The sequence below is a fragment of the Schistocerca nitens genome, chromosome 12 (genome assembly GCF_023898315.1).
Source record: "Schistocerca nitens isolate TAMUIC-IGC-003100 chromosome 12, iqSchNite1.1, whole genome shotgun sequence".
In the NCBI taxonomy this organism is placed as follows: domain Eukaryota; kingdom Metazoa; phylum Arthropoda; class Insecta; order Orthoptera; family Acrididae; genus Schistocerca; species Schistocerca nitens.
Window position 1 is genome coordinate 17183751 of NC_064625.1, and position 283061 is coordinate 17466811.

Consider the following 283061-nt stretch of genomic DNA (forward strand, 5'->3'; position numbering starts at 1 on the left):
AGCTAGAAACGTAGGTTTGCCTTTTCTTAATCTTTCTTCTAAGATAAGTCGTAAGGTTAGTATTGCCTCACGTGTTCCAACATTTCTACGGAATCCAAACTGATCTTCCCCGAGGTCCGCTTCTACCAGTTTTTCCATTCGTCTGTAAAGAATTCGCGTTAGTATTTTGCAGCCGTGACTTATTAAACTGATAGTTCGGTAATTTTCACATCTGTCAACACCTGCTTTCTTTGGTATTGGAATTATTATATTCTTCTTGAAGTCTGTGGGTATTTCGCCTGTCTCATACATCTTGCTCACCAGATGGTAGAGTTTTGTTATGACTGGCTCTCCCAAGGCCATCAGTAGTTCTAATGGAATGTTGTCTACTCCCGGGGCCTTGTTTCGACTCAGGTCTTTCAGTGCTCTGTCAAACTCTTCACGCAGTATCTTATGTCCCATTTCATCTTCATCTACATCCTCTTCCATTTCCATAATATTGTCCTCAAGTACATCGCCCTTGTATAAAATATAAACTATACACTCAACATTTAATTTAAACTTGTTCATTAAAAACAGTTTACTTCTTAAGCACTACTCATCCCTTTGGCCGGTCTGTTTCTCAAAACTGCAGACAACATTACTCTTTCTCTCTGACTTTATGTGTACAAGATAGCAAAACTGAACATAGTGTATAAAATTACCCAATCATCAGCTGTAGTAAGGCAAGAGTCTTACTTCCTTGATGGTCAGATTCTGTCTGTATTGAACAGAACTAACATTCTTTAATTATTTTTATGAGCACAGACATGTGGCAAAAATGTCACTTCACTGATTCCCCAGATTCAAGTACCGTCTGTCTCAGCATGTAGCCAAATGTGAGCTGCACCATATTCTGTTCTCAGAGATGCCTTGCCAATCCGTGCACAGTAATATAAGATCCTTGAACTGCAAGTAATGGATGAAACTTCCATTATTTCACTGTTCATGTTGCCACTGGCCACAGAGTCCACCACTTCCTGTGTTGCGTGTGTCAGTGCCCCGGGGCACTAAACTGCTCAGTTTGGTGCAGCCTCTCTTGGTGACCTTAGTTATGTGGCAGATACCCGAGCAACCCTTGGGGTCTGTCTGCAACTTTTCTCTCCAAATCAGCTCCCTCTGCTCAACCTCTACAGCACTCAGATATCGAATACTTAGACCAAATAATGTAATTGAGTAGATAAAAAAAATCTACTGAGCAAGTGGTGGCAGCAGGTTGAAAAGGAGGGAAGGAAGAGGTGTGAAGGAAAAGGACTGGAGACGTTTATGAAAAGGGGTAGATTTCAGGAAAGCACCCAGAACTGTAGATCAGGAGAGACTTACCAGACAGGATGAGGGGGAAAGTCTCCCCTGACCTGTGGTTCTGGGTGGTTTTCCTGAAGTCTACCACTTTTCCTAGACCTCTCCAGTCTTTTTCCTTCACCCCTCCAACTTCCCCCTCAACCCTACTGCCTGAAGGAGCTTTGAAAGCTTGCCTAATTATAACGTTATTTTATGTTCGTGTTCTGCCGAAACTTGGTGGGTAGATTTTTTTATCCGTCCAATTACATTATTCTGTCAAGAATTGATTGTTTCCATTGAATACATAGACCAGCTGCTTAGCTTGTGTTTCTGAAAAACTACAGCTTCACTCTGATCTAGCAAGGTCAGTACTTTGACATGACTCATATACATTAAAGATGTAACACAATAAGATAAGAATTGCAGTTAGAAACTGTGTCAACACCTTGTGGTAGCATAACATACAGTGTGCAAATTATGCAGCCCTGATTCGTCTAGTAGTTGAGAAAGAGAGTGGTTAGTGACTTCCAACAAACTTATATATAATTTCAAAACTTTTTGAAACAGTGTCTCGCTGAGTCACCATAGTAAATAATGAAAGGAAACAAATTTATTGCATACTACATTTATGCCATTTGTGCAGTAAGACTTTAACACCAGACTTCATGTTTTAATTTATTATTCAGTGGTGGTTGGTGAGCGCATACTAGTTCTCTGCAGCACACTGTAACTATCACACTAAAATTACGTCAATCCCCTTTGAATGTGACCTAGAAATTGCACTAAAATGACGCAATTCCTCTTTGAATGTGTGCTTGCATGCAGACAGAATGGACAAAAACATGTTTTCCAGTGCTCTCTCCACGATAACTAGGAATCACAGTGTTAAGTACTGAAATGTTTCCAGTCACACTACAATCTTGTCAGAGAAGAGAAGCAGCTGTTTCTGTCCCTGGTGGCACTGACTGCTCCAATCCTTGTAGCACTGCATTATTAGAGGCAAGAATGGAAATACAAGAGCTGCCTGAAGGTTCTCAGCCTTCCCCAGACATTGCAACACTAGTTGTGTAGCTTTTCCGTCCCCTATGTTGCTACACCTGTTGGTAGATGCCTCATAAATTTCAAGTCATTCCAGGCAGAAGTTGACTATAGGCAGTTGTTCGAAACAGTTCTGGTGTGCATGGTGTTGAAAATGGGAAAATACAGAATATCACACAGTGATTAAATTCTTCGTAAAAGGATGTCTAACAGTGACAAAAATTCATTTGCTGCTTGTAAATGTGTATGGCAGCTCTTCACCTTCAATTTTCACCTGAAGAAATGGGCGGCTGATTTTAAACATGGGCGTGAAAGCATCTGAGATGATCCATGTAAAGGATATTAAAAAAGTGCAAGCACACTGGAAATCTTCAACAAAGTGCACGATACGATTTTGGAAGATCGGCTCATAAAGGTGAACAAAATTGCTAATCCTCTAGAGGTATTGGAGGAACATGTTGGTCACATCTTGCACCAGGAATTGAAAATTAGAAAGATTTGTGCAAGATGAGTGTCAAGTGTGCTCACTACTGATCACAAATGCATTCATACAACACTTTCTGAAAAGTGGTTGGTGCATTTTAAGAAGGTGTCAGTCTTTGTGCAGCCACTTGAGCAACAGCATTGGACTGCTCATGCAGAAGATGCCACAATATTATCAAAGGAGAAGGCATACCCGCCTTACAGTCTATAAAGCTCGAGTAACAACATTGGACTGCTCACGCAGAAGGTGCCACGATATTATCAAAGGAGAAGGCATACCCGCCTTACAGTCTATAAAGCAATAGACAATATTGTTATCAATACCGAGAACTATGTAGGTGCACAAGTCATCCTGCACGGTCCATCGATGTTCTGTGGTGGAGTTCCTAACTTTACCCTTAGCGACAATGATGCCAATCAGCAAGGTAGTGGCTGGGTCACTGTTGCTCTAGTACGTGGACCTGAAGTCGATAAAGTGGCAGGACTGGTATCGTTCGACAGCTGTGATGTCATTGCTTATTGGACATTTCAAATCGGAGAGGTCTACAATAGAGATACGGGTAAATTGTATTACCTGTCTTTGATGCTTTTGGTTCTTAGGACCAGGAATAATCGTAAAATAAATGAATCTGAATTTGTGTCACTGGACGTCAAAGATGTTAACAACTGTAAAAAAATTAGTCGTGGGTGACCTCACACAAAGCCGCTACACATCGATCTTGTCAAAAGCCTAGTTGTGATTCTCCTTAGTGTTAGCTCTCTGTGTGAGCGTTGACCTCAGTGATTACGTAACCGCTTATTGCTCTGTGTTTACAAACATGACAAGCACAGATGTGTGCTTTCCCCCCTCCCTTTTGATTTTGGTGCTTCCCCTGCCTCCCTTTTGGTGCTCCCCCCCCCCCCCACACCTTTTTGGTGCTTTTGCCCCTCCCTTCTGGTGCTTTTCTTTCATCTCTCTTCCTTTCCCTTCAACTTTTCTGCCAGGAGGAGGAGGCACGGGCTCTGAAGCTTTGCACATATCTTTAAACTTTGTGTGTTTTCTCCTGCCGCCGCTTTGTGAGAAGATTTTTCATCTATCTAATTACATTGTATTTTCAAAACTTTATTGTTTTCATTGATCAAATATTTTGTAGTAAATAAAAGAGGTGGTAGCAGAAAAACACTCCGTACACCCGAGAACATAGTGGCAGTAAGAGAGGCTATCAAACACAGTTCACACTGCCCTGTGGATTGTCATTCCCTGGCACTTGGTTTCCCAGACCACAGTGCTTGCTGTATCTTAGGGAAAGGTCTTCATTTCTGTGCCTGCAAGATTCAAATTCTTCACGTACTACAGGAGCAGTACTATGCCAGATACTTCTGTAGGGGATCAATGGAAATCAGTATCTCCTTAAAAACTTACTGTCAGGTGACTAAGCAAAATTTCTGTTAATGGTCTAAGACAAACTTGCAAGAAATCCATGAGAAACCAATCCACAGATCAAGAGTTACCATGTGATGTCTGATATTGTCTTATGCAATTATTGGTCCCTAATTCTTTGAAGATGAGATGTGAAATGCTATAACTGTGTTGGGGGGGATACCATGTCCACATAGGAAAACTTCTTAGCTTCTGCAATTGCTCCTCTGGCTGTGAACAAACATGCATTCTTTCAACAAGATGTGGCTACCGGTCACGTAGCACCAACTACGGCAATTGTGAGGAACCAATCGTGTTATCTTCAGACTTTTCAGCCTGCGATTTTTTTTCTGTGGGGCTACTTGAAATGACAAGCATTAGTTCTTTAGCACCACACAATCCAGAAACTGAAATATCAAATTCAGGAAGAAATACAACGAATTCCTGTGGAGACTTTCCAACAGGTAATGGGCGATGCCAGCAGAAGACTTGCTGAGTGCTTGCCAAGGGATGGTGGGCATCTATAAGACGTTATTTTTGGAAAATATAGAATTTTTAGATTTTTTCGGTTTGAAAACTAAGTACTTTTATGTTTACTGTGTGTTCTTTGAGTAAATAAAGTCAATTATTCGCTCTCAATAACAGTTTTAAAATCATTTGACTTGCTGCAACACCCTGTAAAATGCAGTGTGTGAAGTTCTTCAGATAAACTACCTTGATGGGTGGTACAATATACATCTTCATATTTTAAAATAATAGTTATTTGCTTTCAACCATTTGAGCTAGGGTACTTTCCTTGCCGTAAAGGCACAGCAGTCACTGAAGCATTAGTTGTATGGTGTTAATCATATAGATAATTGTTTGCTCATGTGTAATTTATTGTCACTGTAAGATAACCCAGACAATCTGTCATAGTTCCACTTTTTGATACCTTTCTGCATGTCTCATTTCGACCTGATGTCTCGCAGTGCCTGGAGACTTGCCCAGTGGGGATGTTCGGTGCCAACTGTTCCCAGAACTGCATCTGCAACAATGGCATGCAGTGCTCAGCTGTTGACGGTTCCTGCAAGTGCCCGGATGGCTGGAAGGACACCAACTGCTCCCACCGGGTGTGTCGTGAGGGATGGTTTGGGCCAGGCTGCAAGAGTGTCTGCGAATGTGACCCCCACAACACTGATATGTAAGTCAGTCAGCTTGTATTGCGATGAGTATGTGGTGAGCACTGTGGCAGCCAATTTGCTAACAAAGCTGCTTGCAAAACACTTTAGATTGTGCAGACATTCCATGATTAATAAGTATGTCGCAAAAAGATTCTGCCTTGAACTAACACCATTTTTCTTCTTATCTCTCCCCCCCCCCCCCCCCCCCCCACCCCTTCTCTCTCTCTGTCGTCTTTCCCCAGGCTGTATTCTCAAGTGAATCAATGTTCTGTGTGTTATGATAAAAATATAAAAATATGTGCAGTGGTGTGGTTTGCTCACATGAACACATGACGGTTGGTGGTGAGGCGATGTGCAGTGGCAAGGAGCAGTGTACCACATGACTTTAGAGACAATAGTGTCATTTTGCCAAGTGTGCCCATAGCACACACTCCGGGCTGCACACAGAACATTTAGTGTTGATTTTTGTGTTAAATTCAGTGTGCTCATTGTAGGAGACATAAGCAAACTTGAACAATATTACAAAATTCAACCAGTATGAGGCTGATCATACAGTGGAATCATATTCTAGTACTAGTTGGATGGCTATATATGACTACATGCAACCAACCAGCACCATTCTCTTGCAGGCAAGCGATTCCTGCTTAATACGTACAACCACATCTGGGTAGAGGGCACATTGCGCAAATTTTTGCGTGAAGCCATTGCCATACCATACCTAAGTCCGGCGAGGACAAAGTCCTTCCTTCCAGCTACCGTCCCATCTCTCTCACCAGCTGTGTTTGCAAAGTGATGGAACATATGATTCATGCCTGGCTGGTATTGTGGCTCGAGTCCTGCAATTAAATAATGCTGCACAGTGTGGATTTTGAGTGCGGTGTTCTGCAGTTGACCACCTTGTTACGTTTTCCACGCATGTCATGAATGGTTTTCTGCAGAAATCCCAGACTGTGGCCTTGTTTTTTGATTTGGAGAAGGCCTACAACACCTGCTGGAGAGCTGGTATCTTACATACTCTTCACATGTGGGGCTTCTGAAAGAAACAGGAATTTTTAAAAGACTGAGTTTTCGAGCTGCATGTGGATTCTGCCTTGTTGGACACCTTTATCCAGGAAACTGGTGTGCCTAAGGGTTCCGTCCTGAACATCATTCTCTTTGCTATCGCCATTAACCCTATAAGAGCCTGTCTCCCTCTGGGCATCTCCAGCTCCATTTTTGTTGACGATTTTGCCATCTATTGCAATTCCCCATGGACCTGTCTCACTGAGAGGAGTTTTTAGCGATGTCTTGATCATCTTTACTCCTGGAGCATTGACAGTGGCTTTCAGTTTTCCGCTGACATAACCATCTGTATGAATTTCTGGCAGCATAACTGATTTCACCTACCATCTTTACATCTTCGGCCTGTCACTCCTCCGTTCGCTGAAACTATGAAATTTCTGGGGCTCGTGCTCGATAGGAAACTCTTTTACTCCTCCCATGTGTCTGACCTGGCAGCCCGCTATACGTGGTCCCTCAATGTCGTACGTGTCCTTAATGGTACTTCCTGGGGTGCAGATCGAACCACCGTCCTCTATTTGTACCATTCCTTTGTCCATTCGAAACACGACTATGGGTGCTTTGTTTATGCATCTGCACATATGTCCCTCTCACACTGTCTCAATGCTATCCACCATCATGGCATCCGTTCAGCCACCGGTGCCTTTTACACCAGCCCAGTTGAAAGTATGTATGCTGAAGCTGCTGAATTACCACTGTCCTACCACTGTGATTTTCAAAGCAAATTTCCTTTTACGCAAGTTGAACTATGTGTGAGAATGTACGATGAATTTCTTAAACCACAGAGCGTTTGATGACGAGCCATTTAGAAGTATTTCAAGCCCAGAAGATCAGACATTCATGTAGTTATTGTGAGCAAATTGATGTAGTGCTACGGGAAGCTCTCTCTCCTCTGTGGGAGCTAATTTATTTGTGGAAAATTTTGAGGACAAGTCACTGGACTCGGCTAAAAATTTTACTGGCACATTTGTGTGATATATCTTAAAGTGTAACACATGCAAAAAAGATAAACATTATATGTGAAAGCTTAGCTTCTCTTGCAGCTTCTTAACCTTAGAGACCAATGTTATATGTGAAAGCTTTGCTTTTCTTGTAGCAACACTACGTATATTAATTTAAAACATTAACTTTTCCTGTTTGTGTATCTGCGCTACTTAACAGTGTTGTTGTTATTTGCTGACTATATCACATGTCCTTGGGTCTGAATATCCACTGTCGTGGGCTGGCGAGAGCACGTGACATGAGCTATGACTGGCTTACAAAAGTGCATCACTATCTCAATTACAATGGTTCAGAAAGTAACATGCGGTATTTGGTGGAATTCAAATTTATACTTTCGTAATACAAAAATATGCAGCGTACATGTTGCTGCAAATCAAAAATCTTTCCGAAAGGGTTTTTCTTCCCTGAGTTTCGTTTGCTAAAGTGCCGGGAAATTCTAGACCTGTGTATAAAAACATAACCATTCAAAAGGATTGATAAGTTTTACAGTTCCGAGGGAAAATATACTGTCACTTAATAACAGGGAAATGTGTGTTTTCGTCTGGGAGAAACTGTATTCTTAGCTCGGAAATCCGGGGAAAATCCAGGAATTTTTTTCCTTGTCCACATAGAAACCGTCTCAGCACCCTTCAAAGTCTCTGTTCGCTGCACATCACCCATCCCTTAGTACAACAGGTCCAGGAAAACTGTCACTTACCAGGAGGTCATTTTAACTTGGCTGTGTATTGGGCACTGCTTTCTTAGCCATCATCATTTGATAGGTGGCACTACCCACCATTTTGTACACATTGTGCCAAAGTGATAACTGTCAGCAACAGCCCGAGTGAATGCCCATTTATTAACCATTTACGTTCCTGCTTGTGTTTACTGTCTGACTTATTGGCTGTTTTAGCAAATGATGCGTGCGCTGTCAACTGCATTTTACTTTTTACCCATCTAAGCAGTATGGTGAAGGCCATTTAATTTTTGTTTTGGACCTCCATTTCTGTGTGGTGTCGTTTTTAGCCCTTTCTCTGACCCTGTTTTTAGCTGTCTTCTCTTACGTCAATTGGGACCAGTGGCGGATACATACGGAAGGTGCACGGGGCTTGCACTTCCCCCTGTGGGGCTGTCTGCATTGCCACCTGTGCTATCCCCACCAGTCAACGCTCATGCTATTCGTTCATTCCTTTTGTCAGTCGACTTGGCTGAATTGAGTTACTGAGTGGTTGTACTTTACTATGTAGCGTGCGTGTCCGTGTCGTCATATTTTATACGTTTCTGTCTGGCACATAGGTATCAATGCCTTAGGTCTGTTAAACACTCACACTGACATTAATTGTCCTGTTGATGATGTCATTAACCAATTTGCCAGGAAGAATAGGTGCACAGAATTCATAGTTTAAGGAAGAGAACAACAATTGTAACTTTTTTATATTATAAGATGGCATTGTCTTGTATATGTGTATAATCAGTTAAAATAAAACTTTCTTAAACTTTGCATGTGACTAAATTATTTTTTATTACAGTAAAAGTACAGGTAGCTCAAGATATTTTAGCGACCCCTCCTTGAGGTTTTTCTGTATCCGCCACTGATTTGGACTGACGTATAGTCGTTTTTTAACTCCACTCTGCATTCATGTTCTGTAGTTTTGACTTGAGCGCGTATGACTCCATTTGTTTTTGTGCCCTAAAACAAAATGAAACAAAAAAACTTAGCATCTTCCAACAAACTTTACACATAGTTTCAAACATTTTTGATACTTCTTTTTGCTGACACTTCTCACACAGTTAAAAAAGATTATTGCTTACTATGTTTTCACTGTTCATGCAACAAAACTTCAGTATCAAGCGTGACATTTTAGTTGGTTACTTCTCTATTGATAGCTCTATTTGCAGCACATTATGCAGACAGTATCCACATGTACCACTGAATTTACCTGAAAAACCATATTATTGTACAATGCATGCTTCAGGAGATATCTTTTAAATGTTTAGGTAACTGAGAAACTAGCGTTTCTTAAAACAGAGTGCAAATTACCCAGACAGTAGTCATCTAATGTTTGATAAGATAGCACATAGTGGCTTCCAAAAATTCACAGTCCGTTCAAATGATAAATAACCAAAACAGCTGCTGTAAGAAGTTTTATTGATCTCCTATTGGCTCACAACTAGTTTCTTGACTATAAAGTCAAATCCTCACATGCCAAACAACTAACCTAAAGAAAATGCAAGAAACGTTTTGTAGAACTACATAAGTTAAATTATATCACAAATTTTTATTACATAACACCCTATCTTCGTTTCTTCACAACTTCAACACCTCTCCCACCCACTTAATGTGGTACTCCTCAGCCCAGCATGCCACCTTCCTAGAGGTTGACCTTCTCCTCTCTGATGGCTCGATCTGCACCTCTGTCCACAATAAGCCCACGAACCACCAACAGTACCAGCATTTTGACAGCTGTCATCCATTTGACACCAAAAAACCCTTCCCATACAGCCTGGCCACCCAGAGACAGCACATCTGCTGTGAAAAATAAACTACCTTGCTCAGTATGCTACGGGTCTCACCAAGGCCTTCACAGATTGGCACTATTATTCACACCTAGTCTGCAAACAGATCACCTGAGCCATTTCCTCTCATACCCCCAGTCCTCCCACCACCCCTGAGAACCAGGCACAAAGGAGTGTTCCCTTCATCACCCATTACCACCCCAGACTGCAACAATTGAACCATATCCTTTACCAGGGCTTTGATTTCCTAACATTGTACCCTGAAATGAGGGACATCCTACAAGAGATACTGCCTGCCCCTCCTAAAGCGGTGTTCAGTCACCCACCCAACCTCAACAACACCTTAGTCTATCCCTATGTCGCTGCCAATCCCAACCTGTTGCCACGAGGATCATATCCCTGTGGAAGATCTGGTTGCAAAACCTGCCAGGTCAACCCACCCAGCACTTTGTGTTCCAGTCCTGTCACAGATTTATCCTACCACATGAGCAGCTGGGTCTCCTGTGAAAGCAGGCATGTCATTTACCAGCTCTGCAGCAATCACTGCACAGCTTTTTATATTGGTATGACTACCAACCAGGGGGAGCAGCCACCGCCAAACTGTGACCGAGAGCAAAGTAGACCACCCGTGGAACAACATACAGCTGAACACAACACATTTGATTTCAGTAGCTACCTCACTACCTGAACCATCCAGATCCTTCCCTCCACCACCAGATTTTCTGAACTTCCGCTCCCGCAATTAGCCCAAACTCAACCTACGGTAACATACTTTTCCCACACCCTCCATTCAACAGTTTACACCCCCTCTGTCCTATCATCTCCTCCCCATTCTCATCTCCCACCCTGTTGCAGCCCTCTGCCAATGCATCCGCCTGTCTTTCGCCACCTTCCTGCCCCACAACCTCCTGATGCTGCATCTGTTGGCAGCTTAGTTCTTGCACATTCCACCAAACAGCATTTGTCTTTCCCCTACCCATACACTACTATCCCTTCCTCTTCCCTGCCCACTTGCATCCCACGTGATAGACGCATACGGCCTGAGATGCTTGAGTTGGCGGATGTGTGTGCATGAGATATGCTAGCTTTTTTTGTGTGAGTGTGTCTTACTGATGAAGGCTGTGGCCGAAAGCTTTATGTAACTGTCTTTTAATTATGCCTGTCTGCAACCTGATGTCTTCTTTACGAAAAGCAGCAATCTGTCTTTTCCTACATTGTTGATATTCCTACCTGGAATTGAATTTTTAGACATGGAAGCCATTCCTCAATAAAGCATAAATGTCCCTTATCCTCATGTTGATAATAATGTAAAAATGCAGCTGTTAAACACATGACAGTGGACTATACAAGAGATGTAACCTAGAATGAACAGGGATACTAAGAACTATGAAAGTATCTCAGTGATAAATGATGATTACTCAAAGGGAATTGAGAATTTATTTTAAAACCTCCAATGATAAATAATTGTTAAGGGAACTGTGGTGAGAAGCAGCATGTGGAGTTGCATTGCTCACAGCATAGCATGTACTGACAACTCGAGTTATACACGGAAATATCACCTAGTTATGCATGTGTGGAGTGGGGTTAGTCAAGTCATAGTCACAATAATCCTAAAATGAGGTGAAGTGCCAGTTTAATCAGAAGTAAAACTTTAACATCCGACACAACATTTTAATTTATTAGTTTTTTGCTACCAGATCTATTAACAACAGTTTGCTGAAAGTTTCTACATTCAGGAGATATGATGTCATAGATGTTAGGAAGCCAAAAATTTGCTTTTGTTTAAAATGGAACTCAAATTGCCCATACTATATTCATCAAATGTTTCATAATGAGAGGTTGTAGTAGCGACTTTCAATCAACCTTAAGCATTACTTCAAACATTTCCTAAAACATTTTCTGTCTTACATGCTTAATGTCAAGTATTTCACACATTCATTCATTCATAAATTAATCAGGCATTTAAAGCTGTATTATGAGCGATTTTGCTTCTTTAAAGAATTGGTGGTTTAGTAGTTAAAACAGAAAACATGTTATGGAATATATAAAATGTTATTCTCTACATATTTATGACAGCACTTCCCTGTCCACTTGCACATTTTTGTCCATTTCAGTTACTAGTAAATTAAACAATAAAGTTGTTTTAACACATAATTGACCATTTATGGATGGTCATGGCAGAGGAAGTTTTGCACCTCTAATGCATATGCAGAACTTCCAAAAATTCGATTTTGCCAGCAGTTCTGTCTCATAATGCATCAACAATTTCATTTTACACTGAAATGTTTTATTGCTATGTTTTTCGGTTTTGGCAGCTGGTAATTCTTGTGCAGGTGCCATCCATGGACAGGACTATGTGACTGCAAGGCAGGCTGGGATGGCAAGAAGTGTTCGCGGCCATGCCCACTCCTCATGTACGGGAAGGGCTGTAGCCGACAGTGCGACTGCCAAAATGATGCCGTGTGCTCACCTGTCGACGGAACGTGCATCTGCGCCCCAGGTCTGTACAGGTGTTGGCTGGCTGTCAGAGTGCATTTCAGTCAGAATTCTTACAGATTCCATGCTGACATTGATATTCTGGGTATGCTGATTGGTTCAGTTGTCAGAGTAATATGGATTGTTACGCATGTTTGTAAAAAACATAGTGAAATCTCTTGTTGTTGTTGTGGTTGTCAGTCATATGACTGGCTTGATAACAGCTCTTTGTGCTAGTCTGTGTTGTGCAAACTTCGTTATCTGTGCATAACTACATCCACTGAAAACTGGTTACTGTCATTAGCCTTGATAACTTTCTAACATTATAAATCTCCAACTACATCCACCAGCCTGTCCCTCAGCTGTGCCTCTTCATTATCTAATTAATGATTTCTTGATGTATCAGGTTGTGTTCTATCGACTGATTCCATCTTTTAGTCAAGTTATGCCATAAATTTTTCTCATTGCTTTCATTCAGTACCTCTTCATTATCTACCTGACCTACCCATTAATTTTTTGCTTTCTTTTATTTTGAAATCATCTGTTATCATCTTGTCTGCACTCTTTATTTTCTACCCATTTAAGGGATCTTAACATTATGCACTGTGACCTGTAGTATATCAATTTATATTTTCCCAACGACAACATCCTTCTGAACAGACCCCGCCTGGAGATCCAAATAAGAAATTGTTTTTACTTCAGAACATTTTAATCAAGAAGGTACATCATCATAAAATTATATAGTAGAACTATATGTCCTAAGATGAAGGTGAAATAGAAAGTCTTTGACCCTATTTGTGACTCAGCATCTCTTCTTTTTTATCTATGTTGTTCTGATTTTAATAAATCATTAAACTTCAGGAATTCAGAGTTCTACAAGACTGCTGACTTTTAACTAAGCATCTAATTAACTTCAGATAAGAACTCATTACATGTCTAGTCAATCACAGAAATAACACCAGAGTGTCTCTGTAATTTGTTAATTGCTTGTTAGCAAAGTCCAGACAGAAACTCAGCATGCCACAGTCAGAAATCAAAGATAGTGTGTTATGTAGAAATTTTGGTTAATGTTTGCATGACTTTCATATCACCATGCTCATCTCACATCATTTAAAAAATAACATTGTCTTATTGGGATGCCGTTCATAGAAATGTGAACACTGACACTTTAAAGGGGGTAAATATTAAAGTTCTGGTGTTACAGTCTACAGTCCATCTGAGATGGAGTGTAAGCTCCATCAAAGTAATTGCCCTGTTAATAATGCAATTTTCTACTTAATTTAACTTTCTTTCCACTTTTCTCTTTGTTTGATTTTTTTTTTATAACCCCGTGCTTTGGTGTCTCTCTGCCATTGCCACTTCATCATTTGGTATTGGTGGTGGTCTAATTATCAACAATGTTAATGATTCCAGTCTTTTTTTCCCACACTGGTTCTTTCAGTTTATGTGTACTTTATCCATGACTTACTGTCTGATGTATTTTCTGCTGTTAACTGATGAAGTTTTCTGAACCACGACTGTCAGCATTTTGATTTATGCCTCACCAAAATCCTTTCTGTGGTGTCACCGCCAGACACCACACTTGCTAGGTGGTAGCATTTAAATCGGCCGCGGTCCGGTAGTATACGTCAGACCCGCGTGTCGCCACTGTCAGTAATTGCAGACCGAGCGCCACCACACGGCAGGTCTGGAGAGACGTCCTGGCACTCGCCCCAGTTGTACAGCCGACTTTGCCTGAGATGGATTACTGACAAATACGCTCTCATTTGCCGAGACGATAGTTAGCATAGCCTTCAGCTACATTTGCTACGACCTAGCAAGGCGCCGTATTCAATTGATATTGAGATTCTATTAACGTATCAAGAGCGATATTCTACAAATGTGGATTAAAGTTAAGTATTCCCGAAGCTACATACTTTTCTTTATAGCATTCATTACGTATCCTGTTTCAGACCTCACGCCAGCCTGCGTGAGTTTAAGCGCGTGCCTTTCGGCTTCCTCTCATTGTGTCTAGGCTGTCTTGCCTAGACACAACACTTTCCCCTTTCCTTTTCTGAATGGTAAGACGATTTTCATTTTCTCTTAATGTATATGACTATGAGAACTGGGTAAGAATAAGTTTTTTCTATATTTTCTTTTATTGTAGTTTTTGTTTAAAGTCCTTTTCTAAAGAGTGAATGAATGATTGATTCAGTCTTAGAGCAGTAGCTTGTTAGTTTGTTGTTGTTAACATTTAAAAAATTGCAAGTAAACTGCATACAAAGAAAGATGTCAAACTTCAGCAACTATTAAGATATAATGTTTTAGAATGTACTATGTGATTTAATTGGATATGTTCTTCATCCAGCCACTGCAATGAAAAGTAATGCAGTAAATGAAAAAGTCTACAAAAATAAAACTTGGTCACAGTGTGGTAAAGTAAGATGTTCATTTCACATAATATTTACTTTTTAATTCATAATTTGCTTCATGTTTCGCTCAGCGTACAAAGTTTCATCTTTTCTGTATTGAAAGTAAAGTGTGTCAAGTGTTATCATTTAAAGAAACTCTTCCTATTCAGCCCATTTGAAGACTGATGAGGTATGTCAATTCTCTTTGATTATATAAAGTGTCAGCAAGAAATTTCCATTTAAAGGCCGTACAGCCCAGAACCGCTATGCCAATAATGCAAAATCACTGAGCATTGAGGCTACCTTCCCACTGATGCACCATGTTGGATATATGTATTTGACAAAATGTGTCCTGGTGCATGAAGAAATCCATAACTGCCTTCTACACATTGACCCTTGGAGTCATTTTCAAGGGATTGAAGGTACGATGATGACTGCATTGTGAGAGATCAGGACTGTAGGGCAGATGCTCAAGTGTGTCCCATTTGAGTTGACAGTGTCTTGTGTGAAATTAAGACCAACAAGGAACTTGGCACACCATTCCAAATTCTCTGATGGATGTCAACTGGTGTTTGTTCTTTGGCAGCCAAGTAAAGAATAACTGCACATTGGTCCTATTTGGACACACATGGTAATACCATCAACATAGTTCTCTCTCTCTCTCTCTCTCTCTCTCTCTCTCTCTCTCTCTCTCTCTCTCTGTGTGTGTGTGTGTGTGTGTGTGTGTGTGTGTGTGTGTGTGTGTGTGTTGAGACTTTTTGATTGGTGCTTACATGTTTGTACACATATTAGCTATTGCACGAGACTTTATGAAAACAGAGTACTTCTTAGCTGGCTCTGACCTTCTTGAGGATTGAGCATAGTTGAAAAATTGCTGAACAGAAAGGAACAGATATATTGGCTATGTTTTCTGCTTGGCTGAGTCTTCTAATTTTGCATCTTATCTTTTATGCTTCATATTACTGAAAACCATTTCTTGAAATGACATAAAATCCATACAGGAATTAACTAAGCATGCTGTAGACATCCATAGAATATTTTTAGGCATAGAAATGTACTCTTAGTACTCACTGCAGTGACTGCTATTTTTAAATTTTCTTCAGGAAATATGCGAACTGTATCTTCTTAACATCAATTATCAGAACACTGCAGATGTATTAAGACACTAGTAGGCTATTTCTCACATAGCAGTTTTGGCTTTTAAGCTTTCTTCCAATCATCTGTATGATGATACAGATAATTTTGATAAATGATTTAAAACTATTTTCACATTGCTGCCATACTGCAAATGACAACTTCACTGAAAGTGCAAGATTAATGTTCTCTCTCTTAAAAGTGTGCAATATGAAACTTGTGCATCGATATAATTAAGACTTATTGTGTTCGTTGGTAATCTATGTGTATATTCAAAGCTTTGTTGAAAGGAATGGATATTATAACTTACACTGTTTGAAAATCAGTAAGTATGTCAACACAGATAACTGCATAGGAATGAGAGTGATAAATGCTTATTCTGGTGGCAACTGCTGCAGTTTTGTGATCAGATAGTGATGTTGCAGTTGCACAACTGCTTATTGTACAGCTATCAGAGGAGATGAGTATTGGTCTGTTTCACATAGACTAGGTTAAAGGGTTTAAATTCCAAAAAGGCAATGAAACTCCCAGAAATGTGGCTAATGATACACTTTGGTAAAAGCAAATAAGACTTCATACATATACATATGAGGGCATGCTGAAAAATAATGCCTCCAAATTTCTTATGTGAAGAATCTTAACTTTTTTTTTACACAGAACAAATGTTTTTAACATTCTGCATATTTATTCTTTATGTTTATGTATTTATTTCTCAATGAAGTCACCTTGCTGACGAATAAATTTCTCCCGACATGAGACCAGGTTTTTGATACCATCACTGTAGAATGTTTGCTTTTGTTGGCAGAGCCACAACCTCACCTTTGTTTGCACCATTTAATTACTATCAAGCTGAAGTCCTCAAAGGTATTCTTCAGGTTTTGGAAAAGGGTGAAAATTAGATGGAATCAAGTCAGGACTGTATGGGGATGAAATAACTGGCTGTAGCTTCATCATAAATTGCATTGAGAAGTATCTATTTTTTATTTCTTTATGGCGGCTGATTTCAGTCACCTGTGTCCATTTTCAAACCATTCATGCTGTAAGTGTGACAGATAAAGGCAATAGCCCATGTATAGAAACTGCCCCTGCAGTAATCAAAGCAATATATGGCCAACATTAGAGAACTCTAATGTTTATCCTGTGTGGTGTAACTTGCCGTTGTTAAGTCTGCCATATACCACTGCAGGGGCAGTTTCTGTAAATGGGCTATCGCCTGTATCTGCCACACTTACAGCACAGATAGTTTGAAAATAGACAGAGGTGTCTGAAACTAGTAACCATTAAGAAATAATTTAAAAAAAATAGATACTTCTTAATGCAACTCATGATGAAGTTACAACCATTTATTTCAATAACAAGACAAGTTTTGGACCTACGAGGGTTGTCCACAAAGTAAGTTCTATTTGGTTATATAAAACAAACATGTACAGATACAGAAAAAATATTTATTGTACAAAAATCTATAACTGTTAACCTACTTTTCTACATAGCTTCCGAAATGTTGTAGGCACTTGTCATGGCGTGGCACAAGTTTTTGTATGCCTTCTTCATAGAAGGTTGCTGCCTGTGTATTCAACCGTGTGGTAACATGCTCTTCAGCTCATCATCATCATTGAAGTGTTGACCACCAAGGACAGATTTTAGGTGTAAGAAGAGACAAAAGTCGCTAGGAGCAAGGTACGGGCTGCACGGAGGATGACCAAACGGGTCCCAATGAAATTCCCGTAGGAGTTGTGTGGTACATTTGCCATGTGAGGTCAGGCATTATCGTGGGAAAAAAACGTCTTTTGACAGTAATCCTTGGCTCTTGTTCTGTATTGCACGGTGCAGTTTCTTAATGGTCTCACAGTAACCGTGTACATTGATTGTTTGGCCTCGTAGTAAGAAATCGATCAGCAAAATGCCTTTTCTGTCCCAAAAAACGATGCACATGACTTTTCAAGGTGTCAAGATTTGCTTAGGTGTAACCTCTGATGGGGATGAAGTGTGCCTCCATTACATCGGTTGCCATTTTGTTTCAGAGACATCGTACGATACCCAAGTCTCATCCCCCGTGACTATCCAAGAAAGAAAACTACCACCTTCTTCATTGTAGGATGTCAAAAACTGAAGTACACTGCCCATCTGTGGTTTTTTTGTGTTGTACAGTAAGAATTATGGGTACCCAACGTGAGCAAAGTTTACAAAATTTCAGTTCTTCTGTAACAATTTCGTGAATTAGTGATCATGAGATTTGCGGAACTTCGGTAGCGAGGGCACTAAGTGTAAACTTACAGTTGTGCTTAATCTTCCCTTCAATTGTGTGAACCAGCTCATCAGTAACCATTCTTCATCGTGCACTCGATCACGTCCTTCATTGAACATCTAACCATTGAATCACTGATAGCGTTTTATACATAAACCTCACAGATTTCCCAATGAATTTCCTTTTGTTTAACTTTCTTTGCATTTAGAGAACGAATCGCAGATACGATTTCACACACGGTGGCATTTTCAATCACACCTGACATTATAAAGCAGCACTACAAAGCACAAGTAGGCAGCAGCGATCTGAAAATGGTGTACACGTCTTCTCGTCGAGTCAGAGTAACCGCCGCGACCGCTCAGAACTGCGATTGTAGTGCTGCCGCAGATAGAAACGGAATTTACTTTGTGGAGACCCTCATATTTTTCACGTGCAGCATGCTGCAAGTTTATATGTATGGGGGATTATCGATGACAGTGAACTCGAAGTGAAGGATTCTTGTAGACGTTGCAGCGCTCGTGTGCGGTCTGCCGTTGTCGTGCTGGAGGAGAGGGTGCTCCGTGTGTGAATGACTTCAAATTTCAATCTGTACTACAGCACACTGTTCCCGACAGACTGGCATATTTACATTACACAGCACCACGTTACATGCTAATTCAGAGCCCTCTAGTGGTAGAGGACTGCAAATATGTAGATACGAAGACTTAAGATGTACGATGTTAATCACATTAGTTTCATTTAAAAAGGTTTAAGAGTTATCACATAAAATTTCAAAAGTACTACTCTTCAGCACACCCTCATGATTTGTTGTTGTGGTCTTCGGTCCTGAGACTGGCTTGATGCAGCTCTCCATGCTACTCTATCCTGTGCAAGCTTCTTCATCTCCCAGTACCTAGTGCAACCTACATCCTTCTGAATCTGCTTAGTGTATTCATCTCTTGGTCTCCCCCTACGATTTTTACCCTCCATGCTGCCCTCCAATGCTAAATTTGTGATCCCATGATGCCTCAGAACATGTCCTACCAACCGATCCCTTCTTCTAGTCAAGTTGTGCCACAAACTTCGCTTCTCCCCAATCCTATTCAATACCTCCTCATTAGTTATGTGATCTACCCATCTACAGCATTCTTCTGTAGCACCACATTTTGAAAGCTTCCATTCTCTTCTTGTCCAAACTATTTATCATCCATGTTTCACTTCCATACATGGCTACACTCAATACAAATATTTCTAGAAACGACTTCCTGACACTTAAATCTATACTCGATGTTAAAAAATTTCTCTTCTTCAGAAATGCTTTCCTTGCCATTGTCAGTCTTACATTTTATATCCTCTCTACTTCGACCATCATCTGTTATTTTGCTCCCCAAATAGCAAAACTCCTTTACTACTTTAAGTGTCTCGTTTCCTAATCTAATTCCCTCATCATCACCCGACTTAATTAGACTACATTCCATTATCCTTGTTTTGCTTTTGTTGATGTTCATCTTATATCCTCCTTTCAAGACACTATCCATTCCGTTCAACTGCTCTTCCAATTCCTTTGCTGTCTCTGACAGAATTAAAATGTCATCGGCGAACCTCAAAGTTTTTATTTCTTCTCCATGGATTTTAATACCTACTCCGAATTTTTCTTTCGTTTCCTTTACTGCTTGCTCAATATACAGATTGAATAACATCGGGGATAGGCTACAACCCTGTCTCACTCCCTTCCCAACCACTGCTTCCGTTTCATACCCCTCGACTCTTATAACTGCCACCTGGTTTCTGTACAAATTGTAAAGAGCCTTTCGTTCCCTGTATAATACCCCTGCCACCTTCAGAATTTGAAAGAGAGTATTCTAGTCAACATTGTCAAAAGCTTTCTCTAAGTCTACAAATGCGAGGAATGTAGGTTTGCCTTTCCTTAATCTAGCTTCTAAAATAAGTTGTAGGGTCAGTATTGCCTCACGTGTTTCAATATTTCTACGGAATCCAAACTGATCTTCCCCAAGGTTGGCTTCTACTAGTTTTTCCATTCGTCTGTAAATAATTCACGTTAGTATTTTGCAGCTGTAACTTATTAAACTGATAGTTTGGTAGTTTTCACATCTGTCAACACCTGCTTTCTGTGGCATTGGAATAATTATATTCTTCTTGAAGTCTGAGAGTATTTCGCCTGTCTCATACATCTTGCTCACCAGATGGTAGAGTTTTGTCAGGACTGGCTCTCCCAAGGCTGTCAGTAGTTCTAATGGAATGTTGTCTACTCCCGGAGCTTTGTTGCGACTCGGGTCTTTCAGTGCTCTGTCAAACTCTTCACGCAGTATCATATCTCCCATTTTATCTTCATCTACATCCTCTTCCATTTCCATAATATTGTCCTGAAGAACATCGCCCTTGTATAAACCCCCTATATACACCTTCCACCTTTCTGCTTTCCCTTCTTTGCTTAGAACTGGGTTTCCATCTGATTAAAATGATGATTAAAATACAGAAAAAAATACAGAAAATGTGGACAGAAGACTGAAAATTATCTTACTCATGAAAATTAGTAAAAAATGAAACAATGGAAAATCCAGTATGGAATGTACCAATATTATGAGAAGGAAAGTAGCTACGCACTATATAGCGGAGATGCTATATACACTCCTGTAAATGGAAAAAAGAACACATTGACACCGGTGTGCCAGACCCACCATACTTGCTCCGGACACTGCGAGAGGGCTGTACAAGCAATGATCACACGCACGGCACAGCGGACACACCAGAAACTGCTGTGTTGGCCGTCGAATGGCGCTAGCTGCGCAGCATTTGTGCACCGCCGCCGTCAGTGTCAGCCAGTTTGCCGTGGCATACAGAGCTCCATCGCAGTCTTTAACACAGGTAGCATGCCGCGACAGCGTAGACGTGAACCGTATGTGCAGTTGACGGACTTTGAGCGAGGGCGTATAGTGGGCATGCGGGAGGCCGGGTGGACGTACCGCCGAATTGCTCAACACGTGGGGCGTGAGGTCTCCACAGTACATCGATGTTGTCGCCAGTGGTCGGCGGAAGGTGCACGTGCCCGTCGACCTGGGACCGGACCGCAGCGACGCACGGATGCACGCCAAGACCGTAGGATCCTACGCAGTGCCGTAGGGGACCGCACCGCCACTTCCCAGCAAATTAGGGACACTGTTGCTCCTGGGGTATCGGCGAGGACCATTCGCAACCGTCTCCATGAAGCTGGGCTACGGTCCCGCACACCATTAGGCCGTCTTCCGCTCACGCCCCAACATCGTGCAGCCCGCCTCCAGTGGTGTCGCGACAGGCGTGAATGGAGGGACGAATGGAGACGTGTCGTCTTCAGCGATGAGAGTCGCTTCTGCCTTGGTGCCAATGATGGTCGTATGCGTGTTTGGCGCCGTGCAGGTGAGCGCCACAATCAAGACTGCATATGACCGAGGCACACAGGGCCAACACCCGGCATCATGGTGTGGGGAGCGATCTCCTACACTGGCCGTACACCACTGGTGATCGTCGAGGGGACACTGAATAGTGCACGGTACATCCAAACCGTCATCGAACCCATCGTTCTACCATTCCTAGACCGGCAAGGGAACTTGCTGTTCCAACAGGACAATGCACGTCCGCATGTATCCCGTGCCACCCAACGTGCTCTAGAAGGTGTAAGTCAACTACCCTGGCCAGCAAGATCTCCGGATCTGTCCCCCATTGAGCATGTTTGGCACTGGATGAAGCGTCGTCTCACGCGGTCTGCACGTCCAGCACGAACGCTGGTCCAACTGAGGCGCCAGGTGGAAATGGCATGGCAAGCCGTTCCACAGGACTACATCTAGCATCTCTACGATCATCTCCATGGGAGAATAGCAGCCTGCATTGCTGCGAAAGGTGGATATACACTGTACTAGTGCCGACATTGTGCATGCTCTGTTGCCTGTGTCTATGTGCCTGTGGTTCTGTCAGTGTGATCATGTGATCTATCTGACCCCAGGAATGTGTCAATAAAGTTTCCCCTTCCTGGGACAATGAATTCACGGTGTTCTTATTTCAATTTCCAGGAGTGTAGATAGGCACAACAAAAAGTCTTTCACACTTAAAGCTTTCAGCCAATGGCCTCTGTCAACAATATGCACACGTGCGTGCGCACACACACACACTCACGCAAACACAAACACGACTCTCACACGCGACTGCAGACTCGGGCAACTGAAAGCACACTGCGAGCAGTGACACCGGTGCGTGATGGGAGTGGCCACTGGGTAGGGGTAAGGATGGGGCTCGGGTGGGGAGGGGGAGGGATAGTATGGTGGGGATGGCAGACAGTGAAGTGCTGCAGGTTGTCAGTGGCCAGGGGAGAGGTGTGGAGGGGTGGGGGGGGGGGGAAGACGGGGGAGGGGGAAAGTAGCGGTAATGGAGAGAAATAAATTTTAAAAAAATGAATAAAAAAAATTAAAGAGACTGGGTGTGGTGGTGGAATGATGGCTGTGTAGTGATGGAATGGGAGCAGGGAAGGGGCTGGATGGGTGAGGACAGCGACTAACAGAGGTGGAGGCCAGGAGGGTATGGTAACATTGGCTGTATTGCAGGGAAAGTTCCCACCTGCAGAATTCAGAAAAGCTGGTGTTGGTGGGAAGGATCCATATGGCACAGGCCGTGAAGCAGTCATGGAAATGAAGGATATAATGTTTGGCGGCATGTTCAGCAACGGGGAGGTCCACTTGTTTCGCGGCCACAGTTTGTCGGTGTCCATTCGTGTGGACAGACAGCTTGTTGATTATCATGCCTACATAGAATGCAGCATAGTGGTTGCAGCTTAGCTTGTATACCACATGAGTGGTTTCACAGGTAGCCCTGCCTTTGATGGGATAGTTGATGTTGGTGACTGGACTGGAGTAGGTGGTGGTGGGAGGGTGTATGGGACAGGTCTTGCATCTAGGTCTATTACAGGGGTATCAGCCATGAGGTAAGAGGGATTGGGAGCAGGGGTTGTGTAAGGATGGATCAGTATATTGTGTAGGTTTGGTGGACGGCAGAATTCCACTATGGGAGGGGGGGGGGTGGTGGGTGGACAGGACATTTCTCATTTCAGGACATGACGGGAGGTAATCGAAACCCTGGCAGAGAATGAAATTAAGTTTCTCCAGTCCTGGGTAGTTCTGAGTTAAGAGTGAAATGGTGCTCTGTGGCCGGACGGTGGGTCTTTGGGAGGTGGTGGGAGACTGGAAAGATAGGGCACGGCACATTTGTTTTTATACAAGTTGGTAGGATAATTACGATCAGTCTAGGCTTCACTGTTGACAAAGGCCATTGGCCAAAAGCTTTAACCATGAAAGTCTTTTTGTTCTGCCTACCTGTGACTCAGTATCTCTGCTATATAGTGAGTATCAACTTTCCTTCTCACAATATTAGTAAAAAATGACAAATCCTTTGATAAAATCAAAGAATGGAAAGTCCAGGGTGGAATAACAACAATATGGAAAGAATAAATTGGTTGCCACATATCATACAGAGTTGGTGTTGAGTCACAGACAGGCACAATAAAGAAAACTGCTAAAGTATTTGAGGGGATCTCAAAAGCCCTATCTTTCCAATGTTAAAATAGCACTCATAAATTGTGTGTTTTCTCATAAAGTATTTCAGCTAGGAAGTTGAATTTTTTACAGGTTATTTATTGGAGTATTGGCTACAATTTAACATAGGAATTTTCAAAATTTTGAATTCAGTTGTTAGAGATTAATTTTTTCTATTGTAATGAAAATTCACGGTTTTTGGTGCCATTGTTTGTAAATTCAGCATATAAAGGTTTTTGGAAAAATGCTCTGTTAAGTTATGCAGAAAGGAATGTGTAACATTTCCTGAAAATTTGAAGCAAATTGGTTTGGTGGACTCTGAAAAAACCTGTAAATTGTATGAAAAAAATAAAACTATTGAGAAGCAAGCAGCAAAGTTCGGATTACCATTTTAGTGCATTCCAAGTCAATAGGATGGATTACCTTCGTTTTCTGCAAACTACTCCTGCAGCTGCTTCTTTGTTCTCCTCCTGTTCACTCTGGGTTGTATTTCTAGGCTATTAACAGCCATGTCAGCAGCCCAAAGATGTTCCTTGTCTAAAGCAAGCATTATTTGTACCATGTTGAAACCTCTGTTCATTCCCATATTTCAAAATACTTTATATCTTACAGCACTGCCATAACTGAAAGTAGCAACAGCATTGTACACACGGAAGTGAAGTGTGTCTATTCCGACAAACACAGTACTGGGGATCCTTGACCATATAACACTATTTACACTTTCATGTGGGTTTTGAGTTTTTTGACGAACACACTTTTTCAACAGACAGGTGCTGCTAAGTATATGAAAATAGGTTTTATCACATCTGTAACCACATCAGGCAGACTATGTTTATGAGTGTACACTTCACCACTTAGCAGTCCATTGTTGTACTTGTACCAACTGTTTTCTCCTTCGGGACACAAGTAATGATGGGGATTTTCGTCACTTAAAAAAGTGTGAAAAGAAAGAGTCCAAAGAGACTTCTTCATTGCATTGACACTGTTATTTTCATGTCTACCTGTATTTTTTTATGGATTCCTACAATATTTAGATATTACTACTAGATCGAAAACTTACAAACTGGTGGTGGATACTGCACCATGAAGAGGTGTGTGTTGCTGTTTATGCCAGGTATAGTTGAATGCTGCAGTCAAGTTTCCGCCACCACTGTTTTCTATTACTGCTTCTTTCACAGCTTTCTTCGTAAATTCTATACAGACATCCGCTTTAGGCCCTATAAATCTAGTGTAGTTCATAAAATTGGTTGAGGGATTTGGAAGATTCATCATGCCATGGAAAACTGCACCTGCAATAGCATCATTACCAATTGTATGCAAGGCATAAACAAATCAAATGCTGTGTTCATAGATTGTGCTGACATTTTCTTCAATTGGAGTTACTGCAACACTGTTTCAAAAGGTGGTCATTTACGAGTATTTACCACACTTCAGTTCCATTTCACTGGCAAGTCCTACATGATTTTTTATAGAAAGTTCCAGACCAACTTCACTACACTGAGTACATCCCACACAGTTTGCAAAACTTTTATTGAGAACTTACATATCAAATATCTCATTCACATCTGATTTATCTGTAAAACATTCATATCTTTCACTAACTGAACCAAGCCTCCTCTGGAAAAATACTTCCTTTCTCACTTTCATTGCAGTAGGCAGGTGTACCAGCAAGGTTATGTTCACACACTTGGTTATGATCTTTATTGTTTATGGTAATAACACCCATCTTTGGCTTTCCAACATTTCCACTTTTCTTAAAAGCCTTCACTGAATTTCTAGTTACTTTACATTTACCGATGATTGTCCTTCAATAAAACGGAGACTTCAATGAACATGTGATGACTTTAATTCCCCTCTTGTTTTGCCATCTGCCTCCTTAAATTTGGTTTGTTAATTTTAACTAATTATCATTAACATACATGAATATAATCTGCATTTTCATAAAAGAAAAGGGTTTGCCTTCAGTTTCAAAGAATATAACAACAGATCAAATTTTGTGCTTAGTTTTGTGTGTGTAATTGATTTTCTAATTTATTTTTACTATTACTAGTTAGTATCTTTCATTATAGTAATTTTTTTCCAACCTAAATTCTATTGTTGACATGTAAACAAATATAAATTCTGCACTGATTATAAACAATTGAAAGACGAAATGCTAGTAATGTTAAAGTATCTGTTTGGCTATATTCTAAAACATGTTAGCAAAGCCAGCCCTGAATTAATTCCAAAGTAATTAACAGTTTAGTCAAAACTATTGTTTGTGTAACTTTATTTGTTAATTTCATGATTTAAACAAATAATTTGGCCTAAACCTCGTAGAAGAAGAAGCTGTTAAAAAGATGCAATTTTTCAATGTATTCCGTTAATTGAGTGAGTAAAATTTTAAATGTGATTTCTGTAAATTTAACTTCTAGTAATGTGAAGTTTCAGTACCAATTATTGTGATGATATATAAGGGCCCAATTTTTGGTCACAAGACATTCAGTCCATGGCCGAGTTTCAGTTGAGTAACCTGTGCATGTTAGAACAACAACAATGCTTCAATTTAACTGTGAAATAAGTGTTAAACAATTAGGCTGTGTGAAAACCAATGACAGTGACTGCTCCATACATATCTGGTTGTTCTTCAAGAATGTGGACTTTGTGGTAATGTTTTTACTGCTCGTAGATGTTCAACAGTAAACTATTGTAGCAGTATGTGGAGTTTTGCTGGCAAACTATTAATGAGAGGCTTATCACAAGTTGAACAATAGTGCACTGGCCATATAACTGTGTATTATTGTGAGGTTGTTAATATAAATTAAAAGACAGTGAAACGCAACTGTGCATTTGTCGGCTACATCATTTACAGTAGTCAGAGTTCAAATTACAAACCCCATTTTTCAGCCAGTGTAGCAACGCAATACATCGACACAGAGGTCAACAAACAAAGAAATATAAAAAGTAGGTGGAACTGCCACAAACAGAATTCACTATGAATATTTTCAGGATTACAAGAGAGTAAATAAACGTGAAACACATGAAAATCAAGCAAGTGATACATATCAACTGTCACAGGTTAGACACAACATTTATTTTGTTATGCTTATTTTGTCTCACATCACTAAAATGTATGTGGTAAGCATGTAGATTCATGGGTACAACATTTGACAGCAGTTTAACAGCACCACAGTGGATCATGCACATGCAGAACATATTTCAAAAATATTTTAAAAATAGTTGTAGTCTTATGAAGTGGATAAATTATATATCGACTGAAAGGGGAAAGTGTGTAGATTTTTAAAATTCAAAAAGTAAAAACTGAACATTTCATGATTTTGAACAGTTCGGAGCCCCTTCAGCTTTCAGACAAACTCTTTCTTATGAAACAGATAACACACATACCTTTTGAAGGCTTTCCACTATCGGTTTGTCCCAGAACACGATGCATTTGTTACAGGAAATGCAGAACCCAGGACTCTGCTTGGTTTTCATTAATTTAAACAAAAATTCTGAAAATGAAAGCTGAGACTGTGAGTCTGTACATAGATTTGCGATCTTTTAGTAATTATTATAACTTAATCTTGAGTCAGAATTATAGTTTTGGATTTTTTGATAGTAGTTTTAGTAATGTGCTCTATATGATACCAACATGAGTGCTATACATATGAAGGACAGGTGACTGACTTTATTTTCCTGCATGGCACTAGGGCAACTAGAACTTGAGAAAGCAGTAAAAATCAGGTGGAGGGCAGCAGTTTGAACTTCTGCCTGCACTAAAGCGAAGTGGCTTCATGTGATCTCACTTATCAAGAAAGTATTTGTGGTTGTCTTGTGATTCATGCTTGTTTTCAATTTCCTTTCTTGTTTGCTGTTTCTTTCCTGTGATTTGTGGTTTGGTCTTTTTTGTTATTTCGTGTTTCTTTTAATATGAGCTTTCTCCAATTTTAAAACCTGCTGGTCAAATGAATATTGTTTACTTGCTAGGGCATAATGAGTCTAACAAGGCAACATCATGGCCTGGATCTCTTCGATTTTCTTGTAGGATTTGAAGTGCAGTGCCTATACATAAATTTCCTGCAGTGGTATAATAAAAAAAAGAAACCTCAAGTATCAGCTTTGAAGATTTCAGAGTGTTATTAAATACAAAAAAATTTGAGCTTTATAACAAAGTTGCTCAAGGCTTTGTGTGCAGCATTCTTGAGTTTCTTAATTATGAGATTGCTGGTGTGATTCTTGTGAGCCATAACATTTTTCATTTTTATTTGAATTCTATATTTATCATCAAACTGAAGTGTTAACCAACAAATGCTGAATCATATTTTTTAAATAAAATATAATCTTTCTTGTTAATTACTAATTGCATGAAAATATGAGTGCTTACACTAAATCAAAATGTAGCACAAAATATCAACTGTCTTATTGCTAAGAGAAAAAAAAAATGCTTGTACTGGTAATACTGTTCTTAATATTGTGTTTGTATTTACTTGTAATCCCTAGAAATTAAAGATATTTCACATTTTGTACCAAATTTTAACTTACAATGATTAGCAGTTGAGAATAATACATCATTTTTAATAGAAAGTTATGGTCCAGTATTTATTGATTAACAACTCAGATTGACAATAAATACACACTGGTGTGCAGAACTTAATGATGAAAGTAACTTTCGCATAATGTGTCACTGACGAGTAATATATGTTCACGAAACTTATGCCATACGTAGAAAGAACTACTACAGTTTTGTACAGAAGGTAACTGAAAGAAATGTGCAGTTAGATGAAGAGAAATGACACTTTTATTCAAAGACAATAATTACACTGACATCTCTGCAATTCATGATGGTCTCCCACCTGTTGCAAAAGTCAGGTCATGGTTCTTAGTAGAATACCTGATCATCATGGATGGCAGTGCCTGCTCTTTAATGTGCTTCCATGCTGGACACAAGGTTGGTGAGGAATTCTTGTAGTACAGTATTCCATTCCTCTAGCAGCACAGTAGACAACTCATTGATCCGTGTTGACATGCTGCAATAGGCAATCTATTTGCCAAATATCCTCTTGTTCCAAGAACTGCTTCACTTGTGCTGTTCAAAGTGGTCACATTTTGTCATTGATAAAAATGCAATCAGAAAAGATGCAGATGGGAAAGAATAGTGTCACAATAACATTGACTGGTGAGTATACTGTGTTTCAAAATTTGGTTTCAGAACAACCACACAACATTATGCAACAACAGGACCACCAAAAGATCTACATCTACATCTACATTCTACATTTATACTCCGCAAGCCACCCAACGGTGTGTGGCGGAGGACACTTTACGTGCCACTGTCATTACCTCCCTTTCCTGTTCCAGTCGCGTATGGTTCACGGGAACAACGACTGTCTGAAAGCCTCCGTGCGCGCTCTAATCTCTCTAATTTTACATTCGTGATCTCCTTGGGAGGTATAAGTAGGGGGAAGCAATATATTCGATACCTCATCCAGAAACGCACCCTCTCGAAACCTGGCGAGCAAGCTACACCGCGATGCAGAGCGTCTCTCTTGCAGAGTCTGCCACTTGAGTGTATTAAACATCTCCGTAATGCTATCACGGTTACCAAATAACCCTGTGACAAAACATGCCGCTCTTCTTTGGATCTTCTCTATCTCCTCCGTCAACCCGATCTGGTGCGGATCCCACACTGATGAGCAATAATCAAGTATAGGTTGAACGAGTGTTTTGTAAGCCACCTCCTTTGTTGATGGACTACATTTTCTAAGCACTCTCCCAATGAATCTCAACCTGGTACCCGCCTTACCAACAATTAATTTTATATCATTTTAGATCATGTTTGGCAATGTTCCTGTGTGCATTACATGTTCTCGCCTCTCACCATATACAACCAGAATCACTACTGAGACTGAATCTGCTCTCATCTGAGAAGAGCAGGCAATTCGCTCCTCATAGGTCCGGATCCTGTGCTCTTGGCAGTATTGCAGCTGGTGCTGCCACTGTGTGGGTGTCAGCGGAATGTAACGTATTGGTTGTCAGATGGAGAGATCGACCTCTGTGTAGTTGCCTTGCCACTGAGGAGTGTGAGATTGTGCGCCTTTCAGTCCTGTTAAATGTGGTTGCAATTGCTCCCAATGTTCCATGTAAGTCCCTTGTTACCTGTTGTACAATGTAGAGGTCATCTGCTGCTGTAGTTGATCACTGTTAACCATCTCCTCTTCTTCAGGAGGAAGTGCCTGTGGTTCAGAATGCTCCCCATGCACGTGAAACAATGCTGTGAGCAATACCAAATTCCCAACCTACATCCTTTGCACTTCATCCTTCTTCCAGTTTCCCAATGATTCTTCCCCATGTGAAGTCGTCCATATTGGGTGTGCTGCAATGAAGACCACCACCAAATTGCATTGTAACAGTTCGCTGATTGACAAATACTGTCTTTTTCCCCTTCCTCTAACTGCCTTGTATTGTGGGGCCAGACCCATTTGGCAGTATAGTTGTGCTTACCTCATGCCGTGTAATGCCCAACTTCCAGTACTTGACTGGGAGATCTCTAGTTACATGCTCCCAAACTTTTTCATTTCCATCAAGCAGCTTTGTTAGTGACTTTATCTAAGTTTTGCAGAGCAGTGTAAAAGTTAAATAAAATTTTTAAAATTTGTGTCTAGATACATAGTCTGCATGTCACATTATGATGTGTTGCACCCATTTTCCTGTTCCATTTGTGAGTGATCTATGGGAGAAATGACTTTTGGTAAGCCAATTTATGAGCTCAAATCTCTATGATTTTTTCAGGAGTGACAATTGAACCAGCAATGTCATGATGACAAGGCAAGAATGATATGTGCACAACTGTGGATGGCTTTGTAAAGAAGATCAAAATTTTTTGTACTTGATAGTGCTTGGAAATCATTAAAAACTAATTTTGTGAGTGATTTTGAGAAGTGCATTCTACTGCTTCAGGAACTTGATGTGTGGGCAAATTCTGTAAAAATTGGAGAGCTGTACTTCTAAGTCTAATAATGTTACTCCCATAAACAGTGTTCTGTTAGTTCAGTTAAAGACATTGAACATATGCATCCACAGACACAGAAGACACTCTTTCTCCAGTTTAATTTTGTTTTAAAAACCATGTGACACATTAAAAACACACCTCTTGGCTCTTGTGGCTGCAGGCTGTCTTTAATAGCCAATAGAGATTGGCATCATCAATATTATTATTATTATTATTACTACTACTACTACTACTACTACTACTACTACTACTACTACAACTAACACCATTATTCTTATTTATTTTCTGTGTTTTAGGCTTTAGGGGGATCAATTGCAGTGAACGCTGCCCCGTTAGCACTTTTGGTCAGGACTGTGCACATCGCTGCAACTGCAAGAATGGTGCCACATGCTTACCAGAAAGTGGTCGTTGTATCTGCATGCCAGGCAAGTTTGTTGCTAGAAGGTCTTTCTTTATTTTCAGAACAAAGGCTCTCAGTACGAAATTAGATTGATTTTTATCTGTACTCTTGGTTGCTTCTGAAAACGTCACTCCTATAACAGACTTCTAATTTCTGAACCCTTGTGCATGTGAGTACCAGAAGTTAGGAACATGCATGGTAGCTTACATGAGAATGCTCAATTAAAAAATACATATTTATATGACAAAAAATCATGACACCAAAAGCTGATTAATGTAGAATAATCAAATCTCTGGAATACGTTTGTCTAGGTAACACGTTTAACTGATTAACACTGTAAGACTACAGGTTAATTTAAGTGAGAGTTAAGCCATTGCAAATGTGAAATGTTGGTACACCTAATAACTGGTGCAACCACCAGAATGTTGAATGCAAACATCCAAACATGCTTGCGTTGTCATAGAGGTGCCGGATGTCAGTTTGTGGGATGGTGTTCCACGGCATTTGGACTCGGTCGGTCAATAAAGGGACGGTCAGTGCTGTTTATGGATGACACCGGAGTTGTTGTCCAATGATTTCCCATATGTGCTCGATTGGAGACAGATCTGGTGATTGAGCACGCCAAGGCAACACGTTGACACACTGACGAGCATGCTGTCTCACGACAGTGGTATGTGGACATGTGTTACCTTATAGGAAAACATCCTGTGATGTACAGTTTTGTAGTCTGGGTGCACGGGATAACCACGCGAGTGGTCGTGCTGTCGTATGAAATTGCACCCCAGACCATTACTACAAGTGTAGGTCCAGTGTGTCTAGCACGAGGACATGTTGGGTGCAGGCACTCAGGTGACCTCCTCCTAACTGACACACTGTCATCACTGGCACCGAGGCGGTAACAGCTTTAGTCAGAAAACACAATAGACTTCCACCAAGTCCTCTTATGAGCTCTCACGTGACAACACTGAAGTCACAAGTGGCTGTGGTCTGGGGTCAGTGGAAAGTGCACTTCAGGGCATCTTGCCCGGAATTGTCCTTGAAGTAACTGATTTGTAACAGTTCATTGCGTCAGTGTGTTGCCAGCTGCTGGTCAGATTGCTGCCGAAGATGCAGTACGATGTGCCAGATTTGCTGTACACAGTGGTCTCCCCTCTCGGTAGTGCTAGTGGCCGTCCAGAGCCCGGTCTACTTGCGACCGTACATTATTGTGACCACTGCTGCCATCAGACATATACAGTGGCTACATTCCAAGTTTTTCCGCAGTATCACAGAAGGAGCATCCAGTTTCTTATAGCCGTATTGCAGGACCTCAGTGAGGTGTTGATAATGGTGTGTTTGTTGCCTTAAAGACTTTCTTGATCAATGTTAACTCACCACATCTAATGTCAATGGTGATAAAACCTCATGACCGTTAAGGCCCGTCCACACGCAACTATCTGTGTGCACAAATGTCTGTGCACATCAAATATGCGCAGACAGATCGTTGCGTGTGGACAAAAGATTTGCACCAACCTGAGGTGTGTGCAAACCTGGAAGTTGGAGTTGGAGGTTTGATCGAAACCTCTCAAATCTGTGGGTTCAAACCACATCTGCGCAGACAAGTTGGAGCGTGTGGACAGGAGATCGCGGCAAATCTGGCGCGAAACAGCTGTTTGCTCAGTCTAGTGTTTGTATTTGTGCGCACAGGGCATTAAAATGGCTGATACTCGTCAGTGTTCTCAAGAGTTTGTAAGTGAATTCATTGAAATATATAGAAACCACCCATGTCAGTGGAAGATTAAAAGTAAAGAATATAGTGACCAACACAAAAAGACAGCAGCATACAATGCTCTAATTTAAAAATTGTGGGCAGTTGTCGCCTCGACAAACAGAGAAACGGTAATTTTAAAAAAATTCGTTGCGAACTGGCGAAATTATTTGCGGATGGATGTCGAAACTTATAATTATCCCTTAAAGCTTGTAACCCCTCATATTATGAGAAAAAAATACTTGTATGAGAAGGGCAATTTCTCCTCATGAATGGCTGGCGGTAACATTAAGATTTCTAGCAACAGGAAGGAGCTACAAGGATTTGGAATTTTCAACTGCAGTATCGAAACAAGTATTGAGTAAAATAATACCCAACACATGTAAAGCTATTTATGCTGTCCTGAAGGATGAGTTGGCTCTGAGCATTATGGGACTTAACTTCTGAGGTCATCAGTCTCCTAGAACTTAGAACTACTTAGACCTAACTAACCTAATGATGTCACACACATCCACGCCCGAGGCAGGATTCGAACCTGCGACCGTAGCGGTCGCGCGGTTCCAGACTGAAGCGCCTAGAACCACTCGGCCACACTGGCCGGCTGAATGATGAGTTCATGAAGGCAAGTCAAGTAAATTAAGTCTGTCAGCGAACTGTTTACCGAAAAGAGTTATCCAAAGTTCAGAAATCTAGAAGATCTGGTGTAAGAGTAGATCAAGTATACCAGCCAATGTTATAGTCTTTTGATCTGCTTGGCTTTCTTAGTGATCAAGAAACGCCAAGACCAAGCAGGAGTACAAATGAAGATGAAATTGGAGTGTCAATGCGCCAGGAAATGGAACATGAGGTAATGTAAAACAAAATAGGTTCGCCCTGCAACTCTCGCAGTAAATGTACGTGAGAAAACTGCTTTCGCTTTAGCAGCCACTATCTACACCATTTTGACCGATTTATCTGTTTCCTGCGGTTGGTCTGAATGTTTTTTGCAACACAAGTTGCGAACACAGACCACAACAGAATTTCCTCCATTTGTATATTAATTAAATATATTGAATTAAATTTTTGACGTTTATGGGGAGCGTAGTCGCTTGCCACTCATATTTCTTTTCTACACTGACAGATGATGGGCGAGTAGTAGATTGGGGTTTGTGTCGTGTGAACACACCACATTTGCAGCGATCTTTTGCATGTACAGATGTCTGCGCCGATGTCTGCGCAGACAGATCGTTGCGTGTGGACCGGGCTTTACAGCGAGTCTAATTTGCATCCTCGTACTGGTGCTACTGGCACCACCCTTATGTGACTGGCACAAGATCTGAATAGACATTATCTTTCACATGTAGAAATGTGCCCACTAACTTCAGCTTAAGCTGCACAACTGCCCCTTGGTGCTGCGATTTTTTTCTGTTAACTGTCTGTAAGATGATGATGCACTCCTGTTGTCAGGAAGATCCCCAGACCTCACTCCGACAGAATGTGTGGGAACAGCTTGGATGAATCAACCTTGTTCCACTGCCACTATTTGGGATATCGAGTACCAGTTACAACAGTTGTCGGTCAGCTTGTCTCAGGAGAGGATCCAACTACTTTGTGACACCCTGCCCAACTGAATCAGTACCTGCATCCAAGCCAGAGGTGGAGTGCATCATCTACTGATAACTGGATCACACTGACAAGATTCTTCGTGAATTTGACACTCTTTTGTAATTGCTGATATACACTGAAGGGCCAAAGAAACTGGTACACCTGCCTAATATTGTGTAGGGCCCATGTGAGCATGCAGAAGTGCCTCAACACGACACAGCGTGGACTCGACTAATATCTGAAGTAGTGGGGGAGGGAACTGACACCTTGAATCCTGCAGAGCTGTCCATAAATCCGTAAGAGTAGGAGGGAGTGGAGATGTCTTCTGAACAGGACGTTGCAAGGTATCCCAGATATGCTCAACAGTGTTGGTGTCTGGGGAGTTTGGTGCCTAGCGGAAGTGTTTAAACTCGGAAGAGTGTTCCGTGGAGCCACTCTGTAGTTCTGGGTGTGTGGGGTGTCACATTGTCCTGCTGAAATTGCCCAGTCCATTGGATTGCACAACGAATATGAATGGATGCAGGTGATCAGACAGGATGCCTATGTACGCGTCACCTGTCAGAGTCGTATCTAGACATATCAGAGATCCCATATTGTTCCAACTGTACATGCCCCACACCATTGCAGAGCCTCCACTCTGCTGACATGCAGGGTCCATGGATTCATGAGGCATATCATACATGTCCAGCCAATTGATACAATTTGGTACATGACTCGTCTGACCAGGCAACATGTTTCCAGTCATCAACAGTCAAATACCGGTGTTGACGGGCCCAGGTGAGGCATAAAACTTTGTGTCATGCAGTCATCAAGAGTACAAGAGTGGGCCTTTGGCTCCAAAAGCCCATATCAATGGTATTTTGTTGAATGGTTCACATGCTGACATTTGCTGATGGTCCAGCTTTGAAATCTGCAACAGTGTGTAGAAGGGTTGCACTTCTGCCACGTTGAATGATTCTCTTCAGTCATCACTGGTCCTGTTCTCGTGGGATCTTTTTCCAGCCACAGCGTTATCAGAGATTTGATGTTTTACCAGATTACAAAATTGTTAAGGCTTTCATGTCCACTTGTGGACAAACTGCCTATTGGCTTCTGTCTCAGGCTCTTCAGCCAATATTCATCTAATGATTTTACTGACTTTTCGTGAGCATGAGTGGCTGGCATTGTCAAAGCTTCACCTTCCATTGTTCACCACTGATAATGGAAGGTGAAGCTTTGACAATGCCAGCCACTTGTGCTGGTGAAACATCAGTAAAATCATTAGATGAATGTCGGCCGAAGAACCCGAGAAAGAAGCCAATAGGCAGTTTGTCCAAACTCTTTGCCTTTACAAATGTGTGTGTGTGTGTGTGTGTGTGTGTGTGTGTGTGTGTGTGTGTGTGTGTGTGTGTGTGTGTGTGTGTGTGTGTCTCTCTTTACGCTCCCGGGATTGGAATGACTCCTTACCCTCTCCCTTAGAACCCACATCCTTTCGTCTTTCCCTCTTTCCTGATGAAGTAACCGTTGGTTGCGAAAGCTTGAATTTTGTGTGTATGTTTGTGTGTCTATCGACCTGCCAGCGCTTCCGTATGGTAAGTCACATCATCTTTGTTTTTAGATATATAATCATGTTTCTTGTTACACCCCATCGATGGTTGTGCCTGCATACACGTCATCCAGGTGAATGGCTGCTTTAAACGTGTACCATGCCACAGCAGCATGCTAGTGGAAATATAATAGCCATGGGGAAGGAGGGGTGATGTGGGGTGGGGGAGGTGGGGGTTGGGGGAGTCAGGGAAGCAATCACCTGGGCTTTCATGGGACTTGGGTTTATACTTACTTTACTTTTTTGTGTCAAAAAAATTTTTTTAGGTTTTTTGACTCAATATTGGGCCACATCAAGTACCCCTTTCTTGTTAAGCTGTAGGTCATCAAGGATACATCTCATGGGGTACCTGGAACATTGTAGCTGATGAGCCATGACCTGGACTTCACCACAGTCAGTTTTGTTGTCTGCTTCATTTTTAAGGCTCCAGTCAATTAGATTTGTGTTGACTAGCAATACACATTTGCTCTGTGATTCAATATTCTCCAAATATTTAAGTTTGATACATTGGCACTGGTTATCTGTTGTCAGGTGGAGTAGTTCTTATTTAGCTTAGTAACAGGGAATCCATTGTGGGATTTGATCTGCAAGGTCTACATGAAGCATCATGCAGGGGGTGGCACTCATTGAAAGTCTGTTGAAATTTTTCTGTATGATTGTGTGCTATTCTTCAGGATTAAGAATCTGAGAATCCAGCCACTTTTCCAAGTGGTGCGGGTTTCGTGTATTCTGTTGTTAGATTGCTTGTGTGTAGGTTTGTACTGACTTTTTCAGCATGTGTGCAGCTGGACCATATGAGACATGCACATTCTGTTGTGGAAAAGGAAAGTGCTTGGGCAGCTGTTCTTAATGCAGTTCACCTGGCTCCCTATTTAGTATTTGCTAGTTTTCTCAAGATGTTGTGGTTATAATAAGAGGCAAATTGAAAGCTGTGCACCATGTGAACAATTCCAGAATGAGATTTTTACTCTGCTGTGGAGTGTGTGTGCCAACTTGACATTTCCTGCCGCATCAAAACTGTGTGCCAGACTGAGTCTCAAACTTGGGCTGTCTGTCTTTCATGGGCAAGTGCACTATTGATTGTGAGCATTATTGCAAATCAGCTGTATCCCTTCAAATTTGAAGTGTGTCTGACAGCAATGTCAGTTCCTAGCTGGGTAACTGTCTGTGTCACGAGGTCAGATTCATGATACAGTGGTTTGTGGAGTACAATAGTGAACTCGTATTGATGTCACAAGCAAGAATTTGCCCGACGTGAACCCGATCGAACACATCTGGGATGGTCTCGGACACGAGCACCGTGCTGACAGATGACTGGTGTAAAATTTACTGTAAATGTTAGGCCTTAGGCCTGTGAATAGGCAGCTGGTGATACCATATACCTCTAGATACCTACCAAGGACTTGTAGAATCCGTGCCACACAGAACTGCTACAATATTGCATTCCAAAGGTGAACCAACACATTATTAACACTGCTGCAGTTGCTCATTTTGAGCGGTGAATGTTAAAAATGTCAAATGTTTCTATACTATCATTCAGTGTTCTATTTAAACTGCCATATATCATACTGGATTCAATTTTAAGAAATGAAAAAATTACTACTTATCCACAGAAATATGCAGTTTATTATGTAATACCCAGACTCTCAAACTCCTTCACTTTAAACTGTTTATAAGTGATGACTTAAAAAATCTTTTTAAATAATATAAATTTGTTTTATTTCCATATAGTTAACTCTGCATATGATTTAAAAGCCCTCACTAATGTCCATAAAATCTATACAGAATTCTGAATAAAAAGTCGCAAGAAAAATTAAATTCGTAGTATAATTTACGGTCTGCCTGATGTATGGAGTTCTGCGTAACTGTGTAATTGCCTTGGACAGTTTTGTGCCCATATTTAGTAAGTATGGTATAAGACATCTTATCTATTGTGACATTCTTCTATTTTTAAATTGGGCTGGAAAAGTAGCAGCATGCTGAGATATAAATTACCTACCTGAGCAATTTGTTTTGGTGACAGTTAGTTGAAATAACACTGCTGTGAAAAATAGACTAACATGTTTGATTGCAGTAGATTCCACTGGTGACATGCTGTGGTCCAGGCATCCCGTGAACTGTGTGTTGGCTGTAGTACCGCCTGTAGTGTTTCAGATGCAATCATTTCAGTATACCATATATTTTCTGCTCCATCTTCACTTTCAATCAGTATACCAGTAAGAACATTACTTTCACTAAAATACTCTTATCACTAGTATTTTTCAATAACTCACAATTTTCATTGTTGAACACATTTTATAAAAAAACTGCAAAAGTGACTGAAATCAAGAACTACAAACATTAACTTAAAGAAAAATAGCACGGAAACAATATTAAGTGACAGTACTGCACAAAAACAATGGTGTGGTGTCAACAAAAGAACAGTGCAGTAACAGACTTACTTATTGTCAATATATCTCTGCACTGATACCCAGAAATTGGATTAACTATTTGTGTACACACAAATTGAAATGTTGAATATCAATACCAAGTGTCCTAGCTACACCTAGAGATGAAATTTGGTAATGCAATTTCTATAACTTGTGTAGCTTTACTGGTACTACACTGTGAGACTTTTAAATTATTCATATGAACTCTCCTTTAATCCAGGGTGGGATGGCATGCAGTGTGACCACCCCTGCAGCCAGGAGAAATACGGTAAGAACTGCTCTCAGAAGTGCCACTGCCAGAATGGTGCTGCCTGCGACCCACAGAAAGGTGAGTCGTTGATGAGTTTTTAAATGTGGTGAGGTAAGATAATCACTATTTAGTTGACAGATGGGCATATTTATGCAGCATATTTCAATTTGACCCAAAAGGTTTGAGACTCCTTGTAGAAACAGAACTAATGTGTGAAATAAACTCTCTCTCAAGTAATGTCTCTTTAGACCCATTATATTTATCTGTTTCAAAAATATGTGACATGTCCAGAAATTAAGTGCAATCAAGTGTTTAAAAATTGGAAATCCACACTATTTGAGTGTAGTTCTCAAAGCACTGTGTAAGCTGTGGGATAAACAACGAAAATCTAAAGGCTCCAAATTAGGTTTGTGAATGGGAAGGTTGATGATGTCCAGTCACATGAAGCCAAGAGTTGCTTTGTGATGTTGGGTGTGTGGCGAGGTACATTACCGTACAAAAAGCACACTGCTTTTGTTAACATTCCCCTTCTTTTCCTCTGTGTCATCCTCTGTAGTTTTTTAGGGTTTCAGAGTACCCCATAACATTAATTATTGTTCACTGTCACAAAAATGTATTGAGGAGAATCCCTTTATGGCCCACAAATGACAGAGACTACGATTTTTTGGATCAAAGCTACAGTTTTGAGTTTTTTTCACTGGTGGTGAGGATTGATGTAACCACTGCATTGATTGTCTTTTTGTCTCAGGTATGTAGTGGGCCACCCACATTTTGTGGCCAGTCAAAGAATTATTATACCTTCCAGTTTGAAGTCTTCAAGAAATTCCTATGGAGGTGAGATTCTGTTGACTTTGTGCTGATCTACGAGCTGGCTTAGTACCCACTTCACATGCAATTTTTGAAAACCAAGTGTTCTGGTAATGATTTCATGCAGACGAGATTGAGATATTCCTGGAAACATTGAGGATTACCATGAATCATTTCCTAAAACCTGTCCATTTTATGTCATAATTGAGGAATGCCCACTCCCTTATTCATCATGAACATTCTTCTGCCAGCTTCAAACTCGCACCATCACCACTTATACACATTAGTGTAATTCATCACATCACCCCCATAAACAGATTTGATTTCGTATTAGATCTGGAATGCTGCATTTCACTTTGCAATGAGGAACAGATTGTACTCCTCACTTTGCAGCTGTTGGGATTTGAAATAGACATACACACTTCAGCGTTGCACTGCAACAAGACTGTTGAAAAATCATGACTGCGCACAGCTGCATTACTCAGTTTTTTGTAATAAGAACTGAGTAATCAACTTACTCTTTTCATAAAAATTTTTAATGACATTTTTGCAAATTTCTGTTTTGGTTTCCATGATAATGTGCCCAGTTTGGTCCTTTAACCAAGGGGCCATTCTCAGTTTGTTTGCTAAACACTGGTTTCATGTAACCCAACAGGAAATAGTTACATGGTGTCACACCGCAAGATGCTCATGGCCAATTTCACTGACGTTGATTTGTTGTAGAATTGTGGAACATATTTTGTGTTCAGACATAATGACCTTACTAGACTCTGAGAAGCTCATCTGCAGAAACCAGCATGGTTTTAGGAAACAGCAGTCGTGCAAGACACAGCTGGCCCTCTTTGTGCATGATGTACAACAGACTCTAGATACCGGCTCCCAGGTTGATGCCATATTTCTCAACTTTCGAAAGGCATTTGACTCGGTTCTGCACTGTTGCTTGCTTCAAAAAGTGTGTGCTTATGGTCTATCCGATGACATATGTGGCTGGATTGAAAGTTTTCTAACAGACAGAGAGCAGTATGTCATCCTGAATGGGGTGACTTCAATAGAAACAAGTGTAACTTCAGGTGTGCCCCAGGGCAGTGTAATAGGTCCACTGCTTTTTATGATTTACGTAAACGATCTGGTTGATGGTATTGACAGCAGCATTAGACTGTTTGCCGATGATGCTGTAGTCTACATGAAAGTAGTATCACATGAAAGTTGTGTACAAATCAATGAGGATTTGCGGAAAATAAATGTGTGGAGTAACGACTGGCAGTTATCTTTCAATATTAGTAAGTGTAACCCACTGTGTATAACAAGTCAAAAATCCCCATTGATGTACAAGTACAAAATAAATGTCCAGTCTTTGGAAGCGATAACATCCGTCAAGTATCTGGGTGTGGCTATTTGAAATGATCTCAAATGGAATGATCAGATTACACAAGTAACGGGCAAGGCAAAGTGTAGATTGCAGTTTATTTGTAGAATCCTGAAGTGATGCTGTCCTTCAACAAAGGAAATTGCTTACAATATGTTAGTTCGTCCAGTCTTAGAGTATTGTTCGTCTTAATGGGACTCTTACCAGTTGGGTCTGATTCAAGAGATTGAGAAGGTCCAAAGAAGAGTGGCAAGATTCGTGACTGGTACATTTGGCCATTGCAAGAGTGTTACAAATCTCATTGAATGTTTGAAGTAGGACACACTTGCAGATAGACAACGCGCTAAACAGAAGGGGCTGCTCACTAAATTCAGAAATCCGATCTTCGCCGAGGATGTGGGGCATATATTATTACCACAATCTTTCAAATCGCACAATGATCACCATTCAAAGATAAGGGAAATTAGAGCTTGTACTGAGGTGTTCAGTCAGTCATTTTTCCCTCGCGCGATCCACAAGTGGAACAGAGGTGGGGAATATGACTTTGGCACGAATTGTGCCCTCTGCCACACACTGCTTGGTGGCTAGCGGAGTATATATGTAGATGTAGATGGTCAGTTCTGATTTCCATGATACGAGGATGACATGACCCAGTACTCTGCCAACCACTGTGAGGTGCATGGTAGGGGGTATGTCCCACTGCACCAGTTACTGGGGTTTCTTCCCACTCCATTCTCGTATGCAGGAAGAATGATCGTTTGAATGCCTCTGTGTGATGCAGTAACTATTCTAATCCTATCCTCATGGTTGCTATTTGAGTGACACATAGTGGATTGTTGTATATTCCTAGAACCATCATTTAAACCTGGATCTTAAGATTATGTTTATAGACTTTTTGCGGGATAGTTTGCAGCTATGTTCAAGAGTCTTCTAGTTCAGTTCCTTCAGTATCTCTGTGACACTCTCCCACAGATTAAACAAATCAGTGTCCATTTGTGCTGATCTTCTTCCTGTACATTCAATATGCTCTGTTAGTGTTATTTGGTATGGGTTCCACAGACTTGAGGAACATTCTAGAACAGGTAACACGAGTGTTCCATAACCATTCCCCTTTGTAGGTTGATTACACTTCACCAGTGTGTTACCAATAAATAAGTCTACCACCTGTTTTACCCACAACTGAACCTGTGTGATCATCCCATTTCATATCCCTATGAAGTGTTACACCCAGGTATTTGTATAAGTTGGCCAATTCCAGTAGTGACTCAGTGATATTATAGTTATAGGGTATTATGTTTTTTCATTTTGTGAAATGCTCAGTTTTATATTTATGAATATTTGAAGCTAGTTGCCAGTCTTTGTACCACATTGAAGTCTTATCAATATGTGACTGAATATTTATGCAGCTTCTTTCAGACAAGTTCTCCTTACTTTCAAAAGCACGCTTGTAGCAGGGTTAATACAAATAATGCAATTAATGCAAATAATTGAAAAATTTTGTTTCTTGTCCTCTTCCCAGGGCTTTTATGTTTTATTGACATTTTCCACAGTACATTTTCATCATTCAGACCAGAAGTATCTCCACAAACTTTTTCCAAATAGATGCTAAGTTGTTAGTTGTTACAAATTTATTAAAAACTTCTCATTACAACTCCTCATTAAGTCTGCTCTGTACAGCTTCATGCCTTGGCAGTGTCAGAGCCATAACAAAAAAAAAAACTCTTAATTTTAATCTCACACTTACTTTGCTACTTCATCTACTCCTAATTTTGAATACATTCTGCATTTACCACGTGCATCTTGGAAGGTGGCTATATGTTGATGATTATATATATAGTTAAAAACAAAGATGATGTGACTTACCATACGAAAGTGCTGGCAGGTCGATAGACACACAAACATACACACAAAATTCTAGCTTTCGCAACCAATGACGGTTGCCCCCTAAGGTAAGTCTTTCTCCTCCCGGGATTGGAATGACTCCTTACCCTCTCCCTTAAAACCCAAATCCTTTCGTCTTTCCCTCTCCTTCCCTCTTTCCTGATGAGGCAACCGTTGGTTGTGAAAGCTAGAATTTTGTGTGTATGTTTGTGTTTGTTTGTGTGTCTATCGATGTGCCAGCGCTTTCGTTTGGTAAGTCACATCATTTTTGTTTTTAGATATATTTTTTCCCACGTGGAATGTTCCCCTCTATTATATATAACACACACACACACACACACACACACACACACACACACACACACACCAGTTTTGTTGCATTGGATATACACTGCAGCAACTCTCTCAAACAGAAACTTTTTAATTGATCCTTATACACTATCTGATCAGAAACATCCAGTCACCTATTAGTGGGCATTAATATGGGGTATGTCCACCCTTCACTTTTATGACAGTCTGAATTCTGATGTGGACACTGAGTGAGGTGTCTGAACGTCTGTGGGAAAATGGCAGTCTATTCTTCCTTAAAAGCCAAAACCGGAGATCGTCATGGTGTTGGATGCTGGCATCTAGAGTGAAATCAGTGTTCTAACTCTAAAAGTGCTCTAACTGGTTCATGTCGAGAGTCTGGGCTTGCCAGTCTATTTGAGGAATGTCATTCCCACAGACCATTGCCTCACTGATGCTGTGTTAAGACAGGGTGCACTGTCATGCTGATCCGATCATCATCTCCAGACTGCCCCTCTACTGTACACAGTAGACAGTAGTGCTGTAAAATGGATTCATGTCCTCCACCATTTAGCACTTTTGTAAGCACAATAAGGGAGCCTCATTCTAACCACAAAAAATACCCCATATCGAAGCATTATTACCTCATCAACTGTTGGCATTGCACGTGATGGCAAGCAACATTCTCCAGGCATTCGGTACACCCAAACCCTTCTATCAGATTGCCACAGGATAAATTACAATTCATCATTCCAAATCGTTTTATCACCCGCTGTCCCTTAACAACACCTCAAATATCACATATCACTGACAACAGAAAAGATTTATGAGGAGGTGCTCAATTATTGTATCTCATTCTTTTTAACTCTCTACACATGTTGTGCTAGCTGAACCACTGGTACTTCTATGGAACTCATGAGTGATTCCTTCCACTGATTCTGTGTGATGTTTTACAACCTTGCTATGCTATGCTTGACAGCCCTGTCCATCAGTATATGTTGTCAACCTGCTCTTGACTTAGCTGTAGCACTTCTTTCAAATTTCCATTGCACAATCATGCCACCAACAGTCAACTTGGGCAGCTTCAGCTGGGTGAAATGCCCCTGATGGATTTGTTACTCAGGTGACATCCATTGACTGACCCATGTTCACAGTCACTGAGTTCTTCTGAACGGCCCGTTCTTCTGCCAGTATCTTTTTATACCGGTGGGTCTGCCTCTCATGACATCTAGTGGTCTGTTTGACATTACATAGTTGCATGTGGATAGTTTTATCTGATAGTAGATGCTGGGACAGTGGCAAAACCTCCATAAGAGTTCTGCTTTTTTCTGTTTTACACACAGGTTTCACATCTAAGATAGGTATGCTCATACCATACCTACTAAAGATGTACGAAACTTTTATTAGGGACACTACCACTTGCTGCTTCCTCCACACGGATGTGGGATGTGTGGAATATATCGTGCTGTTTTCAGGGCAATACCCATTCTGCTCAACTGATCCTACAAGTCCTTTTCCATCTTTAACATAATTAAAATGTCAACAGCAAACTTAAAAATTTTTATTTTGTATCCCTGAAGTTTATGCTGTATACTAATAATCTTTATTGTGATGGAACTCAGTGAAATTCAGCTGGGCAAAGTTAGCCGATTACTGTGTTTATATATATCAGAACCACCAGGAAATCTGGGAAAAACATGGGAATTTTTTTATCTGGGTAAAATCTGGAACTTTTTTAGAATTTCAGGAACTTTTCATTGTTTTAATTTTCAGTTAAACTTTTTAAATTTGTACTGGTAATAGCTCATACTCTAAGAAATAATTTTACTTTAGCTAGCTACTGCAGAATAATAATGAAGCAATAAAATATAAATGAGAGAACAATACCAAAATAAACCTTTGGTTGCAAAGAAAATGGACCTTTTACTATAACAAACCACAGTACACACAGAAGCATCTGCAAACAACAAAATGTTTCAAAGGCTTTAGGATGAAGACAATCAAATTACTTTCAGTGAGCATGGCATCACAGTTATTTACATTTCTAACAGACCATGGGAAAATATTGTGAATGGTCGTTTACTTTTAAAGTAAATTTCCTTTTACGTAATTTGAATTGTGTTACTTGTGAGAACGTGTGATGAATTTCTTAAATTGTGGAGCTTTTGAGCCTCATTGAGAACTTAAAATTTGAGGACCAGTCACTCGGACAAACTTCAGGCCTTGAAGAGCAGACATTTACACTAGTATTTAAAATTTTACTGGCACATATGTGTTTGCTATATCTTAAAGGGTAAAACACAATGAAAAAGACCAAGCCTCAAGGTTAGTTTTTCATAATTATTTTAGTTCTTTCACGGATTACAAATTATGCAATAACGATGGAAAAGGTATGATTATCCTTAAGAAAAAGTGTGAGGTAAGTTCTTGAGCCATTTCTCGTGTAATTGGCTTTTCTGTGGAAAAGTCAAAGCACTCGACAGAACATTATTCGGCCAGTGTTCAGTGCACAGCAGCGAAATTTATAATAGTGCTTGTCAGGAATATTCAGCTGCTGCAATTTAAGCTGTGCCCTTGGGATCCTGCGTAACCACACCCTATGGAAGAAACAGGCAAACATTTATGATGCTCACTATTATATATGAAAGCTTAGCTTTTCTTGTAGCAATACTATATGTATATTGATTGAAACCATTAACTTTTCCTATTCGTATACTTCACAGTGATGTTGTTATTGGCTGGCTAGGTTACATGTCCTATGCTTTGAAAATTTGCTGTCATTGGGTGGCAAGATCACATGACATGAGCTAGGATTAGCTGACAAAAGTCAATGGCTCAGTCTCAGTTTCAGTGCTGCAGACGCTACTGTGGTATATTTGTTGAAATTTGTAATAAAAAAATATGCAAATTACATGCTGCCATATTCAGAGTTCTTTCCAAAACACATTGTTTTTTGCTGGGTTCCATTTTATGAAGTGCTGAGAACTTCTACCTAATGTATAAAACATGTATCAGTTAAAGGATTGATAAGTTTTTATTTATGAGGAAATGCATATTCTCACTTACCACAAAAAAAAAAAGCTTTCATCTGGTTTTTAACATATTTTCACCCAGAGTATAACGTATTTCTAACCGGGCAATCTGAGGAATTCTTTATTTCTTGTCTGTGTATATGAAATAGTGTTGATTTCAAAATAAAAAAAAAACTGCTTATGTGGGAAAATGACTTTCGGTAAGAAATTCACATCAGCTGTGGACCTCTACTTAAGCTCACAGTTACATTGCCTGTGTCTACAGACCAATTTCAATAGTACCAATCATATCCAAGTTAGTAGAAAATTGTGTGCATAAGCAGATATACAGGTATTTTGAAATCAACAAAATTGTAAATGAACAACAGTTTGGCTTCAGGTCACACCTATCAACTGTAAAGCAGTAGAAGCTTTGGTGAGCAATGTTTATGAAGGGTATGAAAAAAGGGTATCAATGTCTGGAACACTTATTGACCTAAGTAAAGCACTTGACTCTGTGTCACATGACATACTCATCAAAAAGTTAAAATACTATGGCATTGAAGATGATACACTCCGTCTATTCAAATCTTATCCAAGCAATAGGTTACAACTCGTATATGCAAATAAGCAGAGGTCAGAAATACTCCCTATAGAAAGAGGAATACCCCCAAGGCTCTGTTCTTGGACCTTTTCTGTTCATTGTCTATATTAATGACTTCTCGAATTACATACCGTCTAAGAACATACTATATGCTGACGATATGACATTAATAAGTACAGGAGAGAACTTGCAGAGTGTACTGGACAAAAGTAGAGAAATGTTGCAAATGGCTAATTACTGGTGTCAGGCTAACCAGCTGTGCATAAATCAAACAAAAACAGAAGAAATAATGTTTAATCTCAAAGTAACTAAAAATGAAAACAAAACAGTGAAATTACTTGGACTAATCATAGACCAAAAGCTCTCGTGGGAAGGACAGCAATTATCTATGAACTAGCACGAGTACTTTTCTTATTGTATAAATTAAGAAACAGTGTGAGCAAGCAATTGCTACTCCACTCATACTATGCTTTTTTTCATTCCCAACTGCAGTATGGAATATTGCTTTGGGGTAACTCCCCAGGGGCTGAATGTATTTTCAGATGGCAGAAGAAAGCAATCAGTTGCATGGAAGGGTTAGCACCCAGAGAGTCCTGCAGAAATAATTTTAAATCTCTTGGCGTAATGACAGTGCCAAGCATGTACATATATAACTGTTTAATATATGCCAGAGAAAATCTGAAAAAATTGAACATGAGATGTGATGTGCACACACACAGTACAAGAAACAGTCACCTGCTGGACTTGCCTTCCACAAGAGTTGCTGTAGTCCATAATATCAATAAGTACTTAAGCATAAAATTTTTCAATAAGTTACCATGCTCAGCTCGTACAGAACCACTAAATAAATATAAGAATACATTGCAAACCTGGCTAAAAAGCAACAAATTTTATAAAACTGAAGAATTCCTAGAAACTAATCATCAAAATATATGTTTTACCTAAGTTATGAAGAAAATGTTTTGATATTATATTTACTGTGATTCTTTTCTTATGTGTGTATTTAATTATTGTATAAAATATTGTTTTACATAATGCTGAAGAAAAGGTCTTTAGTTCCTTTTCTCCCCTTTCTGTAACTATTTGAATATCGTACTGAAACTAAAACCCTCTGTAAACTTTGACGAAGCCAGTTGTATGAAAAATACTGAAAGGCTAATAAAAATATTCTATTCTATTCTATTCTACATGCAAAAAATTATTGATAGGAAAAGTGTACCTGTGACTGCAGGCATAAGAGTGGCAAATCTGAAATGTCTGGTGTCTAGGTACGTGCACGTGCCGTCCTGGCTACGTGGGGGAGTTGTGCGAGCAACCCTGTGACTCGGGCTGGTTTGGCCTCGGTTGTACACAGCTGTGCCAGTGCCACAGCAACAACAGCATTAGCTGTGACCCAGAGACCGGCCGCTGCATCTGCAAGCCTGACTGGAAGGGTGAGTTCAAATCTTTGCGTGTGTGCCCTGTGGCACAGTTCTATAGTATGACTTGCAGCTTTACCTCCATGTTGATATACACAGGTAATTGGGCTACACGTGGCTCTGTCTAAAAGGATGGTTCGATGAAGTTGTAGGATCGAGTCGGACGTGTCTGCTGCCCACAATTTATCACATACATGTCTGAATATCACACGTTACCTCGGGTAGGACTGCCTTGTTCCACATCTTGACCTAAAAGTGTCCTGAATCACTACCTTGAGTGCTCTCCTCAAAAAATGCCTGTCTTCACTCGACTCCAGTAGTATTCCACCACAACCTACTTCTTGTTGGCTGAAGGACATCCCACAAAATTTAAGTTGTCCTTGTATTCTTTGTATTCTACAGACATTATCTGACTCAGTTTGACCACTTTCTGTGCTAAACTAATAAATTATAACAATATTTAATAAAAAGAATGTTATAAACTTTTGCTCATTATCAGACCATGTACAATAACTATAAATAATTATTTTGTCATAAATAAATAAGCCAGTGCTCTTGTTCATGTTAAATGAGAGTAAATCATTATTAAATATTACTTAATACATGCTTTGGTCTGTTCTTCTAGTGCTCTTTTCAGTGGCACCTAATACATGCACTTGACCACTTTTAAACTACAATGGTTTTTAATGTCAACTGTAATCAATATTTAAGTTTCTGGGAAAAATAGTAAAATATTCATTAAATATTGAGACAAGTATTTCTGTTTCCTTGTGGAGAATACAATTTTCTGACAGGCATTAGCATTATGGAAAAGATATGAAATGAAATAAATCAAGAAATAGAATAGATTAAAGGATGATAGCTGAAGTGCTACGCTATCATCCAAGACATTGTTTGTTGAAAACACACAAAGCATTTAAGAGTTGTCAATTTCAAGATTTGTTGTGATGATATCCAGTCACTAGAAATTTTTAACTACTGTAGTATTGTTTCAATGTATGCACCTCAGTTTTCTAAAATTGCAGATGTATTCAGATTTTATTATGGAACCTTCAAGAGTTGTAAGTAACCATATTTCAGACTGCCTTAAACACTGCCATTACAGGTACGTCTTCTGCATCCCTGTCATGTGAGCAACAGTCATCCAAATTCTCCCTGTTGTGGGGTTACCTGTATCCAGCAATGTGCTGAATGCCTTTGTACCACGTGGAGCAGCCGAGTAGCCTCTTTGTCATACTGACACATACTCAGCCAAGAAGCAACTTCATCTCCCTTCAGTACTGACCCTAGATGGCCAAATAGTTCACTTAAACATGTGTAACATTACAGGTTGCATCTTGTGAGCTCATTTTATGTTTCCATACCTCAATCAATTCCTTATAGGATCAATTTGTTGTTCACCTGTCTGCCTGAGCCAGTCAGAGTGGCCGAGCGGTTCTAGGCGCTTCAGTCTGGATCCGTGCAACTGCTACAGTCGCAGGTTCGAATCCCGCCTCGGGCATGGATGTGTGTGAGGTTCTTAGGTTAGTTAGGTTTAAGTAGTTCTAAGTTCTAGGGGACTGATAACCTCAGATGTTAAGTCCCATAGTGCTCATAGCCATTTGAACCATTTTGTCTGCCTGACTGTTACGACCCTTTTTTCCTCAGTAATGGTTGGAGGTATAAAGTCAAAATTTATGTCAAATACCAATGTCTATGGTCCCTTTGTGGGGTAAAAATTTAAGCTTCTAAATCAATGCAATCAATGATAACTTCCATCTGTAAAGACCCCTGTTTTCAGGAACAGGTAGACGTACTAACTTAAATTTTGTGTCAAATGCTAAACTCTACATCCCTTGGCGGTATAAATAACTGAAGCTCCTATGTGAGTACTATCAAAAGACTGGACAGTTCCATTAGTCACTAAATGGTGATGTCGGTAGTAATGTAAGATTGTTTTTGTAAATCTCTGTGCAAGCTCTTTGAGGCTTTTTGAATTTCTTTTTCCTAGTTTTGATAAAGTCAACTAAATATAGGTTTCTTTTCTTCTTCCTTCTTTTCATCCCAATATTAATTGTATAGCATGAATTTATTTTCATTTTGTGTCACGTATGATGGACATTCAATAAGTAATACAACCCATTTTTTTCCTCAGCCAGCTTCAGTTGAAAAATGTGACATTTGTTGTGAGATATTGTGGAACAACCCTGCTTCAGCTCCTATAGTTTCGTGCAATTTAGATAGGTGGCAGCATTATGCGTAGCATTAAAAGTGGTGTCTGCAATGGATGTGCATTCCAAATAGGGAGTTTTGGCAGGGAATCAAAGCATTGCAGATAGTCATAGGTGCTTGCAGAATGTCCACGGAGACCTGCCTGTGAACAAAAGCACGGTGAGTTGTCGGATGAGGTATCTGTCATCATTGCAACAAGATTGTGCAGACCTGTCCCACCTCCCATGTGCTGGATGGCCGCATGCAGCTGTGACTTCTGCAATGTTGAAACGTGCACACACACCCATCTCAGGTGACGAGCCGATCACACTCGAACACGTCGCTGCTCGACAGGACATATGTGTCGGTAGCGCTGACACACTTGTCCATCAGTTTGGATACTCGAGGCTGTGTGCCTTCTGGGTTCCTCACCACCTAACAGATAACAATAAAGACCAATGAAGGACTGTCTGTGCAGAATCGCTTGCATGTTACAAAATTGATCTTGACAATTTTTGTCAAACATTGTCGCAGGCAAAGAAACATGGGTTCATCACCTCGAGCTGGAAAGAAAAAGTTCAGAGCCACATCCTCAGCTAGTAAACTCATGGCGACGATCTTCTGTGACTCTGAAGGGGTTATTCTGTTCGACGTACTCCGTCACGGTGCAACGATCGACTGTGAAGCGTATTGTGCTACCCTCAAGAAATTGAAGAAATGGGTTCAGTACGTTCGACGCTAAAAAATGGAAATGAACTTCTCCTTCTGCAAGGCCTCACACAAGTCTGTGCACCCAAGATGAGCTCAGAAAACTTCTTTGGGCTGTTCTTCCTCATCCACCTGACAGCCCAGTTTTGCACCTTCCAACTTCCACGTGTTAGGCTCACTGAAGGATGCACTCCATGAGGAGCAAAGCAGTACACGGACGATAGAGATGTTATCGATGCAGTGAGACATCGGCACCAGCATCGACCGGTAGAGTCGTACCGAGTGAGCGTACAGGCCCTGCCAGTAAGGTGGCATAAGGATGCTACATTGAACAGAGATTATGTTCAAAAATACACTGTTGTAGGCAAAACAGTGGGGAATAATTTGGTGTGCTGGAATCCTGAAAAAACCAGTCTGCTTTCAGAAAATAATGAGTTGGATTACTTATTGAGGGCCCCTCATATTTCGTAAGTACCCGTTGTATTGCACTGTGTGTGGTGTAGAAATATTTGTGTAATGGTCACTGTACCAGGTGCTTTTGCTAAATGTGGACAACCTACTGTTAACAATCTCTGAGAAGATAAGGAGCAATTATTTATTTATTTATTTCATGTTCCATAGACCCAGTTAGTGAGTCAATCACAAGGGTATGGAATGTGTCAAATTGTACAGGTTTCAATTTAAACTTACAATAAATACAAGGGAAATTCAATGCCAAATTGTACATTGTTTAAGTAAGACATACTATAAATACAGTAACAGAGACAATGTCAGCCAGATAACATAACAACCATCTAACAGAAAAAGGAGTTTCAAATAAAGGTTATAAATAAGAGCACAAAGTTAAATCAGATATTAGGCCTACAGGACTAAATACAGGTACAGCCAATCTCTTGTTACAAAAAGTGTGATAATGCTCAAATGCTCAATAAAAATTGAATTAGTTCTAGACACAATAAGTTTAGTGATGGCATACATTTTCTTTCAAATATTCATCCACAGTACAAAAAGATTTCTCTGTCAGGTAACCTTTGAGAACTTGTTCAAATTTTGGCAGTTCTGTATGAACACATTTGATATGTAGTGGGAGAGCATTGAACAGCTTAAAGCTGGAGTAGTAAACTCTTTTTTTTTTACCAGAGTGAGATGTTTCATTTCGACATGTAGATCGTATTTGTTTCTGATGTTATAGCCATGGAATTTACTGCTGTCTTGGAAAAAATATACTGTGAGGCAGTTGTTATGATACCTATCTTTCGAAACAAGTGCCTGCAAGAGTGTCTTTGATGGACCCCACACATTATTCTGATTTTTTTTTTTTGCAAGTGGTTGGTTCCCCAGAATATGGTAGCATATGGCATTAATGAGTGGAAGTAGCCAAAGTAGGCAACCTTAATAGTGTCAGCTTCAGCCACTGAAGAAATTACCCATAATGGGACATATGTCCAGAAATGTGCCCCAATGGACACATACCCACCTTTTTAAAAAAATTCCTAGGTCATGGAACACGTCAGTACATGAAATTACAACATAAAAGTAATAATAGACCAAATAAAATGTTTATGAACCCAAAAATACAAGCCATAAGTTTATGTAAACACAATCAACAATATAACACAGGACTCGGAATTTTTCAAGAAACTTCTCGACAGAGTAGTTACCCGTGAGAAAGTTCTTCAATTTCAATTTGGAACTGTGTGGATTACTGATAAGATCTTTCAATTCTTGTGGTAGCTTATTGAAAATGGATGCAGTAGTATACTGCACACCTTTCTGCACAAGAGTCAAGGAAGTGCAAAATTTGAACTGTTCAGTTTCACTAATCATATGCCCATTCTGTGAAATTAAAATGTTGGGTTTTGTTGAACTGTGTGTTAGAAACTGTAAAAAATGAGTCCTACTATGATCTAGCTTTATTTTCTACAAGCCGTGAACTTATGTCACGAACTGCTCTATTTGAAACAGTGCCAGTGTTGCAAATAATATGCTATACTTGCAAGCTAGTGTCATTAGCAAACATAAATATTTTAGAAGCACTTGTATTACTAGAGGGTGTATACTTTATATAAATAAGGAACAGCAGTGGCCCCAGCACTGATTCTTGGGGCACCTCCCATTTGACTGTGCCTCACTTACACCCCACATCACAGCCATCCTCAACACTGCGGACAATGGCCTTTTTCTCTGTTGTTGAAGTAAGAAGTGAACCAACTGTGAGCTACTTCCCGTATTCCACAATGGTCCAATTTCTGGAACAATATTTTGTGATCAACACAATCATACGCCTTAGTTAAATAAAAAATTATGCCCAGCATTTGAATTGTTTTTTTACTTCATCCAGTACCTCACAGAGAAAAGAGAATATAGCATTTTCAGTTGTTAAACCATTTCAAAAACCCGACTGTACATTTGATAGCAAACTATCTAAAATTGATAATTTATCACTACATACACAGCCTTTTCTATAAATTTAGCAAACACTGGTGGCATAGAAACAGGTCCAAAATTGTCTTCGTTATTCCTCAAAATAGATGATGGTGTGCTTTGTCCCCTTAAGGTTCTCAGCACCTATGTTGATGAAGTGTATGGAGAGTCCATGATAACAAAGAGTGTAACCCTTTATTGGATAAAGTAAATTAAACATGCATTGTATCACATATGCCTCTACTCATTAAGTTTTGAACCTTACATAAACATGTAATACACTTCAACATTTCCATCATTTCATCATGTGCACCACTAATGGTCACTTCATGTAAGAAGGTGGTCCAATTTTTCAGTTGTTCTGTGCATCCCCCTCCACTAGCCACTGGCGGCCAATAATATTCGCTCTCTTTCTGAGAGGCTAGCAGAAAGTTACAGCTAGAGAGCAAAAATTTGGCTCCTACATGCTGCACTGTTGCTGCACTTTCCGACAACCAAATTGTTCATTCAACTTTCTGTTTTTTTGTTTCCTTTTGTTTTTCTTGCAGCAGTATAGCTGTGGATGTGTATCTTGTAAATGTTTGAGTGCGATTAAAAAAAAAAGGCAGGTGACAGCAATAAACTCGAAGTGTTTCACAAGCAGGCAAGGCAGATCGTTTACTGCATTTATAATGTTTTCAAACGTGGATTTAAAATTAGGCATCCTATGGTTGACCTTGGAAAACACAAGAACAAACTCCAGAACCATGTGGTGTTGGCAAGAGAACTGTAAAGAGAATTGTAAAGGAAAGTGTCAGAGCAGTAGGAACCATAGAAACAGTTGGAAAGCACTGAAATCGCAAGGAACCTGTAACACAAACAGATAGTTTTAACAAGGATGTTTCAAAGTGCTCCTGAATCATGAATGCCAGACATAACAAAAATGTGTTACAGTTATGCGGGCTTCAATGGTAAGTGCTTCATCAAGGTAAAGAATTTTAAAAGACGTTGGTTCCAGACACGTTATGAAGAGAGTTTTTAGTTCAAAGATGTGACCTAGGTGCAGCATGAACTATATCCCGCATAAAGATTCACGATACTAGAGAAGGAGGTAGTTCAACAGTGTATTATCCTGATGAAACATGGATCAATTAGAATCATTCGAAGATGATCTGCTGGAAAATGAGTGATGGTACTGGCAGTTTTAAAGTTCTCATATAGTTTTGCATTTACCCACATGTCACTGTCATTGTAGTCCCATGGAATTAATTTGGGCAAAGGGTTTTAAGGCCACGTGGGAGAAAAAAACAAAACATTCAAGATAACATACAGTGAATCACTTGTACGTGAGGCAACAGACAACATCCCACCTGTAGCGTGGGCACAGACTGTGTGGCATGCTGAAAAGCTTCAGAAAGAAGAATTTGACAGGGAAGAGAAGATGGATATAGGCCTTGAACCTATCATCATAAGTTTACAATCATATTGGTAGGAAACAGACTCAAATAGAAGTGATGGTGGTATTACAATGTAGACTTCGGAACAAAGTAATAATATTTCTTAGTTTTAAAGACTCGCGGTTTAAAAAATGTGTTTGGCAACATATCAGTTGAATACTACATAATAATGAGATCTTCCTAGCTTTTTTGAGTAGGTCTTTGTATCCTTTTATTTATGCAGACTATAATGCTCAACATATTGCCCAAGGAGAAGTTAAGCTTCTCTCACCATGTTGTAAGCCTCTGTCATTTTGAAGGCACAAACTGGATGAGGCCCCAAAATGACAGTACCTGTTACTTGTTGAGATATCAGTGGTTTACGATGTTATCGGTCAGATTCCCTGAAGTTATTCACAGATGATGGTTAATTATTTACTTGTTCAATGGATTATAAATGCAGTCTCTCACTGTAATATTGAACGTGTTAATGCGCATTAACAATGAAAAATATGACAGCTCACTGACCATTTTTACGATAGTCTTTTACATTAGTCTTTTCTACCACTAATTCCTTTTTACATGCAGTGATTACACTTAATTGTCGTCAAACACACACACCCCTTACACATTTTTAAAAATTATATTGAATAGAAGCAGTTGTCAAGCAAATATAATGATTTTGGTTTGTGCTTGAAGTTAATTTTGTTGTGTGTTAAATTTTTACTTATAACACAGTTCAAATAACAATGTACAGTTATTATTGTAAGCAGTTTCAATGTCATTTTGAGAAAAGTTGTACTTCACTTCTTCACAAAGCTGTGTCAACTGTTCTCACCTCCCGACATCATGCAAAGTAAATCTGTGGAGCAGTGGACGTGAATTAATGACATGAATTAATATTTCTCTCATGATGATTGATTGAAATTGGTTTTAATATTTATTATTCCCCTCATAGATTTGAACATATAATACAATGTACTGTTGGCAAATGAGCCTCACTGTTATGTGCAACAATGGAATTTGGCATGCACAGTTCTCAGCCTCCACGCTTCCTTTACACTCTGCCTCTACGTGTGGAAGTGCCATCCTAGGTGACGTGGGCTTTAGTAAGATGCAAAATATCAAGCGGGTATGCAATCTCTTGTCACACATTCTGTAACATGTCTGGTGTGATTGTGCCAATGGCATCTCTGATGCATTTTTGCAGTGTCTTGATATCAGGAACTGTTATTTTGTACACAATACCTTCATGAAGCTCCAAAGAAAGAAATCTGAGGTTGTATTTTCAGTGGATCTCAGGGGCCATGGTGATTGTGCCATCTCTCCCAATCCACCTGTTGGTGAAAGTTTCATTAGAAAATCACAGACTTCAAGAGTCCAATGTGGGGGACTGCCATCTTGCTGAAAGATGGTAGTGCTTTCCATGTCCTGTAACTGGGAGATGGCATAGTTCACTAATATGTCTAGGGAAATACATCCATTTGCATTGCTTTCGAGGAAGAAAACTGTACCAGTTATTCAATCACACATTAACTCTCACCCACATGATCCTTTTGACTGTCCCAAATGTGTTCTCGTATGACATTGAGAATTTTCTGATCCTCAGATACAGGTATTATGGTTGTTAACTGAGCCACAGACATGAAATGTAGTCTCATCAGAATAACGCACATGCTTCAAGAAATCACTGTCCTCATCCAAATGGTTCAGTGTGTCCATTGCAAATTGTTGACATTTTGAGTGATCATCTGGTTGTAATACCTGAACAGTTTGGTCATTGTAGGCATACAATTTAAGAAATTGGTGAACTACTTCATTCTCTGTACTCTTTCACACTTGAAGCTCCCATGAAACTTGTTTAATAGATTTCTATGGTGACTTCATGAATTTGAACCAAACTGCCTGCGCAGTCTCTTCCAAAACTGATGGTCTGTCATTGATTGTCCATTTCTGAACAACTTTATTGCAAAAAAAATTTCCATCCATGTTCTGATTAACATGATATCTTTCTTTCTAAAATGATACACAAATTTTTACTGCACTGTAACTGGCAATTTGGTTTACACATTGGGCTTTCTCCTGGGGTGAGACCACCTTTACTGAGCAAGGTGTTGCAATCGCTAGTACACTGGACTTACATTCATGACGACAACATTTCAAAGCTACGTCTGCCCATTTTCATTTAGGTTTTCTGTGATTTTCATAAATTGCTTCAGGCAAATGCCAGGATGGTTCCTTTGAAAGGGCATGGCTGACTTCCTTCCCCAACCCAATGGGACTAATAACCTCACTGTTTGGTCCCTGACCCCAAATCAACCAACCAACCAACCAACCAAACCATTTTTACGATATAGGTCACACATTGCTCCTTGTGGCAAAATTGTTGAATCATACACAGCTGTACAGAACCTCCATGGGTTTCCTGGTAGACCTAAAAAAAACATTATCATAAATGTGCACATTTTTTAATTTCTGTTGTTTGTGTGTGTAAGGGGGAGGGGGGGGCAGGTGTTTCCTACAGAACTGTTGAGTAACATTGGCTCAGTGTTATCTTTCCCGTAACAGGTGTGAGCTGTGAGACCCAGTGCGAGGATGGCAGCTATGGGGAGAACTGCTCGGAGACATGTCTCTGCCAGAACAACAGCTCTTGCGACCCGCAGACTGGGGAGTGTGTGTGTGCAGCTGGCTGGGATGGCCCCAACTGCACGCAGCGCTGTGATCCCGGCTTCTACGGCCTGGGATGCAGGCAGAAGTGCCCTGAGCCCATATTAGGTGGGTTCAGTGCCAGCTGTCTGTTGCTCTCCTGTTGTTTTGCTACTTTTGATGGAAACAAAGGTTGCTTACAGAAAGTGATGTGAGTGATTGCGACTTGTTATGTGTGAAGCTCTGACTACTGTTATTCTTAATAAGAACTGTCACAGATGTATTAAGATACATTTTTTATGTCACAACCGGTTTTGTTCAGTGAACATCATCAGTTGACCCACAGCTGAACAAACCAAAAATTAGGCCAAAGACTAGAGTAACTTGTACTTTGTAAATGATATGCAAGCCACATACACCACCAACAGCCATTGTCAAACATTCTCACAAAATTGAGCCTGCATCGTGACTTGGAAAACTTTAGGGGGGTTGCAGACATGTGGATCACCAATTTTGATCAAGTTTTTCAATGACATTCTATATTAAAAAATAAGAAAAAAAGATAGGTGTTTCAGCTTTTTGCAAGACATTCCTTAGGTTTTGAAAAAATTAAGATAAAAGTTGATGATGGAAAAACATATTTTCAATGCTAGCCATCGAAAGATCATCTAAAAACCAACATTTTTATTAATACAATAAGGAGACCAAAGTTAATAATGTTCAGGTTATTAACATTTTTGTATTTTCATGCTGTAGCTTGGATACCCATCATTTTTTACATCCAGATGAGCAACATCCGCTATTGAGCAGCCAAGGCATTAGACTACCAACCTACTGGTCATGGCTTTTTTTTTCATTCAGTATTTTTTTCTGTGTGTCTGATAACATTCTAATAATTGGAATACTTTTCTTTTTATTTATTTGAAATAAGACTTCAGGGTGTGTGATTAATAATGAAATAAGTATTGGGTTGGCACATAAATGTGTAGTGTTTCTCCACAAGTTTAATAAACACAAGAGAGACACAAACAGAGACCTTAATCTTGTATAATGTATTCTGCTTCACTATTTACAACCTTCTGACAAAAATGAGGTAACTTTTTGTTTTCGTGATTGTAGAGATCACAGAGTTTTCAGGTGTACAACTCATCAAGCCAGGTTTGGAGCTTATTTTCATCTCAAAAGGAAGTACTTTCAAGGTGGTTCAATTGAGAGTGGAGAAACTTGAAATCTGTGGGTGCAAGATCACATGAATAAGGTGGGTATGGATTGGCTTCCCAACCCAATTTCTGTTGTACAGCGTTTTCTGTCAATCTAGCATAGTGTTGGTAGGCTTTATTGTGGAATAGCATCACTCCACATGGTCTTCCTAATCAGTGTTCTCTGATTGCAACTACAAGACGTCTCAGTTGTGGACAGTAAATGTCAGCAGTGATGGCTACAAGCAATTCATAGTGCATAACATTATCTTTTGTAAATGTGTACAGGGAGTTGCTGCTTTGTTTGGGCTCGGCCATTCCTTTCTTTTCCTTATGTTGTTGTAAAGACATGTCACCAGTAATGATACAGGAAAGGAAGGTCAGTGTTGTTCACAAGCCAATTGAGATGACGAGCAAGCAGGGATGCCCGTGTGACCACCTGCTGATTTTTGTGATTTTGGCTTGGAGCACATGGTATCCATACACCTAATTTTTGAGGCTTCTTCTTCACTACATGCAGATGTCACATGATGGTCAAATTATCATAGTTTACCACATTTGCCAGTTCCTGCATACACTGACATCAATCACTGTAGCTTAATGCATTTAAATGATCATCAAACCCTGAAGGTCTTCCTGAATGGGAGAGTCATTAATGTTAAAACAACCCTCTTTAAAATGAGAAAACCATTTCTTGCCCTGCTCTGTCCGATTTAATTATACCAATGTAATTCTCTACCTAATGGAAAAAGTAAACATCACATGGTTGACAAAGAGAGGTGCATTTTAGTGGTATCGCTTTCATGGCGCAGGTCAGTTGAGTACCATCATCTATGAAAATCCTATCATAGTGCATCATGTATCTCAATGAAAAAACTGTCAATAAATTATATATACTTATTTGGTCATTAATCACACCTCCTGATGTTTCCCTTAAAAAATAAAGGCAAAGAAAGATATCCCCACTATCGTAATATTACCAGATACACGGGGAAAAAATATTGAATAAAAAAAGCCACAACCAATAATTGAACATGGGCCAGCAGTTTGGTATTCTAATCCCTCAACCACTGACCTCATTCTACTAGATGCGTTAGGTTGGGTTGTTTGGGGAAGGAGACCAGACAGTGAGGTCATCGGTCTCATCGGATTAGGGAAGGACGGGGAAGGAAGTCGGCTGTGCCCTTTCAAACGAACCACCCTGGCATTTGCCTGGAGTGATTTAGGGAAATCACGGAAAACCTAAATCAGGATGGCCGGACGCGGGATTGAACCGTCGTCCTCCCGAATGCGAGTCCAGTCTAGATGCGTTGAATGATGTGTTAGCAACAGCATGAAAACATAAAAACAATAATAACTTTAGCATTACTAATTTTGGACCCCATATTATACACTGTATAACTGTAGAGCACTAAAAGTATGATTTTCCATAATCAACTTTGACACAGTTTTTTTCCCTCCAAAACTAGGGAATATTTAGGAAAAGGGCAAAACCTGTATTTCTTTATTTTCAGTATAGAAAATCCTTGCAAAACTTGATCAAAATTGTTGACCCATTGGCTGAACTCACATTTGGAATATAACAAGCACACCAAGACTCTGCCAAAAGTATATCAGGCAGTGAGTACAGGGAGTTTGGCACAGCACATTGCACTGTCCAAACAGGGCGACTCGACAAAAGAGGTAAATATGTTACTTTTGTTTTTTGCATGGACATCTTCAGCAGCAGCTGTTATGATCAATTGTTTTTGGTTTTTCTGTCTTGTGATTTCCCCAGGTGCATTTCACTTTTATTTATAAAGCAACTTCTGTACTCATTATGGATATATGGTGTGTATCTCCATATTACTACTTATAGATTTTTAAAAAAATTTCTTGCAGCAATAACGTGCAAAGTATAGATTCTACTCACCATATGAGGAGATGCTGAGTTGTAGACAGATGCAATAAAAAGACTGCTATGCATTTTAGCTTTCAGCCAAAATGCAAAAAAGTAGAAAATGCACATATATTCACACAAGCACAACTTGCACATGCATGATCAGCGTCTCTGTCCACTGAGGATTTTCCATTGTTTGATTTATACTTTCTTATAAAATTTGGCTACAGTTTACTTATGATCTTTTTGCCTCTTGTTTACATAATCTTCAAACTGCTGCTTTTCCTTCATTGTGAGTTGAGGTTGAGGTAAAAAGAAACTTGGTAGCATATTTACTCTTCGCAACTTCTTGCTGTTTATGAACTTACATTCCATCAGTATTGTATTTAGTACACTGCTCCACTAATGTTCTATTTATTAGTTAAAAGTGCATAAATCTCTATGAATTTTTGATGAGAAATTAAACTCAGAAATCAGAATTTCACTCCACTAATCGTAACATTAAAACTATAAGAAAACCGTAATTTGGAGTTAATAGAGAAAAAATAGTAATTAATATTTTGAAATGTTAACTTCTATATTTATGGCATCTGTTATAGTGCTTCAGGTGTCAGTACTCCAGTCTCAATTGTGAAATGTCATACTACCATAAACATGGATTTCATAAAACCTAACTTCATAGCCACTGTCAGAAAGTCTCATGAGTTACTGCATTTGAAATGGTTAATTTTGATGTTTTTGGAATACAAAAAGTAACAAGTAAAGAGGAAGGGCGTAAGCACGAATGTCTTTATATAGTAACAGTTAAAGAATATACTGATATATTTTTGATTTTTCTAGAAAAATGACTTGTCGGTACCACTGTTGATATACTCCTGACAATTTTTTGCATCTGTGGGGACTTCACATTTGCAAGAAATAGCCATTGTAAGTGGGTGCCACTTACACATTGTACACTTTCTTGTAAATTAACTAACTAGTGGAAAGTAGCATATAGTAGTGGAAAGGAAAAAAATGCTGTTTTTTTTGCTGTACCTATCATGTGGAGAGAATGAAAAAACCATATCTCTGATTGTTAGTTTTGTCTTATGAATACTTGGGGATGTACAAACAAGAAATCAAAGAAACCCATTGTCTATCTGGACCTGTCTCGTACACCGAAGCCCATGCCACACTCTGAAAGTCTTCCATTTCCTTCAAGGCAAACAGATGAAGAAAATGATAGTTGCAGTGAATTGGATGGCAATGAAGAAATCACATCATCTCATGGAAGAAAAGAGCCTCTGTAGCAGGAGGACTCATGTAGCAGTTCAATACGGGCAGATCTAAATGATTTGGTGTGCGACATTGGACTACTTAAACAAAAGGCAGAATTACTCGGTATGAGGTTACAGGAATACAATCCTCTTCACCAGAGTACCAACTCATTGAGTTTAGACAGATTAGATTAGATTAGATTAGATTAATACTAGTTCCATGGATCATGAATACGATATTTCGTAATGATGTGGAACGAGTCGAATTTTCCAATACATGACATAATTAGGTTGATTTAACAACATACTTAAGTTAATATAACAACTTTATTTTTTTTATTTTTATTTTTTTAATATTTTTTTTCTTTTTTTTCTTGATTTATACCTAAAAATTCCTCTATGGAGTAGAAGGAGTTGTCATTCAGAAATTCTTTTAATTTCTTCTTAAATACTTGTTGGTTATCTGTCAGACTTTTGATACTATTTGGTAAGTGACCAAAGACTTTAGTGCCAGTATAATTCACCCCTTTCTGTGCCAAAGTTAGATTTAATCTTGAATAGTGAAGATCATCCTTTCTCCTAGTATTGTAGTTATGCACACTGCTATTACTTTTGAATTGGGTTTGGTTGTTAATAACAAATTTCATAAGAGAGTATATATACTGAGAAGCTACTGTGAATATCCCTAGATCCTTAAATAAATGTCTGCAGGATGATCTTGGGTGGACTCCAGCTATTATTCTGATTACACGCTTTTGTGCAATAAATACTTTATTCCTCAGTGATGAATTACCCCAAAATATGATGCCATATGAAAGCAATGGGTGAAAATAGGCGTAGTAAGCTAATTTACTAAGATGTTTATCACCAAAATTTGCAATGACCCTTATTGCATAAGTAGCTGAACTCAAACGTTTCAGCAGATCATCAATGTGTTTCTTCCAATTTAATCTCTCATCAATGGACACACCTAAAAATTTGGAATATTCTACCTTAGCTATATGCTTCTGATTAAGGTCTATATTTATTAATGGCGTCATACCATTCACTGTACGGAACTGTATGTACTGTGTCTTATGACAATTCAGTGAGAGTCCGTTTACAAGGAACCACTTAGTAATTTTCTGAAAGACAGTATTGACAATTTCATCAGTTAATTCTTGTTTGTCAGGTGTGATTACTATACTTGTATCATCAGCAAAGAGAACTAACTTTGCCTCTTCATGAATGTAGGATGGCAAGTCATTAATATATAATAAGAACAACAAAGGACCCAAGACTGACCCTTGTGGAACCCCATTCTTGATAGTTCCCCAGTTTGAGGAATGTGCTGATATTTGCATGTTATGAGAACTACTTATTTCAACTTTCTGCACTCTTCCAGTTAGGTACAAATTAAACCATTTGTGCACTGTCCCACTCATGCCACAATACTTGAGCTTGTCTAGCAGAATTTCATGATTTACACAATCAAAAGCCTTTGAGAGATCACAAAAAATCCCAATGGGTGGTGTTCGGTTATTCAGATCATTCAAAATTTGACTGGTGAAAGCATATATGGCATTTTCTGTTGAAAAACCTTTCTGGAAACCAAACTGACATTTTGTTAGTATTTCATTTTTACAGATATGTGAAGCTACTCCTGAATACATTACTTTCTCAAAATTTTTGGATAAAGCTGTTAGAAGGGAGACTGGACGGTAATGGTTGACATCAGATCTATGCCCCTTTTTATAAAAAGGTATAACAATAGCATATTTCAGTCTTTCAGGGAAAATGCCCTGTTCCAGAGAGCTATTACGCAGGTGGCTGAGAATCTTACTTATCTGTTGAGAACAAGCTTTTAGTATTTTGCTGGAAATGCCATCAATTCCATGTGAGTTTTTGCTTTCAAGCAAGTTTATTATTTTCCTAATTTCAGAGGGAGAAGTGGGTGAGATATCAATTGTATCAAATTGCATAGGTATGGCCTCTTCCATTAACAGCCTAGCATCTTCTAATGAACACCTGGATCCTACTATATCCACAACATTTAGAAAATGATTATTAAAAATATTTTCAACTTCTGACTTTTTGTTCGTAAAGTTTTCATTCAATTTGATGGTAATACTGTCTTCCTCTGCTCTTGGTTGACCTGTTTCTCTTTTAATAATATTCCAAATTGTTTTAATTTTATTATCAGAGTTGCTGATTTCAGACATGATACACATACTCCTGGATTTTTTAATAACTTTTCTTAATATAACACAGTAGTTTTTATAATGTTTGATAGTTTCTGGGTCACTACTCTTTCTTGCTATCAGATACATTTCCCTTTTCCGGTTACAAGATATTTTTATGCCCTTAGTAAGCCATGGTTTGTTACAAGGTTTCTTACGAGTATATTTAACTATTTTCTTGGGGAAGCAGTTTTCAAATGCATTTACACAAATGTCTTGAAATAAATTGGCATCAGGTTCATGGTACACCTCATCCCAGTCTAACTGGTGTAGGCTTTCCCTGAAATTTGCAATTGTTAAAGCGTTGACTGAACGTACTACTTTGGAGGACTGTTTAATATTGCTGAATGGAGCTATGTCATATATTGTAACTAGCTGTGCACCATGATCAGAAAGACCATTCTCAACAGGCTGAGCATTTATCTGGTTAAACTTATCTTGATCTATAAAGAAGTTATCTATCAGTGAGCTGCTATCCTTTACCACCCGAGTAGGAAAATCAATAACGGGTGTCAAATTGAAAGAACCGAGTAATACATCAAGGTCATTTTTCCTATTACCCTCTTTCAGAGAATCTACATTGAAGTCCCCACAAATAATAATTTGCTTCCCCCTGTCTGACAGATAGCACAACAAGGAGTCCAAATTTTTCAGAAATAGATTAAACTTTCCTGATGGGGACCTATATACAGTTACAATTATAAATGTGTCTTTATTTAATTTAAGCTCACAGGCACGTGCTTCTGTATGTTTCTCTACACAAAACTTTTTTGTTTCTATACTTTTTGCACAATGATAACTTTTGACATATATGGCAACTCCTCCTTTCTCCATATTTTCTCTCATTACATGTGCAGAGAGCTTACATCCACTTACATTTACCTTATCCATATCAGTAACAATGTGGTGCTCAGACAGGCATAGTATATCTATTTCATTCTCATCTTCTAAACAAACCAGAAGCTCATCTACTTTATTCTTTAAACTCCCAATATTTTGATGAAATATACTTACATTATTTTTAATTATAGCTTTATGAGAACCTTTCCTTATTCTAACATTTGCAGTACTCTCCTGTCTGAGTTTCTCATTGTGCTTAAGCCTAGTTCCTATACCAGTGGTCACACGGTGTTCAGAGAGGCAGATTATGTCAACTGGGTTGGGTGACTTTAATTCATCAATGCAATTACCTAGGACTGAGATACAACTTGGTGGAGATAAAATTTCTGGTGATTGGTGAAAATTTATAATTGACAGCTGTGATTGGTGATCCAATGTGCTAGAACTGTGCTGTTTAATTTCTTTCCTAAACTGAAGATTTGTTTCAATCCTGACCTCTCGTAGAACTTGACATCTTTCTGTCTTACCTATCCTAAAAAAGGTGCTGCTCCAACACCTGTAACCACTGGTATTTTACCATTCATGGCAGTGCCTCCCCCCCCTTAAATTTCCTGCTATTACCCCAGCCAGTTTCACCTTCCCTTTCCTGTTGAGATGTAGGCCATGCCTGGTATAGTCCCACCTACTGAGATAATCAACAGGAACCACACCAATATGAGCCCCCGCACCCGACCCAAGCAGCCGTTCCAACTCCGAATTAACTCTCCCAACAGAAGAGTTCAAATGAGGCCAGTCATGGCGTCTCAGGACAGATACAAACTCAACATTGGTGTGTCTCGATGCCGACGCAATCTTTACCAGGTCACACTCTATACTGTACCCAGGATCTCTGTCAATGCTGTTCCCTGGCCCTCCCACAATAACCATGGTGTCTTCCCTGGTAAATCCTTTACAGAGTGAACCTAAATCCTCTGTCACCTGATCCAGACTAGCACTTGGTTTGAAAAAATTTGTGACCTGGTATTCTGGTCCTAATTCCTCCTGCAGAAGTTGGCCTACACCTCTGGCATGAGAACTGCCTAACAACAAAACTTTCTTCCTTTTCGATGACTTTCCTACATTCTTTTTCAATTTACTATTGACAGTTTGTTGTGTCCTGTCTACACCTACCTCTGCTTGAGGCTCATCAGTTTCTAACTGAAGCAACAGGTCAAACTTATTTTTGACATTCACCACAAAACTGTCAGACTTAGTTCTAGGCCTGTTCCTTCTGCTACCTGTTGCCACTTCCCACCTCTCTTTGCCCTTCTCCGTCCTTAACCTGTCCAGATCTTCCCTAGCCTGATCTAGCTCAGCCTGAAGGGCAGCAATTTTCCCCTCCTGTTCCACTATCTTCCTATCTCTGCTGCAAATCCTACATAACCACTGATGAGCCTGATCCACTTTCCCAACACCCACACCACTGCAGTCCCCCCAGTGAAAAAAACTACTGCATCCATCACACCAAACCCCAGAACTAACAATTCTGCGGCAAGTCAGGCACTTCTCACTCATGGCAAAAATAATACTTTAGCTAGAATAAATCAATTAAATTACCGAAAATCAAAAAAGACGTTACAAGAATTAAGCCTATTCACAAATGTATATAAGCAAGTTTCTGATTTAAAATTCCGCTGTTTTTCTGAGATCTGTATTAAAACAATGAAGGTATACGCTATTTATTATATATTTCACTCGATGGAATGAAAAAAAGGACAATTGAACGAGATACTTTAATTTTGATTCTCCAAAAACGATACGAGAATTAGGCCTATAAACAAATGTATATAAGCAAGTTTCTGATATAAAGTTACGCTGTTTTTCTGAAATCTGTATTAAAACAATGAAGTTATATGCTATTTACGGTAGTTTACTTATTTGTTACCGAGAAACTAGTTAAATTACCGTGAAACAAGAAACAAACACGTTTACAAAATTTAAGCCTAAGTGCGACTTCGCGAAGTTACGATCTTTTCATGTTTTCTGAAAAAAATTGTATTTCAAACTTCACAATTGATGGGGCAATAACATTTTGCAATGATGCTGTAGACTTTATGAAAGCACTAGACTTCAAATACAGTCCACAGGAGTGGAGACCTTTTATAGATTTCTTGAAAATAAGTCTCAAGGGTGCCTTCTACAAAGTGGAAATAAAATGCTCACTGTCCAGATTTCACATGGCAGATTGGCTGAAGGAAGTTACAAAATTTCAGAAAATATTCTCAAATTAATTACATACATGAGCAGAAATGGAAGATTTGTATTGATTTCAATTGTTATTGGGAATACAACAATGCTCTAAACAAAATATGCTTGTTTCCTGTGCAAGTGGAATAGTCGTGATAGAAAATCCCAGTATATACAGTGTCGGAAAAAAAATTAGCACACCCTTTTAGAGGTTTCTAGTTCTCATCCCATCATATCTTAGCCACATATGTAATAGCTCTCTGAAGCAGGTTAATTTCCCAGATAGGCTGAAGTATGCCATTGTTAAACCACTGCATAAAATAGGGGATATGTCTGATTTCAACAACTACCGCCCAATCTCTCTTCTGACTGCCTTATCCAAAATTCTTGAAAAAGTAATGTATTGTAGAGTAGCTTCACACCTTCGTAAAATAAAAATAAAGTTTTAACAAAATGTCAGTTTGGTTTCCAGAAGGATTTTTCAACAGAAAATGCTATATATACTTTCACTAATGAAATATTAAATGCTCTGAGTAACCGGAAGTCACCTATTGGGATTTTTTGTGATCTATCAAAGGCTTTTGATTGCGTAAATCATGGAATACTTCTAGATAAGCTCAAGTACTGTGGTATGAATGGGACAGGGCTCAAATGGTTTAAATCATACCTAACTGGAAGAGTGCAGAAAGTTGAAATAAACAGTTCACATAATATGCAAAAGACTGGTGATTTCTAAAACAGAGGAACAATCAAGAATGGGGTGCCGCAAGGATCAGTCTTGGGTCCTCTGCTGTTCTTAATATATATTAATGACTTGCCATTCTATATTCACGAGGATGCAAAGCTGGTACATTTTGCCGATGATACAAGTATAGCTATCACACCCGACAGACAAGAATTAACTGGTGAAATTGTAAACGATGTTTTTCAGAAAATCATTAAGTGGTTCTCTGCAAATGGGCTCTCATTAAACTTTGACAAAACACACTATATTCAGTTCCACACAGTAAATGGAATCACCCCATTAATAAATATAGTCTTCGATCAGAAATCGGTAGCTAAGGTAGAATATTCAAAATTTCTAGGTGTATGCATTGGTGAGGGGTTGAACTGGGAAAAACACACTGATGATCTGCTGAAACGTTTGAGTTCAGCTACTTATGCTATTAGGGTCATTGCAAATTTTGGCGATATACATCTGAGTAAATCAGCTTACCACGCCTATTTTCATTCTCTGCTTTCGTATGGCATCATATTCTGGGGTAACTCAGCATTGGGTAAAAGAGTGTTCATTGCACAAAAGCGTGTAATCAGAATAATTGCTGGAGCTCATCCAAGATCATCCTGCAGACACTTATTTAAAGAGCTAGAAATCTTCACTGTACCGTCACAATATATATATTCACTTATGAAATTTGTTATTAACAATCCAAACGAATTAAAAAGTAATAGCAGTGTACATGGCTACAACACTAGGAGAAAGGATGATCTTCACTGCTCAAGGTTAAATCTAACTTTGGCCCAGAAGGGGGTAAATTATGCTGCCACAAAAGTCTTTGGTCACTTACCTAATAGCATCAAAAGCCTGACAGATAGCCATATAGCATTTAAAAGGAAATTAAAAGAATTTCTTAATGGCAACTCCTTCTACTCATTAGATGAATTTTTGGATATAGTAAGTGGGTAATTTCCCAACCAACAAAAAATAAATAAATAAATAAATAAATAATAAAAAAATAAAAAAAAATTGAGTGTCATGTAACATTTTGTCTAATGTAATATATTGTATAGACACCTTTTATTAACCTGACACATTCCACATCATTACGAAGTGTCGTATTCATGATCTATGGAACAAGTACTAATCTAATCTAATATCCCACACATGCTCGATTCGAAACAAGTCTGGAGATCATGCTGGCCAGAGAAATTGCTGCCCATTGCGGAATACTGTGGCATGCCGCTCCATCTTCTAAGTGACCTCTGACAGCACCAGTCGAGCTGTGCACCTGTTACGTGAGTGGAAGACGGGCTAGAGATGCGTGTGCCTGTAGTCCCACTGCAAATAACCAGTTTGTGCTGACAGATCTTGGCTCACAAGCCCCCTTATCTGCACTGTGTTAGCTGTAGAATCTGCCACTGTTGCCCTTATAATACAATGATTCCAATGGGTGTCTGTGGTGTGTGGACATCCAGAACCTCGTCTACGGGCGTGAGAATGGTCACGTGTCAATTGACACTAGCACCATTGCACAACTGACACAGCATGTCCAACGTGCATGCCAATTGTCTGAAAGTACCAGCTCGCCAGTTGGAATGCCACATTTTCATTCCTTTCTCACTCACTCACTCACTCAGCTTTAGAAAGCACGTGTGCACCTCCGTGGCCTGGTTGGCTGCTTGCTTCACATGTTTGCACTACACTGAGTCTTCTGGCCATGACCATTTCATATTAAAGGATAGACACTGATGGCATTTTCGTAGCTACGCCACTATGCTATGTGTTAGTGTGCAATGTTAAAACCATTATCAGTAGATATACTAGCTCCCAGGTGGCATACACTGTCATCAGATAAAAAATTGTCTTTCCAGGTTTACTAGTTTTTTTTTTTTCTTCTGGCAATGTATCACAAAAACCGCCTGAACCAAATCTAAAGTAGTAGTGGTGGTGGTGGTGGTGGTGGTGGTGGGGGGGGGGGGGGGGGGGGGAGATATTCAGCATCAAAGTCTGGTAGCTTGTGAAGATATCATTGTATCTCTTCACATCAAACTCGGTTTAATTAAACAATTTGTAAAGGTGGTGGATCAAACTGGCAGAGGGTCTGCATTTCTTGTTGAAAAATTTTGTCGTCTTTCAGCAGTCAAAGTAAAAGATGTGTTTGTGAGCCCTCAGACCATGGAACTTCAGCTAGATCAGAATTCTGAAACATTCCTGAATGATACAGAAGTGCAAGCATGGCAAGGTTTCAAGAAAGTATCTGAAAATTTCCTTGGAAGAAAAAGAGCTGCAAATTACAAAGAAGTAGTGAATCAAATGATCATTGTTTATCAAGCTCTTGGCTGCAACATGTCTTTGAAAGCACATTTCCCGATCTCTCATTCTTACTTCTTCCCAGTGAGCTGCAGTGATGTATCTGGCTAATCTGGAGAAAGATTCCATAAAGACATATTTACCATGGAAAAACAGTATGAAGGGAAGTGGATGTTGGCCAACTATTTCTGTAATATCATTCAAGACAAGAAAGACATTCCACATTAGAGAAAAAATGAGACATAATTTTTTGTTGCAACATTTTTATCATTTTCTCTTTTTATGTATAGCTTCCTTTAAAAAACATGTTAGAAAGTGACTGCTTTCATGAATACAGCATCAGACATTACCTTCCAGAGATTTCCTAATATGGTAAAGTTAGGATACTTAACTGAAAATACTTGATCTTATATATCTTACAATCAGAAAATAACTTCACATTGATATAGTACTATATCAGCTAAAAATGGACATTATGGTTAAACTATTCCTGACAGAGAAAAACTGAAATTGACCTTCGAAACTGTTATAAGATCAAAACTTTGCTCTCCAAAATAAAAAAAATTGTCCTCCCCCCCTTTTTTAAAAAGACAGTGTTACTAGTATTTATGTTTTCTGTGGAGGTTGTGAGCATCACCAACTACTTACTATCAGCACCCTCACTTCCCAATTCCACACTTCCATCTCCCAGTTGCTTTCCCTATATTTCCCTCTAATTTCTATCCCCTTGAACTTGAACCATCACTCTCATCCCCTCCCCCCACATTCTACTCCCACACTGACTGACCCCAACCAACTGCCCCTCTGTCCCACACAGCCTTCCATTCATGCTCAAGTAAGCAGTTTTTATATCATGATTCTTTATATTGTTTTATTGTGTTAGAAACAGAAGGATCATGTATTTCAGCTCACATGCCCACCATAACTTTGATACCAATGGTCCTATTCCAAAATAATAAGCCACATTTTTTTTCAATTTGTTATGAAAGATAATGAATCATTAGTGCATATATAAGTTGACCATTTATTTTGGGCAAATCTTTTCTGCATAGTTAAGTTTACATGCTAAATATACTAACTTACTAATTTGTCTCTTGAGGCTGACTCAATAGCTGTCATCAGTGTGATGGTATTTGCTACTCAAGTGGTTAGTTCTTATATTGAAGAAATGGGAATAAAGTTGATAACCCATATTTTCCCAGCTGAAGGAAGCTAGAATGTAGTTATGTTTCACTTTTAACCCTGCAATAGTTGTGCCACGTTTCATACCATTAGTAGTTGCTGCAGATTGTCAGCCTGCGTTTCGTCACAGGATTATTTGGTAAGCGTGATAGCGTTACGGAGATGTTTAAGGGGACTGATGACCATAGATGTTAAGTCCCATAGTGCTCAGAGCCATTTGGAGATGTTTAGCAAACTCAGGTGGCAGACTCTGCAAGAGAGGCGCTCTGCATCGCAGTGTAGTTTGCTGTCCAGGTTTCGAGAGGGTGCATTTCTGGATGAGGTTTCGAATATATTGCTTCCCCCTACTTATAACTCCTGAGGAGATCACGAATGTAAAATTAGAGAGATTCGAGCATGCACGGAGGCTTTCCGGCAGTCGTTCTTCCTGCAAACCGTACGTGACTGGAACAGGAAAGGGAGGTAATGACAGTGGCACTTAAAGTGCCCTCCACCACACACCGTTTGGTGGCTTGCGGAGTATAAATGTAGATGTAGATTAACACACAGGTTACAAAAAGAGTCTAATCTCTTAATAAGCTAAACACTGACTGCAACCACCAGAGAGTTCACATCACTCAGTGCTGCCAAGGTTAGCGATACGATTCTGGTCTCTGGGCAGTGATGCTGTTCATTGAGTCACCACACAGGTGACACACAAATGCAGTGGGTCACTTGAAAATATTGTTAGTGTGTAACACAGAGCAATGATGGAAGTGGTCACCATGAGGTATGTCAGAAATGTGAGATTCTCTGTCAACAGCTGATTTTAAGTGATCAATGACTAAAACTGTGGCAGTTGACACATGTTATAGCCCTGGATTTAAACCTGTATCCTAAGCTAATAACAACCTTGTGATGTGCAGTGTATCTGAGAAAATGGTGGTTAACAATCTGCAGCAGAACTAAAATCATGATTGCTTTGTTCATACCAATTAAAAATAATCTTTATGAGCAACTTCAAGACAGAAGAAAATCAGTTTCTAGCACTAAAAGTAAACTGTAATTTCTCACTGTTATTGGTTACCTGAAACTATCGTTACAATGGCTACACATTCTGCTGTGTTGCTGACTGAGAACAGTCATAGTTGGCAATTGGTTTCAGATTATAGGCAACAAAGACTGATTCCAAATGAAAAGAGAATGATAGGAAGAAGAATACAAGCGAATAAAAAAGTCAATACCATGATGAAAATGATGCAGCAAAATAAGATAAATAAAATTACACTTAAACCAATTAAATGAATAAAAATAATAATCAAACACTCTTCATTAGATTTACCATTACTCTCTGTTAAATAATTATACTTAAAACTGTGCTCACAATCACAACAATGAACTGCAGCTTCAAAAATTAAGCTTCACACAACATTGTGTAAACCTCATCTGATGTAAACCAATCTCTGTGATTATGAAAACTGCATATGTGTTGCTGAATCATGTCTTGTATGGAAGTATCCAGCAGCATTCTGTTGGTGTTACATATGGAACATGTAACTTCATTAGCAGCATTGTGTGTGTTGCTTCTGGTGTGATTACCATATGTGATGAAATACAAAATAAAAGTGCTAGACCCATGATTAGGGATCCAAAAACGGGAAGAAAGAAAGCTGAACAATGAATTGTAAGTGAATTGACAAATTGTTGTGGAACTTTGGCAACAGTGAACAGTTTCAGCTTGATGCTGAGTACTGTGAGGAAACTAGCTCCAATGCATGACATATCAACTAGCAAGTAATTTTAATCAGACTGCAGATCACATGTGGAGCCCATGGTTTATCCTGATCACCTATTTTGCACCCAAAATAACAACTGTAAGCTTTTTTAATCAATGGGGTTATTTGCTGTTTTTGTGAAGCAATTGTCACTTCTCCACACACATAGCAAAATGTGTCAGCACTGTTAACACAAATGTGGCATTTTTGTTCACTTCAGTAGTAGCCAACTTGAACAACTGTTAGTTAATCTGGAAACAAATGTGCAAAAATTATTACAAGCATTAATAAAGCCACTGAAGCCGAAGAGGAGGGAGACAAAAAGATCACTGAAATTGATATCAAAATGTTTATATTCAAAATATTGCACATAAGTAAGGCCAGGGACAACAATATAATCAATTGTTACTAGTTATTATGACTCTGACAAACCATTATAATATTTGGTTTCAAACTTCATTATATACAGATTTTTATATTATCTCACCATAATAAAACAGTGTAAAATGACAACTAGAGCTAATTTTGAATTGTCTTTGTGATAGTCACGGTCACCACATTAGAATTGATGGGAACTGGCTATTTTCATTCGATTTATATTTTCATTGTTGCACAGTGTTGTTATTACAGATACACCAGCAGATATCCTCCTCAGAATTGGCTTTTATCCACAGAATAGAATGCTCAAAATTTTGTATTGGACAAATGGGAAGGAAATTTGGCACACAATTTAAGGAACATACAATAATATGTGAAAATTGCCTATCAGTCTTTGCTGTACACATGACACCAGCCACAAAATACGTAACATAGATGAATCACTACAAATGTTACGAAAGTTACGGAATGGTAAATTCATGGATGTGATGGAAGAAATTGAAATTTACATACACATAAATCACCCATCAGACAGAATTTTAAATGAACAGAAATATGTGTGGAATGGAAAATCCCTAGACAACTTTATACCAGTTCTGTGATGAAGCATTACAGAACCATAGAATGTATAATTATCACTATATTCATTAATAAATGACTAATGTAAAAGAACAGACAACCACAAAGTAGGTCATGAAAAGCTTTATTCTCATAGTTTTCAGTAATGTTATTGACTTTAATATAAGACATTTAACAACCATTCAAAAATGACATATTCCCACAATAACAGAACAAATACTTACAAGTCATTTTAAAGAAATTACGTATACTCATATTTACACCAGTGTTGAATGATAGTTAAATATAATTGAGAATAAAGCGATATATAGCTCAGTTAACAAATTTTTGTAAAATAACTATAATGTTCCTAGTGTAAATACATTAAAACCTTCAAACTTATGGATAAGAGCTGAGCAACAACTGCTCAAAAGTAACACACTTCTAAAACAGGGAAAAACTATTTCTAAAAACAAAGATGATGTGACTTACCAAACGAAAGCACTGGTAGGTTGATAGACACACAAACACACACACAAAATTCTAGCTTTCGCAGCCAACGGCTGCTTCATCAGGAAAGAGGGAAAGACGAAAGGATGTGTGTTTTAAGGGAGAGGGTAAGGAGTCATTCCAATCCCGGGAGCGGAAAGACTTACCTTAGGGGGAAAAAAGGGGTGGTATACACTCGCATACACAGACACAAGCAGACATTTGTAAAGGCAAAACTATTTCTAATTTATTTTGCGACTACTTCATGCAGTCATAGAAGCAAGAAATGTATATGGCACAATATACTATGAAAGAATCATCCATAAAGTAAGTTATTATCCACTTTGACACTAACTTTCATCATTTGACAATATTCTGCTATGGAAGTTATTGAAGGCATCATACATTGCTCTCTTGACAGCCAAATGTGTTTCATTCAGCATCTCTCTGTCTGTCATTCTTAAGCACGTTCAGCTGATTCTTGCAGAAGCCACACCTAAGTATGGCAAGAATGCGATCTTCTGTTCTCTTTTGTTGTTTTGTCCTCCTTTGCTATCTCTCTCTCTCTCTCTCCCCTCTCCCCCCCCCCTCTCTCTCTCTCTCTCTCTCTCTCTCTCTCTCTCTCTCTCTCTCTCTCTCTCTCTCCCTCCCTCCTCTTCTTTTTCCTTCATCTCTGTGTGCCCCCAGTGCCTTCTGGATTTCTTTAGCCATACCAAAGAAGCTTATTATAGCTTGCACTTCACACTGAAATTCAGGTATATTTCTGAGTCTTACTAAAATGTCATTAGCTAATGTTTTAACTTGTATCTGGTTTAGTATGCAGTTTCTGAGTACTGATTTCACTTCACTTCAGTGTTTCGCCAGTCGTTGCTCGTGATTCTGGATTCCACTCAGCTTTGTGTCCTTTTTTCTGCAGGTATTAGTGCATGTGACCCCATTACTGGGCAGTACTTGTGCAACCCAGGCATTATAGGGCTCACCTGTGAACATATGTGCCCAGTCGGTACATACGGCCTGAACTGCCAGAATAAATGTGCCTGTGAGAACGGCTTAGAATGTCACCATGTTACAGGTCAGTATACAGTGAGAATTTCTAAATTATAATATGTGTGTATATGCTTACAGTTGTAATGTGATGATTTTCGTGATTGCTCAAATAAGTAGAACTGTTGAGTTTTCCATACAAAATTTAAAGAAATTAAGTCAGTGCTATTGCACAATTATTCAACATTCATGCTGTTATTGATCATGTATTTTAGATTTATATAAGACCAAAAAGACATTAACACCCTCCTTTCCCAAGACTTATATGATTTCGAATTGTAAATGGTAACAGTAAGGTGTAGTAGATGAGTACTACTTTTCCCTAACTGTGATTAGTGTTGCCAGTGCAGGATTCTGTGCACAAACTAACTTCTCAATTATGTCTCAAAAATGTTCAGTTGGTGGCCAAATCCTTTGCTCAAACTGCCCAGAATGTTCTTCAAACCAATCAATTCTTTTTTGTGTGCCTGTTGACAAATCAATTCTTCTACTATTTGGTGAGTGGTCCACTTTATTCGTATATTATTTGCATTTGGCAGAATGTTTCTTTTAAGAAGAAGAAGTAGATAGCATGCAGCAGAGGACATGGTTAATTGCAGAAGGATGTCAAGAAATTTCATTCATTATACTTCAAAAGAAACCAGATTGTGAATAAGTAAAAGTGGGAAATTGGTATGGAATGCAAAATCTACATTGTTTAGTGATCCACATGAACCAAAATGACTGTAGCTGAAGAGAAAACTACCATAAAGGTGTGACGATAAAATGACAAAGATAGTGTAACTGTTTCCACTCTCAGTAGAGGCCAGTTCTTGAATTGTTACTGCATCAGAATTTTTCAACACATGCATTTCCTTTTAAAGAAGTAATTATAATAAGCTAATATTTGTAAAAAGGAAAGTCAAGTGAAGTGCAACAAAATTGACTTTGCATAAAACTGTTGCATGTCAGAGAAAGCGTCATCTTTCAGAATGGTCAGCAATGGAAACATGTGCTTCTTGTAGGTGAAATACTGAGTTTAAATTATCTTTTTTTCATTGGGGTAAGTGGCAGGTATATGGATGTTTTGGGAGTATTTCTTCATGAAGACGTTGGAGTTTGTCTCACTCCATACATGAGAGTTTGCTCTGTTTACATTTATTCTATGATTATTTAGGTATCTTGATATTTTACTAATGTCTAGGATTGAAAAATATAGTAATATGTAGTAGAGAAAAATTAGAAATGGGCGTTAGTCTTAAGTGCATGTGGCAAAAGTGTCAAGTGGCTTCTTTGTTGCTAATGTGTCTTCAGATGTCACAATGTAACAAGTTGATAGTTGTGAACAGTGGCTTCTTTGTTGCTAATGTGTCTTCAGATGTCACAATGTAACAAGTTGATAGTTGTGAACAGTGGCTTCTTTGTTGCTAATGTGTCTTCAGATGGCACAATGTAACAAGTTGATAGTTGTGAACAGCAGTATCATAACTATATATGTTAGATTTTGGTACTTAGTTTGATTTTTTTCTTATGTAGGTGTGTGTGTTACTGTGTGTGGTGATGGTGGTTGCCTTGAACAAATGTGGAATTTAAGTTCAGGGAATCACAATCTTTTTTTTTCTTTTAATGGAAATGCCAGTACTGTGAAATGAGGTGTTATTATTTAATCTTTTTATATTCTACATTTCATTTTGTTGTTATTTTAGTGGCTAATGTGATCAGTGAGCTATTACTCATATTGATGAGGTCATTTATTACTTTCTTGTTCATTGGAGGGGCCTAAAGTTTCCCTGTAATGTTAGGAGTTTCTGTTGTTACGGTTCATTTTAGATGGCTCATGCCCATGCTTTGTTAGATGTTCAGCAAATGTAGAATGGCTATTTTCATCCTTAAAATTTCTTTTATGTTCTTTCTATCAAGTTTTGAAATTTCTGCCTGTCATCCTTGGATAACACTAATTTACAATCTTTACTTTGTAACGAGTATATACCAGCTCCTTGGTATTTGTCTGCTTTTTCTGTTGGTGTTTGTAATTGTGACTGGTATGTGTTTCTTGTTCTGCATGCTATGTATAATCCTTGTTTGTTCAGTGTACCTGCTGTTCTGTGTGATGATTTTTTTTTTTTAATGTTAATGTGTACCATTTATTTTTGTCAGTCATGAGTGTTCCTCTTCTGTGTATTCATGTGCATTGTAACATAAGTAGTGATTGTGCAGTTTTATTATGTTGTGTCATCTGCTTATTTTATTTTCCTTTAGGTGTGTTTTGGGTCTTTTTACTATTTGATTGATATATCCATTGTTTTTGGATATGAGCTGCATTGTTTCTAATTATTTTTCATAATTTTCTCAAGTGAGTGGTGTTTCATTCAATCCATAATGATATGTTGGGGTGCTGTTAGTTTCTTGTTTTGTGGGTGATTTGATGTCAGTTATATAACTGCATATGTTGTAATTGTCAAACTAATGATTAATGCGGTCTCCCTTTGTTGTTGTATCCAGGAAATGTATTGTTTTTGCATTTATTTTTCCATGGTGAATTGTCCATTTGTACATTTTTATGGATGCTGTTTATGTCTGTATATAGTTTATATATTTTCTCAATTGGTTCATCTATCATACAGGTAGATCACTTATTGTGTGTCACAAAATTTCTTGAGACAACTGCTCTATATGGTCAGATGGTGACTTCTGGTAAGTAGCAGCTACCTATGTCCACACTGTGATTGTTTGTAATGGAGGCTACACTTGATTCACATGTGAAAAATCAACTTGTGTGCTGCCAGAAGATGGTAGTGTGTTCAGAGCCTTTACTGGAAGCTGAATGCGGTCTTCTGCATAAGCACCAAGTGACTGGTGCTGCTACCAAGTGGTGTTGTGTCCAGGAGCCGAATCAAAATTGGTAGCTAGGTGGATACTCCTCTGTTGGGATCTGACTGTCATAAGAAATTATCAATTTCCTTTATATTTAATGATGACAATTGTGTGGTTTCAGGCTGTACTTAACTGGAATCCTGAGTCGCTCTTTATGAAGTCTGTTCAAAAAATTCTGGAACATTCTTAATTTTGTACCAATGGTGTGTTGGAGCAAAATGCAGTTGGTATTCCTGCACACATCTATGTTTAATGTTTAAATGCCAGAAGTTTCATTGCTGTATGTCTGTTAGTTATTGTTCAGTGCTGCATTCAGTAGAACATTGCGTAGCACAGTTTGTGAATTTTGAGATGGCAGAGTCAGAGGAGGAATGCATCAGCATTAAATTTTGCCTGAAACTCAAGAAAATCTTTATATATACAGACTAAATGATGCAGAAAACCTACTGTGATGTTACGAATGGTTCACACGGTTTAAAAATGGCCTAACAGAAGTTAAAGATGACACTTGTTCAGGATGCCCTTCGATGTCTGATGACACTCGTGTCAGCAACGTCAACAAAATTGTGTGAGGTAACTGAAGACCAACCATCTGAGAGGTTGCAAAAGAATGTAACATTTCAGTTGGATCATGTCATGATATACTGACAAAGCATCTTGAAATGCGTCATGTTGCTACCAGGTTTGTCCCGTGGCTCGTGAGCCACGACCGCAAAAATCTTCACCTTGCAATTTGTGAAGAACTTTTGTATTGTGCAAATGAGAACAAGATGTTCCTTAAGACAATCATAACTGGTGACAAGATGTGGGTCTATAGTTATGATGTTGAAGCCATGGTTCAATCTTTACAGTGGATTGGTACTCTAAGATCAAAAAAAGCTTGTCAGGTCAGGTCAAATGTTAGAGACATGTTGATAGTTTTCTTTGACTTCTACAGATTAGTTCATCACAAATTCATACCGAAGAGACAAACTGTTAATCGATGATACTATTGGGAAGTGTTGCAACACCTGCAAGAAAATGTGAGAAGGAAATGGCCTGCAAAGTGGTGTGACAGTTAACAGCTCTCGCATCACAATAATGCACCTGCACGTTCATCCCTTTTGATGTGTGACTATTGCACAAAAATTGAAATAGGTGTGCTCCCTCATTGTCCATACCCTCCAGGCCTGGCCACTGTGATGCAGCAATCTATACACTGATGGCTCTTGGACTGACTGTGGGGTCGGGTGTGCCTTCATCATTGGCACCCTTGTCTTTTAATATCAGGTTCCGGCACACTCCTCAGTTTTTACAGCCAAGCTCTTCACCTTGTCTCAAGCCACAGAGTACATCTGGTGACACAGCCTTTTCAATTGTGTCCTCTGCTCAGACTCACTCAGTGCTCTTAAAAGTCTATGTGCACTGTACACCGCCCATCCCATAGAGCAGTGGGTCCAGGAAAACTGTCAATTGCTCACTCTTGGTGGAGCCAGTGTGATGTTTCTGTGGGTTCCTGGTCATGTTCGTCTGTCAGGAAATGAGGCTGCTGACACTGCTGCCAAAGCTGCAGTCCTCATACCTCAGCCCATGAGTACCTATATTCCCTCTGATGATCTCTGTGTTGCTGTCTGTGTCCCTTTGATATCGCCAATGGTCCTCCCTTCACAGCAATAAGCTCCACCTTATTAAGCCTATCCCAGTGGCTTGGATGACCTTCTCTTGGCCTTCCCGCTGGGAGGAGGTTATTTTAACTCGGCTGTGTATTGGGCACTGCCCTTTTAGCTATCATAATTTGCTAAGTGGCACTACCCCACCACTTAGTACACATTGGACTCAAGTTTTAACTGTCTGCCACTTCGTAATGGAATGTCCATTTTTTAACCTTTTATGTTCCCTTTTGGGCTTGCCATGTGAGTTATCGGCCACTTTAGCAAATTACGTGCAAGCTGTCAACTGCATCTTACCTTTTATCCACCAAAGCAATAAGGTGAAGGCCATTTAATTTTTAGTTTCTGACCTCTGTTTCCATATTGTGTCTTTTTAGCCATTTTTCCACGTGCCTGTTTTTAGCTGCCTTCCATTATGTCAGTAGTGACTGACATATAGTAATTTTTTAACTCCTCTCTGTCTTCGTGTTCTATAGTATTGACTTGGGCATGTATGACCCCAGTTGTTTTTGCACCCTACAGCAAAACAAAACCAAAACAATGATCCAGCAAGAGGCATTCTGACTGTTTCTGTAAGTGGAAACAGCATTGGGAGTGGTGTATCAATTGTGAAAGAGAGAATAATAAGTAAAAGGTAAGCACAGAAAAATTTTGTGGATGAAGTTTAGGAATTTTTTGATGAAACTTCATACTATATTGTCTTCTATGTAAAGATATAATTTCTTCTTTACCACACAGTTCCAGAAAGACAAAATTGTGGACATAATCTTTGTATTTAGATACACCGTGCATTGTCCTGTGCTAAGGCAATGCTCTGCTGTTGCAGATTTATGCTGCTGGCCCAGACATGTATGACAGTGGTGTTTATGTCTCACACGGTACAGCTAGTCTGGCCTTTACACATCATCCCACACTCACGCCCATTTCCTGGGGTCAAATTGGCTTTAACAGAGTTTTGCAGCAGGGCAAAAGATGGGCATAATATTGTGTCTGTTGAGGGATGACTGATCTTAATTTTCACTACATATCCATAAACTTGAGTTTCTTCAGTTATGATGCATTTCAGTTGTTATACATCGTTGTTGACTTCACCTGGTCTCTCCTGCTTAATTCAGATTTGTTGCTATCTTTGTTTGGAATTCAACCATTATTGAAAGAATTTTGCTGTTACACCATTTCACACCCAAGAAATAAAAAGAAAAAAAATTTAATAAATTAATGGTATGAGGCAGTTGATACGCCAACATCAGAAACTTCTCTCAAAGTAATATGGTGATTATTGATAATCATTTACTTCACTTTTCCACAATTTCATCAGTTGATGATGTGCTGAGGCATCCAGTATGCTTGTCATCTTCATGCCCTTCATCAAAACACTTACACCACTCATAAATACTTACTTTACGCCTAGCACTCTCACCAAAAGCAGTATTCAACATTTCTAAGACTTTGGTGCACATTATTCCATTATTATTGTAAAATTCAAGGGAGGGGAGGGGAGGGGGAGGGAGTATTTGCACACAGCTTTAAATGTCTAAAGGTATTATGTTTTAAATTGGAACACACAATCTGCTTGCAGTTCCAGACCACGTTTTTCTCCTATTCAAAATAGCAAACCAGTGTTCAGTTTCTTACTGTATGAATGTATCAGATTCATTTTTTGTGACTAGTAACATCTATAAAATTATTATTCATGTAATTTTTCACAGTACAAACTACACTAGCATTGATTGAAACAATAAATTGGTAAGTATCCATTAGCACAACAAACTGTACTGAAAAGGGTACATTTTGGATAGATCTTTAATTTGTACTTTCATAATATGCAAGTATAATCACCAAATACGGGACAATGATTTTGCAAACACTTAAATCAACAATTTCACTGCTCAGTTCACAGTGTGGGACATATGACACAACTTTTTCATAACACTGGGTTAAAACAATAGACTAGATTGCAATAGACTGTTGTTTTAATGCAGTTGTATCCCAGATTCCTGTTACTCCTTTGGACCATGTTACCCAAGTTTATGAATTTGTCGCAACACATGAGTGATTGTGAGATTTAGTACAAGCTGCACAAATATTATGAATAATAATTAATCAGAACTTGGTACTCTACAAGATGTTCTCATATATTCATTTCTGGTCCCTGAGTGAAAGGAAATGTAGCTGCAGTTTTTCTCACATCATCATACCAAACACTATTAGCTAAACATATTGAATAAAATAAATATCTTTATATATAAAATCTCATCCATTAATGATGCTGTAGAACCAACTGGCTGTGTGTTAAATGAAATATTATTATAGAGAACTGCTGCAACATTTTACAATACCAGCACTGTGTTCACTTACCTCCAAACAAACACAAAATACATTACTTTTATTTATTTTTGCAGGTGATAATTTCAATTTTATGACATACTGCTCATATGTACAGTGTAACATCCCTGTTCAAAATATTGTTGTGATAATAAATTATAAGTGGAGATAACCTCCAAGGTGGTGTGTCCTAGGCAATGCTCTGTTTATTCAGAGCAGTGAAAAGTCTTCACACATGGCAGCTAAATCGAACATGTCCAGTGCCATAAGAAATGAATTATACAAAATATAACAAACAGTTCCTTTAAGAACTCATTGGCAAAGGAAATATAACCACAATCCAAGTTCTACAACTCAACATTGAATGCCTACACCAAGACAAATGAGAATAGCTGAGCAGAATAGGTAAAGAAAATATGAATGACATTATCACACTCCTGGAAATGCATGTATTGAGTAAGAAACAGTCCTCCAGAGAAAAAGTTCCTGCATACAAAATTGTTGGAAGCATAGCCTCAGAAATTCATGCCAGCATAAAACACCTTCACAACAATATTAAAAAATATAAAGCTATTGACATTGGCAGAGAACACAATGTAGTCTATCTTCCTTGATTTATCAGGGCTAAGAGTAATGTCCATTTACAAACACCTAACACTGGTTGTCCAAATCCACCATTGCCTACTTTAAAGCACCAAGTGACTTACTTTGAACATTTCAACTGCTATCGTACCATCTGAGGTATGCCTTGAACAACAAATACAATGAGATATTAGTGAACTATATGGAAGAAAACAGCCCAAGCCTTGCATACTATGCTAAAGATCTAAAAACATTACAATCAGCAAGGTGGCAACGTGAAACAAACCAAGATGTCTGCCTAGTAACTACTGACATTCAGATGATACTATTGGCTCAAAAAATGGCTCTGAGCACTATGGGACTCAACTGCTGTGGTCATAAGTCCCCTAGAACTTAGAACTACTTAAACCTAACTAACCTAAGGACAGCACACAACACCCAGCCATCACGAGGCAGAGAAAATCCCTGACCCCCGCCGGGAATCGAACCCGGGAACCCGGGCGTGGGAAGCGAGAACGCTACCGCACGACCACGAGATGCGGGCGATGATACTATTATCCAAGTTGAAAGTCCTGCTTGGGTTCCCACATTCCCAACATAGACCAGTTATTACAAATATTGGCACATAAATTCCCTTAATAAGAACAGCTCAGAAACCACACTGGAATTTGAGGAAAGCAGACTGGGAATCTTATTTGAAAGAAATTGACTCAAATGCGCACTTGAAAGCACCTAAAGTAGCCAACTATAAAAGCTAGCAGCAAAGCAACATATTCCATAAGGTTATAGGAAAGTATACAACTCATTTTGCAACAAGCAGGTGGAATACCTACATAGAGAATATCAAAACATGGGTAACCCAGCCCTGGGAGACAGAATCTTAGTCTATTAATGAATCACGCAAGAAAAGACAGACAGAAGCAACAGAAAAGCTAGATTTCACTAATAGCAGTCAGAAAGCATGGTCCCACCTACAAAATGAGGTGGACCAGCAGTCATTCTGAATCAGGAAACTGACATAATACCTTCCCAAGTAGCATTACAAATAAAGAAATGTGCAGAAAGTGTACAGGTTGATCCCATTTTCGAAAAAGAAATAAACATCTAACTCAGGGACAAAAGAGGAAAAAATAGAGGACACTAATCTCTCCGTACCCTTCACAGAGGAGAAACTTGATGCAGAAACCAAATCGTTCAAAAACAGGAAAGCTGCTGGTTTGGATAGTGTACATCCCAAGTTCATTAAACAACTAGGATGGAAAGCACGACAGTGGCTACTATAATTTTACAATGAAATGCTGGACAGCAGAAAAATTCCTCATAAATTTAAAATTGCAAAAACTATTGCTATACTTGAGTCAGGAAAACTTAAAGAAGTGAGCTATCGTCCAGTTGCGTTACTGAACATTTGTTACAAGATGCTAAAACGATTTATTTTTAACTTAATATATCTAATAATAGATGCCACAACCGCCTACCCTAGCAGGATTTTGTACAAATTGAGGCTGCTGTGAGCAAGCTCTCATCCTAGTATCATTTACAGAAGTAGGTTTCCAAAAGAAAAAGAAAACCTCAGTGGCATTATTGGCCTCACAAAAGCATATGAAACCATGTGGATGGCTGGATTAATATATATGCTAAACCACACAGTTTCAATCCCAAAGATCACAACATCAATGGAAACCGTTCTTAAAAAGTGCTCTTTTAAATTAACTTTGGAAAAACTCCAAGTAAATTCTCTACCATAGAATCATGTGCCACAGGGCTCTGTTCTGGCACCACTTTTATTTAACTTTTACACCATCGGTGTAGTCACAACTGATTCTGTAAAGTTTAGCTACGCTGATGACCTAGCTACAGCAAAACAACCAAAGAAGTAGAACAAACACAATCAGATAGAAAAGCTTTACCAATATTACAAAAAGTGGAGGCTTTCCCAAACCCTATTAAAAAAGAAGTCAGCTTATTCCACCTAACCAACAGAATGGCAAACAGAATTAAATGTTATCTTATGCAACAAAACAGTGAGACATAGTTGACTCCTCAAATATTTGTATGTGACTCTTGACAGATCACTATCATTAAGGAAACACCTAGAACAGGACAGAAAGCTACAATCAAGAAATAAGATGGTAAGGAAACTTGCTGATTCTAACTGGGGATTAATGCAGATATTTTAAGAACAACAGCACAAACACTTGTTATTGTGGTGCTGAATACTGTTCTCCTGTTTGAAGTAGTAGCAGCTCCTAGTAGGAGTGAACCACCTAAGAAAATTAAGAAGCTCCTTCAGTCATACTGAAACTGGCCATGCCATGACTAAAGCAACACTAACAAGTGGGGAATTACCAGTGTGACTGTGGAACTTTGGGACAAACACTGAAACACATTTTGTACAACCGCCTATAAAGAAAATGCAAGGGTACCTGGAAATACTTTGCAGAAGCAATGCCAGCAGCAGTTAACTCGGTGTTGGAGTGTTTTAATGGAAATGTCGTGTGGCTAGGGCCTCCCGTCGGGTAGACCGTTCACCTGGTGCAAATCTTCTGATTTGGCGCCACTTCGGCGACTTGCATGTCGATGGGGGTGAAATGATGGTGATAAGGACAACACAACACCCAGTCCCTGAGCCGAGAAAATCTCCGACCCAGCCGGGAATCAAACCCGGGCGCTTAGGATTGACAGTCTGTCACGCTGACCACTCAGCTACCGGGGCGGACGGAGTGTTTTAATATCCAGCTATGATGGAAAATGGATGTACTAAAATATATAAAATAATTGCTCAGCATCAATTTAGAAACACTGAAAAAATTCTTATAAGAGAAACTAGTGCAGAAATGTTACTATTCAGTAGAAGAATTCATAAATGACAATTTGAGCAGGAGAGAGCAAATACTTAGGACTGTTAATCTTAAAAGTTTGTGCCTTTTGAAGAAAAATTATTAACTGCTTAACGAAGTAATTATTCAATAGTGTATATTATATTACTGGTATTATAAGGAAAATTGTAAACCAGTTTTTGTGTTTTGACAAGTCTCCTGTACTTTTAAGTCAATGGCTTAAAATTGTATGTAATGAGACAGTAAACTTCTACTTCTACTATTATAATGTTCAGTTATTCCAAAATATTGATTTCAAGTGCTTCAGGTAAAAGATGAAGCATATTGACAATACTAATTTTCTTTAGAACAGGAGATGTTCATGATACTAAACAGTACTTAGCTTTGTGTGTTGAGTCATTGAGGAATATATTGTTCTAATTTGCTCTCCACAAAAAGTCTTAAACTGTTCCTATTTGGAGTAAGTTGGCATCTGTTTTCAACATGTGAAGAGAAAAATCTTTAAATAAAAACTCTAACAGCCTGTGTAAATTAACTTGCACATTTGTTTCATAAAATTAACTTCCACACATTTCACGTCTTAGCCAAAACTTAGACAATCAACAACTCTGGCAACTAATTGAGGATTGTGCACACACAGCCTCCAGAGAGAGTATTTTGGTTCAATACTGTCAACAAGTATAAGCATTATCAAAGATATAATTTTAATTTATTTAAAGTTACAGATAGTATTAATGAAATTAAATAAGCACACCATGATGCACATCACAAATTGCAATTATGTCCCTGTGGTAAGGTGTAATAGTGTCTCATATTTTGCAAACCAAACTCATCGTGTGAGTATTTTTAGCAGTTAGTATTACAAATTGTTAATTTTGGATATAATTAAACTGACCTGTCTCTTTTTCTTCATTTGTGTCAGTTTCATTAACATTTTACATCCTTTGATATATATTATTCTACTCACATTTGTATTAAAGATTGAGGGTATGATCTGTTTGAGACGGATAATTATGAGAGGCATTCAGTAAGTAATGTAACACATTTTTTTCTGTAAGCAAGTTGGTGTTATTCATGAATCCAATAACACTGTATTATTCCCCACTCTTCTGGCCACAGATCTCCATTCACTGTGTCGGTCTTACGCCACCTTACTGGCAGGGCCTGTATGCCCACGTGGTGTCAGTCCAGTGGTCGATTTCAGAGCCAACGTCTTGCTGCATCAAGAAGCTCTCCATCATCTGAGTACTGCTTCCATTGGAGTGCATCCTCGATTGGGCCAAACAGATGGATGTTGGAAGGTGTGAGATCCAGGCTGTAGGGCCGACGAGGAAGAATAGTCCGATGAAGTTTTCTGTGCTGCTCTTGGGTGTGCAGACTTGTGAGAGACCTTGCATTATAATTGGGAAGGAGAAGTTAATTTGCATTTTTGTGGCAACAGATAGGCTGAAGTTGTTTCTTCAGTTCCCTGAGGGTAGTACAATACACTTCAGAGTTTATTGTTGCTCCCGTGAGGGAGGAAATCAAACAGAATAACCCCGGAAGACTGTCTCCGTGACTTTACCAACTTTGGGTGCAACTCTGAACTTTTTCTTCAGAGGAGAGGTAAGGTGGTGCCATTCCATGGATTTGCTTTGAAGTGATTAACTCTTGCTACATCATCTATGATGATGATCAAACAAAAAATTGTCACAGTCAGCCTCGTAACATGCAACAAATTCTGCACACGTGCTCCATTGCTCTTTACGGTCTTCTATTAGGTGGCAAGGAAATCAGTAGGCACTCCCCAAGCGGTGAATGGGTGTGTCATCACTACAAACAGAGCAGCTTAGCTGTGCAGCAAGATGTTTGACAGTGATCCTGCACATTTCAACATTGCAGCAGATGCAGCCAGCCGACACGTCAGGGATCGGACAGGTTTGTGTGGTGAACTAGTTGGTGCGATGACAGATGCCTCACCCAAAAACTCACCTTGCTTTTGTTAAATGCCAGCTCTCCATAGACATTCTGCAATCACCTACGAGTATCTGTGATGCTCTGATTTTCCGCAAAAAGAAATTCGACGACAGCTCGTCACTTGGAATACCCCTCCATTAGAGATGCTACTTGTAGCACCAGCACTTATCAGAACTTCATGAAGCTGTAGGTACTGAAATAGGAATATTCCATGATGTTCGCCAACAAATGACACTCTTTTTTAACCAAAATTTGCTGAGAAAAAAATGTCTCATTACTTATCGAATGCACCTGCTATACATGCTACAAAAGCTGGGTAAAGGCAATATTAATAATAATAAAGGTACTGTTAATAATAATTTGTGTTCGTATACATTTACCTGCAAAATGCAATTTGAAGTATATTGTTATCTTTACAACATTAACAGAAGTAGTGCATGAATTACATGGTTTTAATGATTCTGCTTGCAGGCCAGTGCCATTGCCCACCCGGCTGGTTGGGGAGCAACTGTTCAGAGAGGTGCCCAGAGGACACGTACGGCACAGACTGCAGTCAGCGCTGCACATGCCAGAACGGCGGGAAGTGCCGCGGCAGTGATGGAGTATGCAACTGTGCTGCCGGTTGGATGGGCAAGCACTGCACACAAGGTGAGGACAGGGGGTAGGAACAACTGGTAGTTGGGCTGACAGATGTACTGTGTTTTTTGTTCACTATATTTTAGCCTTAAATTCTGATAATGTATGAGAGGATACCCAAAAGAAACTGAACTAATTTTTTGATGGGCTGAGATTTTGTAGTACTATGTTTTGCCACTATGAGCACATACACCAAACGTTCCAGAGTCGTAAGTTGAGTGCTGTCACTGAAGGAGGTTCGGGAGTAGTTGGGGCAGAGTTTTTATAATGACAACTGTTTTGTGTGATTTTAGTTTTTGCAATGGCTGATTTTCATGCACAGTGTGTGTCAGTGAAATTCTGCTGGAACCTGAACCCTTGAAATGTTAAAACCAGCATAGTTTGGTGGTGATGTGGGGAAAAATGAGGTGTTTCAGTGTTTTCCCATTTCAAAAATAGTGACCTGCCAATTGAACACACACCTTGTTCTACTTGTCCTTCCATGGCCCAAACACATGAAAATGTTGAAAACACTCATGCAATCATTAACAAAGATGAAGGCAGACTATTGAAGAAATAAATTAAACAAATTTGCATTTGAAAATGTGGATAACTATCACCTATATAATGGGATGACAATAATGGGAATTTGTACCACACTGGGACTTGAACCTGGTTTTTCCACTTACCATTAGGCTATTCGAGCATGACTCATGGCCAATCCCAAACTTCCATGTACCATCAGCCATGCATCTACAACCTGTACTCACACACATATTCCCATGCAGGGGAGACACACACAAAAAAAAAAAAAAAAAAAAAATGAAAGTTGCTTGCCCAGTGTCAGCAGAGAAATACAATATTGCAGTGCCTTTGTTCATTGTATCATATTCCTGAATAACACATGCACTACACTTAAAAAAAAGTGTCCTTTGCAGAGGAATATACACATGAGTGTATGAGAGCAGTAGACACATGATTGACAAGATGTGAAAGTTTGTGTTTGGCTGCGTGTCATGCTCAGACAGCCTCATCGTAAGCCAACCACTCATTATAAGCAGGAAATCTGAGTCCTGGTCTGCCACGGATTTTTGTCATCGTCATTCCATTATACAGCTCATGGTTGTCCATATTTGCAACTGTGAATACATTTAACATATTTCATAATGGCTTTAGTTGCCACTGTGCCTATTCCTTCAGATATTCATGCATGCATGCATACATACATACATACAATCAAGTCAGTGGAAGACTTAAAGTTCACCTGACCCCAAAAAACATATCAAGTGAAATCAGACATTAAGGCAATGCTGATTTGTTTTATCAGTGTGAGAGGAGTCATCAGTAGTGTTTGTAAGACGGTTAACCAGGCTTTCTGCTTGGGTGTTTTGAAAAGGTGGCACAACAGTGTGCAGCTGAAGCAGCCTCATTTGTGACAGTTGGGTGACTGGTTTTTCCATTGTGGAAATGCCCCTGCTCACATAGCACTGTCTGTGCGACAGTTATTGATCAAAATTGGTATCATCCCCATTTGTCGTGCTCCCACCACTGACCTTTCCCTGTATGACTTTTTTTCCCATTTCCTAGTATGAAAAGACACATGAAAGGAAAGTGTTCTTCTGATATTGCTGAGGTGAAGGAAGAAATGATGGAGGCACTGTCAAGGACCATGAAAGATGAATTTAAGCAATTTCTTGAAAAATGGAATAAAGGATTAGACAAGTGTATTAGTGCAAGGGGATTGAACTTGTGCTTAAAACATGAATAAATACGTAATAAATAAAATAAATAAATATGTTTGGAGTTTTTCAGATACCCCCTTGTATATTACACTTTCTTCACTTCCAACTTCTCACTCCAGCTCTTATTTGCACATTTTGTAAGTTCATGTACCTGATATTGAGTCTTCAGTAGCCTTGTAGTGATAACTGGCTTCCATCCATTGAAGGACCAGGTGACCATATATCAAATAATTTACACATTGATAGATAGCGTATAACAAAGTTTTCTAGTGGCAAGCTAACACAATGTTTCATAGTTTTGTCAAGGACATTCACATTTTACAGTCTGGCACTGACTGACTAATAGCACATGACTTTTACATTTCAATATCTGAAGACAGATTGTCTCAAAGTCAATATACATTGTAACTCGCTGTTGATTATGTGGTGTATTGTTTTGGTAGGCTAATAATAACTCACTCATAACACAATGTTTATGTTCTGGCAGTGAAACAGGAACTGACTGTCATGCCTACTCATGTTGTTTTGGTGCAAGAGTTTGCAGAACTTTCGTTCTGCGTATTAGTATTCCAGTTGCTGTGGGTTTATTTATTGGTTGTCAGTTTTTCTTTATTGGTCTCTGTTGGTATCTCAGTTAGCGTGTTGTCATTTTGTGACTTAGAGATAGTGAGTGGCACTGTGGACAACGGAATGTGGAACAGCAAGTGGAACTAGATTTGCATAATATTAAAAAATAAAAGATGTTAGTACCTTTCAAATGTAGATGTAAAAGACAAAAAAACATTAGGACACAAAGACATGGTAGACAAACAAACAAGCCTCTTTGACTATGACCTGTACAGCTGGAAAATAGCAAAAACAGTAGCTACTATTTTATGAATGTAAATTTCTGTGGATTCCCAAACCCTGGAAAAAAGTTATGAGAAAATTAAATTTTCCAAATTGAATAATTTACAAATCAGCAAGTTGTTCTAGTCAAAGTAGGCATTTTTGGAATTTGAAAAATCTGGGCTGCAAAATTATGGTACCAAATTTTAGAAATAATCACTAGTTGACATGTCAGCTTCTGTGGGGGCACCAGTGGCTACAGCTGGCAGCTCTGCTGCGCTGCTGTCAGCCTCGCGACACTCAGCATGTTGAGACTGGAACATTCTGGTAGACAAATACTGCGAATGTGAATAACTTTTGAAATATCCAACTTTTGGAAAAAGTAGGATAACTGTTGAGATCTTTCAAATGAGCTGTGTTACTTTAGAAATGAACAGTTGTTTACTCACTGAAAATACCACCTGACAGTGTTTTGTGTGAATCACGAATCCTGAATATTTCTTTAAATAGAATATTTTGGTAACAACTGAGTGTACTACTACCATTGAAATTCTATAAAATATCGAGCATGTAATAAATTTCGGTGTAAAAAAGTGTGAATAAGAAATTAGCAGTTTTGTGTAACTATTATGTATGTGCACTTGACAAAATGAGATCAAGTGGAGAAAAAATTGTATTAATAAGAGGAGTGGTATAAATAAAAGTAGGAAGTCTCACCTTGCTTTGTTACAATGTGTTCTCCATTATTGTACAGGGTCTTAAAAAAAAGCCAACTAACAAGACCAGAGTGCACTGGGGAATATCAATTTTAACTAAATTTTGAAACTTCCTGGCAGATTAAAACTGTGTGCCGGACTGAGACTCGAACTCGGGACCTTTGCCTTTCGCGGGCAAGTGCACTACCAACTGAACTACCCAAGCATGACTCACGCCCCGTCCTCACAGCTTTACTTCTGCCAGTACCTCATCTCCTACCTTCCAAACTCAACAGAAGCTCTCCTGCGAAGGTAGGAGACGAGATACTGGCAGAAGTAAAGCTGTGAGGACGGGGCGTGAGTCATGCTTGGGTAGTTCAGTTGGTAGTGCACTTGCCCGCGAAAGGCAAAGGTCCCGAGTTCGAGTCTCGGTCTGGCACACAGTTTTAATCTGCCAGGAAGTTTCATATCAGAGCACACTCCACTGCAGAGTGAAAATCTCATTCTGTTAACTAAATTTTCTTAAAAACTTGAGCTGAGAAATGAACTGTTTTGGAGCTCTGTCCAAAAAATGACACAGCAAATTGAAGACGAGTATGCATTAGGCTCATTGCAGATGTGAGTAACAACAACATGTGCTCATTACATCATCAGAAATGTTTCAAAACACACATGGTACATCACAGCAAGAATTGTGCAGCAGTACTTGGCTGGAAGGCAAACTGGTATGGCTATAAGCTGGAGAAATCAGGCAGTGTGGCTGCTACACCATAAACCAGTGGTTAAATTAAAATGACTGATATAACAGAACATATTTTAAATGGTTATTATTGACTGAAGATTAGTACAAACAAATGGAAGGGCTCTCGCTACGACACAAAGCAATTGGCATGTAATGCTATTTCAAGTTTTTACTGACTGCATACGAGCAAAAATGCCCTCAGTGGAACACAAGCATAAAATAGTTTAACAGTGATGCCTCTTTACATCACTTCTTAGCTGATCCAGTTGCGAAGCAAAACCCTCGCAAAACTTTTCACGCTCTTTAAATTGTGTGGTTCTTTTCTTAATCTTACAACAGTACTCTTTGCAAGTTGCATGGCATATTTGAGGCTATTTCTTCACCTCTTCAATAAACAGATCCACATTCAAACTGGATGCATCCATGGTAGCTGTTGCTAGGGTTGCAAACAAGTGTACACTGCCCAGTTCTTCCACAAAAACTGGTGCTGCACTAAAAGTTAATGCTGTTAGTTTGTTAAGGTGATAAGCTGTACTGCAGGAAAAGCAGTACACCAAGATAGTAGACACGTTTCACTATAACGTGCAATGTTATTAATAATGAAATCTAAAGAAAACATGTTTTCATTTGTGCAAATTTACAGAGAGAACGAATGAAATTTTAGTGGAGCATAGCAGCAACTTACTCCAGTGGTTCTAAATCTTCCTGAAATCATAACCCCTGATTAACATACAAGGGTATTACTACAATAACAATAGTCTGCCTGCTTAGCTGGGTGGTAACATGCTCACCTCCCATGCAAGCGGGCCCATGTTCGATTCTTGGCTGGGTTGAAGATTTCCTCCACTCATGGACTGGGTGTTGTGCTGTCCTCACCATCATTCCATCCTCATCACCGGCACCCAAGTCACCCAATGAGGCTCCGACTGAAATAAGACTTGCACTTGGTGGCCCAACTTCCCCGCGTGGGGCCTCCCGGCCAACAATGCCGCACAATAATTTCATTTCACAATAAGAATTTCAGCATACAATGTTACCCATTTCACAGGATTTAAAGTTGACTATTATTGAGTACTACTGGAAATTAACTGATTTGTACTTCATCACCTGAAAGGTTACATATTGAAAGTATGCAATAGTTACTCTTGTGGGAATTGAACCAATGGTAGGTTGTTGAAAAAGTAGAAGCTGTAATCATGCAAAAATATGGTTGCCAGCCTAATCAGGCAAAAGTAATTTCAAGCAGATGAAAAGAAAATCAAGTAAATTAACTGCTGTATTAAATTTTGGCTCTAATTGAAATCTGTTTGGTACATCAGACATGAAATCAACAGCATGTATTAGCGAAATGATTCCCTGCTACCATCCTTATATCCTTGTTCTGTTTTATATCACTCTGCCATGTTATGGCCAGATATTTAAACAGTACAACTATGCCAAGCAGCACAACACCAATGCTGTATTTCAACGTTATGAGATTCACAGTGCAGCAGTTTGTGTGTTGATATGAAGCTGCCTGTAAGTGTGCTGGTCCAGTACTTGAACCTGGGACCCTTACCTTTACCAGGCAAGTGCTTTAGCGACTGAGCTACCCAAGCATGACTCATAGTATGTCCCCACAGCTTTACTTCCAGCAGTATCTTGTCTCTTACCTTCCAACCTTCACAGAAGATTTCCTGTGAAACTTGAGGAACTAGCATTCCAGCAAGAAAGTATATTGTAGAGTGTTGGGGAAAGTAAAGCTGTGAGGGCAAGTCACGAGTTGTGCTTGTGTAACTCAGGTATGGCATTTCCGTCTGAAAGGCAAAGGCTCCGAGTTCGAGTCTCAGTCCTTCACATAGTTTTAATCTTCCAGGAAGTTTAATATCAGTACACACTCTGCTGCAGAATCGAAAATTCGTTCTGGAAACTTAACCCAGGATGTGATTAACCGATGTCTCTGCAGTGTCCTGTCTTCAAGAGTGTCAGTCCCGCAAGCTTCACAGGAGAATTTCCGTGAAGTAGGGAGTGTACGAGAAGAGGCGCTGGTGGAAATAAAGCTATGAGGATGAGTTGTGAGTTGGTACCTCAGTTTGTAGGGCACTTGCCTGCAAAAGGCAAAGGTTCCGAGTTTGAGTCTCGATCCAGCAGACAGTTTTAGCCTGCCAGGTAGTTTCAAGTTTCATTACAAAATTGTTTTTTCTAGTCATCTGAATTAATGTGCATTTTCATTTTACATTTAGAGCAGCTGCTACACATCACACCAGATAGAGCTTCGTTTTGCTTACTACAAACACAGCCATTTGTATTGTAGTGTTAATGGCAGCCTACACATGGGACAACAATTTCTGTCTGTTGCTCATTTGTGACCAGTGGTTTGGGATGACACAGTAGCAGGTGCAGATGTGGAGGGGCTATGCTGTGCTTGATGTTCAGTAAGGCAGCCATCCATCTTGGCAGTCAGTCTTGGCCAAATGGAACCTCAATAATGAGTATGCCTGCCACCATGTTACTCTGCAGTCCAACATTTGGCCACTGTTATGTGCAAATGTCCCATAAATCGAGATAGTGCAGTATTTGACTATCTGGCCAAGTGGAGATCCACAATTAGGTGCCTTTCAAACCATAATCAGGTGCTGATAATGCTGTCTCACACAAGTATGCAGATTCTTCATGTCCTTCAGAGTGATCACTCAATATCCAATGCTGTTCACACCACTGAGTTACACCGCCAGGCGTAGCAACATACTAAAAAGGAACATCATTAACACAGTTCGATTGCCATTCTACTTGTCATAGAGACCTGTAATTCTAATAATTGACGTACCCACAGATGGGTAAGTTTATGAATTTACATCGACATCCAATCATCTCTTCTGCGTGTTTCAGTTCATTCATCACACACACACACTTAGTGCAATTCACTTGTTGAGCCAAACAAATTGTAAAAAAAAAAAAAAAAAAAAATGACTAGCTTAAGGAGCAATGTTTCTCATAACAAGTGGTGATGATTTAGTGTGATGTCACTAGTTGCTTGCATGTGGCAGGGAAATGTTAAACAGTATGAACACCTTTCATTGTTGGCAGCAGCACATGAGCAATGTCTTTAGTACGTACTGCAGTCTGGGTTTAGTACTCTTTCTACTGCCATTATAATGCATATAGCTTGTGATCACACACTTTTTCTAAACTTGTGTTCACACAGTGTTTTTTGTGTGAAAATTTTAATAACTTTCATAGAAATGTCGCCAAAGATGATCATAAGAGAGAGAAAATTACCTTCAAAATCAAAAGGAAATTCATTGAAAAATGAGAAGGTGGTGTGAGCACTGCATGTACAATCAGTCTACATCAACTATTTGCACCATCCTCAAGAACAAGGAGAAGATTAAAGAGACGGATGCTTCAGCGGGAGTGACAAGGGTATCTGCACACCAATACCACAACTGGACATCCACTGCATTGTGACATGTGGCCCTTTCAGATAAATCAAGTTTTATGCCCCATCAGACAGATGGCTGTTGGCATGTACAGCACGAAACATGTGAAAGCCAACACTTTGCAACGTCTGTCAGGAGGGTTATGATCAGGGAAATGTTTCTGTGGCCTACGGGATTCCCTCAGTCATCTTGTCATTCTGGAACATTCAATGGATCAACACAAGAAAGAATTCATCCCCAGGGGAAGTGTCCACCCCTACACGTAATTTGTTTTTCCTCGGCACAGTGGCATCTACCGACAGGACAGTGCAGTGTGTCACACAGCTTGCAGTATATGTGTGCAGTTCGAAGAGCACCAGGATGAGTTTACTGCTCTCCCTTGGCCACCAAACTCTCTGGATCTAAACCCAAATGAGAATCTGTGAGACCACCTCCATTGATCTGTTTGTGCCACAGATCCTCAGCCAAGCTGGCCTCAGCACTGGAGTCGGCATTGCTCCACGTAGCTGTCGGTACTTTCCAGAACGTCGTTGACACTCTTCCTGCCAGTCTTGCAGCTGTCTGTCCTATGAAAGGCTGTTAGTCAGGCCTTTGACAAGTGCTCATAGTAATGTGACTGGGGAGTGTATTTATAATGTGACTTCTCTTTTTTAAAAAGATATGACAATATTTTTTGAGTGCACTTTATACATTTTGGATGGCAAATGCGCGTTCAGTATGAGAAGTTACATAACAGATCTGTGAGCCTCTCCGCCTCCCCCCTCTCCCGTGCCCCATCCCCCTCCCACCTCCCTCTTCCTCAGGCTGCACAGTGTGTAATGTGCAATTGTTTTCTTCTTGTTCTTTTCAGTCTGCCCTGAAGGCTATTATGGTGATCATTGCATGGAACTGTGTGAATGCAAGAATGAGAACTTCACTTGTAACCCAGTCGACGGTTGTGTGTGCCGGCATGCGTTCACAGGTAAGCGTCCATCTGTTAACTTCTGATAAGTTCCTTCCTAACAATAGTCCATCTCATTTTGTGTATATATAGTTCCTGGATTTCATATATGTTTCTATCTTTTCTTTGTTCCCATTTGTCTTTTGAGTACTGCTCCTTATTTTTAATTTTTTCTCTGTTCATATCTGTCAAAACTTGGTACTTTTTTCTCAGAAGGTTTTCCATTATTTCTTATTTACAGATTTTATTTGGTTTCTGTGATTCATGTTGTTGAATATTGTTTTTTACCAAATTTGTGGAATAATCACTATGCCTGACATGTCCTCGCATCCAAAAAGGATCAACATCCAAGTTTGTGTCCAGTATAATGCATAGGCTTTGGTAAATTTTTCTTATTACTACCCATTTTCTATCTAGCTTTCGTCTATATTTCATTGATCATGTTTTACATGAAAATCCATTCAGTGCCCAAAGTTTGTACATCTATTGTTACATTTATTATCTGAGGCACAAAACACTCCTTTTGTTGTATTGATTCTTCCTCCTCCTGTTGATATTTCTTGTAAACTTCTAATAAGACATTCCAGCTTTCTTACTATCTCTGTTTTCCTTATTCATATTAGAACGTATTTAGCTGTATTTTTAAAAAATATGTAAACTAAAATTTTGTTGCTATGCTTTATAATTGTTCTTTTTAGATTTTCTGGCAGTATTGTTGTTAATCACCTGCAGTATCTGATCTATTTCTGTGATTTCAAGCTCTGAAGTCTAAATCCATCCTTATAATTTTTTTCTGACATGAATGTATCTTCCAAGTTTCACAAATTTATTATGCCAAGATCACATGGTTATCACAAACATTCATGTTAGCAGTTTTAGGATATTATTGCCATCTTCTGATGTGATGGTTAATCCACAAACAGTTTTGCCAAGATGAATCAATCCAAGATATATGCATACTGAGCACTCTGAAAATGGTTGAAAATATGTCCATGAAATGTTCGTCGTCACATGGTAAAAAAGAGGCTGAAATTAAAATATTGGCGCGGGTCCATTCTCACACATATGTGCGCTTTTTATACAGGACTTATGGAAGTGAGGGGCACAGGAAATTGGGACTGTCTACTTGCTGGAGTTGACAGTAAACAAATGGAAACACAAGGCCAATACTACATCTACATGTAAATCCATCCCCTCTTTCCTGATGAGGCAACAGTTTGTTGTGAAAGCTTGAATTTTGTGTGCGTGTATCGACCTGCCAGCGCTTTCGTTCGGTAAGTCACATCATCTTTGTTTTTAGATATATAAATCCATACTCTGTAATCTGGTGGTAGGTACCTATACCCTTACTAGTCATGTCCTGTCCTGTTCCACTCACAAATAGAGTGAGGGAAAAGCAACTGTCTCTGTGCCTCCATATGAGCCCTAATTCTTCTATTTTACCTTTTTGGTCCTTATGCACAATGTTTGTTGAATGCAACAGAATCATTCTGCAGTCAGCTTCAAATGCTGGAATGTCTCATTTCTTCCAGGGATTCCTATTTGAATTCCCAAAGCATGTCCGTAACATTTGCATGTTGTCAGAAACAAATCTAGGTACCTGCCTCTGAATTGCTCTGACGTCTTCATTTAATCTGACCTGGTATCTATCCCAAATACTTCAGCAGTACTCAAGAATAGGTCACACTAGCTTCCTATATGTGGTCGCCTCTACAGATGAACCACACTTTCCTAGAAATCTGCTAAAAATCGAAGTTGACCATTTATCTTCCTGCCACCATCCTTACAAGTTCATCCCATATCATATTGCTTTGCAAGATTATGCCCAGATATTTAAATGTCACGAGTGTGTCAAGCAGAACACTGTTAATGCTGTATCCAAACATTACAGATTTGTTTGTTCTACTCATCTGCATTAACTTACATTTTTCTACATTAACAGCCAGCTGCCATTCAGCACACCAACTAGAAATTTTGGCTAGGTCATCTCGTATCAACAGTCACTTACCTTGCTGTGCACCACATCAGAATCGCCTAACAACCACAGACTGCTGCCTCCCTGTCTGCCAGATCATTTATGTATATAGAAAATAGGAAAGGTCCTGTCACACTTCCCTGGTGCACTCCTGACAATGCCCTTCCTTCTGATTAACATGTGCTATCGAGGACAACATACTAGATTCTATAACTTAAAAAGTCTTCCAGCCATTTGCACATCTGTGAACCATCTCCATATGATCGTATCTTCTTTAACAGCCTGCAGTGGGGCACCATGTCATATGTTTTCTAGAACTCTAGAAATATGAAATCTGCCTATTGCCTTTCATCCATACCTTGCTGTATATGGTGTGAGAAAAGGGCAAGCTTAGTTTTGCACAAGTGAGGCTTTCTAAACCCATGCTGATTCATGGACATCAGCTTCTCAGTCTCTGTTCTGTTATCCTAAGTTCTCCACAGATAAGTAGCATGTCTACCTTCTCTCCATTGGTGTATGTCGTAGTCACACAAACGTTTTAACAGAAGATGGCTAACTGAATAAACAGTGTGCATTTGTCTTGTGTTTCCATTCATTTGTCAGCACCAGCAATTGTAAGAGTTAGGTTATCCTGCGCTCTTGCCCTGTGTGCTAGATCAGGAAGGATAAAGTCTGTTTTATGTTTCAGTTTTAGTAATACAATGCTGGCAATGGCAAGGAAAGCGTTTCTGAAGAAGAGAAATTTGTTAACATCGAGTATAGATTTAAGTGTCAGGAAGTCTTTTCTGAAAGTATTTGTATGGAGTGAAACATGGACGATAAATAGTTTGGACAAGAAGAGAATAGAAGCTTTCGAAATGTGGTGCTACAGAAGAATGCTGAAGATTAGATGGGTAGATCACATAACTAATGAGGAGGTACTGAATAGGATTGGGGAAACGAGGAGTTTGTGGCACAACTTGACCAGAAGAAGGGATCGGTTGGTAGGACATGTTCTGAGGCATCAAGGGATCACCAATTTAGTATTGGAGGGCAGCGTGGAGGGTAAAAATCGTAGGGGGAGACCAAGAGATGCATACACTAAGCAGATTCAGAAGGATGTAGGTTGCAGTAGGTACTGGGAGATGAAGAAGCTTGCACAGGATAGAGTAGCATGGAGAGCTGCATCAAACCAGTGTCAGGATTGAAGACCACAACAACAACAAATACAATGCTTCTGTGTGTGATTAGGACTCACTCTCAGAGCATTCCGTACAAACTTTATATGCATATAGACAGTTCCATCAGTCCCATGAATTAGAATCTCAACTATTTTTGCCTGTTATTGACATTGATGCTAGTAAGATATCAGATCCATGAATTCCAGGAGTTTCAAGAATGGTCTAATTTAAATTTGAAGTTGGGTAGTGAATGAGAAAATAAATATTTATTAGTCTGACATAATTACAAATTAACAACTTTTTTTCTTTACTTATATTGTGAAACTTTGCTTCTTGCCAAATTTTGTGACTCTAGAGCAAACTGTAGATTTGAACATGTCAGTTAGGGAGTATCAAAATATGAAACATAAATAGCCATAGCTTTTGATTGCATGGACTTAGATCTTGACATTCTTTTGCCACAAAGCGACTGAAGACCTCATATGTAACATAAATATCAACTTGATATAGCTACTCACTCCAGAAAAAAAGGATTTTTGCTAATCGGACAAACAGATGGGCAACAAAGTGATCCTATGAGGGTTCCATTTTTACAGACTGAGGTACAGAACCCTGAAAACATTCTGCTATTCATATTTTTGTGGCAAAGCAAACAAAGTTATGAGAAAGGGAATTATGCTGGTTAATGTCCCCCTGTTAGCTAAACATTGTTTGCTTCATTAATATTTTATTTTGCTTCTGGACAAAAGATTGTTTAGGATGTTCAGGATAAACAGGATGTCCTACAGAATGTGATCAAGTGAAATGTGTTCACACCAGCACTGGTACTTCACGAGCTCTGCACACTGTTGGATAGTGGTGGCCTGTTTCACAGACAACACCATCCTTTCCTCTTTCGTGTCAGAGCCACTAAAAAAGTGTATCGGTAGCATTATCTCGGTAACCCGATACACACATTCACATTTTCCAGAGAACGTGACAAACTGTTGCGATTATGATAAGTGTGACAACTGGACAGAACTGTATGGTAAATCAATTGCTGCTTTACCCATCAGGTCCCGACTGTGACATCCCACTGAGCCAGCAGCAGGAGCAGGAGACGGTCAGCTACAGGGGCATCGTGGCCGGCATCGTCACATTGCTCATTCTGGTCGCTGTCATAGTTGGGCTGCTCTTCTACTTCCAGCGGCATGTCCACAACCTGAAGACTGAGATTGCACAAGTGCAGTACAATGCAGACCCACAGAGAGTGCCAGGTGAGGGAGGCAGTACTTTGTGTACATGTGGGCCACAGTCTCAGTTTAGTTTAGCAAAATATAAGTCTGAAAACCTTCTGAGAATTTTTAACAACATTTTCCCTTGCATTTTTCTTCTGATAAATCATTCATGATCCTATGCACTTACATATGTCACTATTTATGAACAGAGGTTGCAGGGAGGCATACTAACCAATCCCTCTTTCCCAGCTGTAGGAACTAATAGCATTGCTTAACCAAATTAGTGGGGCAAAGGAGGCACAAGTTGCTACTGGACATGGAATCATCAGCATCTGTGATGAATTCAGACATTGTGGAAGCTACAAAGCTGAGCACACCACATTGCAAGTTGAGTGGAATAGGGGGGCACAATTTATACTTGCCAGGATCAGCACTTCCGGATTTTTGGGAAGGAGAGAGGAATTTATGGGCTTGTGTGGAAGTGTTACTTTCATGTAGGCAATGACTACAGCATGACGCTAGGACTGGATTTCCTGATTAAGAAGAATCACTCCAAAACCAAAGTTAAATGACACTTATTGGAGCTTAATGGGGTGTCGTTCAATTCGGGGGAAACAGCCAAACGGATGCTTTGGAGCTAGATGTAGACATTAAGCTGTGAGTGCATCCACCGGGCCAGAGTGAAACAAGGTATGGGGAAGCTACTCGTAGTAGACATCAGAACCAATTTCCTTGTCAATACCTTATGTGTAGTGCTGGCACAAGAGGAAAATTAGGAGGCTGACAAGGGGTTGTGTTTCATGTGCTGGAGTGTGATATGGAGACAGGAGCTCTATGGCACTCTGGTACTAATGGTTGTGGTAGATAGTTTTGGAATAGTAGATGTAATGTTATGTAAAGCAGTCACAGCATGCCATGTCAAACCACATGAGAGCTGGGTGTGCAGGCCCCTGTGTGGGCTGAGGTATGGTCTGTCTTGGCTCTTCTTGGAAACACCTGGTCATTTCACTCAGAATTGTGATGTGGCAATTTTTGGGTGCCAAAAATCTTTTCAGTTGGGCAGAACTGTGGCGCGGTGTCACCAGTGGTTACCCTCCTTTATTATTTTATGATGTGAATGTTATTAACATGCCAGTGGCTGTTAGCAAAAAAAGAGGCAGTCTAACGAGATGTCCTCGCAAGCCTATAAAATTGAATGGAAATGACAGAAGAGAGGGAAGAGAGCTCTCTGTATCTATTATGCAGTTGCATAATTGATAGTACTGGAAATTTACTGTGAAACAAAACCAGAATACCACACAGAAAGAATTCAAAGATTTAGTTGACAATGAAAGAACAAAAAATTACAATGATTGGCAGATGACATTTATTGATCTGTGCATCAAGGAGCACTTAGTGCTAAATTTGCTGGCATGGATAACCTGAAGAAATTGGTGGTACAAGTAGTAAAATTTCTGAAGCTGCAAACATTGTTCCTTTGTCAGTTGGAACAGTTTTCAATGGAAATGAGTGAAAACGGTGGAGAAGTTGTATATTACTGCAGAATACATTGGTTAAGTCAAGGGGATTGCCTGAAATAATTTTTTCATTTAAAACCTGCTATTATTGAATTTATAAAGGAAGAAGGAGAAAATTAGAACATCAAGAATGGATGGCAAACCTTTCAATTAAGTGGACGTGACTGCCCATAGTAAGACCGGCCACGTGAGACAACTTACTTCTGATGTGATGGGGGTGCGTTAAAAAGAAAATCACATTGTAGAAAGGACAAATTCTGACACATAGTCCATATTCCTCAGGTCACTGGTATTAGAGAATTTATGATGTTTGAAGAATCCATTTTGGCCTTGAAAGAATTGAAAGGATAGTTTTCTAAAAGTTTTGAGGATAATGTCAGTCTTAACATCTGTTTTTGAGCCAGTTTGCCATTTTAGTTGAAAATGCTCCTGTGCATGTGCAAATTCACTGGTTGATCTGCAGTGTAATTCCCATTTTAAAGACAAAACCTTATACGTTAAAAATTTCTATTACATCTACAGTGTTTCCATATCTCCATAATGATGTGCTTTTTTGTGAGAGGTATTTTTTGTGCATGTGTGCCTTTTTTCGATTATGGAACTAAGTAAGTCATGATTACATGGTGACCTGTGTGCAAAAATCTGTGAAATTGTTTGTGTCTGACTGTGTGCCAACATTTGCACCAGACAAAAATTAAATTATGTCTTCAGAATGCCAAAAACACTTACATAGTGCTGACAATTTGTATTGTTTGTGATATTTGTTGTTGAGAAATGTGAAATATAAAACGGAGTCATTTTCATGTAATGTGACATGTTTGCGGTTTCCCTCTCTTGCCCTCCTCCCTCTTGGACAGCATACTGTGATCGTGTTGGAAATGCACATCTAGGCTGAGCACTATGGTACTTGTGCCAGGGCATTGCTCGTGGGCCAAATTCTTGGCTGCCCCTGATCTAAAGAATTAGTGATGGCTAATTCAGAGGTTTTACGGGAAGAGAATTTGGACAGTTTTACTGCATTACATGGAAAATTAGCTAATTTAGAGTGGGTGGTTATAAAAAACATAGAAGTGTTACTGGTAGAATACAAATACTTGTTTACCTGCCTGATGCTTTATCTGTGACTCTAGTATCACAACACAAAATCTAAATTGACCTCCAACTGCTAATGAGGGAATTTAGCCAACAGTTATTGAAGAAAGCACTTCTCCATGGTGTACACCAGTAGTGATTGTACTAAACAAGAGGATTTTTGCAACAAAAGCCTATTCATATTTTGTGATTACAGGTACCTGAGTAAATGAACAATTACATGTTACATTACAAAAACAGAATATAACTAGAGACAATGTAGGTACTTTGCAATTATGGCTCTGTGTAGTGGATCCATCTGCTGGAAGATTGATCAAAACAGCATCTACCATTCCTCAGGCCACTACCAGTATTGACGTCTGCTTTTTGATTAACGAAAGCACCAGCCACATTTCAGCATTTGTTAAATGGAGTATTGTGAGGATAAAAACTGAAATTATGCTTTTTTTTATCTGGATGGCATTGCTGTGATTTGGAAAGAAGTACAGGAACATGTAGGATGGTTAAGGATAGTACAAAGAAGGAAAAAAAAAGGAATAGGAAAGGAAACTGTTGTGCCTAGCACATCTAATGCTGAGGTAGGAGAAACGCCACCCCCCAGGATTGTGAAGGCTGTAAAGAATTAGCCAACACCATCTGCAGTTCTGCCTTGGTCTAGCAAACTATTATAGTAAATTTGTTTCTAAGTGCACTGAGATTGTCCAGCCACTCAAACTTTTATTCAAGAAGGGAGGAAAATTCAATTGAGGAGCTTAATGGGAAGGAGCCTTTAAGCGTCTAGAAGGTATATCACAATGGTAACTTTCTTGGCCTTCCTGGACTACCAGAAACTATTTATTTTGTCTTGCAGTGAAAGTAATTACACACTGTGCTGTGCATTAAGTCAGGAGGTAGATGGGGTTGAACATCGTATGCCTTGTGTCAGTTGTACAAAGCAGACAAAAATTACTCCACCACAGAAAATGAGATGTTAATTCTTACTTATTGCATTAAATGTTTTTACTGCTGTTATATGGGATGAGTTTCACAGTTTTAACAGACCATGCAGTACTAAAGTGGCCAATAGGTATGGAGGATCTGTCCAGATGTTTGAGGAGGTCGACACTTAAGCTCAAATAATTTGTTATCTAGGTCATACACTGACCTGGTAAGGTCAGCAGAATGGTGAAAGGCACAAGCAGAAAATGTGAGCTCCCAAAAGCTTGTCATAATTGCAGATTGTTATGTAGTGATATGCAAGCACTGGCTAGCAGTGTTATTCTAGGGTGGTTAGTTTTGATATGATTCATAATTATAGATGGAGGCTGAGGAGTACCCAACTCTCTTTCATTAATATATTATTATTGGCTAATATACAGGGTGTACATAAATTCCAGGAACACCTTTGATTATTTATTGCACAAGAACTAAACATTATACAGATGTCATACATATTGCATTTTGAAAAGAAACTCTTTCAGTGTGTGAACCATGAGACATCAATATGGTTATCGAATTCTTGCCACACCTCTCCCAGCATGGCATCGTCAACAGTGGCAGTCGCTTCGTGTATTCTCTCCCGGAGCTCTGCAACATCACATGGTAGAGGTGGTACATACACCAGATCTTTAATGTATCTCCACAGAAAAAAGTCACACAGGGTGAGATCTGGTGATTGGGGAGGCCATTTGATGAATTTGCTCACTCCACACCTGAACTCACCATGTTTACGACTAGTGCTGACTATCAACAAATTACCAAACTGCACTGTGGTGGAATACCTGAAGAAAAAAAAAAAACTTTGAGGGTTTCTGTTCAAAATTACATATGTATGATATCTGTAAAATGTTTGGTTCTTGTGCATAAATAATAATTGAAAGTGTTCTAGAACTTTATGTACACCCTGTATTAAGCTGCTGTGTGGTGTTTGCCTCATGTGATAGACCTCAAAATTATTCAGTTTCACTTTCCATTTCCTCAAGCATATTTGAAGATAAAATCATACAATTTCAAAATTGATCATTCTAATAAAATACCACAACTAAAACAACTTCATTAACAGTATGCTAGGATAGTTCCTTGTTCTGTTACATGTGTCTGTCAGCAGTATTAAGATTTTTGCCTCATGACAGTAAATTGTTGCCAGCCATTTTTTGTCTCATATTTTTAAAAACTTGTGAATAAAACATGTTTGATATTATACTAAAGATATATTTTATAACTTTTCTTCTCAAACAGAAAATCATGAATCAGGCAAAGAATGGTGCTCACATACTATAGTAATAGAATGCATGCAATTTTTCACTTGTTTTGTGTGCTTGTCTCCCTGGATCTGATGTTCTGTGTGATTGCACTACATTATACCTGAACAAATTGAGCCTCCAACCATTTTTTTCTCTTTTATTAAATAATACAGCGAGTTGTACCATTGTTGGTTTGTGACCTTGTCTGTTCCCATGTTACAAGGCAAAGTGCAGTACCAGTGTCATACAAGTAAAATAGTCATTTATCCGCAGACAGACACAACATCGACAATCCGCTGTATTCATACCAGATGAGTCCATCCACAGTGAAAGATGGAACTGGATCTCTCCTGAACAATGTGCACCAGATTCACAATGACTTTGGCTACAAGTACAACACAACCAAGATCCAGCTGCAAAAACTGGGACGTGAGGGATGTACCGTTGACAATGAAGATTTGGGCAGCTGCACAGGTAACAACCTCTCTGTTTCTAGTGTCTTTCAATCTGATTCTGTCGTTTATTTTCTTCTTAGTAATTTTCTGCTGGGTCACTGTCATAGAATTTAGTATTGTGCTAAAAGACAGACATAATACTTAATGGGATCACATTGTGTAAGTCACAATACTTGGCAGCATCTTCAAATGAGCTGTTAGTACATACCCTTTTCATAATCACTTATTGACTGTCAGAGAAACAACTCTCAACCACTTTTTGAAGATATTTTGTTTTAAATAACTCGGCAATACACTGAAAGATATTATACTGTACATTTATATTCTTTTGGCAAAATTGTTTCATTTCTTTATCCATAATTTCTAATTGTTGGATCACAAACATGCATTGTTGCATTTACAGCAGTTTTAGTTTTTGTAACATATGTTTTTCTTTAATAGTAGTTTGTATACAGGATGAATCACCTAAAACTTGCACCACAAATATTGTGGAAGTGGAAAGTGCTATTGCTGTCAGATTGGTAGTCACAGACTTATTTTGTCAGTTCAAAGTATAACACTGTATATTGTCATGAACACACTGAAAGTAGAGTAAATAACAATATCAGTGGTGTTTGTTGAGGGACTATAGTGCAAGTCGTTTATGAGATATTGTATTTTGAAAAGTTCCCACGCTGACACTTGTACAAATCTGTGGTAGCACACAATAAAAAACAACATAAGTGCATACCCTAGTCACATGGATTGTGACCAGTAACAAGACAATTGACCCATCACAGGTTGTGTTCAAAATGATGACCAGCAGTGGCAATACATGCTTCCACTCTGATATCGAATGACTGCTCCACACACGCTAGCATTCAGCAGAGAGATCTGAACAGGCTGCAGTAATGTGTCATTGCATATCATTGGGTGTAGTTGATATTTTTTTGTAGACAGTATCTTTCAGCTTTCCCCACAGAAAAAAGTCAATATAAATCAAATTCTGGGGATGGCCCAGCTAAGATACAGGTCCTCTGTGTCCAATCCAACAATTTCATAACAATTTGTGAAGACATGCTGTAGCACTTAGTGTACTATTTGCTGGATACCTATCATGTTGGTACCACAGGTTCCTCCTAGTCTGCAGAGGAATGTCTTCTGGCATCTGTCAAAGATGGTCTGTTAGGAAGCTGCAATACTTCTTCATGTTCAGTGTTCCATCTATGAAAAACGGGCCTTTGAGCTGGTGGCTCACAATCTATTTATTTTATTTATTTAGTTTTGGTCCTGTGACATCTTGTACAAATATAGGACAGGTGTGTGTGTAGATGCTGTGACTTACCAAACGAGAAAGTGCTGGTAGATAGACACAATAAAAAACACACACAAATTTCAAACTTTCGCAACCAACGGTTGCTTCATCAGGAAAGAGGGAAGGAGAGGGAAAGACGAAAGGATGTGGGTTTTAAGGGAGAGAGTAAGGAGTCATTCCAATCCCAGGAGCAGAAAGACTTACCTAAGAGGGAAAAAAAGGGACAGGTATACACTCGCGCGCACATATACAGACACAAGCAGACATATGTAAAGGCAAAGAGTTAGGAAGGTTCAGTATCTTTAGAGTAGGAAAAAGGGAGCGACATGAACCTTGCCTCTTTATGTTGCAGATGATTCTGATAGCTTGTTTCTGGGTTTTGAAAAAAGATTGACTACAGGGTGCATTACCCCAAAATATTATTCCATATCAGACTGCTGACTGGAAATGTGCATGATATGCCTGTATTACTATTTCTCTATTACAGCTTGTGCTTAGTATCTGCAGCATGTAACAGATTGATGATAGCTTGGTTGTAAGAGCTTTAATGCGTGTATTCTACTTGAGATCACTCTGCAGATATATTCCTAGGAACTTAACATCATCAACTAATTTTATTGTTTATTTTCAATGTCTGTTCATTTTGTTGTTTATTGTGGGATATATGAAAGTTCATGGCCACTATTTTTTCTCTCTCTCTTTCCAAACAAGTGTGTTAGCTCCAGCAATGATGCATCTGTTGTTAATTGAAGCTCTTTTTGGTCTAACCCTGTAATCAAAATACTGGCATCATCTGCAAATAAAGTTTTCTGTTTGGCATTGAGGTCATCAATATACAAATGAAAGAGGATAGGACCTAATGTTGATCCTTGTGGCACACCATATTTGATGGTAGTTTTTTTCTGATGTGTATGTTGTTGTTCTTGAAATGTTTTCAGTTATTATGTCTTGTTTGAGAACAACTTTTTGTTGCCAGCTAGTAAGATATGGTCTCATCCATTCATTTGGAATACCTCTAATTCCCTTTCTTTGCAACTTATGTTGTGAGGATACCATGATCTAAAATGTCAAATGCTTTGGATAGGTCCAAGAATATTCCAGTAGCCATTTCCTTTTCATCTACAGCTTTTAGAATGGAGTGCAAATATTCATAGACTGCTGTGGTTGTGGATCTAGTTTGCCAGAAGCCATGCTAATGCAATGAGGTTTTGTTAACAAACTCTAACAACCTATTATAAAAGAGCTTCTCGAAGATCTTTGAGAAGCCACTAAGCTGTGCTACAGGTCTGTAATTGTTAACATTGTCTGTGGCTCCCTTTTTGTGCAAGGGGGTTACTTTCGCAATCTTTAGAACATTTGGAAAATGAGTGATTAACAATATGCTTCAGAGGTTCTACAACATGATATCCTGCTTGGTTTATAATAAAATCTGCAATCTCATCAAAACCACATGAAAGTATCTTTAATGAGCTCATTGCCAGTACGAGCTCACTCTGTGAGACCTGCTTGAGGAACATAGACCCCGTAGGAGGTTTACAGTTCTCAATGTAGCACATATTAGTATTCTGAAAGGTGCTTTGGATAAGATCATTTGCAGCTTTGCCAAAGTATTCATTGAAGATATTAGCTACAGAGGTAGCATCAGATACGTGTTTGTTTTCCAGCTTTATGTTAATATTTTTTGCCACTGGTTCTGGGTGTGTTTCAGATCTGATGATGTTCCATGTGGCCCGTGTTTTGTTTTTTTGATTTGTGGATATATTTATCATTTCCCCTTTTCTTTGCCTCTTTAATAACTTTGTGGTAGATCTTACTGTATTATTTGCTATAATTTTGCATTTCTAATGATATATTATTTTGTTTTTTATACGAATGTAGAAATCTTTTCCTTGCACAGCGGTTTTTTATGCCCTTAGTAATCCAACTTCTGTTTCTGATTGGTTTTAATTTACATTGCTTTAGTTGGAAGACTATGTCAAAATAGTACTTATATAATCCATGAAAGTTATCAAACATTCTATTTACACATGTTTCATCCCACACCACATGTTTACTTTCCGTGGAGGCTGATGTTCCAGCTGATGATACTAACAGGGATTGTCAACAGAACAATAGTGCATGTTTCGGTGGTTTACCTGGCCATGAGTGGTAAATATGGCTTCATCACTACACAAAGTACATACTACACCTGGAGTGTCCTGTCTTTAATGTCCATGTATGGAATTTAACATGCTTCTCATAATCGTTTCCATGTAGTTTTTGATGGAGGGAGATGTGATAGGGATGTAACCTATGTCAGTGGAGAATGTATAGGACACTTGTCTAACTCGTGCCACTTCCTCTTGCGATCCTGCTGGAACCAACATGCAGATCAACTGCAAACAGCAGCAAGAATATTAAGTTCCCCATCTTTTGTTGTAATTTGTTTCCTTCCATTACACTGTTTAGCTGTAACTCTACCAATTTTAGCAACTGTCTGAAGATGTTGATAAATAATTGCCGAGATGGTTGACAGCTATTGGGATATCTTGCCTCGTATACTGTACAAGAATGAACTGTGTTCTCCTGAAACTCTTTGTACATCATGAGTATGTCTGCTTTTTATGCATTAGTATATCCCATCATCCACACATGACCTACTACTTGGACTGCCACATATTTACTGATTAGCAAGTCTATATGCACTCAAGGAACAAACAAGCACACTGTAAGCAAACATAAGAACATTGTACCTAGCAACTATGCAGGTTGAATGTTACAGACAAATGTTGGTGTGGAAACTTCGTACAATATGATATCTCGTAAATGACTTGTACTAGATTCCTGCAAAAAACCTCACTGATATTCTGATTTATACCACTTTCAGTTTGTTAATGGGTTCAAATGGCTCCGAGCACTATGGGACTTAACATCTATGGTCATCAGTCCCCTAGAACTTTTAAACCTAACTAACCTAAGGACATCACGAGGCAGAGAAAATCCCTGACCCCGCTGGGAATCGAACCCAGGAACTCGGGCGCGGGAAGCAATAATGCTACCGCACGACCACGAGCTGTGGACTCAGTTTGTTAATGCCAATAGACATTGTTCCATTTAAAAAACTTTATGTCTGCACAAAAAATACACTTTCTAAGTATTATTATGATCTGTTTCTTGGCTAACAGTATGAGCTTCTGACTAACAATCAATTTTGTGAAAATGACACCAGTGCCCATTTCTACAATATTTGCCATGAAAGTTTTAGATGATTCATTTGCAGAATCTCTTCTACTTCTTTACAGTAATTTAATTTTTATATCCAATTTACTATCTTGTTATTAGGCTTATTATTTCCACCTATATCCATTCTGTAGGACTGGAAATACACAGTTAGAACATCAGGTTCCAACTTGTGTTTCAGAGGAAGATTCAATAGTTTGCTTTTCAAATACCTTTCCTAAACCAAAAAGCGTGAAAAAACATCAGCAACTGAAAATAAATCATTATGTTTATAAGCTTTTTAATCATTTTTGTTTGGTGTAATTGTTCTTAGGAAATATATGATACTTAATTTCTAATTTTTGTTGTTGTTTGCAGTGGTTAATACAACTTGTGATCAGACAGCATACGTTTGTTTTTCACTGAAAACATTTCAACACACATTCTCAGAATCTCTCAACACACTGCTAATTGTAATATAACTCTGCACTAAAATGACATTTGAAATAAGCACTCACTCATATAAAGAACCTTCTGTGTACCCAACAACACAGTAGGTTATGGCTGTGAAATTCAGTGGCACGCTCGGCTGCTACATCAGCATTGCATCTTGCCATCATCAAAGTGCTGTAATAGGTGTTGCTAGTTCATCTTACTATCCACGCATCCTACCCATTTGTATTATTGATGCTGGTTGAGTCTTCCATTTATTACATGCCGATACCAGTTCATCTTTTAACCCTCCATTGCTTGTGCAGGTGACACTTATCATCCACATGATTTTCCCATCTGTATTTTGTCTGAGCTGGATTGAGTTTGTTTCCTTAACTCCGTCTGTAAGCTTCAGCCATCATTGGCTTTCAGTTACGTGGGTTTGCACTGTTTATCAAACATTTGGAGGGCACTTGTCATCTGCGCGAGTGCAATTGCTAGAATCTGAAACAAAGTGTACATTACTTCACTGGTTTCCTACATTCAGTCCAACTTTCAATTGCATTATTTTAGGTATATCAAAAGTAATTACAGTTAATTTGTCTTTTATATAGAATACTTACCTGTGAGAGATAATATTCTCTAAACCTCTACTTTGTGGAATAAACCTCTAAGATGAAAGAAAACTAGGACAGAGTTTAGCAGTGATCTTAATGTTTGGTTGGAATAGTTCCATGAGCTGAGTGATGAAGTTCCTAACACTGAAGAGAATGAGAATTATGTGCATGAAATTGGTCATGTTTCAGGAAGGGAACAAGAAGTATCAGAAAATCATGAATATCACAGAAAATAGTAAATCAAGAGTACAAATTTCTTTTAGGAAAAGTTGAAATGGCTAAATGGAGGAAAATTAAATATCCTACCAATGTTAGAACAAGATCTTATAATTATATTACACATTCATCAGGATCCATAAATGAAGCTCACATACGAGGGTGCTCCCATAAGTACCCAGCCTGACTGAGAGATGGCAGTCATTGTTGAAAAATACCTCGGGATTAGAAAGCATAGAATCTATGAAGCATATGTTATAAGTTTGAAGATGCCACATTGTATAGTATTTATTTGGCAGCCATCAATAGTGAACGTTGTGAGTGAACTTGTGAAAATGGAGAAAATTGGTCATCGTTATCTGACACAGTATTTCTTTTGAAAGGCTTCAGTGCAACCAATATTACAGCTGAGTCTGTTCCTTCATGACAACAGTAAAATATTGGGTAGCTGAGTTTAAACGCAGCCATATGAGCTGCCAAGGCGAGCATCGCAGTGGTCGACCAAATGAGGTGACTCCAGAAATGGTGAAGAAAATCCACAAAGCAGTACTGGATGATTGTCGACTGAAAATGCGCGAGCTTGTAGGCATTCCAAAAAGTGTGGTACATTGGATATTATCTGAAAATTTGGACATGAGAAAACTGTGTGCAAGGTTTATGCAACGTTTGCTCACACTCAAGCAAAAACAGTGTCGTGAAGATGTTTCAGTTAAGTGTTTAGTGAAGTTTCACAGCAATAAATCAGATTTTTTGCACATTTTCATTACCATGGATGAAACATGGGTCCACCACTGCACTCCTAGACAAAAGAAGAATCAAAACAATGGATACAAATTGGAGAACAGACTCCAAAGAAAGCGAAGACCATTTCATCTGCAGGCAAGGTCATGGCATTGATTTTTTTCGGATGCACATTGGATAATTTTCCATTAACTTCATTGAAAAAGAAAAAACTATCAATGGCGAGTATTATGCAAACTTTTTGCAATATTTGGGCCAAGAAGAAAGTGTTGTTTCTTCAGGACAATGCACCAGCTCACAAGTCTATAATTAAAATGGCCAAGATTAATTCATTAAACTTTCAATTGCTATCTCATGCTCCCTACTCGCCAGATTTAGCCCCTCGGATTATTTTCTGTTCCCAAACTTGAAAAAATGACTCGGTGGTCAAAGATTTTCAACAAATGAAGACATGGTGTCAGCAGTTAATGGTTATTTTGAGGAGTAAGACAGTTCTTATTACAATAAGGATATGAAAGTGTATAGAACTGAAAGGAGATTATGTTGAAAAATAAATAAATTTTTTGTTTTTCTTTAATGGGACCACCTTTGTAACAAATAAATAGATATTACAAAGTTACTTTTGGCTGAAAATATAATACCCATTATTGCCACATGTATTAATATTTACATCAATGAAGTTGATGGTAACTTTTATAGGGAAAGGAATGCTAAAGAAAAAGATGTTTAGAGATCAGAGCTATCATTGGTTTGTAACATCTGTTTGGATCTCTGAGATGCTCTAGAAAGAAGTTCTTAGAGTTGTGGGATAAAGCAAAATGCAATGGACCTGAACCAAGTTACTTATACATGAGTGAAAACTGATTCAAGTTGCACTTGAGATGTCTGGTGTTTGACAGTATCCTTGATAGAGATGTTCACAGAGGTAATGAGAAGTTGGCTTCTATCAGAGTGGTACTGAAGCTACTGAAGAAAAATTGCAAAAAATGAGAATCGTCTAGTGCATACTTTACTGTATTTGTGTATTATGTTTGGATTTAAATAAAATACTCATAAAATCATTCATACATTATGCACACTGTTTATGTTGTGGATGAATCTGTCATCCATGTGAGTGACCATGTCATGGATTATCATGCGAGTAATGGAGGATTAATGTTTCTATCACTACTTCATTTTTTGCTTCTTCATGTTCTGCTGTTACTATGGCATCCCCCTCTCCTTCCATCCTTTTCTCACTTCCTTCTTCCTGCTTCCATGTGTTGCATTTGCACTGTGTACTCCCATTCAACTGGAGCCATCATATTTGAACTTCATGTGGCTGCTAGAAATTGGAAGTTGCAATTGAATATCTCTTTCTACCTGCAGGTCTATAACTTTAACTTTCCTTTTCATTTCCAGTGTTCCCCTTCTCCTTGTAAAACACTTCATGCAAGCCCCCAGAAGTTAATAATTCAGCAGTCTCTTGATCTGTACTCCAGTTCTTTCTGTTTTTGTAATTGTAAAGTGTGAAATATTTCCATCCCTTACCGTATCTTTTGGCTGGTGGTCCACTATCACTGTGAACATAAATTCCAAAATAAGATCACTTGGTGCATCAGGCATGCAATTGTTCATGGTTTTGATGTATTACACAATTAAAAGCACTGTTAACTGGACAGTGACTACTTCATAAGTTTTCATTCATACACAGCAAACACAATAATGGCGCCAGATATGACTTCTTGACAATCCTTTGAAACACACTCCACTACTCTAATCTTTATGTTCAGTCACAGTATTCATTAGCACCATACAATATTACGTTGTTCAGCAGTATGTATGATATATGCCGTACTGACCTAAAACATTGCCCTGTTGGCTGTTGACTCCTGCCCTTTGGTGGCAATCAACAAACTTCACGTTCTTGGTTGAATACAGATAACTGGTAATTTGAATAAAACAAATTAAATACATTAGTGCAAGGCTGTCTAGAGTGGTGTATTTGTTAAGGAATTTAAAAAACCATGTACCTGCGGCCTACGTAATATTGGCCTACTTTGCTTTTTTTCGAAGCATTATATCTTATCGGCTTTTAATATGGGGAAATAGCTCGCACCTTCAGGACATTTTGGTTCTTCAGAAGAAAGTAATTCAAATTGTCACAAACAGTGATAAACTGGCCCACTGCAAAGCACTATTTATCAACTTAAAAATATTAACTGTTATAAACTTGTATATTTACACTGCCCTACTGCATATAAAGAGCAACTTATCAGAATACCAGCGTAGAAGAGATGTACACTCTCATGGAACCAGAAATAGTAGCCATCTTGACATACCTTACTACAGATTATCCAAGTCACTGAACAGCTACGAAGTGGTGGGCATGAAGATGTTTAACAAACTGCCACTAGAACGGGTAGAAGCTCCATTTAATTTATTTAAAGACAAATTATTCAGTTGGTTAGCTGCAAATGCTTGCTACTCACTTCAGGAATTTTATGACTGTAAAATATCATAGTGGTACTGGTTTGGAGAGTACAGCATAATTTCTTTAACTGAGTAATTTATGATGCAATGTTTTCATATTATTTGATTTTAAAAATTGTATTTTATGGAAAACCAATAGTGACATATTGACCTTCATGTATATATGCTATGTAACTTGACTTTGTCAGTTGCTGTAATAGCTAAACGACAATAAAATTTCATTCATTCAATAGAAAATCCAAGATGGAATAATGACTGCTTTACAGCCTGTGCCATCTGGATCCTTCCTACCAACTCAAGCTTTTCTGAATTGCACAGGTGGGAACTCTCCCTGCAATATATCCTACGTTCCCATAACTGTCCTGCCCTCAACCTTCGTTAGTCACAGTCCTTCACCCACTTATCCCATTCCAGCACTATTCAATCTTTTATTCCACCAATTCAGCCACAGTTGTTTTACTTCTCTTCTTGCACTTAGCTGCCCTACTCTCTCCCCGCCATGTCCCAGTAAGCTCCCACAAGCCGCACTTTACTATCTCTCCATCTTCCCATCCCACCCCAGGCCCCAAACTGCTTCTCCCATTGTGTGCTGTTGCAGTCTGGCCTCGGCATCCAGAGACAGTGGTTTGTGTGTGTGCTACCCTTTTCATAACTGTTAATAAACGAAAGCTGTTAATACTCATTTCTGTCTTCTAGAGGATAGAAACTGTCATTTCTGCTGAAACTTCCTGTTCAGCACAAGCTTTTGCCTAGCCAGTACATAATACAGGTGCTTCAGTTTTTCTCCTTGCCAGCTATGATGTATGTAAATTAGCTGTCAAAGTTAACTGGTAAATTGTTAAAACCAATCATTACCTTATAAGATATAATACAATGGTAATTATAGTGGTTCCATGCAATTGTATTCATAACACTGATTGCATCATAACATTGATTTGTACTAATGAATGTCTGGTTACATTATAATGCCTTTACATGGGTGTTCATTCTTACAGCTGTTGTATTGCTTTATGTACAACAGTTCTAGTTTTAACTCTCCAAATAGTTCAGCAGTGTTCATTGAACAGACCTTCACTCAGTCATCATAAGATTCCATCAGCCATAGTAGGTCTGATTCACAATTGTTGTTAATCATCATTTTCAGTACAGTAATAATTTTGTCAATATATTTATGCAACAGAGGAATGGCGAATTTTCTTTAGTTGTAAACTGAAATGTGTCTACAGTTTAATATCAAATCTATTTCCTTTTTCTCTTATTTTTCTTAATTACATTACTTTATTTCATTCTTTCCTGAATGATGAAGCACTCTTAACAACAGACTGTCAGTTTGTTTTTCTTTTGGTGGACCAATACATCTTTCAAGTATCACATGGTGTATCCAAATGAATAGGCTACTTGATTCTAAACTTGCATACTAATTTTATGTATGTGGTAGGGATTTTAATATTTATACATTTACTTTCATTTGGTATAATGATATGAGAAGCTCTGACTGACAGGTTCAGTTCCAGCCTTATTTTTGTTGTTATGTTACACAAGTTTTGTCAATTTATTTGACTGGTGATACCAGGGGGATGAAACTTAAGAAGGGACTTTGGGTAACATCACCTTGGTTCGCTGCCAAACCATGTGGAGCACACATCATTTTCTTGTTAAGTAATTTAAAGTCTTCCATACCGTTTTTGTTTCATAGTAAACAGAAGCTGGTTTCATTGCATTGTGTTCCTGATTTTTACTTCTTAGGTCTATTGCACTCTTTGAATTGTATTGTACATATGTTACTCCTACTCTGTCTGATTTTTGCTCACAGCTGTAGTATTGGGTGGGATGAATGATTCCACATTTGGTCACAGCAGATGGAGGCAGTGGCCATGAGTGTGTGAATATGTATGTGCTTTATATCTCCAAACATGGCCATTCAGCCAAAAGCTTAAATTGACATAAAAGTTTTCTGGGTATGGTACCGCGTCATGATGTAAAAAACTACTGCTCCTGAAGAAAAACCAATGTTTCAGTGGCCTTCTTCTGGGTCTAATGGTGCGTTCTAGCTATGCAGTATCCTTTATATTTTGTTGTTACTGTTCACTGCGTATGTCATAATTTTAAAAAGGTAGTTAATTTCATTGGTCACTTAAGGAAGATGGAGAGGGAACTACTTTAATAGGGTGATGCAGTGGAGGGAGAACATAATCTCTGTTGTCTATCAGCTCTTGTGTTATGTGCCACGATTGGTGGTCACCGTCGAAAGAGATGTTGGCTGCTGGACGTCGGCCGTGCGGTGGCAGTTACTCGCTGGTAGTGATCGTGCTTCATGTTGACAGTGCGGTCTGTTGGGCACTGATTGCTGGCAGCCAAGATGGGGCAAGCCTGAGTCCATCCTCCCTGTTCATGTTATTAGGGTGTTAAAGTATTTCAATGGCCTCTCTGATTTTGCGTTTCATCATAACTGGCTGCTTGGCCAACACACAGGCTTCGCTGAATTTTATTTCTTTTCCGCAGTCTTGCTGGTGTTCTGCCACTGTGGATTTGTTGTGTTGCCGTAGATGAAAGTAGCGCTCGTGTTCCTGAATGTGCGTTGCTATTGGCCTATCAGTCTCGCTGATGTATGCCTCTCCACATTCGCATTCCACCTAGTAAACACACGAGTGTGTAATGCATCCACCTTAGTGGAGCCTAGCACGTCCTGGATCCTGCGACCACTATAGAAGACAGGCTGCACCCCAACACAGTGAAGGTGTTTGCCTATTCGGTCAGTAACATTTTTCACATAATGTAAGCGCACTGTTGGCTGCAGTTTGTCTATTTCTTGCTTATCTTTTTTACTTGTGTTCATCGACAAGGCTGTGTGGATCTGCTCAGGGCTGTAGCCATTGGCTACAAACGTTGTGCGTAGCCTTTTAAGCTCAGGTGTGATGTTTTGAGCATCAATTAGGCACTGTGCACGCATTGCTAAAGAACGGATGACAAGAGTTCTTCTGCGGTGGGTGGTGGTAGGAATGGGCATGCAGATACCTGTCTGTATGTCTAGGCTTGCGATATACTCTGTGCCCCCAATGTGCCCTCCGTTCTCCTGTATACTTAGACGTCTAGAAATGGAATTGCACCATTCTTTTCTACTTTGAGTGTGAACTGTATCTTGCCATGCTTATTGTTCAAATATTCGTGGAAGTTGTGTAGCTCCGTTTCTCCATGAGGCCATATATAGCGAACGTGTCATCCACGTATCTGAACCAGCAACGTGGGTGTAAAGGAGCTGAACTGATGGCCGTTGCTTCAAAGGCTTCCATAGATCCGTTGGCTGCCAGGGGAGACCCCATTGCTACGCTTTCTGTCTGCTTGCAGTATTTTCCTTTCCAAGACTAAGGAAAAGAAATAAAATCAGCAAAACCTGTGTGTTGGCCAAGCAGCCAGTTATGACAAAACGCAAAACCAGAGAGACCATCAAAATACTTAAACACCCTAATAACATGAATAGCAAGGACAGACTCAGGCCTGTCCCGTCTTAGTTGACAGCAATCAGAACCCAACTGACCACACTGTCAACACGAGGCACGAGCACTACTGGCAATTAAGTGCCGCCGTGTGGCCAGCATCCAGCAGTTGGTAAAACACACACACGTCTGCAGTCTGGGAGAGCTGAGTGTAGTTTCAGCTCTCTGAGGCTGCAGACGTGTGTGCAAGTTGAGTAGCAGTCCATCGTTTTCATAATGTGTTTTTGTTTCATATAAAACACAAGCTACTTTCATCGTATGATTTTCTGCAGGCTCATATATATTTGTTCCTGCTTACAAATCCATGTGTGAACTGCTAAATTTTATCGCATTGTAAGTATATTGCTCGTATTCTACCTTATTTGTGTGATTCTTCAGTTTCTCCTGGCATATTTGTTGCTCGAACAGTCCATGGGTATACTGCCGGTTCATCGTATCCAATGGGCACAATATTTCAGCGATCAGACATGTCGCCATCGTCAGGTGCACTGACAAACTGAGCTCCTGAGGGTGGGAAGCCAATTTAAATCCCCTCCCCCCGCAGGCTGCTCTCTTCGCCGGCCACACCCGTGCACTGGCGGTCACGAAGACGTGGGCGTCGGAATCTGTCATAGCGTCGATGTGCTTGCTATGTCCGCCCTGGTCGCCAGTTTGTACTTCTTGCTGAGAGTCTTCTTAATTACATTCAGTGCCGGGTCCCAAGCCTTGCTGAGATTGTAGCCACAATCTCGGTTGATAAGATCTTCCCTGGTGCGAATTTCGATAGCCTCCCTTATAACGCTGTCGCAATATTTAGAGTTCTGAACCAGGATCTTGGTACGCTCATAATCCATCTCGTGTTTCTTGGACCAACAGTGCTCTGCTACTGCCGACTTATTTGGATATTTCAGTCGAGTGTGCCTTTGATGTTCTCGGCAATGATCTTCGATGGTGTGTACTGTTTGTCCGGTATAAGTCTTCCCACACTCACAGGGAATTTGGTATATGCCGGCCTTCCTCAAACCGAGGTCATCTTTCACACTTCCCAGTAATGCCCGTGTTTTATTGGGCGGGCAGAAGACGGTTTTAACTTGGTGTTTCTTTAACATATGGCCGATTTTCCCCGATAGTGCGCCATTGTACGGAATAAAGGCAGTGGCTACCTCTTCTTCCGTGACTTCACCTGTCTACACAGGTTGTGCTGTGGTGGTGGGACGGAGAGTGCGTCTAATCTGCCATTCCGAGTACCCGTTTTTTCGGAACACGGTTTTGAGGTGTTCGAATTCCTGGTGCAGATTCTCTGCGTCTGAGATGCTGCGCGCCCTGTGTACTAGTGTTTGTAGTACTCCATTCCTCTGAGTAGGGTAGTGGCAGCTGTCTGCATCCAGGTCAGTGTGCGTTTTCTTCCTGTACACACAGTGGCTCAGGGTACCATCAGCTCTTCTCTTGACCATGACGTCCAGGAATGGTAATCTTCCTTCTGCTTCAGTCTCCATAGTGAATTTGATGTTTGGAGTTTAGGTGTGTAAGGAAATCCAGGAGCTTGTCCCTACCATGGGGCCAGATGATGAATATGTCATCGACATAACGGAAGAAACAAGCAGGTTTCCAATTTGATGACGCCAAGGCTTCCTCCTTGAAGTGCTCCACGTACAAATTTGCAACCACCGGTGAGAGTGGGCTGCCCATAGCGACTCCATCTGTTTGCTCATAGTATTCTCCATTAAACAGAAAATACGTTGAGGTCAAGACATGCCTAAAGAGTTCAGTGGTCTTCTTGTCAAAGTTCTGCCCAATAAGCTCGACTGACTCTCGTAGAGGCACCCTGGTGAATAGTGAAACCACGTCAAAGTTCACTAGGATATCAGTGTCTTTCAGTCTGAAGTTGTCGAGACATTCCACGGAATTACAGATATGGTGAGGGCATTTACCTACACAGGGGCTAAGTTATTCAGCCAGATATTTTTCCAGCAAGTAAGTAGGTGCCCTAATGTTGCTGACAATGGGGCGCATAGGAACCCCCTCTTTGTGGACCTTAGGGAGTCCATAAAGTCTTGGTGGTACTGGTCCTTGAGGTGACAATTTCTTTTTCTTGGCGTCCCCCTCTGGTAGATCCGCGTCCTTGAGTAGACCCCTGGTCTTGTTCTCCACCTTCTTCGTGGGGGTCAACGTTGATCTCCCTATAGGAGTCATCATTTATCAGGCGCTGCACCTTCTCAATGTAGTCCTTGCGGGAAAGAACAACAGTGGCATTGCCTTTGTCAGCAGGTAAGATAACAATCTCAGAGCACTCTCTTAGGTCCCGAATGGCCGCCCTCTCTCTACTGGTAATATAGTCTTTGTAGGTTTAGTTCTGGTCAGAGCCCAGCAGGTTTCCTGACGCACTTCGTCTGCTGCTTCAGGTGGTAATCGTGCTGCAACCTGTTCCACTGCACTGACGACCTCCGCGACCGGCGTGAACCCAGGGGTGGGAGCAAAGTTGAGTCCCTTCTCCAGAACCGAAACCGCCTCATGAGACAGCTCCATGTCAGTGAGACTGATGATCATCTTGCATGGTGCCTCCACCGATGCTTTATCCAAGAGACATGAGAATTTTGAAATCTGACGTCCAGTGGCCCTTTTATGTGCAGAATCGGCTGTCGTCCAGGTAACACCATCCACCCAGTCGCAGGTCCACGAATTAAACTGATTGGCCAGTTTAAGATAGAGTTTAAATAGTTCCTGGGAATTGTATTCAAGGCTGTGGCGAGTAAAGTGCACCCCCTCATGTACCAAGGCAAGGCTGGCCCGTCTCTTAATTCTCTCGGCTGCCGCAGAATCGATGTGATGCGTGACCTTATCAAAGTTCGGCACAATCTGCTCGGTATGACATCTCTCCAGGAATGCAAGAGGACTCAGCAAACGGCATCTTCGGTGGCGCAGCTTGGCAAGTTTCTTCATGCTGCAATACATCTCCTCCCCATAAAGGTATATCATGTGATTCTTCAGCTTCTCCCGGTGTATTTGTTGCTCAAACAGTCCACGGATATACTGTGCACGAGATGGATTACGAGCATACCAAGATCCTGGCTCAGACCTCTAAATATTGAGACAGCGTTGTAAGGGAGGCTATCAAAATTCGCACCAGGGAAGATCTTATCAACCGAGATTGCGGCTACAATCTCAGCAAGGCTTGGGACCCAGCATTGAATGTAATTAAGACGACTCTCAGCAAGGAGTACGAACTGGCGACCATGGCGGACGTAGCAAGCACATCGCCGCTACGACAGATTCCGATGCCCACGTCTTCGTGACTGCTGTGGCGTGGGTGCAGACGGCGAAGAGAGCGGCCCGCGGGGGGAGGGGATTTAAATCGGCCGGCCGCCCGCCCGCCCGCCCTCAGGAGCTCAGTTCGTCAGCGCACCTGATGATGGCGACATGTCTGATAGCCGAAATATTGTGCCCGTTGGACACAATGAACCGGCAGTATACCCGTGGACTGTTCGAGCTACCTTATTTTTGTTTGTGTCCATTTTCCATACTTTCTTGCATTTAATGGAAAACTCTGAAATTTTCATTGGAGTGGGAGGATGATTCTAGTACATCAGTTTTTGCTAAAATGTATTGTTTGCAGTACCTCTCCATAATGTGTGAAAAAATATGTGTAGCTGATGTTGCATGTTTAGTATTTGCAAGGAAGAGTTCTCTAGTCTCTGTGACTACAAAGCATAGTCAGCAGCAAGAAGCAACAGAATTGCAAGTCATTCAGTGACAAGATGTAAGGAAGTTAAATACCAATTTTGTCAAAAGCCTGCTAGTGTAGAGTTCTCCAGTAAATGTGAGAAAGTACAGAAAAATGGTGTGAACACAAGTAAAGTAGAATATGAGCAATGTACATAAAATGCATTTAAATCGAGTAGTTCACATGCCGGTTTGTAAGCAGGAACATATATATGTGGACCCACAGAAAAGCATGCGGCGAAACCAGCTTCTGTTTTATATGAAACAAAAACAAATAGGGGATCATTTACACCAAAAAATGTTATGGAACAGTGCAGTACATACAAAATGTTGCAATCAGGAACACAATGTGATGAAACCATCTTTTATGTCATGTCATGTCAGATGATTGTTGGATTTTGGCATCTGCTAAGGTGCAGTTATCCCCACATGATCAAATCTGCAATATTGGGACTTATAAATAAACAATTTTACAGTCAAAAGGTGACCATAATGTCATTTACAAACTCTTACAATCATGTAAGTCTCAACTATGAGAAGTTAATCTTTGTTTTTTTGATTGAAATTCATGACTATATTACCTTGTCAGCCACAAAAACGTTTGCAAGCATGCATTAATCACTGAACTACAAAGCCCTCCAATAAAGTATGAATGAAAAATATTATCATTTAATACTCATATTCTGTTTGCAAAGTCTGTATGATTACCGACTCAGTTTGTGCCCTTCTACAACATGTTCCTCATTTTTAATGTGACATTCAGTGACAAGGCCATTTTCCTTATGTGTAGTGTTAACTGTGTTGGTAAAAACCTGAGGATAGTCTTGTAAAATTGAAATTGTGTGGTTCCAATAAAGAATAGAAACATAAAACTGTGTTGTATCATGATTTTTCAAAGAATTACTTACATATCATCACATCATCAAAATACTGTAGTTAAGTGCTGTATTATTATTATTTACTCTGTGTTATCACTTATTTCTTATTGTTGCTAGGGATGTCTGATTCTGAACTCAAGTAAAATGCTAGGTGATTACAACTGAAGAGTAGCTACTCAGGGAGGTCCCGTGTGGGCTGTGATTACCATATGACAGTGAAACTTGGTAGATACACTAATGGGATAATGCAGAACCAATTTACATTGGCGAAAAAAATTAATTTCAATTTTGGCCACCAGGTGCAAATCTGAAGCCATACAGCATTTTGTCGACATCTCAAATGCTCAGATTGAACAATTTGTGTAAGAACTGCTTAATAATAAAATGGTGATTATGCCCTTCTGTCTTGTTTGAACTTTTCTGCTCATGTCCTGTCTATAATCCACTTATCCACTTCATGTGGAAACATTTCTATACATCTTTCTTGCATTCACAGTGCCAGATTTGTGCTAAGTGGCCATTTTTTTTTTTTTTCCTTTCTTCAGAGTAAACCAGTTCTGCATGCATTTACACATTAGAATATCTACCAAGTTTTGCCACCACATTATAAGTATAGTACACACTGGACCTCTGTGAGTAGCTGCATTTTAATAATAATCACCAGAACTAGAGTGTTAAATTTTTTCTTTAAAATCATTTATTTGCTAGATACTACCCATGAATCTTCTGTTGGATTGGGCCTAATTACTAGACTGTCTCAACCTTACACTAACTAAATCATTATGAGACAACATGCATCATAATGGGGTTTCACTCTTGTAACACGCCTGTGTTGGCTGCAAATTGGATATAATATTTTGATGTGTGGAATTATGACATGGTTTTTCAAAATATAGACTGTAAATATGCTTCATTGAGTGTTAACAGTTGTGTGATACACTGTTACATGAAGTAATGAATATGGATAATAATATGCTTCAGGTGCCAACAGACTATCATATGACTATCCAGTGTTGACGAAGAACAATGATGCAGTTGTAAGTAACCCCAATGTGAATGTTTACAACAGTATTGAAGATCTGCATGTTTATGATGAAATTAAACAGAAAGGAGGTCAAGGTAAGAAGATACATTTATCTATTAATGCCACAGCAGTCAGTTGCATAGAGCGGCCACTCTGTCAGACATTGGATTGGTTCCTGTCGAGGCTATTGATGGGGGGATTTCAGAAGGAATGGCCTACATCTCAATAGAAAAGGGAAGGGTAAACTGGCAGAGTTGTTAGCAAAATCCATAAGGGGGACACTAGTACTCATTGATGTACCTCTTTTTTAGGCTAATATCAGTGTCCAATGAGAAGTTGAGGCAGGCAGGTGCTAAAGAGGTCCAAAACTCACAAAATTCTCACAACAGGAAAGTAAATAGTAATGTTACCGTATTTAACCAAAATATTGGTGGATTAAAGAAAAAAGTAGATTCTCAGAAAAGTAAAGTAAAAAATAATGTTACCATTTTTCACCAAAATATTCCGGGATTGAAGAATAAAGTAGATGAGCTCCTGGTTTGTTTAGATGACATTGAATCTGATAATGTAATAGATATACTATGCCTGTCTGAGCATCACATTGTGTCTGATATGGAAAAGGTAAATATCAGTGGTTATAAACTAGCTGCACATATGAGTAGAGAGAATATGGTGGGAGGAGGAGTTGCCATATATGTCAAAAATTATCACTGTGTAGAAAGCTTAGATACAAAAAAGTTTTGTCTGGAGCAACATATAGAAGCATGTGCCTGTCAACTTAAACTGAAGGAGGGCTCTTTTATAATTGTAACAGTATATAGGTCCCCTCCAGGAAACTTTCATTTATTCCTGGAAAACTTGGATGCCTTGTTGTGCTATGTGTCAGATAGGGGAAAGCAAATTATTATTTGTGGGGACTTCAATGTTGATCCATTGCAAGAGTGTAATAGGAAGAATGACCTGGAAGTCTTGCTCGATTCTTTCAATTTGACATCTGTCATTAATTTTCCTACTCGGGTAGTAAAGGACAGCAGCACATTGATAGATAACACTTTTATAGACCAAGTTAGGTTTAAAAACATAAATTCTTGTCCTGTTGAGAATGGGCTTTCTGATCATGATGCTCAGCTAGTTACAGTATATGACATAGCTCCATTCAGTAATTCAAAACTACCCTCCAAAGTTGTGCCTTCAATTAATGACTCAACAATTAGAAATTTTAGAGAAAATCTTCAGCGGTTAGACTGGGATGAGGTGTACAAGGAACCCAATGCTAATTTAAAATATAACCTATTTCATGATACACTTGTAAGAGAATTTGAAAACTGTTTCCCCAAGAAAGTAGTTAAATCTAATTATAAGAAACTATGCAAAAAACCTTGGCTTACTAAAGGAATAAAAATATTTTGTAACCACAAAAGGGAACTGTATCTAACAACAAGAAAGAGTAATGACCCAGAAACAGCCAAATATTATAAAAACTACTGTGCTACATTAAGAAAGGTTATTAAAAAGTCCAGAAGCATGTGCGTCATGTCTGATAACAAAATCAAAATAATTTGGAATATTATTACAAGGGAGACAGGAGAACCAAGAGTACAGGATGACGGCATCACCATCAAAGCGATTGGAAACTTGATAAACAACAAGCCGGAAGTCGAAAAAATTTTGAATAATCATTTTTTAAATGATGTAGAGAAAATAGGATCTAAATGTTCATTAGAAGAAACAAGGCAGTTAATGGAAGGGGCCTTACCCACACCATTTGATACAATTGAAATTCCACCCACCTCTCCATCTGAAATTAGCCATATATGTAATAGCTCTCTGAAGCAGGGTATTTTCCCAGATAGACTGAAGTATGCCATTGTTATACCACTGCATAAAAAAGGGGATACATCTGATGTCAACAACTACTGCCCAATGTCTCTTCTGACTGCCTTATCCAAAATTCTTGGCTCAAAATGGCTCTGAGCACTATGGGACTCAACTGCTGAGGTCATAAGTCCCCTAGAACTTAGAACTACTTAAACCTAACTAACCTAAGGACAACACACACATCCATGCCCGAGGCAGGATTCGAACCTGCGACCGTAGCGGTCGCGCGGTTCCAGACTGTAGCGCCAGAACCGCTCGGCCACCAGCGGCTGGCCAAAATTCTTGAAAAAGTAATGTATTGTAGAGTAGCTTCACACCTTTGTAAAAATAAAGTTTTAACAAAATCTCAGTTTGGTTTCCAGAAGGGTTTTTCAACAGAAAATGCTATATATACTTTCACTAATGAAATATTAAATGCTCTGAGTAACTCGAAGTCACTCTTTGGCATTTTTTGTGATCTATCAAAGGCTTTTGATTGTGTAAATCATGGAATACTTCTAGATAAGCTCAAGTACTGTGGTATGAATGGGACAGCACTCAAATGGTTTAAATCATACCTAACTGGAAGAGTGCAGAAAGTTGAAATAAACAGTTCACATAATATGCACAAGACTGTTGATATCTCAAACTGGGGAACAATCAAGAATGGGGTGCCACAACGTTTGGTCTTGGATGATCTGCTGTTCTTAATATATAATAATTACTTGCCATTCTATATTCACGAAGATGCAAAGCTGGTACTTCTTGCCGATCTTACAAGTATAGCTATCACACCCGACAGACAAGAATTAACTGGTGAAATTGTAAATGATGTTTTTCAGAAAATCATTAAGTGGTTCTCTGCAAATGGGCTCTCATTAAACTTTGACAAAACACAGTATATACAGTTCCACACAGTAAATGGAATGACCCCATTAATAAATATAGACTTCGATCAGAAATCAGTAGCTAAGGTAGAATATTCAAAATTTCTAGGTGTATGCATTGATGAGGAGTTGAACTGGAAAAAACACACTGAGGATCTGCTGAAACGTTTGAGTTCAGCCACTTATGCTAGTAGGGTCATTGCAAATTTTGGCGATATACATCTGAGTAAATTAGCTTACCACACCTATTTTCATTCTCTGCTTTCGTATGGCATCATATTCTGGGGTAACTCATCACTGTGTAAAAGAGTGTTCATTGCACAAAAGCGTGTAATCAGAATAATTGCTGGAGCTCATCCAAGATCATCCTGCAGACCTTATTTAAAGAGCTAGAAATCTTCACTGGAGCCTCACAATATATATATTTATTTATGAAATTTGTTATTAACAATCCACAAATTCAGAAGTAATAGCAGTGTACATGGCTACAACACTAGGAGAACGGATGATCTTCACTACTCAAGGTTAAATCTAACTTTGGCTCAGAAGGGGGTAAATTATGCTGCCACAAAAGTCTTTGGTCACTTACCTAATAGCATCAAAAGTCTGACAGATAGCCGTATAGCGTTTAAAAGGAAATTAAAAGAATTTATTAATGGCAACGCCTTCTACTCGGTAGATGAATTTTTGAATATAGTAAGTGGGTAATTTCCCAACCTCCACAAAAAATTATTGAGTGACATGTAATATTTTTTCTAATGTAATATCTTGTATGGACACCTTTTATTAACCTGACATGTTCCACATCATTACGAAGTGTCGTATTCATGATGTATGGAAAAAGTACTAATCTAATCTAAGTTGGAATTACAGATTGAAGAGCTTTGGGAGAAAGGAGGGTCATAGCAAGGAATATGAAAGTAATGTGCAGTTAGCAGTACTTTAAAATTCAATTTGTTACGTGTGCATTACAACCTGTGAAGGGTGACATAAAGGAAATAAAATTTTAGATAAAAGAAAGTTTGCATACTTGCTTATTTAGAGCAAATCACTTATTTTTAATTGCTAATTGTCACAGTTTATTGAAGAATTTCTTCCCTCAATCTCACACATGTAATTAGGCTACACACATTCTCATATTCATGTGCCAAATCAGCATTTTTGTAGCAGGAATGTGAATTAGGAATTATTTGACATAACTTGTTGTCAAGTTGGAAGAATGTCTTATTTTTTAGTCAAGTACTGTTCCTGTCAGGAAACAACTGGAAAAGTTCTGAATGTTCTTTCTGTGAACAAGCTGTTTATGAGGCACTGACTTACTGAAAAACAATGCACCATGAATTTTTTTTGAAGTTATGATTTAGACAAGTTTAGGATTCTGTATATTTATAAGGGTTGATCACTCAATGAATATTATGCAATCTTCAAAATTAATGGTCATATGCGGAACTGAAGCTTTTGACACTGCTGACTAGAACACAGATTTAAAATTCTGAAGCTAATGCTGATAAGATACTGGGAGCAAAAGGTAGTGTACAACTTGTGCAGAAAGCAGATTGCCATTACAAGAGTCAAAGGACATGAAAGGGAAGCAGTAGCTGAAAAGGAAGAGAGACGGGGTTGCAGCCTATCCCAAATGTTATTCAGTCTGTGCACTGAGCAGGCAGTAAAGGAGACCAAAGACAGGTCAGGGAAAAAAAGAGATAAAAAAAACTGTATTATGACAGTGAAGACTAAGGATGAAGGGCAGCTGAATGGTATTGGTAATATCTTGTAAGGAATTTATAAGATAAGCATCAATTAACGTTGTTCTAAAATGTAGTAGGTTAGGAAATGAGACACAAAAAGTAGTAAATGAGCAATAAAGTAGCTGACAATGGCAGAAGTAGAGTGTATATAAAGGGTGTCCCATAAGGAATGCAGTTTTTAAATTGAGCACCTCTTTTCAGTTTGTTAGGCTTCCGTACGTGAAATTTAAGCGACTGTTATCTGACGATATTGTGATTACTGATTGTCATTGAGTTGGCATTTGTGTGTATTGTTGTCATCTAAAATAGTGTGATAGATGATGGATCAACAATCCTGATTCTGAAAGTGGATTTCAAGTAAATTGAATGCCACGCAGAGACCATTTGAAGACTGTGTGTAATTTTTGGTAGCTGAAATGTGCCTACTGTGTCAATGGTGCAGAGACTGGTAAGGAAATTTGAGGATACAGGATTGACAGGAAACATAAAATCACCTGGATGTCCTCATTCTTGGCAATTGGTAGGGATTGTCTCAGTCATCAGCAAGAGTGTCGCTACAAGTGCAGTGAAGTGAATTCACCACCATTCTCAACAGTGAGCCCTTCTAAGATGCAATTTGCATTGAATTTTAACAAAACTTTTATTATCCAAACAACACATGAGCTGAGGCCAATGGACCATTTGAAGTGACAAATATTTGCTGATTGGGTAATTCACAAAACAAGAATTCGATAGTGATTTTCATAAAAAAAAAAAAAATCAACTGTGACTAGGCACATTCCAGCTTATGCAAGACAGGAAAAGCTGTGACAGTGACTGTTGATTGTTATTGCCACAGTTTTATGGCTGTAGTTGCAAGGGCAAGAATTGAATGTGGATGTGAATGTGAATGTGAATGTGAAAGACATCCAACAGGATGGGGGCAACCTGCCGCAACGCTTGTTGAAACAGTCGGTTGCTAAGAGAATCAGAAGTGGCCACTGATATCATGTGATTTGACATCAAAAAATTTGTTCACAGAATGGATGTGCGTGGACAAAGCCATGGATGACATACGCCCAATATTTTGTTTCATGTTTAATTGCAGTCTTTGTGTTTCATCTTGACATAGTAATACTAGCAATTTTCAAATAAATTATGGGCTTTGTTACTGAATTAGAAATAGTGTTCTTTATGGAACACCCTATATAAGGAGCAGTCAAATAAAAACCAAACACCTGACATCACAGGACCATGGAGTGGTTCCATTCAAAAGCAGTCATAACACACATTAAGATATTTATCCCACTGGGAGATGAAACTATCAATCCCTGTTCTGTAGAACGCAGCCAGCCACTGATGGATCCACTCCTTGTCCGACGGAAACCAACGTCTTTCTTCAGACTGCTGAAGATGTGAGAATCACACAGCGAAAAATCCAAGCTTTACGGCAATGTTTCCCAACCGAGCAGCTGAAGCATAGCCTTTCTCCAATTTGCTGTGTAGCAGGTGGGCATACTCTTGCATTAAGATCATAATGGCCTTAATAGAACTTACGTGGAATGTTTCCACTGTTGGCTTTGCCACTTTACCTTGGGCTACTGGAATGCTGTCAGATGGAATAGTCCATGATAATGCTTGTTGCCAATTGTGTATGCTTCTCTGATTTCGTTGGGAAATGCTGCAACATCCTCCATTCAGACCAAATCTTTCACCATGTGATTTTCATATCTTTGGTTATCTGAAGAAAGAAAGATATGCATGGATGTCAGTTTCAGTTGGAAGAGGAAGTGCAAAAGTGATAGCAGTTGTGGAACCATTTGCTTCCTCAGAACAGGAATTGATCATCTTGTCTCCCAGTGAGATAAATGCCTTAACATGTGTGGCGATTACTTCTGAATGGAACCGTTCCGTGGTCCACTTATCGCAAGCATTTGGTTGTTATTTGAGTGCCCTCATAAAATGCAGGATTGTTACAGCATGAAAAGGATTTTGTTAACATCTAATATAAATTTAAATGTTAGGAAATAGTTGCTGAAGGTATTTGGGGTAAAGCTGTGTGGAAGTGAAATTGGATGATACGCAGTTCAGACAAGAATAGAATGCTAAAGATTAGATGGGTGGATTGAATAATCAATGAGAAGTGATTGAATCAATATGGGGAAAAAAGACATTTGTGGTACAACTTCATGTAAAAAAATTATAATAAATAGGACACATTCCAAGTCACCAAGGATTTCTCAGTTTGGAAATATATGTAAATTGCAGTAGTCATGTAGATATGAAGAGGATTTCACAGAATGGACTAGTGTGGATAGCTATACCCAACCTGTTTTCAGACAGGAAACCACAACAAGATGATCGTAATGTACATTACAAGGAAAAAAATGCAACACTCAAAAGGACTGTGTTCAGTGGCACCTGGATATAACAAGAGTGTACTGAGGGGGGTTTAGTGTCAGTCATTCATTCATCACTGTCATGATGCTCAGGACGGCTGTCTGTGCACCCTCTACTTTGATTCTGTAGGCAGTAACTGTGCTGAGTTTAGGGTCGAACAGTGTTTGCAACATTAATTCTACTGTACAACCATGCCACACTGATGAGTATATGCTCCTGTTGAACAGCTTCAACCCTTTCAACTTGGATGCCTTGTGGGTCTGCGGGGACCTGGATGGATGTGATGGTGGACTGCTTCACATATTGGGCACAATGTATTGGTGATGTGTAATTTCGGTCAACAGTTGTCTGTTGAACATTCCCTCAACTGTAGATGAGGTTCAGGACATCCATGTAGCACAGACGCATGTCAAGATTGATGCGTTACATGGACAGCAGTGGCCAACCAAACATAATCCAGGAATGAAATTGAGGTACACCTTGTGTCATCAAAGATCATAGGTAACTGCCTATGTGTACTTACTCCATAAGCCACTGCCTGGTGTGTGACATAGGGTACCCCATACCACTACTAGCCATTCATTTCCTGTTCCACTTGCAAACAGAATTTCTTGTATGTTATCTTTGTTGTCCCTATGTGAAATGTGTGATGGCAGAAGTAGAATCATTGAAGCATCTCTGTAATATTTGTTTGTTATCTGACCCTACTGGAAACAAATCTAGCAGCATGCCTCTGAATTGCTTTGATGTTTCCCTTTAAACTGACCTGGTGCTGATCCCAGACAGCTGAGCAGTACTCCAGAAAACATGCACTTGTCTCCTATACACTTTCTCCAAATAAACCAGAGTTGGCTATCTGTCGTCACATGCTCGTTGCATTTCATATCGCTCTGTAACGTTACACCCTGGTATTTAAATGATGTGGTTGTGTGAAATAGCACACTACTAATGCTGTATTCGAACATTACGGGTTTTGTTCTTCCAACTCATCTGCATTGACGTGCTAGTTTCTACATTAGAGCTAGCAGCCATTCATGACACCAGCTAAATTTTGTCTGTCATCTTGTACCCTTCTACATTTACTCTACCTTCCCATACAGCAGATTGCTGTCCACAGATCACGTATGTATACCGAAAATATTAGGCACTCCCCATGATACCCTTGTCATCATCTTGCAGCAGGACTATGATCATGTGTGGCTCTGTCCAGATTGCCACTGACACACACCACCGGGTGTCATGAAGGGGTCAACAGGAATATGAAATGGTGCTCTGTTGTTCTCATTGCTGAGAGTAGGTTCTTTCTGTGAGTGAGGGATCTACCTGTATATGGTGTAGACCTGTGAGCTGCATATTCCAGAGCGCATTCAACCCATGATGCATAGTTCCCAACCCAGGCTTCGTGGAGTGGGGGACCAATACACCTCGTAGTCACACTTGGTGCTTCTGCAAGATAAAATAACCAGTGCTCACTACATTGCACAAGCTGTTACCCCCATGCTGAAGCCATTCCTTTTATGGTTACTTGATGCACTTTGTCAGCAGGACAATGCACATCCACATATGGCTACGGTGACACAATGTGCTCTTTGTGATGTAAAACAACTGCCCTGGCCAACCAGATCCCCCACCATTTGAACATATACAGGACATGACGAACTGGGAACATAATTTTTCTCCATAGCTTGTAAGATCCATTGCAACAATAGGCTCAAGATGCTTTGCGGCAGTGTGTCACAGGATGCCATTTGGCACCTTTATGATCATCTGTGTGTGTGAATACAGAATTGCATTGCCATCAGAGTGTGGTATGCATTGTAGTGATGTGATGGGACACCCCTTACTGTGACGTGTTTCATTTGACCTGAATTTGTTGTACAATTATGTCACATCATGTGTCAATAAAATGACCATTTCTTGGAGGGTGTTGCATTTTCCTTTTTCAGCAGAGTACATGGTATGAATTTCATTGTTACCTGTCTAGTTTAGTAAATAAATCACTTTCCCTAACAAGGATCTCTATATCTGTCTATTTTTGTTACTAAGTATACACTACCGGTCAAAAGTATTCGATCACCTATGGAAAAAAATCTGTATACTTTATTTTACAAAATAAAAATTCTCTGTCATTAAGTTCAATATGATATGGTTTACATTTTAGCCTCTTCAAAGTATCTACCTTTCTTGCTGCACAGACTATTGGCATTCTAGAGACAAAATTTTGTAACATTTTTGCAGAGATTACAATCCAACACATCTGTAAATTATTCCATAGATGACCTCAGTTCTCTGATCTTCCTGTCAAGTTCATACCACCGAGCAAGGTGGCGCAGTGGTTAGCACACTGCACTCACATGCAAGAGGATGACAGTTCAGTCCTGCATTCGGCCATCTCGATTTAGGTTTTCCGTGATTTCCCTAAATTGCTTCAGGCAAATGCCGGGATGGTTCCTGTGAAAGGGCACAGCCAACTTCCGTCCCCATGCTTCCCTAATCTGAGCTCGTGCCCCATCTCTAATAACCTCAGTGTCAACGGGATGTTAAACACTAATCTCCTCCCTCCCTCATGTTCATCCTGTAAGCGTTCAATGGGATTTAAGTGAGGTGGCTGACTTGACCACATCATATTCTTCAGTTTCATTGACTTACCCTCTGCACAATTTAGAAGTCTGTTTGGGATCATTGTCTTGCTGCAGAACAACATACAACTAATGTGTCTCTTGCCATATTGAACTGCATTGTTGGTCAGTATCTTGTGATATCCTTCCTCCTTTAATGTTCCATTAATTCTCACTAGAAAACCGACTCTATCACCCACAAAACATCCCCACACCACAATCGACACTCCACCATTCTTCACCATTGGCATTATGCACTGACTTCATATGTTTTCCACGAAGTCAATGAGTAAAAATTCAATGATGGCTTCCAAATTTCAAACTTGACTCATCTTGGACCATTGCTGCACTCTTCAGTTTTTATGTTACTGTGCCCATTGCAATCAGTTCAGCATCTTTTGTTTGAGTAATAAAGGTTTTTTGGCCGCTATCCATCCATTTAAGTCATGCTCATGTAAGTGGCATTGCTCTGCTGAGGCAAGGATTGGAGCTGCTTGCATATTGTCTACTTTGTAGTTAATTTCAGGTGCAGCAAGAGTCCTCATGTTTACTCTGTACACATAGGAACTAATCTTTGCTTTATGATGTTGCTCCGGGTTTTTCAGAATGTCAAACACTTGCCTTGGCACCAGTTTGCTTGAACTGGAGCAATGTATACACCACTGTAGGTTTGGCTAAGCCAAATTTATGCTACTATTGTCTTACTAGGATAGTCTTTGTGATGCAGAGCTACAATTACAGCATTTTTTTCAATTCCAACCTCCTCTTTCCATCTCATTAGGAGGTGATACAGTATGAACTTGATCAGGTATACAAACTCACTACTAGATGCACACAATGTACTATAAACTCATTGCTACAAAGATAGCAGAAGAAATGAGGCCTATTTAAATGGAACCCTCTTAGGTAAAGACCATCACAGCGTAGTGGAAACTCATTAGCACCCCTCTAGGTGGACAATGATTGGATACATGACAGAGGAGCTTAGTCTTTGCATGTTTATACTTGTTTTACTATCAGAACAGGTTTATGATCGAATATTCAAAACAAAATTCCTGTTTTTAACACAAATCAACAGCTGTGATCGAAAACTTTAGACCGGTAGTGTAACTCTCAGAAATTTTTTTTTCACTTTTGCATATAAAATTCACAGACATGGAGTATGATCATCTGGACCACAAGAGAGCAGCAAGCTCATTGAAACCGAACTACCACAGGATGACCAAAGCTCTTGGACCCCAAAAAGATCGAAATGCTCCTGACAGCAAGCCTTCCAAGTCATCGGCCTGAGTGTGGGCGTATCTCGAGGGCCGAAGTAGCGTGTAAGCAGTTTTATAGTGACCCCAACATAAACTGCTTCTAAATGTCATAAATGTAATTCTGTGATTGCAATTGCAACTTCTGTAAGATATCTGTTTCATCTGATACAAAAGATTAGAATGTACACCACTTACTACTAGCAGAGACATTCTGCTAATTTTCAGTGTTCGCTCAGTCGAGATAATTGTAACTGAATTGGTAGAGATGTGACTAAACACAGGGATCATACTGAGTTGCTACAGCAGTCAAACTTAATAAAATGATAACGTAAAGCATACAGGAGGTAAATCACATCCAAGTAAGTTCCTTATCAGTGTGTGAATGTGTATTTCTTGAGTGATGTTTTCAAAGCTTCATTTTGCACTAGTAACTGGGAAAAAAGCCCCAAAATATAACATAATGAGGAATCTCCTCATTATAACTATCTCTAATTTCATAATGAGTTTCTGCTGCTGAATCATGTCCCATCTACGTATTACAGTATCTACGCAGTGCCAAAATTTGAATTCATAATATTTTCATGTGCTTTGGGAAGGTGCAAAATGTCACAACTGGTGTCCCTAAAATGTTGGTGTTATAATTGCAAATTCAGAGACATGGTTATTCAGTTCAAATGATGGGGAAAAAACCTGCAATTGAATTCAAAGCTGAAATATAAATGAGTGAGAGAACCTACAGTTGCTCATTGGATTACACTCTTTCCAGTTCCCCTCATCATATGAGTGGTTAATTTTCTGCATTCACTTACAGTTTCATTGAAGCATGGAAATTACCCCAAGACAGTTAAGGTCGCAGGGAGCATGGGATTATTATCTCTGACACAAACTGAAATGATTCCAAGCAATCTACCCTGGGAACTCATTAATACTAAACAGGGTGTACTGCTTGGAGCATCTGACAAATTGTGCTGGGTCAGAAACACAAACATTTTACTGAAAGAGTACAAGATGTGGTGAACATTTTGTCTACAATCTAGTATATTGAACTGTTACGGGTGAAATAGTGTACAACAAAAAGTAGAAGTTGGATGTGTGTTTGCTAGTTCAGGGAGTGCATTTACAGTAACCAGGAAGAAATGTTTGTGGCTTTTGGTGAGTTTCCTTGCCTGTATGAGAAGGACTGTTGCTAAAGAAATAATTTATTTTGTTTTTCCAAATGTGTTTTAAAGTAAAAAATGATATGTATTAATACATATATTGACTGCATTATAAGGGTCACAAATGATAATGGTTGTTCAGACATCCCAGACTACATATCGGGTACAGTTACACAAAAGAGTAGGTGCTGTGAAAAATGGTATTGGCTGCTAAACATTTACATGTAATGCTGTGTAATTCAGGATGAAGAACCTACATGAAAAAATGTTTGTGTCTCCTTTTTTTTTTTTTTTGAAGTTTAAGTGACTGTACCTCTTCTGGCAATAAATCTAAATGAAATGTATATAATTTTTACTGTTCATACAAAAGATAACAGCATTCTTTATTAAACATGTTTTTAACAATACTATAAAAAAATTCTGTGACGTGTCTTACAATAAAATTTAAATACCTAAATGTTGGAGTTACTACAGCCAGTAGTTTCTGCAACACATCAAATAGAGCTTTTTGTTAGTTACTATTGTCTGTTTCAGCAACATGTTAACAAGCCTGCCACTCCTATCATACATTTATATAGGGTGTACATAAATTCCGGGAATGCTTTCAAGTAATCACTGCAAAAGAACTAAACACTGTACAGATGTCATACATATTTCATTTTGAAGAGACACTATGAAAGTTTGTAAAAAAACATTTGATATGTGAACCATGAGTGACCCAGCAGACGTCAATATGGTAATCAAATTCCTGCCATACCCATCCCAGTATGGCAACATAGACTGTGGCAGTCACTTCCTGTATTCTCTCCCGGAGCTCTGCTACATCACATGGTAAAGGAGGTACATACACCAGATCTTTAATGTGTCCCCACAGAAAAAAGTCACACAGAGTGAGATCTGGTGATCGGGGAGACCATTTCATGAAACAGCTCTCCTCTTCTGTTGCACGGCCAATCCATTGGTGCAGCAGCTCTGTGATCTGCTGCCCACAAACTTCATGATGAAAAAGGGGTGGAGCCCCATCCTGCTGAAAGATGATTGGAGAGTCCAATTGCATTTGAGGTATCAGCCATTGCTGCAATACATCGAAGTAGGAATATCCAGTAACAGGGCTCTCGGTGAAGAAGAATGGCCTGTACAGCTTTCGACATAACAAGGCACAAAAAACATTTACTTTTGGGGAATCACATTCAAATTCAATGCATTTTTGTGGCTGCTTTGTACCCCACATTTGACAATTATGCCTGTTCATTTTCCCATTAGTGTGAAAAGTGGCTTTGTCGCAAAAAATTAAGCAATCAACAATGCCATCCCCATCCTCATTCAATTGTTGCAAATATGAACAAAACTGAAAACGCTTGTCTTTGTTGTTGTCATTGAGCTCCTGCCCTAGCTCCAATTTGAATGGTTTCATAGACAGCTTCCGTCGCATGACTTTCCACACTCATTGGAGCCATTTCGAGTTCACAGGATGCAAAGACTCCTTACAAATGTTTCTCATACGTGCTCCGCTTTAACTTCACTCACACTGGGATGTCTGCTTCTCTTTGCCGGGCACAAGCAAACCGCCATGACGAATTTGTTATGCCAGTGGTAAATGGTCTACCTTGTTGGTGGCTTCTTACCGTACTTGGTTCTAAACATCTGTTGAAAAGCTGTAGCATACGTTTTTGTCAAGCTCGCTCCACCCCTGAGCTCGCCATGTTTGCAACTAACGCTGATTATCAGCAAATTACCAAACTAAGCTGTGGCGGAATGCATTGGGGGAGGGGGGGGGGGGGGGGGGGGAACCTTTCAGGGTTCTCTTCAAAATAACATATGTATGATATCTGTACAATTTTTGGTTCTTATGCAATAATATTTGAAAGTGTTCCTGGACTTAATGTAAACCCTGTATTTTTGATACAATGAAAAATCATAAAATGTTCTCAAAATTAGAAATATCCATAAAGTAACCATATGTACAAATTAATTTGCAAATGAATGTAAAATGACTCATTCCACATCATTACGGTCTATCATACAGAATGATACATGTAACCTATTAACTAACTTTGATTAGATGACTGATGCATTTAATGATGATGAATCACTCTGAAGTCATTTGCCTGTATTCTCTCTGTCGCCAAAAAGTGTATTATTAAGGGAGATAAAACTATTAGTATGTTCTTTCAGTCATCACATGAAACTAAAAATAACATTGATATGAATGATCATTAAAAAGAAAAGAAACTTTATGGTTCTTGGGACCTTTACAAGTCTCAACCAACTATGCTGTATACATTCAGACTGAAGAGATGAATGAAAATTTGCACGAAGGCTGAGATTTGAACCCAGATCCTCTACTCACAAGGCAGATGCACGAACCACTACACCACCCTGGCACAGTGGCTTTGCACAACTGCACTGTTTGCCCTAGCATGCCTCCCCTCTCAGTCCAAAATCCTATTCACACCTCAGTCCACTTATTCCCCCTAAACTCAAGCAGCACTGCAGAGGTTCTCAAACTGTAATGGAATAGCACCTCAGTTTCGAATGAAATGGGGAATCCTCTCTGGAACCATATAGTTTCATTTAATTAAAGCACCTATACCTGGGTTTCAGGCAGGATCTCCTGTTTTGTTTGATGCTGAGGTACTATTCCATTATAGTTGAATAGCCCCTGCAGCACTGTTAAAGTTCAGAGGGAATACTGAGTGGACTGAAGATGGAGGCATAGTAGGGTAGTCTGTGCACTTGTGGAAAGCCACTGTGCCAGGGTGGTGAAGTGGTTAGTGCATCTGTCTAGTGATCAGGAGACCTGGGTTCAAATCCCAGCCTTGCTACAAATTTTCTTTTGTCGCTTTAGTCTGCATGTAGACACCAACTAACATCACTCGTCAGAGTAAGGTAGCTGAAACTAACAAGAGACATCAATTCATTGTAAATTGTGTGTAAGTACTGACTCCTCATCTTATGGCAATTTATTGTATGTCATTGGAGCAACAAGGCATTCCATGTGGCTGGAAAGCACACACCATTCCAGTTTTCTGCACATAATTGCAGGCCTATATTGTGGGTAACAATCTGTTGATGCATTAAAGAACACAGTTAATGCTTGTGAATCATGACTCTCTTTGTAGGCCAGAATTCCCTTCTCTAGGTCTCAACATGAATTTGATGAAAGGTAATTGTGTGAAACTGTGCTGATAAAGGTGAAATAGTGCTTTTTACTCACCTCAAAAGTATGATAATCAAGCCCGATAGCAGATAGAGCAATAAATGAAATACTCGAAAGTGTCATTCATTGGTTCTCAATAAATGGTCTATAACTTCATTCACAAACAAAAGGCAGTTTATTCAGTTTTGTGCAAGGAAAGACAGATCATCAATAACAACAAAGCATGATGGAAAAGAAATATGTGAAAACTGATTGTTCAAAATACCCGGGGGTACATATTGATGAGAGCTTGAATTTTAAACTGCATATTATAGAAATTTTCAAACAACTGAGTACAGCAACATTTGCTCTAAATGTGACTGCCACTAGAGAAATTAGGCAGCCTCGCAACACATTAACTGTTACGAAGTTTGTTGTGAAGAATTGGGCACAATTTGAAAATAATACCAGCATTCATAAATATAATACTAGGAGGAAAAACAGTGGGACTTAATCTTGTTGTTGCACAGGAAGAAGCATAGCATGTAGCCATAAAAATATTTGACCACCTCCCTTTAATTAATTAACAAGGTGCTGGCTGATAATGAAAGTTTCAACCTGACAAGTGCTATTCCATTGATGAATACATGAGAAGGACCTGCCAGGTTAGCTGAGAGCACTAATGCACTGCTTCCTGGACTTTGGTAGGTGCGCTGGCCCCTGATGGAATCCGCCCGGCAGATTAACAATGGGGCCTGGTGTTGCGGACAGCCTGGATGTGGTTTTCCACATCCCACTAGGTGAATACCAGGCTGGTCCCCATGTCTTGCCTCAGTTACATGACTTGCAGACATTTGAAAAATGTTTGCACTATTTCATGGCTTACACTAGATGCAGGCAGCTGGGGTACACTACTTCTGTCCCGGGGGGTATGGGGTGGCGACAGGAAGGGCATCTGACACTAACATTGCCAACTCCATAGTAACAGGGCTGACTCTGCATTGAAGTGAGACAAAGGCCCAAGCAAATGATTAGTACATATGAGAAGGTGAACATATCTACTAAATGCAGTTTTTCATGGTCAACATGAAACTTATTTTGGGCATATATAAGAATGAAAATGGCAATGCAAATGCCTTTTACTTTTAGGCCAAAATCTACAATGAAAGTATTCCTTTAAAAAGCACATTTAAATTCGTTCATGTTCTCACTTGCATAAATCATGAGTGATTTTCAAAAGCAAATATCTTCTTCTTTCTTTCAGAGTAAGTTAGTCTTACTGTACAATGATCGTTATACCATATCGTTTTACATATTTGTATAGTATAGTAAGTGATATCTTAGAAAAAATTATAGATTGGCAACTGTAGCACTGATATTCCTATTCACTGTTTTATTCAAATTTCTGGTTTTATTGTTGCTTCACAATTATTTAAAATGTTTCAGATTACCATAACAGAATAAAATGATGTAACTGTGGCATTAACTATCATTAGAAATATTCTTTGACATAAGTGTTACATTTAAATATGCAAACCAGAATAATTTTTTTAACAGCCACAAGCAACATGGAAATGTCATCAGTGATGGATGTGTTCCAACTTAAGTCCTAGTGATTTCACCAGTCTTCTTCAAAAATTGTTTACAGTAAACTATCAACATCTTTTTTCTTGTCATTTGAGACTGGATGACTGAGAAGTACTTCAGCTTGTGTCCAAGGAAAGGGTTTTTTAATGGTTCATCTGCATTTCTCAACACTTTTACATCTAGCTGCTACCTTTAGAATGCAATTGCCTCAACATCGGTATGAGTGTTCCCCAGTTTCCCATAGCTTTGTACTTGTGTATGGAAATGCATTTTATTTTACATATGTAATCTAGATGTTGTAGACCCTTAGATAGGGATTTCACATCTGTCAGCAAAGTTTCTTAGCTCATCCACTGATTGTAGATCCCATTATATTTCTCAATTGTTGGCCTTTTTCTTAGAAGTATTCCAATTCTTTCAAAAATATGGTCAGTGGATAAGTAACTGTGTCCTTGTAATAATAATTATTAGTACTATGCAACATGTTACGAGGGATCACAGAAGCACCAACTGATGCTAACAGCTGCTCTGCATGAGAACATCAGTGTGACTGGATTAGTAATCCTTCACGCAAAATGTATATGTGGACAGATGTGTGTTTGCTCAGAACTGTGTATTTTCATAGGCTTGTATCTTGGAAAATGTTTGATTTCACTTAAATTGTGTTAATATGTCGGTTCTGCTTGCTCCATTCTGTGTCTCATTTATTTTCAATTCTGGACATTTTTTCCTTTGCATGTAATCTCCTCATATATGGTTGGCTCACATATATCAAATGTTGTTGAAGATTAAGACTGAACAGTCCATTGCTACGCTAAGCTCTGGACATGCTTTTGACTACCATCCAGTGACACAGTAATGGAACACTGTGTGTCACCATGCACGGGATTTTGATTTTATTGGCTGAACTGTGAAAATTGTAGGGGAAGAAATATTTTTGTAGGTGCGCCATGTGTTAATAAGGGTTGAGGTGAAACAATCAGAGTAACTACTAAGGAATCTGCTGTACTGAGGCGAGCAGGGCTCTGTTTGAGTGGGCCACGGTCTCCCTACCTGGGGCCAAATTGGCTTGTGATTTTCTCACTGTATGAATTTCCAGAGGGTTATTGGTTGACCCTACCACCCCATCACCAAGTGAGTCCTTCAGAGCAAACATCATTTAACAGTAAAAATGTAATAGTAACATAGTATCAAAACATACAAACCAGTATCAGGAGAATTATTAAAGAATGCTACACTACTTACTGAACAGAATGCCACTTAGCGTTGCTTAAATGTAAAAAAATCCAGATAATTTTCTGTTGTGGAGGGAAGGCATAATTTCTTTAACTTGAGCAAAGGTTGGACACAGATTTGAACCATTGCCCCATGACTCACATTCGAGAGGATGACAGTTCCAACCCACATTGGACAAACCTGATTTAGGTTTGTGTGTGTGTGTGTGTGTGTGTGTGTGTGTGTGTGTGTGTGTGTAAAATAATTTGAGAGGCATTGGCATAAAACTTCAGTGACCTGTCTCCCTGTGGAACAGCATGCTTATTGATTCATTTATTCGTTCAAGAGATGTACTTTGGTATATAGGGACTTTTCATAAGTTACACGTCATCTCATGCTAAGACCATTATGCAACAGCTGTGGCACACTGTCGGAAGAGTGTGCATGTTTCTGACTTCCAACATAGACAATTCTGCTGCAGTACGGACAACAGGTTCATCACATTATGGGAATGAAATGGCACTCCAAAGTTGAAGTACAAGGAACAGTACAGTTCTTGTTGGCAAAACATCTAAATTGCACACAAATTCTCCCTGACATCCTGGCAATGTATGGCCCAAATGAAGTGCAACGCAATGTACCATCCAGTCATAGTGAAACAGTGCCAACAATTTGACAAAGGTCATTTGGTCTTTTCAGCTAGCTGGGAGGATATTTGGCAGGAATGAGATATTTCATCAATGAGGACATTCACACAGCAGTTCTCAAATGGTTCCACGGCTGAGGGGCACATTTATATTGTCGAGAAATTGAATAGTTGGTGGGATGTTCCAATTGTTGTTTACAGAGCATGGTGACTGTACTGAAAAGTAGTATCATGTATCTGTATCACTTTGAATTGTATTGCATCATCCAGTAAAAGTTACTCAGCCTGTCATAGTAACATGTAACTTTCTTTTTGAAGTCTCAAAGTGTCCTGCTGCTTCCACACCTTTCTTTAACAATCATCAGATGTCAGGTTACTCCTGGATGCATGGGTAAATGGAATCCTACACCACTGATTGAGCATCCATTCTGCATGTTCCCTTACCCATCTCCAGAGACAAGTGCTTTGGGGCAGATATTAGTGTTAGTCTAGGTTTTAAAGAAATCGCGATTTTGTTCAGAAAAAACTTGGTGCCTCTGGTCTGTATTAGCACAGCTGCCTTCTAAATGGGCAATGCACAGCTCCTTCGCGTTTCCTTGGGGGTACGTATGAGCCATAACTTTTATTCAGTATCAGGTTATTGACTCCAGACTACCACTGCAAGATAGTTCGTCTCACGGTACTGGTCCTCTGTTTGAATGATGTCACTGTGGTGTATGGCAACTTACCATGCTGCAAACCTTTCTGCCATAGACTGACAATGTGGATGAGCCTGAAATGACCATTCAGAGCATGTTTACAAATGAAACAGTGCACACAGTCAAATTGTCCCATTCACATTCAATCAACAATTAACTTCACGTTTTTAAATCTGTGGAAACTGGCTAAAAAAAGACACTATTAAACCTGCAGTGGTCGCACTCTAAAAAGAAACTTAAGTGCCACATGGATTACATATGTATGCCATTTTTTCAGCTTAAAAAAAAAAAAAGAGTCCATTGCATTTTAAAATATTTTTATTGATTGTTTTATGTGTTGCCCATAGAAGGTTAATTTTTTTACATGTGTTACACACTTTTCTTATACTCCTATTTCATAATCTTCCCACAGAACTACTCTGTGTCATTCTCAAAGGTGCTGGCTGACTTTCCATGAGAAGAATGCCCTTTATTTTGAAGGACAGACTTCTCAGCAACATTTTTTTTTTTGTCTAGTCTCCACTGAGCCAGAGGTTTCATCAAGACAAAGACAGGTCAATAAGGAAATCTCGACGTCGAATAACAGTGTAGTTGTGGTTCGCTGTATAAATGCAAAGTGCATTGAGGGCACTAAGGTTCAGCAAATAATAAAATACGGTAAGAGGCCATCTTCTTGAATTTCTGGATACATCATAAAACTTTCACATCTTATCAACTAGATCCACACCATTCTTTGTATGGTTATAGTGCATTATTATTTCTGTTGTCGGTTTAGAACCTGTATGGGCATCAATTTTTGCGTCATTGTGCGTTGTTGACATCAAAATCACTACTTTGTTAGGTTTTGCCATGTAAGAAACCAATGTGCAAGGGAGGTGGAAGCCAAATTTTGATGAATTTATTGGATTTCCTTTCACCACATGAAATTCCCTGGGCACTTCTCTTTTGTCCTTGCATACCGCAGCAACCACGGTTGTTCTATTCTCAAACAGCTGCTTGCAACATGGGGTGAAGAGAATCAATTGTCCATTGTTATATTGATGTTTCTGCCAAACACACGATGTACTACTCATATTACCACATCACTTCTTTTGTTACTCAAGAAATCTTGCCCTTCCGGTTGTTTGCCTGTATATATTTCCAAGTTGAAAGTATAGGGGTAGTGAGCATCCACAAGCACAAATGCCTTCACTCCATATTTTGTGGGCTTGCTGGGAATGTACTGCCTAAATGGACAGTGTCCACTGGATTCCAAAAATAATTCATTCAACATCATTTCAGCACTCGGAACAAAGTACTGTTGAAAATTTGTAAGGAACGGATCAAATATTTCACGTATTGGGGCCAGTTTGCCATTTCTTGCACAGACTTCTTGATCTTTAATATTATCAAATTTCAAAGTCCTGATAAGAAATTTAAATCTTTGCTCAGACATTGTTGTGGTCTTCAGTCCTGAGACTGGTTTGATGCATCTCTCCATGCTACTCTATCCTGTGCAAGCTTCTCCATCTCCCAGTACTTACTGCAGCCTACATCCTTCTGAATCTGCTTAGTGTATTCATCTCTTGGTCTCCCTCTACGGTTTTTACCCTCCACGCTGCCCTCCAGTACTGAATTGGTGATCCCTTGATGCCTTAGAACATGTCCTACCAACCGATCCCTTCTTCTGGTCAAGTTGTGCTACAAACTCCTCTTCTCCCCAATTCTATTCAATACCTTTAAATTAATTATGTGATCTACCCATCTAACCTTCAGCATTCTTCTGTAGCACCACATTTCGAAAGCTTCTATTCTCTTCCTTTCTAAACTGTTTATCGTCCATGTTTCACTTCCATACATGGCTATACTCCATACAAATACTTTCAGAAACGACTTCCTGACACTTAAATCTATACTCCACGTTAGCAAAATTCTCTTCTTCAGAAATGCTTTCCTTGCCATTGCCAGTCTACATTTTATATCCTCTCTACTTCGACCATCATCAGTTATTTTGCTCCCCAAATAGCAAAACTCATTTACTACTTGGAGCGCCTATTTCCTAATCTAATACCTTCAACATCACCCGACTTGATTTGACTACATTCCCTTATCCTCATTTTGCTTTTGTTGATGTTCATCTTATATCCTCCTTTCAAGACACTGTCCATTCCGTTCAACTGCTCTTCCAAGTCCTTTGCTGTCTCTGACAGAATTACACTGGCATCAGCGAACCTCAAGGTTTTTATTTCTTCTCCATGGATTTTAATTCCTACTCCGAACTTTTCTTTTGTTTCCTTTATTGCTTGCTCAATATACAGATTGAATAACATCGGGGATAGGCTACAACCCTGTCTCACTCCCTTCCCAACCACTGCTTCCCTTTCATGTCCCTCTACTCTTATAACAGCCATCTGGTTTCTGTACAAATTGTAAATAGCCTTTCGCTCCCTGTATTTTACCCCTGCCACCTTTAGAATTTGAAAGAGAGTATTCCAGTCAACATTGTCAAAACTTTCTCTAAGTCTACAAATGCTAGAAACGTAGGTTTGCCTTTCTTTAATCTTTGTTCCAAGATAAGTCGTAGGGTCAGTATTGCCTCACGTGTTCTAACATTTCTACGGAATCCAAACTGATCTTCCGCGAGGTCAGCTTCTACCAGTTCTTTCATTCGTCTGTAAAGAATTTGCATTAATATTTTGCCGCTGTGGCTTATTAAACTGATGGTTCGGTGAAATTCACATCTGTCAACATTTGATTTCTTTGGGATTGGGATTATTATATTCTTCTTAAAGTCTGAGGGAATTTTGCCTGTCTCATACATCTTGCTCACCAGATGGTAAGAGTTTTGTCAGGACTGGCTCTCCCAAGGCTGTCAGTAGTTCTAATGGAATGTTGTCTACCCTACCAGAAAATAAATCTTGCATGATATATCTAAGCCTTCTACTCTTGTTTTTAAAAGTAAAGTTCATGTACATATCAACAGCTGCAAATATTGGAACTTCACTCTATTTTTGGGCATTCATGTTCAGTTTTGATTAAAGTATTTACCCACACATTACTTTTATTATATGCAAACAAACACAATAAAATTGTCTCTGAGCAAAGTATGTTATGTCTTCATAACACGCATCAGTTGTACAGTGCATGCTGGATGCTGGCTAAGTTTAGTAATCAATGTGTGTCATGGGCTTGACTAATGTCTGAAGTAGTGATGGAAGGAATTGACACTGTGAATGTTGCATGCAGGGCTATGTGATGATCTTTTCTGAGCAGCACATTGCAAATCATCCCAGATATGTTCAAATCTGGGGAGTTTGGTGGCCAGTGGAAGTGTTTAACCTTAGAAGAGTGTTCCGGGAGCCACTTTGTAGCAATTCTGGACATGTAAAGTGTATCATTGTCCTGCTGGAATTGCCCAAGTCCATCGGAATCCCCAATGAACAGGACACTTATGTCTGTGTCACCTTTCAGGGTCATACCTAGCCGTATCACTCCAACTGCACGCCTCCTACACCATTACAGAGCCTCCACCAGCTTCAACAGTCCCCTACTGACATGCAGTGTCCATAGATTCAAGAGGTTGTCTCCATGCCTGTACATGTCCATTTGCGTGACACAGTTTGAAACGAGACTCGTCCAACCAGGCAATATGTTTCCAGTCATCAACAGTCCAATATCGGTGTTGATGGACCCAGGTGAGGCATAAAGCTTTGTGTCATGCAGTCACCAAGGGTACACGAGTGGACCTTCAACTACGAAAGCTCATATCGATTATGGTTCACAATCTGACACTTAATGATGGCCCAACATTGAAATATGCAGCGATTTGCAGAAGGGTTGCACTTCTCTCACTTTAAATGTTTCTCTTCAGTTGTTGGTCCTGTTTTTGCAGGATCTTTTTTCGGCTGCAACAATGTCACAGATCTGACGTTTTACCAGATTCCTGATATTCACTGTATGCTTGTGAAATGCTCATACGGGAAAAGAACCACTTCATTGTTACCTTGGAGATGCTTTGTGCCATTGCTCGTACACCCACTATAACACCACATTCAAATTCACTTAAATCTTGATAAGCTGCCATTGTAGCAGCACTAACCTATCTAACATCTGTGCCAGACACTTGTTATCTTATATAGGCATTGCCGACTGCAGTGCCATATTCTGTATGTTTACATATCCCTGTATTTGAATACGCATGCCAATGCCAGTTTTGTTGGCAATTCAGAGTATATACATATCCTGTGAGAAGATAATGATAATTATCTTGATATACTCAGGCTGTTACTGTGACTGGCTGACTGCCGAGACACAGTCTTTTTCCAGTAATATGGTGCACTGCCACATTGGGCTCAGACTGTGGCAGATGTTGCGGACCAGGTGTTATGAGGTATGCTGAATTGGCAGGGGTGGTCCTACTCCCTGGTGTTCTAGGCAGCCAGGCATTACAAAGGTGGGCTTGTTTCTATGAGCATATACCAAGGACAGAGTCTACCGAGCAGCTGTCAACCACATCAAAAATTTAATGAACAAAATCATTTCTGCCCTTGCCACAGGTGATGCAGATATAATGTGCTGAATGTGGATAAATCCTGATAACAGACTGGAAACTGTGCACACCACCACTGGTGCACACAAGTTGAAATTGATTAAATGGCATAAAAACTTTGTGATACTATGTCACATACGCCAAACATGGTGTGAATACCTTAGGTCTAATTAGTTTGGATGCTGTAACACATCAGAACTGTTCTGTAACTTTTGAGACACTGTATATCATCTGCCCATTGCAGGTTAAAAACCTTATTGTGCTGTCAGAGCCCTCGATATATTCTCAGAAAGAGGCAAAACCACCACACACGTCAAGTCACCTACTGTCCAGTTTATGTGGTATTTGCTCCACTGACGACATGTACATTTTTATGCCTCAGTAGTCTTCTGCAAGGGACCCATTGCAGGCAACTTACCATCACAATATTTAGCTGAAAACTAGTAGACACGGGTCTGCATTTACTGACTGCAGCGATTCCTGTTGTGTTTGAGACTGACTGTTGACGGCAACCTACAATGTTCATCTGTATTACTAACTAAGAGTTAGGATCTTAATGTAGCCACTTTTATTATTATGCCACATTATGTGGTTGCAAGTGGTACACCATTCCTTGTAGACAAGCTGGATAGTCTTCACTGGCACATCAACAAATTGGGCAGCTTAATTCATTGGCACATCCAAAGACAATAGCTCTAATCTGTGGTTTCAATCCATTGTACTGCACTGATTCCTTATAATCGACTGGCACATACACACCTCTTCAATGATGTGTCTTATGTCAGTAGTGAAGGCTCAGATAACTGGCAGGTATCAGTGCCACTCCATCTACAGCACTTCAAAGGGACCTGTGTGCTCTTTTAAGATGGTGGCTAATATGTTTCCAGAATGAGATTTTCACTCTGCAGTGGAGTGTGTGATTATATGAAACTTCCTGGCAGATTAAAACTGTGTGCCGGACCGAGACTCAAACTCGGGACCTTTGCCTTCCGCAGGCAAGTGCTCTACCAACTGAGCTACCCAAGCACGACTCACGCCCCGTCCTCACAGCTTTACTTCTGCCAGTACCTCGTCTCCTACCTTACAGAAGCTCTCCTGCGAACCTTGCAGAACCAGCACTCCTGAAAGAAAGGATATTGCGGAGACATGGCTTAGCCACAGGCACAGTGAAAATCTCATTCTGGAAACATCCCCCAGGCTGTGGCTAAGCCATGTCTCCGCAATATCCTTTCTTTCAGGAGTGCTAGTTCTGCAAGGGTCGTAGGAGAGCTTCTGTAAAGTTTGGAAGGTAGGAGACGAGGTACTGGCTGTGAGGACGGGGCGTGAGTCGTGCTTCAGTAGCTCAGATGGTAGAGCACTTGCCCGGGAAAGGCAAAGGTCCCGAGTTCGAGTCTCGGTCCGGCACACAGTTTTAATCTGATCACCTGGTAAATCGTACGTCAAGACTGTCCCGGTGCCAGTACACAGAATATCGAGTACCAATTACAACAATTGTGACTCAGCTTGCCTCAGGGGATGACACCTTTTCTAGCCCTGGGTCGAGGGCATACTGATAAGAGAGCTCATAATGCCACATTCTTTATAGATTTTGCTCCATATTGCCTCCACAGAAGTAAAACCACATATCCTCTCAATCCATAAGGTTTCATTTCGTTTCCTCCTCCCCTTCAGGAGATATATATATATTACGAATGTATCGATGTACCCTGAACGGGTGGTCCATTGATTGTGACCGGACCAAATCTCTCACTAAATAAGCGTCAAACGAAAAAACTAGAAAGAACGAAACTTGTCTAGCTTGAAGGGGGAAACCAGATGGCGCTGGCATAGGTCAAACGGATATCAACTGCGTTTTTTTTTTTAAAATCTGAACCCCCATTTTTTATTACATATTCGTGTAGTACGTAAATAAATATGAATGTTTTAGTTGGACCACTTTTTTCGCTTCGTGATACATGGCGCTGTTATAGTCACAAACATATGGCTCACAATTTTAGACGAACAGTTGGTAAGAGGTAGGTTTTTTAAATTAAAATACCGAACTTAGGTACGTTTGAACATTTTCTTTCGGTTGTTCCAATGTGATACACGTACCTTTGTGAACTTATCATTTCTGAGAACGCAAGCTGTTACAGCGTGATTACCTGTAAATACCACATTAATGCAATAAATGCTCAAAATGATGTCCGTCAACCTCAATGATTTGGCAATACGTGTAACGACATTCCTCTTAACAGCGAGTAGTTCGCCTTCCGTTATGTCGCACACATGCATTGACAATGCGCTGACGCATGTTGTCAGGCGTTGTCGGTGGATCACTATAGCAAATATCCTTCAACTTTCCCCACAGAAAGAAATCCGATGAACGTGCGGGCCACGGTATGGTGCTTCGACGACCAATCCACCTGTCATGAAATATGCTATTTAATAATGCTTCAACCTCACGCGAGCCATGTGTCGGACATCCATCATGTAGGAAGTACATCGTCATTCTGTCATGCAGTGAAACAACTTGTAGTAACATCAGTAGAACATTACGTAGGAAATCAGCATACATTGCACCATTTAGATTGCCATCGATAAAATGGGGGCCAATTATCCTTTCTCCCATAATTCCGCACCATACATTAACTCGCCAAGGTCGCTGATGTTCCACTTGTCGCAGCCATCGTGGATTTTTGCCCAATATTGCATATTATGCCGGTTTACGTTACCGCTGTTGGTGAATGGCGCTTCGTCGGTAAATAGAACGCGTGCAAAAAATCTGTCATCGTCCCGTAATTTCTCATGTGCCCTGTGGCAGAACTGTACACGACATTCCAAGTCGTCACCATGCAATTCCCGGTGCATAGAAATATGGTACGGGTGCAATCCATGTTGATGTAGCATTCTCAACACCGACGTTTTTAAGATTCCCGATTCTCGCACAATTTGTATGCTACTGATGTGCGGATTAGCCGCGACAGCAGCTAAGACACGTACTTGGGCATCATCATTTGTTGCAGGTCGTGGCTGAACACTTCCTATTTCCTTAAATAACGTAACTATCCGGCGAACGGTTCGGACACTTGGATGATGTCGTCCAGGATACCGAGCAGCAAACATAGCACACTCCCGTTGTGCATTTTGATCACAATAGCCATACATCAACACGATATCGACCTTTTCCGCAATTAGTAATCGGTCCATTTTAACACGGGTAATGTATCACGAAGCAAATACCGTCTGCACTGGCGGAATGTTACGTGACGCCACGTACTTATACGTTTGTGGTTATTACAGCGCCATTTATCACAAAGCGAAAAAAGTGGTCCAACAAAAGCATTCATATATCTATACGTACTACACGAATATGTAATAACAATGGGGGCTCCTACTTAAAAAAAAGTAGTTGATATCTGTTTGACCTATGGCAGCGCCATCTGGTTTCCCCGTTCAAGTTAGACGAGTTTCTTTCTTTTTAGTTTTTTCGTGAGATATTTGACCCGATCACTATCAATGGACCACCATATATATATATATATATATATATATATATATATATATATATATATATATATATGTGTGTGTGTGTGTGTGTGTGTGTGTGTGTTTGGCATTGTATTTGCTACTAGTGAATGATTTTCCCAAAATTTTAAATGTTTATGTAGAAGGTGGTATTTTGCAAGTTATGGAGAGTTCTTCGTCTACATCCTTACACTGGCGATTTCAGCACTGTTCTTAAGTGAAACTGAATGTGAAAAGTGTCCTCAATCCTTGCCTGTCACTTGCTCATACAGCTCATAGTGAACTGCCGATTAACTGGTGCCGTGATTCCGAGACCAATTCCCAGAAGGACATGAATCCAGGTCCTCATAAGGATGCCTTCTCCCTCTGCTGTACAACGAGATCACAATAGTGTCTTACCGTTTTTCTGTGGACGAAGAAGACCCATGATGGCTTGCTGGATATACATCCATCTTTACACAGCGGACCTACTGCAGTGCTCTTGGAGGAACACACCCTTGCTATGTTGCAGGTGTGTACATTTATGCTTAATCTTGGGTGCTACAAGGCTACTGAAAGGATATCCTCTCCAGGGATTGGAATCTTTCCAAACTCTATCAGACGCAATACAGCGCCACATGCTGTTATAAAGCTGCGAGTTCTACCGCCCAGTTGGTCTGACTGCACAATAATGGAACAAACTAATGGGGCGTGGGCTGCTTTGGTTTGAGTAATAGTCGTTTCCATCAGCAAACTTGAGGGAGGTTTTGGGACATTTCTCACGTTCATCGAATTGAATGCTGCTCCTGGATTCCGATTTCCAACCAACCCGAATAACATACGTTTTATTAAACTGTAGTTACGTCATTCTACATTAAAAATAGAAGTAATGCAAAAAATTCATTAAAGTTATCAGAGGTGAAATTTCGTAAGCGAGAAAAGTATCATACAAGTCATCAAAGTTGAATAAGTGTTTTTTAATTTATTCTCTGTTTCTCCTCTTCGTGGAAGTTTAAAATAGCATTTTTTGTTTGTTACTAGCCAACAGGACTTTTTTCAGTCGTTCTGAATTTTTGAAATTTTTAATTTCAATCAGTCTAACATTAAGGAACTGCAAAATAACATTTTCTACGTACATTTTAAAGCTCGTTGGGTACCCTGTGTATAAACTTAAGATGATACTGTTTCAGACTGCTGAACAAAAAAGGCTTTTTCATAGTATCGAAGATGCCTATCTTTTAGGTATGAAAGTAATCGACCTTATTACTTTTAAGTAGATAATTATGAATCGTGGGAGAGACAACTCATTTTGTATATTTTCTGTCAAAATTAGTGTTTGGGGCACGACGCATTCGCAGACTTAAAAGAACTTACTTTCATCAAAAAGGCAATTTGGAGTTTTATTCCCTCTTGGATAAATTTCTGTGCAGGCCCATGACTCTTCAGAGTTTGGCACAAACGAGGTAGTTGTAGAGAAAAGTTAGTGGACATAGGAGAGAAGAGTGTTGATAGACGAAAGAACAGGGGGAGAGAAGAGGGAAGGGAGTGAGAGAAGAAAGGAAGAGAAGGCAGGAGGAGAAAAGGGAGAACGGAGATGAAAGAGGGGATGATTGAGTGAAACAAAGGGGAGAGACTAGCGTGAAGAGAAAAAACATTTTAAAACCCTATCCTAAAAGAAAAAGATTGTGTTTCAGTCATAAAACGAGAGGACGCTCTTGTAGAAGGATATGATGTTGAACTCAGACTAAACAAAAGCGGTCAGTGGAACCACTGAGTCAAGTTCTTTAACCTGATTTCTTAAGGCAAGATAGTTTCAATGTCCACAAGTGTCGCTGCGAAGTGCACACGTAACTCAAATGGACGTTCAAATGTTGGATAGTCTCTGGAACGCTCAGGACCGCCCCATCTGGCCTGGCTCCCTGTTCTGAAACTAGGTGAACACAGTCAGCCACAAGATTACACAAAAAATCCTAGACAACCCATAACTCCCTATACACCTTTACGGAAGATCAACGAAAAAAAAAAAATCAACCTCCTGAGGAAATTGTAACCAACTTTGACCGTGTCAGAACGTGTAAGGTGTAAGAAACTGATGAACAAATAGGGCCTAGCCAACAGTCCTGAATGTGAGCACAGGAAAAACCACGTACGGACTTACGTGTGAAGTGTGCATCTATGAGGGTGGCCTGAAGGACATACATAGTCTCAGCCATAAATTGGTTCAAGAATATCTGTGATATTGTACAGTCTTATAAGATCATATGTAAAGAATATTGTATCTCAGTATGGATTTCACAGAATATTTTAGTTAATAGTGTATGGGATGAATGCCATTGTAAATGGCGAACGAATAAATAAAGAAGTCGTAATGTAGCCGGTATCATGGACTGTCCAGCGGCAACGGCAGTGGGCTAGACGTGGAGTTTTGTCCTGCGCTGGATAGCCCTGAGTCGTCCCTGCCTATGGCACTTAAGTACCCCTCATTCTCTTTGCGGACTGCAACACAGGAGCACAAGCAAATGGCATCAGTATGCTGGATGTAGTGGATGTAAGCAAGCACATTTTTACAAATCAAAAGTGTTACTCAGGCGAACGATGGAAAAACATTTTTGCTGAAAATACCATATTCTTATGCTTTTTAGGGTGGGAAATCCAAATATGATACTTAAAAAACTGTATCACCCACCATTTCTTCACATTTTTCAGTTAAATTTATTAAATTAAGCGATTTTTTTAAAAAAAATTAACAGCTTTTATGTAGTTAAAATAATATAAAAAGGAGGTGTAATGACTCCCCTCGCGACTCAAGATAATTGGGATCAAATGAAGGAAAGCCTACTAACCAAAGCTGAACAAATAGCACCTATAACCAAAATCAAAAAACACGCATGGTGGACAGAGGAATGTGACAAACTTATTGAGCAAAGAAAGAAAGCATGGCAACAGATGCAATCTCAGAAAAATGAATATAATAGGCAAAATTTCCTGAGTGTAAGAAAACTAGTGAGTAAAAACCTCAAAAGAATTAAAAAAGCACAAGAAGATCAACTCCTTTTGCAGATCAACGAAGACTTCAACAAAAACAAGACTAGGAGCTTTTACAGAACTTTTAAACAAAAAATAACCAAGTACAGCCCACCGACACTCCAATTACAAGATAAAAATGGTAATATTGCACACAACAACAGGGATAATTGCAAAATTTTGAGGGAATATTTCAGAAACCTTCTCAACTGTAAAGAACCAATTGAAAAAATGGATTTCAGCAACTCAACTTCAACAAGTCCTAACTCAGAACCACCCACCGTCGAGGAACTACAATCAATCATTTTGAACCTAAAAAACTATAAGGCTTCGGGAGAGAACCAAATTACAGCTGAACTGTGGAAAAATGTCAATAGAAATGCCATAGAATCTCTCCAAAACATATTTGAAGAAATATGGAAAACAGAAAGAATTCCGGATGAATAGAAGATGGCCCTCATTCACCCAATTCATAAGAGGGGATCCAGAACAGACCCCAACAATTACAGAGGGATTTCGCTCCTTGACGTAACATACAAAATACTGTCTAAAGTCCTTTTGAACAGAGCAGAACCCCAGCTAGATTGTCAACTTGGAGAATACCAGGCAGGCTTCAGAAAGGGAAGATCCTGCCCAGAACAAATTCTAAACCTCAAAAATCTTATGGCCTACCAAAAATCGAGAGCAAAAGCGTATGTCATCACATTCATTGACTTTCAAAAGGCGTACGACTCCATAGACAGGGAATCTCTAATCTCCATATTAAAAGAATTGAACCTAGACAATAAAACTACAAACCTAATTAGAGAAACCATCACCAACACATACTCCAAAATTAAATTTATGGGAGAACTCTCAGACCTATTTGAGATAAAAACTGGAGTACGACAAGGTGATGGACTCTCTCCATTGTTATTTAACTGTGCCCTAGAAAAAATAGTAAGAGAATGGAACAAGAAAATCAATAGTGGAATCCGACTAGGAACATAAAACAAAGGCATCAAGGTTAATTGCCTAGCATTTGCAGATGATATGGCCCTACTAGCTGAAACATGGGAAGAAGCCAAAGAACAGATCCTCGAATTACAGAAACAAGCAGAGAAAATAGGCCTTAAAATTTCTTTTGAAAAAACCAAAATAATCACAAATATAAAAAAGCCAATGAAATATCTTAAAGTAAGAGACCAAAAGATCGAAATTGTTAAAGAATTCAAATATCTTGGTGAATGGATTAGCTGGAACGCCCTTGAGAAAAAAGCAATAGAATTAAGAAGAAACAAAGTTGAACTAGCCTTTCAGCTTACTAAAAATACTTATAATAAAAAGTCCCTCTCATGGAATTCAAAAATAAAACATTACAACACTGTCATTAAACCAGAAGCACTATATGCAGCTGAGACATTATCTATCACTAACCATGGCCCAATTGAAAGGCTAGAGATCAAAGAAAGAAAAATATTGAGAAAAATTTTAGGCCCCACATTTCATAACGACAAACTAATTCATACCAAAAATGAAACACTCTACAAAACCACAGAAAAACTTTCGGATACAATGAGGAAAAGAAGAATTGAGTTTTATGGGCACATTCTCAGAATGAACCCAAATAGACTTACAAAAAGAATGTTTGACTACTTCAGGAATAAAAAATCCAAACCAAATTGGTTTATCCAAACAGAGAAAGACTTAAGAGAACTACACATCACAGAAAAAATGCTCACAGACAGGACCGCAAAAATGATAAGCAAAGACAGAAAAGAGGGATTCCAGCTCCAAAATAGGAAGAAAAGAACGATTGTCATCTCTGATGAGGAAAGAAAAGCAAGATCAGAAAGAATGAAGCAGTACTGGGCGAAAAGAAAGGCACAGAACACACGGAAGTGATTGATTCAACGTACCCCAAAGTTGGGTGAAACGAAGAAGAAGAAGAAGAAGAAGAATGCAGACGACGTTGGTAGCACTGCTGAAAAACATTTGCTGGCAAAAAAGGTCGATTCTATTGTTGTGTTAACAGACGGTGTTTTGTTTACTGTCAACCTAACCCCACTTTCCCATTTCCTGTACATGTGCTCATTACAATATCTAACTGTAGTTACAAAAATTCTGCTGACAGTTTTGTCATATTTATGGTGAATTTGTGATTAAAACACATCAAAGAAACATTATAGACTTTGTGAAAAAGGTTTATCTATCATATTATGGACCTAAACTTGGCGATGAAGATAAATCTTCGGCACTGCATAAGGTATGTTATATATATATATATATATATATATATATATATATATATATATATATATATATATATATGTGTGTGTGTGTGTGTGTGTGTGTGTTGAAGATCTGAGTAAATGGTTCAAAAAGGAGAAAAAAGTCTCCAGATTTGCTGTTCCTATAATATGGAGGGAGCCAAGACATCATTCCAATGATTGCTACTTTTGCAGTGTTGTCATTACTGGTCATAATTCGAAAAACAAGAAGGTAATAAGCTACCTTAACCTTCTGCCCGCCATCCGACCAGTAGGGCATGGAGTACATTTGCCAGTTCCTGAACCACCAGATGATTTAAATTCCATGCCAACAAATGTATTTTCTGATGTACAATGTGATTTAGACGGACCAGATGATGATGAATTCCATTGTAATACAGAAAGTCTAGAGCCCATATCGTTTGCTCAGACCGAGCTTAACGATTTGGTTAGGGATCTGAGCTTAACGAAAGAAAAAGCTGAATTGGTTGGCTCTACATTAAAAGAAAACAACTTATTGGCTGTTGGAACCAGCATATACATTTATAGAAAGAGAGAGCAGCAATTTTTCAAGTTTTTTCAACAAGGTTATTTAGTGTACTGCTCAGACATTCCTGGTCAGATGAATGAATACAAAAAGGAAGACAGGAGGCTGTTTATTGATTCATCCAAAACTAATTTATAGGCTGTTTTACTACACAATGGTAACATGTATGCATCTATACCTGTTGGACATTCTGTACATACGAAAGAAAGCTATGAAAACCTAGAAACAGTGCTAAATAAAATAGGCTATTCTGCTCATGGTTGGATGGTATGTGGCGATATAAAAGGAACATGCATGCTCCTTGGTCAGCAACGTGGTTTTACCAAATTTCAATGTTTCTGGTGTGAATGGAACAGTAGGGCTAGGGATCAACACTGGTGCAGAACTGGCCTGTCAGGGAGTCGTTAAAACCTGATGAGAAGAACATTCTACGCAAAAACCTTGTACACCAAAAAACGTACTCCTGCCACCTCTACATATAAAGTTACGCCTAATGAAACAGTCTGGAAAGGCTTTGCCTAAAGATGGACCATGTTTAAATATCTCTGCCAAAAGTTTCCACACCTTTCAGAAGCTAAACTAAAAGAAGGTGTCTTTGACATACTTGATGTTAACTTTAAATCCACAATGACCTTAAATGAGAAAGGAGCATGGGTATCATTCAAACAAGTCGTTACAAAGTGCTTAGGAAATGAAAAAAAGACCCAGAATATGTTTCTATTATAGGTACAATGTTAAAGAAGTTTATAACTTTTGGATGTTTAATGAGCCTGAAAGTTCACTTTTTCAACAGTTACTTTGATTACTTCCCGGACAATATGGGAGATGTTAGTGAGGAGCAAGGAGAGCGTTTCCTGCAGGACATTAAAGTGATGGAAAAACGCTACCAAGGCCGCTGGAACACCAACATGATGGGAGACTACTGTTGGCCACTTCACTGCGAAGTTCAGAAAGCGACTTATCGTAGAAAAAGCTACAAAGAAAATACAAACCAATTCCAGCTGACAAGTGAAACCTCTATTAACACACATCATTGTTTCAAATAGCTTACTGTAAATACAAACCATATTTATGTTGTAACAAAGCGTTTCATTAATTTCCCCATTTACTGTATAGCATAGGATTTTTATACTATATAATAAAAAGCATATTGCTCAAAAACTAAAGCTAGATTTGGATCCAGCTCATAAAAATCTATAAAGATCAGCTATCACAGAAAAAAAATTTCGTTGGACTGTGCTATTAGGCGGCCTCAAAAGACACTACCCTTTGCGGGTCGAAATTGAAACACTTGGACATGTGATAAATTTTTGATTTTTACATTCCAAGATAGACATAATGATCAAACATGGTATGCCAACTAGCACAGGTTGTAATGACGATGGTACGAGCACAAGTACCGGTATATCTATACTCAGCAAACCAAACCACCCTGAGGTGCATGGCACAGGATATGTCTCATTGAACTAGTTATTAGGAATTTTTTCCCATTCTAGCCACGGATGGAGCACTTGAATAATGGCTGTTTAAATGCCTCTGTGCGTGGCTTACGTATTCTAATCTTGTCCTCACCATCTCTGTGGGAGCGATACGTAGGCAGTTGTAATATATTCCTGGAGTCATCACTTAAAGCCAGTTCTTGAAACTCTGTAAGTAGGATTTCTCGGAATAGTTTGATAGGTGTCATGTATAATTTTGGTATCTGAAACGATTGTGAGAGAGCAGCAATGTTGTAAGCCGCATCGCAGAAGTTAAGCTAGTATCTCTGAGCCCGTGGGACGGCGCAGTGGAGCAGACTATGTTATGCTTTGGTAGAGTTGGGCTGATAATGTTAAGCAGTGTCTGAGTATGGATGCAAACAATGTTAAGTTTTGTTAGAATGGCAAAAATACGTTTAAATTTAAAGTTTCAATTTGGTCAATCAACGTGTGAAGCAGCAAGTCTAATTGGTTGTCCAAGGTAGAGATGATAATGATGTTACTTTTGTTTTACTATTACAGCGTCATCGAACTAACGTGGTTATTGTACTGAAAGTTCCTCGATCTGCGAGATAGGAAAGAGTATTATTTGGATCTTAAGAAGTTCATTAAATTTAAAATATGCCCATAGCACTTTTTCACAGTATACAAAAAAAAACTGGAGTGTGGTCATTTATGCACATACTTCATTTTCGTACCAACCTTTCTCTTACAATTCTTATTAATGAATCATCCAACCAGGTATGTTCGATTTTCAGTTAACAGAGAACTCATTGCACCTCTCGAGTGTCTCCGTGTAGATACAGTAATTTGAACCTTTAGTATAGCGGCACGGAAGACAGCGCAGTACTGCAATGCGCTATCCAGATTTGCGCAAAATACAATTAAGGAGAAAATATTATGGTTTTTTTTTTACTTATCAATCAGGGCCAACTTATTTTACTCAGAGATAGTTTTTGTGATTGATTTTGCAAAACTAATTACTCCAAGTTTCATGTCAAAGTTAAGTATTCAGGCAGTATATACTGTTCAAAATTCTTGCAGTCAGATTGCTAACTTTTACAGTTTGAAAGACTCCCTCCCCCCCCCCCCCCCTTTTCATTATGACAGTTATTATTACGACAGGGGATCTCAAGTTGATTCCGTATTTCTAGATTTCCGGAAAGCTTTCTACACCGTTCCTCACAAGCGACTTGTAATCAAGCTGCTGGCCTATGGGGTATCGTCTCAGTTGTGCGACTGGATTCGTGATTTCCTGTCAGGAAGTTCGCAGTTCGTAGTAATAGACGGCAAATCATCGAGTAAAATTGAAGTGATATCAGGTGTTCCCCAGGGAAGCGTCCTGGGACCTCTGCTGTTCCTGATCTATATAAATGACCTGGGTGACAATCTGAGCAGTGCTCTTAGGTTGTTCGTAGATGACGCCGTAATTTTCCGTTTAGTAAGGTCAACCGAAGACCAGTATCAGTTGCAAAGCGATTTAGAAAAGATTGCTGTATGATGTGGCAGGTGGCAGTTGACGCTAAATAACGAAAAGTGTGAGGTGATCCACATGAGCTCCAAAAGAAATCCGTTGGAATTCGATTACTCGATAAATAGTACAATTCTCAAGGCTGTCAATTCAACTAAGTACCTGGGTGTTAAAATTACGAACAACTTCAGTTGGAAAGACCACATAGATAATATTGTGGGGAAGGCGAGCCAAAGGTTGCGTTTCATTGGCAGGACACTTAGAAGATGCAACAAGTCCACTAAAGAGACAGCTTACACTACACTCGTTCGTCCTCTGTTAGAATATTGCTGCGCGGTGTGGGATCCTTACCAGGTGGGATTGACGGAGGACATCGAAAGGGTGCAAAAAAGGGCAGCTCGTTTTGTATTATCACGTAATAGGGGAGAGAGTGTGGCAGATATGATACGCAAGTTGGGATGGAAGTCATTAAAGCAAAGACGTTTTTCGTCGCGGCGAGATCTATTTACGAAATTTCAGTCACCGACTTTCTCTTCCGAATGCGAAAATATTTTGTTGAGCCCAACCTACATAGGTAGGAATGATCATCAAAATAAAATAAGAGAAATCAGAGCTCGAACAGAAAGGTTCGTTTTTGCCGCGCGCTGTTCGGGAGTGGAATGGTAGAGAGATAGTATGATTGTGGTTCGATGAACCCTCTGACAAGCACTTAAATGTGAATTGCAGAGTAATCATGTAGATGTATTAAAATGTGGCTTTGCCTTCTCATTACGATAGCTGATTTATTATTACAGCTCAGATCTTACAGTACGTCAGTTCCTATATTTTTACTCATTTAGATAACTTGTAAGTTTACGTCTATCTGGAAGAGTCAGACAGTTCAATTTCTTCAAAATATCTGTGACGCTTTCCCACGAATCGAAGAAACCTGTGACCATTCGTGCTGTCCTCCTCTATGTATGTTCTATATCTGCTGTTAGTCCTATCTATTAAAGGTCCCACACATTTAAGCAATATTCTAGAACCGGTCATACTAGTAATTTATTAGCAATCTCCTTTGTAGACAGACTTCACTTCCCCAGTATTCTACCAATAAACCGAAGTATGATGCCTGCCCTGCCCAAGACTGGGTCTGTGTGATCATTCCATTTCATATCCCCCCAATGTGCTACACCCAGGCATTTGTATGAATTGGCAGATTCCAACTGTGTCTCACTGTCATTATAGTCACAGGATACTGTAGCGGGACTTTGAATTTCGCCGCGCTACACTCGTTCCCGTTCCATCAGATAAAAAATATCCCGTCGCAGTGGTATGAGCGCTCGACGGCAGAGAAAATACTAAAATTGTAACTTTTTTTGTTTTCTATCCGTTTCTTGTTTGTCTCTTGATAGCCGAAGCTTAAGGCAGACGTGATCTGATAAAGACGTAAAAAAACTTATTAGCTAGTCTTGATCTGAATTTAATGTGTAGACATATTGTGGAAGTTGTTAAGAAATTCGGAGGATGGAAGTAGCAAAGTAAATTAAATTGCATACAGTATCAAGATGATTTTAATTGGCATAAATTAGTGATTCCTGGATGATTGCAAGATTTCGGAGCAGACTTTTCACGCAGAAATGAAGGAGATTTTTGAAGACCTGGACGCCGCACGAAAGAAGACAAGTTAAGCTGGTAAAGGATGAACTCTTATCTACGTCATTTCCCCCTGTCAGTTGTATTTTGTTATTCTCTGTTCTTTTTCAATACTTTTTGTAATGGAAATTGGTTTAACTTTTGCTCAAAAACGCCACAAGGACCACCCCAACAATAGCTTTTCTGTAATACGAAGTCCGATTTGCTTTTCATTCTTTCCCTTTTTTCACGGTCATTTACGATTTTAAAACCCCCTTTTTATTCACGATTTCTTCCCACATTTTCAACCTTTTCTTTTCTTCTCATTTTCTTTTTTTTATTAAACACTACAATACTACGCATTTTTCGTTTTGTGGAGAGAGCAGTTTTACATTTCTGAAGATTTAAAGCAAGTTGACAATCTTTGCACCACTGTGAAATCTTACCACTATCTGACTGAATAATTAAGCACGTGATCTCAGATAGTACTTCATTATAGATAACTGCATCATGTGCAAAAGGCCTGATTTTACTATTGATATTGCATGCTAGGTCATTAATATAGAAAATGAACAGCAAGGGTACCATCACATTTCCCTAGGACACACCCAAAGTTACTTCTACGTCTGACGATGAGTCTTCATCCAAGATAACGTGCATACCAAAAAGTCCTCAATCCAGTCACAAATTCCACTTGATACCTCATACAATCGTACTTTTGACAATAAGCGTAGGTGTGGTGCTAGTCAAATGCTTTTCGAATATCAAGAAATACCCATCTAACTGATTGCATTGGTCCAAAGCTTTCAGTCTGTCATGTGAGAAAGGTGGATTTGACACAATCGATGTTGCCCCCCTTCTAACAGCCGTGTACCGCAAGTCTCTAGAGGAACGGAGGGTTCCAAATGATTGGAAAAGAGCACAGGTAGTCCCAGTCGTCCAGCAGATGCGCAAAACTATAGACCTATATCTCTGACGTCGATCTGTTGTAGAATTTTAGAACATGTTTTTTGCTCGAGTATCATGTCGTTTTTGGAAACCCAGAATCTACGATGTAGGAATCAACATGGATTCCGGAAACAGCGATCGTGTGAGACCCAACTCGCTTTATTTCTTCATCAGACCCAGAAAATATTAGATACAGGCTCCCAGGTAGATGCTATTTTTCTCGACTTCCGGAAGGCGTTCGATACAGTTCCGCACTGTCGCCTGATAAACAAAGTAAGAGCCTACGGAATATCAGACCAGCTGTGTGGCTGGACTGAAGAGATTTTAGCAAACAGAACACAGCATGTTGTTATCAATGGAGAGACGTCTACAGACGTTAAAGTAACCTCTGGCATGCTACAGGGGAGTGTTATGGGACCATTGCTTTTCACAATATATATAAATGACCTAGTAGATAGTGTCGGAAGTTCCATGCGGCTTTTCGCGGATGATGCTGTAGTATACAGAGAAGTTGCAGCATTAGAAAATTGCAGCGAAATGCAGGAAGATCTGCAGCGGATAGGCACTTGGTGCAGGGAGTGGCAACTGACCCTTAACATAGACAAATGTAATGTATTGCGAATACATAGAAAGAAGGATCCTTTATTGTATGATTATATGATAGCGGAACAAACACTGGTAGCAGTTACTTCTGTAAAATATCTGGGAGTATGCGTGCGGAACGATTTGAAGTGGAATGATCATATAAAATTAATAATTGTTGGTAAGGCGGGTACCAGGTTGAGATTCATTGGGACAGTCCTTAGAAAATGTAGTCCATCAACAAAGGAGGTGGCTTACAAAACACTCGTTCGACCTATACCTGAGTATTGCTCATCAGTGTGGGATCCGTACCAGGTTGGGTTGACGGAGGAGATAGAGAAGATCCAAAGAAGAGCGGCGCGTTTCGTCACAGGGTTATTTGGTAAGCTTGATAGCGTTACGGAGATGTTTAGCAAACTCAAGTGGCAGACTCTGCAAGAGAGGCGCTCTGCATCGCGGTGTAGCTTGCTCGCCAGGTTTCGAGAGGGTGCGTTTCTGGATGAGGTATCGAATATATTGCTTCCCCTACTTATACCTCCCGAGGAGATCACGAATGTAAAATTAGAGAGATTAGAGCGCGCACGGAGGCTTTCAGACAGTCGTTCTTCCCACGAACCATACGCAACTGGAACAGGAAAGGGAGGTAATGACAGTGGCACGTAAAGTGCCCTCCGCCACACACCGTTGGGTGGCTTGCGGAGTATAAATGTAGATGTAGAACCTGAAACTGAAGCACTACACACCAGGAAGTACGACCAGATGCCCTGTATGCCATGGAGTGTCTTTCTATGAACCGGAGAAGTCTTATGGAGAAATTGGAAGTCAGAGAGAGGAGAATCCTCGGGGAGATCCTAGACCCGGTAGAAGAAGCTGAGGAATTCAGAAGGCGGCATAACTCGGAGCTTTACGAACATATCGAGTGCTCTCTGACTGTGCAAGTCCAGTGCTGAGCGAATGCGACAGCTCCCACAGAGTCTGTGCGGAGGAAGAAGAAGAAGGAAAAAAAAAAAAAGGCTCAAAGCGATTACATAGTTGATCCATCGGGTATACTGTAACCCAGCCACCGAAAACCTAAACTTGTGAGTAACCATTAACACTACTCCATGTGACCACTGTATTACAGATATTGATAATTAAATTACGTGTTAATACGAAACACATGTTACGACTTTATCCCGACGTTTTCACGAAAATTCTGCGGCGCAGACCTGCACTGAAAACAGAAATTTATATGCTGTGGCATGTCGTGCATTGTTGTTTTTTTTTTTTTTTTAAAAAAAAGCAGATGCCTGTCGCAAGGTATAATTACCTGAACAACTGATGAAACAAATAGAATCATCGGGTATAAGCTAGGCGTTGACTTGTAATTATAGAATGCCTGCGGGTCGGTGTGTCATGACAATCGCCTCGGTTAGTGAGGATATTTCTTCGGTTTTTTCCAGGCACTTGGGAACAGTTTGAAATAAACGATTAACAAGTGTCGACTGCAAACAGTAGTAAAGGCTGATTTCAAATGCCTTTGATAACTGTAAAGCAACTACAGCCACGCATAAAACGCGATAGAAATTCAGCTGGGTCAGTACGTCGTACGCTAAGGACCCACCTACCCTCACAGCGTTCTAATGTTGCCGGCTAGACTGCACCACTTAGCGTCCGATGTAAACACAGCCGACAACAGGAAGTGCTGTACTGTAACACGACCACCAGCCCGAGTTCAGAGCAGGAAACAGCCGGGGTCTTCGGTGGTCTAGTGGTAAGGGGGTCTGGAACGTTCCAGCGCCTCGGCTGGGGCTATTCGCCCCAGCCGGGCCGGGGTTCAATCCCCGGCCGGCGCTGGAATTTTCAGACTTCCGAACACTAGCCTCCACCTCTGCCCTGGCATGTGGAGCATGCCGGGTACCCCCGTGGGGTCCGTGCTTCGGATCCCACGTGGAGCACACTCACTACAAACTACACCTGATTATGCTGTTGCAAACACAGATACATTCTTCACCAGACATCTACATATATTTTCAAGGTACTTGCTACAGAATATATCGCACTGTCAAAAGAAACTGCATGGTATCATTAACATTTGTATAATTGAACAATGAAGTGGAATCCTTACTAAAAAAAACCTAAAATGTTTTGTTGTCCTTGGTGCTAATGATGCTAAGATAAATAAAAAACACAATCAATATTTGAAAAAACTTTTGGCTATAAAACTGACATATATTACATGTTGTACTTCGCAGATTCTCAGTCCTAAAACAGCATAAATTATATCAATAGCATCACACAAGTGAAGAGTGAAAGAAAAAAAAAAAATGTTCGAGTGTCTCAGTCTGTGTTCTTTTTGGTATCATAATTGATTATGTGATAACAAATAAATTCTGTATCAGAAATAGTTGAAACTCAATACCTTTTAAAAATGCATTTTTTTCACTAATTGTATGTTTAGAAGTGAACACAGGGCTTCTTTTCTCTCAAATTATTCTAGTGTCAAAATGAGATGTATGATGGGACACAGGTCACTAATGATAAAAACACTTTTTTGTATGAAAGAAGATAATTCTCAAGGTTTTATGTGAGCTGGACGCTAAATGAAACAGTTGAATGCTAACATTAGAAAAACGAATTACTTGATGATTTTACTAACAAGTCTATATATTACGGTTAATAGTGGTACAACCTCTCTGGCTCAGCTTTTTATGAAAGTATCTTGTGGGCCAGAAAAGAAATTATATTACAACCTCTACAGATTAAGTTTGGCTGAATGAAACATTGTAAAAGCCTTACCTGAAGACGGAGAATGTTACATTCTCTGCAAAGCGTTTGCGCTCAGTAATGAGAGAAATTGTAAAAATAAAAAAAGGTATGCAGAGTGGAAATCTGATTCTGGAAAGGTCAATTATTGTTGTACCATTGTATCATTTATGTTGCATTGAGAGAAAGAGACTCCTACTTTGGCTCTCTTGCTATTAAATTCCGTGCCACATCTCCATTTGAAATGCTCAAAAGAGTGGATAAAAGCTTTTAATAATACTAACTTACAAGAAAGAAATGCTGAATGTGACATCCTGCGTACATTCGTGTCACTGGAGATACAGTTTGTATTAAATGTTACGGGAATAGAATTATTTTGTAACATGTGAAATACAGAATAATACCTTAACAGACAAACCGAGCAGTGATGAAAATCTGTTTTGTAATAATAGTGTAAAGGAAGAAATAAACAGCAAGAACTAGAAATTTAAGCCGCTCAGTTTTATCGGCAATTTTCCTATTCATCACTTCGCTGCTACGTGTCGCTACTAGTCCCTCGCACATTGAGCTGTCTACAGTGCAGGGCTTCGTTACCAGAGGGCTCTAGCGGCGCTGGCGATGACGCACTCTGTCGGGGTTTGCTGCTTTAACCCTCAACGCCTACGCCAGCTGACATGACCACTAAATCCTCACACTAAAGGAGAAACGTAATAACACCGATACGAAACAAGGCAAATTGTGCTCAGTGCGAATATTACCGAACCACCACCTTGTTATATCCTGGCTGAAAATGCTGATCCAAACTATTTACAGAGGAATGGGACACTTTACAGAAGCTGACCTAGAGGAAAATCAGTTTGAAGGGAATACACTAAGCATTAGAGATTGAAGAATACAACCCTTATTTATAACATAAACTTTTGACAATTTTGACCGGAATATACAGTTTGAATTTAAGATGCAACCAGGAATAAAATCAGCGAGCGAAACATTACCTAGAACTCTACCAGAAATGAGACACAAACTGTACGTGTTGAAGGACATAAAAGAAAGACAGTAGTTGAGAAGTGGGTGAGACAGCGCTCTAGTCCATTCCCCAATGTTATTCATTCTATATACAGGGTGTTTTCCAAGTCATGCTACACTCTTCTCGGGGTTGTAGATGGGACTTAACTGATCAGGCTTTAGATAGGCATAGATGTCGGGAAAATTCATTGAGCGATGCTGTGCAGTGTCAATGTTGCGGGCACTGGTGCCTATAAAAATGTGTTTGTATATAGTGGGATCCCATGAACATGTTATATACTTTCTAAGATAATGCAGATGAATAAATGTATGAATTTGAAGTTCTGTCTCTGTACCAGAAAGTTAAAACAGAAAACCTTTCTCTTACCTCTGACAGTATTAGTGTTGTTGCTACGATGCAGGGCAGGAAACTTTCAGAGGCGGTGATGTGGACCGAAAGAAGAAAACAATGTCCAGTAAATATGGGCTGTAAAATGCATACATTATGAGCCATGAGCACTTGTTCATCTTCGCTGCCGTGAAACACATCTTCACTATTGAACAAGTGCTCATAGCACCTCAGGTATGCAGTTTAGAGCCCATATTTACTGAAGCTTTTTCTCGTTTTGGTCCATACTACTGTCTCTGAAAGTTGCCAGCCCTACAGTCCTAGCAACAACAGTACCAGTACTTCTATTCCACTGTCAGAGGTATGATAACGATTCTCACAAGTTTCGACGCGTTCGTTTCAGGTACAGGAGCCCTTACCTCAAATTGACACATTTGTCCTCTCCATCACCCTAGAAAGTTTATAACACAATCACGGTATTACTCTGTACGTACATAGATTTACAGGGGCTGGTGCATGTAACTTTGATGCTCCACAGTGTTGTTGGATGACGTTTGCAGGCATGAGTTGCTATGTAAAATTTCAAGCCCTAGAAATGTGTAACATTTGTTGTAAAACACCTTGTATAAAGAAAGCAGCACACAAAACGGACGAGCAATTCTGGAAATGAATCAAACACAAGGAAGAAGAAATAAAAGTTGCTCCCAAATCGGACTTTCACTTTGCAGTGGAATGTGCACTGCTTTGAAATTTCCTGGCATTTATTCGCAATGAAGAGGATCGCTGAAAAGACGGTCAAAATGTCGGTATTTTAGTTTTTCAGTGTTTTGTAATGACATGGCCTAGTACCCAAAAGTATTTTTTTCAAGTTCTTTGTAGAAACTGTATCGCTTCTCTCCGATATTTTCAGTATGATATTACTATTTTTTCCCTAAACCTAGGAACATAAATAGTGCTTGAAATGATGTAAATAGTACTTATGCGCTTTACTGCTCTGAGCACTATGGGACTTAACTTCTGAGGTCATCAGTCTCCTACAACTTAGAACTGCTTAAACCTCAGGACACCACACACATCCATGCCCAAGGCAGGATTCGAACTTGCGACCGTAGCGATCGTGCGGTTCCAGACTGAATACTTATGCTTTATGGTATGAAGATAGAAAGTGTACTTGGTTTTAATGACAATATACAGGAAAATTTAGCGATGTTTCTGCAAAGTGCATGAACACCGAAATCCTGAAATACATTCGTATATTTCGAATGTGGTACGACAACAGTTGTACAGTTTACTGGACAAATACAGAGTTTTCCGAAATTCTGGCACTTTTAGAGGGAGCTAAGCGACAATACACTCCTGGAAATGGAAAAAAGAACACATTGACACCGGTGTGTCAGACCCACCATACTTGCTCCGGACACTGCGAGAGGGCTGTACAAGCAATGATCACACGCACGGCACAGCGGACACACCAGGAACCGCGGTGTTGGCCGTCGAATGGCGCTAGCTGCGCAGCATTTGTGCACCGCCGCCGTCAGTGTCAGCCAGTTTGCCGTGGCATACGGAGCTCCATCGCAGTCTTTAACACTGGTAGCATGCCGCGACAGCGTGGACGTGAACCGTATGTGCAGTTGACGGACTTTGAGCGAGGGCGTATAGTGGGCATGCGGGAGGCCGGGTGGACGTACCGCCGAATTGCTCAACACGTGGGGCGTGAGGTCTCCACAGTACATCGATGTTGTCGCCAGTGGTCGGCGGAAGGTGCACGTGCCCGTCGACCTGGGACCGGACCGCAGCGACGCACGGATGCACGCCAAGACCGTAGGATCCTACGCAGTGCCATAGGGGACCGCACCGCCACTTCCCAGCAAATTAGGGACACTGTTGCTCCTGGGGTATCGGCGAGGACCATTCGCAACCGTCTCCATGAAGCTGGGCTACGGTCCCGCACACCGTTAGGCCGTCTTCCGCTCACGCCCCAACATCGTGCAGCCCGCCTCCAGTGGTGTCGCGACAGGCGTGAATGGAGGGACGAATGGAGACGTGTCCAGCGATGAGAGTCGCTTCTGCCTTGGTGCCAATGATGGTCATATGCGTGTTTGGCGCCGTGCAGGTGAGCGCCACAATCAGGACTGCATACGACCGAGGCACACAGGGCCAACACCCGGCATCATGGTGTGGGGAGCGATCTCCTACACTGGCCGTACACCACTGGTGATCGTCGAGGGGACACTGAATAGTGCACGGTACATCCAAACCGTCATCGAACCCATCGTTCTACCATTCCTAGACCGGCAAGGGAACTTGCTGTTCCAACAGGACAATGCACGTCCGCATATATCCCGTGCCACCCAACGTGCTCTAGAAGGTGTAAGTCAACTACCCTGGCCAGCAAGATCTCCGGATCTGTCCCCCATTGAGCATGTTTGGGACTGGATGAAGCGTCGTCTCACGCGGTCTGCACGTCCAGCACGAACGCTGGTCCAACTGAGGCGCCAGGTGGAAATGGCATGGCAAGCCGTTCCACAGGACTACATCCAGCATCTCTACGATCGTCTCCATGGGAGAATAGCAGCCTGCATTGCTGCGAAAGGTGGATATACACTGTACTAGTGCCGACATTGTGCATGCTCTGTTGCCTGTGTCTATGTGCCTGTGGTTCTGTCAGTGTGATCATGTGATGTATCTGACCCCAGGAATGTGTCAATAAAGTTTCCCCTTCCTGGGACAATGAATTCACGGTGTTCTTAATTCAATTTCCAGGAGTGTATTTTAAATTGGAACGGCGGAGGGGTTGGGGGAGGTGCATCCATCAGATGTCATGTACCATCTCTCCTACCACTCTGACATGGTTCGTGCGTCATTTCACGTGCCTGTCAGTGTTAGAGCAACACTGCTGAGTGCACTTTTGCCGAATACACCGACACGATCCTTCTGTATGGCGAAGCTCGTCGCCTTTATCAAGATCGTTGTCTGCAGCGTCCGACTCCATAGCATATACTTTTCGCCACAACTGCGCAACAACTTTGAGAAAAGGTACCTTCACCATCAGCAGACGTGACTGTGGCGTTCCAAACAGACGCAGCGCACCCGAATTGGAAAAGATCGTACTGCAAACAACTGTGTTTGTGAAAACTGATTAAGTTTCCTTTTTGTTTCTTTGCCTTATTAATGAGTGGAATTGTAGAACAATTGATGTACTGGCTCACACGTAATAAATTACTTGTACAAGTTGTCGCGTTACCAACATGTTTTGTCCGCAGCTCGTGGTCGTGCGGTAGCGCTCTCGCTTCCCGCGCCCCGATTCCCGGGTTCGATTCCCGGCGGGGTCAGGGATTTTTTCTGCCTCGTGATGACTGGGTGTTGTGTGAAGTCCTTAGGTTAGTTAGGTTTAAGTAGTTCTAGGGGACTGATGACCATAGATGTTAAGTCCCATAGTGCTCAGAGTCATTTGAACCAACATGTTTTCAAATGGTTGTAAAAGGAAACGGTACGTTACAGGAGATAGGTTCCAATTCAAAATACGAATATTATGTACTCATTGTGGTAACAGTAATGACCTTTTGAAAATAATTTAGTTTCGCCACTGAAACAGAATTGAGTAGCTCGGTTTGTACACCCTCATAAAAAATCATTTTACACCTCAGGAGCGTTAATTACCCTTGGGTTGGAAACCAGCGCTCTTGAACATCTATAGTGGATATGTTTAATCGGTTGCGAAACTGTTCGACTTGTTGAGTGTCAGCTGTAACGACGTGTTACTTGCGAGGAGTAGGATAACGAGCTATCGGGCTGTCAATTGAGTTAGAGATTGACGAAGGAGATAATGATGTGTCCCCCCGAGAGTAATTTTGCCTGGGCTGTAAGCGGTGCACCGCTCAGCGTTTACAGACTCGTCAACTACATCTCGCACACAGAATATTATTATTAAGCCCAGTTTGAACCGCAGCGAATGGAAGTGAACGCAACCGAAGGAGCATTTGCAGACCATTCGGCAGTATTCACTACCTTTCGTCTACGAGGACTGTTAAAAAAATTCCGGAACTTTGTCCTCAAAATTGTTCTACGCTTACCTTCACTTTTTTGTATAAGGTCTCTTCCACGACTGATACACCGTTTACACTTCTGAAAGCAGTCTTGGTTCGCATTTTACTAGACCGCGCGAAACGCCGTCTGAGAAATTTCTTTTATCTCGTCTATCGTAGCAAATTTTCGTCCTTTCAACGGGGTTTTCATTTTGGAAATAAAAAAAAAAATGTCCGCAGGGGCCAGGTCTGGAGAGAACAGAGGATGAGGCAGCGCAGTAATTTTGTATTTTGTGTGTGAGTCATGCACCAACAGGGATGAATATGCGACTGCGTTAACGTGATGCAAGAGCCACGAACTGTCTCGCCACATTTCAGGCCGTTTTCTTTTCGCATTTTATCGCAGGCGTCGCAACACATCCCGATAGTACCACTGATAAACAGTTTGTCACTGTGGCACTAATCCTTCAAAGTCAAAGAAAACCATCACCATCACTCTGATATTTGACCTGACAAGCTTTTTCTTGATCTTGGAGAACATTTCCCTATACATTGTGAAGACTGCACCTTGGTCTCTAAGTCATAATTGTACACCCACGTCTCATCACCGGTTGTTATTTTCTTAAGGAACATCAAATGGTTCAAATGTCTCTGAGCACTATGGGACTTAACAGCTGAGGCCATCAGTCCCCTAGAACATAGGTTTAAGTAGTTCTAACTAACCTAAGCACATCACACACATCCAAGCCCGAGGCAGGGTTCGAATCTGCGACGTGGCGGTCGCGCGGTTCCAGACTGAAGTGCCTAGAACCGCTCGGCCACTCCGTCCGTCTTAAGTAACATCTCGTTCTCGTTTGCGTGATCCAAAAGCTCTTCACAGATAGCGAGGCGAAGGTCTTTCTAGTCTTTACTCATGAGCCGTGGTACGAACTTGGCGGCAATACGATGCACTCCAAGATGCTGTGTTAGAATTCCATGACAGGATCCAACTGAAATGCTACATTCTTCTGCAATCTTTCGGCCAGTCGGTCTTCGTTTAGCACGCACAATTTCGCTGCCGTTCCTGACACGAGCGTTATTAGTAGACGTCGAAGGACGTCCAGAACGAGTGTTGTCTTTAACTTCCGTCTGGCTGTTTTTAAACCGTGTGAACCAGTCGTAATTCCGAGTACGGCTTAAGCACTCGTCATCGTAGGCTTCCTGCATCATTTGGTGTGTCTCTGTAAAGGTCTTCTTAAGTTCCTATGGGACCAAACTGCTGAGGTCACCGATACCTAGGCTTACACACTACTTACACTAATTTCACTAACTTATTCCAAGGACAACACATCACATACTCCCATGACCTAGGGAGACACTAACCTTCGCCGGGGAGGGGGGGGGGGGAGCCGAGAGAACCAGAACCGTGTCAAGGCCCCTAGACCACGCGGCCTACACCGAGCTCCGGTTTTCTTGAGTTTCACGCAAAATTTAGTGCAGGCGCGTTGCTCCTCTAACTCTGCCGTCTCGAAATTCGCGAACTATGCGACAAACGTTCTACTCAATACAGCACTGAACAATAAGCTGACAGATATACAACAATAAAACTTCCTGCAGCTACACATTAAACACAGGCGTATGCAGGGATGCCAACCGAATTTCGCTCCGAAACACCGTTGGCATGAAATTACGAATGTTCCGCAATATTTTTTTTTTAACACATATTTAGAATACGTTGGAGAAATTTTGCGAGTAGCCTCTCTCGGGATAGTTTACTTGTATCTTCAGGCATCTGTCAGTTTCTTCAGCATCTCCGTTACATTCTCCCGTGAGTCAAACAAACCTGTGACCGAAACTTCCTGGCAGATTAAAACTCTGTGCCGGACCGAGACTCGAACTCTGGACCTTTGCCTTTCGCGGGCAAGTGCTCTACCAACTGAGCTACCCAAGCACGACTCACGCCTCGTCCTCACAGCTTTACTTCTGCCAGTATTTCGTCTCCTACCTTCCAAACTTTACAGAAGCTCTCCTGCGAACCCTGTAGAACTAGCGCTCCTGAAAGAAAGAATATAGCGGAGACATGGCTTAGCCATAGCCTGGGGGATGTTTCGAGAATAAGATTTTCACTCTGCAGCGGAGTGTGCGCTGATATGAAACTTCCTGGCAGATTAAAACTGTGTGCCGGTCCGAGACTCGAACTCGGGACCTTTGCCTTTCGCGGGAAAGTGCTCTACCAACTGAGCTACCCAAGCACGACTCACGCCCCGTCCCACAGCTCTACTTCTGCCAGTATCTCGTCTTCTACCTTCCAAACTTTACAGAAGCTCTCCTGCGAACCCTGAAGAACCAGCGCTCCTGAAAGAAAGGATATAGGGAAGACATGGCCTAGCCACAACCTGGGGGATGTTTCCGGAATGAGATTTTCACTCTGCAGCGGAGTGTGCGCTGATATGAAACTTCCTGGCAGATTACAACTGTGTGCCGGACCGAGAAAGGCAAAGGTCCCGAGTTCGAGTCTCGGTCCGGCACACAGTTTTAATCTGCTGATATGAATCAGCGCACACTCCGCTGCAGAGTGAAAATCTCATTCTGGAAACCTGTGACCATTCGTGCTCTCTTTCTTCGCATCAGTTCAATATCCCCTTCTAGTAGTATATGGGACAGGTCCCTCACACTGGAGCAATATTAGAGAAAGGGGCACGCCAGTACTGCGAAAAAGATCTTCTTTGTGCACTGATTGTCTTTCCCTAGAATTCTAAGAATGAATTGCTGTCTGCCACCGTCTTTACCTACGGCTGAGACAATGTGATGGTTCCATTTCTTACTTGTTTTTGAGTCATCAGTCTTCTGACTGGTTTGATACGACCCACCACAAAGGATGTGGGTGCCACGTGCTTCTCTGAGGCGCAGGAGAGGTCCTGCGCCAACCTCTTCATCTCAGAGTAGCACCTACGTCCTCAATTGTTTGCTGGGTCTATTCCAGTTTCTGTCTTCCTCTACAGCTTTTGCTCCTTACCACCATGGAAGTTATTCCGTCATGTCCTATCATCCTGTCCCTTCTCCTTGTCAGTTCCATATATTCCGTTCCTCTCCTCATTCTTCACCTTATCAGTCCACCCGATTTTCAACATTCGCATGTAGCACCACGTCTCAAATGTTTGGATTCTCTTCTGTTCCGGTTTTCCCACAGTCCATGTTTCACTGCCATACAGTGCTGTGCTCCAAACGAATATTCTCGGAACTGTCTTCCTCAAATTATGGCCTGTGTCTGATACTAACAGATTACTCTAGGCCAGGAATGTTCTTTTTGCCAATGCTAGTCTGCCCTTTACGTCCTCCTTGCTCCGTCCGTCGTGGATTATTTAACTGCCTTGGTAGCAGAATTCCTGAACTTCATCTACTTCGTTATCATCAATCCTAATGTTAAGATTCTCGCTGCTCCCATTTCTGCTTCTTGTCATCACTTTCGTATTTCTTTAATTTACTCACAAACCCAAATTCTATACTGATTAGATTGTTCATTCCATTCATCAGATCCTGTAGTAATTCACTACACTGAGGACGATAATATTATCAGCGAGTCTTGTCACTGATATCCTTTCGCCCTGAATTTCAATTCGACTCTTGAACTTCTCTTATTTTTGAATATTTTATATTGAACTTCTATTATCTTCGAGGCCCAGATTGAACAGTAGAGGTGAAGGAATATATCAAAGTCTCACTCCCTTTTTAATCCGTCACTTTGTCTTTGGTGTTCCACTCTTATTTCCTCTTGGGTCTTCTACGTGTATATTACCCCTCTCTCCCTAGAACCTAGAGCTTACTTCTGTTTTCTTGAGAATTCCAATCTTGCACCATTTTACACCGACGAACGCTTTTCCAGGTCTACACGTCTTATGACCGCGTCTTGAGTTTTCTTCGGTCTTGCTTGTATTTCGTATGTCCGCCCCCGTTAGCTGAGTGGACAGCGCGGCGAAATGCCACGCCAAGGGGCCCGGGTTCGATTCCCGGCTGAGGTAGGAGATTTTCTCCGCTCAGGGACTGGGTGTTGTGCTGTCATCATCATTCTATCCCCATCTCCGACGCGCAAGTCGCGTAATGTGGCGTCGAATGCAATAAGTACTTGCCGTCGGCGGTCGAACTTCCCAGAATGGGGACTCCCGGCCCACAATGCCGTACGCTCATTTCGTATCCTTACAAAGTGGTACACCCAGGTATTTGTGTGAGCTGACCGACTGAAAATGAGAGTTACTGATGTTTTACTCATAGGATCCTATGTTTTTTCGTTTTGTGAACTGTACAATTTTAGGTTGTTGAACATCTAAAGCAAGTTGCCAGTCTTTCACCGCATTGAAATCTGATCAGGGACTAAAACAGCTTCAGGCGTCTGATTACTTTACAGATGAGTTACTGTGTTAAATACTTGACGTTAAGAAGTGTAAGCTTTACTGTTGAAGACACACTGTTTTAAGAAAAGCTAGTTTTTCAAACTTCTCTACGTTCATGACGCCATATCTGGTGAACTATGAGTCGCACAACGGACTAATTTCTCAGGTACATTCAGTGGCGTATTCGGACACTGCCTGCAACTCTTGTCGCGAATACAGTTAGAAGTAAGCAAGTAGTAAACTGAAAAGCCATGCCTGATGCTAAGGCTTTAGCGCACGAACAGCGAAAATGTAGTAAGCGGTGAACTTTTTCCGTTTCATCACGCTGTGACGGGTCTCAGCGCGAAAAAAAAAGTGTCGCAAAGTCTCGAAATTGTGTGTGAAGTCGCCAATAGCTGTCATTCACAAATAGGGGATGAGTATAGTCTGGATAATTTGCGCGCAGTGAGGGATGGTAGTCCCATTCCGTGGAAGATGCAGCTTCATCCAGTATATGCCAAACCAGCCAAGTATGCCATAAAAATATTTTGGTTATGTGATGCTGCATATGCTTTAGACGGAATTGTTTACACGGAAAGGAAGCACCATGAACCTATTCAGAAAAATCTTGGATTGAATGTGGTGAAAGATCTTGCTAAAAGCATTGAAGGATCATCAAAAAATATTACTGTTGACAACTTCTTTACTAGTGCGCAGCTGGCAGAAGACATGCTTCAGAAGCAAATTAAAGTGGTGGGAACAATAAAACAAAATAAACCAGAAATTCCTAATGAGATGAAACCATCTGCCTCAAGAGCAATTCATTCCTCTTTGTTTGCATTTAGAGGTGACATTACAATGGTGAGTTATGTTCCCAAAAAGAAAAAGTCTGTAGTTCTCATTAGCACAATACATCACGACAGAAACATTGACGAAACTCATGCAAAAAAGAAACCAGATATAATAAAGTTCTATAACTCTACGAAGGGTGGAGTAGATCAAATGAAGAGACAAACAAGAAGATAGCCATTTGCATTATGGGTGAATATGATGGACGTCACAGCAATGAACAGTGAAATGTTATTTTCCGCCCAACATCTGACATACCATAGTGGAAGAAGTAATAAAAGGCGTTTGTTCCTAAGAGATTTAGCAGAGGAAATGGTAAGACTACTATTGGAACTTCGTATTCAGATCCCTAATCTTCCAAAGAAAATCGTTGATGCCATGTAAAGATGAGGTGTTCAAAAAGATGTCATATTGCCGAACCAACTACCTGTTTCAGGGAAAAGAAGAAGATGCAATTATTGTCCATACAATAAATACAAGAAAAGTGCTATGACATGCATTAAGTGTAAAACCAACATTTTTAAGGAACATAGTGGCGTTCTTTGTGTTTCTTGTTTGTCACAAGTTGAAAACTAAGAAAAATGCAATTTTATGTGAACAATGAATAATAACTTTTTGTCAAAATATTGCCTATATACATAATATTGTGAATAATGACTATGTTTTAATTGAAGAAATTGGTTGTAATAAATGTTATAAAATGTAAACTGCAACTTATAAGTGAATTAATAAAATTATTTGTATATGTTGTATGTAAATGGATGTAACTAATAAAGTAATAAACATTCACTCTTAGAGCTTTTTTTAAAAAAATTAATAAAATGTTAAACAGGCCCACCAGATCCTGTTACTGTATCTTAGTAATCTTTCAGTATGACAATAAATTTGACAGAAATAAATTTAACTCCAAAGAATGATTATATGAAAAGAGGGAAATTTTTAATTAGGGCAGGGCCTTGGAGGCCCTGCATATGCATTCATGTGTGTTTTCGGCACCATGCATCCTAGGATTAAGAAGTGCACGCAGTTTCTAACTCTTAACAGCTGACTTATTGCGTTAAACCTATAATGTAAGATTATACCTTTAAAAGGAAGGAATACTGAGTTCAACGTCTCGTCGACATCGAGGTCATCAGAGACGGTGCACAAGCTCAGGAAGGGGAAAGAAATCGGTCGTGCTCTTTCAGCGGAACCAACCCGGCACTTAAGTGCCTCAAGTGATTTAGGAATATCAGGGAAAAATTAAATCTGGATGGCTGGACGCGGGTTTGAACCGTCCAGAGTGCTGGCCACTGCGCCACCTGGCTCTGTGTACCATTAAATGAGTGGATTGTGACAGCACTTTCATTATTTACACTAACTTCATTCTTCGTAAGTGGGAATGTAAAGTAAAGAAAGGAATACCATATTGTTGTTCTATTTGCGAATAATAACATTACTCAAAAGAATGAAAATGAACGAAATATGTAACGAATACCACTTTAAAATTTCTTTTAATAATATGAAAACAATCGAATTCCGAGGAAAATATTCAGTCGGATCAAAACTTGTTTTGGATAATCCCGTTTCCGTACAGGTACCTTAATCTTTTATATAGGCTATGCTTTAAGTTCTGATTTTTACCCTGACACTGAAAACAAATTACACAAATTTTAAGCTGCGTGTGGCACCATTATCCGAACATTGAGGAATAAAGTATAATAAAGAAATTGTCACGAAATTCTGTAAAGTGGTGGCGGTTCCCATGTTATGCTGTGGAAGCGAAACCTTAGCTAGCGAGGAAAAAAAAAATCTGACGACAGAGATGAGTCTGTTTGTTGTTATTGGCTCTGAGCACTATGCGAATTAACTTCTGAGGTCATCAGTCGCCTAGAACTTAGAACTAATGAAACCTAACTAACCTAAGGACATCACACACATCCATGCCCGAGGCAAGATTCGAACCTGCGACCGTAGCGGTCGCTTTTGTTGTTATTTAATATGATACAGAAAATCAATTTTTGTGCCCCCTTGCAGTCGTTAGATAGACAGCCTGCAACTGGGACGTGACCAACATTTAAGTCGTTTATTAGTATACGAGGGACATTCAACACTAAGGGTAATGTTGGGAAGAATAACGTCTGGCAAGAGTTCGCAGTGGCATTTTGTCTACAGTGACTGGCAACGAAAAACTATCTTTAAGTTGTATATCGTGAGCAATAAGCACTATCTAGGTATGCACTAGAAAATAATGCTATTTGCCAGAAGAATCACCGTTCTATGAGGAACAAACCAGGAAACAACAAACACCGGAGGTAAGCAGTGACTGACATTTGTGATATTTTTCTGGACTCTGCGGCGCATCGGTTATGAGCACGCTCAAAGATAGTGGGGAGGGCTACGTGCGTATTCTTAACATCCCTTACCCCCCCCCCCCCCCCCGGCATCTTCCCTCTTTGTCTCTAACGGTTACTAATCCAGGAAGACCCATTAGGCTGAGAGGTGTTTTTTGTTTCGAGCCGCATATACCAGAGCCGTCCAGTCCGGATGTCTTCACAGCAGAAGACTGCTCCATCAGAAATCACTGACAGAACCGAATTTACAACAATTGACGGAAGGAAAGGGTGTTCAACAGGAGCCCCTGGGTAAATGCTGCTCCTCAGTGACAGATGATCTGTCTGTTCCGAGAACGCGACACAAATGAACTTCAGAGTGCTGACACACGGTGTAGGCCTATCCACTGCCAAAATGTTCAAATTGTGTGAAATCTTAAGGGGCTTAACTGCTAAGGTCATCAGTCCCTAAGCTTACACATTACTTAACCTAAATTATCCTAAGAACAAACAAACACACACACACACACACACACACACACACACACACACACACACACACACACACACACACACACACACACACACACACCCATGCCCATGCCCATGCCCATGCCCGTGGGAGGACTCGAACCTCCGCCGGGACCAGCCGCGCAGTCCATGACTGGAGCGCCTGAGACCGCTCGGCTAATCCAGCGCGGCGCCAAAATGTCATCGACTCACAACATACGCAAAAAAAATCAGAACTTCTGAGTCTACATACAAAAATACATTGTTAGAAAAGCAAGCTAAACCAGGAAGAGACAAAATATCAGTAACGAACAACGTAGAATCTCTAGGACAAATTTGGATTAAATCGCGCGATCATCTTCAGGAACAAACAGGTTACACTCTCATGTTTTTAAGCGTCCAGGGTGTGATGGAGTCTATCACGAAACACTGGATTTAGCATGACAATTGCTCCCAACAGTGGCATGAAGAATGCACAGTTTACGTAGGTCATGGTGCATTTCCTTGTGATTTGTGTTAGTGAGGACTCTTTGACTACATATCGCGTAATCTTACCAGAAGATGCGGCTAGAAGCACTTACGAGCAATAACAACATTTAAGATTTGGATTAAAAGTTAGTCAGCTGTAGCTGATAAATGTTGTTCCTAAATAAACCAGCAATAATTAGCTATTGCGAATTTTTATTTAACGAGCGGTTAAATACTAAGTACGTACTCTTTCCAGACTTTCCCCTGCAGAGAAAAATTTATGCAGAAATCTTATAGTTCTTAGGAGGATTTTTGTGACTTTTGATTGGCATCGCTGGGATGGGCTGAGAGCGGCAGACCAATAAAAACTGTTTTGTTTATAACCTCAGTGTTACAAAAGCAATTGCGTGTCCGGTTGAAGTTTCCACATTAGATCAACAATGTTCTGTCAAGCGTTTTTTCGTTCTGAAGGTGAAAAACGGCTAAAATGTTTTCTATAAGAATTTTACAGTATGGTCGAAGTAGTGCGGACGACGAAAATTTTTGATAAGTGCGTAGGATATTTCGAAAACGGTCGAACTTCAGTGACGGATGAAAAATGCCGTAGCGGGCTTGTTGAAGTGTCCGCTTAAAGCCCGCTCTGACGACATTACTCGTGATGGCCGACGTGTTACAGTAGAACGGAATCGCAATACGTATTAACACAGTTCGTAACGTTATCAGTGACATGCTCAAGTATAGCAAAACATGTCCAAGGTGGGTCCCGAAAGAATTCACGCAACGACGCAAGGAAACAACGAGTGCTACGAAAGTGCAGGAGATCTTTTCTGAACCAGATTTTAACGTGTGATGAAACTTTCGTTCAAAATGGTGAACGCGAGTCCAAAAGACAACGCGTAAAATGGAAGCACATCATCTCACCTGTCCGAAAGAAATTCAAAACTCAAGCATCAGCGAGAAAGGTGATGCTGGCCATTCAAAACTCAAGCATCAGCGAGAAAAGTGATGCTGGCCATCATTTGGATGCCACAGTTGTCGTATTTTGGTGATTATTTGGAAGATCAGCGTACAGGATGCAGCGCCGACCACTCACACATAATGATGAGCCAAATGAAGCCAGCAATGCGAGAAAAGTGTGGCCAATGTTAAAGAAAAGACGTGATATTGTTACACGACAATGGTCGCCCACACACAGCGCAGCTGATCCAAGAAACCAGTGGAAAGAAAGAGATACCATAATGGGTTGGGAGACTCTACGTCATCCTCCTACAGTCCACATTTGGCTTCTGTGGATTTTCATATTCCTGACACGACAACGAGGAGGTTAGAACAATTTCAGCTTTACAAATGCTCTAATGACATTAGCCACTTACTTCATTCGCATTTATCGCCCAAACTCCTGCACAGCGGGGCTTCGCAAGCGGCTGGGAAAATGCGCAGGTGGCTCCTGTATATAACGAGATGACTATACGTCTGAATATATGATACACCTGTAATAGGTCCAACCTAAGGCAGTTTAAAAAATCGCAGGTGACACTCGTGTACAAGAAGAGTAAAAGAAAGGATGTGCAAAATTACAAAAAATGGCTCTGAGCACTATGGGACACTTCTGAGGTCATCAGTCCCCTAGGACTTAGAACTACTTAAACCTACCTAACCTAAGGACATCACACACATTCATGCCGGAGGCAGGATTCGAACCTGCGACCGTAGCGGTCGCACGGTTCCAGACTGTAGCGCCTAGAACCGCTCGGCCACTCCGGCCGGCGTAGCGGTGTCCTTGACATCGATTTTCTGCAGAATTCTAGAACGTATTCTGAATCTGATAATAATAAATTTGATAGACACCGAATAAATCAGCACCGTTTTAGAAAGCCCGTGTGGAACTCAGCATGCCCTCTTCGCACACTGTATACTGTGAAACATGGATGAAGGCCGCCAGGCACTCTCCTAGAGTTGAGAAAAGTCTTTGACACGGTGCTCCACTGCACACTGTTAACGAAGGGTCTCTTATGAGCATACAGAGTAGGTTCCCAGATGTGTGAGTGCCTCGAAGACTATAACAGATACCAGTACGTTCTCGACGGCGAGCGTTCAACAGAGACAAGGGTATCGTCAGGAGTGTCCCAGGAAGTGTAACAGACAGCTGCTATCCTCTGTAGACATAAATGATGTGACAGGCTAAGTGAACAGCAATCTGTGGCTCTTTGTTGATGGTGCTGTGGTGTTTGGGATAGTGTCGTCATTTAGTGACTGTGGGAGGATACAACTAAAGCGAAGCGCGGACCACTGCAAAACGTGCAGGAGGGTCAGTGAAGTTCTGCAAGGTACCGACAGTGAGCCATGCCATAGTCAGCTACGCTATGTTTCTGGGTTGAGGACCCAGGACACGAAGAGCCTGATCGAGGTGGTCCCACACATTCTCTATTCCGTTTTAGTCCGGGGATCTTGGATATTATAAACGAGACGGAACAGTTCAAGTTCCTGTGCGTTCGGATAGATAGTAAGCTGTTGTGGAAAGTCCATGTTCAGGATCTTGTTCAGAAATTAAATGCTGCTTTATTTACCATTAGAACAGTATCTGAAATAAGCTACCACAAGAACTCAAAAATCTTAGCGGTAGCCCGAACACTTTTAAGTCTAAACTGAAGAGTTTCGTCAGGGCTCACTCCTCCTATTCCGTCGAGGAGCTCCTGGAGGAGCTAAAAATTAAGCAAATTCCAGTGTTGATTTTCTTTATTTAAACTTACGAATTGTCGCCTGAATTCGTTTCTTATATTTCATTTTATCTGTTTCTACTATCGTGTTATAATTGCAGACTCGTTCCATTACCATGGAGACTTCTCCTTAATTTGGTCCCACGGAACAATGAATAAAAAAATAAAGTATAGCAAACTCATCCTGGTGCTTTTCACACCACGCCCGTACACTGCAAGCTGTCTCACAGATTCAGTTGTTCGATGCCGAGGGAAAACAAACTGGATGTAGGGATGGCCTTTGTTCATAAGTAAACCTCTGTTGATCCACTGTGCCTTCTAGAACGAAGAGATCACGTCGGGAGTGTCACGAAAACGTTCCCGAGACCATAACGATCCTTCCTCCTGCCTTAACCCTGCCGTCGATTGTTGCAGGGTGTTCGCTTTCAGATTATACACGCCAGTGTCTATCTGTTACTTGAGAAGACCAGCTGTCACCATGCAGTGGACGTCGAGTTGCAGAACTAGCGTGCAAATTCCAGCCTTCGTCGACGATGAGCAGCAGTCGGCGTAAGTGCACCGACCAGGTGTCTGCTTCGGAGACCCGTACGCAGGAATGTTCGCTGAACGGCCTTTGAGGAAACACTGTTGGTAGTTCCTCGGTTCACGTGGGTCGTCAACTGCTCAACAGTTGCACGTAATTCCTGTTTTCTGTGGCCTGTGGTGCACCACAACTGCCTCACCTCGGCGTCGGTTCTGGATAGCACCAAGCACGGTGTACTTTAAACACGGAAACACGCCAACAGCTTCCGCCCTTGGCCCGAAAGGCAAAGATCATGCCCTTTCGGATGTCACATAAATCGTTCATTTTCCACATAACAGAAAAGACTGCACTGTTGTGTGCATCGCCACTCCTCCCTCCCCCCCCCCCCCCAACCCGAGGCTTTATATACCCTCCTCTGCTAGTGCTGTGCTGCCACCTGCTCTCTGTGAGTGGCTATTACACATTAACATCGGACGTAGGTGGTGATAACATTAACGTGATTCGACCATGTAATTAGAACAAAGGAAAGGAAAGGAAAGGAAAGGAAAGGAAAGGAAAGGAAAGGAAAGGAAAGAAAAGAAACTGAAAGGAAAGAAAAGAAACCGAAAGGAAAGAAACGGAAAGAAAAGAAACGGAAAGAAAAGAAAAGGAAAGAAAAGAAACGAAAAGGAAAGGAAAAGGAAAAAAGAAAAGGGAAAGAAAAAGAAAAATGGGAGAAGAAGACGTTGCTTGTAAAAGATGGTCATCAGTACTAGGAGCACCGAAAATGTAATAAGTATACGAATTGCCTCTGCATGAATTCCGAACGGAGTAGGAGCAGCGGCCGTTTACGAATTGTAAATGGCAGAATCACTGCTAAACAGCAAGATTCTAGAGAAACCCGAAGAAGCAGATGTGGAGATTGATAAACGAATGCGGAACTGCCGGGAAAGAGTCTGTGGGGAGCAGTTTTAAAGAGGGATTTCAAGATCTGCGAGATAAAGGTTTAGATTACGTCGTACGTACGACGGATCATGAGAACTCAAAGACTGCAATGTGTAAGGGAAGCTACTGGAATGTCCCAGAACCATGGAACTAGTTCAGGGGTTCACCAAAGTGAAAAGATTTTTGAAAGCGACTGAAGTTTTTCTGAAAACTGACAAAAGAATCCTGGTGATCAGTTATGAAGAAGAGGAGAAAATGTTGTGTGAGAATGAAACTGTTCTTAGTCACAGACATTTCAGAGTTGTTTGAAGCAACTGTACATCATACCACGCTGCTATCGGAAGCGCAGGAGAGGAGTTTTTTTTACCAGAGGAAAGTCAAAATAAATGTGAAATATTTTCTCTGGACCAGAAAAATGTCATACCTGGGTTGTCATCTAAAACCACAGTGCTAGTCTTTGAAATGGCTGCAAATAATGCTATGGAAACAGTGTTCTCCGAGACATCTATTTGCAGTTGTAATTTTCATTTCAAGCAATGCCTCCGGACTGAAGACATACAAAACCTGGGATTAGTGGGGAAATACAGGGATGGAGAAGTAGTCCGATTGTTTTGCCGCATGTGTGCTGCGGAGCACATCTCCCGCCAAACTAACTTGATGAAGCATGGATGGTAGTAGCGTAGGAAACGCCCAGTGGAGAAAAATCATAAAATTCGTAGACGATATGGTCAGTCAATAGATGGAAAATCCTAGTACATCAACGGAAATGTACTGGTGACGATAGACAGTCGACTGAAATTAATTCCCACTAAATTTACTCTCAAATAACTTGACTTCACCTTTGTTACGTAATACATCGAAACCTAACACAACAGAAGCAAAGTTATCTGAGTTCAGAGAATTTATTTCCAAGTGATTTCGGTCGGCTATCTACTGTTATGAATTCGATGCACAGGACCACGAATGCTGTCGAAGTTTGGCATAGCAAACTATACTCGTCAATAAGGCAAAAGTATCTGAACCTACAATTTCAGATCATTAAGCTAAAGGAGGAGGCAGTAAAATCAATATTTGAAATAAAAAAAATCCGTTTGCCAACCCTCTTAAATGATAGAGGAGAAAGGTACACATATCTTGAGAAAGGGATAAAAGATATTTTAAGAATACATAACGAGTCGGTGGGCTTTAAAATTTCCGACACTTACGAAAAGTTTGTAAAACAAGACAGGAAGTTTAAATTTCCGCAGCAATTTTGTGGAATGGTAAATATGTATAAATATATTTTAAAAACACTGCTACGCGCTATGTGCATAGACAGTCTTAAGCCCAGATAAAATGTGATGGACGTTCTTATTACAAAACGACAGGCGGAGCTTCCCTATTGTTGCGGCTTCCTTTAAAGGTCGGAGAACCCACGGCTACAATGTATGTGGTCAGAAACACCACGCTGACGTAACGGGTCCCAAACGCCACAGTTCATAGGGTAGTTATTTGAGAGTGAATTTATTCTTCGCTTCTCACGAGACGTAGTCATCAATCTGATCTTCCTGCTTGAGGAGTATCTACAGCGAGTATGAGGGAATCCCGAAACGTTTCATCCTATTTTTGTTCTGCTCCCCGTTCCACAGCTTCCAGGACCCACTTCTTTTCACTGGTACTCGAACACTTGTACTTCTTCGAATTCATTTTTACGACGGATTTATGTTCTGTGCTAATGCTGGATTGAGAAAACAAGGGAACTTTTCGATAAGTTGAAGGACGCAACGATTACCTTAATAGCCGATAAAACAATTCGAATTTCAGGTATTAGATACCGGCTGATAATTAATTAGAAAATGTTTACGGGGCTGTCTGTTATGACAATCGCTTCCATTTATGGGCTGTACCGAACCCATGAGGTTTCTTCGATAAATATAAGTTCTTACATGGGTCTTGACAACACGTTCAAATTACAGAGGTTCAAATAGTGAGAATCGACTATATGTAACTGCAAAGACAGATTTTCAGTCTCTGCAAATATTTGTAACGTAACTATGGACGTTATAGCGACACTAACTGCCGTCAGGTAAATAAGACCTGCAGTAAGTAGACATCCAACGGACGGAGGTAAACACTTCCTGTTTACCGTGTCACTGCTGCCACGATGTAAACACGGCAGATAGCAGGAAGTGCTCTACGACCACTAGCTGGACTCCAGAGCAGGAAACAGCCGGGGTTCTCGGTGGTCTAGTGGTAAGGGGTCTGGAACGTTCCAGCGCCTCGGCTGGGGCTATTCGCCCCAGCCGGGCTGGGGTTCAATCCCCGGCCGGCGCTGGAATTTTCAGACTTCCGAACACTAGCCTCCACCTCTACCCTGGCATGTGGAGCATGCCGGGTACCCCCGTGGGGTCCGTGCTTCGGATCCCACGTGGAGCTCACTCCCACACTACAAACGATGCCTGATTATGCTGTTGCAAAACTCATATTTTAAATTTTAATACTATCACTTTCTTCACCAGACCACACCTACATAAATTTTCAAGGTACTATTAAAAGAAACTGCATGGTTGTAGGTTTACAACAATGAAATAAAATCCTTACAAAAAAAAAATAGAATGTTTTGTTTCCTTGCTGAATGCTGCTGAGATAAATACCTAAACATTTGCCATTTTCTTGAAGTTAACAGTCATTACTGGGGAAAAGTTGTCTATAATACTGATACATATTTATTTCGCACATTCTCTTTGCTGAAACAGTATAAATTATTTCAATGTCGGAAGAAAATGGAAAATAATATATCAATGGCATCACACAAGTGAACAGTGAAAGAAAAAAATATTTTCAGTTGTCTCAGTCTGTGTTATTTTTAGTATCATGATTGAGTATATGATAACAAATAAATTCTGTATCAAAAATCGTTTCGTAAGAGTTGACACGCAATACCTTTCAAACAATGCATTGTTTTCACTAATTGTGTTCTCAAATTATTCTGTCAAAATGAGATGTATGATATGACACAGGCCACTTACGAAAAAAACTCTTTCTTTTGCATGAAAGATGATAATTCTCGTGGTTTTATGTGAGCTGAATGCTAAACGAAACATGTAAGCGTTAACATTAAAGAAACGAATTTCTTGAGGGTTTTACTAACAGGTATATTTCATATAATATTTTGGTTAATAGTTAGATGACAATCTCTTTGTCTCTACGTTTTATTAAGTTATCTTGTGGAACAGAAAAGGAATTATATTAGGCCTACTACCTCTACAAGTTAAGTATGGCTGAATGAGAAACAGATTGTAAAAGCCGAAGACGGAGAATGTTACGTTCTCTGCAAAGCGTTTGCTCTCAGTACCGAGTTAAACTGTAAAAGTAAAAAAGGTATGACAAAGGTCTAATATTGTTGTACTATTGTATCATTGACCTTGCATTGTAAGAAACTTAGTGATGTTTCTCTTTGCTGTTTAAAATTCTTTAACCTATAATACCGTGTGATTATTTTGGTATCATTTAATGTAAAAATAGCCCCTTCCCTTCACTGTGTAGACAAAATTGAACAAACATTTCGTAATCTTGGAAAGAGAGAGACACAGACAGAGAGAGGGAGAGAGACTTCTGCTATTTCTGTTTGCTATTCAGTTCCATGCCACGTCTCCATTTTAAATGCTTAAAAGCATGGATAAAATTGTTTTATTAATATTTAAGTACGAGGAAATAATGAAGAGTGTTACGGACCTGTGTAAATTAAGATCACTGGAGATATAGTTTGCATTATATATTATTAGAATATTATTTTTTTGTAACGAGTAAAGTACAGAGAAACAGCAGTGATGACACATTCTGCTTTGTAATAATAGCGTCCAGGAAGAAATAAACTGCAACAACTAGAAAGTTAAGCTACTCAATTTTCGCGGCCATTTTGCTGTTTATTACTTCGCTGCTAGGCGTCGCTACTAGTCCCTCACACACTCCGCTGTACATAGTGCAGGGCTTCGCTACCAGAGGGCTCTGGCAGCGCTGGTGAAGACTGACACTGTCGGCGTTTGATTCTTCACTCCTCAACATCTATCCTAGCTGACATGACAGCTCAATCTTCAGTCTAACGCGAAACTTAACAACACCAATACCAAATAAGGCAAATAGTGAGAAGTGAGAATATTAACGAACGATCATTTTCATACGTCCTGGCTGAAAACACTGATCCAAACTATTTACAGACGAATGGAACATATTACAGAAGACGAGCTAGAGGAAAATCAGTTTTGAGGGAATGCACTAGCCATTATAGATCGGTTGAAGAAATTCAACTCATATTTAGAACATCTTTAGATGTAGGAAACAAACTTTGGACAATTTTGACCAGAATATACAGTTTGAATTTAAGGTACAGCCAGGGATAAAATACAGCAAGCGGCATGTTATCTAGAACTCGACCAGAAATCAGACAGCAGTTGTAAGCCTTTAAAGACATAAACGAAAGGTAGTAATTGAGAAGTGAGAGAGACAGGGATCCAGCCCATTGTCCCATGTTATGCATTCTGTATACAGGGTGTTTCACAAGTCATGCTGCACACTATCGAGGATATAGAGGGGACCTAGCTGATCAAGTTTTACATAGGAATCGATGTCTAGAAATGCCATCCAGCGACGCTACAGAGCGTCAAAGTTGCAGGCGCTGGCGCCTTTAAAAATATATGTACACAGGGGTATCCCATGAAGATGTTACGTACTTCCTAAGATGGAGATGGATAAATGCATCAATTTGAGGTTTTGTCCCTAAATCGGAAAATTATAAAAGAAGACATTACTATTACCTCTGGCAGTATGTATTGGTAGTGTTGTAGCAAACATGTAAGCAGGATCTTTCAGAGGCGGTAGTATAGACCGAAAGAAGAAAACTATTTCCAGTAAACACGGGCTGTGAAATGCGTACCTTAAGAGCTATTAGCACTTGTTCATCTTCGCTAGCGTGCAACACATTTCCACTATTGAACAAGTGCTCATAGCTTCTCAGGTACACATTTTAGAGGCCATGTTTAATGGACATTTTCTCTTATCTTGATCCATACTACCACCTTTGAACGTTGCCTACCCTACAATTTTAGCAAAAACAGTACTACTACCTGTATTCCACCCTCAGAGGTGTGATAACGATTTTTACTTATAACTTTCGAGTCGTTCGTTTCTGATTTGGAAGTCCCTATCTCAAATTCATACCATCACCCTGTATTTACATACATTTACCGGAGCCAGTGCGTGAACTTCGATGCTCCATAGCGTCGTTGGGTGTCACTGCAGGCCCGAGTTCCTATGTAAAATTGCAAGCTCTAGAAATGTGTAGCATGAGTTGTGAAACAGCTTGTATAAAGAAAGCAACGTACAAAACGGACGAGAAATTTGGGAAACGAATCAACAATAAGGAAGAAGAAACAAAATTTGTTTCCAAAACCGAACTTTCATTTTGAAAGTAGGGTGTGCACTGCTTTGAAATTTCCTGGCATTTATTCGCCTTGAAGAGAATCGCTGAAAAGATGGTCGAAATGTCGGTATTTTAGTTGTTTCAGTGTTTTATAATGACATGGCCTAGTACCCAAAATGATTTTCTTCAAGTTCTTTGTAGGAATTCTATCGCTTCTCTCCGATATTTTCAGTATGATATTAGTATTTTTTTCTAAACCTTGAGAGTTGGCAATACTCTCTTAGGATTTAAAGGTTGGCTACAGTGCACATACACAAGCAAGATATTGTTGTCACGCCTCGCAGCGCACGGATTAACTAGTGGCAGAAGCCAGTGTAGGAGCCCACTTGCTGTGGTGTGCACGTGTGTTGGGCGAGGGGTCGTCGCCGAGCTGCCGTACTGCTGTGTCCGCCAACAGCGACAAAGGATTTGGTATTTAGTTGATATTTTACCATTTGCAACGCGCTTATTAACTTAAAGAAAAGGGTTTGTGTATGTGCGTAGCAGCAGACGTAATTTTGATAATGATAGGAGTTGAATTCTTAAGGGAAACCATTGTTAGGCAAATAGATTAAGTATTGATTTTTGACATTGATTTCTTTTGTAATTGTCAGGGAATTGTTTCACTATGCATTTAATTAAGAAGTATTTCAGTCTGTCTCAAGAGTTTGATTAATTTGTAATATTGCTTTAATGCCAGTGGAGGCAGATTTATATACGAAGCGATTGTTCAAAGAGCTTCTAGCGTTTTGTTGATTGAATGAGAAAGAATCGCTTTCAGAATATAGTTTTTCGTTTGGGTTATCATTTATCGAGTTTAGATTTGACCAAACCTTGTCTCTTGAATTATATGTAGTTGTAGTAAGCAGCAGAAGCCGCAGCAACAGGAGCAGCATGAATAATAGGTTTTTTATGTTTTTGTTAAATAATGGAATGCAGCAGATCAAGTAGTGGCAGCAGAAAGAGCAAGTAAGTTATTCGTTGAGCACAGAACCAATTAAAAAAAAAAGTTTGGGCGATCTCTGTAATAGTAAAGTTAACAAGAGTACAAGCACGATATTTTCAGTAGGAAACACGAGATAAGAAGGTAGAGCTCGCGACTTTCAACCTAGCAACATAAATAGTGCTTGAAATGTTGTAAATAGTGCCTAATATTATTTGGTATGGAGACAGAAACGGTACTTGGTTTTAATGGTAACAATATACAGGACGCTACGGTCGCAGGTTCGAATCCTGCCTCGGGCATGGATGTGTGTGATGTCCTTAGGTTAGTTAGGTTTAAGTAGTTCTAAGTTCTAGGGGACTGATGACCTCCGATGTTAAGTCCCATAGTGCTCAGAGCCATTTGAACCAATATACAGGAAAAGAGCAGTAACACCGAAATTCTGAAATACAATCGTAATTCTCGAATGTGGTACGACAACAACTTGGTTGGTTGGTTTGGGGGATCAAAGGGACCAGACTGCTACGGTCATCGGTCCCTTTTTCCAAAGACAAAGAACACCCACAGAGAATAAAAACGAGGAACAGAATAGAACACAGACGATACAAAACAAGAGAAACTGAGACAAAGACAAGACAAAACGAACTAAAACCACACAGAGTGTGACGGTGGTTGGCCGACCATAGAAATAAAAAAAAGGAAAAGCCAACCACTTAGAAACACGTTAAAAAATCAGTTTAAAACCGGAGGCCAAAGGCCAGAATCAACACAAAACAACAAGATAAAACAGAAAGACTTAGATTAAATGATAAAAACCCCCTGCCCGAATAAAACGTAAAACTAAGCCAGCCATAACAGAGTCATCGGATAAAAGGGCAGGGAGCGTGTCAGGCAGTGCGAACGACTGCCTGAGCACAGCTAAAAGCGGACACTCCAATAAAATATGGACCACAGATAAAACGGAGCCGCAGCGACAGAGAGGTGCGTCCTCTCGGCGCAATAAGTGGCCGTGCGTCAGCCACGTGTGCCCAATGCGCAGCCGGCAGAGGACAACAGACTCCTTGCGAGAGACCCGCAAGGAGGAGCGCCACACACTGGTAGCCCCTTTGATGGCCCGAAGTTTGTTGCGCGTCGTCAGGTCGCGGCATTCATCGTCCCATAGCGCCAAAATTTTGCGGCGGAAGACTGCCCGCAAATCAGTCTCTGGGAGGCCAACATCAAGAGATGATGTATTTGTGGCCTCTTTCGCCAGACGGTCAACATTCTCATTCCCAGGGATCCCAACATGGCCTGGGGTCCAAACAAAGACCACAGAGCGGCCGCAACGGTCAAGAGTAGACAGGGACTCTTGGATAGCCACCACCAGACGGGAACGAGGAAAACACTGGTCGAGAGCTCGTAAACTGCTCAGGGAATCGCTACAGATAACGAAGGACTCACCTGAGCAGGAGCGGATATACTCTAGGGCACGAAAGATGGCGACCAGCTCAGCAGTGTAAACGCTGCAGCCATCCGGCAAGGAACGTTGTTCGGAATGGTCCCCTAGAGTTAGCGCATACCCGACACGACCAGCAACCATCGAACCGTCGGTGTAAACAATTCCAGAGCCCTGATACGTGGCCAGGATGGAAGAAAAGCGGCGGCGGAAGGCCTCTGGAGGGACCGAGTCCTTCGAGTCCTGTGCCAAGTCGAGTCGAAGGCAAGGGCGAGGACAACACCATGGGGGTGTACGCAAAGTAGCCCGGAAAGGAGGTGGAACAGGGAAAAATCCAAGCCCGGAGAGAAGCTCCTTAACGGGTACGGCGATCGGACAACCCGACCGGGGCCGACGCTCTGGCAGATGGACGACCGACTGTGGGAACAGCACACGGTAATTTGGATGCCCGGGCAAGCTAAAAACATGGGCAGCATAAGCAGCCAGTAATTGTTGGCGTCGGAACCGCAGTGGAGGGACACCTGCCTCCACTAGTAAGCTGTCCACAGGGCTGGTGCGGAAAGCACCAGTGGCAAGGCGTATCCCGCTGTGGAGAATTGGGTCCAGCACCCGCAACGCAGACGGGGATGCTGAGCCATAAGCCAGGCTCCCATAATCCAGACGTGACTGGATTAACGCCTGGTAGAGCCGTAACAGGGTAGAGCGGTCGGCGCCCCAGCGGGTGTGACTCAAACATCGCAGTGCATTGAGATGCCGCCAACACGCCTGTTTGAGCTGCCGAATATGAGGCAGCCAAGTCAACTGGGCATCGAAAACCACCCCCAAAAACCTGTGTGATTCCACCACCGAAAGAAGTTCGCCGTTAAGGGAAAGCTGCGGCTCCGGGTGGACAGTACGTCGCCGGCAGAAATGCATAACGCAGGTCTTGGCTGCCGAAAACTGAAACCCATGCGCTACAGCCCAAGACTGCGCCTTACGGATAGCGCCCTGTAGCTGACGTTCAACAGCTGCAATGCCAGTAGAGCTGTAGTAAAGGCAAAAGTCGTCAGCATACAGGGAAGCGGAGACAGAATTTCCCACGGCCGCAGCAAGCCCGTTAATGGCTATTAAAAACAGACAGACACTTAAAACAGAACCCTGTGGCACACCGTTCTCCTGGACGTGGGAGGAACTATACGAGGCCGCGACTTACACGCGGAAGGTACGACACGACAGAAAATTGCGGATAAAAATCGGCAGAGGACCCCGAAGACCCCATCCATGAAGCGTAGAAAGGATGTGATGACGCCATGTCGTATCGTACGCCTTCCGCATGTCGAAAAAGACAGCGACCAGGTGCTGACGGCGGGCAAAGGCAGTACGGATGGCCGACTCCAGGCTCACCAGATTGTTGGTGGCGGAGCGGCCTTTACGGAACCCACCCTGAGACGGAGCCAGAAGGCCCCGAGACTCCAGTACCCAATTCAAGCGCCGGCTCACCATCCGTTCAAGCAACTTGCAAAGAACGTTGGTGAGGCTAATGGGACGGTAGCTGTCCACCTCCAGAGGGTTCTTTCCAGGTTTCAAAACGGGGATGACAATGCCTTCCCGCCACTGCGACGGAAACTCCCCCTCGACCCAAAGACGGTTGTAAAGATCGAGAAGGCGCCGCTGGCAGTCCACTGAAAGGTGTTTCAGCATCTGACAGTGGATGCCATCTGGCCCAGGAGCGGTATCAGGGCAAGCAGCTAGGGCACTGCGAAATTCCCACTCACTAAATGGAGCATTGTAAGATTCTGGGTGGTTGGTGCGAAACGAAAGGCTCCGACGTTCCATCCGCTCTTTAATGGAGCGGAAGGCCTGGGGGTAATTCGCAGAAGCGGAACTCATAGCAAAATGCTCTGCTAGGCGATTTGCAATGACGTCGGAGTCAGTACAAACTGCTCCATTCAGTGAGAGCGCAGGGACGCTGACAGGGGTCCGATAGCCGTAGACGCGTCGAATCTTGGCCCAGACCTGCGATGGAGTGACATGGAGGCCAATGGTGGACACATACCGCTCCCAGCACTCCTTCTTGCCTTGGCGGATAAGGAGGCGGGCCCGAGCACGCAGCCGTTTGAAGGCGATATGGTGGTCGATGGAGGGATGTCGCTTGTGACGCTGGAGCGCCCGCCGGCGATCTTTAATCGCTTCAGCGATTTCAGGTGACCACCAAGGCACAGTCCTCCGCCGAGGGGACCCAGAAGAACGGGGAATGGCAGATTCGGCGGCAGTAACGATGCCGGTGGTGACCGATTGAAGCACCGCATCAATGTCAGCAGGAGAGAGTGGCTCAATAGCGGCAGTGGAGGAGAACAAGACCCAGTCAGCCTTATTCATAGCCCATCTGCTAGGGCGCCCAGAAGAGTGACGCTGTGGTAGTGACAGAAAGATCGGAAAGTGGTCACTACCACACAGGTCATCATGCACACTCCATCGTACAGACGGTAAGAGGCCAGGGCTACAGATTGAAAGGTCAATGGCGGAGTAGGTGCCATGCGCCACACTGAAGTGTGTGAAGGCACCATCATTTAACAGCGAGAGATCGAGCTGCGACAATAAATGCTCAATGATGGCGCCTCGGCCTGTTGCCACTGACCCACCCCACAGAGGGTTATGGGCGTTGAAGTCGCCCAATAGCAAGAAAGGTGGCGGCAATTGGGCGACTAGTGCAGCCAGGACATGCTGCGAGACATCACCATCCAGTGGAATGTAAAGACTGCAGACGGTAACAGCCTGTGGCGTCCACACGCGTACAGCGACAGCCTCTAAAGGCGTCTGGAGAGGGACAGACTCGCTGTGCAGAGTGTGAAGGACATATATGCAGATGCCACCAGACACCCTTCCATAAGCTGCTCGGTTCTTATAATAACCCCGATAGCCACGGAGGGCGGGGGTTCGCATTGCTGGAAACCAAGTTTCCTGGAGAGCAATGCAGAAGAAAGGGTGAAGGCTGATAAGTTGGCGGATCTCAGCTAGATGGTGGAAGAAACCGCTGCAGTTCCACTGGAGGATGGTGTTGTCCATGGCTGGGAAAGGCGTGACGGGACTGGACTGGGAAGGCAGATTACGCCACTGGGTCACCTGCTGCCTCTGATGGAGGACCCGTGCAAATGCCATCCATTGCGTCCGAGGGACCGGCAAGAGCGAGGTCCTCAGCGGACGCCAGAATCTCCACCTCGTCTTCAGAAGCAGAGCTTGTAGGAAGCGGTGGGATGGGTGCCACCGCAATATCGTTGGTCTTGGGGACTTTCTTCTTTTTCAGCTTGTCGCGCTGTGCCTTCGGTGGTTCAGGCTTCATGGGCTTCACTGGGTCAGTCTCAGGGACAGACGACGACCGTGTGTCCCGACGACCAGGGACCGGCGGTTGTTTGAGCCACTTGCGGCTGTCGGCTTTGGAATCGGTCAGAACTTGTGAAGGGAGGTCCCCAAGGGACCCCTTCCGTACGAGAGTAGCCGAAGAAGTCTTACGCTTCTCCGGCTGGGAAGGTGGGACTGATGTCCCCGATGGTTGGGGGGGAGTTGCTCCTGAAGTAGATGGAGCAGGAGCAACAGGGGGTTTAGTGCCCCCCACCATCAAGGGGGCAGGTGTGGGACTTCGACTCTGAAAGCTGACTGGAGCGGATGGAATTGTAGGAGTGACAGTTGCGGCATAAGAAGCTGTCATGCGCACTGGGTGAAGCCGATCATATTTCCGCTTCGCCTCAGTGTACGTCAGGCGGTCGAGAGTCTTTATTTCCATGATCTTCCGCTCCTTCTGCAGTATCGGACAGTCTGGCGAGCAAGGCGGATGGTGCGCACCACAGTTCACACACAGTGGAGGCGGGGCACAGGGATGATCAGGATGGGATGGGCGACCGCAATCGCGACAGACGAGGTCGGAAGCACACCATGAAGACATGTGGCCGAACTTCCAACACTTGAAGCACCGCATCGGGGGAGGGATATACGGCTTCACATCACAACGGTACACCATCGCCTTGACCTTCTCAGGTAACGTGTCACCCTCGAAGACCAAGATGAAGGCACCGGTGGCAACTTGACGATCCCTCGGACCCCGGTGGACGCGCCGGACGAAATGGACACCTCGGCGCTCCAAGTTGGCGCGCAGCTCGTCATCGGACTGTAAAAGGAGATCCCTGTGGAAGATAATGCCCTGGACCATGTTCAGACTTTTATGGGGCGTGATAGTGACGGAGACATCCCCCAGCTTAGTACAAGCGAGCAAGGCCCGCGACTGGGCGGAGGATGCCGTTTTTATCAACACCGATCCGGACCGCATCTTTGACAAGCCCTCCACCTCCCCAAACTTGTCCTCTAAATGCTCGACAAAGAACTGAGGCTTCACGGATATAAAAGATTCCCCATCAGCTCTGGTACAGACAAGATATCTGGGCGAATACGTTTCACTTTCATTCAACGCCTTTCGTTCCTCCCATGGTGTGGCCAGGGATGGGAACGATTTGGGGTCATAAACATTACCCTTAAAATGAGCCCTCGAACGCTTAGAGACTGCTGACGGCTGGCCGCCAGCGAGAGATGATGTACCACGCTTCATTGCGGGTCATCCGCCCTGATGCCACCTACTCCGACCAAGGGCTCTCCCCACGGGCGCCACCCAGCCGCAGCAATAGCCACCTGGCAGGACGGCCATTGCCGGGAGTCCTGATGCCCCAAGGAGATGGGCATCTACTCCTTGGCATACGTGGGGAGTTAACGGCGCAGGCATCAGTAGAGCGATCCCTGTGTTGTCAGGGGGCTACAACCAAGAGGGTACATGGCGGCCCCACCACAACCGACTGGCTACCGTGCTGGATCTTAGGTGCAAAACTGACCAAGGTCGTCGTCGCAGATAAAAGAAACACTGCAGAGTGCAGCGTGGTAATCGCCCAAGAGATCGAAAACGAGCGGGACACCATTGCAACGACGAGAAAGCCGGCTAAAGGTCTAATTGCACGACGGATACAGTGCACCATGTAAGGCGCCCTTCCCCAATTGGCTCGCTCTTCGGAATAATTTAGAAAGATGGAGGTCAAACCCGAGAGGGGACCATCACATAAGGCCGAAACATTTGAGACTCCTTTTAGTCGCCTCTTACGACAGGCAGGAATACCGCGGGCCTATTCTTACCCCCGAACCCGCAGGGGGACGACAACAACTGTATAGTTTACTGGAAAGATTCAGAATGTTCCAAAACTCCCACTAAAAACTCTTGAATTGAGTGACGATACTTTAAATTTTAACCCATGTACGGAAAGGTATACCCCGTGCTACATTCGTTTAAATACATCTTTGCTAAGGTGGTATGCAACAGGGTAATCATCGTGGGAGGGGGGGGGGGTGTACCTACGTCGGGTCGTATGATGTCATTTGACGGTTGTCCTGTGTCTCTGACACGGTTCAAGCCTCGTTCATGTGTCTGTGAGTGTTAGAGCAACATTGCTGAGCACACTCTTGCCGAATACACGGACATGATCCTCCTGTATGGCGAAGCTCACGGTAATGGCAGAGCTGCTCTCCTTGATCACGATCGTTCCCCACAACGTGTGACTCCATCGCACACGCTTTTCGCCACAATTGCGCAGCGCCTTCGAGACAGGGTACCTTCACCGTCAGCAGGCGCAACTGTGATGACCCATGGAAACGCAGCGCACCCGAACTGGGAAAGTCCGTCCTGGAAAACAGTGTTTGTGAAGACTGATTTGTTTCTTTGGTTACTAAGGAGTCCAACTGTAGAACAATTGGTGTACTGGGTCACACCCATAGAGTAAATATCTCTGGTGTGAGCATTGCGTTCTGCGCATGTTGTCAACATGAAAGCAGGATTGTCACGTGTTTTCGGGACTTCGCTGTGCGTGCGTGCTTTCCTCAGAGTTTGAAGTTTATAATATCAAGAGTTTTTTTCTGTGTTTTCACAGTTTGTTGATAGTGTAATAGCGATGGTGAATTACTGTTGTTGCTACGGATGCGAAGAAAAATATGTGAAAGGAGGGATAGTAACTTTTCATGGGTACTATGTTTAAAAATTTCGAGACGCGTTATAATTAAGGCTTGATTCTGTAGACCTGTTTTTTTATGACTATATAATAGACATTATAGCTCGTACTAAAGCTTACAAACAATCGCTTCCTCTCGTAAATTTTCTAGTGGAACAGGAAAGGGAATGGTTAGTTGCTTCAGCAAATACTATCCTCCATGCACTTATCAGTGACTTGTCGATTATGTATATAGATTTGAAAGACAGGAGACAGATAAATTCAATATAGTGGGAGTTCGTAATTGTCTTCGTATGATATGTTTGCCCAAACCTTTTTGTTTACTATAAAGCTACAGTAGGAGACCATGTTAAGTGTGTCTAGGACACGGAGCATGATTATGTATGATTTATATTTCAGTTTCCCGAAGGATGAACAACGAGTAAAGATGTGACTCCAGAAAATAAGGAGGAGTAATTTTGTCCCCACAAAATATTCCAAAGTATGTTCAAACCACTTTGAAGAGGAATGTTTAGACAGAGAAAAACTTGGACGTTTGTGGCAGAAGGTAGATGCTATACCAACTATTTTTAATTTTCCTAGTACCAATTTCTGCATTCAGTTTAAATACATTTTCTGCACGAATCAAATAAAAAACACAACAGTGTAGCTAATCAAAGTACACATTCATCTTCTTTGGTGTATTTTGCCTTCAATTTATTTTCTTCACCATTTGATTAAGAAGCGTAAAATATTAGTAAACATGTCAAACTATTTCATTTGTATCACTTTCCACTTCCCTTAATGGTGTTATATTGGTTGACTGTTACATGACCAACTGTATTTGCTTTTACAGTACATTTATTCTCCGGCCGCCTTTTTTCCCCCTTCTTACTCAGTCTACTATTTATTTAATAAACTATGAGTAAGTACGTAAAATGCGTTAAACAAACACTTCAATGTGTCACCAGTAAGAAAAATTGTGCTTTAGGACGCAAAAACGAGAAAATAAATACGCAGAAATAGCAAAAAAAAAAGGACGAATTAGCAGGGATATAAGTGCTAATGTGTGGCAAATTCGGTGTTTTTCGGACACTTGCAAAAGTACTGTCAAGTCGTTTTGCAAGACTATCACTGCAAAAATGTACGTCAGGCTCTGTAATACTATAAAGTGCCGTATCATACTGAAAACTACCAAAAATCGAGTGCATCTGAACTGTGACACCTATCGCAAAGAAGCAGAATTCAATATCACTTGCCCTTAAAAGTTACGTAGCTGGTTTATTCCCGGTATCAAATGGATACTGTTAAAATGTCTGCGCAACATATATAAATGATCCACGACACGTACGAAAAGAATCCGTCTATACTAGGGATATAGTTAAATTCGAAATATACAGGGCGCTACACGGACAAACACACGACATCCCGAGAACAAGTGACCAGGCCGGCAATGTATGTTGACAACACAAAATCTGTGAATGCTCACTCCAGAGATATTTACTCTATGGTCACACCTACACTGAAGCGCCAAAGAAACTGGTATAGGCATGCGTGTTCAAACACAGAGATTTGTATACAGCCCGAATACGGTGTATCGGCCGGCAATGCCTATGTAAGACAAGTGTCTGACGTAATTGTTGGATCCGTTAGTGCTGCTACAATGGCAGGTTATCAAGATGTGAGTTTGAACGTGGTGTTATAGTCGGCGCACGAGCGATGGGACACAGCATCTCCGAGGTAGCGATGAAGTCTGAACTTTCCCGTACAACCATTTCACCCTGAGCATCAGGACTCGGGTAAAACACCAAATCTCCGACACTGCTGTGGCCCGAAAAAGATCCTGCGAGAATGGGAACTGAAGAGAATCGTGGAGCATGACAAAAGTGCAATCCTTCCGCATATTACTGCAAATGTCAATGCATGGCCATCAACAACTGTCAGCATCTGCATCTGCATCTACATCTACGTCCATAATCCGCAAGCCACATGACGGTGTGTGGCGGAGGCTGCCTTGAGTACTTCTATCGGTTCTGCCTTCTATTCCAGTCTCGTATTGTTCGTGGAAAGAAGGATTGTCGGTATGCCTCTGTGTGGGCTCTAATCTCTCTGATTTTATCCTCATGGTCTCTTCGCGAGATATACGTACGAGGGAGCAATATACTGCTTGACTCCTCAGTGAAGGTATATTCTCGGAAACTTCATCAAAAGCCCATACCGAGCTACTGAGCGTCTCTCCTGCAGAGTCTTCCACTGGAGTTTATCATCTCCGTAACGCTTTCGCGATTACTAAATGATCCTGTAACAAAGCGTGCTGCTCTCCGTTGGATCTTCTCTATCTCTTCTATCAACCCTATCTGGTACGGATCCCACACTGCTGAGCATTATTCAAGCAGTTGGCGAACAAGTGTACTGTAACCTACTTCCTTTGTTTTCGGATTGCATTTCCTTAGGATTCTTCCAATGAATCTCAGTCTGGCATCTGCTTTACCGACGATCAACTTTATATGATCATTCCACTTTGAATCACTCCTAACGCGTACTCCCAGATAATTTATGGAATTAACTTCTTCCAGTTGCTGACCTGCTGTATTGTAGCTAAATGACAAGGGATCTATCTTTCTATGTATTCGCTGCACATTACACTTGTCTACACTGAGGTTCAATTGGCATTCCCTGCACCATGCGTCAATTCGCTGCAGATCCTCCAGCATTTCAGTACAATTTTCCATTGTTACAACCTCTTGATATGCCACAGCATCATCCGCAAAAAGCCTCAGTGAACTTCCGATGTCATCCACAAGGTCATTTATGTATATTGTGAATAGCAATGGTCCTACGACACTCCCCTGCGGCACACCTGAAATCACTGTTACTTCGGAAGACTTCTCTCCATTGAGAATGACATGCTGCGTTCTGTTATCTAGGAACTCTTCAATCCAATCACACAATTGGTCTGATACTCCATATGCTCTTACTTTGTTCTTTAAACAACTGTGGGGAACTGTATCAAACGCCTTGTGGAAGTCAAGAAATATAGCATCTACCTGGGAACCCGTGTCTATGGCCCTCTGAATCTCGTGGACGAATAGCGCGAGCTGGGTTTCACACGATCGTCTTTTTCGAAACCCATGCTGATTCCTACAGAGTAGATTTCTAGTCTCCAGAAAAGTCATTATACTCGAACATAATACGTGTTCCAAAATTCTACAATGGATGCGAACCATTCAACCAAACATCATCGATATGGGCTTCCAGAGCCGAAGGCCCATTCGTGTAACCTTGATGGCTTCACGACACAAAGCTTTGTGCCTCGTCTGAGCCCCTCAATACCAACATTGGACTGTTGATGACCGGAAACATACAGCCCAGTCGGACGTGTCTCGTTTCAAAATGTATCGAGCGGATGGACGTGTACGGGTATGAAGAGAACCTCATGAATTCGTGGACCCTGCATGTCAGCATGGGACTGTTCAAGCTGTTGGAAGCTTTGTGATAATGTAGAGCGTGTGCAGTTGGGGTGATATGGGACTCCTGATACGCCTAAATACGACCATGACAGGTGACACGTAAGTAAGCATCCTGTCTGAGCACTTGCATCCATTCGTGTCCATTGTGAATTCCGACGGACGTGGGTCATTCCAGCAGGACACTGCGACACCCGACACGTCCAGAATTGCTACAGGGTGGCTCCAGGACATTCTTCCGAGCCTGAACACTTCCGATGGCCACCAAACTACCCAGACATCATGTACGTTTCCAGTAAATTGTACAGCTGTTGTTGTTTCATAACTGATATTTGCGAATACATTCCATAATTCGTGAGAGATCGTGGGCGCGACTGTGGACGTTCGCAGCTTTTACCCAGGGGCAGCTACCGGAGGTAGAGAGTGCAACACTGCTGCTCTGAAGGATATTTTCCCCTACTGTTGCCAGATGTGTGTATTTTTAGAGATACCACGACTCGCCCCACGTAAGCTTTAAACAGAAAGCCAAATGTTCCAACTTCTGGCCAATGATAACATTTCGAAATACACTATCCTACCAGAACTGTACAGACACCTATTAGTGGACATTAATATGCTGTGTGTCCACTCTATGACTCTACGGTGGCTTGAACTATGCTCGGGACACTTTAACTCAGGTGTCTGTCGACGATATTTTACACACCACACACGGAGAGACTGTTGCTATGTGTTTGTCTTTGTACATGCCAGACAATACATTGGCCGTCAAGACTGCCATGTCTCTCACCAATTTTGAACTTTTGGAGCACTATGGGCAGGTCATTCAAACCAGGTCGGGATTTTGACGAATAACGAAGAAGGAAAGCTTGGGTAAGACGCTAGCTCGAGCCATCCACGTCACACCCGGAATGGAACACATGGAGGAACAACTTATGCCTATGCCCCCCAGTCAAAAGATAGCAGCCATAGGCAAAATATTGAGTGAAATAGGAGCAGAGTTAAAAGCTAAGCGTGTTTCACTTGCTCTTTTAACCTTCATTAGAGACAAAGTGTTTCCCTTGGCTTTCGAAATAACTAGCCTTGAAACTGAACTGTCCTGCCTAAACGATGAAAATAGGTGACTAAGACGTGAACTACAGAGAGCCTCGAATCCAGTCAAAGACTTACAAATACAAACTTTTCCAGAGAAGGTTGAGAAATTAGAGGACGAAAATAGGGAACTGAGTGTAGCGAACCAAAACTTACAGCAACAATAAGAGTGCTAACTAATAAAGTCACACAACAAGCACAGGCACAAGCACAACAAGATATTACTGCAGAAGTTGGTCCATTAAGGAGTAAGGGGAGTAGCTTACAATTGGTTCGCCTCTTTCTTTAAGAAAAGAAAGCAGAAGGTAAATCTCCGCAATATTGAGAGTGGTAGTGATGTTGAGTCCCAATGGGGCACTGTTAAGTGGGGCATTCCCCAAGGGTCGGTGCTGGGGACACTGCTGTTTCTCTTTTATATAAATGATATGCCTTCTAGTATTACAGGTGATTCAGAAATATTTCTGTTTGCTGATGACACTAGCTTGGTAGTGAAGGATCTTGAGTGTAATATTGAAGCATTATCAAATAATGTAGTTCATGAAATAAGTTCGTGGCTTGTGGAAAATAATTTGATGCTAAATCACAGTAAGACTCAGTTTTTACAGTTTTTGACTCACAATTCTACAATAACTGATATTTTGATCAGACAGAATGGGCATATTATAAGCGAGACGGAACAGTTCAAGTTCCTGGGCGTTCGGACAGATAGTAAGCTGTTGTGGAAAGTCCATGTTCAGGATCTTGTTCAGAAACTAAATGCTGCTTTATTTACCATTAGAACAGTATCTGAAATAAGTGACAGTTCAACACGAAAAGTAGTCTACTTCGCATATTTTCATACGCTTATGTCATATGGTATTATTTTTTGGGGAAATTCTTCTGATTCAAAAAGGGTATTTTTGGCTAAAAAACGGGCTGTTAGAGCTATATGTGGTGTAAGTTCCAGAACTTGTCGACTCCTATTCAATAGTCTGGGAATTCTGACATTGCCCTCACAGTACATATTTTCTCCCAAGAGTTAGCAGCTTTCACTCAGTTAATACTAGGCAGAAATCAAATCTGCATGTGGAATGCACTTCCTTGACTTTTGTGCAGACACGAGTGCAGTATTCTGCTGCATCCATTTTCAATAAGCTACCACAAGAACTCAAACATCTTAGCGGTAGCCCGAACACTTTTAAGTCTAAACTGAAGAGTTTCCTCATGGCTCACTCCTCCTATTCCGTCGAGGAGCTCCTGGAGGAGCTAAAAATTAAGCAAATTCCAGTGTTGATTTTCTTTATTTAAACTTACGAATTGTCGCCTGAATTCGTTTCTTATATTTCATTTTATCTGTTTCTACTATCGTGTTATAATTGCATGTATTGACTCGTTCCATTACCATGGAGACTTCTCCTTGATTTGGTCCCACGGAACAATAAATAAAAAAATAAAGTATAGCAAACTCATCCTGGTGCTTTTCACACCACGCCCGTACACTGCAAGCTGTCTCACAGATTCAGTTGTTCGATGCCGAGGGAAAACAAACTGGATGTAGGGATGGCCTTTGTTCATAAGTAAACCTCTGTTGATCCACTGTGCCTTCTAGAACGAAGAGATCACGTCGGGAGTGTCACGAAAACGTTCCCGAGACCATAACGATCCTTCCTCCTGCCTTAACCCTGCCGTCGATTGTTGCAGGGTGTTCGCTTTCAGATTATACACGCCAGTGTCTATCTGTTACTTGAGAAGACCAGCTGTCACCATGCAGTGGACGTCGAGTTGCAGAACTAGCGTGCAAATTCCAGCCTTCGTCGACGATGAGCAGCAGTCGGCGTAAGTGCACCGACCAGGTGTCTGCTTCGGAGACCCGTACGCAGGAATGTTCGCTGAACGGCCTTTGAGGAAACACTGTTGGTAGTTCCTCGGTTCACGTGGGTCGTCAACTGCTCAACAGTTGCACGTAATTCCTGTTTTCTGTGGCCTGTGGTGCACCACAACTGCCTCACCTCGGCGTCGGTTCTGGATAGCACCAAGCACGGTGTACTTTAAACACGGAAACACGCCAACAGCTTCCGCCCTTGGCCCGAAAGGCAAAGATCACGCCCTTTCGGATGTCACATAAATCGTTCATTTTCCACATAACAGAAAAGACTGCACTGTTGTGTGCATCGCCACTCCTCCCCCCCCCCCCCCCCCAACACGCGGCTTTATATACCCTCCTCTGCTAGTGCTGTGCTGCCACCTGCTGTCTGTGAGTGGCTATTACACATTAACATCGGACGTAGGTGGTGATAACATTAACGTGATTCGACCATGTAATTAGAACAAAGGAAAGAAACGGAAAGGAAAGGAAAAGAAAGAAAAGAAAAGAAAAGAAAAGAAAAGAAAAGAAAAGAAAAGAAAAGAAACGGAAAGGAAAGGAAAGAAAAGAAAAGAAAGCGAAAGGAAAGAAACGAAAAGAAACGGAAAGGAAAGGAAAGAAACGGAAAGGAAAGAAACGGAAAGGAAAAGGAAAAAAGAAAAGGGAAAGAAAAAGAAAAATGAGAGAAGGAGACGTTGCTTGTAAAAGATGGTCATCAGTACTAGGAGCACCGAAAATGTAATAAGTATACGAATTGCCTCTGCATGAATTACGAATGGAGTAGGAGCAAGCGGTCGTTTACAATTTGTAAATGGCATAATCACGGCTGAACAGCAAGATTCTAGCGAAACCTGATGAAGCAGATGTAGAGATTGAGAAATGACTGCATAACTGCCGGGGAAGAGTCTGTGGGGAGAAGACATTGCCTGTTTTCCGAAGTTTTAAAGAGGCATTTGTTAACATCGAATATAGATTTGTCAGGAAGTCGTTTCTGAAATTATTTGTATGGAGTGTAGCCATGTATGGAAGTGAAACATGGACGATAAATAGTTTGGACAAGAAAAGAATAGAAGCTTTCGAAATGTGATGCTAAAGAAGAATGCTGAAGGTTAGATGGGTAGATCACATAACTAATGGGAGGGTATTGAATAGGATTGGGGAGAAGAGGAGTTTGTGGCACAACTTGACTAGAAGAAGGGATCGGTTGGTAGGACATGTTCTGAGGCATCAAGGGATCACCAATTTAGTATTGGAGGGCAGTGTGGAGGGTAAAAATCGAAGAGGGAGACCAAGAGATGAATACACTAAGCAGATTCAGAGGGATGTAGGTTGCGGTAGGTACTGGGAGATGAAGTTTGCACAGGATAGAGTAGCATGGAGAGCTGCATCAAACCAGTCTCACGACTGAAGACCACAACAACAACAAAGAGGCATTTCAAGATTTGCGAGATAAAGACTTAGATTACGTCACATGTACGCCGGATTATGGGAACTTAATGACTGCAATGTGTAAGGGAAGGTACTGAGGGTCGCCGAACCATGGCACTAGGTCAGGGGTTCACCAAAGCAAAGAGATTGAATCTGTTCCTGACAAAAGAATCCTGGTGAGCAGTTATGATGAAGAGGAGAAAATGTTGTGTGAGAATGAAACTGTTCTTAGTCACAGACATTTCAGAGTTGTTTGAAGCAACTGTACACCATACCACACTGATACCGGATGCACAGAAGAGGAGCTTTTTTACCAGAGGAAAGTCAAAATAAATGTGAAATATTTTCTCTGGACCAGAAAAATGTCATACCTGGGTTGTCATCTAAAACTGCAGTGCCAGACTTTGAAATGGCTGCAAATAATGCTATGGAAACAGTGTTCTCCGAGACATCTATTTGCAGTTGTAATTTTTATTTCAAGCAATGCCTCCGGAAAACATACAAAACCTGGGATTAGTGGGGAAATACAGGGATGGAGAAGAAGTCCGATTGTTTCGTCGCATGTGTGCTGCGGAGCACATCTCCCGCCAAACTAACTTGATGAAGCATAGATGGTAGTAGCGTAGGAAACGCCCAGTGGAGAAAAGATCATAAAATTCGTAGACGATATGGTCAGTCAATAGATGGAAAATCCTAGTACATCAACGGAAATGTACTGGTGACGATAGGCAGTCGACTGAAATTAATTCGCACTAAATTCACTCCCAAACAACTTGACTTCACCTTTGTCACGTAATACATCGAAACCTGACACAACAGAAGCAAAGTTATCTGCGTTCAGAGAATTTATTTCCAAGTGATTTCGGTCGGCCATCTACTGTCATGAATTCGATGCACAGGACCACGAATGCTATCCATGCTTGGCATAGCAAACTATACTCGTCAATAAGGCAAGAGTAACTGAACCTACAATTTCAGATCATTAAGCTAAAGGAGGAAGCAGTAAAATCAATATTTGAAATAAAAAAAATCCGTTTGCCACCCTCTTCAATAAACGAGGAGAACGGTACACATATCTTGAGAAAGGGTTAAAAGATATTTTAAGAATACGTAACGACTCGGTGGGTGTAAGACGTTTAAAATTTCCAACACTTACGAAAAGTTTGTAAAACAAGACAGGAAGTTTAAATTTCCGCAGCAAGGTTGTAGAATGGTAAAAAAATATATATATATTTTTAAAACAATGCTCTCCACTATGTGCATAGACAGTCTTCAGCCCAGATAAAATGTGATGGACGTCCTTATTACAAAACGACAGGTGGAGCTTCCCCATTGTTGTGGCTTCCTTTGAAGGTCGGAGAACCCACGGCTACAATGTATGTGGTCAGAAACACCACGCTGACGTGATGGGTCGCAAAGTCCAAGGTTCATAGGGTAATTATTTGAGAGTGAATTTATTCCTCGCTTCTCATGAGACGTCTTCATCAATCTGATCTTCCTGCTTGAGGAGTGTCTACAGCGAATATGAAGGAATCCCGAAACGTTTCTTCCTATTTTTGTTCTGCTCCGCATTCCACAGCTTCCAGGACCCACTTCTTTTCTGTGGTACTTATACTTCTTCGAATTCATTATTACGACGGATTTATGGCTCTGAGCACTATGGGACTTAACTTCTGTGGTGATCGGTCCCCTAGAACTTAGAACTACTTAAACCTAACTAACTTAAAGACATCGCACACATCCATGCCCGAGGCAGGATTCGAACCTGCGACCGTAGCAGTCGCGCAGTTCCGGACTGAGCGCCTTAACCGCGAGACCACCGCGGCCGGCACGGATTTATTTTCTGTGCTAATGCTGGATTGAGAAAACAAGGGAACTTTTCGAAAAGTTGAAGGACTAAACGAGTACCTTAATAACCGATAAAACAATTCGAATTTCAGGTATTCGATACCAGCTGATAATTAATTAGAAAATGTTTGTCTGTTATGACAATCGCTTCCATTTAAGGACTGTACCGAACCCATGAGATTTCTTCGATAAATATAAGTTCTTACATGGGTCTTGACAACACGTTCAAATTACAGAGGTTCAAATAGTGAGAATCGACTGTATGTAACTGCGAAGACTGTGGACGTTATAGCGATACTAACTGCCGCCAGGTAAATAAGTCGTGGAGTAGTAGACATCCAACGGACGGAGGTAAACACTTCCTGTTTACCGTGCCACGGTGTAAACACGGCAGATAGCAGGAAGTGCTCTACGACCACTAGCTGGACTCCAGGGCAAGAAACAGCCGGGGTCCCCGGTGGTCTAGTGGTAAGGGGGTCTGGAACGTTCCAGCGCCTCGGCTGGGGCTATTCGCCCCAGCCGGGCCGGGGTTCAATCCCCGGCCGGCGCTGGAATTTTCAGACTTCCAAACACTAGCCTCCACCTCTACCCTGGCATGTGGAGCATGCCGGGTACCCCCGTGGGGTCCGTGCTTCGGATCCCACGTGGAGTTCACTCCCACACTACAAACGATGCCTGATTATGCTGTTGCAAACACGTATTTTAAATTTTAATACTATCACTTTCTTCACCAGACCACATCTACATAAATTTTCAAGGTACTTAATATATATCTCTCACTATCAAAAGAAACTGCATGGTATCATTAATGTTTGTAAATTTACAATAATGAAATAAAATCCTCACAAAAAAATAAAACATTTTGTTTCCTTGCTGAATGCTGCTGAGATAAATACATTTGCCATTTTCTTGTAGTTTACAGTCATTACCGGGGAAAAAATTGTCTATAATACTGATACACATATTTATTTATTTATTTCCCACATTATCTGTGCTGAAACAGCATAAATTATTTCAATGTCAGAAGAAAATGGAAAATAATATATCAATAGCATCACACAAGTGAACAGTGAAAGAAAAAAATATTTCCAGTTGTCTCAGTCTGTGGTATTTTTAGTATCATGATTGATTATATGGTAACAAATTCTGTATCAGAAATCGTTTCATAAGAGTTGACACTCAATACCTTTCAAATAATGCATTGTTTTCACTAACTGTGTTATCAAATTATTCTAGTGTCAAAATGAGATAGATGATATTACACAGGCCACTTACGAGAAAAACTTTCTTTTGCACGAAAGATGATAATTCTCGTGGTTTTATGTGAACTGAATGCTAAACGAAACATGTAAGCGTTAACATTAAAGAAACGAATTTCTTGAGGGTTTTACTAACAGGTATATTTCATATAATATTTTGGTTAATAGTTAGATGACAATCTCTTTGTCTCTACGTTTTATTAAGTTATCTTGTGGAACAGAAAAGGAATTATATTAGGCCTACTACCTCTACAAGTTGAGTATGGCTGAATGAGAAACAGATTGTAAAAGCCGAAGACGGAGAATGTTACGTTCTCTGCAAAGCGTTTGCTCTCAGTACCGAGTTAAACTGTAAAAGTAAAAAAGGTATGACAAAGGTCTAATATTGTTGTACTATTGTATCATTGACCTTGCATTGTAAGAAACTTAGTGATGTTTCTCTTTGCTGTTTAAAATTCTTTAACCTATAATACCGTGTGATTATTTTGGTATCATTTAATGTAAAAATAGCCCCTTCCCTTCACTGTGTAGACAAAATTGAACAAACATTTCGTAATCTTGGAAAGAGAGAGACACAGACAGAGAGAGGGAGAGAGACTTCTGCTATTTCTGTTTGCTATTCAGTTCCATGCCACGTCTCCATTTTAAATGCTTAAAAGCATGGATAAAATTGTTTTATTAATATTTAAGTACGAGGAAATAATGAAGAGTGTTACGGACCTGTGTAAATTAAGATCACTGGAGATATAGTTTGCATTAAATATTATTAGAATATTATTTTTTTGTAACGAGTAAAGTACAGAGAAACAGCAGTGATGACACATTCTGCTTTGTAATAATAGCGTTCAGGAAGAAATAAACTGCAACAACTAGAAAGTTAAGCTACTCAATTTTCGCGGCCATTTTGCTGTTCATCATTTCGCTGCTAGGTGTCGCTACTAGTTACTCACACACTCCGCTGTACATAGTGCAGGGCTTCGCTACCAGAGGGCTCTGGCAGCGCTGGTGAAGACTGACACTGTCGGCGTTTGATTCTTCACTCCTCAACATCTATCCTAGCTGACATGACAGCTCAATCTTCAGTCTAACGCGAAACTTAACAACACCAATACCAAATAAGGCAAATAGTGAGAAGTGAGAATATTAACGAACGATCATTTTCATACGTCCTGGCTGAAAACACTGATCCAAACTATTTACAGACGAATGGAACATATTACAGAAGACGAGCTAGAGGAAAATCAGTTTTGAGGGAATGCACTAGCCATTATAGATCGGTTGAAGAAATTCAACTCATATTTAGAACATCTTTAGATGTAGGAAACAAACTTTGGACAATTTTGACCAGAATATACAGTTTGAATTTAAGGTACAGCCAGGGATAAAATACAGCAAGCGGCATGTTATCTAGAACTCGACCAGAAATCAGACAGCAGTTGTAAGCCTTTAAAGACATAAACGAAAGGTAGTAATTGAGAAGTGAGAGAGACAGGGATCCAGCCCATTGTCCCATGTTATGCATTCTGTATACAGGGTGTTTCACAAGTCATGCTGCACACTATCGAGGATATAGAGGGGACCTAGCTGATCAAGTTTTACATAGGAATCGATGTCTAGAAATGCCATCCAGCGACGCTACAGAGCGTCAAAGTTGTAGGCGCTGGCGCCTTTAAAAATATATGTATACAGGGGTATCCCATGAAGATGTTACGTACTTCCTAAGATGGAGATGGATAAATGCATCAATTTGAGGTTTTGTCCCTAAATCGGAAAATTATAAAAGAAGACATTACTATTACCTCTGGCAGTATGTATTGGTAGTGTTGTAGCAAACATGTAAGCAGGATCTTTCAGAGGCGGTAGTATAGACCGAAAGAAGAAAACTATTTCCAGTAAACACGGGCTGTGAAATGCGTACCTTAAGAGCTATTAGCACTTGTTCATCTTCGCTAGCGTGCAACACATTTCCACTATTGAACAAGTGCTCATAGCTTCTCAGGTACACATTTTAGAGGCCATGTTTAATGGACATTTTCTCTTATCTTGATCCATACTACCACCTTTGAACGTTGCCTACCCTACAATTTTAGCAAAAACAGTACTAATACCTGTATTCCACCCTCAGAGGTGTGATAACGATTTTTACTTATAACTTTCGAGTCGTTCGTTTCTGATTTGGAAGTCCCTATCTCAAATTCATACCATCACCCTGTATTTACATACATTTACCGGAGCCAGTGCGTGTAACTTCGATGCTCCACAGCGTCGTTGGATGACATTGCAGGCCTGAGAGTTCCTATGTAAAATTGCAAGCTCTAGAAATGTGTAGCATGAGTTGTGAAACAGCTTGTATAAAGAAAGCAACGTACAAAACGGACGAGAAATTTGGGAAACGAATCAACAATAAGGAAGAAGAAACAAAATTTGTTTCCAAAACCGAACTTTCATTTTGAAAGTAGGGTGTGCACTGCTTTGAAATTTCCTGGCATTTATTCGCCTTGAAGAGAATCGCTGAAAAGATGGTCGAAATGTCGGTATTTTAGTTGTTTCAGTGTTTTATAATGACATGGCCTAGTACCCAAAATGATTTTCTTCAAGTTCTTTGTAGGAATTCTATCGCTTCTCTCCGATATTTTCAGTATGACATTAGTATTTTTTTCTAAACCTTGAGAGTTGGCAATACTCTCTTAGGATTTAAAGGTTGGCTACAGTGCACATACACAAGCAAGATATTGTTGTCACGCCTCGCAGCGCACGGATTAACTAGTGGCAGAAGCCAGTGTAGGAGCCCACTTGCTGTGGTGTGCACGTGTGTTGGGCGAGGGGTCGTCGCCGAGCTGCCGTACTGCTGTGTCCGCCAACAGCGACAAAGGATTTGGTATTTAGTTGATATTTTTTTACCATTTGCAACGCGCTTATTAACTTAAAGGAAAGGGTTTTTGTATGTGCGTAGCAGCAGACGTAATTTTGATAATGATAGGAGTTGAATTCTTAAGGGAAACCATTGTTAGGCAAATAGATTAAGTATTGATTTTTGACATTGATTTCTTTTGTAATTGTCAGGGAATTGTTTCACTATGCATTTAATTAAGAAGTATTTCAGTCTGTCTCAAGAGTTTGATTAATTTTTAATATTGCTTTAATGCCAGTGGAGGCAGATTTATATACGAAGCAATTGTTCAAACAGCTTCTAGCGTTTTGTTACTTGAATGAGAAAGAGTCGTTTTCAGAATATAATTTTGAAAAAAAGAGGAATTACGTGTTTGGGTTATCATTTATCGAGATTAGATTTGACCAAACCTTTTCTCTTGAATTATATGTAGTTGTAGTAAGCAGCAGAAGCCGCAGCAACAGGAGCAGCCGCCATACAGAACATGCATTGCACTCAGCATGAATACTAGGTTTTTTTATGTTTTTGTTAAATAATGGAATGCAGCAGATCAAGCAGTGGCAGCAGAAAGAGCAAGTAAGTTATTCGTTGAGCACAGGACCAATTAAAAAAAATAATAAAGTTTGGGCGATCTCTGTAATAGTAAAGTTAACAAGAGTACAAGCACGATATTTTCAGTAGGAAACACGAGATAAGAAGGTAGAGCTCGCGACTTTCAACCTAGCAACTTAAATAGTGCTTGAAATGTTGTAAATAGTGCCTAATATTATTTGGTATGGAGACAGAAACGGTACTTGGTTTTAATGGTAACAATATACAGGACGCTACGGTCGCAGGTTCTAATCCTGCCTCGGGCATGGATGTGTGTGATGTCCTTAGGTTAGTTAGGTTTAAGTAGTTCTAAGTTCTAGGGGACTGATGACCTCCGATGTTAAGTCCCATAGTGCTCAGAGCCATTTGAACCAATATACAGGAAAAGAGCAGTAACACCGAAATTCTGAAATACATTCGTATTTCTCGAATGTGGTACGACAACAACTGTCTAGTTTACTGGAAAGATTCAGAATGTTCCAAAACTCCCACTAAAAACTCTTGAATTGAGTGACGATACTTTAAATTTGAACCCATGTACGGAAAGGTATACCCCGTGCTACATTCGTTTAAATACATCTTTGCTAAGGTGGTATGCAACAGGGTAATCATCGTGGGAGGGGGGGGGGTGTACCTACGTCGGGTCGTATGATGTCATTTGACGGTTGTCCTGTGTCTCTGACACGGTTCAAGCCTCGTTCATGTGTCTGTGAGTGTTAGAGCAACATTGCTGAGCACACTCTTGCCGAATACACGGACATGATCCTCCTGTATGGCGAAGCTCACGGTAATGGCAGAGCTGCTCTCCTTGATCACGATCGTTCCCCACAACGTGTGACTACATCGCACACGCTTTTCGCCACAATTGCGCAGCGCCTTCGAGACAGGGTACCTTCACCGTCAGCAGGCGCAACTGTGATGACCCATGGAAACGCAGCGCACCCGAACTGGGAGAGTCCGTCCTGGAAAACAGTGTTTGTGAAGACTGATTTGTTTCTTTGGTTAATAACGAGTGCAACTGTAGAACAATTGTACTGGGTCACGCCTACACTGAAGCGCCAAAGAAACTGGTATAGGAATGCGTGTTCAAACACAGAGAGATGTAAACAGCCCGAATATGGTGCTGCATCCGGCAATGCCTATGTAAGACAAGTTGCTGTTGTTGTTGTTGTTGTTGTTGTTTTCAGTCCTGACAAGGGAACCTCCCCATCGCACCCCCCTCAGATTTAGCTATAAGTTGGCACAGTGGATAGGCCTTGAAAAACTGAACACAGACCAATCGAGAAAACAGGAAGAAGTTGTGTGGAACTATGAAAAAAATAAGCAAAATATACAAACTGAGTAGTCCATGCGCAACATAAGCAACATTGTGGATAAAGTGAGCTCAGGAGCGCCGTGGTCCCGTGGTTAGCGTGAGCAGATGCGGAACGAGAGGTCATTGGTTCAAGTCTTCCATCGAGTGAAAAGTTTAATTTTTTATTTTCAGACAATTATCAAAGTTCAGGCACTCACACATAATTAACTTCGCTCTCCAAAATTCCAGGACATGTTCAGATTTGCTTGGACATATGCAGGATTTGAAGATCTACACACGGAAAAATATGAAAACGTTAAAAACATACGTTTTGACAGAGCACAGGGAAAACTGTGCGACTGTGAAACTGTTGCATTCATTTGTTGCAGTTTATGTGACAAACGCTTATGTTTTCATCACTTTTTTGGGAGTGATTATCACATATACAAGAAAACCTAAATCGGGCAAGGTAGAAGAATCTTTTTACCCATTCGCCGAGTGTACAAGTTAGGTGGGTCGACAACATATTCGTGTCATGTGACGCACATGCCGTCACCAGTGTCGTATAGAATACACCAGACGTGTTTTCCTGCGGAGGAATCGGTTGACCTATGACCTTGCGATCAAATGTTTTCCGTTCCCATTGGAGAGGCACGTCCTTTCGTCTACTAATCGCACGGTTTTGCGGTGCGGTCGCAAAACACAGACACTAAACTTATTACAGTGAACAGAGAGGTCAATGAACGAACGGACAGGTCATAACTTTGCGAAAATAAAGAAGGTAAACTTTTCACTCGAGGGAAGACTTGAACCAACGACCTCTCGTTCCGCAACTGCTCACGCTAACCACGGGACCACGGCGCTCCTGAGCTCACTTTATCCACAATGTTGCTTATGTTGCGCATGGACTACTCAGTTTGTATATTTTGCTTATTTTTTTCATAGTTCCACACAACTTCTTCCTGTTTTCTCGATTGATCTGTGTTCAGTTTTTCAAGGCCTATCCACTGTGGCAACTTATAACTAAATCTGAGGGGGGTGCGATGGGGAGGTTCCCTTGTGAGACTGGTTTGATGCAACTGGGTTTCCATCTGAGCTCTTGATATTCATACAAGTGGCTCTCTTTTCTCCAAAGGTCTCTTTAATTTTCCTGTAGGCAGTATCTATCTTACCCCTAGTGATACTCGCTTCTACATCCTTACATTGGTCCTCTAGCCATCCCTGCTTAGCCATTTTGCACTTCCTGTCGATCTCATTTTTGAGACGTTTGTATTCTCTTTTGCCTGCTTCATTTACTGCGTTTTTATATTTTCTCCTTTCATCAATTAAATTCAATATTTCTTCTGTTACCCAAGGATTTCTAGTAGCCCTCGTCTTTTTACCTACTTTATCCTCTGCTGCCTTCACTACTTCATCCTTCAGAGCTACCCATTCTTCTTCTACTGTATTTCTTTCCCCCATTCCTGTCAACTGTTCCCTTATGCTCTCCCTGAATCTCTGTACAACCTCTGGTTTAGTCAGTTTATCGAGGTCCCATCTCCTTAAATTCCCACCTTTTTGCAGTTTCTTCATTTTTAATCTACAGATCATAACCAATAGATTGTGGTCAGAGTCCACATCTGCTCCTGGAAATGTCTTACAATTTAAAACCTGGTTCCTAAATCTCTGTCTTACCATTATATAATCTATCTGATACCTTTTAGTATCTCCAGGATTCTTCCATGTATACAACCTTCTTTTATGATTCTTGAACCAAGTGTTAGCTATCTACATTATTCCGTGATTTATTCAGTTTTTAAATTTATACTGACTTTTTGATCACCCGGTATATTGTGCATAAGAAAATGTACAAACAAAACCGACATACTCCTTCACAATTTCTCCTCCCAGCCGAAGTACATCACACCACACATACACAGGATGAACACAAACCAGAATCATCATCACATGGAAAACCCTACGACACACGTAAATGTGAACAGTACATCAAACCAGTCAAATGTGTCTCCGGAGGCACTCTTCACCCCGGGAAAAAGGAACAAGGAACAGACAGGCACGCAGTCCCTGAATCAAAACACATTGAAACACTCAGGCCACAGACCAATACAAAAGGACAAATCTGAGGGAGAGACATGTGGCATTTGGAACGATGTCAACGGGCGTCTAGAAACAACCTGCACTCCAAACATAAACAAAGGCAACGTAACACATACAGTCAGTCCCACACAAATCACCACCATCGCCGACACCACGCCAGCAAGTACCACTAACAGCAGTGAAAAACGTGTGAAGGCAAAAAGCAATGAAGAAGCTTGTGACAAAACGAAAAGTAACCGTGTGACATCCCAAAGAGGTCTTAAAATGTCTCCCAATCAGCGGCCAACACCAAGGCAAAATCCGTCTAGTATCACCTCAGAGACCGCAACAGAAACCAGCACCAACAGCAAGCCAGCTACACCTAATTACGATAATTTAGAATTTAACTAACTTTTGAGTAGGCTAGAGAAAAAAGAGATACTGCAGACAGCGCAGCGGATGCTACTTAGACTGTGCCATCCAAAGGGAGATTCTCTCTGTTTTACAGTAACTGAGCAGACAGAATCATCCTAAAGACAGAAAATATTCCTACATCAGCAGAGCCGCTGCTCGATCTCACGCTCCAAGTCTGCCTGCGCAGGTCAGAATCTTTCGACTTGGACAAAATATATACAGATCATGTAAGAGCACACGAAAGAACATATTTCGATTACTCACACACTGGCAATAAATGTTTTGTACACGTAGAACACCCAGAACACATACACAAAAATGAATATCTTACAACATAATACAAAAAACAGTACGACTGTCAGCGCGGAAATCCCTAAAATAGCACAAGACTTGCAGGCAGACATCATGTGCTTACAAGAACCTTATAATAGAAATGGGCAACTGATATGTTTACCAAAACATGCTATCACAATAACAGGCAGCAATAGTAATTCTAAATAGAACTTATAACATAATTAAGGCAACACAGTTACTGCAATCAACACTTCGTTACCATAGATATAACTAACGGGAACGTCACATGGGTTATTGCATCTATGTACGCCCAATACAGCCACCAAATACAGCCGTACGCAACATACATGAGACCTAGTAATGTATGCCAGAGGCAAAAAATTAGTGACAAGTGCTGACATTAATTCCAGATCGACCCTCTGGAACTCGGACAGAACAGATGACAGAGGACGCATAATCACCGATCAAATACAAGAAACACAATTACATGTAATGAATACGGAAGGACCTATACCAACATATGCAGAGTTCGATAGAACGAGCAGTAATATCGACTTTACGCTAGCAAATAATGCAGCAATGGCATACGTAACAAACTGGACTGTACACGACAACATAACCACTAGTGATCATAATGTCATAACATACACACTAACTCACACTCAGAACACAATGACCAAATCACACACCAGACATTTGTTGCTGCACAAAGCAGACTGGAACAAATTAACGAAAATTATCCAACGATACGATCTAGAAAACATCAATGGAAGTATCGATTATAGAGCACAGAAGTTAACACAGGTAATACAATATGCACAAAACACTTCAATACCGACAGCAAAGAACACAAAATGCTTACCAGTACCATGGACCAACGAACTCGCTAGACCCAAACAAGATGCAAGACGCAAACGAAAATTATATTAAAGTTCGATAGCAGATAGGGACAGACGAATAAGACTTGAAGCATATAGGCATGCACAAGACTTATATAGGCAGACCCTATACAGCACGCGCAGACAACAATGGGAACTATTTGTAACAACACAAACAGAGCAAAATATATGGGGGGGGGGGGGGGGGGACATGTAAAATACTGAAGAGAAGATAAAAACCCCACTAGTTCTGGGAACGCTAAGGCAGGATGACGGCACGATGACGAGGGGATGGAGGAATACAGCGGAGTTTCTGCTGTATAAACTGCTCCCTGACGACGTTATCGATGCAGACACACAATACCATGTAACATTAAGAGAAAACATACACACACCATACAACACTGTAACTGTCACCTGTCCTTTTGCGCAAGAAGAGGTTGCGCTAGCAATCTCAGAGCTCAAAAACAAGGAAGCACCTGGACCAGATGGTATCCACTCGGAAACACTGAAAAAACTAGCACCGCAGATCACCCCGTTCCTAACAACGTTGCTGAACGATGCCTTACGGCTGCGCAGGGTACCTACAGTATGGAAAACCTCCAAAGCAGTCATTATTAAGAAATCAGTGGACAGGGATCCTTCAGATCCAAATACTTACAGGCCAATATGCCTAATAAACACCCTAGCAAAGATTCAGGAGAAGCTACTGTGTAAGCGCCTGCAAACACACAGAGCTCTCAGGGTTATGAGTCAATACCAGTTCGGCTGGTTGGTTGGGTTAAAGATGAAAGGGACCAAACTACAAAGGTCATCGGTCCCTTGTTTCATAAAAACACAGAGCACAGTGAAACTATCCACCAGTCAGGCGAAGCACTAAAAGAAAAATTCCGGGGGAAGAAAAGCCCCATAGTCCACTGTAAGACAACAAGGAAAACAGAGCACAGCAACAAAAACAACATAGAGAACAAAGGCAGAAGGAATTAAAACTGCACAGCAGAGGACTGTGGCTGGCTGATCACGAAAATAATAGGATGAGCCAGCCACTCTGCAACATGTTAAAACCTCCAGCCTAAAAGTTTGGGGTGGAGTCGAATCACAACACAAAACTAATTAAAAGAGAGAGCTCAAATGAGGGTGATGTAATAAAATTAAATGGACCTATAAAAGCCGCTTGCGCGAATAAAACTTAAAACCCTATCTGCCATAGAGACATTGTCACCTAAAAGAGATGATAAAGCACCCTGGAGATTAAAAGTTCGCCTGAGGGCGGTTAAAAGAGGACAGTCCAACAATATATGGGCCACCGTCATAATCGCACCACAGCGACAATGAGGGGGGTCCTCTCGACGCAGCAGATGACCATGCGTCAGCCAAGAGTGACCAATGCGGAGCCTACAGAGAACCACAGAATCCCTGCGAGAGGCCCGCATGGAGGAACCCCACATGGTCGTGGTCTCCTTTACACGCCGCAGCTTGTTGGGTACAGACAGAGTGCGCCATTCGTCTGCCCACATCCCAAAGACCCGACGGCGGAACACCGATCGGAGATCAGTGGCCGGGAGGCCGATCTCCAACGGCAGTTTGCGGGTAGCTTCTTTAGCTAACTTGTCGGCGTGTTCGTTTCCCGCTATCCCAACGTGTCCCGGGGTCCATATGAACACCACTGAACGTCCACGCTGGTCAAGAGCATGAACGGACTCCTGGATGGCAACAACAATGGGATGGCGTGGGTAGCACTGGTCAAGAGCCTGCAGACTACTGAGAGAGTCACTGCAAATGACAAAAGACTCTCCAGTGCTGGTACGAAGACGCTCAAGGGCACGAAAAATGGCCGTTAGCTCTGCGGTGTAAACACTGCAGCCGTCCGGCAAGGAGCGCTGGTCTACATAGTCTGCATGAGCATAAGCGTACCCCACACGGCCATCAACCATCGAGACATCTGTATAGATAGCCTCCGAGTCGCGGGATGCATCGAGGAGAGCAAGAAATTGGCGGCGCAAGACTGCAGGAGGAACTGAATCCTTTTGCCATTGTGAGAGCTCCAGCCGAAGCTGCGGCCGACGAATACACCAAGGTGGTGTATGTTGGTGGACCTGAAAAGCAGATGGAAGAGGCAAAGACTCGAGGTCACTAAGGAGTGACCGAACACGGATCCCAATGGTATGGCCCGATCGAGGCCGCCGGTGTGGGATATGGACTGCCGCATCGGCGAAAAGGAGACGGTAGTTAGGGTGACGGGGAGAACAACGGACGTGGGCAGCATAGTTGGCTAAGAGTTCTTGACGCCGAATGTGGAGCGGAGGAACCCCAGCCTCAGCAAGTAGGCTATCAACAGGACTGGTGCGGAATGCTCCTGTCGCCTGTCGAACCCCACAGTGGTGAACGGGGTCCAGCAGTTGCAACGCTGAGGGCGACGCCGAGCCATACGCCACACTCCCATAATCCAGTCGGGACAGCACAAGGGCTTTGTAGAGCTGCAGCAGCCTGTTACGGTCTGCACCCCAAGTTATGTTGCTGAGGCAGCGGAGGGCATTCAGGTGCTGCCAGCACAGACGCTTGAGCTGACGAATATGTGGAAGCCAAGTAAGCCGGGCATCGAACAGCAATCCCAGAAAACGGTAAGAGTCAACAACCCTGAGCATGGCATCCTGAAGATAGAGCTCAGGGTGGGGATGGACAGTGCGACACCGACAAAAGTGCATAACACAAGTCTTCGCAGGAGAAAACTGAAACCCATGGGCTAGGGCCCACGCCTGCGCCTTGCGAATGGCTCCCTGCAACCGACGTTCTGCAACACCAATGGTGGAGGAGCTGAAAAAGATACAGAAATCGTCAGCATATAACGTGGGTGAGACAGACGACCCTACTGCTGCTGCAAGGCCATTAATGGCCACGAGGAAAAGGGGCACGCTCAATACAGAGCCCTGTGGAACGCCGTTCTCCTGGATATGAAGTGAACTATGGGATGTGCCAATTTAAACGCGGAATGTCCGAACAGATAAAAAATTCTGAATAAAAATGGGGAGAGAGCCCCGGAGACCCCACCCGTGCAACGTGGCGAGAATATGGTGCCGCCACGTCGTGTCATATGCTCTGGAGAGGTCGAAAAAGACGGAGACGAGGTGTTGGCGCCTGGAAAAAGCAGTGCGGATTGCAGACTCGAGGAAGACCAAAGTATCGGCGGTGGAACGGCCCTGACGGAAGCCGTTCTGGCATGGAGCCAGAAGACCCCGAGACTCGAGCAGCCAACACAGCCGTCGACTCACCATGCGTTCCAGCAGCTTGCACAGAGTATTTGTTAAGCTGATGGGCCGATAACTATCCACAGTAAGCGGGTCCTTACCAGGCTTCAGCACCGGAATGATGGTACTTTCTCGCCACTGCGACGGAAAGACACCATCACCCCATAGGCGGTTGAAGATGGCAAGAACACATCGCTGACAGTCCGGGGACAGGTGTTTGAGCATCTGATTGTGGACGCCATCTGGCCCAGAGGCTGTATCGGGGCACTGTGCCAGGGCGCTCTGGAGTTCCGACAAACTAAATGGGGCGTTATACGCCTCAGGGTGGCGAGAAGCGAAAGAAAGCCGTTTGCCTTCCTCCCGGCGTTTGAGCGCGCGAAACGCAGGCGGGTAATTCCCCGACGCAGAGGCCCGAACATAGTGCTGTGCGAAATGCTCGGCGATTGCATCGGCATCGGTGGATATCGCCCCGTTGATGGTAAGCCCTGGGACACCTGTAGAGTACTGCAATCCAAAGATGCGCCGAATCTTCATCCACACCTGGGAGGGGGAAGTACGGGAACCAATGTTGGAAACGCACCTCTCCCAGCACTCCTGTTTTCGCCGTTTGATAAGCCTCCATACCTGAGCACGGAGACGTTTGAATAAAATGAGGTTCTCCAAAGACGGGTGCCGCTTATGTCGCTGAAGAGCCCGCCGACGTTCTTTAATGACGTCAGCGACCTCTGGAGACCACCAAGGCACCGACCTTCGCCGGGGGCACCCTAGCGAACGAGGAATGGTACGTTCCGCAGCGGAAACAATCGCTGCAGTCAGTGTCTCAACCGCCACATCGATGGTACCATGGGGGAGAGATTCAACAGTGGCAGCAGAGGAGAACGTGTCCCAGTTTGCTTTGCTAAATGCCCATCTAGGCGAGCGTGCAAGGGAGCGACGCTGTGGTAGTGAAAGGAAGATGGGAAAATGGTCACTACCACACAAGTCCTCGTGGACTCTCCAGTGGACCGATGGTACAAGCCCTGGGCTGCACAACGACAGATCTATGGCCGAGAACGTGCCATGCGCCACACTGAAATGTGTGGCAGCGCCAGTGTTTAAGAGGCAGAGGTCGAGTTGGGAGATGAGATTCTCGACCTCTCTGCCTCGGCCAGTAACCTTCGTTCCACCCCACAGGGGATTGTGTGCGTTAAAATCCCCCAGGAGAAGAAAAGGCGTGGGGAGTTGGGCGACAAGTGCAGCCAATTCGGTCAGGGAGACTGTACCACCTGGAGGGAGATAGACACTGCAGACGGTTATGTCCTGGGTAGTCCTTACGCGGACAGCCACAGCTTCCAATGATGTTTGAAGGGGCACAGGAGCACTATATGCAGAGGTAAGGACATACACGCAGGCTCCACCTGACACACAATTGTAGGTGCTACGGTTGCAGTAATAACCCCTGTATCCACGAAGGACAGGGATCCGCATTGCCGGGAACCAGGTTTCCTGGAGGGCAATGCAGAAAGCAGGTGTCATGCTTAGAAGCTGTCGTAGCTCAGGGAGACGGCTAAAATAACCGCCACAATTCCACTGGAGGATCGTACAAAGCGTGTCCTGTAAGGGCATGAAGGTACTGAAAAAGCAAATTACTGCACAGGGTCACATGCTGCCACCGACTGAGTGACGGACGCCGCTACAGCCATGGGTTCTGAGGAGACTGTGAGATCCAGGTCGTCAGGGGACGCAAAGTGCTCGACCTCATCCTCAGAGGCTGAGCTGACAGGAAGCGTTTGTGCAGGAACCACTGGGTCCTTATCCTTCTTGGTGAGCTTCCTCTTCTCTCTCTTGTCTTTGGGAGGAGGGTTGGCATGCTGGGAGGGCTTTCCTGACGCATTATCGGGAACAGATGAAGAGCGGGAAGCCCTTCGACCAGCAGCTGGTGGCTTCTTCAGCCACTGGCTAGTGTCTTGGGAGACACTGGGGAAGTCCTTGGAAGGGACTCCCCCAAGGGATCCCTTCCGAACAAGCGAGGCCGGAGGAGGATGTTGCGTCTCCGGCTGAGTAGCCGGAGAGAGCTGTCGCTTCCCCGGCTGAGGAGCCGGAGAGGGCTGTCGCCGCTCTGGCTGAGAGGTGGGGACTGACGTCCCCGGTTGCTTGGGGCGCACTGCTCCCAAACTGGGTGTTTTGGGAGCAGTGGAAGAGAGAGTGGCCTGTCCCAGCGGTGGGGCAGACGTGACTGGAGTTCTCTGTGGGCCAACAGAGAAGGGAGTCTGTGCAGGAGCTGGTGGCGGCAGTGTGACGGTAGCATAACTCCTCAACATAGGTGTGGGGTTGAGTCGTTCTAGCTTCTTCTTTGCCTCTTGGTAACTTAAACGGTCCAAGGTCTTAATTTCTTGTATCTTCCGCTCTCGTTGATAGACTGCACAGTCTGGTGAGCAGGGAGAATGATGCTCCCACAGTTAACGCAGGTGGGAGGCGGAGCACATGGAGCATTAGGATGCAGAGGTCGCCCACAATCACGACACGTGGGGCTGGCAGTGCACCTGGAGGACATGTGTCCGAATTTCCAGCACTGGAAGCATCGCATAGGGGGCGGGACATAGGGCTTGACATCGCACCGGTAGATCATGACCTTGACTTTCTCAGGCAAGCAGTCGCCTTCGAAGGCCAGGATGAAAGCACCGGTAGTGACCCTATTATCCTTCGGCCCCCTAAAGACACGACGGACAAAGTGTACACCTCGTCGTGCCAAGTTCTCACGTAGCTCGTCATCAGACTGTAGCAGAAGATCTTTATGAAAAATAATCCCCTGGACCAAATTTAAGGACTTATGGGGGGTGACATGAACGGGGATGTCACCGAGCTTCTCACAGGCGAGTAATGCCTGGGACTGTGCAGATGAAGCTGCTTGTATCAGAATGGCCCCGCTTCTCATTTTGGAAAGAGACGCCACTTCCCCAAACTTATCTTCGAGATTGTGCACAAAGAAAAGAGGCTTAGTCCCCAAAAACGAATCCCCATCAGTTCTGCTGCATACAAGGTATCGTGGCGAATACGGCTCCTGTCTGTCTGCAGCCCGACGTTCCTCCCATGGTGTGGCTAGGGAAGGGAACGATTTCGGGTTATACGTCACAGCGTTAAATTCCACCTTACCACGCTTAGAGACATTGGCGGTCGGGCGACCACCAGATTGAGATTTCACCCGCTTCATTGCGGGGCATCCGCCCCGATGCCACCCACTCCGACCAGGGGCTCTCCCCACAGGCGCCACCCAGCCACAGCAAAGGCCACCTGGCAGGATGACCGTTGCCGGGAGTCCCGATGCCCCAGAGAGACGGGCATCTACTCCTTGGCTTACGTGGGGAGGTGTCAGCTCAGGCATCGGCAGTACGATCCCTGTGTTGTCAGGGGGCTACAACCTAGAGGGTACATGACGACCCCACCACAACGGGCTGGCTACCGTGCTGGATTTTGGGTGCCATGGGTAGTCCATAGTGATCGTGGGTGCAGGTGGTGACGCACTAAGGGCGTGACGTACACAACCCATCAGGTGTGTATGCCCAAAATGAGGGATGAAGGGTGCAGTGACGACGCCAAGACGATCAAGAGTGCCAAGGCCTTAGGGCACAGAGGACTGATGGTGCACCACGTAAGGTGTCCTTCGCCAAGAGGCTCGTACTTCCGTGGAATTTGGGAAAATGGAGGTCAAACCCTAATGGGGACCATCACATTAAAGGCCGAAACGTTGGAGACTCCTTTTAGTCGCCTCTTACGACAGGCAGTAATACCGCAGGCCTATTCTTATCCCCTAACCCGCAGGGGGGACCAGTTCGGCTTCATAATTGGTAGATCAAAAGATGATGCCATCAACCAGGCTCTGCACTTACTTATCACCACAAAACAGAAATACGCCATGGCAATAATGATTGACATTGCCGGAGCATTTGATAATCTGTGGTGGCCCACACTGTTTCAGAGACTAAGACATCTGGAGGTACCTCAGTCACTGTACTGTAAAGACCGAGTAGTCGAATGGCAGATGGACAGCCCGAAAGTAATTAAAAGAATTACCAAAGGCTGTCCTCAAGGGTCGATCTGCGGCCCCATCTCTTGGGACATAACAATCGAACCCCTCCTACAACTTCTGGATGGGGATGACAGAAGGAATTATCGCCTACGCAGATGACCTATTAGTTGTAGTCACTGCAAATAACAGAGCCCAGTTAGAAGAGAAAGCCAGTGGAATACTACAAACAATTACTCAGTGGTGTCACAACAACAAACTCAGGATAGCCGAAAACAAAACAACATACACTTTACTGAAAGGATCACTCCAAAGGAATCCTTCGGTTAAAATTGGGGACAGAAACATCAAACGGGCACACGTTACGCGCTATCTTGGGTACACATAGATGAAAAATTGAATTTCCACGAACACATATGACTAACAACAGACAAAGCAGAAAAAATACTACACAAACTGGTGAGGCTAAATTCAAAACAGTACAGACTACCTCTACCAGTCATACGTACATACGACTGTGCGCTCTTCGAATCAGTACTCAGCTTCGCAGCCAGCACGTGGGCACATAGACTGAACGTGGTCACCAACAAAGCATCAGTCAGACGAGGGCAGGGAAGTGTCCTATTTAGGCTATCTGGAGCCTTCGGAACCACCTCAGCGGATGCACTGTGTGTGGTGTTCGGAATATGCCCCATAGATACCACGATCAAATACAGAACTGCAAGGTACTGGTTAAAAATGGGGAGACTAGATAAGGTACACATAATAACCGGTGTGCTGATAGAGACGATGGTTCAAATGGCTCTGAGCACTATGGGACTTAACATCTATGGTCATCAGTCCCCTAGAACTTAGAACTACTTAAACCTAACTAACCTAAGGATATCACACAACACCCAGTCATCACGAGGCAGAGAAAATCCCTAACCCCGCCGGGAATCGAACCCGGGAACCCGGGCGCGGGAAGCGAGAACGCTACCGCACGACCACGAGCTGCGGACTGATAGAGACGATACGTCACCTTAAGAGTTGGCGTTTGGATACATGGCAAGGTGAGTAGGATGTAAGTGATAAGGGACGTAGACTGCACGACTTCCTCCCTGACATAAGGCAGCGGTTGAGAATGAGACATATCGATCCCAGCCGCAGTATGGTACATTCCTTAACCGGACACGGACCTTATCCCACGCACTTAAACCGCGTGAGTCTGAGGCAGACACCTACATGCACATGCGGGGAAGAAGGTTTCCCAGAACACACTGTCTTTTTCTGCGGGCAATACGCGAACAATAGACATACACTAAACGAGACGAAGAACAATGGGCACAATTAAACGCACTGACAAACAGTATTTGAAAAGCAATACATGAAGAGTACATGCGGACACGACATTACAGACATACCTATGTGCAGCGTAACAACAATCTCCAGAGGGTAGACAGCGATACCCACAATGACAGCGAAAATAGTGATAATGAGGAGGAACAGGAGGAGGAAGCTGAGATGTGACAGCAAATAAGCATAAGGTGCTGGCGATCTAGCCAAGAAATCACCAAATGCTGTACATGGATGGGCACCTAAAGTAGTTAATACATAGGATTGGTAATAAATAGGATAAGCAACATTATTTCTCTACTGATAACCATTTGTGTGTGTGTGTGTGTGTGTGTGTGTGTGTGTGTGACTGGCGGTCAACGGCTCGAAGGAACCATTCCGAGGTATTCACCGTCAGTCACATTCGGTGATGGTACTAACAAATCTCTCCTCTATCCTATCTTCTTTTTATATTCTTTTTAAAAGACAACAAAATTTTATTTATATTTCAACTTTAAATTATTGTTATTTTGAAAAATATCATTCTTTGTTAAATGTTGTCGATAAAACAAAAGAAAACTGTAAAAAGATGAAAACGAAAATTGTAAGATGTACGACCTGTTTTAAACATCAGGTAACAGGTCTATAATTTGGCAATAAATAAATAAAGAAATAAATGTAACGAACCAAATGAACTGAATTTAGTACGATATCCGTCAGGGCGACATCCACTAACTTTATCAATCAAAGTCAAGCCGAATAACTGCCTGTGTAAGGGCCAGAGTTGGACCAACACGTTATTGACCAATCAATTTGTGAAGCTCTTTCTCTTGAATTAATCATCCAGTTTTTCTGCAACTGTTATCATTCATTTGCCCCTACACATACTTCACATCTATTCATTTCTGTCGCACTGGGGTAATTCCTTCAGGGTGAGTTTGTTTTGTGTGTAAATATATTTGGAGCATGTTACTCAAAAACGTTTGAAACGAAATATAGTGCTGCTGGTTGGTGTTAGGAGAATAGAATGTATTAGATTTGTGGATGATATGGTGTTACTGGCATAGAGTGAAAGAACTATGACCGGAATGTTAAAAGAATGAAACAAGACATATGAGTAAACTGGAATGAGAATTAATAAGAAAAAGGCAATATGTACAGTGATAAGTGCAAGAAAAGTAAGAACAACTATAAAGTTAGGCATGAAGATATAGAACAAGTTAGAGCTTCCAGATATCTACGACGCGTTATGATGGACGACAATGGATGTAATAAGGAGGTGAAAACACGGATAGCAATTGCCAAGGAGACGTTAATAAGTGGCGGCTTTTATGTGACTGCGTGGACAGGGACCTGAGAAACAGACAGGTGAAGCGCTTGATATGGAGCGCAGCTTCATACAAAGCTGAGACATGGACACTGAGGAAACAGGAAGAAAGTAGAATACAAGCATTGGAGGTATGGATTTGGATTAGTATGGAAGGGATAAAATGGGCAGGCAACGTGAGAAATGAGGTAGTGTTGATAAGAGTGGGAGAAGAGAGAAAAAATGTAAAGGTAGCGGGATGAGGAAACACAATTTGCATGTACAGTGGAAGAAAAGAGATTGTTTATTGATGGATGCTATGGAGGAGAATGAAACAAGAAGAAGAAGAGGAAGACGCAGAACATACCAGGTGGTGGACAGCGTAAGGACCGAAAATAGTTGTGAGAAAACAAGAGGGTAACAAATAATGGGACTCCATGGAGAGCCACATGTGAAGACCTGCCCTATGGCAGAACGATGATGATGATCATGATGATGGTGATGTAGGAGACTTATTTAGGACATTTTGCAGGACACCCATTTGCTTGTAATCAGCATTTAAGCAAAAACTAGGCAGCTTATAATCTGTACTCGACAAACAACCGTGAAGTGCATGACAGAGGAAGCTTGGCATTATACCAGTTCTCAGGACTTATTCAAGTTCCACTGACGTATGGAGCGTACGAATTGTGTTTGCTTAAAGGCCTCTGTGCGTGCTGTACTTAGTTTAACCTTGTCTTCCAAGAGGGGCGATACGTATCCTGTTTCAGTTGTAAGTACGCTGTTTAGGTTTTTATATTGTTAACGCCACGTAGCGCTCTGTATGAAAATCACTGGTTGTGCTGTGTGCAGTCTGTGGCTGGGTGGCATTGTTGTAATATTCGCTATTGTAGTGTTGGGCTGTCGGATGTTAACAGCGCGTAGCGTTGCGCAGTTGGAGGTGAGCCGCCAGCAGTGATGGATGTGGGGAGAGAGATGACGGAGTTTTGAAATTTGTAAGACTGGATGTCATGAACTGCTATGTATATTATGATTTTTCAACACTATTAAGGTAAATACATTGTATGTTCTCTATTAAAATCTTTCATTTGCTAACTATGCCTATCAGTAGTTAGTGCCTTCCGTAGTTTGAATCTTTTATTTAGCTGGCAGTAGTGGCGCTCGCTGTATTGCAGTAGTTCGAGTAACGAAGATTTTTGTAAGGTAAGTGATTTGTGAAAGGTATAGGTTAATGTTAGTCAGGGCCATTCTTTTGTAGGGATTATTGAAAGTCAGACTGCGTTGCGCTAAAAAATATTGTGTGTCAGTTTAAGCACAGTCATTTATAATTTTTCTAAGGGGACGTTTCATATGTCGATCCTTAGCCGAGGATACCTCACTGGAATCTTCTGATTTTTTTCTTGTAGTTTGTGTAATTAGTGTAGCTATTGTTTATTGCTAGCACGTAATTGTAGAGAGAATCTCCTTTGTAGTTGGAGTCTTTCATTGTTGTTGTGGCATGCATGTAGATTTGCACCAAGTATTTCGCAGCTGCGCTTGCAATTAACTAGATATTATTTTCAGTGCTATGTTAATGCGTTTTCTTATTTTGCTCTTCAAATTGTGCTTTTCTGTGTTGTCGTGTGAAATATTGTGACAATAATGGCGTGTGAAAAACGTAATACTAGGCTCCAAAGTAAACTGAGAAATGACAGTGAAGACGAAAGCAGTGTGTTAGCGCCACCGTGTAATGAATTAACTAATGTTCAAACTAGTGATTTGGTAATTGTGCATAGGGAAATTGAGCGGGCGGCAAATAATGGCGTAGACAGTGAAACAATTAGTGAACAGGGAAGCATTATCGATCGATCGGTCGGCAATAGCTCGCCTCAGGAATCTGAAATGACAGGACACAATCTCGCAAATATTGTAGATTCAGGTTTTGGGTCCTCACCGTTTTCTCAAATAAGTCAAGATACATTTTCTGCTTGTCAAAATGTGAATGTTGCCGGTGCAAATTCACTGCCGAAAAGCACTGAGGAACATGTTTCAGACACCAGTGCATTGTTATTACAATTAATACAACAAATGGGACAAACACAGCAAAAGCTTCAAAAGTTAGACACAATGGAACAAAATCTTCGAAAGTTAGACACAGTGGAACAAAATCAGAGAATAACACAGCAAAATCTTCAAAAGTTAGACACAATGGAACAAAATCTTCAAAAGTTAGACACAATGGAACAACACCAGAGACAAACACAGCAACAGTTAGACACAATGGAACAAAATCTTCGGAAGTTAGACACCACACTTGAACAAACACGTGAAGATTTAAATACTGAGTTACATAACATTGAATCGAAATGTCAAAAAGTCTGTAATGACGTAAAAACACAAATTTGTGAGCATTTCCAACCTATTTTTTCGCGTCATGAAAATGCATTACAGAATCACGAAGCAGCCATAAAAGAACTGCAAACCATTGTTCATGAAAATCATGAGACCTTGTGGGCTAAAATTGACTCAGTTGCATCTACCGATTCGGTTACGCAACTTGCAAAAACTCAGGAAAACTTAAAGGACACAGTAGATACGATTTCAACACAAATTGACACTCTGAAACTTGGTTCAGAAAGACACACAGAGGAAATAATTTCACTATCGGATAAAGTAGCCGAACTTTCAGATCAGTTCACTAACTTATCTACAAAGGTAGATGATGGACACTGAAGAGTATGAACAAATTAGAAAAGTCAATCAAAATCAAATCAATACACAGTACAAAAGAGAAATCCGGGAAGTACAAGATCAGTTGGCATAAGTAATACAAGAATTACACATTTCAGAGGACACTCGCACTCCAGTACGGGAAGAGGGACATAGAAATACGGAACAACCACAAAATAATAACACAGGACATTTCGGAAATTATGAAAGAAATTGGCAAGGTGCACCGAATTTTGAAATGGAACCGCCGAAACGACGTAACAATGACCGATATGCGACTCGCCGACATGATGATTTTGACTATAAGCTGTTCATTACTACACGTAAATTCAAAACATTTAAGAATTCTGGCAACGACATTCATCCACAAGCGTGGCTCCATCAATTCTCTCATTGTTTTCCTCCCAACTGGTCATTAGAGCACGGATTAGAATTTATGTGTGGCTATTTAGAGAATGAACCAGCTGTAAGAATGCGATCGGTCATTCACGATTGTCACAGTGACGGAGAATTTTACCATGCCTTCCTCTCAGCATATCGGTCTCAAGCTACACAAGACCGAGTAAAACATAGCATCATAATGATGAAACATTTCGAACAATCTGAATTTTCCAGTCTTGTGAAATATTTTGAAGACATGTTGCATAAGAATCAATATATTTCAAATCCATACAGCCCTTCAGAACTCATCCGCATTTGCTTAATGAAATTGCCTGAACATTTAAGAAATATTATTTTGGCAGGACGTTGCAAAGACGACATTGAAGCTTTTCAGGGACTCTTACAAGAATTAGAAATTGACACTGACAATCGCGGAACGCGAAAACAGGAACACAACAATTACAGGTCACATCCGTCGCAATTCCGCGATGAAAGAAATAATAACTGGACACGACGAGGCTATTCTCACAACACAAATCGTGACCAAAACAGACACCACCCGTATGACAACCACTGGCAGAGTAATAGTTACAGAGAAAGTTCGCATGTCCATAGTAATGAATATGACAGACACAATCATAGAAACAGACAATATGGTAACCAGAACTATTATTATCAAGGAAGACAATAATTTCAGACGCAACAGTTCAGCGCGCAGTTACGATTCAGGGAGAAATTCTCCACCACGTGACCGACAAGAAAGAAACTGTGGAATCTACCGACATGACGGCAGACGATATAATCATAACGACAGACCTGAATTTTATCAGAACTGGCGGGATTCAAACAGAGCAGGGCACTCTCGACAAAGTGAATTTGTAGAAGTTAGGTCTCCTAATCCTAATAACGACGCGCGCCAACAAAGAGACAGACAATGACTCGCACAGCAGGCAACCGTGTGCGCCAGCTGGCTCAGAGAAAAAGAACATAGATGCTAACCTTGAGAAAAATTCCAGTATTCTTTACCGACATATACCACACGATGATTCCGTTGAAGGTGGAGCTCTGCTTAGTAGTAAGAGTAAAGGCTTGCACCACATTAGACACGTAAAACCGTTTATTGAAAGATAACCTGCTCTTTAACTTTGTCTTTGCCATATAACTTTTCACTTTACATTACTAGTATGCTTTGTCAGACTTAGAATCTGTCAACATGCAACAACGTTTGAAGTTAAATATCCAGTCAAGAACCAAGAGAACTTATTTCAACAGAAATTACGAATGCATTGTTATAGTGAACAGACGACACAGTGTTGTTATTTGTACATTCTTGCTTGTTAGTTGCACGATTAGGAAACGATTATAAGGCTCACATACCTAGAACATTTACCAGTACTGCTAATGAGATTTTAATGCAACATTTTGGTTTACTTGAAAATACATTCTGGATTTAAAGTACTTTCTGTGAGATACCAGATGACACAGTGGTTAGTTTATGTGACAGCTACACGATTTTATCACGACGCTACTAATGAGTGACAATTTACAATGTTGCGTTTGCGGTGTTTGTTTTATATCTACACAGTTTTTCTGTATTATTCTGGAAAGTAAAACATGTTTTAGTAGTAACTTTTGTGGTATAGCTACAATAAGACTGCCTTTTCAGTAGCACAGCAATACTTTACAGCACAGTACTTTCTTCATCACAGCAATAAGCGTAATAACTAAGATATCTACACGCAAAGCATTTCACTTTTGGTTATCATGAGGTAAGTACATTGGCTTCTGCAGAACTTAGCTTTCGGAGGACAACAACTACGACACTTCCACAGAGATTATCTTACAGCAAGACGCATATTTAGCGCTACAGAACACGTATTTGAGTGATTAATTTTGTACTTAAATCATTTATTTTTAAATATATTTGAAGTACAATGATACAAAGGTTTTCCGTGATACATTTCATTCCATTGCTGTAATCTGTAACACCTGAGGGTATAATGACATTAATCCTCAGGGGGGTACACGCTTACTTTGTGTACCATGTGTTTGGCAAGCACAAGGAGCCCTAGCTAATATGGTATTTGCTTATACAACTTTACACATCGGTACCATATTTCTCTAACACACAAATTACACAGCTATCTGATCATTTAACTGAGAGATAAACATTTTTTTTACTACATCAGTGACATGTTTACGCAATTACACAGTTGGGTAACTTCACACTTATGAAATTGTATTTTGTCTGTACTATGTGAACTGTTCATATTTTTTTGGAACCATTGTGATACTATGAGAGCTTTGAATGATGTATTTGGTAAGGGAGCATGATTTTAAAGTATGTTTGAGGTAGATGACACTATTTAAATGAGCAGAGAATTTTTTTAGGTTTTGACATTATTGCAGAAAGCTACGACGTTTTTGAGATTTGACTGAGGTGTTATGATGTTATTCTTACGACGACGATGTGTATTATGCTGTTGAGGTATGTTTATGATCAATAAGATGATGCTACCATATATGAGGAATTTGATTATGCTACGTATTTATTATGATGAAATACTGAAGAAGCGTCGACGAATACGTATATGAATAATGAGTAGTGGTTAGGGACTCTGATTTGTGGAAAAGGATGTTGGAGACCAAGAATCGTACTTTAAGAGTTATGAAATGTGTGTAAATGCGCGAATGTATCACAATGCCGAAGAAAACTTTTTGAACACTGTTATATCCATAGGATTTTGTTTCTACATATTTGCAGCGCAAATTCTCGACCTGTGAAATTTTTTATATGAAACTGTCACTGTAATGCAAACTGGTGTCGTAAATATTTCAGTAAGAAAGTTAAGTGACCACCTTCACGTAATGAGTCGTGGGCACCCAGCTGCGTGACAGTCGTCTGGAAAAAAGCCATTAGTGTGTGCCTTTCAGAGGCACAGGTGGAGAAAAAAAAGGGGGCCATTATCCTCACTATTAACATTCCTTTGTAGAAAGCATCGCAAATACGACACGCTCAAACTTGAAAACATATAATAACACTGTGGAGCTCTTAATTTATGATATTTACTGAAATGCCTAATGAAATGACGAGAAATATTTTTTCTGTCTATACACCTGATTATGACTACTGTTCTTCTAGTTGAGAGATTTTTTTACTACCTTATGAAATGCCGTATGCCTTCCTTTGTACATATTTGCTCATTTTCTTTAATATCTAGTTTCTAGCTGCACTGCAGCATTGGTTATTATAAAATTTAATAGATGTACTAATATCACTATTTTCTGTCTACAGACCCAGTAAAGAATACGTTTATGATGTATTTTCCTAGAAAAGAGAGCACAAATAGACATTTCCCTTCACAGGAATTGCATAAATAATTTTTTTAATGACTTGGTAACTTTCTTGCAGAGTAAGTTTTTGTGATGCATCACTAGTGTTAAGATGTGACATAGGTATTAAACATGGCCATTTTTACTGTAATATTTTTTCTGCTTGAGCTATGTCGTGTTTAGATATAAGTTATTGCATTTGCTGCTGCTGTTTGCAGGCATATTGCTACTAAATTTCACTTTACATTACTCTGTTAAGCCAGTTTTACTACTGATTTATTTTTCTTGTTTGCTGCTCATTGCCTTATATTAGTTGTAATATTGCTGCTTGCTTTGCCAATTTGCATTTTTTTGTCATTGCTGTTTGTGTTAATTGTTTTGTGCTGCTGCATTGCCTCGTCCCTTAGTTTAGCATCTGAGCTCAGTACATTTAAGTTAGCTTAAGATGGGGTAGGCCATATAAGAGAACAAGTTGTGATGAATTGGAAGAAATGCATTGAGAAGCTATAAGAAAATAGTTTGGCCAAAAAAGTATTTTGAAAGAGGATATGAACCAAAAAAGTAGGGTTTAGGGACAACAGATTTAGGTAGGATTTTCTTGGAAATAAATGATGAGGTAAGATAATGGAAAATAAATAATGAGGTAAGTGTTGTGACTTAGCAAGACAGCCAAGTCACAACGAGAGGAAGCCGAAAGGCACGCGTTAAGCTCACGCAGATTGGTGTGAGGTCTGGAACAGTTAAAAGGAAATGAGAACTTAGAAAATGGACGCAGTTGCTGTAATACTTAACTTTAATCCACAATTGTAGAACATCTCTCGTTATGGTACATGCTTCATAATATTAATTATCAATTGAATACAGCGCCTTGCTAGGTCGTAGCAAATGTAGCTGAAGGCTATGCTAACTATCGTCTCGGCAAATGAGAGCGTATTTGTCAGTGAACCATTGCTATGAACGTCGGCTGTACAACTGGGGCGAGTGCCAGGACGTCTCTCTAGACCTGCCGTGTGGTGGCGCTCGGTCTGCTATCACTGACAGTGGCGACACGCGGGTCCGGCGTATACTAGTGGACCGCGGCCGATTTAAAGGCTACCACCTAGCAAGTGTGGTGTCTGGCGGTGACACCACAGTAAGAAATGTGTGAACATATAAATACAGAAAGCAAGCTTGGATGGAATTTTTTTGGTGGAAACACATGTTGAAATAAGAGGAAAGATATATGGAATGAAGTTTTGGGATGGACTGCAGTACCAAATGTCACACTGAAAACAAACATTGTCCTGTATTTTTTGTGTTATTACAATATGTGAATTTGTGTTATTCCTGTCTTAATGTGTTTAGCTAATAAGAGTTATGTTGTAGAATTTTTCTGATAATATGTTATTTTCTTTGTAAAGATGTTTAGATGTTATTTATTCTGTTCTGTTTTAATGCTCATGTGTGAAGTTGGTGTTTCAAAAGCTATTCTGATCTTTTATATATTTACTTATGTCATAATTCCTGTAAGACTGATGTATATGTCTATTTCTATTCTTGTGTAAATCCTGTATTAATACAAATGTTATCTGTATTATTATGTTTTCATGATGTTTTCTGTATCTCTGTAATTGTATTCTCATGTTATAAAATTGTAATGGACACCAGTCATCAAATTAAGTAACTTGTAAGCATACATTTCACTGCACACGTTTCTGTTGGTCATTAACTACAGTGGGTCTGCTCTGTGATGACCTACCTACCAATATTCTTCAAAACGTCGAATTACTCTGCTGTGGGTTTGCTCTGTTGTGGCCCATTACCTTTCTGCATGTCAAGAGTCAGCACCGTCTTTCCGTTGGAAGGACAACACTACTTCTTCAAGACTGCATGGAAATCCACTACTTCTGTGTGCATTCTCTTTTACTGCTCAGACTTTGAGAAAAGAAATGGCAGTTTTACTGTGATGAATGATCAGGACTGTCTTTATGGACTGTGAGAAAATTTTAGCTTTTGACCAACATTGTATTAGTAAGTGTGTGCATTTGATATCTTTCTTAGTGTAATTATGAAAAATTTTTTCAAATCTGTATTGGCCAGTGCCCAAAACAATTTGTAAAATTTTTTGTGGGGAACATGGGGGCTATGTAAGTACGCTGTTTAGGTTTTTATATTGGTAACGCCACGTAGCGCTCTGTATGAAAATCGCTGGTTGTGCTGTGTGCAGTCTGTGGCTGGGTGGCATTGTTGTAATATTCGCTATTGTAGTGTTGGGCTGTCGGCTGTTAACAGCGCGTAGCGTTGCGCAGTTGGAGGTGAGCCGGCAGCACTGATGGATGTGGGGAGAGAGATGACGGAGTTTTGAAATTTGTGAGACTGGATGTCATGAACTGTTATGTATATTATGATTTTTCAACACTATTAAGGTAAATACATTATTTGTTCTCTATTAAAATCTTTCATTTGCTAACTATGCCTATCAGTAGTTAGTGCCTTCCGTAGTTTGAATCTTTTATTTAGCTGGCAGTAGTGGCGCTCGCTGTATTGCAGTAGTTCGAGTAACGAAGATTTTTGTAAGGTAAGTGATTTGTGAAAGGTATAGGTTAATGTTAGTCAGGGCCATTCTTTTGTAGGGATTATTGAAAGTCAGACTGCGTTGCGCTAAAAAATATTGTGTGTCAGTTTAAGCACAGTCATTTATAATTTTTCTAAGGGGACGTTTCACAGTATATTCCCACATTCATCATGTAACGTCGGTTCTAGGTTTTCTCTTTACCCGTACGCGTCCATCTGCTCGATACAACTTGAAACGAGACTCGTCCGACCAGGCAACATGTTTCCAGTCATCATCGGCCCAGTGTCGGTGTTAAGGGGTCCAGGCGAGGCGTAAAGCTGTGTGTCGTGCAGTCATCGAGGGTACACGAGTGGGCCTTGGGATCCGAAAGCCCATATCGATGATGTTTCGTTGAATGGTTCGCCCGCTGACACTTTTTGATATCCCAGCATTGAAATCTGCAGCAAATTGCGGAGGGGTTGCACTTCTGTCATTGAACGATTCTCTTCAGTTGTCGTTGGTCCCGTTCTTGCAGGATGTTTTTCCGGCCGCATCGATGTCGGAGATCCGATGTTTTACCGGGTTCCTGGCATTCACGGTACACCCGTGATATGGTCGTAGGGGAAAATCACCACTTCATCGCTACTTCGGAGATGCCCTGTCCCATCGCTCGTGCGCCGAGTGTAACACCACGTTCAAAGTCACTTAAATCTTGATAATCTACAATTGTGGCAGCAGTAACTGATCTAACAACTGTGCCGGACACTTTTATAAAGGCGTTGCCTACTGCAGTGTCGTATTCTGCCTGTTTACATATCTCTGTATTTGCTTACCCATGCCTATGCCAGTTTCTTGGCGCTTCAGCGTGTTTCAGTACACGTAGGGGAGTAATCCTGCTGTTCGCAAATAATTTGCTAGAAAATAATTTTTGTTGGGAAATTCTCTCTTTATTTGAAAAAATACCTGTCCTGACAGGCGTTGTTCTGTCCAAATTTCAATTTGTTTGTGATCGTTTTCTGAATTTGTGAAGAGCTACTGGAACTAAGAGAAAAACGTATTTTTGAGTGACCATTGTATCTGTTAATGATTGTGGCCACGGATGTTCAGTTTGAAAACGAGTACACTCAGAACTACACCAATGTGAATTTATACGTGTGACATAAATTCTGTCCTCATTACAACTCTGCAATGCTGCCAATATGTGATTTGCCTGGAATGTGATCGACTTGGCACCATCCCATTTTGTTCCAAAACTTAAGTCTCAGTTGAATTAAGTGAGAATTTCGTGCCATCCAAAATTATTTATTTTCTTCCATTAAATTTGAAATCACAATGGATATCAACATATTTTATTTACATTTCTATTTCGATTGCAACATCCATATCCAAGTAAACAGTCAAAAGCACGAAATGTTTGAATTCAATTGGTTTGCTGTTACGACATCATTTAGTTCATTGCCATACTTTCTGGTACAACCTATTTTTTGTTTTGTTGTCTGGCGTGTAAACAAATTAAACTGATTGTTTTACAACACGGAAACTGGAAATTGATCGAGCAAGAAGACTTGATTTTTAAATTAAATGTCCCAAACACTAAACGACTGCCCTTGTGGTTTGTTTATTGTCGTTTGGAATGCAAGCCGTGTCAATCGACATCTGCGCAGGTAGTAACAAAATAAATTGGAATCGGAATAGAAATGAAATAACTGCAATTGTTGGACAAATTTCGTAACAACCCAAAGGTAACAACAAATGTAATTTTTAGTAAACGTAAACATGGTCCGCAGTAGGTTGTAGTGCGATGTTAATTCAATCGTGCGATTAGCTAATTTCGACTAGGCGTTATTGACAAGCACATTTGTAACATCTGTATTTAATGTCATCTTGAAATCAACTTTAATTACAAGTAAAAAGTAGCAATCTTCCGTTATTTACAAAAGAATTCACACTGCAATTACACCTTTTAAGATCGTATTCTGAAGTTTGCTCTATGAACAACAACATGGCAACGAGTTACCTTGTTACTGTTCACGGAGCGAAGTTCAGAACACGATCTTAAAAGGTATCACTGTAGTGTGAATCCTTTTTTAAAATGACGGAAGGTTGCCACTTTTTACTTATAATTACGGTTGATTTGAAAATGACGTTAAACACAGATATTTCAAATGTGCCTGACAATGACGCTTAGTAGAAATTAGCTAATCGCACGATTAAATAAACATTGCATTTCTAGGAAGCGCAAATATATTGTTTAGTGATGAATCACATTCCTCTCTACTGCGACGAATTTGTAGCTGACGATCATGAAATATTAATCCAACCAAGAAAAGAAAGATTTCATAATCTTCTTGTTTTGAAATCAATTAAAATACTATTAGACGTCAATTTTGAAGAGGAGTTACGGCAGCAACGAATATCGTACAGAATCTGATAATATACTCCACGTTGATGTTATGTGACGCGTTAAAACTAAGTCCAGAGAGGATTAGAAAACTTTTATCACTTGGTTCAGCGGGCAGTACGCCAGGCACTGCACACGAACTTAATGCAGAGATGAATTTTTTAATTCCCTGAGTCTGTCCTTGCCATATTATGTCACACAGGGAAATTACGTCAGTGCTACAAGTACTTTTCCAACGACAGTTTAAGCTCAGCTTTTATCCTGGATTTATCCACAGAGAGCGACAACTGGTATAAGCTCATCAATACGCTAATCTATACAAAATTATTAATTCGCAATAGAGTAGGCTAATTTCTTCTTGTGACCACACGACACCTTTAGATCTCACCAGAACTTCTATCTGGGTCGCGGGAAAATAATCGTGTCTCTTGGACAAAATAACGGCAGGGCTTTTGTTCTCTATTAGGGGTTTACTACTTACAGATCAGTCTCAGAGTCACGAGTTTTTGATAAGAATAACGAGGCAAGGCAATGGTGCAGGACCCGCCGCCAATACAATGTATACTGGGTGATTTTTTTCCACCGGAACTGATCGATTAGAGGATATGGAACAGAAAAGGTCTAATGAATTTACGTCCGGAAAGCTTCCACGCTAGAGATCATTTACGCAATCTGTGACGTCTCCTGGTAAGATATTTACAAAATCGTTATAATATATAAAAAAATAATAAAAATAAACATTTATCTGTATTATTATTGTTATTGAAACTTCCTTGCAGATTAAAACTGTGTGCCCGACCGAGACTCGAACTCGGGACCTTTGCCTTTCGCGGGCAAGTGCTCTACCATCTGAGCTACCGAAGCACGACTCACGCCCGGTACTTGGTAGAGCACTTGCCCGCGAAAGGCAAAGGTCCCGAGTTCGAGTCTCGGTCGGGCACACAGTTTTAATCTGCCAGGAAGTTTCATATCAGCGCACACTCCGCTGCAGAGTGAAAATCTCATTCTGGAAACATCCCCCAGGCTGTGGCTAAGCCATGTCTCCGCTATATCCTTTCTTTCAGGAGTGCTAGTTCTGCAAGGTTCGCAGAAGAGCTTCTGTAAAGTTTGGAAGGTAGGAGACGAGATACTGGCAGAAGTAAAGCTGTGAGTACCGGGCGTGAGTCGTGCTTCGGTGGCTCAGATGGTAGAGCACTTGCCCGCGAAAGGCAAAGGTCCCGAGTTCGAGTCTCGGTCGGGCACACAGTTTCAATCTGCCAGGAAGTTTCATATCAGCGCACACTCCGCTGCAGAGTGAAAATCTCATTCGGGATTATTGTTATTATTATTTCATTAATGTATGAATGTTTGTAGATTATGTATAAAAGGAAATAACCATTTTTAGTTTTTCTGTTTGTGCAATATTAATGTATCTATATTTCACAAATAACGTCTGTGGTCGGCGAATGTATGTATCAAAGCAGATAATGAAAAATAATTACAAAGATGCTTATTAAATTGCCTACAAATAGTGGAGGTTAAAATATTACTTTCTCTGCCTTCTTGTGGCCGTTAAAGTTGTAAGAGCCTGTGGCGCTCGCTTGAATGCTTAGGTAGCCTTCGTTTGTCCTTTGATCGAGAAAGACGCCGTTGGAGGTTGATATTTGTAAAAGGTGTGGACTTTCAATTTATGTTGATTTTTTTGAATATAGAAATTGTTAAAATTATTACCTGTAATAATTTATTGCTGGCTTGCCCAAGATTTCATTCCACATTCTTAGCCGATTTCAGCATTTAAGAATTTTTCATGGTGCTGAGCCGTGCGGCGACCGTGGGAACCGCTGCCGCGGCAAGTTCGAATTCAATTGAATGAAATCAATTTTCCCGCAATATAGCGGGCAGGTAACTGTACATTAAAATTCTCTCTTTCAGCTTCCTGGAGACTTCAGAGGGAAGTTGTGGATTTTATTATGTCATTTTCAGGTGGACATGGGCAGCTGCTATTATGTTATCAGTTACGTAATTAAGACTGCTGTGCAAAACCTGTTCTGGCTGATAACATAAAAATCAAATTTCATTTTTTTTAGTTTCATGCTCTCATGTTAGTCGTCGCAGTTAATAGTCTTCATATATATATATATATATATATATATATATATATATATATATATATATATATATATATATATATATATATATATATATATATATATATATATATATATATAATCCACAGCAGCTTTCACGTTTAGTGAACATAAAATATTGTAACTTCCGTACAGGTAATAGGAGTAATTTTCAGTGCGTTCAAGAGACGGAAGTAGCTAAGGGCATTTTTATTCCATAATTAGTTACAGTAATGATAACATATTCCATATCTAACAAGCCAGATCAGTGTTATATAAAAATAGTTTGCAAAGTAAAGATCGTACGTCCGCAGCAGGAAATCTTTTAGTGTTGTGCGTATCCCCACATAATAGGTCGAAGTGCATTAAGTTAAAATATTTTCAACTCAGGAACTAGTAGTGAATGTCGTATTTTATCTGTCGTGTTCGCAACAGTAAGGAATATAAAATTAATTAAAATATTGTGCCATATGAACTGCATATAAAGTAAAAAGGGTGTGCGGTGGGGATTACGCGACAAATCATGCTACTCGTATTTTTAGAGACACTGTGGTGTAATACGGGCTGTCCCATGCAGTCACCGTTACAGTACGCATGGTTTCCTCCTAGACGATGGTACTGTTCTTCATATATCACGCCCTAGCGCCCTCTCCTGCCATAGTAATTGGTAATGTGTCCGATTCACTTCTCTTGCTGACTCACCTTTTAGTGGCTGTGACGCAGTATTGTACACAATGGAATTCGAATTGACAGCTTGCCGACATGGTGTTTAAGACAGGAAGGCGAATGGCAATGGGCGCGGGTAACAAGGTTGTATCAGGAGACCTATCTCCGCTGACAACAACCGCAGCATTCAAGGTCTGCAACAGTATTCCACAGTCGCTCTGAGACAGGGTCGTTTCAGAAAGCAAGAAGTCATGTAGGTCGTACCCGAAATGTTCAGCCATCAGACTTGGAGGAAATTGTGATTAACACTGTGGAAGGCGACCGCCTTGTCAGTACCAGGCAGTTGGCCCGTTGGTACAGGGTAAGCCAGACGGACGTGTGGAACGTTCTCCACGACAACTGTTGCTAACTGTATCATTTACAGCGTGTGCAGGGCTTACTAGCGACAGACTTTCCACATCGGGAACAGTTTTGTCAGGGGTTTCTTCGCCAGGAAACCACGATTCAAGGATTTGTGTCATCCATCTTATTCACAGATGAAGCTACCTTTATACAGAGTGGTACCTTCAACTTTCATAACAGTCATCTGTGGCATAGTATGCACGACCCCTAGGGTCTGGTGATAGCGGATCATCAGCATCGATGCAGCCGAAATGTGTGGGCTGGAATGGTTGGCGGCCGTATTTTGGGACCAGCCTTCCTTCCACATCGCCTAACAGGCTGGAACTATTGCCGTCTCTTGCAGGTGGCTTTGCCTCCCCTGCCGGAAGAAGGGTCATTGATGATTCGAAAGGTTATGTGGCTGCTACATAACGGTGCTCCAGCCCACTTCGCCGTCAACGGTTGGACGCATCTCAATCGATGGATAGAACGAGGGGTCCAGTTGCATGGCCCACTCGTTCACCGCATCTCGACCCTATGCAATTTCTGGTTATGGGTCCGTCCCAAAAGTATTGTGTATGCCGAGTCCGTTCCAGATGTGGAGACACAGAAGCAGCGTATTCATTCTGCCTTCCACACTGTTCGGAGGCACTCTGGCCGATGTGAACGTGTGAGACAGAACACGCTATGGCGCGTACACGCATGCATTGAGGCACATGGAAACCGTTTTCAACACATACTGTAACCGTGGCTGTATTGTGCAGCGCGTATTAGATCACAGTCTCTGTAACGATGTGCGATTGAATAAATGGTGTCAAGCATGGAAACCGTGTATTTCCGGACGTAAGTTCATCGGACCTTTTTGTTCCGCTCCTCTCATCGATCAGTCCCTAGAGTTTGTGCACTGTGGAAAAAATCATCCTGTGTAAGGGAGACTGTGGACAGGATCCGCACACTGGTCACCCAATGGCCGTCCCAGTTCTCTTCATTGTAGTCGACTGCCTGGCTGTCTTACATGATGAGTAGGTCTGCTACGCTGCTGAGGTCATCGCTCCCAAAGCTTACACACTACTTAATCTAACTTTAACTAATTTCCCACGCCATAGGGAGGACTAGAACCTGCAATCGGGAGAGCCGCGTGAGCCATGGCAAGGCGCCGCAAACCACGCAGCTATATCGCACGGCGACTACTGAAGTGCTTATACACTATACAATCCGTAAGTTATACACCAAAATAAACCAGAATTAACGTGGTTTTTTTCACTGTTATAAAAAAAACCATTTTTTGCTTTCTAAAGTGGGCTATGTTCTTTCTCATGGTTCAAACTGTCTCTATTCCAAATTTGAATGGTATCGGCTAAACAGCTTAGTCACGACAACGAAACAGACTGTGCTCCAAAGAAGAAAAACAGTTGGGAGAAAGAAGCGGCGTCACTTTCTGCAGGATGCGCCCATTATCTTGCAGGACAATGTTTGAGCACGCATGGCTCAAGTCGTTAGTTGGTTGGTTGGATTGGAGAAGGGACCAAACTACGCAGTCATCAGTCGCTCCGACCTTGAAATAACTAATACCGATAAAACCTCACACTGTAAGAGGGAACTACAATGGCTATAAAATTACAAACCCACCGATAAGGTTGAAGGTCCCACCCTTAAATAAAGCGATAAAAAACCCCATCATGAAGAAATCGTAAAACTAGATCAGCCGCTGAGGCATTGTCAGTTAACGCCAGGGATAGCGGGTCAGGAAAGCTAAAAGCCCATCGCAGGGCAGCTAAGACAGGACAGTCTATTAAGAGGTGAGCCACAGTCAACATTGATCCCCAGCGACATGGAGGGGGGTCCTCACGACGGAGGAGATAACCGTGAGTCAGCAAAGAATAGGCGATGCAGAGCCAGCAAGGGACGACAGAGGCTTTACAAGAGGCCCGTAAGGAGGACCGCCACATAGTTGTAGAATTCCAAAGTCTCAAAATCTGACGACATAATGCCGAGTGAAGGTCTATTTCCAGAATTCCAATTTAGCCAGTCGACCGGCAAGTTCATTGCCAGGGATCCAAACGTGGCCTGGGGTCAAAATTAAAAGCACTGAGCATCCACGTTGATCGAGGAGAGAAAGGCAGTCCTGGATAGCTATGACCAACAGGTGGCGAGGGAAGCACTGGCCGATAGCTTGAAAACTGCTCAAGGAGTCACTACGGATAGTGAAGGACAGTCCTGAGCAGAAGTGTACATGGTCCAGTGCGCGCAAGGTGAGTTCCAATTCTGCACTAAAAACAGTACAGCCATCTGGCAAGAAACGAAGTTCCATGTGTCTCACATAGTTGTAGACATAATTAGCCTGACCAGCAAGCATGGAGCCATCAGTATAAATCACTTCTGACCCCTGGAATGAACTGACGAGGCAGTAGAATTGTTGGCGAAAGGCCTCCGGAGGGACAGAATCCTTTGAATTGAGGGAGAGATCAAGACAGAGCTACAGCCGAGAGATGCACCAGGGACATGCGTGAGAAAAGGCGGTAAAGGGAAGTGCTGGAGCTCAGAAAAGAGCGACTGAATGTGGGCAGCCTTGGTAAGCACACATCGTGGCCGCCGACACGTGAAGTTGATCTCGATGTCTGGATAAGGGAAATCATAATTAGGGTGCTTTGGGGTGCAGTGAATGTGGAGCACATAAGGTATCAGCTGTTGGTGGCGCAAAACTCACAGTGGTGGAATCCCTGCCTGTGCGAAAAGGCTAATCACGGGGCTAGTCCAGAAAGCACCAGTCGCAAGTTGTAAGCCACAATGGTGGATGGGGTCTAGTATCTGCTGTGTCGAAGGTGGCGCAGAACCATAGAGAGGACTCCCGTAGTGTAAACAAGACTGGACCAGCGCTTTGTACAATTGCAGACATGTGTCCAATGGTAAGCATTTAAAGCATCTCATCAGTGGTGAAATGTAAGGTATTACATCACACCGATACACCATCACCTTTACCTTCTCTGGGAGGGTATCCCCCTTGAAGGCCAGGATAAAGGGGACTGTATCATCTACATCTATCGGTGCGATTGTTTTTAGGGGCTCACTGTACACGGCAAATAAATCGGACAGCCCTCGATGCTCGAGGTTGCGCGGAGCTCCTCATCAATTTGGAGAAGAAGATCCAGGTGGAAAATGATGCCCTGTACTGAGTTCAAAGATTTCTGGTGTGTGACGGATACTGGGATTTCGCTGAGATGGTCACAAGCACGCAGGGCTAAAGATTGGGCAACAGTAGATGTCTTTATGAGTAAAGAACAAGACCGCATGTTACTCATTGGATTCCACTTCGCCATACTTACTTTCCATTGTCTCCACGAAAAAAAAGGCTTGGTTAAAAATGGTTCTTATGGTTCGGAGCACTATGGGACTTAAAATCTGTCACCAGTCCCCTAGAACTTAGCACTATTTAAACATAACGAACCTAGGGACGACACACACACACACACACACACACACACACACACACACACACACACACACACACACACACACACACACACACACACACACACCTGAGGCAGGACTCGAACCTGCGACCGTAGCGGTCGCGCGGTTCCAGAGTGAAGCGCCTAGAACTGCTCGGCCACAATGAAGGCTTGGTTATGGCAATACTGTCGCCACCTGCCCTGGTACAAACCTGGTACTGAGGGAAAGGTTTCAACCCAAGCCGGCGAGCTTGACCCTCTTCCCAGGGGGTGGCCAGGGAGGGGAAGGCCGATGGATCAGAAGTGTCATGTATTCTATCGTTCTTAGAGATGGCCACTGAATGGCCAGGATGTTGAAGCTTTTGTCACTTCATGTGCAAGGCGTCCATCCTAGTACCACCCACTCCGACAAGAGGGTCGCCGGTGGGCACCACCCAGCCACTGCAAGGGTCGTCTAGCATGGCAGCCATTGCTGGGAGGTCTGGTGCCCCAAAGTGATGAGCATCGACTCCTTGCATACATGAGGCGATAACAGCTCGGGTACTACGAGTCTCCTTAATGGCATGTAGCTTGTTGTACATTATGAAGTTATGCCACTTCGTCTCCCAAAGCCGAAAAACCTTGCAGTGTAGTACTGAACGCAGGTCACTTCCAGAAAAGCCGATCTCCAGAAGTGGTTTCTGTGTAGCATGTTTGGCCAGCCTTTCAGCAAGTTCGTTACCTGGGATTTCGACGTGACGTGGGATCCACACAAACACCACTGAATGATCATACCATTCCCAGCATAGATGGACTCATGGATGGTCGCTTTCAAAGGATGATGAGGGTAGCACTGGTCGAGAGCTTGTAGGCTGCTCAAGGAGTCAGCAACAAAAGAAACACACACTGCAGCCATCGGGCAAGAAATGCTGTTCAGTATGTCCTCCATGGACATATGGGAAGCCGACATGATCATCAGCCATCGACCTGTCGGTGTATACCACTTCATGGCCTCGGTAATTGTCAAGAATCGAGACGAAGTGGCAGCGAAGACCCGCAGGGTTAACTGAGTCCTTAGAGCCATGTGAAAGGTCCAGGTGAAACTGCAGCCTAGGTGTACACCATAGAGGTATACGTGAATGGAACTCAAGTATAGGTGGTAAAAGCAATGACTCCAGTTCAGAAACAAGGGATCAGACACAAACTGCAATTCGAAGCCCTGACATGGGCCGCCGATACGGGAGATGAACCGCTGTGGGTGGGAAAAGGAGACGGTTAATCAGATGCACAGGAGACCTACAAACGCGTGCTACATAACTGGCCAGCAGTTGTGCTTGCCTAACCTGCAATGGAGGCACTCTGGCTTCAAGAACGCTGGTCCCTGGACTCTCCTAAAAGCTCCAGTCGCTAGGCGAACGCCACAGTGATGCACTGAGTCGAGTAAACTCCATACTGAGGGCGCCGCCGAGCCGTAAGCCAGATTCCCATAGCCAAGGCGGGATTGAACAAGGCTCTGTAGAGCTGCAGCAGCATAAAGTGATCTGCACCCCAGTTGGTCCTGCTCAGGCATTGGAGGGTACTGAGGTGCTGCCAACACTTGCGCTTAAGCTGACGAAGGTGAGGAAGCCAAGTCAATTGGGCGTCGAAACCAGTAATAAGAATGGATATGTCTCCACTACAGTGAGTGGATCGTGAGTAAGACAAAGTTCGGGTTCTGGATGAACGGTAGGACGCCAACAGAAGTGCGTAACACACGACTTTGCAGCCGAAAACTAGAAACCGTGGGCTAGAGCCCATTATTGCGCCTTGTGGATGGCTCCCTGTAGGCGGCGCTCAGCAACACCAGTACTGATGGAGCAGTATGACATGCAGAAGTCGTCTACATACAAAGAAGGTGAGATGGACAGCCCTACAGCTGCTAGACCATTAATGGCCACTAAAAATAGATAATCAATACAGAGCCCTGCAGGACCCAATTCTCCTGGATATGGGGGGAACTATGGGAGGCACCAACTTGGACACAGAAAGTACGAAGCTACAGGACATTCTCGATAAAAATCAGGATTGGGCCTCAGAGACACCACTTGTATAATGTACCAAGGATATGCTGCCGCCAGGTCATGTCGTATACTTTTCATATATCAAAAAAGACAGACACCAGGTGTTGGCGTCTGGAAAAGGCTGTTCAGATGGCAGACTCAAGGGACACAAGATTATCAGTGGTAGAGCAACTCGGGCAGAAGCCACCCTGACATGGAGCCAGTAGGCCACGTGACTCCAGGACCCAGCCCAACTGCCAACACACCATACATTCCAGTAGCTTATAAAGAAAGTTAGTGAGGGCGATAGGCCGATAGCTATCCACATCAAATGGGTTTTTACCAAGTTTGAGCACGAGAATGATGGTGCTCTCCCACCATTTCGATCGAAAGACACCATTGCATCAGATCTGGTTGAAGATGACGAGGTTCCGCTTGTAGTGATGAGAGATGTTTAATCATCTGACTGTGGATCTGATCTGGTCCAGAAGCTGTGTCAGGGCAATGTACAAGGCCACTGAGGAGCTCCCACTCTGTAAATGGGGCGTTATAGGATTCACTGTGGCATATAGTAAACGAGAGGACTTTCCCTTACAACCGCTGTTTGAAAGTGCAAAAGACTGTGGGGTAATTCTCAGACACAGAGGCTCGAGCAAAGTGCTCGGGAATCGCTTTTGCGTCGGTGGATAACGTCATTTATGCTAACACCAGGAACACCTGTTGGGGTCTGGTACCCGAAAACACGTTTAATCTCTGCCCAGACGTGGGAAAGTGATGCATGGCACCCAATGGTCGAGACATATCTCTCCCAACACTGCTGCTTCCATTGTTTGATAAGTGGCGAATGCGAGCATGGAGTCGTTTAAAGGCTATGAGGTGCTCCAGGGAAGGCTGCCAATTATGCCGCTGTAGAGCTCGCCGACGCTTCTTCATTGCTTCAGCGACTTCTGGCGACCACCAAGGGACTGTCTTTCGCCGGGGGCACCCTAATGATCGAGGGATCGCGTTTTCTGGCGCAGAAATAATTGTAGTCACCTGCTCAACATCGATGGTCACCTGCTCAACATCGATGTTACCATGTGGGGGAGATTCAACGGGGACAGCAGCTGTGAAAGTTTCCCAGTCCCCCTTGTTAAAAGGCCATCAAGGCAGGCGTCAATGGACCTGATGCCTGGGTACTGACAGGAATATGGGGAAATGGTCACTATCACACAGGTCGTCATGTGCTGTCCATTGGGTAGGTGGGAGAAGTCCTGGGCTGCAAATTGATAAATCAGTGGCCGAGTAACTAACTACCTCAAGACACAGTGAAATGTGTGGCAGTCCCAGTATTTAAGAGGTAGAGGTCGAACTGACGGTAAGGTTTCGACATCTCTGCCTTGGCCAGTAAGCACGGAGCCACCCCACAAGGCGTTATGGGCGTTAAAATCTCCCAAAGGTACGAAAGGTTTAGGGTGATGATCAATCAATGCAGTTAATAGATTCAGGAATTCATCTGGAGGAAGATATACATGATAGTTATTTCCTGCATCATCCTTATTCTGACAGCAACAGCTTCAAGAAGGGTTTGATGGGGCACAGGTTCACTACAGACTGAGTTTAGGACATAAACGCAAACTCCACCAGATACTCGATTAGAGTCGCTACAGTTTCTGTAGTATCTCTTGTAGCTGCGGAAGGCAGGGGTCCGCATTGCTGGGAACCAGGTTTCCTGGAGGGCAATGCAGAAAGCAATTGCTATAGCTCCGCCAGATGGTGGAAAAAAACGCTTCAATTCCACTGGAGGATGACGCCATCGTGAGACTGGGAAGGCATGGAACATTCAATGAGGCAGTTTACGCCTCAGGGTCACCTGCTGCCACTGACTTATTGCCTGAGCAGTCTATGTCCATTATGTCTGAGGGTCCAGCGAGATCTGGGTCCTCAGTGGATGCCAGAATCTCCACCTCATCTGCAGATGCAGGGCTTGTAGGTAGCAGTGGTGTGGGTGCCACCGCAATTTCCTTGATCTTGGGGACCTTCTTTTTGGATTTCTCTCCCTGCTCCTTGGGTTTCCCTGGGTGGGAGGACTTCACTGATTCAGTCTCCAGGACTATGAAGCCCTGCAACCAGCTGCTTTTGGGCTCTTCAGCCACTGGCAGGTACCCATCTTTCCCACTAGTAGAAACCTGGGAAGGGAGTGACCCAAGGGATCCCATCCTAGTGAGAGCAGCCGAAGAAATTGTACACTTCTCCCCGATGGTTGGGAGGGTGATGCTCCTGAAGTAGGTGGTGCAGGAGCAACAGGGAGGGAAGTGCCCCCACCATCAAGGAGGCAGGTGCCGTCTTCTGGCTCTGAGAGGTAACTGGGGTTTGCAGAGCTGATGGGGCTAGAACTGTTGTAAGGCGGCATAAGATGATGTCATGCATACAGGATGTGGGTGTTCAAATTTCTTCTTAGCCTCAGTGTAGATCAGTCAGTCCATGGTCTTGTACTCCATGATTTTCCTTTCTTTCTGGAGAATCCTGCAGTCTGGCGAACAAGGCGAATAGTGCTCTCGACAGTTGACACAGATGTGAGGCGGGATGCATGGAGTATTTGGATGTGATGGGTATCTGCATTCTCGACATGTGACACTGTAAGTACAGTGGGAAAACATATGGCCTAACTTCCAGCATTTAAAGCACTGCATTGGGGGAGGGATATAGGGTTTTACATCATGGTGGTAGACCATCACCTTGACCTTCTCGGGTAATGTATCACCCTTGAAGGCCAAGATGAAGACACCAGTGGCAACCTGATTATCCCGGAGGACACGCCGAACGAAATGTACATCTCGCCGTTCTAAATTGGCGTGCAGCTCATCATCGGACTGAAAAAGAAGGTCCTTGTGAAATATAATACCCTGGACCATATTTAAGCTCTTATCAGGCGTGATGGTTACAGAAACATCCCCCATCTTTTCACAAGCGAATAAACGCCCATGACTGGGCAGAGGATGCTGTTTTGATCAAGACTGACCCAGAGTGCATTTTGGACAAGCCCTCCACCACCCCAAACTTGTCCTCCAAATGCTTCACAAACGAGGCTTCACAGACATGAAAGTTTCCCCATCAACTCTCGAACATACTAGGTAGCGGGGTGAATAAGCTTCACTGCCATCCTTAGACTGGTGTTCCTCCCATTGGGTGGCCAGGGAGGAGAATGACTTGGGATCATATGTCTTAGCATTGAAGTTAGACTTGGCCCGCTTAGAGACTGCTGGTGGCAGACCACCAGTAAGAGATGACATACTACACTTCATAGTGTGTCATCTGCCCTGATGCCACCCCCTCCAACCAATTTCCCTCCCCATGGGCGCCACCCAGCCGCGGAAAAGGCCACCTGGCAGGATGGCCATTGCCGGGAGTTCCGATGCCCCAAGTTGATGGGCATCTACTCCTTGGCATCCTTAACGGTGTGGGCATCCCTGTGTTGTCAGGAGCCTACAACCAACAGGGTACATACATGGTGGCACCACCACGATGGACTGGCTACTGGGCTGGATATGAGGTGCAAAGTAGTCCATGGTCATTGTCAGCACAGATAATGACATTGCATGGTGGAAAACGCACCTAGGAAGGTGTCCTCGCCTAAGAGGTGGAGAATGAGCGGGACTGCAATGTGACGATGAGAAAGTGGGCTAAAGATCTCAATGCACGATGGGCACGATGAACTATGTAAGGCGCCCCTCCTCAATTGGCTCGCTCTTCAGGAAAGTTTTAAAAAATGGAGGTCAATCACTATAGGGGACCATCACATCAAGGCCAAAATGTGAAGGACTCCGCTTAGTCACCTCTTACGAGAGGTAGGAATACCTCAAGCCTATTCTAATCCCTAGACCCACAGGGGGGTATTGATTGCATCTTTCCACTGGTGGGTTTTCTTTCAGATTCCGAGACAGAGATTCATTGTGGAAATTATTAAAAGCATCACTCATTGAAGCACGCCCTATATTTCTGCATAACTTCGCCAATCTTTGGGATTTTGCGTTCTTTTAAATTTGCCATGCTTTTTTCGTTGCTTCTGCAACAATGATCAAACCCGTTTTGTGTACCATGGGTGGTCAGTACCATCAGTTATTAATTTATGCGGTATGTATCTCTCAACTGCCGTCGATACTGTCTCTTTGAAATCATTCCAAATCTTTTCTACCCTTGTGTGATCAGATCGGAAGGAGTGGAGACTGTCTCTTAAAAAGGCGCTAAGAGCATTTTATCAGCTTTTTTAAATAGATGTACTTTGCGTTTCTGTTTGATGGTTGTGGGTGTTCCGGTCTTCAGCCTAGCAGCAACTGCCTTGTGGTTGCTAATACCTGTATTTGTCATAATACTCCATATTTGTCCAGGATTATTTGTTGCTAAGAGGTCAAGTATGCTTTCACAACCATTTACGCTTCGAGTGGTCTCATGAACGAATTATTCAAAATTTCTGAGAAAGCATTCAGTACAATTTCGGATGACGTTTTATGCCTGTTGCCGGCTTTAAACGTGTAATTTTTCTAGCATATCGAGAGTAGATGGAAGTCACCACCGACTATAATTGTATGAGTGGGGTACCTATTTAAAATGAGACTCACGTTTTCTCTGAACTGTTCAGCAACTATACCTTCTGAGTCAAACGATCCAATTAATAGTTTAGTCCGATTGACAAGTATAGCCTCCTCTGATCCAAAGTGACACACATCATTGGTACCGATAAGGGCCACCACCTGCAGTTGGCTGCCCCCTGTACTCTTCATGGCATCCAGAAGCACCCTTTCCACACGCGGAATGACTCCCCCTGGTTGTTGTTGTGAGCGGACGCAAGGAGAATTGGCCACTCTTCGGGGGCAGGTGGAGGCTTTGTCTGTTAGGCTCATCGAGCTCGAGGCGCAGGCGTCGGCTCGTAGTGGCGTTGGGGCAACTGTGGTGAGACCTATGCCTACTTCGGTGGCCTTGGAATCACATGGAACCCCTGACGTCGCTGCGTCTTCCGGCAGTGAGCATCTTACCGGTCAGCCATCACTCCAGGGTGAATGGCGGACAGTGGTGGGCTCGCGCGTGCCTGGCCGAAAGGCGAAGGTGGGATCTGGCCGCGTGGCAGCTGCCTTACCCCTTTCCAACAGGTACGGGGTGCTTCCTAGTGGTGATGACATCGTTTCCGAGCCACCACAGGATGCCTCGCCTGTTGGGCCAGTGGCCGATTCTCCGGCAAGGTCCCGACGGTCACAGAGGGCGGGCCTATTAGTTATAGGGAGCTCCAACGTTAGGCGGGTTATGGAGCCCCTCAGGAAAATAGCGGGTAGGTCGGGGAAGAATGCCAGTGTGCACTCGGTGTGCTTGCCGGGGGGTCTCGTCCGTAATGTGGAGGAGGCCCTTCCGGCAGCTATTGAACGCACTGGGTGTGACCGGCTGCAGATAGTAGCACATGTCGGAACGAATGACGCCTGCCGCTTGGGTTCTGAGGCCATCCTTGGTTCCTTCCGGCGGCTGGCTGATTTGGTGAAGACAACCAGCATCGCACGCGGAGTGCAAGCTGAGCTTAATATCTGCAGCATAGTGCCCAGAGTCGATCGCGGTCCTCTGGTTTGGAGCCGTGTGGAGGGTCTAAACCAGAGGCTCAGACGACTCTGCGACTATAATGGTTGCAAATTCATCGACCTCCGTTATTGGGTGGAGAACTGTAGGGCCCCCCTAGACAGGTCAGGCGTGCACTACACACCGGAAGCAGCTACTAGGGTAGCAGAGTACGTGTGGCGTGCACACGGGGGTTTTTTAGGTTAGAGGGACCCCCCCTTGGGCGAAACGATAAAATACCTGACGGCTTACCAGAGAGAACATCAGCATCGTTGATAAAGAACGTCCGTCCTCAGAGACCAAAAACAGGAAAAGTTAACGTAATATTGGTAAACTGCAGGAGTATCCAGGCAAGGTTCCTGAATTAGTATCGCTTATTGAAGGAAATAGTGCGCATATAGTATTAGGAACGGAAAGTTGGTTAAAACCGGAAGTGAACAGTAACGAAATCCTAGACACAGAATGGAATATATACCGCAAGGATAGGATAAACGCCAATGGTGGAGGAGTATTTATAGCAGTAAAGAATTCAATAATATCCAGTGAAGTTATTAGCGAATGCGAATGTGAAATAATCTGGGTTAAGTTAAGTATCAAAGGTGGGTCAGATATGATAGTCGGATGCTTCTATAGACCACCTGCATCAGCAACCGTAGTAGTTGAGCGCCTCAGAGAGAACCTGCAGAACGTCGTGAAGAAGTTTCGTGATCATACTATTGTAATAGGGGGAGACTTCAATCTACCAGGTATAGAATGGGATAGTCACACAATCAGAACTGGAGCCAGGGACAGAGACTCTTGTGACATTATCCTGACTGCCTTGTCCGAGAATTACTTCGAGCAGATAGTTAGAGAACCAACTCGTGAAGCTAACGTTTTAGACCTCATAGCAACAAATAGACCGGAACTTTTCGACTCCGTGAATGTAGAAGAGGGTATCAGTGATCATAAGTCAGTGGTTGCATCAATGACTACAAGTGTAATAAGAAATGCCAAGAAAGAAAGGAAAATATATTTGCTTAACAAGAGTGATAGGGCACAAATCGCAGAATATCTGAGTGACCACCATCAAACTTTCATTTCTGAGGAAGAGGATGTGGAACAAAAATGGAAAAAATTCAGAAACATCGTCCAGTACGCCTTAGATAAGTTCGTACCGACTAAGGTCCAAAGCGAGGGGAAAGATCCACCGTGGTATAACAATCATGTACGAAAGGTGCTACGGAAACAAAGAAAGCTTCATCATAGGTTTAAGAGTAGTCGAATCATAGCTGATAAGGAAAAGCTGAACGAAGCGAAAAAGAGCGTAAAGAGAGCAATGAGAGAAGCATTCAACGAATTCGAACATAAAACATTGGCAAACAATCTAAACAAGAACCCTAAAAAGTTTTGGTCATATGTAAAATCGGTAAGCGGATCTAAATCCCCTATTCAGTCACTCGTTGACCACGATGGCACCGAAACAGAGGACGACCGAAGAAAGGCAGAAATACTGAATTCAGTGTTCCGAAACTGTTTCACTGCGGAAAATCGTAACACGGTCCCTGACTTCAGCCGTCGCACGGACGCCAAAATGGAAAATATTGAAATAAACGATATCGGAATTGAAAAACAACTGCTATCACTTAGTAGCGGAAAAGCATCCGGACCAGACGAGATACCCGTAAGATTCTACAGTGATTATGCTAAAGAACTTGCCCCCTTTCTATCAGCAATTTATCGTAGATCTCTGGAAGAACGTAAAGTACCTAGCGACTGGAAGAAAGCGCAGGTCGTTCCCATTTTCAAGAAGGGTCATAAATCAGATGCGAATAATTATAGGCCTATTTCGCTTACGTCAATCTGTTGTAGAATAATGGAACATGTTTTATGTTCTCGTATTATGACGTTCTTAGATAATACAAATCTCCATCATAACCAACATGGATTCCGCAAACAGAGATCATGTGAAACTCAGCTCGCCCTATTTGTCCAAGAAATTCACAGTGCCGTAGACACTGGCGAGCAGATTGATGCCTTATTCCTGGACTTCAGGAAGGCATTTGATACGGTTCCGCACTTACGTTTAGTGAAAAAAATACGAGCTTACGGAATATCGGACCAGGTTTGTGATTGGATTCAGGATTTCCTAGAAGAAAGAACACAACATGTCATTCTTAACGGTTCAAAATCTGCAGATGTAGAGGTAATTTCGGGAGTACCGCAAGGAAGCGTGATAGGACCTTTATTGTTTACAATATACATAAATGACTTAGTTGACAACATCGGTAGCTCCGTGAGGCTATTTGCAGTTTGCAGATGACACGGTTGTCTACAAGAAAGTAGCAACATCTGAAGACTCGTACGTACTCCAGGAAGACCTGCAGAGGATTAATGAATGGTGCGACAGCTGGCAGCTTTCCCTAAACGTAGATAAATGTAATATAATGCGCATACATAGGGGCAGAAATCCATTCCAGTACGATTATGCCATAGGTGGTAAATCATTGGAAGCGGTAACGACCGTAAAATACTTAGGAGTTACTATCCGGAGCGATCTGAAGTGGAATGATCACATAAAACAAATAGTGGGAAAAGCAGGCGCCAGGTTGAGATTCATAGGAAGAATTCTAAGAAAATGTGACTCATCGACGAAAGAAGTAGCTTACAAAATGCTTGTTCGTCCGATTCTTGAGTATTGCTCATCAGTATGGGACCCTTACCAGGTTGGATTAATAGAAGAGATAGACATGATCCAGCGAAAAGCAGCGCGATTCGTCATGGGGACATTTAGTCAGCGCGAGAGCGTTACGGAGATGCTGAACAAGCTCCAGTGGCGGACACTTCAAGAAAGGCGTTACGCAATACGGAGAGGTTTATTATCGAAATTACGAGCGAGCACATTCCGGGAAGAGATGGGCAACATATTACTACCGCCCACATATATCTCGCGTAATGATCACAACGAAAAGATCCGAGAAATTAGAGCAAATACGGAGACTTACAAGCAGTCGTTCTTCCCACGCACAATTCGTGAATGGAACAGGGAAGGGGGGATCAGATAGTGGTACAATAAGTACCCTCCGCCACACACCGTAAGGTGGCTCGCGGAGTATAGATGTAGATGTAGATGTATACACATGGAGTGCACAATGGATTCCCTCTCCTCCTTGGCAGCCATGTTCCTAAGGGGCCCCATGACACTCCTAACATTGAAGCTCCCAACTACCAGCAAACCCACCCTCTGTGAATGCCTAAAGCTTGTGGGGCGAGAAGCTTCCTCTGGAACAGGGTTGATTACTGCATCAAGCTCAGACACTTCGTCAGCCACAGATAACGCCTGAAACCTGTTTGTCAAACGAAATGGGGAGGCCCTACGATCGGCCCCTCGGAAAGTCTTTCGCTGCCTGCCAGACTTCGGAATGATCTCCCACTCGACCACGGGTGAGGGGTCAACCTCAGTGCAGGCAGTACCTGGGGCGGCCACAGCAGTGGACCTATCAGGGTACACGTGGGTCGAGCTCGATGACTATCGCATCCCCGCGTCCGACCCCCCACAGTGATCCCCCTTGGCAGAGCCTCAAGCTGTGTGACGGAACCTAACTGCCTGGAGCTGTGAGTGAAGGGTCACCAACTCAGTTCGCATCTGTACACAGCAATCACAGGGCCTATCCATTTCTGAAGTCACTCCTGTTTGAAACGGTGTACTCGCCTTATTAGGAGCAGGAACACCAGCGGCTCTGTCACTGATGGTCTAAAAGCAAAACAAACAGAAGCGCAGAAGCCTGTATGATACGAGGGTCGATAGCAACGGCGGTACTCTACTCTAGACTGTTCTTAAAAAATCCAATCGATATTGTCACGATTGCAGGGGAGGCGCTGCACGTGATGTCGTACTGTTAGCAAAGGCACCCGTTATAACATCCACGATATATATATATATATATATATATATATATATATATATATATATATATATATATATATATTACGAGTGGAATATGAACGAGTGGAAAATTATATAACTCAACAATATTCATTCAATTATGTAATTATTTCTTAAAAATAAGATAATTATGTAGAACAGAGACAATATTTGTCTCACATTCTTTGTTAATCTATGTCATTCTTTCTTTTGTTTTGTACCCTTTTGTCGTCTTCTTCTGATGTTCGCGAATCGATTTGAGGTCTGTTGAATGAAAAACATTTAATGTAAAATTATTGTACTTTTATATTCATTTGCTGGTAAAAAACAGAGCCAAATGCGTTAAAACTATTTATGATTAATTATTGGAAAATCACTTCCTCTTTAAATTATAATTTTGTATTAATTGTTTTATCATAGCTGCAAGAAGCGCAGCCATTGTTAGTTGCGATTATATAGCAACTTCGTCTGTACTTCTAGTTGAAAATTGCATAGGTTTGTGTTAAACTAATTTGCAAAACAATTTAATACTTTTTTTATTGGTGGCTTCAATTTAAATGATTAATTTTTTATTGAGCAAAGGAAAATCTTAATTAAAATAGAAATCGTCTATCTTTTGTTGGCCGCGATCTTAACTTTTATCACAGCGGCAAATTTAAATTACTTGAAACTGCAAAACAATATTCCGATGTGTAATAAATAAATGTGCACCGGTGGTACTGAACTCTACTTATAAAAGAAAAAATTAATCGAATCAGACTGCATTTTCTAAGAACAGTACTGAGGGTATTTATTGTTGAACAAGATTTCATTGTTGATGTATGAGGCCAAAATTAAATTACGCACGAATCACAGAGAAAAATATTTCTGGTAGCATACGTCAGTGTTGTGTGCGGGTGGTATTCTGTGGTTTCTTTTCATCATCAATACGCTAAGAATAATTAAATCCATCGAAGACAAAAATTATAAAAGCTCTGATGTACGATCTGTAATATTAGTGATATGAACACAACTTACAGTCAACATTATTACACTACGTCAGGTGGAATTCTTGTGCAATTCGAACAAAATAATTATCCAGGAGAAGTTGTAGTATGAATAATGCTTTATACATGTGTATAATATTGTCAGTATCATTTACAAAATCAAATCAATGCAATTGCTAAAAAAAACAGTGAATTCAAATCGCAGAATACCATAGAGTATCGTATCATCCATATTCATTGCATTTGTCCATGTTGATGATACGCAAAAGCCGCCACACCGTGTCGGTCGTCTGCTGCTATTTACGTCAAATTTCGCCACACTGTCATAACATCACGCAATTCTGCTTGTCTGTTAGCACTGACAACTCTACGCAAACGCCACTCCTCTCGGTCGTTAAATGAAGGCCGTCGACCACTGTGTTGTCCATGCCTAAAATCTGGTATTCTCAGCACACTCTTGACACTGTGGATCTCGTAATACAGACAATGCATACCTACGTGATACTACTGCCATCTGTATATGTGCTTCTCACTATCCCCCGACCTTTGTCACCTCAGTATAAGTATCTGCACCATATGCAAGAAATGTGAGCTTCCTTATATTGCTTCCCATGTTAGTAATATACAACATGAACAGTAAGGCTCCCAACACAAGACGTTTTTCGTCGCGGCGAGATCTATTTACGAAATTTCAGTCACCAACTTTCTCTTCCGAATGCGAAAATATTTTGTTGAGCCCAACCTACATAGGTAGGAATGATCATCAAAATAAAATAAGAGAAATCAGAGCTCGAACAGAAAGGTTTAGGTGTTCGTTTTTCCCGCGCGCTGTTCGGGAGTGGAATGGTAGAGAGAGAGTATGATTGTGGTTCGATGAACCCTCTGCCAAGCACTTAAATGTGAATTGCACAGTAGTCATGTAGATGTAGATGCAGATGAACTTTCCATCCAAGATGACATGCTGTGTCCTCCTGACAAAGGTATCTTATTGGCTTACTTTATACGACACAGTAAACCGAACTGCGGACTAACTTCAAGCGTATCAGAAGGGCTTTAGCAAAATCATTTCAAACGAATACACACACTAACGTTTAGTATGAGTACGGTTTTGCCTTTCGACTTTGGCACGTTTCCCAGACACTTTTTTCGAAAATTTCAAGCACATCAAAAGGAAATGTTTATTATACCATGAACACACTGTTTGCAGAAGCAACTTGACCCATTGACTTACCAACTTTTTCCCCTCCACTTACTATTTAAATTTACGAAAAATTTGCATGTTTTATGTTACACACTTTTCTCAGAATCATATAATTTTTGGTAAGAATTCTTTACAAATTTATCATTCCTATTTATTGCAGTGATGATTAAGTGTAGATAATATTGTTTTAGAAGTTTTGGTTGGTGTGGTGTACCTGGAGAAACACAGATACGTGCAGCGCCGCTTGACCTTTCTCACCCTCATATTGTATTACTTTTCTTCTTCCTTATTTTTACACACTTTACAATTTTTGGAGGGAGTTTTCTCGATAAGATTGGAAGTGGGGCGGCTTAACAAAACCTGAAAACGATTGCTTATAACTCGCAAAATATCGAAAGAAATCTTGTGTGTTATACATCACTAAACAGATCGATATCTCGGCTTTTCAACGGTATACAAGTTGTCATGCAAGCTATTAACAAAGAAGTCGAAACACTAAGAAGACGCAGGTTCGAATCCTGCCTCCGGCATGGATGTGTGTGATGTCCTTAGGTTGGTTAGGTTTAATTAGTTCTAAGTTCTAGGGGACTGATGACCTCATATGTTGAGTCCCATAGTGCTCAGAGCCATTCGAACCACTAAGAAGAAGCTATTGCTGCTCGGGCCATCTCACGGTAATGTAATAGCGGACTTGAAACCTGCGGCCGGCTGTTTACGCCAATGAGTTAATATACTTGCCGCAGGAATGGAAAATACGCTGCTTTTACTGATACAGAGCACAGACTGGAAATAATTTGGGCTACTGTGTGGTACTGGAGAGAGAATTTTGCTGAACCCCCTCCCTCCCCCCTCCCCTTTTGAAATCTTTGTTACGGTGACAGGCTGATCTGTACCTTAGCCTAAGGTCCATCCTAGGTTAGAATGAGTCACTTTGGCTGTGAGCTGGCAAGACGGACGAATGTGAACACACACTGACCAGCAACTGAACCCATTCGAAAGAAATCGTCACTGATATTACGTTATTGTCGCCATGTCGCTTAAGACGTTTGATGCGTATTTCCAATATCGCAGGTCATAGACTACGACTATAATCCGTTCATCGTAAGAATAAACGCGATGATGGGTCAGAAGCAGCAGCACACGTACACTAGTAGTGTTACGCTCTTTGGAGTAGGTCCTACTTATGCATTAGATATATTATTACTAAGTTACTTTAAATGGAACTTTAAGATATTCAAATGTATTAACAGCTATCAACGTTTTTCTTAATTACGCAGTAGCTACGTAGTTTTTATTTCAAAAATCGTGTACAGTCATAGCCTCTGCAGCGTTGTGTTCAGATTGTCGCGCAGTTAATGTGTAGTATGAAAATGGCTGAGGCTGCTTTCTGTTCCGTGGTGAAGCACGCGTGTGGAATACGGTTAAAAATGCCGTGAAATAGGCTGTTCTTAATGTTTTTCATAAATTTACGGAGATAATCGGTTTTGAAGTTTTCGCAGCCACTATATGTAATACGGTTGACGTATAATCCCAAACCGTATGTGTAACGCCGCCGGCAGCGCAACGGAATGTGACACACGTGCAGTTAATGGTTCGTTGATTCCTATCTTCCAAATATCATTTTTTTCTCTTTCAATTTGAAATAACTACATCTCGTAATTATAAAATTTATCATTTTTTATGAATAACGCACTCTTCCTGAATCTAATAACATACTGGCGCGAAATTCCTGTTTTCATTTCAAATACAAATTTTTAATTATCGATGTTCTATGAAAGTTGCTTAAATTAAGAAATCCTCTTTATCTGGACTGTGTCCATCGTTTTATACCACAGAGGTAGAGAAGTATCGTAGAAACATGGAAATCATTTTCACAGCATCGAGCACATCATACAAATGCTGCGTTTTTACATTTACTACTGTACCATTGCAATATGAACCCAACAGAACTTATGCAGAGCCAGGTTGCGGGATTAGGCCCGAGAAGTAACGAGAGCGTTAAGCCGCCAAACGTACTGGCACTAAAGCACGCAGCTTCTCCCCACTGCCGAACGTTGGCGGGATACACGCAGAACGGCTCGTCATAGAACAAGAAGAGAAAACGCGGCGCCTGGTTGGCTTCGTGGGTTCTGTTGTTCATAGGCTCGTTATCAACGTAGCAGGTGACACTTTCAGCAGGGAAATGTCTTTCTCGGATTCGGTTAAGGAATGAGCTGATACCAAACAAACATAGCCAAAGCCTTGCAGACAAACAAAAATTACGCGAAGCGAAATGCAGTGTGAGGAGAGCTATGCGAGAGGCGTTCAATGAATTCGAAAGTAAAGTTCTATGTACTGACTTGGCAGAAAATCCTAAGAAATTTTGGTATTTTGTCAAAGCGGTAGGTGGATCAAAACAAAATGTCTGGATACTGTGACCAAAATGGTACTGAAACAGAGGATGACAGACTAAAGGCCGAAATACTTAATGTCTCTTTCCAAAGCTTTTTCACAGAGGAAGACTGCACTGTAGTTCCTCCTCTAGATTGTCGCACAGATGACAAAATGGTAGCTATCGAAATAGATGACAAAGGGATAGAGAAACAATTAAAATCGCTCAAAAGAGGAAAGGCCGCTGGACCTGATGGGATACCAGTTCGATTTTACACAGAGTACGCGAAGGATCTTGCCCGCCGCCCCCCACTTTCAGCGGTGTACTGTAGGTCTCTAGAAGAGCGTAGCCTTCCAAAGGATTGGAAAAGGGCACAGCTCATCCCCGTTTTCAAGAAGGGACGTGGAACAGATGTGCAGAACTATAGACCTATATCTCTAACGTCGATCAGTTGTAGAATTTAGGAACACGTATTATGTTCGAGTATAATGACTTTTCTGGAGACTAGAAATCTACTCTGTAGGAATCAGCATGGGTTTCGAAAAAGACGATCGTGAGAAACCCAGCTCGCGCTATTCGCCCACGACATTCAGATGGCCATAGACACAGGTTCCCAGATAGATGCCGTGTTTCTTGACTTCCGCAAGGCGTTTGATACAGTTCCCCACAGTCATTTAATGAACAAAGTAAGAGCATATGGACTATCAGACCAATTGTGTGATTGGATTGAAGAGTTCCTAGATAACAGAACGCAGCATGTCATTCTCATTCTCAATGGAGAGAAGTCTTCCGAAGTAAGAGTGATTTCAGGTGTGCCGCAGGGGAGTGTCGTAGGACCGTTGCTGTTCACAATATACATAAATGACCTTGTGGATGACAGCGGAATTCACTGAGGCTTTTTGCGGATTATGCTGTGGTATATCGACAGGTTGTAACAATCGAAAATTGTACTGAAATGCAGGAGGTTCTGCAGCGAATTGACGCATGGTGCAGGGAATGGCAATTGAATCTCAATGTAGAAAAGTGTAATGTGCTGCGAATACATTGAAAGAAAGATCCCATATCATTTAGCTACAATATAGCAGGTCAGCAACTGGAAGCAGTTAATTCCATAAATTATCTGTGAGTACGCATTAGGAGTGATTTAAAATGGAATGATCATATGTTGATCGTCGGTAAAGCAGATGCCAGACTGAGATTCATTGGAAGAATTCTAAGGAAATGCAATCCGAAAACAAAGGAAGTAGGTTACAGTACGCTTGTTCGCCCACTGCTTGAATACTGCTCATCAGTGTGGGATCCGTACCAGATAGGGTTGATAGAAGAGATAGAGAAGATCCAACGGAGAGCAGCGCGCTCCGTTACAGGATCATTTAGTAATCGCGAAAGCGTTACGGTGATGATAAACTCCAGTGGAAGACTCTGCAGGAGAGACGCTCAGTAGCTCGGTACGTGCTTTTGTTGAAGTTTCGAGAACATACGTTCACCGAGGAGTCAAGCAGTATATTGCTCCCTCCTACGTATATCTCGCGAAGAGACCATGAGGATAGAATCAGAGAGATTAGAGCCCACACAGAGGCATACCGACAATCCTCCTTTCCACGAATAATACGAGACTGGAATAGAAGGGAGAACCGATAGAGGTACTCAAGGCAGCCTCCACCACACACCGTCAGGTGGCTTGCGGAGTGTGGATGTAGATGTAGAGAGAGTACCAGACTACTGACTGTAATTAATACCTTCAGTATTCAACAATACTGTGAAATTCCTGCAGCATGCTTTTGCATTACACACAAGTCGCTCATAAAAATTACCATATGTTTAAGTTAGAAAATTTCATCACTCTTCTTTGTAATTAGAATACTATGCCAGGTGAGAACGAGTGCACTTCATGCTTTCCGTCTGGTCGCCAAAGAAGCGCGCGGTGGTACTGGAATTCCTCCGAATATTATTCCATTCTCTCTAAAAATTAAATCACCTTCCAAGCTATATTGTTTCTTTGCTCGTCTCGTTTTACGTCTGAACTGCACCTGCTCACGTTGCGGGTTAGTTTGCTGGCTGGCCAGTACTGTCCGAATTTAATGCGCCGGTAAAGCTGTTGTCCCGCATTATCGCTCAGTCTATACGCGTGTAACACAGCATAAAACGTATCCTTATGATCGTACTTGACTGTACTGGTCACAGCTTGGCTTCCGCTCCACATGGGACGACATGCAATGAGATTCAAATAAACGCAGGAGACTACATGGTGTGATGTTTACATAAGGTTTATTCTTACGATGAACGGACAATTGTATCGAATGTTCCTCTTTATGCGACGGTGGAGAAATCTGCCAGTATTCTGATGCCTGTTAGTCACTTATTTGGTACGTAAGGTACGAAAAATGTAAGAGGGGTGCAGTACTTAACTTTTCTGTAATTCATCTGGAAATAACGGTACTATGAAAACGACCACCACCATACAATTTAAATATGTAGAAGATGTGACCTTACAGCTCAGCAATTACCATTACATGTTACATCAATCGTTCGTGTTGACAGCTTGTGTCTCAGTTACCTGTTGACCCACCGTCATTTAGGTATGCAAGCCACTGCAGTTGAAATTACCAGTGCGATGCCACATGTTGGCCTCGACCAGTGAAAAATCGTGTGACGTTTCAACAACAATGAAACTATATCTTGCAGCGTAAGAAAGACAGGTAGCTTTAACTTACAGATTTAATTGCATTGGGAAAAATAATTTGGAGCTACAACTATGATGGTTAGTCACAAATTATTAATACGAATATTTATTGGAGAGAATGCAAATCAAGTACTGGTATAAAAAAAGGCACGCGCACGTAGGGTTAGTTCATTCATCCTGGGTATCTAGAGTCTCAACTATTTTTGCCTGATATCGATATTGCTAAGATACCGGTCCCGAGATTTCAAAGACGATATCAAAATCTCTACAGTAGGTAGATCCAAAATCAGAGCAAGGAATTTCACTTTATATAATTCAGAGAGAAAATCTGATGAAACATTTTATTTACTTACTAAAACATGACTGCAACTTACATTTTATGTTTGCCTGCAGCAGTGTTCATCTGTTGTGCTTCTGACGGGCGATGAATGTAGCATATGTTCAAACGGCGGAAGATATTTTGTGTGTGATATAATTACAGCTTAAGGAGTTTCAGATATTTTACTTTACTTGTACTGTGAAACCTTGCTTCGCAGCGAATTACACGATTCTAGGTCAACGGGAAGCACCCTATACGTTTTGATGAGTGAGTTTTCGACTATCAAAATTTGTGGCATACATGGCGGTATCTTTTGATTACAGTGACTTTAAAAAAGGTTAGAATTTTTAAACCCCGAAGGAACCATAGGCCTTAGTATGTAACAAATTTCAGCTTGATACGTACACCCGGTCCTGAGAAAAAAGGGGTCGTAACAGTGAGACACACAGGCAACAAAGCCATCCCGTAAAGGTCCGTTTATACAGGGTGTCCGAAAAGACTTTCCCTGATTACATAAATTGATAACTCAGGCTAGAAGTAAGATACAAATATGAAACTTGTGTCGAACTGTTTTCAACTATCAAAGTTTTTTTTTTCTGTTTTAGGTTCGCAGTACGTAAGTAGTGGGTGAGGGGCAGTGCCCAAGAAGCCATGTTAACCAACAGGAAAAGGCACAGTGTGTCCTGTGGTACCATGAGACACGATCACCAAGCACAGTGCAGAGACACTTCCAGGCAACATTTGGAAGGAATCCACCTGATGTCAAAGAGCATTAAAGCCTGGTATAAGAAGTTCAAGAACACAGGATCGGTTGCTGACCTTCCGAGATCTGGTCGACCAAGAACCTCAGCAGACAGGGTGGAAGCTGTAAGGCATTCTGCGAAGTCCGAAGAAATCGGTGCGCAGGGCCTCACGTGAATTACAGATGCCTAAAAGCTCTCTCCATGACATTTTACACAAACGTTTATTGTTTCGTGCATAGAAAGTGCAAATCGTTCAGACCTTGAAACTTCCTGGCAGATTAAAACTGTGTGCCCGACCGAGACTCGAACTCGGGACCTTTGCCTTTCGCGGGCAAGTGCTCTACCAACTGAGCTACCGAAGCACGACTCACGCCCGGTACTCACAGCTTTACTTCTTCCAGTACCTCGTCTCCTACCTTCCAAACTTTACAGAAGCTCTCCTGCGAAACTTGCCTGTAGAGTGAAAATTTCATCCTAGAAACATCCCCCAGGCTGTGGCTAAGCCATGTCTCCGCTATATCCTTTCTTTCAGGAGTGCTAGTTCTGCAAGTTTCGCAGGAGAGCTTCTGTAAAGTTTGGAAGGTAGGAGACGAGGTACTGGCAGAAGTAAAGCTGTGAGTACCGGGCGTGAGTCGTGCTTCGGTAGCTCAGTTGGTAGAGCACTTGCCCGCGAAAGGCAAAGGTCCCGAGTTCGAGTCTCGGTCGGGCACACAGTTTTAATCTGCCAGGAAGTTTCATATCAGCGCACACTCCGCTGCAGAGTGAAAATCTCATTCTGGAAACGTTCAGACTTTGTTGCCCAGTGACAGTACACGTCGATATGACTTTGCGGTCGAAATGCTATCACGTATTGAGGACGATGATGGTTATGTCAGACGAATTGCCTTTTCCGACGAAGCGACCTTTTTTGTCAGTGGAGTAGTGAATCGCCATAATGTGCGCATTTGGGGTTCACAACCCCCTGGCGAGGTCATGGAGTGCACCAGAGGCAGTCCAAAGGTGAATGTTTGGTGCACGCTATTGCACGATCGAATTATCGGGCCATTCTTCTTCGCTGAGGTTACCATCACATCTGCAGTGTATCTGCACATATTGCTACTGTATGCTGTTCCTCAGCTACTTCAGTACCACCCCGATGTCTTGTTTCAGCAAGACGGTGCACCGCCTCATTGGGGTTTGGACGTCCGTGACTTTCTCGATATGACCTTTCCTGGGCGATGGATTGGTCGTGATGGGCCAACGGTTTGGCCTCCACGCTCTCCTGACATAACCCCATTAGACTTCTTTTTATGGGGCTATGTCAAGGACGAGGTCTACCGAACAGATGTACCAGATCTTGAAACTCTGAGGCAACGGATAACCACAGTCGTTGAATCGATCCCTCCATTGATGTTGGCTAACGGAAACTGAATATCGCCTAGATGTGCTACGTGCTACCAAGGGTGCTCATGTGGAAGTTTACTGATGTGTGAAAAACTGATAGTTTGTAAACAATTAGGCACCTGTTTCATATTTGTATATTACTTCTAGCATGAGCTATCAATTTATGTAATCAGGGAAAGACTTTTCGGACACCCTGTACATTGATGCGCGGAATCCTGGGAAAGGAAACCTGCAGCTCTAGTGGATCCAAGACACACAGTACGACTGAATCTAAGCCAGTACACTTCAGCTACGTAGTGCAGACAGCGAGTGCAGGGTGGCGCAAAAGTCACTGGGCACTGATTTAAACAATATATGTTTCAATACAAATACAAATAATGCTTACAGATATTTTTTTATGTTCAGACTGTTTTTCGTCATCATTAACGCATCTTTCAAGTCTCTTAAGAACACTGTTACATACTCTATGGCATAGTGTGGTGCCACTGTCCAAATCATGACATGCGTTGTGTACATGTCATTTAGTTCATAAATGGTGCGAGGCTCTTGAGAATAAACGGAGTCCTTGACGGAGCTCCATAGGGGAAAATCCGTGGGCGTGATATATGGGGAACGTGGAGGCATGCCAATATCTGCCCTCCGACCAATCGCTTTTCCTTGGAAAGTTTCGTTTAAATAATCGCGGACGGCAGTGGCATAATCTGGTGGAGCACCAACGTGCTGAAAATAAATTTCAAGTTTTCAGCACACGTCGTAAGTCCTGGAACCACGTAATTCTGAAGCATATGCAAATACTTACCTCCTGTCACTGTTCGTTCAAAAAAAAAAAAAAAAAAAAAAAAAAAAAAAAAAAAAAAAAATGGACCAAGTAGGCCAAATGATGACCTTGTCCCCCACTCCCCAACACACACACCAAGTTGATTTAGTGATTGATTGTCGGTATACCGGTAAGTGCAAATATTTCTGTTACCTTGTCCGTTTAACTTAAAATTGGCCTCGTCAGACCACACGATTTTCGAGAATATGTTAGGATAATCTTTCTCTTGGTCAAGAGTCAATCCACAAAACTGAAGGCGTCGATCTGGACAATCTTCAGGTAACCAGTAAAAGGTGGAATGTAGACTTTAATCTTCTGTTTGTGTGACATTCTTTGGATTTGGGGTCACAGCTAAGCATAACCGCCGTTCATTTTTCTCAGTTGTAACTGTTGTTGGGCGGCCAGATCTTGGTTCAAATGGCTCTAAGCACTATGGGACTCAACATCTGAGGTCATCAGTCCCCTAGACTTAGAAACTATTTAAACCTAAGGACATCACATACATCCATGCCAGAGGCAGGATTCGAACCTGCGCCCGTAGCAGGCGCGCGGTTCCGGACCGAAGCGCCTAGAACCGCTCGGCCACCGTGGCCGGCGATCTTGGTTCATCCACAACAATCCGTGTTCCTCAAACCTATATCAATAGAATGGTTTTTGCGCGAAAATCCTTTATTTTCTTTCGATAACATCGTGGCAATTCTGAAAACTACAGCTGTAGACACGTCTCATAGATCACGCTTTGAACAATTCACTGGTTTGATTATTGTGTTTGTTTTGTTTGTCATTACACTGTATACCAACTTGACAAGGCAGAATTTAGTAATAACTTAACGGGTTAAAACTTCCTACTGCACTACGTGTTTCGTTTCTTTTAACCAACTGTCTAGTGTCTACTGGACCACCTTGTAAGCTATTGTCTTCAGTCCGAAGACCAGTCTAACGCAGCTATCCACGCACTACGCTCTTCGCATCCGTGGAACTATTACAACCTACAGGCATTTGTACCTGTTTACGTTTTGGTCCCCATCTACCTTCTTTTTGCCCCTGATACTTCTTTATCAAACTGACGATTCAATTATAGCTCAGAATGTGTCCTAACCACCGCTCGCGGGAACAGAGTAAGGTCCGATTCCATCGGTCTGCTTTGAACACTGACGTATCAGAAGAAAAACGATCTTTGAACTTAGTTACTTAGACAATCACTGAAAACGTTTAATAACAGGCCGATTACACTCTTCAAGATGGCGACCACAAGGTGTACCACTATGCTCAAAAATAAAAGTAAAACTCATAAAGTATTTCAATCAGCAAATAAATTGAAATTAATGGTACAATAATGGGATGAGGAAGTTTGGACCGGGGAAAAATTAAAAAAATATTAATGGATGAAACTTCCTGGCAGATTAAAACTGTGTGCCCGACCGAGACTCGAATTCGGGGCCTTTGCCTATCGCGGGCAAGTGCTCTACCAACTGCCAGGAAGTTTCATATCAGCGCACACTCCGCTGCAGAGTGAAAATCTCATTCTGGAATATTAATGGATGTTAGATCATTGAGCATCACAAAATTTGAAAAATAGGCCAAGCGAATTCATAAAGAATAAACGGAATGGAAATATACAGGAAATACAAAACTGGAATCTAATAACTCGGTTGACCAATATAGCTTAAAGGCAGGGATACCAGACACTCCCCTCACGAAAACAAGTTAATCGAGAAATTACAGACATGAATTTGTGTAGAACTAACCAAACATAAAAATGCAGAAATCGCACAACTGAAATAGAATGACTGACAGATTGCTACATAAGATTAGACAGCATTACTACAAACAAAAAAAAGAGTGCGTCCCCACTTACTTGGAAATGAAAATTTCAAATGCACGGAGCATACACGAACGACTTCACACAACACAACGTATTTACGTCGCAAGTCAAAACCAAGAAGTGGAATTGCAGCTTACACTAGACCTCAAAAGAAGACGGTGATTCTAGCCACAGAGCCATAAAACAACAAATCAATCGACAAATAACAAAAACAAATTCCTCCACACTAAATCGCCTCTAAAATAAACCGAAAAAATTCTTAGCTTGATCTAGAACTCAAAACGCAAACAGCGATACCAATACACACCCCTCCGAAAGCCAACCAATGGAATCGCAACTTACCTCGAAGACAGACCCCCGCCCCTCCCCCCTCCCGAAGAAAATCCACATAAGCAAGAAATACGAGGGTTGTTTTTTAAGTAAGGGCCGTTCGCGCGTATTGTCCCGTAGTTCGCGCGGACGCCGCAACAAGCCACCGCGCCACTTGCCGGCATCCTTCCCGTTCACATTGATGCAAGTTGCAGCTGTGTAGCTGACGTGTACGCATCGCTGTGCTACTTTATAATGTTTACGATTATTGAATCGCCAGCCGCGTGTGAGATACGGTCAGTGATACGTTTTTTGACCGCGAGAAGCCTATCAGCTGCAGAAATTCATCGTCAGTTAACGGAAGTTTATGGCTTGAATGCAATGAGTGAAGGTAAAGTGCGTCAATGGGTTAGAGAGTTTAAAAATGGCCGTCAAAACGTCCATGACGACGAACGCTGATGCCGGCCCTCTGTGATCGCTGATGATTTGATGGCTGCAGTCGAAACAAAGATTCGTGAGGACAGAAGATTCACAATTTCCACTCTTTCTTTGGAATTTCCACAAGTTTCGAGATCGGTTTTGTACAAAATTGTGTCTGAAAATCTAAACTTTAAGAAACTGTGTTCTCGGTAGGTACCCAGACTCCTCACAGAGGACCACAAAGGGAAGAGATTTGCCACTTCATTGGACTTTTTGATTCGTTACGAGGAAGAAGGGGATGACATGTCGAGTCAAATTGTCACTGGAGATGAAACATAGGTATCCCATATCACTCCCGGAAGCAAGCGACAATCGATGGAATGGCGACACACAACCTCACCCATCAAGTTCAAAGCCAAACAGACGTTGTCAACGCGCAAGATTATGGCCACTGTGTTCTGGGACCGGCACGGTGTTTTGCTAGTGGACTTTATGCCACGAGGAACGACAGTCCACTCAGATGCCTACTGTGCAACTCTAAAGAAGCTCCGCAGAGTAATTCAAAACAAAAGGCGCGGCATGCTGACAAAAGGAGTTTTGCTCCTGCAAGATAACGCTAGGCCTCACACCTCTCAAAACACTCGGGATTTGATTGATTCTTTTGGCTGGGTAGTTTTGGACCATGCACCATACAGCCCCGACCTTGCTCCTAGCGATTTTCACCTTTTCCGGTACCTGAAACACCATCTTGGCGGGCAGCGCTTCAATGACGACGATGAAGTGAAAGCGGCCGTGAACTCTCGGCTGTCGGAGCAGGCGGCCAAATTCTTTGAAGAGGGAATTAAAAACTTAGTTGTACGGTAAGACAAGTGCTTAAATAAACAAGGCAACTATGCAGAAAAATAGGTAAAAGTGTATAGAATCAGAAAATAAAAGTTTTTTTACAAAAGTATTTGTATCTTTTTTAAAAAATAAATACGGCCCTTGCTTAAAAAACAACCCTCGTAGCACATACGAATGCTAATAAATTAATAAAAGCAGAAAATTAAAAAATTGCACAAACTGAAATCTTCGCTTGACCTATATAGCTCAAACGAAGACAACGGTATCACACACACACGCATAAAATGATACATTCAATAATTAAGACGTAATAATTCCTCCATAATAAAACTGCAGAATATAAAAGAAAAATATCAGTCACGGTGTATCCTGGGCCTATATAGCCCAACGAAAACAACGATATCAAGTCCCCACCATAAAAAATCACAATCAGAAAATAACATACACAAATTGATCCAGAATAAACCTAAAAGAAGAATGCAACAAACACCCAACAGGAATCGAATATTTCGCTTGACCTACATATGCCAAACGAAGGAAAAAAAGAAACGGATAAACTGAAGAGTGACACACAAATTCTTCCAAAATAAAGCGAACGAGAACATAAAAGAATCACACAACGATAATCGCTACCTACGCCGAACCTATGTAACTCAGTGGAAGAGAGCGATGGTAGGCACTTCCCTCAAACGCAAAAGAAACAAGTCAACGGAAACTTGCACAGACGAATATATGTAAAATAAACCAAAAAATAGCGTAGCTGCAATCGAATGGTTCGCTTGCCATATACAGCCGAAAGAAAAAAAAACAGGGATGCCATACACAATTCCAGAAAACAACGAATTAATTGGAAAAAAAGCCCACGCAAATTTAATCTATATATATCGGGGTCTCTCTCCTGTGGGTCGTCAGGCGCATTTCCTATTGTATTCCAGCACATATTAGGAATTTCGTTTCTGCAATGTGTAGGTAGAGTCAGGTCAAACAAATCCGACATCCAGTGGAAACAGAAAGCGTCCGTTTGTTTTACGTCACAACCAAAATGATTTCTGAAGTGGAATTTAACGTGCCCCACTCGGTAGAGTGGTGCCAGATTAGTCTATTAACAGAGACAGCAAAACACGAAGAACAACACACACACACACACACACACACACACACACACACACACACACACACACCACGACTAACAACAACACAACGTGCAAAAGAACAGTCTATTTCATATATGCAGCGCCTCACCGATATCACATTCGAAAAGACGGTAGGTATTTGTAAGACCCAAAATTAAAAATAATGTTAGTAGTTGTTACACTGAAAACTTACTTTCCTGACTAACCTCAACGTCAATAGACTTGCAACATTGTAAATGTTGCCAAATTATTGTAAAAAAATAAAAAATGACAATTATAATCACTAATCGTTTCACTCGCAACAATTTAAATTGTGCTGAGTTTTTCCTATCCTAACTAACGGAAATCGTGCCAAAGTCAAAAAAAGGCAAATATGTGTAGGGTAAGAAAGATAAAATATAATCGCTACTCGTTTCCTTAACGACAATTTAAGCTGTGCTCTCAGGTTCCTCTCAAAATCACACCACTGTTCATCACGACATATTTGGAAAAAATTATAGCGAACATAGTTGACTGCACCAGAAACGAAGACAATCACAGGTAACGTTTAATAAGGCCCCTAACATCCTTCGAAACGCAAACTGACGGCCGTCATGCAGAACGCCATGTGCCAAAGCGGACGGGTGGAATCGGATTATGCACTTTATCCCAGATCGCTTCTTTCTGTCAATTTCTTTTCTCCCTCTCTGATTTCGTACCTCCCCAACAGTTATTCGATCTAAGCTTTTTAGCATTCTTCTACACCAACACATTACAGAAATTTCTAGTCGTCTCCTGTTTGTAGAACCAGGCATATTAACTAATGATTCGATGTATATTTATTCCAAAGAGCGGAAGGTACCTCGAAAACGATTAAAATATAAATTTTTTATTGGTGATTGTGACAGTTTGATTGATACTTTCTGCGAATATAAAAAGCATTTTAGTTCAAATCCTTATCTGAAGGTCCTAAGTGTTGGTTTACATGGCAGCTTGCTATGTAAGATATGCCCATCCGTTTCTCTTCTTTGAGCTAATAAGCCTAGGGACACTTTTTCCCGTTGCTTTGAGCTTTCACCTATTGGCTACACTGTTTCACGTCTCGTAGTGACTTCGTTCCTACAGTAATAACGTATCAGGTGTGTTTTGTTCCTGAACAAAAAGAAAGCCAAAAACGACCGACAAAATTATCAAGAAAACTTGCGGAGGACTTGCAAGAAAAACAATAGGGAATATCATGAAAAAATGTTAGCTTTTTGTGAGACATGCGTACTATTGGAAGAGAAGGAAAAGGTTTACGTGCCATTATGAACTTAATGATCCAACCTACAAAATTAAAAAAAAAAATCTTCATTGTGCGCTTCTTGCAAACAAATGGCACAGAAATCTGACAGATGCAGTGAAAGAAATTATGTATTTAAATGAGTGCACAGACGTCGTGAAGTGCAATATAAGTTTAAATTCAATTTTCAGTAATTTTCCTAACTAAATGTACATTTTCTCTCAAACCATTTAGCCCAGAACAATGGAATTCTAACGGCCAATTGTCTTACTGCATTTTTAATACTTTCTAGCTATATTATAAAGAACCCTATGCCGTTTCTATTTTTGAAATTTGCCCGCAAAATGTGTGTTTCTAAAGTGTTCCATAATTACACTTTTAATATTATTCATGAAAAAAGTCAGCTTGTTAGAAAATAAGGTAAATATACGTGAGAAATATTTCGTGTTCTACTTTTAATATTATAAATCTTGAGAGAAGGGACATTGAAATAGGTCAATTTAACATGGCAGAGATAGAAGATATCTTCTCACTGTGAAATTTGTCACTAAAGAAATGAATTTTCAAACCAACAATTCAGTTCATGCAATCAGTAGTAGAAACACGAATAATCTTCACAAAAATTTGGAAGTTAATTGCTTTGGTGCAAGAAAGTCTCCACCATTGAGGGAAATGCATAACTACTGATAAAGTTCAGTTTAAGAGGAGCGTAAGGGATTTATTGCTAGCCAACTCCTCCTACTCCATTAATGAACTGAATTTTTTAGTAGGAGAGAGAGAGAGAGAGAGAGAGAGAGAGAGAGAGAGAGAGAGAGAGAGAGAGGGGGGGGGGGGGGGGCGGTAAATAATGCGAGTACAATCGACAGTATGTCTAAATTTTCATTCCTCATTCCACGTCCATGACGATCACTCCACTTGGGATCTGTTGAAGGTAGATTAGCACATTTGTTTCCCATTTAAAATGTTTTTTGTGTACTCTTTTTCTGACATTTACTACCTCCTGGAGAATCTCCTCACTATGGCTCAACTGGAACGGAAAGGACATATAATCTAATCATCTAATTCTTGTCTGTTTCACTTCCACTGAAGGCTACAGATCAGACAAATACCTTCATATTAGCCTTCCTTCTATATTCGATTTTAACTACTACGCCGATGGTCAGACGCAGCCATGCAGAAAGCGTAGATTAGATCAGGAAATAACTGACCGTCGAGATACAATAACAGGCAAAAAAGTGGAACCTTCACAGGAAAACGTTTTCCGCCCAAAACGCGGAAAACTGAAATCCGGCAAATAAAAAAGTAAAAAATATATATTGACTGACAAAAAAATAGTGTAAGTGCACAATATACACCAAAATACACTTTGTGATTTTATCTTGCAGCTTTAGTTTTTTTTTTTTAATTAAAAGAGATTTGAATAAGGACCGAAGGAAGGTTCTAGCCTACGCTACAGATCGCTCTGTTAGCACAGTCTTTACTTCGTAATCACTCTCGTTCACTTCACCAACCCTCAACCAAAATCGCCACCTTCCAACATAGCAGAGACAACGCTCTACGCTACAGATGAGTTCTTCAGAACAGAATGGGCTACAACATTACACTATAACGAAATAATTTTGTATGGATAATTATCTCCATTAGATCTACATACGTCTAATACAAAAATCGTTCAAACCGTTCTCCTCAAATGGATCGCTATCTACACTTGATCTTTAACTGTTACAAATTCAGAATTAAAAACTGAACTGAAAGAAAATTTGGCTACCAGTCACAAAACTAGAAAAATAATGAAAATGAGAACGTGAAACAGGTTAGCAGAAATCACAAACAGGAGATTCTACAGGCAATAACAAAAGTGAGAAAGGAAATTGTTAATATTACCGACAGTGTAGGTACACATGTTAAGAACTCTAGGCTACAAAAGGGATAAAACCACCAATGGAATAATTGGTGGAAGAGTTTTAAGATCAAATTTAAAAAAGAATTAGAGAAAAATATATCGAAGCTACAATATGAAAAATTGTTAAGTGTGGAGGTAAATTGTGTCCTTCAGTACTAAATGACGAGTTTGTGCCCCCAATACGGTTAAAGGGAATCTGCAGCATCAAAAGTAATTTCGGATGTGTATTTAATATTTCATCCAACCCTGCAGTCTATAAATACTCGAACAAAATACCACTATAAAGAAATTACCTACGAAGAAGTTCTTGGTAAAGAAATACAGGGCATAAATACGTATGTAGCGTAATACGCACTACATATGTGTTTACAAATCAGGACAGTTGCCTTTGACTAACGACGAGCGTGGTGAAGAATTCAAACTTCCTGGCAGATTAAAACTGTGTGCCGGACCGAGACTCGAACTCGGGACCTTTGCCTCTCGCGGGCAAGTGCTCTACCGACTGAGCTACCCAAGCAGCTTTACTTCTGCCAGTATCTCGTCTCCTACCTTCCAAACTTTACAGAAGCTCTCCTGCGAACCCTGCAGAACTAGTACTCCTGAAAGAAAGGATATTGCGGAGACATGGCTTAGCCACAGCCTGGGGGATGTTTCCAGAATGAGATTTTCACTCTGCAGCGGAGTGTGCGCTGATATGAAACTTCCTGGCAGATTTAAACAGTGTGCCGGACCGAAACTCGAACTCGGGACCTTTGCCTTTCGCGGGCAAGTGCTCTACCAACTGAGCTACCCAAGCACGAGAGCTTCTGTAAAGTTTGGAAGGTAGGAGACGAGGTACTGGCATAAGTAAAGCTGTGAGGACGGGTCGTGAGTCATGCTTGGGTAGCACAGTCGGTAGAGCACTTGGCCGCGATAGGCAAAGGTCCCGAGTTTGAGTCTTGGTCCGGCACACAGTTTTAATGTGCCAGGAAGTTTCATATCAACGCACACTCCGCTGCAGAGTGAAAATCTCTTTCAAGAATGTCAATATAACCTATATAACTTGCACGCTTTCCAAAGTCGTAATCCATAGAAGAACTAAACGACGTATCGTGAACAAAATACAATTTAAGACCGAATGAATTAATGACATTAGCTGCCAATGGCCACTGATTTACTTCAATGGGCGTTCTTGAAAATTTTGTGACACACCAGAACTCGAAACCGAGTATCCTGCTTACAATTACACGGTGGTCAGCGCAATTGCACGAGCATGCCGTCCGTCAGATCTAAGATCTACGTCGTCAACTCCTCCACAGACTAATAATGTAGTGCCTTTTGAACATTATCTTCCTTGTCTCAGTTACATATGTCCAAAAGGACACCGCATATATAATACAAACTTAACCTCACAAACATAGAAGCCGTCTATGTAACATGTCACACTTCAAAAAATATACCAATAGATTGAATTATTTACTATCGACCACGAATCAAGTACCGTAAACAAAAAAAACTCTGCATCTATTATGAGATCACGATTCGCAGTTAATAAAAATACTAGTAAGTCGACTAAATATTTTAATTGCTGCCGAAAGACGAGAACCACTATTTTCCCATACACGGAAATATGGTTAAAATTATGCTTCGATTTCGGCTGGTTTCGGTGGCTATTGAAAACTGTAGTGAAAATTACATAGTGGACTCTTCCCTCACCCCCCCCCCCCCACCACCACCACCACCACCACCACCACAGAAGTAGTTTTCGTAGCCTTTGTACGACGTTTGTACATAGTTACAAAAAGTCTGTTAAATATGATGCGAATGAAAACATTTGGTTACGTTACAGAGCTGTCTGCTAGCACAATCTTTACGCCACATTCGTAATCGTTGGCTTCGCCAACTCTCAACCAGATTGTCTCTTCCAACGTAACTTAGATCTCTGGCTACACTACACATCAGCCTGTCATCACAACCAAAACTGTTAATTATTGTAGATTGATTGTCAGTCTCAACTACAAGAGTTACTATTGATAAACACTTTTGTGACGACCCATAATTTTAGAACAGTTCGTCTTACCTGGCATCAATAGCCCTATGGCGTCCCAACAGCTAGCTCCATCAATGTCTGCTTCTACCATTGCATCGCGCCAGACTGTTGTCCTAGCAGACCGAACGCACCGCACATTCGACACCTTCGGAGTCACTCACTGGCCAGTTGGCAACTGAGCCGGACGCTGTTTACATTGTGAAAGGAAAACTATGCAAAGATATACACTCAAGTACCACCAGTGATTTGAACGCGCGCAGTAATAATACCTATGGAGTGTCCATCGACATGCGCAGAACGAAATTTTTCTCGCGATCGTATGTCGCCTCCGAAAAAATCTGGCGTTAAGGCCAGGTTCTCATTCAAATGACCATAACACAGGCACAGTTTGGATTTTTTTTTTTTTGAGGCAATGAAAAGCCATTCAAAGGATATGTTTGGGAATTGCTTTACTTCAGATTTTCAGTACACAAACAAAAACAAAATGGTGCCCGTAATTATGATTGGATCAAGGGCATGCGAGTCTAAGTTACGCAGTGTGGCCCCTCAGGAGCTATCTGAAATCAAAATTGGATAACCTCAGTCGATACGACATTAAATTTATCGGAGCTCATACCTAACCACAATGAAACAACGTTAAATTTAACGATATGGTGCTAACTCGAACTCTGAGTTCGATTTTTGGAGGTTTGTTTCACTCTTTTTGGCTTTACAAAAATTAGCTGGTTAGTGATAACGCTCCTGCCTTTTTTTCTGGTCCCTTTAAGGCCTTCTGCTTTCAGAATGGAGTAAAGAATGTCACCACCACCCCGTATTATCCCCAGGGGTCCTTTGCAGAAAGGGCTAATCGGAATCTAAAGTCCGCTTTGATTATTTATTATCAGAAAACACCCAGGAAATGGGACTCCAGTCTTCCCTGTCTCAGTTTTTCCTTTAATACCGCCAGTCATGAAGCCTCGCGAGTTACTCCTGCATCCTTGATGTTTTCCTACCCAGTTAATTACCCTCTTTCCAACTTGAGGGGAATTCAGTATCTTATTCCACCTGACGTTAATCCGCGGGTCATCAAGGAAAACTGGGACCGGGCCAGGCGTAATATACTCAGAGTTCATAATAAGCAAGCCGAGCGTTGTAATTGAAATCGGGAAACCTTTAAGTGTAGGCCGGGGGACCATGTTTATGTCGGCAATTTCCAAGGGAGGCAGGTGCGCGGCGGTAACCTTAGTAAATTTACTCCTTCTTTTCTGGGGCCTTGCACTATTATGCGTATATTAGGCCTGCTAAATCTCTTGGTTAAGAAGAACAGCTCAGGCAAGCAATATCGGATCGTCAAGTTAAGTTCAAGTAGTTCGGTGTTTGAATTAACCCCTTCCTCGGTTAAGTTTGAGGGGGGGGAGGTTGAGCTGTGCTCACTCCCAACTATGCGTTTTCTTGAACTTGGCTGACTATCTACGTTTGGTTACCCGCCCTTGTTGTGGTTACGCCGTTGTTCTTCTTCCTTCTACGCGTGTGTGCCGCGCAGGATTAGCCGAGCGGTCTGGGGCGCTGCAGTCATGGACTGTGCGGCTGGTCCCGGCGGAGGTTCGAGTCCTCCCTCGGGCATGGGTGTGTGTGTTTTTCCTTGGATAATTTAGGTTGTGTGTAAGCTTAGGGAGTGATGACCTTAGAAGTTAAGTCCCATAAGATTTCACACACATTTGAACATTCGAACCTTCTACGTGTGGCAGCAGCGATCTGTAACGATATTTGCACCGTGTACCATCATTGGTTTTGTGCATATAGTTCTGGCTTGGGGGTCTGCAGGCAGTCGGTCAGTTGCTGCGGACCAGGGAAGTTATCTCCGCGCGGTCCAGTCGGCTGGGTCCGCTGGCAGTCCATGCACAGTGTCGGACCGTGTGTGGAGCTGTCCGATCGCTACGAGCTACTGACCAGTCAGTCTTCGATGGCTCACCTGAGGATGGCTGGCAGTTGTCCAGTCGAAATATCGTGGATGGAAGCTAACGACGACCGGCTGCAAGCCCGAAATCTTTTTGAATATTTAGTTCGCCGGGAAAATGTTTATAATCTATCACAACCAATGATAAAAAAGGTCTTGGTTTTACTGTGTTTTATGTAAGTAAGTTTAAATTCCGGCAAGTAGATATTTGCTGAAAGGTTATTGCCGTTGTGTTGTCTTTTCTTTAGTCCAGTTTCAGCTACTTAAGGCTTATGGTTATATTTTTTAAAATTTTCGAAAATTAATTGTGGGCCTTCAGCCTTGGAACCATCTCTCGAGAAACAAGTTTTTCCTAAAGCGTGTCACTACAGGCACAGTACATAAGGCAATTATGAGAATCTCTTCCGAGGCAGTAGGAAATGATGGAGTGAGCATTTACATGATTAAAAACGTTGTAGACACTATTATTCCAGTTATCACAGACATCTTCAACCTGTCTCTTGTCAGTAGTACATATCCCACTGAGTGGAAGCAAAGTTCAATTCAACCTTTCCCCAAGACTGACAACCCAAAGTCGCCAGGTGACTACAGGCCGATCAGCATACTACCCGCAATATCTAAAGCCCTAGAATACATCGTCCATGAACAGCTGAAGGAGTACCTCAAAACTCATAACACCCATGATAAATATCAGTCAGGCTTCCGAAATCACCCTAGTACAGCAACTGCATTAATCAAAGTAACTGATGACATTAAACATGCTATGGACAGACGTGAAGCTACCATCCTAACACTGCTTGACTTTAGCAAGGCTTTTGATACAGTTGACTTTGATATTTTACTAATTAAAATGAAACAGCTGAATTTCTAAAACAGCGCAATACACTGGTTCGACAGCTACCTCAAAAACAGAAGTTAACAAGTCATTTGTGGATCGCAGAAGTCATTATGGAAAAACGTGCGCTCTGGAGTTCCCCAAGGCTCCGTCCTTGGTCCATTACTCTTCTCAATGTACATTAATGATATTTCTTCATTGATTCATTCCTGCAACTACCCTCTATATGCCGACGACATCCAACTGTACATAAATGCAAGCCCCAAGAACATTGCAGACGCAGTAGCGTGTATGAACGCAGATCTTTGCTCTGTTTTTCGATGGGCACAGAACCTAGGTCTGAAACTAAACCCCAAGAAATCCCAGGTCGTTCATATATCTCATCCATAGTTAATCAGCCGGTACTTTCGCGAAACAGTCCTTCAAATACTCCTCAACGATACCCAACTACCATATCAAAAAACAGTAAAAGACCTTGGAATACTCTTAGACGAACACCTAAACTGGGAAGAACAAACAGTCACAGCTTGCCGGAAATCGCTCTCCTCCCTACATGCAATCCAAAAATTTAGAAAAATATTTCCAACCCATGTTAAACAAAAATTAGTCCAAACACTAGTCTTGCTTAATCCTTACTACTGTGATGTAGATCAAGTCGGCACAAATAGTGAAAATTCGAGATGCCTCGAGCTAGTGATGAATGCTTTTGTTAGATACGTGTGCAATATACGGTTGCATGATCATATCAGTCCTTCATACTCTCAGCTAGGTTGGATACGCCCACATAAGGTACGCGATCTCCATACGATGTGCTTACTTCATCGATTTCTTAGCCACTGGTGCCCCCAATACGTATCTTCTCACATTAAACACCTATAATCATTCCACAATCGCAATACCAGATCGGATACGTCTTTACATAGCACAAAATCTTTCTCCGTGTCATTCTCCATCTCAGCCATACGACTATGGAACGCGCTCCCCTATGATCTTCTTATCCAGAACCACTCAGCATTCAAGAGGGAACTCAGAACTTACATATTAGGGACGGTATAGCCACCATTGTTGTGCCCCTCTCATCTCTTTCTTTCTCCTCTCCATCATAGCTTCGAATTTTGCCATTCTATTTCTCTTCCTCTAACCTAGCTACCTCTTCTATATCTCTTTCACCCTATTCTACCGTCTTATGTCTCTGCTCGATGTGAATAACTCACAAGCTGCAAGAACATAACGAGAAAATTCCCAACTAGCAATAGGACTGGTATTCATAAAAGAAAAATATGTTTACTTTCATATACATAGTCATTACAATTATTATTATTATTCTTGATTGTTATAATTATTTTTTTGATTGTTATAATTATCTTTGTACTACTGTTATAATCTCTATTTTTTTCTTTACATTAATACTGTATAACACGTGGTATGCCCATAATGTTCTGTACAAACTGAAATTCGTCCAATCTGAGTATGCCTGGTTAGGTGTAAGAGAGGGCCTGAAGGCCCTGATCTTGCCAGGTAAAATAAATGCATAAATAAATGAATATTCTTAAAATTACCTTTCAGGCTTAAACATTGCGGCCTTCTGCCTTTGAAAGGTTTTGGTAATTTATTTTAAAATCTTGAGAATTTTATTGTGGGCATTCAGCCGTTTGTACTGCATCTTGTTTATGTTTGTCTATCCACCCTTGCCTTGAGGCTTTCAGCCTAGCTGGGATATGCATTTTAATTACTTTATTTCTAATTGTAACTGCGTGACTTCTGTCACTTGAAATTTATTTTGTTGCCTTTTAAGATTTCTTGTTTGGAGGCCTTCAGTCGTGAAAGAGCTGCATTTTGAAACTCGTAGTTGTATAAGTTCGGCTATGTGCCGCTTCGGTTGTAAATGTGTTAATACATTACAATAAATTACAATTTTAAGGTAAAACTGACCCCGACCTTATTTGGCCCTTTCCTCAATCCTAATCATCTGTTCTGCCCAGTGGGTTTAGCGGGCGTTTCAACAGCCAATCTCAACACTATGAATAATGACCTTCTGCTGTCTCTCGTTAAAGTAAGAGATGAACCAATTGTGAGCTACTCCCTGTATTCCGTAATGGTCCAACTTCTGGAGCAATATTTTGTGACCAACACAACCAAACGTCTTAGTTAAATCGAAAAAGATGCCTAGCGTTCGAAACCTGTTGTTTAATCCATCCAAATCTCACAGAGAAAAGAGAGTATAGCATTTTCAGTTGTTAAACAACTTCTAATGCCGAGCTGTATATTTGATAACAACTTACGTGAAATAAAATGATCAATCATCCTTGCATACACAGCCTTTTCAGTAACTTAAGCAAACACTGACGTCATAGAAATAGTCTACATTGTCCCTATATCCCTTTTTACAAAGCGGCTTTACCTCTGAGTACTTTAATCGTTCAGGAAATTGACCATTCTTACAAGAAAAACTACAAATATGGATGCGTACAGGGCTAACATGTGCAGCACAGTACTTTAATGTTCTGATAGGCACTCCATCATATCAATGAGAGTCCTCAGTCTTCAGTGATTTAATTATTGACTCAATCTGCCCTTTGTCAGTATCACAGAAGAATATTTCAGACATCAATCTCGGTAAGGCATTTTCCAAGAGAGTGATATGATTCCCTGTAGAAACTGTTTTTATTTAATTCACCAGCAGTGCTAAGAAAAGATTGTTAAATACTGTACATATATCTGAATTATCAGTAACAGAAATATTTTTAATACAAACTGACTTTATATTGTCGACCTTGTCCTGCTGGCCAGACACTTTCTTTACAACTGACCGTATGATTTTAATTTTATCCTGCGAATTAGCTATTCTATTTGGATACCACATACTCTTTGCCTTCCCTATAACATTTTTAAGCGCCTTACAATACCGTTTGTAATGGGCTTCTGTAGCTTGACTGTCACTACTTTTAATAATTTGATATAATTCCTGCTTTCTTCTACATGATATCCTTATCGCACTAGTCAGCCACCCAGGCTGCCTTTTACTGCTAGAAGCTTGTGTAGAACGTTCCAATGGAAAGCAACTCTCAAAGAGCATGAGAAATGTGTCAAGGAAAGCATTATATTTGTCATCTATGTCACTGGCACTGTAAACATCCTGCCAATCCCGTTCCTTAACGAGGTTCAACAAACTCTATCGCGGTTGGATTAGTTTTTCAACGTGATTTGTAATTATATATAACATTTGTGTGAGTAGAAAACCTTGTAGTGT

At 41.1% G+C, this 283061-nt stretch overlaps 1 protein-coding gene across 1 annotated transcript; it reads left to right on the plus strand.

Annotated features, from left to right (window-relative positions):
• Positions 1–5251: 5251 nt before the first annotated feature.
• Positions 5252–136598, plus strand: LOC126215324 (protein draper-like). The gene is made up of 12 exons (XM_049942006.1): positions 5252–5399; positions 31020–31148; positions 38689–38796; positions 47944–48108; positions 57399–57605; positions 75404–75559; positions 88208–88384; positions 96628–96738; positions 100908–101108; positions 106174–106374; positions 124378–124433; positions 135063–136598. The coding sequence occupies exons 1-12, from the start codon at positions 5252–5254 to the stop codon at positions 135108–135110; spliced, it is 1707 nt and encodes a 568-aa protein (XP_049797963.1). The 3' UTR covers positions 135111–136598.
• The last annotated feature ends 146463 nt before the right edge of the window (positions 136599–283061 follow it).

What these genes read in the sequence shown, in the direction of transcription:
- LOC126215324 (XM_049942006.1), top strand. Translation starts at nt 5,252, where the DNA reads ATGGCATGCAGTGCTCAGCTGTTGACGGTTCCTGCAAGTGCCCGGATG. An exon ending in TCGTTGTATCTGCATGCCAG is followed by an intron (nt 31,149 to 38,688) that starts GCAAGTTTGTTG and finishes CCTTTAATCCAG; the next exon opens with GGTGGGATGGCATGCAGTGT. An exon ending in CTGCAAGCCTGACTGGAAGG is followed by an intron (nt 48,109 to 57,398) that starts GTGAGTTCAAAT and finishes TTCCCGTAACAG; the next exon opens with GTGTGAGCTGTGAGACCCAG.